Source organism: Falco peregrinus, chromosome 6 (genome assembly GCF_023634155.1).
Source record: "Falco peregrinus isolate bFalPer1 chromosome 6, bFalPer1.pri, whole genome shotgun sequence".
Classification (NCBI taxonomy): domain Eukaryota; kingdom Metazoa; phylum Chordata; class Aves; order Falconiformes; family Falconidae; genus Falco; species Falco peregrinus.
The window spans coordinates 3469342-3716557 of record NC_073726.1 but is presented as its reverse complement, the minus strand read 5'-3'; the positions used below and the strand labels follow the sequence as shown (position 1 = coordinate 3716557).

Below are 247216 nucleotides of genomic sequence, written 5' to 3'. Positions count from 1 at the left end.
TTTACCTAAAGTGTAATACAGCATGCAGTACCTTACTCAGAGCTTTTGGTTTTTAATCTTAGAACTGAAGAGAGTTCAATGACTCAATTGCTTTAACTGACAATGGTCCATAAACTGCTCAAAGCACGCCATGGGAAGAGTCATAAACCGACAGAAAGCCCTGAGTCATTTTGGGAAGAAGATTTCAAGAGGCTCTGAGATCAACTCTCTGAGGTTTTCCAGCTGGCCCATGGGTTGCTGTGGCAGCTGGTTTTCTGGGACTCTGCTCTGCCAAGTGGGCCAACCTTGGGTGGTGGAAGCTGATGGCTCTGCTGGCTAGAGACTCTGGCACAGGGGAGCCTCCTCTCCATGGCTGATGAAGATGTTGCACAGTTTTAACTTGTGAGTAAAGTTCCAAAGTGGGATGGGATGGCAGTACCAGAGCACTGGCTCCATACAGGACAGCCACCTCATAACTGGAACAGCATGGCCATATGTCTGATGCCCTGCTGGAGACTCAAACTCAGATGTTTGAAAACCATATTTCATGTGTTTTACCCCCCCCCAAAAAGGCACTTATATATCCCATTCTCAAGCATACTTTTATGACAGGGAAAGAAAAAGCTGTATAGACTACCTAGAAAATGTGACAGAAATATGTTTGGAAGTGGTACTGCATTCATGGTATTTATTTATGAAAGTTCCTTGGCAACTGGCATCTTGGGGATTCTCTCATCCCAAAGGCACAAAATGTAAAGGGACAAAACTGGTCTAACTAAAATCTATGTGAAATTTTCTATCTAAAGCTGCCTTTTTAAGGCTCTCGTTCCAAACTGACGGTCTCAGTCCCTGCCTCACTATTGAGCTTTACCAGAACTGACCCTGCAACCCTGTCCTGTATGTTTTCCTGCGGTAGATCTACAGGAATAACTTTCCTCTCCACTGGGAAACTGTTCTTGTTCTTTTTACATCTTGGACCACAAATCCGGACAGAGTGGGTGAGAGCCTCAAATTATTTAATGTTCCTAAGAAAAATATAAAGAGTTGTACATAAACGTAAAAACAGAGAGAAGAAGGATCCTCTTTCAGAGAAGGTGCATAAAAGTAAATACTTCTTTTCTCCCATTGTTTTATTTATATTTAGGTAAATCAGAGAAGTTCTCAGCACTGGAAAAGGCTTCTCTCCCGTAGTATGCAAATAACATACACAATATTTTTTAGCCCAAATGTTGGTAAAATATAACCAGCATTAAATACATGTGCATGAAAAGACCATAGGTACTTTCTATTAGCTGAAATAAGAACTGTAAACTATATAAACTAAAGCCTGAGGGCTCAAACTGATCAATGCTGGAAGCCAAGGAGGATTTATATCCCCTTATATAATACTGTATTCCTGTCTAGGTATTCTGTGAGCTTTTTCTGCCCTCTTTGACAAGCTAGTAGGCTTGATGAATCATTGTTTGTTTTCTGATTTGGCAATTCCCATGTTCTTATAAAGAAAATAACATATGACAAGGTCAAGAGTTTGAACACAATTATAAAAGAAACTTGACAGATCAGATAAAACTTCTAGGGTATGAAGCGGAAAACAGCAAATAAGGATTTTGAGAGTGGACATTAGTGTGGATTGTAGGAACACAAGCAGAAATAGACAGCTCCAGTCCTGGAAAGGCACAGGAGTCACAGAAAAAAAAAAAAAGGAGGGAGAAGTAAGCATTGTTACCTGGTAGCAATCTAAGCCATGAATGGTAAGATGTAAGATTTATTTTTTTAAAGAGGCCAAATTAAAGTGAAAGAAACAAAGAAAGTGGAACCAAATTCTGAGCTGGCATAAATGAAAATAAACATTGAAATGAAAATGAACACTGATGTCAGCCCACCTACAGGGCATGCTCCCTGCAAGGATCTGATCTGGATATGCCTCTAATCAGTGTCCAAAACTGTGTTCAAGCCAAGGACACCAGATTCTTCAGGAGAAGAAAGACTGAGATGAGTAGATTCAAAATGGAGAAAAATAATCAGAAACAGCATATCAAGTTTCAGGTAAGCAAAGAAAAGAAAGTCTTGAATGAAAAACAATTTACAAGAGAGCAGAAGAAAAAATAAGATGATCTGAGGGAACACTGAGCTTTTGGAAACAGAGGGGAAAAGTTCCATAAAAATTAAATGCTTTTGATATATATTAAAGAAAATATAAAAGTATTTGGGCTGACAGTGAGAAATGGGCATACAGGAACAAGGTGTAGAAGAGAGAGAGGAGCTGAGGTGGAAAGAGATGGTATGGCAGTCCAGGTGCTGGGGTGGGACTGTGATGAATAGCATCTGTTTAATTTTCTGGTTTGCAGTTTAGTGGTTTTTGTGTTCCTTTGAAAAATAGTGGCTGGGAAGCAGGTGGGAAGACTGCTTGTTTGCCTTGCCTTGACCACTGGGCTTTGGCAAAAGAGGACTATTTTACAGACGGGGCAGTTGCTCCTTTTCTGACATCAACTGAACTTGCTCCGCGGGAAAAGGTGCAGGTGAGCAGAGCTGGGCAGCTGGGATGGGACAGACTGGGCCGGCAGGGAGCTGCTAAGGTGCAGAAAACAAACATGTCGTTCAGAGCTAAAGAAAAGATAATTTTAGAGATACCTGTTGAGATGGTGTAAGTTGATCCAAACTGGAAAGCTACTGGAAATTGTTAGACTGAGAAGAGGCCTGGAGAGAAAACCCTGCCCAGCCCAATACAGGAGGTAGGAGATTCAGTGTCTTCTATTTTCAGCTCTTTTTAAGTTTCTCACCTTAAAAAAAATACTTACTGTTCTCATCTGTTCTAATAAAAAACAGTGTTAGAAGGACAATGTAATTTGGTATTTTTTTTTGCAGTAGCTTTAAGAAAGAGGCAGACAGTGGCTTCTTTCTGGCAGATTCTGGCCACTACTGTTGCAGGATGAGGACATTTTCAGTTCAATTACTGGTCCCAGCACAGACTTTTTAGGTGATCTTGTGGAACGGCCTTTTTATTTCTGCTTCGGTCCCAGGTTTCTGATATGTAGATGATATGTAGGTAGTGTATGACAACAAACCCTTACTTAATTTGGGATACACCAAGTGGCTGTGAGTCTTAGGTTAGAGTCCCAATATTGAATTCACTGCAAAACACAGCAATAACTTCTTGTAACACTACCCCAGAAAACTGGAAACCTCCAGGGAGCTTTGTAGATCAATCAGAAGAGTTCATCCTCGAAGGGAACTGGGATCTAACCTTTAGCTAGGTAGTCTATACTAATTCAGTCTTGATTCAGCAACCTCAGAGCTGCTTTCCAGCGTTGCCTTTATCTATGTTTTCCCTAAAGAATAATAGTGTAATTTTTCACGGTTTATTCAGATAAGTATTCCCACTGATTTCAGCAGGAATGCATGGGAAAATGAAGTGCTTTGGAGACTAGGATCAAATTTTAAGAAGGGAAAAGAAGCGCTGGAGATGGAGTGGCTGTACCTATGTTTTTTCTGCCAGTTGGAAGTGATGATTCCTGCAGGCATGACCCTGGCAGCAGTGAAAGTGTGGGGGAAACAATATCTGTCATGAGCTTACCAAGGCCTCACGTCTTTCCCATTCTGAAAAGCCAAAAGAAGACCTGGTTCTTTCTTCAGGCTCCTGATAAGAAGACCACTGATCTGTGCTCTGAGCTCCAAGTTATCTGGGGTAGCCATTCCCTGTAGCAGAAAGAAAGAAAAATAAAGTTAGTTCCCATTCCCTCTAAATGAGAGCTGCCACCAGCGTGCATGTCCTGGGTTACGGAACCTTTGCACTTGAAGACACCTAACCCCAGGGCTGGAGGTTTGTCTGTAAGAATGCCTCTTCAGTCAAATCCAAAGGGTACAAGACTGAATCATGATGTGGCTGTACTGTTATGGCCTAAACTATGAAACCTAAACTTCATTTGCAGGAGCACAGCAAAGTAATAAACTTTCTCAAAAGTCAAAATATATATTCACAAGCTAGTGATCACAACAGTAATACCTATGGTTAAACTGATAACTGGCACTAAGGCAAGCAAAAACTTGGTGCTGACACATCATAGTGTCATTTAGCCAATTGTGGAGGTGAAACAACTAGAGCTTGCTTGGTGTGCTGAAACAGTGTGGACGTCTCTTAAACTGTATACTTGCAGTGGAGTTCAACCTGCTCAGTAACAAAACTGTTTAAGGAAGGAAAGCTGCTATTTATTTCATGAGGTCTTCACGTAATGCCGTTGCTTGGATGTCTCCAGCTCTGTTTTGGTGTGGATGTTGTTTAGGGAAGAATTTTGATAAGTAGGCTGAAGAAATGTAGCAGGTTAATACGTTAAGAAAAGTGCATCTTAAATCACATGTGCATTGCTTTAGCAGCCACTGTCTTCATATTACGAGACAGTGCCCTGTCTGCTTTGTAATTTTTTTTAGCTGAGCAGTTATAAACACAGGGAGTAAAATTTTTAAAAGGTGCACCTGTATTGCACCAATAAAACAGGCAATTTTGTGCCTAACAGGCCATACAAATGCACTCTCATGCTCTTGAGGATTTTCTGAGCGCAAACATTATTATGGACCTAACTGAGATTGAAGTAACAAATGATGCAGCCCGAAGCTGTGGTTATCTATTTATAATAATAATCTTTCTCTCTTGAAAGCTGTATCCAACTTGTGACATGATTTCAAGGTAAAATTAAAGAAATGTGTTTCTTCAAATGGTGTTTGGGATGATGCAGTCAGAGTTGGCTGGCTGAAAGCTAGTCTAAATCCTTTACTGCAGTCTGAATTTCCAGGGAAACACCATGCTTTGAACCTAAGACCTGTGCAGCTGGAGGATGGAATAAAGAGGCTATAACAAACTGTGTTACTCTATTAAGTGCTAAGACTCTATCAAGAAGTTGCAGCAAATGCCTTACTTTTTAATTATGTGAGATACTATCTTTAAACACAGAGAAAAACTTTGTTCATGACTTGTCCTTCTGCCATAAAACTGTGCAGTATTGCCAGAATTCCAAGGTACATTATTCTTAATGACCCATTTCAAGTCACAGGTTCACAAGTGCTTTAAGCTGGCATTTGCCAGCATGAAGAACATCCTGCCCTCTTCCTCCATTTCTCCTGCCTGCTATTGTGCTTCTCCACCCTGGCATAAAGCTACTCACAGCTGAGTGGCAGACTGGAGCAGGGAGCTGATACAAGGCTAAATCTGAACTGGGAGTTGAAGAGCTGACAAGAGGCTCACTGCACTATTGCACAAGAAATTAAAGCACAAGGGTGAAGGAAATGAACTAGCAAGGTCAGGTGGAAGCTGCTGGGGAAGAGTATATTGCAAGGCTGCTGCTCTGAGCACCAGTGCCAGCTCATGGCACCATGGCATGCAATTATACTGTTCTTGCAAGAGACACTCAGCACCCTCCTAGAAATCTTCAAACACTGAGAGGAGCAGGCTGGGCATAACCCTAACCATGTAAATGTGTGCCGAAAGCATTTCTTCAATCTTTTATGGATACTCCCAAAACTACAGAGACACTGTAATATACATCCTCCAGGGTTTTCTTCTGCACATTGAAAACAAGCCTATTCGCTTTAGAGCTGTCCAAGCAAAGTATCAGTTGTTTAGTGTTAGATTCATGTTAACTCCATCCTTAGAACTTCTTTTCTGCTCTCCTGCAAGACTAGCTGGGAAATTATAATACAGCTTTGGTCTAGTCTAAGAGCTGTGTGCAGTGTGGGCACGGCCTGTGTTGTGTCCTATGCTTCCACAGTGAAAGAAATTCTACGTTCTGAATTACAATCTGTTCAGAAAAGTTATTACATGTATGCTCTGTGGGCAATATTCATTACTTTGTCTCCCATCCCAGCACACCAGAGCAACAGCTCTGCTAAGGAACTGTGTATCTAAGGAGGCAAAGCAGGATTTTTGAATCCTGTTTTGATAAATGTTCTATTTTACATATTTTTTTAAATGGAGATGAGTTCAGAAAAGAGTGCCTCATTCTTCTGTGAGATGAAATAGGGGTGGGAGGAAACGTTAATCAAAAGCTGACAGGTGATGACATGCCTGTTTTGGAATGGGCATTACCTAAGGAGAAGGGCCTTTCTTTCTTTAGGAAGGAAGGGGAAAAATTACTTGGTGAAATAGAAATCCTGCATCATGATTTCATTACATCAGGTCAGTGATCCAGTTGGATGGACTAGGACCATTAGTGCTAGCAAATCTTCCCGCTAAAGATGCGAAAGAGGAAGTTACTCACCCTTCCAGGCCTTTTAAAAATGACTGCAGGCATCGTGGATCCTTTTAAGCACAGTTAAAGATGGCAGATGTCCTTGCTAGTCACATAGTTAGGCAACTTGTTGCCTGGAAACATATCCCAGTGGTTTCAGCACTATAAAGAGTCGATTGAAAAGCTGTCTTTGTTCCAAATTTTAAATATTCTCTTGTTTTCAGCTTTAGCCTTCTTTAAGGCAACCGTTCTATGTTTTGTAAATTAGCCATAATAGACATTAAACTGATGAAATTCCTTAATGCTTCCCTCAGTAAAAGGAAACAGTGATAGGAATGGGTACTTGAAACAGCACAGCGAACTCAGCAGAGGTGTAAAGGAGCAAGCATCCTTTTGACCATCCCATCTTGATTGACTGAGTAGCAGAAAAATGTAGGATAAAGGAACGATTGCTTTAAAGTGCCCAAGAGGTAAAAGTGAGGAAAATAAAATAGCGGTGGAAAGCTATTAAGGGATCTGGCTGAGGGGAGCACACTTCTGTTTGCATAAGGGCTGTCCTTCAGACAGCATTGTCAGCGTGCTCGGCCCTTTATAGAACATCAGAGACTCCAAGGCTCAATTTAAAACAAAACTTGATCAAACACTGTATGTAATCTATGCCTACCCTGAAGTGAAGGGAAATACTCCTGAGGAATGAGCTGTATGCTGCTTCTGAATTACAAACACCTCAGCACAGATCACAAAGAGACAAGGTGCTCAGTCTTACAGCCCCATTTTTAGGAACGTGGCTCCCTATCTGAAGGGATGCCTCAGGAAAGGATGACAAAATAAACCTGCCAAAAGGGAAGCCACTTATCTAGCCAAGAGGACACAACAGGTTTTTCCTTTGCTCTCCCTGTTTTCCTTCCTTTCCATCTCCTCCCACCTGGAGAAGCCTGCCTGAGATACTGAGATACACTGCCCAGGGGCAAATGTTTCTTCCCTGAAAGCATCAAGATTTAGCCGGTCCTTTCATGCAGTTGCTTCGTGTTTAACTCACCTAGGATGCGGACCATTTCATTCCCTTCATCTCTGCATATTTTAAAACACTGCAATTTCAGAACTAGCTCCCTGGATGAGACTAAACTGCTGGCCAGGCTGAGGACAGTCTGTCATCCTTGTTGAAGGTGGGTCACGGTGCAGCCATGGTCGGAAAACTAACCAAGGCACAAAGAAAGCTCACATCAGGGAACCTGGGTTGCTACCTTTACTGCAAGGGAATGTCTTGGGGAGGGGTTGTCCTGCATTTCAGATCCCACTGAAGCATTTTACAACCCAGTTAGCATTTTACTCAGGCACTGTATAACATATCAACAGTCCTCAGAAAAGGACTGAAACTCAGGATTTTCCTTTCCCCTCTTTCAAGTGAGGATCCCAGTTTCTGATCCAGGAACTGGGCTGAGAGCATGTCTAATGCACCAAACATCCGCGATGAGACAGATGGCACAGCATACACTTTGTGAAACCTGAAAGCACTCAGGTGTAACACAGATGCCAAAATGCTCGATGTTGTCAAATATAAGGCATCTGTGAGCATGCACAGAGGCGAAGTTTCATGTTCTTACAGTAGATAGGGTTATGCAGCAGCTGAGCAAAATGCTTTGGGATTTAGGCATCAAATGGTACTTACGTCCTTCAGAGGGATATAGGATTTGATCTTCAAACCCGTGAGTGGGATTACTGTTTGATACGTTGTCACTGCCCCATCTGGAGCTTGCCATTATGGCTTCCTCCGGGAACTCCCATTTTTAACATGTGGTGTCTGCCATTATGAAAGAATTAAGCTCATTTAATTTGCAGGATTAGAAATCAGTCACACAGGACAACAGTTTGTGGGGAATGGGTAGGTGTAGTACAGCTTCCAAAGTAACATAAAAGCCTACAAACTAGTTACAATACAGGGAAATTAATTAGTAGCTATTAGCTTATTGTCTGCTTATTACACACTCCAGACTGGAGTCCTGAATGGATTTGGGTATCGCCTCACTCAGTACTGCCACACTTGATGTCCCAAACCTGGATTCCCTCTTCTGCACGCAGGAGGAAATGGATATCTCAGGCTGGAACCGCTGCAGCAGAGCTAGGAGGGATGGGGACAGGTCAGCTAGCAAGCAGAAAGGAGATGCTGAAGCAAAACCTGTACCCGAAATACCTTGTGCATGGAAATCAACCACCAAAGGAGACTCCAGTGTCTGAAAATTTTTCTTAGGATTAGGTACTTACATCAGTCTTGATGTACAGACAGTTCCTTCACCTGCGGGTTTCTTGTTTGTGTGGGTTTTTTTCTATTTAATAGTACAGTTACAAGTGGGAAGGGACCTACCCCAAGAGGTCTCTAGTCCAAACTCCTGTTCAAAGCAGGGTCAGCTCTCAGATCAGATTACTCAGGACTTTATCCAGCTGCATCCTGAAAACCTACAATGATGAACACTGCACAAAATCTCTGGACAACCCACCTCACTGCTTCACTGCTCTCACGGGAAAAAATGTTTTCCTTACATCCCATCTGAACTTCTCTTGTTTCAGATTATGCCTGTTGTCTCTCATCCTCCTTTCATGCCCCAGCTTGTGCAGAGCCTGGCTTTTCCTCCTCAGTGCCTCCCTGTAAGGCACCTGGGGCAGCTGCTCAGCCCCCAAGAAGCTATCCTTGCTCCAGCTGGACATCCCCAGCTCCCTCTGCCTCTCCTCACAGGGCAAGTGCTCCAGTTCCCCACCATCATGGTGGCCCTCAGCCAAACTCATTCACAGTTATGAGTCTCTACCTGGGACTGGAGACCCAAAACTGTTTCCTCTCTTTTCTACAGTACGCCCACTAGACGATGCAAATACCCAGGACACGGAAAGCTCCTCTTCAGTGCCTTCTTCCCTTTGTGGAGCCAGCTCCCAAGCCACACCTCAGTGCTCCTGAAAGAGTTTCTAGGTAACTGGTGCAGTAGGGTGGGGAGGTGTGTGCTCTGCAGATACACCTGGTCCATACAGCTGGGGATGAAAAGCTAATTGAGCTGCTGTGCCTGATTTTTATCTCCCAGTCATTTAGGACAGGGGGAAGAAGGGTGCGTTTTTTCCTGCTGCATGTCTTTCTTTTAGCTTGAACAGCTTCTTCTTCGGTTGAGATTTATAATTTCTCATCCAGTATGATTTTGAATCACAGCTTCTCTGGCTGTTTTGCATGGCTCTAAGCCTTAAGTTTCCTTCTTAAGATGAATTTCATTTTCCAGCTATTGATCTTACCTTCTAAATTTTTTATTCCCTCTTTGAAGTTGCAGCCAAATAGAAATGTTCCTGCCACTGACTGTGATTTTCTCACGTGAAAATTAAGCTCAGTGTATACTGGTACGTAAAGGTAATGAAATCAGATCATCATCTGAGAAAAATCAAAGCCTTTACCAAGTAACTTTTATGAAACTATTCTGTTTTCCTGTACAATGGAGGGCCGTAATCTGTATGCTGGCCTAGGTGTGGCACTAGTCAGATTATAAAGGTATTCTGATTCCATATAACTTCTTAATGATTCTGTTTACTCTCATAGATTGAGTTTCAGCAGATTAACGATTGTTTTCTTTCTAGAGAAGATGATTCAGTAATAATCCTTTTGGGTCAGAAAGAAAAACTTACCAGACAGAATTGTTGATGAAATATTGCACAGGACTGAATGATAAATTAATGCTACATACACATATCTGAAATGCCTAAAATTCAGCTGAGAGAATTGTTTGTACATTTACTCTGCTGTGAATGTGGGGAAAGTATTCTGAGTCAGGTGATGATCATTAGTCAACTATTATATTAAGAGGTGGGAAATGTTGACTTTGTGGACCTGCAGGACTTTGCAATTAGATTTTTCTCCTATTTTTAATCAGCATAACCCTAATTATAAACTAGCACACTGACCAAACTACTGCATGAAAATTGTTTCTTTGCACAGTACCACAATTGCAGGGAGGCTGTTTTTCACAGAACTGAAGGGGATAAGCAAGAGTAAAAAAAAAAATTTCTAGAATTTTTTTTTTCTAGAGTCCTGTTTTGTTGTCGTTAGGACAACACGTTGCAGAAAAGCCATAGTCAGCCAGACTTGCTAGGCATCTAGTCTAAGCTCTGAAGCCTGATGCAGTACCTCCTGGGTCCATCCTGAGGTGGATGTTTCAGTGTCCCCATAGTCAGTGGGGAGCCCTAGAGATCCCAACACCCCTCCCAGATTGCAGCTCAGGCGCACAACAGCAAACGGTCTAGGCACAGTAAGTGAGATGCTGCCTGGAGCCTGCCAATATCACAGCATGGGCGTTGTGGCATCTGAGGAGTATCTGGCTGCGGGATACACTCAGCTCTTGCAGAGCCTGGTCCACAGTTGTGCATGGATGTGTAGTCACCTCATGTTTCCAGAGCCTGGGAAACAGGAGTGGAAGCTGCCAGTCTGGTCGGGTGGTAGAGGGGTGACACTTCTGCTCCCACTGCCCTTCTATGTGTCCTCACCTGGGCCAGCCCCGGATCAAGGAAGGGACAGGCTCTGCCCTGCGGCCGCACAGTGAGAGCGGAGAGCTTGGGCTGAGCTGCTTGGGGCTGGAGTGGGGACGGGGAACAAATCAGGCTCTAGCCCCCAAAGTCAGATGGGTGCAGGAGCCATACAGATGGCACCCAATAAAATTTGTCCATGTACTCCCAGCTAGCAGGACTTTGTGGCAAGAATGCTGCCTACCCTCTAGTGCCCACCAAATTCCAGTTTTCAGCTATCAGTTTTACATGGAAGGTGCACAGATTTCCCAGGATGGAATGTATAAAAGTATAAACCAAACAATTATACATAGTCTTCATCTGCTCCTAAGCATGTTAATCACTGTAAATGTTAATAAAGCTGTTAATCCTCCATTTAATAATTAAAATGCGTGTCTCAAAACCTTTCTGACTTTTATCTGTAAGCTATGATACTACAATGCTCTGGCCATCCTTTCATCTTAGACACAATGGGACTTTGAAAAGCAGCAGATTGTCCATTCGAGCCTCGGAAATCTCCTCTCTGATCACAGTGTTTCTGTCTGAACAACCCCACTTCTGTGCTGCACTTGCAAACAAGGGTCTTGCCTGCCTTCCTTGCCTCTTCACATCTTTCGTGACCTATTTCCCACCAAAACTTTGTTCTTTTCAGAATGGTAACTAAGAAAAATTTGCAATTTTCTTTCATTTCCTTTTTTTTTTCTTTTCTTTTTCTTTTTCTTTTGTTGCCATTGTGGTGACACGCTGAACTCGGGACTCTGCTCTCAGCACTCCCTCCCTCTACCTCGGTTCATGCCACCCCTCCCCACCTTCCTGCATTCCCTCCTCTTTATGTATTTGGTTTATGATCTCAATGAATATAACTGTTCTGTTTAGGAAAAAAAGATCACTTTCTCTTTTGATCCACTTCCAGTGCTCATTGTACTACTTCTTATTTCATTCCTTCTACAGAAGTCATTGTTAAGCCCCCTTTTTTTCCAAAGGATATGCTTTTTTTGGTTAAAAAGATCACTAGTTCAGTGCTTTTTCTTGAGAACTCTTTTATCAGTGCTGGTATCTTTTGTCAACTCCCACTACATTTTCAATCTCCCTTTCCCTCAGTTTGGTCCCTGAAGAGGTATGTTTTATTTTTCTTACCTCTCTTCTCCTCAGTGCTCATTTCAACCAGGTTCCTATGTTACAAACAATACAGTTGCTGTAATCCTTCAAACTACCTATTTTGCCTTCTGAACATTAGTACATTGAGATTTGTTTCATGATTTTTTACTCTGCAGAAACGTGTACCTGCAAGTAGCTACATTCACCCTCCACTAATCTTTGGACACGGTTTACAGGTTTCCCCTTTAAAAAAATGCCCGTGTTGTGATTTTCCTCATATTTGCAAAGTATTTATTCTCCAGACTGAAGATTCAGCATCTTTCTGACCCACAACTTATTTTTGTACCATTGTCCTGAGGTGTTTAGAGCTCCACTTTGCAGGATACTAAACATAAGGCTGCACTGGAGCACTTAAACATCAACTTACTGTTCAGCACATGCGCAGTCCACTCCAGCTGTAAGCACCTGTTCACATATTTAAACTTAAGTATGAGATTATGTTCTCAGGTGGATCAGGGTTCATGGGCCCAGCCGCAGAGTTGAGCCTTGTGTTTTCCTGTGGTGTCTAGAGGTGCTGCTCAGCACAGAACCATGTCCATGCAGCATCGAGCTCTCCAGAGCCAGATCCAAACCACGGCATTTTTTGTAACACATCAATGTGTGGAGACTCTATGCCTTCAAGTGCTGACATTTAATTTCAGTAAAATCAAAGATAATACTGGCAGAAATACCCATCTGCCAATCAGCACATTAAAAAGTAGCTGTCTATTGATGTATCAAGCCACCTGACCTGCCTTCTGTTGAATAATTCCCCCATGCTATTCAGCCACCAACCCAGATACTCCCTAAATTAAACCAGATTTCCTACACTACTATTGCAATAATTTTCACATACATCCTAGATTGCTTTTCAGTACAATGGTCTGTTCCTTGTAACACAAGAGGAAATACAACCTGAAATATAAATTTGGAAATGAATAGAGTCCAAGTAATTATAAAACCTGATATTGGAATATATTATAGTTATGAAAAGCGTACCAGAGAAATTGGAATAAATTGAAAACTGGAAGGAGAGAGGATATTAAAAGGACATAGAAAAGTATAGTGCAGGGATCAAATTTACTGATGTGAATATCTGAACAAACTCAAAAGTGATATTGCCACACATACTAAATGGTTAAGAGAATTATAACAGGAAATAAAAATAATTGTGTATCTCCTACAAAGCTGTCTCATTTTCTGCTTACAAAAGCAGATGATTAGTGTCGCTTGAATATCAAGTTTTTGACATGCAAACCTGACGAGAAGTGATTGAGTTTCAGTAAGTTATCCCTAAGCCAGACTTTCTTGTACATTTACCTTATCTAGTTGCATTCCCTATCTAGGCTTTTTCTGCAAATATCATGAGAATTTTATATCTTACTTTGGATCAAGATCTTAATTTAAGCTTTCTAAAGTATGTTCTGTTACTGAAAGTAAAAATAAAAATAAAAAAATAGAACCACACAAATTCTAAACCCACTTATTCTCTCTGTCCTTTGAACAATCCACTGTTTTGCAAAGAATAAGTACCAAAAGTTAAATTTAATCTTCAGAAGTATATGCTCAGTTTTATAGCACTTCCAAAACACCAAAGCAACTGAAGATTGAATAATACATTTAAATAAATAAATAGTATTCTCGAAACGGATAGATTAAAAGCCAGTTTTGGCCAGCATTATTTTTAATCCTTTATGAAGCATGTATTGCACATTTAAATAATTAAGATACAGATAGACTAAGGGATTGGATTACTAACCACTGGTGCTTGAAAGTAACCCCTACAGCGATGCACAGTTGCCCCCAACCCTGGAGTTACTGAACTTTCCATCAGTAAAATATCCCAAGCACCTGGTGGTTTTGTACCTCAGGAAGTTAGAAGCCTGACTTGAGCATCTGACTCCAGAAAAATAAAGAGCAGCTTCAATATTGTGAGAGTCTGCGTTGGCTCCCTCCAGGGTCAGGTCCCAAGCAGCAGAAAGAGTGGCTCTGACTGTAAGCTTCTTTAAAGGTTTCTTAAAGTTCAGTTGAGAGCTTGGGCATACAGCTCACAGCTGAGTTAGGAGCGATAAGGGCCTGAAAGTCTCTTTTATGGACTTTTTGGACATGCTCCAAATGCACGTGGCTTCAGTAAGGCTCACAAGTTTAAAGCTAAACAGATGCTGAGAAACCCATGGATCCAGGGACTGCAACAATCTTTTGGAAAGAGCTGTGGATGTTCAATCAAATAACAGCGGTGGCCCAGCCCGCCCACCTGGCTGCAGAGATTGCAAGGTAAGCTGAAGAAGCTTGTTAAGAAATGCTTCAAGCAAAACTAAACAGAGAAAATCATTGTAAGGAGAAAAGGGGAACACTTCAAACACAGCCTAAAATGATTATTCTGCAAATAAGTGCTGCCTTCAATCTCAGTAAAAATACCTGTTTGCATAAAGCCAGATGCCAGAAGAGCAGTGCGCGCTTTAATGTGTAAAGCAAGGGGAGAGACATCCTTGGAGTCACCCAGAGCACAGCACATCCTGGCAGGAAGCTGCTTCTCTGCTCCATTTCCCCCGCGCTGTCCCCACGAAAGCTCCTCTGCAGCTTCAGCTGGCAGCTCAGCCTCGCCAGGACTAGCTGTGGAGAGAAGAGTGCTTGTTCAGCCTGCCTCCGGGGGCTTGCCCTTGCCATCCTCCCCTGGTTGCTGCCAAGGCTTGCAGCAGACCTGCCGTCCTTGCAGGGCAGCCGCCCTCACAGCCGCAGCAACACGTGAGTGCAGGCACAGGAGCCCCTGCCTGACATCCCTCCCCAGCCGCAGTTACCTCCCTCAGAACCCAATTTCAGCAACAAAAATGGGAACTCAGTTGTTCACCAGAAAGACCAGTTTAGGGACTATTTTGCCAAGTTTCTTTGAAAACAAAACTTAGCTGAAATAATGATGCAAATGCACACCAGCCAGCCTGTATGACTAATTCCTTCTCTCCTTACAGCCTCTTTCATTCCTTAGTTCAGAACGCAGCAGGATTTGAAAACAGCCAGAGGTCCTCTGGGTGGAGCAAGGCTTTTGTTTTTGCGGTGTCTTCAACACCGCGTTATCTCCAGCTGCTCCCTGCTCTCTTCTCTGGAAGCCCAGGAGTGGAGGAGGCAGTGGGCCTTCCCTGGTGTGCAGGCAATGATACCATGGGCTGCTGCAGGGCTGGAACCCCCCCAGACCTGGGCTTTGTTAAAAAGACCTGTCCTGTCCAAAGGAAGGGGGCTCAGGCTTGGCGACCTTCCCACAGAGGCTGTGGTGCTTCACCCCTGCCACCAAAAAGCAGCTTTTTCTTCTCCTGAGTACTGACCCCCACCAGAAGAGTTCTAGCACTACTCACCACTCTTTAATGAGACTGGGGTTGCATTGGTATTTCCTCTCTTTGGATGGTTTCATTTGTGGAACTGCCAGGAACAGAGGCTGAACTTCATGAGGAGTTGCTGCATCCTGTAGCCTGGTAGGGGTGAGGCTGTCACCACTCCCTGTTCCCAGGGCCATCCCGAAGGGACCCAAAGGTCCACACTGCCTATTGAGGACCCATGGGGTTCCAGGGGCCATTTAAACCATTTAAACCAGATCTTCTGTTCCCTCCAGCAGCCAGCTCTCAGACTCTCTGGTCTCTCCAGTGCCCATCCCAGACTGGGAGGGCTGTTTCCCTGAATGGGCTACTGGGGCTCCCTGTCCTGCCATCTCTTGTGTCCCTGTGTTCTTTCACGTGTGTGTGGAGATAGGTTTTTATTCTCATAATTTTAAAACTTGAGTTAGTATTTGCACTTTGTGCTGAAATGAGAATTTCGACTATGGAAACTATAATATTGGTAGGTATTTAAATTTTACTGGTATCCGTGTGATCAGCAAAAAGATGTACCTTTTAGGAATGTCTTCATATTTCTGCACTGTAATCATAACTTGCTTCAAATGGGCTGAGACTTATCCAAAAGGATTAAGGAAAAGATCATGCTGTTTTTACAGCTGTTGCTTCCTCTGATGCCTGGCTGTGTACCCCCAAACTAGAAAGAGCTTCTCTGGTAAAGCAATTGAAAACCTTGGGAGTGAGATATATAAGGACACTGTGCACCTAATTTTATATTTGAGACATTTCCAGCCGATTCTTCTATTTCCATTTAGTAGGTCACTTACAAAGAAAAGAACATAAATTATTAATGGAAGACAATAGGTCTTCTTGGTTTGTTTTTTTTTTTTTAATCATTCCCACTGGGCTCCGATCAGTGAAGTTACACCAGAGATGAACTGTACCACAAACAGGTGTGGTTGGTTGTTTTTGTTTTTTGGTTTTTTTTTACAGTCTACTTTGTACTAGTCAAAATGCATAAGTAAAGTGCTAATCAAATTATTTCAGAAGTTACATCCTACTGTTCAGTGGTTATTCGGACGCATTACTGCAAAGCCAGAACCAACTTTCAGGCTTTTGTCTTTCTTGCCAGTCTGAAAGTACATGTACTTGTACAACACAGAAGAAAAAAATAATGTTATTGTGTTCACAGCACAGATTTTGTGTCATCAAATGTTACCTGTTCATGCTGCATGTGTTACTGTTCATAAATAAACATACGTTCAAATTGTATCAGTAAAAAAGCATTACCATGATTATTGGCAAAACATTTTTTGGAGCTAAAAACGCACCCTGAAATGCAAAACTACCTACTGTAGCTCTCAACTTACTGAACTCAGTGGGATTTAACACAGGTCCAGTAAAGCCAGTAACCCAATTTTTGACAGATTTGGGGTAAAAGGGATCTGTCTTTTTGATATTACACTCCTTCTTTTCCTTCTCATCTCTATAGTTGAAAATATTGTTTTTTTCCAATTATTTTTTATTAAGCTTATAAAATAAATCGGGCTTTTTAATTACGGAAATAGAAAAATGAAAAGCAATTTGAAACACAGAATGATTCTTTCTGCCATAAGAGGTGGAAGATAATTACTACCAGAGTAAAGTATTATTTGTAAAAGACACCAGGAGAGAAAGAGCTTTTCAGAGTCACCAGTAGCAATTACACGCTAACCTCTGCAGGAATCTCCATGGTCACTGAACGCTATCAATGCTTGTGTGAAAAATCCTCTCGTTAAGGTATTTCAGCATCTCTCAAAAGCACTAAGATAGGTATAACCTATTTTGCAAAATGCAACACTAGAACAACACTGGCAAATCTACGTATGCAGCAGTTGATATCCATGGGTTTCTGAAAGTCTAATGACTAAAAACACCCACCCACCACTGCTGCTGCCAGGTGAGCAGTGAAGGAAGCATGTCTGTAGACAAGTTTTAATTGACTTTTATGTGGCCTCTTCTATGGACTTTTTTTGTGCAGAAGCAGGTAACAGTACTTAAAATGCTAAGTGTGTGCTTGGAGTTGTGTCTTACATGACTGCCTTTGGAGGAGGAAGATGATACTCGCAATGGGAAGCGGCAGTAAAAACCACTCTGGTGTAGACAAAAATTTTAGATGTTGCTCCGTGGGAAGCCATGTGTGGTTCAGAAGTGCAGGGATATGTTAGATTACAAGAGTTAGTGCAGGCTAAGTAATGAAAAACATGCAGAAGCACATTCTGCAGTTATGAGTAATTTTTCTGTCACAACTATCATTTTTATTAGCTGCAATACTAATTGAGTTTCTTTGCAGTTACTTCAGTTCATCTCATTATTAACAGAAAATATATTAAATTGTGAATCAGAGCCTGTGGTGATCTCATGGAGGTAGGTTCATAATGAAGGACTAAAAGTGCCCAATTCTACAGCTATGTTGCATGGCACTGCAGAGGGAATTCACTGGGATCTCGCTAGATCTTCAGCTTCTGAAGCTGACAGGTTTACATGCCACAGAGAGATTGTGAAGGGTGGGAAGAAATATAATGTGTAGGAACCAGCAATTGTTCCCATACTGCCGTGAGAGTTTTTTAGACCCTTAGGTGCAGTGTGAGCTAGTGGACCCCAAGCAGGAGCAGTGCCACAGCCCACTCAGCTGCCTTTTGTGACTTAAAGCCATGCTAGCTGGTTGCATCTTTTGCTTGCAGGGCTTATGAGCAGAGCTCCCTACAAACCTGACATCACCCCACAAAGACGGCTCAGATCCCGAGCTTAGTTGGAATAACAGGTCAGCATCACTTTTGTTTTTCCGCATAGCACAGGGGAACAGCTGCGCATTAATTCTGACCAAACTGTCTCTGAATTGCGTTATTTTGTTTTTCACGTGAAAACCAGTCTGGCAAATCTGCCTTGTGCCACATCACACAGCAAATTGATCAGTTGGTGAACTGATCAGTTTGCAAATAACAAATCGGTTGCATCAAAATTCTGTAATAATGATCTGGACTCTTTTTGTTTTCTTTTTACTGTAAAATATTTTGTATGCATACATTTGTATGTATGACCAATATTTGGTCATTATATTTCTAATTTTAAAAGATTATCAGGAAGTGCTGTTAGTAATTGACTTTGGGGCTAGGAAGCAGGACGAGACATGAAATGTTAAGGCTGGAATTTCCCCTGCTATCTGGAAGGACGTTGTGTGTAGTGAGCTGTAACCTTTGGCATGTCTGATCTCCAACCTCAAGGTTACCTGCTTGCAGGTCTGCCCATTGTGGACACAGCCAGGGTATTCACAAGTTTGGTTTATGCGGGTGAGAAGAAACAGAGATTATAGCACAAAGCGATGAAAGAACCAAAGAAGGTGACTTAGAGCTATAAAATATTAGTGCCATCAGGTGGGCTGAACCGAACGCCTGCCAGGGAGAGGCTGGGCATGAACAATTTTGTAAGCAGCAGGGGAGTGAGAGACTGATGAGTCAGTTCAGGCACAGGGTAGTCTCTGCAGGTGAAACAAAAAGCCAGTATCAATGAATCAAATGTATTCCGAAGAGAAGAAAGTCCCTGCGTTTGCCTGTAAGCCTTTGATTTTTTGCCTGCGTTTTTCTACCTGCAAAGCTATATGTTCTGTGTTTTGTTGTAGGGTATGTTCTTAGACCTCAAAGTCACAACAGACCTTACTTTTTTCAGTCTGTGAAATTTCACCTAACATTGATTTGCATGGAGCAATAACTGCTTTGAGCTAAAACTGTGTCTTCTAGGTAAGTATTACGAGCTGAGCCATTCAACACCCTCTTTGACAGACTGCTGTAAGGGATGATCCCACTGGTGAAGATCTGAGCTCCGTTTCCTGTCTGAACTCCCGAACCAGCTTTGGCTCAAGGCCGTGGCTGCTCACCATCTTCTTGTGTAACTCGAGAGAGCTCTTAGGTACCAAATTGATTTTTCCTGGGAGAAGCTGACACACTATGAACAAGTAATCTCTCTGCCCTTTTTGGTAAGGGTAACCATAGAAATCTCTTCAAACTTGATATTATTAGGCCTATTTTCCAGCCTCCAATCATATTTGAAGTTCTTTTCATCAGCCCTTTCAATTTTTCAATGTTTTTTGTTTGTTCAGCATTTGCCCTAGGACTATTCTTATGTATTTGATGAATTTACAGAAAGAAAACCCCTTCTCAGCTTCCCTTCTGCTAGGTTAAAGAAGCTGAGCTCTCATCTTCTAAAGCTGTTTCCACTCCTCCATCCTACTAGCCTTTTTCTGCACCCAGTCAAAACAGAAATCCCCTTTCTTGAACAGCAGTGACTTGAAGTACACACATATATTTTACTCATCATCTGTCCCCCGTGACAATGATTTTTTTATGGCTGCCTCAGAAGTCTCTGGGGTTTTTTTTCAGGAGCTGCTAAATACTAACATTTGCGCCTCTGGGTCACATAATTTTTTCCCCAGTTTGAACTTTACCATGTTCCCTCTGTCTTTGGCGGTAAATAAGTTCTGGAATATTGAGGAATGTCTTTTTTAGTCATTCCCTTGTTGTCCATATCTGCTACCTGGTATCCAGTGATAACCAGCAATCCAAGCGTGCTATCTGTGCCAGCAAGCCATGCTGCCACTTCAGACGGATGTGCTTGAGAATGAATGAGAGAGAACAGGGTTCTGCAGGGACTTCAGAAACCCTGCTTCAGTTGCCATTTGTAGTTAAATACAAACACATCCCTATCTCCAAAAGAATACCTGATATTCATATTTATTCTCTCTTTTAGGAATCACAAACTAATTCTTGCTGTTTAGCTCTGGTTATTCACTGAAACAGAGATTGTTTGCTCAAGGACCGAAAACCTTGAGTCACTCAGAAGTGTAAAGATCTGAGCCTCATGCATCTCACAGACACACAGAAACCTCTTTCTTAGGGGTCAGTAACAGCACCTAATAGCCAAAAAGACTGAAAAATGCACAGGAAGCTTATTCACCATAGTAGCTTTTTTCCAGCCCTCTGCATTTAAAGGTGGTCAACTTGTTATGCAGGGAATTAGTGCCATGGGACATGGCTGTTGGATAGTCAAGGTCATTTTGAAATGTGTCTGTCACCAATATTGACACACTCAAGCATCTGTGGTGCAACATTGAGAACTTTTAGTGTGACTTCCCAGGGCGCACACATTAAGGAATCAATTTGGCTTTTGGCCTCCCTGCATTTAACTGACCGGTAGCTACTTACCCAAAGCATAAGAGCATCAGCCATCAAAATGATTGTAGAGTTCAACTGTATTTCATTGGAGTGAAACTGAAAGTCCTGCTAAAGGAAGGGGAGCGACAAGAAGGTCTTGTTCTACCATTTCTGTTGACTGTTGCCTTCTAAACAAAGAGAATATAATATGATAAACACAATAAATCCATTTTTCAAGTGAACGCCTAAGTATTAACAGTAAACCAACATGTTCTAAAGGACTGTCAGAGCAAAAAAACTCATTAAAGAAATAGGAAGATGACATCTTTTACATCTCAAATTCTCAGACCTGTTGCAAATTAATGCCTAGTCGTGCTCAGCAAGTGAAAGGGCACACTTCTGCACCTGTATTTTCATATATCTCATAGTATGACTTTGAAAGAGCCCCAGCTGTGTAACATCTAGACTCAGTGAAAGACCAGCCACTGAGATCAATACAGACACTCAGAACCCTGCAATACCGATAGGCCATTACAGCATTCTAAAATCAATGGACTATTTAACAAGGTGCTAATGTAACTCCATTGAGACCAAGACAGTAAGCCTGTCACAGCATGCTTGTGACAGATTTTTGCAGAATTGTTTTCAATTTCTGTGTATTTTTGAGAAAAGGACACTCCTGATAACTGATAAATAGCAGTTATCTTTGTGCATGGCATCCTAAACACCAATCCACCCCCAGCCTGCCCCCGCTACGCAGCTGACATGCTGTTGTACTAACGCTGTTCTGCTAGAACCAGCCCAGCTGTAAAGCCAGTCCTATCTAGCAGTGGTTCAGCAAGGCAGCTCCCTACCTACACGCAGCATCCAAAGTTGTTCTAGTACACTGACATGAGGTGTACCACAGCTAAAGAAAGCAATGCTCAAAGCAACCTCTTCAGCTGCAGCCAATTATTTAAACTCTCACAGAGCAAGCTATACAGGATATTCCTCAAAGGTCACCTCTAACAATGTAGGCCAGTGAAATACCCCCTCCTAACATCTAATACACAGAGCAGATGCCACAGCAGGAATATTGATGGAAAACTTTTTCTCTACATGGAAATGTGTGATCTGCAACTACTATTTTATGATCCCAAAGTGAGAAAAAGTATGAGAGAACTGGAATGACATTGCTGTAATCTATCATTTCGGTCAACCAGTCTCAGGCAGTCATTAGATGCCAGTTCTCTACAGCAAAGGCAGTGTAAGAATTTCCCATTCTGTCCATCCACCCCTGCTGCAATTTTCTGCACCCATCAGTTGTACAAGTATCTGCTGGGAAAATATTCTAAACTGGACCAGTAAAATGGCTGATACTGTAAGAATGGTCAGATAACATAAGAAGCTGTTGGACGATGCTGCTATGGTACAAATTAAGATGCCAGCAGTATACTGATGGACTGGGGAAACCTTTAGTTCACAAGCAGGAAAAGCAGGATCTTTACTAAGTTGCCTAATCTACGGAAACTGTTGCTCCAAAGTTTTTCCATGATGTAGCATTTGTACACCGGACTTAGAGATTGCAGAGTGAAAAGGGAGAGAGATTTTTTAAAAAGCAGAGTTGTGAAGTCACTCAAAAGGGCAGATGCAGCTTGCAACGGTTACTTTACACTTTATATCTCAGGAACTGACAGTAAAGCAGCCAGGTAAAAGGACAGAGGACGTGGGCTCCATATCCCCCTTCCAACTAATATCTGAAGCTGTGGAATTGCACATGGCTTGCCAAGGAGAAGATTTTTCTTTTCACTCATCCATCTTGCTTTCCTCCTTTCCTTTCTCCTTGATCCTAGTCACTTTCATCTGCTCCCTGCATTCTGCCAGCTTTTGTTTGAGATGTTTTCAATTCACTAATCCAGTAATTTTTAAACTTACTTTAGGGTTTTGTCTTCTCCTGGGCACATTTAATCGGATCACATATTGGACTGCTGGATGCTAGATCCAGCACAAAGCAAGCAGTGCATAGCTAGGAACCACAGAAGTAGTGGTGGGTACCGTCACATTTAAACCGCTTTGTCTGGCTCGTGATGCTGCACGGAGCCATACGCTGGATACCTAAACTCAGGTAATGTTCTCAGGCTGTTTTCGATGGGATAGGATGCTGCAGTCAGTAGCCATTGAAGGTGATACTGAATTGTGGTTAAATTCTTTGGGTCCTGATTTCAAGAATCTGGAATTTTCAACTACCTGGCAAGAATTAGAGACATTTCTGCAAAACAAGCTTTTTTTTGCCCTGGCTGCTAAGTATTAAACATTAGCATATTCTTGAAGCTTGGCGTAAAGTATTTCTTTGAGACTGTTTTTTATAAAACATATCCATCTGCAATTATAAACTAAATAGCTTTATAATTAAAAGACATACTTGGCCTTCTTTATCCTGTGAAGGTTTGCGTGAAATTGGAGCCTTGCTGTGTTTTTTTTTACATAATTGAACCTTTTCACAAATGACTTCTTCATAGCTCTTAATTAAAATGTATATTAGCTTTTTATTTAAAGAGCACAAATTCATCAAAACAAATAACAGCCCAAGTTGTCACTGAATTGTTGCCTCTGTGTTTCCTTGTCACCTAGTTAAGAGATGTGGAAAGTAATACAGAGGTGTAGATGACATTTCATTCTTCTTCACTGGCGTCACTACAGACTCCCAGCACTTCTCCACCTGTCCTCCCCCAGGACCACAGAAACAGCAGCTCCTTTGGAGCATTAGTGCTGTTTGCAGTTCACTGATAATGCCTTTCTACTAAACTATTGTTTTACCTGCCTTTCACCATTAAAAGTGTTCATGCCTACATTAATACACCCCTTCTCTTTTCCAGAGCCCTAAGAATCATCTGTCAAAAGTATTTCTACTCAAACGGAAGAAAACATAATCCCCTTCCTTGGACAACATGTTAGTTTAAGTTACCTTTATCTCTCCTATGATAGTACTACTTAATTTCAGAGCAAATTAATTTTCTTTTCTGTCATAGCCTCCAACCTTGTCATATTTTGTCTGCATCATAGCACAGTACAGTAAGTCTATGACAAAATATGAATTAATTTTCCGTGGCTGCAGGAAAAAATTGTGTGTTTTTGTAGGCTGCAGTAATTGGGTGATCCTACTGGGACGCCCTCTTTGTCACTGCAGGATTTGAAGTGGCAGGTGTTTAGGTGTGATGCAGATTCATCCTCTCATGCCTGCACTGCCTAACAGCATGAAGGCAAATCCAAAGCTTCCAAAAGCCTGTAAAACTCTGATAATCCTGCTAAGATTTACTGCAACTGTTCCAAGAAAGAGATACGAGCGAGTCCTGAGATTAGATAAAAAAGAAGCATTTTTTTAAAAACGATAAGCAAGTCCACTCTGAAGGAAGAAAGTCTGTAATTCACCTTAAGTATTATCCAAGGAGAAACTAATTCCTGTCAGATGCAGGGTCAAGTTTTATGTGGAGCCTTTTTGACTTGTAATCAGTTTGGCTATGAATAAACATATGTGCTCTGAGTAACCGTGGAGTGAAGATAAAATATGACCACAAACACATCTATTCCGACTGTCTTGGAGGTCTGTGGAAAGGCTGCCATTGATTTTGATGGGATTTGGGTGTAATTCTGTCCTTCAGCACAGGTGCTTTTATTCAGGACATTTTGGTTCTCTCAGTGTCAGAACAAATGCAGCCCACATTATCATCAGAACAAATCAGAAAAGCACGGTACTTCTGAAAATTAAGCTAGCAAATCTTTCAGAGAGAAGATGTGTTACCTCCAGATGACTCCTTCTCTACTGGTGATGAGCACCAGTTCAAGTGCTAGCTTAAATGGGAAAAGGGTTTTCAGCACAGCTCAAAAAAGCAGGCAGAGATTTTCTGAAGTTGGAGGTCGTTGTCCTTCCGTAAGTGGCATTTTGCTTAGCATACAAATTCTGGCACACTCATTGATGACAGCCATCACTAACCAGTGGATGTGCTTTCTAAAGTGGAGGGAATAAAAATACATAATTCTGGTTTGCAATGGCCAGTGCATTAACAAAAGGGTTCACTATTTCAGTGATTTCTGTAACTACCAACACAATGTCACAAACAGCTGTTTCTCAGACACATCAGCTATAAAAGTGAATTCATTTCACAGTGCTGAGAGCCACGTGCTAAGTTCTTCCCGGTACATGACAAACAGGGTCATACAAAATTTAAAATCATACTTTTGATTGCTAGAGCAATGGAAAAGAAGAAAAGAAAAAAGAAAAAATCATTTTCTATCACTTGAAATATTCGTATTTAAACTTCTGACTGGACCAGAAGTTACAGGGAAGTTGTAGGGCTTTTGAGGCAAGGCTGGAAGCATCTATTTAAAGTAGATCAAATAAGACAGTCATACTGGTCTAGTCTGACCATAACGTTATTGGACAGTAGGTCAATGGTTGAGCCTAACTTTGGCACTCTATATAGCCTGTTGGTAATTTTCTGTTACAAAAAATTTGTGTCAGAAAGCATTCAGAAAATGAAAACAAAACTCCTTGTGGAAACAAGTCAATATCAGTGACTCTTTCCACTGAGCAGAAGCAAAGACTCCATAGACCCTTGTCAGTCAGACTGGATTCCACTGGAATATTTGTAGTTTTCAGCCAGCTTACCCTCAGCTCCCAGCAGGATGAACTCCTTGGGGCCGTACCCCAGCCATCAGTCCCTACACACCGTTTGAATCACACGACCTGGGGAGGCAGGAATGATGGGGATACCCTGGCTGAGCAGCCCGGGTGTCAGGTCCTACCTGGGCCACCCAGGGCAGTCTGTCAGCTCAGTGCAATGCCAGCTCCTAGTAGCACCGACACCCCTTGTTCCTTCATCCTTCCTCCTTTCCCACTGCATGTCAGATGCTTTTCCTGACTAGTGCTGGCCACTGAAGGACAGTTCCTTCTGTCAGACCTCTGCGCTTCACTGCTGGGAATAGCTGGGGGGGTTCAGGTTGGCTGAGGAGGAGCCTGCTGTCCTGTCCTTAGGATCACCACCCAAAAATGATGGAGCCCTACAGTTTTGCCAGTTACTCTGAAACTACTCCTAGGAAAGGGTAGGAAAAGCCAAAAGCAAATCTGTATACTACCTTCAATCACCACAACTCCTCTGTCTGTGGAAACAGTTGGACAGAAATGAAGGGAAACGAAGCATGCCTCACGTGGCTGCTCTGTCGGCATGGTCCAGCTGAGAAGTTGCCAGCCACTCCCAGTCCTTCTGTTGAGGACGCTTTCATCCAACCTCCTGTCCTCCATTTGTACTCTTGGAAGAGGATGGGATTAAGGAAGTCCTGGTTTCTTTTACAATCCAGCTCCACCTTTGGTTGAACTCAGATTCAGAACTCTCCCTGATTTGTTGTTTATTACCCCAAGCAGAAATATCTCTACCTCCCTTACACAAGCTCATTGCCTGTTACAACCACTTTGCACAGGTAAAGCCTACTGCCACTCTCAGCTGGCCTTGGCTGACCAGAAGCAGCCATGTCTGGCTAAGCCTTAATGAAGTGCTGATTCATCATAAGAGCTTTTCTGGGGATGTCACGCAAAAGCAGGAACAAATCTTGTCATACGTAAACTTCAAGCTCTACATATACATCCAACTTGTTAATCATATTTAAAAGGATGTCACAACCAGACTGATGCATGCTGTTTAGTACCAATGGTCAGTGCAGACAGGATGGTAACCCCCTCTGGGATGACAATGAATTTGGGGATGCTCATATCATCCTCTCTCCTATGAACTTGACTTTAAAGATTGACTTTGAAGACAATTAAGTGAAGCTTTTGTAGGTAACTAAGAACAACTGGATTTGAAAGCCATATGCTTTCACATTGCTGGAATGAATCATCGCAATATTTCAGAGGCACATTTTTAACTCTTCCACTGGAGGTTTTTGTCACCTTTCAGACTATAGCTTTTCAAACTATCAAAAAATATAGTAGGATGGCAGTTAAATTTCCTGGACTCTGCAAGCAGACACTCAAAGTTTGGGTTTTCTAGGAAGCACCTTTCAAACAACACACAGATATAAGTGATGCAGCTAACTCAAGGCATGGTAGACAGCACATCTGTAGCCAAGCTGTCTGAAGTAGTTGAAAGAAGACAAACTTTCAGTCATCCACACTGGAAAATCATAGTGTTTGGTTTTCACAAGATAAAGAGACCCCTGCATTGTTTGCTACTGAAAAGTGCTGTTTATAGTCTGCTTAGGTGAAATAATGTACTTTATTTCACGAAATTTAAAAGAACTGAAGAGTTACTTTTAAAATAGCATTCTGTATTGCCTGAAAGTTTTTACTGCAAAGCATAAGACACAGAGGTAAATGTCATCTGCATCCAGAGGCTGAGAGCTAAACTGGCAGTGCTTACATATGAAACAGTGAGTAATACAATGATAGCAGTCTGCTCTTCTTCAAATATGAGCTTGGAGACGTCAGTGCTGGTACTCGTCAGAGTAATAACATTGTGCATTATTAAAGACAAGATCTCAACTGCTGCTTGATGTTAATATAAGACACCTGAACATACTCTGAGAGGCTCCATGTCAGTCCAATATGGGCACTGCAGTTTTTACTTACAGTATAATTACCACCTTCTCTTACACTTTGAGAGTTTATTTCCTGTTTTGTCAGGCAATCTTTAATCTCTTCTCCTTAAAAAAAAAAATTAAGATTGAAAGTCCAGAAATAACTTGTAAGAGCTACCTACAGTTCTCCATATCTTTATTTGAAGAAGAAGAAAGTTTAGAGTCAGCTGAATCTCTGTCCCACCGTCTTCACTTTTCCTGGAGTAGAATTCCTCTGTTCCTGTTTTCCAAGACCGAGCAATACTGGCAGCAGCTGTGAGTAGATTTGCAAAGAGCCTCATGCAGGATCTGAGTTTAAATTCTGGCTGTTCACATGCTGTGTGCTAGCATATGTTATAAGCAACTATAAATTGTGTACAGATGTGTGCTAGAATTCCAGTGTAGCCAAGCTAACACTGAGTAACATCTCGTGTGCTTTGTAATTATACATAATGAATGTGCTGTCATAGAACAAAGTCCATGTTTGTGGCAGTATTTATCCACTGGCTTTGGAAGCAAGGGGTAAGAATTATGGTGTGAATTTTTAATCAGGATTTTTAATATGAGATATGCAAACCAAAGAGAGGAGGCTGATTTGTGGACAACGTTTTGTATGAGAGGCTGTGCTTAAATGAGCACACAAATAGGACTTGAAAAAGATTCATTTAGAATATGTTTTGGAAGTCTAAAGGCAAAAACATTTACTTATGAGTAAAAAGAGAAAGTTTGCAAACATTGTCCTAGTTGGAAAAGCAAAGCGCCAACAAATAGAGGGAAGCACAGTAAAGGAAACAGGTGGAGCAGGCAGAGAAAGGCCACTATAAGGACCAGGAAGAGCAGGGCTGAGGGGCTATGAGCTCACTGTAAAGTAGGGTTTGAAGAAGAAATGGTGGGAATATTGACCGTCTTTATTGCCTGCTGCATGGAAGGGGCAGACCCTCATTGCCCGCCACCAGATATGCCCTTTCCGTGGGTCCAACAGAACAGCAGCACTGCTTTTCTCTTCTGGCCAATGGAAAACACCAAGTAGCTAACAGCCTGCCTAAAAGAAATAACGCTTTTCAGTGAGCTGTGTGAACAAAATAGAGGAAAAAGCAAGGTAAAGGCCTGAACATACTCTCAAAATGTGAGCACAGGTTAGCTAGCAGCTGTCAGAAGATCAGACTTCTGTGGCCTCTCCCACTCAGAGCCCTCAGGAGAGGACTCTCAGCATGTGTTTTATGCTGATCTAAATCAAGGTTGCTCTGGTCTGACCATCCTTCTCATTTGCAGCTTTTTATGCCCTTCTCCTCTGTGTCTTTAGCACAGGCATTCATTTGATTGCATACTGAAATGGTTCAGGGAGCTGGAAAACCCAAAAACTTACCATGAAATAAAATAATTAGGTTTCAGCCAGGTAAGTTCCCTGAAAAGGATCCATATGAAGTCAAAGAGACGCCAGGGCTGATGCAAGAGATGGGACAGAGGTGTGCAGCCTTGGCCCACAGGGAAAGTGCAGTTTACAGTTACTGAGTCCTCGATTACCTTAAGCTGTTGTGGAAGCACACCACAATGCCTCTCGGCAGATATCACAAGCTGCTTTGAAACCCCATAGATAAACTTTTGCCCCTTTCAGGTAACAGGGAGAGAGAGACCTTTTTTATAAACTAAGATGCTTTGTGTTTCCCCCAGGTTGCCGTCCTGGTTGAAAGAGGACTTGTGGGTTTAATGAGAGTGTCCTCCAAATAGACAGCAGCAGCAAATCATTAGTGAACAGCATCAGCTCTGACAGAGCCACAGTTTCCAAGATTCATCCTGTGTTTGAAGGTGATTCGCTACATCAAAGCTAAGAAAATATAATAATAAGAGAAAGGAAAAAAGTCCGTTACAGTTTGGTTATATCTTGCATTTTTGTTATTCAGCTTACCTTTTGGTATAGATCTTCTTTGTGCTTGAATTACACGTTCCAGTGCATTTCTCCACACACGCAGTATTTGCATCATTTGGCAGAGAACATGAAAACCTAAATGACGATCAGACTTCCCAGACTGTGCTGGAAAGGGTCTGTTAACAGAAAACACATGCAGTTCAATCACATCATATTAAATCAGCAGCATTCTTAACACTGAAGCATGGCATCTTATTATTTATTGACTGTTTACTCTTGACTCCCTGGGCTTGTACCTCACGAGCCTGATTAGCTACATATCTGATGGTTACGTTTCCTCCTCTGTTAACATCGTTGGCTTAATCTGTGCAGGTCATTTTGCTGACCCACTTTGTCCAAACTTGTGATACTGCTTGGTACCCTCAGAGTCTACCTTACAACGTTGATACAGCTTAACACTGGCTGGTCTCCAGCCTCCCTCCGCTGCAAACAAAAAGCTGAATACTCCCATCTCTTATCTGGGAGGGCCAGCTGCAGCTGTTCTTCCTAGCTCAATTTTAACTGTATATTGCTGAAAGATTAAGTGCTATATACAAATTCAAAGTGAACATTTTGAAAAAATATCTATGGACAACATGTAAAAGCACAGAAGAATTAACACTGGGAAGGGCTGTAGTTCAAAAATCCCAGGTAACATTAGCTTGTCTGCCTACAGACTGTACCAGTCAATGAGCAACGTAGTTTTCTGCTGTTTTATTGTCCCACTGCCTTTTTTCCCCAATGGATGCTATGCTATTTCTTTGAGACGTCTCACAAGGCAAGCTATATCTGACCACATCACGTAGCAATGTTTCCTGACTTTCTGGAAGAACTGGGCTGAATTACATGACATTATGCCATATAATGATGGTCATAGGCAGCACTTAAGCAGTTGCTAGGCCAGGGTGAACTGCAGCAGAGGAAGAGAACTCAGCGGCAAATTTTGACTTGAGGAACTTTTGTAAGGGATGGTCTTTCATCTAAGTGTTTTAAACTTCAGCTTAATAGTGTCGTTGTGTTGGGCAATTGAGGAGTTCAGCAGCAATGTGCAGGAATCCACAAAGAACCTGCCATCAGCTTTCAGACCAGAGTCATAGTAGAGCTGGTATCAGCGTACAGGGTAACTTGGTAAGAAAGCAAAATATTAAGTTAGTGTATCATACATGCAGAATAACCCTGACCTCAACAACAACAAATCAGCTATTGTTACTGCTCCTACCCATTTTAATATTTTTTAGAGAAAAACAACATAAGAGGACTTGCTCCATCCCAAAGGATAGGTGTTGCTGCACGAAAGCAGGACTAACTACATTGTTAGGACTTCAGCAGTAAGATATAACATGCTCCACTGCATTCCCAACCAGCATTTCCTACTTAACAGATAAGGAATTTGTTTGGTGATTAAATTATTTCCATCAAATGCCCTCCTCTTTCCAGCTATGCTGGTTGTCCTTTTGTTGTTCTATTGACCTCCATTTTCCAGGCCATTGCACTTCCAAACAGCAGCCACAGAAGCATTATCCGATTAAGGAAACAATTAATTTGCAGATTTTAACATATCTGGGACCTTACTAGTATCTAGTTGCATTTCTTCATCAGCTGGTTTGTTTCAGGAGATTTTGCATGCCTTCTCTACCATTTTAGTTGATCACCCTGGTTTATTAGAAGCAATGCCATAGTTGCTAGGAGCAATGCCCAAGTACTAGACTGTAGAGGACTGAAGGCGGTGGGCTGATTAGCATTGATAACATGCAGCTGTGGGCTCGCCTCAGAGGCGGTGGGTTGATTGACATGGATGATGTGCAGCTGTAGCTCGTTCCTGCTAAGTGGATAAATAGCCCTGAGGATGGTGGGAGAGGGGGTTGGGTGGAGGAGGAGTGGTATGGTCTGGCCTCTGGAGGAGGAAGAAGAAGAAACAGCGTGGATGCTAGAATCTGACTGAGGGTAAAAGCCTTGTTGCAGCACTAGACCACTGTCTTGGTTTCAGCTGGGATAGAGTCAATTTTCTTCTTGTAGCTGGTGCAGGGCTGGGTTTTGGATTTCCTGTGGCAGTAATGTTTATAACATGTTTTTAGTTATTGCTGGGTAATGTTTATGCTAAGACAAGGAGTCTTCAGTTTCTCAGGCTTTGCCAGCGAAAGGGCTGGAGGGATGCAAGAACTGGGAGGGGACACAGCCAGGACAGCTGACCTGAACTAGCCAAAGGGATATTCCATACCATGTGGCGTGATGTTCAGTATATAAAGTGTGGGGGGTGTTTGGCTGTGGCCTGCTGATTGGTGCTTGGGAACTGGCTGGGCATTGGTCCATGGGCGGTGAGCAACTGTATTGTGCGTCATTTGTTTTCTTTTCTCCCTTCCCTTTGGATTTTATTCCTTTTCCCTTCTCCCACCTTTTCATTAAAGTTGTTGTTGTTATCGTGATTGTTATTGTTGGGGTTTTTTTATTTTACTTCATTTTAATTATTGTTCTTATCTCAACCCCTGAGTTTTACATTCCTTCCTGATTCTCCTCCCCATCCCTGGAGTGGCTGTGGGGACGTGGTAGGGAGTAAGTGAGTGGCTGTGTGGTACTTAGTTACCGGCTGGGTTAAAGCACGGCAACCACATCGCACCTGATGTGCAATAGTGTAGCTCCAGAGCTCCCCAGATCTCACAGGCTGAGAGAGAGAGCTGCTTGGAAGATTTGCTGCGGGAGGTGATTGTCTTGCCTAAGGACAAGTGAGCTCAACCTTGAAAAGGTGACATAAGCACCACAGCTGAACTCTTTCTGTAAGGACTTTGGTATGGTCTCCCCACTGCAGCAGGGACACCGTGTTGCCTTGTGTAAAAATGAGGCAGGAACGTGATTTTGCTTTCCTCCTTCGTGACACCATTGGCCAGTATCTGTCTTTGTAACCAAGAAACAACAGCAACTTTAATTGGGATTCATCCCTACGCTATGCACGCGCTCTTTTTGTCTCCTTCCATTTCAATATTGAACCAGGCTGCAGAGATGAAATCTGGCCCTGTGGTATTACTCAAGGTGAACAGCTGAAGGATTCAGATAGTCGCTCTCTGAATGAGCTTGCAGAGGCTAAGTAGCTAGATCAGGAGAGTACAGGTGGAAAGCGATAAATCCCACAATCGGAGGCATTTACAACAGGCTATGAGACTCTTCTTTGTGCTGTTTGTTGCTTTAGGCTGGGATTTTTAAATCCCAGTCTTTGTTGTTTTCCCAGCTTTGCTTGCTCAAGGCAAAAGTGATGGTTGAATACCTCACGCAGAGGCTCCTAATTCTGACTGGGATATCCAGCGATACACACTTAAATGAGAAACAGCACTAGTATGCAGGATTAGGTCGTTCTGGTCTTACTGCTGCTGGTATTTCACTAGTTTTACCATATGGCAGATGTGTTCAGTATGCTATTTTCCTATATGGAATTTCAGCCCGTATGCCAAAGCTTAGCATGATGTACACTAAAGGCCACATTTTGCCTGGTTTGCTCCCCTGCAGTTGCTGACCAGTCCCCAAACAGCAACAGAAACAACATGCTGGATTTTCTTGGTTCTGAAAACAGCATCATGACAGGTTAAGCAAATGTCTTTTGGCCGACCCTGATACTGAAGGAAAGCAAGTAATTTCTGAAGACTGGCTTGTCATGTAATTATCCCTGTATGGCATAAGCTTTTGGACAGCGGTTATTTTTGCTGTTCTAACGTTACAGCTACGGACGTGATTGCTAAAGTCTTCTTTTGTATGCTCAGAAATAAAGGGTTACTGCGCAGGAGCTGATTGCTAAGAGTGCAGCTTCTGGCTCTCTGCAACCGTAGGAATGATGCGCCCTCCCGTGTACCAGCTCCGAAGTGTTTTTACAGCTACAGCGTTTGGAGACCAAAGATGCCTCTCTAGAGATTTAGAGATACTTTTTTTTAAAAAAAAACCCAAAATTTTGTTGAATAGCAACTCTGCCAAAAAGTCTCTTTCAGTCATCTGGAATTTAATGATAAAATTTTTAATGTGGAAGAAATGGAGAAGCTTAGACTTGCAAAATAGCAATAAAAACAGTGGGGCTGGCTCCCCCTCACCTGGCTTTTCTGTTTATGCAGTGAACCCAAGTCAGAAAAAGGGGGTGGGGGGGGGGGGGGAAGAGTACATTCCCAGAGTTTTTGCTATGCCCAGGGATGGTCTAATAAGATTTTGTACATCCACCTTTCATAAAATCAGTGAAACTTCTGCAAATAGAGCAGGTTAAAAAAAAGAAACATTTCAAGGTAACAGACACTTTGCATAAAGTTCTTTAAAGGATTTAGCATCAGATGTACATTTTAATTTCAGGGAACCAGTAGAGTTTAGCTAGAACTCCTGAACAAATCTTTAATTTTTTATATACTTTGATTTCAACACCATCATCCCTGTATCAGTTCACCACAAAACAGTGGTCATCAGTATCTACGTCCAACTATATCAGTTACTGCATTTTTCAAGAGTCTATGTTTCGTCCTAGGATATTAGAGCGTATCAGCAGACTGTAAGTCTTAGCTGACCATGAGAGTCTTGGTTGACAAGGAAAACTCCTGGAGATAATTCTAGTTCAAAATGCATAAGAGTTAGGCAAGCTATTTCTTTGTATTTTTCCTCTAAAAATGGCATGGAGTGGGATGTGGAGGTATCCCAAGTGTCCATTTTCATGTAGCTGACTAGTCCATCTCTGCTCTCAGCGCATCTCTTGCCCAGAGTGACTGGGAGCAGGACACAGGTTAGAGGTTGTCACTGTCTCCATATCTTTGTTTCTGCATGGTCCCTGGAAGCAACCTAAAGAGGTCAGCTGAGTAATTGAGTACTATGAATAATACTTTTTTGGGTGACAACATAGGTGCCTCAAAATGTGCTTTGCCTTCTCTCTTTGCACTGCTATCCAAAGTGGTACAAATTGCACTAGTGTCTCTGAGTTAGAGATGTATTGGACTGCCTTCCTTTCAACAGATTATCCAAACAGATCAATTTCTGTCTTTTCTTCTTTTCTTTTTTTTTTTTTCCTCTTTCAAAAGAGAGTAGTATTTTTGTCTTTGGATGGTTTTCAGGCTATTTCTTTTCATCTGCTATTGTAGGTTGGGAAATTCCATATATATATATTTTTTCCCCCATTGATCTATTTTGCCTAGTCACCATAAACTTCAATCTTCTTCCTCTGCTGCATTTATTCCATCAGTTGTCTTAACCTGCAGTTTCTTTAATAGCCCTTGTTCACATATGAGATTTTCATAGCTTTGAGCTACTTCATTTCTCTAGAGAGGAAATTAATTTGCACTTTAAACATAAGCAACACTTGGTCTCCATTCAGACACTGGCAGCTCTTACGCTGTGGGCTGCCTCAGATCTATCAGTAATTTTTTTTTTACCTCAATTTGTTTCTTTCCTTTAATAAAAAAGAATGTTAGTGGAACCTGATTTCAGATCCTGAGATTACACTTCCTTTCACCCAGACCAACCAAGAAAGAAACTTACCAATTACTTCTGAAGTTAAAATCACTTGCTTTTCGATAAGCCAGAAGCCGATGCTGTATCACTTCCTCATTCTGCAGCTCCTGTTACTATGTCTTAAAAGCCAGAAGGAAAAAAGCTTATAAAGAAGACTCTATAAAAGCAGAGATTGAAGTTTGTGCTATTACTAAATGCTCAAATATATTTACTTTATACAATATAAAGTTACCACACAATATAACAGACTAGGAAGATGCTTTTGCAGTTCTAATACTGAAAGCCCAAAGTTGGATGTGACAAAAAAATCCAAAAGTATACACAAATGCTTCCCAGAGGCTTTTTTTGAATTGAGTTTACAACATAGCTGGTAGTACTTATTAGTCACCACGAGATTGTTCCAGATACATATTCTCATACATGCCGGACCTCAGGATCCCAAAGCTACACTGTTTGAAAGCAAACTTCTATTCACGGTGGTTGTATTATTCCATTCTGTACTGATACCAGCCAGGTACGTTGGCCAAGTTCCATGGCACGTACCAATCATGGGGCCTATTCCCTCTAACCATGGGTTTCCTCCAACCATTTCTCCTGGCCCTTAAGTTAGGTGAAGGCTGGGGTTATCCTGCCTGTCAGAAAGGAGTCTAACAGGATTTACATGAAAAGCTCAGAGCAGTCTAATCAACTGACAGCGGTAATTCAGAAGGAAGGTGTGCATCTTCACAATATTCCTGCTCAGTAAAACTTGATGTTCTTTCTCTTAGATCTGTTTGATAAGTTGGAATTGAGAGCGCACCACTGCTGTCTTACAGAAACTTTCCCCACCAATACTTCACAAGAAAGTTGTGTAAATTACAATCAATATGTGCAAGTAGCAAGACAAAAGGTTAATGTTATTAATTTGGTTGAGGAACAATGATTTAAAGTGAGCCAGTTTGGGTCTGATGCAGACGTGGGTCTAGCTAACTGAAGAGAGGATGACATGGAGACTTGGCATTTCTAAAGATTTATGTTCCAAAGTTTGCCTTTTCTCTCAACTTGGAGAAACAACACAACCCCGTTCGTAAAGATTAGTGCAAGGTATAAAAGGCTTTGAGAACTCGTCTAACCTTTGATATGCAAATGCTGTATATGCATGTAAAATAATGTGATGTATAGATAGCTGTTGGACTCATGCTAAACTTGAGCAACAACCTCAGATTTTTCAGTATTGGTATTCTTCAACCAACAGTTTAGTTTTACAACAATAAAGTTACTCTGTTTATCCCTTGGATTGATGTTACTGGTGTGTTACTTATTTTTTTGAGGGGTTTGGTTTTTTGTGTGGTGGTTTTTGTGTTTTTTTTTTTTTTAAATAATACACTCAGGACACAATCAGGCCATTTTGTTGCTGACATACTGTTTCTGTCTTCCACAGAAATATGCAACTACATGAAGCAAACACAGTTTCAAATTAAATTTTTCGGTTGGGAATCCAGTCTGCTAAGCAAGACCTCCTCTGGGCATTTCTCAAGTCCTTACTCCCTGCCAGATTATCACCGTCCCAGCCAACACTTCCCTGTAGCGTTCAGCATTCTGCCTAGGACACTGACAAATGCACGGTCCATTCTGTGAGGTAGGATCTTTTATCTTCCTCACTGTCTGGAAAACAGATTATACAGTTTGGACACTACTTAAATAGGAAAAGTAAACCTTACCATTCCTATTACTTTTGGCTAGACAGAATGGGAACTTGTCCTATACATTTTACTTAGCAGCATATAATATTTATTTACATAACAGGTGGTAGGAAGAAGATCCCAGTGCAATGATCTAAATTTTAAAATGAAGTAATTTGTCAACATTTCTTTTTTCACTCGTTCCAATTTGCACGGAAGGATACTAAGTTTTACCTCTGGCTGTACTATAGGGCTATAGTTTATTCACAGCAAGAAAGAGCAAATATAAACAGCAAGCTAATGGCCTGAACTGCTATCTAACCGAAGCTAAAGCTTACCTAAGTGAAGCTGATGTTACAGAACAGTAGCTGCAACAAACAAGTCAGTGTGTCCTTCAGATTATAGCTTATTTGGGCCATGTGAACATAAAATTTGAACTTGAAGTGTGTATTTTAAAAATGCATCTGAGAGCATTTGTGATTCTTTCTAATGTATGTACAGAAATGCCGTTTCAAATTAAAATTGCTAGCAGCCACTTCAAATTAGGAAAATGCCAATGCTGACACCTAGCTATGGGCATGTCCTCCAGACAACTTTAGTGCCAGTGGGGAGAGAGAGAAATTTTTTGGGTGCCACTCACTTGGCATGGTTCAGAGGTCTACTCAGAGGCAGGGGTGATGGCACCTGGAAGGACCTGTTTCTCTCCATCAGCTAGGAAAGGAATGTATGCCAAGCTGAGAGACAGATGTCTAAGTTTTTGACATACTTTAGATCTGGGGAGATAATAACTTGCATAAATATAACAAAGTGACTAACTTAACCAACACTAACTCTTAAGTTGTCCACAGTGATCCCTCTGTCAGGCCGGTTATTTTGTGTTTACCACTTTTCTTGGGGAGTGCTTGTTGGATTTGGGTATCATTTGCTGACTACAATTACTTTTAATTGATTTGACAGCATATTCAATATTATTTTCAGAGCGTTTCCATAACGAATACAAGTTTCCACAAACACACACATGTCCTTGGATGGGGAAAGATGGATTTTTTTCTTATTCTTTTGTGGATAACAGAAATAGTATTAGCCAGTGCGATCTGAATTACCACTTTTGCATCACAGAGGATGACTGTGCGCGTTCAACAACAGGCTGGCCTTTACCATCAAAACATTCACATAAAATGTTTCTTGAGCAGCCTTTGTAGTAAGAATGTAATCTTCACCTGAATGTGAAGATGTTTGTTGCCCGGCATTTTGATGACAGTGATGGAAAGAAATGCACTCCTTTTTCAAACTTACATAAATTTTTCCACTGATGCAATAATAATAAAGTATCTGGGAAAAATATAACAAGAAAACTTTCTTTACTGATATGCCAAATTTATTCATTCCTGCATGCAAAAGCTGAATTATTTATTTGCATGAAACAATATATTCTACACAGTTGCAGCAAATATTTGTTGTCTTAGGATAAATTTTTACTTGATCAGGTAGGTATAGGGCTAAATTTTTTTTCTCCATATATATATATATATATATATGTATATATATAGCCTGTTCTTAACGACAGACTAAAAGTGCTTCTGCAACCTGCTTTGAGCTGGAGTTACTTGCTTATTTTAAGACCAAAAGTGATGAAAGATTGCCAAGTCTGTTGAGTTCCCTTAGTTGTTAAAATGACATGAGTGAAACTGCCATCTAACTACGATAAGCCTGGGCATCTTGTTACCTCCTGTGAGCTGTCATGACAGCTACGTACTTTGTATCTCTGCTGCTGCTAAAAGAGTGAATGGGCTGATCAAATGGGCTGGTAGCAGGAACTGTTCACTGGAAATCTCAGTTCTTTCTGGAGGAAGATGGAAATACATGAAAATATCTAACCTGGATTTCAGAAAGCTCTAATGTCAGAGACTGCATCCTGAGTTTAAGCTGAAGTTGTCCAAATACCCCAAGAAGTGCCTTTCCTTATCCCTTCTGGAATTCAGAAATTAATGAGAGTAAAAATAATCTGTTCTCCTTGTTTGTTTTTGTTTTTTCTTCTATTGCTTTCAAATTCAGAAGTCTTCCCATGAGGAGGATCTCTGAGTAGGCACAGGTAATTGATGGCTGGATAAGAAATTCCTGGAATGAAGTGGATTGGGCTCCAAAATCCAGATCTCACAGAAATGAAATATCACATATGATACATAACAGGAAAATCAAAGCAAATACGTACACTAAATCTTGATTAATTTGACAACAAAGGCAGAACAACAGACACTGCAGTAGACTTCTGCTAGAAATTTTTGCACTTTATGACTTAGATTTCTAGATAATTTTGTATTAGGGACAAAATGAATACCTGTACTGTAGTTCAGACTTCTAAGCTTGTTTCTGGAGCATAAGTTTCCAAGGATCTCCATATGTCTTGGTGACAAATTCAGACTAATTTTCTGTGTTGAGGAAGCTTGATCACAAGCATAATGTGGATTCCAGTTCAAACAACTATGCTTTACTGACTATGCACATAAATTCTCATTTGGAATCTTATAGGGAGTTTTTGTCAAAAAAAAAAAAAAGCCTACATTTCAGAGCACCTGTCTCTGAAAGGCCTTCTGTAGTATCACATCTTTCTCAGGCTCTCATTTCTGGCACATGTTTTGACTCAAATGTGAGGTATGCACAGAAGATTCTGAAGTGTTAAAAGGTTCTTTGATATGGTGCCACAGCAATTTAATTATTTACTCCAGTGCTGCCTCAGCTACACCAAGATTAAGGAATGACGGGATGCAAGATTTTAGCTTTAATTTATAAAACTGCAAATGACCTGGAATTAAATTGCTCAGGAACTTCACTCTCCATCATACAGTGATTAGAAGCACTTGAGCTCAAGTTCATTACCATGGCAATGGCACAGCATCCTGCCTGCGTGATTGCTGGACCAGGAGCTTTTTCACCTCACCTCTTTCTCCCAGCTCCAAAGAATCTGAAGCAGTACAAAGCACTTGCCTTTCTCCCCGCTCTGTTTTCAAGGAGGAAGGGACCTGAAGTGGGGAGCAGATTTCTGGGAAGTCCTTTCTGTTGCACTTCACATTTATATCTGTGGGATATCTGCCCAGGACATAAGATAGGTATCCAGGACTGCTTTTGTACAAGAAAATCAATAAACAAACAGCTTTCAGCTGTGCTTCCCAGCACATTCCTTGTGAGACCTTGGGGCCTTTACTCCACCTTCTTGACCTCTTCTGCTTTTGAAAAAGCAATTTGAAAAATCTCCCCTTGCTGATTTTCTGCAGTCTTCAGAAGATTCTAGCAGATGAAGAAGCATGATTACAATTCATGGTCACTCACACACGTTAACAAAGATTGCCTGTTGCATCCCTGTGTCTTTTCCCCTGAGTGCTGTGTGGAGTTTTAAACAGAGAAGTTAGTAACTTTTCCTTCCATATAACCAGGTTTGTATATTTTTCTCACCAGACTCATCTGGATTACTGGACATCTCCCACCAGCTTACTAAACATAGTATCAGATTCACAGAATGGTTTGGGTTGGAAGGGACCTTAAGCTCATCTAGTTCCACCCCCCTGCCATGGGCAGGGACACCTGCCACCACCAGACCAGGTTGCTCCAAGCCCCATCCAGCCTGGCCTGGAACACTGCCAGGGATGGGGCAGCCACAGCTGCTCTGGGCAGCCTGTGCCAGTGCCCCACAATAAAGAATTTCTTCCTAATATCTAATCTAGATCTACCCTTGAGCTTCTTATATGTACAGGACATCTCTCTTTGCTTGTTAATGTACTTAAAACAATCTTTACCTTTCCAGATCTTAGTCATCGCACATCACTACCTTTTACTGCGTCCCCCCCATGGAGCTGAAGCTTTCTCTCCTTCCTCATCTTCAGGGACATACAGAATTCTGTACCTCCTCCGTTTGCTTTGCCCTGATTTGCTCCATCTGGCCCCCCGTTTAATTCTGCTGTGGTGCCAAATCTATCTTCATCTGCTTTTTGCAGAAAATGCTCAGTACCTTGTATGTATATGGTTTAAACAGAGACATACCTTTGGAAGCTGTCTTATTAACTTGCAAAATCTACAAGATACAAGGGCAGAGAGTTACAGAAATGTAATTGCAAAGACGGGTTTTGCTACTGCATTTGCTCTTGTGATACAGGGTTCTGAGACCATAAAACATAAACACACCAAAACATGCTTTGATGTAGTACGAAATGTGCTTGATGAAAACAATAAAAAAAGCTTTCCACTCCATATAGCACTTCATAAATATGCATTTATTTCCTCATCTTTCATCACTTTTATAGTTTTAACCATTGCCTCAGTGGTAATATTTGTCAGAAGCATACAATGGAACTTCAGGTACTTCTACTCTGTAGTTCTGAAGTTAAATTCATGGGTCTTTCCATAAGGAACTGAGCCAAAAAATAATTAAACTAATTTCTTATAACATATTACAGAGTTACATCAGATTTCAACTTACATTTCTATCCTATTCCAGGTACTGTATTTACATAGTTAACTAATTTGTTTATTTACATTTTTCAAATTCTGCGGTCATATATGTTTTTATATTGTACATTCTTGTTTAAATTTTTATTACAGAAATTCTTTAACGCACATTTTAGACACTACAATTTCATTATTACACATGAGTTCTAGGAAATTACTGCCTGGTTTCACTAGCGATGTGTCAAGATGCCTCCTTCATAAGAAAATACGTATTAGAAAGGAATTTTATAATATTCAGAATCCTGAATTTTGAAAAAAATAAGTACATGGGATGTAATAATGATAATGTTATTTCTTTTTCTATGTATTATTTTGTTTGGAATGACATTACCCGAGATGTAGAATTGTTAAAGGTAAGGTGTGTTTTTAAAAATAGAATGAAATACTTTCTGTAAATCTTAAAGTATTGAAAATTTGAAATTTTACATAAATGTTGGCCTCCTATTTACTGAACACTATTCCTATCTGTATAGATATATAAATGTTATTTATATATCTATATCATATTTTCCAGAAAAGTCTATAGCTACATAAATAAGCGTTGTTATTATATTAGGAAACTTCCCACTACCCTTAAAAAGCAATGTGCTCAAGTACAATATTCAACTTCTGACACAGACACAAGAGTAAATGTGACCTCTAATGGGAATACTTCCTTCCAAGGGACGTAAGAGGTACCTGTTGAATTTGGAAGACATGGCAGACAACTTATGTGGACCCGATGAAGGAAATTTTGTATATCCAGTCCCATAAATGTTATGCAGGAGCATCTGACAGCAGACAACTTTGGGTCAACTTTCCATGTTACATGTAACTACCTAAATAACATCTTAATAGAAAAAAGTTAATTATAGAAAATCCTTACAACATTGTACATTTAATGCTGTGTGTCTTCTCTCATTACAATAATACGCATTTCTATTAACAAATGATTGTAAATACCAAGTTTAAAGCAAATGGTCATAAATTTCAGGTTTCTTTTATTCTGCTATTGGTAGATATTCTGTTAGGCACAATATGACATTCTTTGTAAACATAAATTTTGATACATTAGTAGACCATGAACTGAAGTTACAGAAGACAGTATATGCACATTTAAGAAACACAGCCCCACCACACCCTCTAGGCACAAATGCAGCAATCTAGGAGGCCTGATCTCGTACCCATCGCAACTGAAACCCCCAGCTGATACCGCTGGAACAGAAATGCATCCTAGCCACCAAACAGTCCTGCTTCTGAATTCATTCAGTTTTTTCTCTTCTACCAAAGTTTTCATATAATTTACAATACAGATCTCCATCACATGTTGGTAAAAATGTATTTTTATTCTATTTACCCTGAAACAACCTTATTATTATAACATCAGTGTCAGGAACTAAGGCCCCTAAAGCAAGCAATGTAACGTAGCACATCTAGAAAGCTTTCTTCAAAATATGTATCTACGTATTTTTAAGAACTTGAAAATAATCTTCCAATAACAAGTCATAAGAAAAAACCTCTTCAATATCTTTTATTTCCCAAACTTAAAAGTGCACTACATTTTTCGTGCAACTTTGTGCAACTAGAGAACTGAACTGAGGAATAACAATTCTGAGCTTCCAGTATATTGCTTATTGCAACTCTCACCCTTAATAACCTATATGTGTAGGGTAGGCACAAATTAATATGAGTTATTTACATCCAACGACGCAACATCAGAATTCTTATCTGAGAAGATTTGTTGAAAATAAATAGTGCACTTAAACTGTGTTTTAAGAAATTATTCAGTATCCCGTGATTATACGGAGAAACATTAATTTCATTCTATAAAGTTATAGAGGATTTTTATTCTGCTAATGACATGAGAGTGATCTGAGTACATAGTTACTGTTACTGAGAACTATCTTCTTGCTTCCTCTGAATAATCAGAAAAAAGGTATTAAATGGTTTAACAAATAAGCTTTGGAAAGCTATATTAATTTTCCTTTTCTAACATGCTAGAAATGGAGACTAAGGCAACAACTGAGATAGATAAAACTATATCTTGCTTTGTAAACCAAGCTTCTTCATATGTTTCTTAAAAGTGAACTTTCATGCTGAGAAATTGAAAGGCCTTGAAAGAAACACTTTAATTATTTTGACAAGACCAGATCTTCTGTTTTATTTGATATTTTAAGAACACTCTAAAATACACAGAAAGGGATTTATTTTCATGTTACAGATGAGTCTTCAACTTTAAGTAACTCCTTTGTATGGCTAAAATGCTTCTACAGCACCCTGCAAGACTGAGTAATGTTTAGAAAAATGAAACCAATTTCCATTCCAACCTTCTATATTCTTACATTATTGAAGTCTTCTAACCTAATTCCATGGAAAAACAACAGATGGTGTGCGACTGTCAGTGTCTTCTGAGTTATAACCAGACCTTGAAACACTGGCCTGGCTGTCTCATATGGTCTTTACAACTATGAAAAGCTCTTTTTTTCCACTCAAAGTAAGTAACTTCTAGTGACTAAAACTGGCTGATAGAAGTCATGGCAGGTGACACTGAAGTAATGACAAAATCATTCCATAAGTACTTTTAAGTCTTAGGTACACATAAAAATTGCTTGACAGAAATTAGTCAGACTGTAGTTCTCCTAATTAGAGAAGGGGGAAAAAAGAAGAAAGTTATGTGATAGGCTTCTGAACTCATTTTTCATGCTGTGCAAAAAAGTTCACTTCTAAGTTCATTCAATGTTTGATATCCTGCGCTGTCCATTTCTTTGGTATTCTGTTCTCATTCTGCAAATTCTAACAGAATTTTAATGGTCATCTTAATTCAAACGAAAGAGCAATGAGCTGAAAGCACAACCAGAACAACAGGTGCCGTAATACTGCAGAAAACGTTGGTCTTAATAATTTCTGGCTCTTTATGTTCATTTCTTGTAATGATTGGGGGCATCCGCAAATGCAAACTTCAGTCTGTAGGCCTCTGCTAGGAGTACGCTAATCTCTTCATTTCCCCAGTGTACCGTGGGCAAATTTTGTAAAAATATTAACAATTCCTAGATGGAGAGAGAAAAAAAAAGAAAAAGATACCAGTGTAATAGCAATGCATCACTTATACAGCGAATATTTATAAGCAATCACCCATGTAACACCAAACAAACCTGCGATCCCATTAGGTTTAGTGATTTTCCTGTAACTTGCATAGATACTTGCTATGAATGTCAGATACAAGATTATTCTTTCAAGTTCAGACACCAGCTATTAATTGTAGATGAACTATGTTTTCTAGCGTTGAGAAAAATAAAATTAAAAAGAAAAAGCCTCACTTGCTCTGTAAATGCTATCTGAAAGAAAGCAACACTGCCCAAGTGTGTGAATTCTTTGACACTTGTCCTTGTATAAATATACCGCTACTGGTGCACCCTGTCATGGATGAGACCCTAGTTGTACTCAGACAAAAAAGAACGCACATGCAACGTATCAGAACCATGCTATTAGACTTCTAAGAGGTAAATAGTGTTAGTATATCCATTTTATAGCTGGCAATCGAGACAAAATGCTCGTGGGTACTGGAGTCACTAGAAATTACTAGAAATCTAATTCCGAGCTCTCTAAGTCCAAAATGGTTTAAAACAGGTCCCAGTGTTCTTTTAGATTTGCTGTATTTCCTACATTATATTAGCACCTGTATACATCTTCCATACTTGCCAATTCCAACCAGCTCTAGAAGTTTTCCCATATTGTTTTGCATATGGCTCTTTAAAAATTCCCCATATAACTTCCACATTTAAGATCTTCAACCTACTTTCAGTCTGTAGCATCTGTTGCCCAGCTCATTCCAATATCCCTGTGCTAGGTGTGAAGACAAGGAATACCTACATTTCCTCTTTAGGCAGCTATAAAATATTCATTTAATTTTTAATACTTTAAATGTTTTTATAACCTCTTTATCAGGCAGGTTAGAGGTAGACAGCTACAGATAAAGCAAAGTGGCTGACTACATTGCAGAAGTGCTACAATTCTCTTCCCTAATTAGTCTCTTCACATGCAAACGTGAAGAATATCTGTGACTTCTGGTGCTGCTGCTTTCTAGGTGTGCCTTGTATATAGCACAGCAAACAAGAGTTCAATTTCTTTCAACAGTAATTATATAGCAATACAGATCAAATTAATCAATAGAAGTAATTTCAAATGATAAGTTGAATTCAATTTGAAAAGGTCATAAAAGATGGATTCCTGCTTTTATCGGGTGTATGTTTTATTGTAGTAACATGGTATCAGCAAATATGACCTATGTCCTGTTGGCCAAAACTCCAGGATTGTAGCTCTGTGCTACACTGTGAGGCACAGTCAGATCCCACTGATTCCACTTTGAAGGATCCTTCAAAAGGGTTACGTGAAAAACGTTTGCTTCCTATTCCATCACCGAATGGTGCAAAGGGTGCTCAACTATGCTACAATATATAAAATACATTTAAACTTATGTAGAAGTACAGAATGTACTTTTAAAGTACCTGTACTTTCAAAACATCATTTTCCATAGATAAATGAACTTGTATTCTAGAACTAGCCTATTCACCATGTAATCAAGACATGACAGTGGTAAACTTGCTGGAAGTACTGTGGTATAAAAGTACCTTTAAAAGTACGAAAAGTAAGAGGTCTGTATTTTAAACAACACAGCAATAAAACTTGGGAGTAATACTGCCTGTTAAGCAATGGCTGTTATCAGATACAAAATTATTCTTGAGGGAAAAAAAATAAACTTATCACACAAGATCTAATACATATATGTAAAAGAAAATCCCAGACTACCAGACAGATATCTCCAAAAGACGACTATTTCTAAAGCCCTTATTCTTCAGTGTATTCCTCAGTTTCCTCTAAAGGTCTGTTCCTTGTAAACTAAATCAAAACGGAATATTAATAAACCTTCACATTGTTAATAATTATTACAAAGTTATCAGCCTCCTTCTCCTCACTGAGATTGTAACCCAATGAAATTCCAGCCCATTCAATCAATCTTCAAAAAATCCCAAACCCAGAAGCTACGGAAAGCAAATTTTATCATGTTTTGAAATACAGTTTATTAGCAAATTCCCTTACAGTATGAAGTCCACTATAATCCCTTTATTCAATACAGCTTTTAGGATAAGATTTGGCAATAATACTGGTTATTTGGTAATTGCTATCTATAGTTGTTATGCTATTTATTGTCACATCACCCCAACACTGACTCCATATGTGGATCTGGAAGGAAGGAACATCAAACCAATTACATAAGAAGTAACATGTTGATAGTCAATAAACCATAAAAACGTTATTCCAGTAAGTAGAGCACAGAGATCTCTCCTGTCATAATCAAAGCAATTAATCTACTTTGGAAACTCAGTTCTGGCCTTTTTTCTGTGTGAATTATTGACAAAGTTCAACTGCAGGGTGTGTTTTTTTAACAGAAGAAACTTAACAGAACATTAAAACCAGTAATAGAATAGTGTTCTTATTTCTAGTTAATAAAAAAATGGAAATAACTACAGTTAAAATCAGACTTGAACATACTGAGGACATTAATAGAGTTAGTTTTTAATGTCAAAACTGAGAACCAGTCTATTAATTTCACAAATAAAGGCAGTCCTAAACCACAGTATTTTTCTACGGGAATTGTTAATCCTTCCTGCGGCTAACTGCAATGTAATTACAGTCTGAGTACTTCTTGTCTACCACAGCTCTATTTTGTACTGACAGGCAGAACTTGCAAACTTACTATATTTTATGATCATGAACTTTTCAAAATTATACTGCAGGACCACATATAACTAAATGAAAGGTAAATTAACTTTATATATAATCTTTCATTACTTAATAAGGAATTGCTAACAGCTATATTTTGAACAAGAGCTATATCTGTTACACACTATGCACACATAGAAAACACCGCAAAATTTATGCTGGCAATGTGATTAAACAGCTTATTTTACAAGAGTTATTTGTACTTTCAGAAGTTGTGCTTCAAATTTTAGAACACAGCACCTACTTTTAAAGAACTAATGAAGTGCAATACTACTAAAATTCATTTAGAGGAATTATTGAGACAAGCTAAGGAGGAAACCAATTATGGCCAGAAAAACTGTCCATTTATCTTTTTAGATAATATAAAACGGAACTAAAGCATATGCATACATACAAAGTATTCTAAATGTTTTTATGGGAAAATGTATAATGTGGTGCCAGAGAGAGCCAGGACTGTACAGTGGTTCAAAAAACTTTTTTTCCAACCAGATGTAACCACTATACAGGCAAGATAAATGCTTAGTATAGGAATGATTTAATTCCCATTTCCTTTACAACATTCTTTTTCACTTGCTTGTATTTGGGATGGTCAAGTGTGAAAGGAAAGGGTGGCATGCGTGGCTAGTACCAAGCGGGCGTCCTGTCCGTGGACTTGGTCCCTCCCCTGCGCTGCACAGTGATGCAGCCAGACAGATGTGCCAGAGCTGCTGCCTGAGCGCCTCAGCAGCTGCAGCGGCCAGGCTGGTAACGTGCTGTGCAATGCTAATCTCTAGTCCTCTTCCCAGATATTTAGGATGAAGGATACCCCTTGCTTCGGGACTTGGCCAAGCTCCGTTCAAATCCTCCCCCTGCAGCCCGCTATCGAAGCGGTAACAAACGCACTGGCTGGTAACATGGGAGCACAGGTCCAGCACACACTGCAGAGCCCAGCTGACCTTGGTCACTTGCCTCAGAGCTACCTTTCCCTGCTCTCTGCCCCGCGCTGTTAGCTACTGCACCCAACAAACAGGGCTCTAGTCCTGAGACGAGTTCCCTTTTCTTTCTTGAGTACCGTTTTTCCTCTTTCAATGCGCTCAGCAATATTTCCTACACTGCTGCCACTTCTTATTTCTCCAGCTGCCCTACCCCGCCACATGGAGTTGCAAATAATGAGCTGTATTTCTGGAGTGCTGTGCATCTTATTAATTACCTATGTCTTGGAGTCAGAGAAAACATTTCTTTCCTATTGGGCACAGCTGGAATTAAGAAAACTAAGATTTCAAAAACCTAACGTTAAAGAGATAGGAAGAACAGGTCATCTACTGCAGCTTAAGAAATCCCTGCTGCAGATACAGGTTAAGAGGTGTAAGTGGACCTGGATCCTTCAGTGGTGGAGCTGAACACCTGCATTGCTACCTGAGCTTGCAAGCTCCGTGCCACAGGGCACATGCAAGGGTAGGCAGCGATGGCTGAGGGAGCACCAACAGTCCAGCTGGGGTCCTGGACACAGTAATGCCCTCCTTGTTCTGGTAATTTCAAAGACGATGGGTAAACCTAAACTTTGATAAGCAGAAGATGGGGAAACACTGGTTTATCTATGCTAAGTGTTAGGAGCCTGCAGTGCCTTTAAGCCTGTACTGGACACAGTCTGAAGGATTTAGGAGAGATATGTTCTTGGCAAGTCATAAATCAGTGTCACTCTAGAATTCCCACCTTGAATGTGAAAGTTCATATCCTGTCCTGTGACAATTTAGAGGAAAAAGCACCAAATCAAAAAAACCCAACCCCAATATCTGTTGAAATACTGAACGTTCAACTTTGTAAATTCCATCCTAAATTTGACTTTTTATTGTACGTTTCTCTATTGCACATTACCTAAATTATGCGTCTAGAATTTCTTGGAAGGGTTACTAATTCTTTCCAAAGAATTGCCTATTAAACAATAATGATTATTTATCTCAATTTTGCTTTCTTTCGTACTCCATGACATCTTAATCATCAGACCACAGCATACAGAACTCAGAACAGTATGAAACCAACTACAGAAAAAAAGGTTATTCAGAGTTCTAACTAGGCTTGTTGTATGTAAAAAAGGATGCTGTGAAAAACATATCTAAATAGGCTAAAGGTTAATTTTTCCTACCAGCTTACATTCAGCAACTCAAGTGCATAGTGATCTTCAACAACCATATATTTTTTTATTCCTTGATTCAAATAGAATTTTTTTATTCTTCGTTTCAACTGAACGATCTCCAATTAATCTTCTGAAAACATACAGAAATATACTATCCTTATAATTAATTTCAGGTTCCTAAGGCGAACTTCATAGAAACACACCTTAACATTCTGAAAATGAAAGCTTATGAGAAGTTGATGGCATTATCGTTTCCCTTTCATGTTTTTCTTTTCATGACTTCTGAAAAAGATTCCTGGACTCAGCATATTAAAACCACTAAAATAGCAATTAAAGTCCTGTTTCATCCAGTATGGATCTCTTATACAAGTCATTAGCAACCTTAATTGTTAATCATAATATACGTGGTTCTAAAGAACCATGTCAGAGAAGCTATGCTCACTTAGCTGAAGAGAAGATTTCCATCTTCATTTACATGGCTATGAAAATATATAAATTAATATCGTTTAAAAGTACATTAAAGGACCACACCTTAGCTGATATTGTAGGTAGCCTTATGTCCTTGTTCTCAAATGAAAACAAAACCCCAAACCACAAGTAATCCCCATCCCTACATCTTAAAGCAGGAAACAAATTTGCACGTTAGATCTTTTTCTTAACGAAACTTACTATCTACAGGTTATGACGTACAAATTTATAAGGCAAGGTTAAGAACATAGGCTTAAAAACAAAGCAAGCATTACCACCGAACCTAACAGATGTTCAACTCCATAAACAAACACCTTATTTTTGTAATACCTTTTTAACTGCCTCAAAATGCTTCAAAATTACATGCATGTGAAAAAGAAGAAGTTAAGGTACTGACACAGAATATTAAATACCCAAGAAAGAAAAGGAAGTCACCTTATTCGAACACTGATATAAATTCATACTTAAATCAGCCGGTCAAATAAAACCAGTCTTAAGTTCTTCCTGACATTTAAACTACAGAAAACAGAACTTGCATTTTAAAAATCTCATATGAAAATTAAGTATCTCAGGAAGCATCCAAGAAGATTTCTTAGTACTCCAATTGCTACAGCACAGAGCAGAATGGTCCTGAAGCACTCAGATTATTCTTTTTGCCATATTGTTCTATGAAATATTGCTATATTTTTTGGTATTTGGAGATGTGTACTTCTTATGCACCAAAATACAAATCTTAGCAAATTAATAGTAAAAGCTCAAGTACATCACTTGTACTAGCTCTATGCAAAAAGCATCAAATAAAGGAAAAAAGGGAAATATCCAGAGTATAAAAAGTCAAAGATCAGAAGTCATTCTATTAAAAAAAATATGAAAACAACCACCACCCAATCATAGAAACTGCTGTACCAACTAAGACTGCAGCGATTATGGCAGAATTTCATTTCTGAAATGAATTTCTAATGAGTAAGTTACTATATTCTATCATTTTTTTCTGTAGTCAAGCGACATCAAAATATTTGTACAGCAGATTGCAACAGAAAATTTACAATTCTGTCTCTCCATAAAGTCCATATGCTACCCACTCTTCTTGGTTTGGTTTTCCTGACCATAATTTGGCAATGCATTTTAAGTTGAACAGTTTGTACAGCTTCAAATTCACACATATTCCCCTCTCTACAATGACTTAAATTTTAACACTGTAGTATAATAGCTAAAAGCTCAGCAAAAAAGACAGACAATCATAAAATACCAATATAATGAATCACAGGGAGAAGAGTGTATCAAAATTTTATATATTTCAGACTTAAAGCAATTAGTATGTTTTGACAAAAAAGGTATTTCACACTGTAAGTGGTTCTGAATAAAATCTTGTTTTAGAGAAAACATATATTAAGGATTGCTGATGCAAAATTACCTGTACATATAACTTTAGTACGGTCTGAGATATATAACTTTTACATCCAATAAATATGTCACAATGCAGCAGCTACTTAAACTAGTGTATTTTTAGAAGTAAAAAAAGTTCCTAAACATAATTCAAATGGAATATTTTTGTACTCTATGGATACAGGACTGAAAGAGGCCATTTCTCTTATGTTGCTCGATCTCCCATACCACATGAAGCCATATAAAGGTGTTTTATTCTGAATAATAAATAAACGTTCCCCACTTTTGCCGTGTCAAAACCCACAAAGTGTTTGTGCACCTCTAACAGACTGAAGGACATCAATACAGAGAACCAATGAGCTGATGGCGGAAGAGAAGAACCAAACCACCTCCATGAAAATATCGCAGTTGAAGGACAGATAAGAGCCTGCCCAGAGTCCTACGTCTCTACATCAGCAGGGAATCTGATAACTGAAAATTTCTAAGAGCCTGAGAATCCTCACAAAAATCGGTAACTACTAATCCAAAAGTCCCTTCAACTCTGAGAAGAACACCACTGTTCACATGAAGAAATTCTTAAGCTTCCTTGATGAGCAAAGCACGCAGGCACAAAAGCACAAGACAGAGGATCACCCAAGCCACACAGGTTCTCTCAACGTACAAAACCAACAACATCCCCCCACCCACCCCCCAATCTCTATCTGTTCCTTGATGCCTTAGGAGAAAAATATATGGAATTGCATTTCCTTTGTACCTCTTAGAAGAAATGATGCTTCAGCTGGCAAAAAGTTCCAAAAGTGCTTCAACAGACAGTTAGGCTGAGACATTAATTCAAATTAACACAATATAATTCAATTGTACACAACAAGCTAAAAAATAAAAATATTCTGAAACAGCACAAATACTATGTAAGAAAGATAATTAACAACTGTGCTCAAGACATTTTTCAGTCTGTTTGGGGACAAGAAGAAACAGAAATCAGAATTAATCTTACTGTATCACACAATAACATAAATCTATCAAGCTTTGTCAGAAAATATACACTGCTTTTTACCTCCTGATATTTTACATAGAAGTTGCTTTACCTAATTCTTTATAAATCAAAATGGAACAATTTATATCCTTTGGATCTTTCACCAACATTATGTTATGACTCCAATCTTTACCCTCATTACAAAGCAATTCAAATGCATTCTAGAAGATAATCATACTCCCTCTCAAGCTTTGTTTTACAAGGTTAAATAAGCCACATTCTTTTAATTCTCTCTGCTAGGGCCAGTTCTTCATTTCCCAGTCTATTGTTGTTTTTGTAAACATAATTCTGAAGAGATTACATAAAAAACAAACACATAATTCTCATGCGAGTCCCAGAGAGATGCAATTTTTCAAAAGCATATAGACAAAGAATATATTACTGGGACTATGGAAAAATAATAATTCTAAATGGAGTACATGGAAGCTCTAAGGTACATACAAATATCCTAAGGCCCTAGAGTTCTTAGACAATTACAATACTAACACATTTTATTTATATACTATTTAATCACCTTTCTTACATACCACTATACTGATAGAAATAGAAACCTACAACTTCAGCTTCAGTCAGCCAGAACTTGAGATCAAATTTCTATATAAGATGATGAACGCCTCAACTTCCATGGAAAAGAGTTTGCAAACCAACAGCTGAATACAGGATTTATTCTTTGCTTATCTACAAACCAACGGCCTCCAGACACAGACACAGAGAACCGAATGTCTTTTCAGTACAGTGGGTGACAATGGGCTGGGTTAACCTTTTCTGACTGCTGATTTTTAAGATTTGGAAGATTAAAGTCCTAAAAGAATTTAGCCCATGAGTAGCTCTTGGTAATCCTAGTCCGTATATGTAATGAAATAAACAAGTTTACTCTCTAAAACTTCACAAAAATCTGCATGTTGAAAGCAGTGGCCCCTGTCATGGTATCAATGCCCAGCAGAGTGGTCTGGCCGAGGAGCGCTCTGACAACTGCACAGCAGCTCCAGATCGGTCACCAAAGATCAAGCAAGTAAAAATCCTTAATTTTCTACTATGTAAGGACAAATCTTACTAAAAAGATGGTAAAAGCAATATGGAGAGAGAAATACTGTTTCCATAGCAATTATTGTAGCATGACAAAATTATATCTTTTATAAAACCATACCTTGTGGATCAAATACCATTTTGTTTAAATAAATGAAAATGACCAAATCATGTTTAAGGGTTTGGCCAAAACTGTAGTAACAGTTCTAGTGGAAAAATACCTCAGTGGCGCATTACATGGTATAACGTAAGTGTTTGATGGGCTGGTTTGCCCACAGTGACTACATCCCTCACCTGTTAGCAGGCAGATGAGAGGAGGAATTCCCGTATTTATCACAGCAATCTCCAAGAGAAGAAACTATTGCACAGCTTGGAAGATACTGCTGTTTCTCACAGGAAAGAATAAAGACATCAACTACATGAAATATAACTTTCAGAGAGGTATGTTGCTGGTGGCAATTTCGGTTTGTTTTAACAGGCCTGCCCGCAAGCTGGCAATTCAGAGGCAGCTCCATGCTCTCTTTTCTCAGGGCAGCAATCTTTAAGAAAGGATGTGGTAGAGAACAGCAGCTATTAAGGATTTCAAATGTCCCCGTTTAGCCTGTTGTCCTATGCAGATCAGCACCTGAAACTACGCACGTGTGTAAGAAGCGCGATGAAAAAGAATTAACACAAAGCTTTAGTGAATCAGTTCCTGAGGACTGGATGCGACCATTGCTATTCACTCAGCTAACAGCAAGCAAATGCTACTTTGCAGAAAACAAATTAGTATGGGATAAATGGGAGCTCCTACTATATTTGCAAAGGGATGTCTATTGTAGAAAACACTATAGAGAGCAAACGACTTGTCATGTATAAAGATCTTGCTCTTTATGGCAGCTGAAAGAGCTAGCTAGGAGGCTATGATGGCAATAATAAATCTGCTGTAACGGCATTTCTGGAAGAATTTTAAATCCAATTTGTTTACAAGTACATGACAAAACAATAGGCATTTAAATTCTTGTTATTTTTACTGTCTTGCAGTTGCAATGAGACAATTTTGTTGTAAGATAGCAAAATCTACATGCCCCAGCATTTAGGAAACCATAGGAGAGCACAGAAGATTGCAAGAAAGAAAATTAATCCTTCTCCATCTGCTTGTCTCAAAGAAGGGCATATGTCACTTCATCCTATTATTCAGCTCATACTCCAAAAGCTTTTAGTTTCTCTTTGTTCTCTTATCGGTAGTTTTGATTGAGTTTGGTAGTCAAGTGTACAGGCTCCCGTGATTTTAGTCTTCTCCAGGGTTACACACTGATAAGGCCAATAATTGACATTGTTATGCAGCAGTTTCTGCTGAAGAAATAAACATGGAAAGAAAACAGTTTTCTTTGTAGAGAGATGTCTCCAGTGACAGCTGTGAATTACCAACTAAATGGAAACCCTGCCAGTGCATTTAGTTTAGCAGGTCACTTAAATTGCTCAGGAAGAGCAGGATTTTTTTTTCTTTGTTTCAGAAAATCCTTTTTATATTGAAATGGAGAAAACACAGAGATCCCTTTGTGGTATTTACTGAAAATAAATAAAAACATTTGTTGATGAGAGAAAAATAACTTATAGTTATCATAAAGTCCTTTTTCTGGAAACTTACAGGACAGTAAAATCGAATTGTCATTGTGTGGAAGATTTGATTTAAAACTTGGATAGTAACAGCACCTCTGTAAAATACAGCCATAAAGCAAGGCCTACGGGAAATCTCTCCGGATTATACCCTCCCTGCATCACATCCTTCCCTTCCTTTAGCAGCAAGCAGACCAAACACAACTGACAACTCGCGCAGATAAGAGGGGCCCCTAATCTTGCAAGGTGTTCCTCCCCGCCTGCAAAATGCATTGCTGGACCTCTGCGGAGTACCCTCTCAGCATCCTTAGAGCTGTAAAGCTCTGAACAGAAATCAGATGCATTTCCTGTTACCTCATATAGGCTTCCAAGATAAGGAAAGACACAACCTACTGTCAGAACAAAAGTAACTTTGTTTTAGAGTTCAATTATGTACTTGGACATGGTGATAAAAATTAAAAAATAATAATGAAAAAAGCAGTGATTACTCAACAACTTTTTTTTTTAAACAAAATTGTGCTTTTCCTCTGCAACTAGGGTACACAGGGATCCAAATTTAGACTTATATTTTATGATAGCAATGTGGTTCTAACAGTGTGCTGCTTAGTCAGTACAGGTAACTGCATATCACATAACCAGACATCAAAATGTTTAAGAGGTAACTGCATGAAGGCAAAAACATTATACATATTTTAGAAATGACAACTGCTATTTCAAAATTGTACTCTAAGGCCAATTCACTGTCTGTTTCAACAACTGTGAGAACTTCAGATGTTTTCTGTATCTATACACGATAGCAACCATGTATGTCAGTGGGAGTATTATGTGTCAGATACACAACAGAAATTCTGGGCTGATTCCTAGAGTCATAGATGTTAAAGCCAGGAAAGATCATAACTTATCTTGGTCTGACCTCTTGTGTAGATACTAGGAACTAAGCCTGAACCTTTTTTTTTTTTTCCTCCTTTCAGGAAAAACATCAATTTGAAAACCTTAAGAGCTGCAGAAATTCATTACTTATTTTGTTAGTGAGTTAGGATTTTTTTTCATATCCAATTTCTCATATAATCATCAATTCAACTATTGGTTTTACTTTTGACAAATTCAACATCTTGAGCACTTCAGTCATCCTCTCTGAACCCTCTCTCTGTCTTTGACTTCAGACAGCAGAACTGGATGCAGTATTACTGGATGCAATTCCAGGGCCAGGTCGGATGAGGCTTTGAGCAACCTGGTCTAGTGGCAGGTGTCCCTGCCCATGGCAGCAGGGTTGGAACTAGGTGAGCTTTAAGGTCCCTTCCAACCCAAACAATTCAACGATTCTACAATTTGAAAAAAAACCAAACAAAAAAACCCAAACAACAAAACCAACAACAAAAAACCACACCCAAAACCAAACAAACCTCCAAAAGGCAAAACAAGCTCTTATATTTATTAATTTAAGGATCCAATTACCTCCATGTGCCACAGCATCATTATGGGAACTCATATTGAGTGAGCTGCCAGCAATGCCCCTGAGGATATTTTCAGAAGCCATGCATCCCAGGCTACAGTCCCTCACTCCAGAGACATGACCTGTTCTCCTTATCCTGTATTTGCAAAAATTTTTCATTTCACCATATCAACATACAGCTTGCATGAAGAGGTTAACTGAACAAGTGATTCGAGACTGGTTTATGTAACTGCTCCCTTCTCCTCACTTTGCCAGAATGGTAAATCTGTGTCATCCACAGATTTTTATTATCCGGTGTTTTATTAATGGAAATGCTGAATAGCATCATGCCAATTACTGATTCCCACAGAAGTTCACTAGACAAACCTCCTTGTGAACATGATTAGCTAAAAAATATTTTTTAGTCCTCCTGGTAGGATGTCATATTATGTTCTGCTGATACTGTTCAATGCTATCTAAAAATAAAAAGAAAATAATAACCACAGTATGAAATTATTATCTTGCACATTTACATCTATCAACTAAATACATAATATCACCAAAGAATAAAATCCAGTTTCACTGTCTGGTCTGTTATCTAGTATAGTTTCACTTTTCAGGAATAAAGATAGAAAAGAAGCTGTTAGGAATGACACTACAGAAAGGAAGTTTCATATGTTTTTCTTAACTGACTGTAAGAAAACTGGATATGTAACTAGATAAATAATAATTATTAGAAAAATTCTAAGTAAAATGGATAGAATTTAATACTTGTAATTAAAACTATACCTTTATTACCTTCATGAACATAGTATTTTTCTTCCCACAGGGTCTTCTGAGACAGATCAACAAAAATTGTCATCACAGGCACAGGAAGAACTTACATGTTACAAGCTTGTCATCAAAATCCATAAAGGAAAATAAAGATAAATGTATTTTTTCAGGCAATAAGAATAAATATTATTATTGTTAGCTGGACACTTTGTGGACTAGAAAACCAGTCTCTTTACAGTATTATCCTCTGATACGTTAGAGCTTCCCTATCCATGGTCTTCCTGAAAATTAGGAAAAGCCTTTGGACAGCACTCTCAAGTGTACAATGATGCCTACCCATGAAAAGAACAAACCCATTGCTAAGAAGAGTTCTGATAAGCTGCAAGTGGTAGATACATTAACTAAAAGTAATTGTAGATTCAAAATCTTCATGGAAGAAAAAATAAATACCTCAGACTACCCAAACAGCTAAAAGTATTCAAAATAATTTTAACTGGAGAGGATTTCTGTCTGAAAAGTAAAAAAACCCCACCTCCATAAACAAAGGTAATAAAACGTCAAATGCTTTCATTACAGTTTCACATTAGTGACCTACATTGTATCACTTACTGGTAAGTGATCATGCTGCCACAAGGGAAATGATAACACGCTCAGCAAGACTGAAATGGGATGAGACAGCATCCTTGCAGCCCCAGCAAAGCATGAAGCCAGTCTACTTATGATGGCTGGAACCACTCCAACCCTAATGCTACCTCATTTACTTTCTAATATTCTGTTGAGATGCGAAGTTGCAGTACAGATTTGGAAAGCTACAACAATCCACTGTTGATTCATGCTGTTAAATCACGCTGTTATTACGTTATATTTATGCCTCTATCACACTGCTTTATGATGGGAGACTTCATTATGGTCAGAGTCAGAGCAGATGATGAATGACACGTGCAGAAGAAACAACACTTGCCTGCATTAAAATATATAAAGTCTACATACATCAGATGAAATTAATTCTAGTGATAAAGCAGCATTACAAGTTTCAGATACAGACACACAGAACTGTATTTCAATGATTATACAAACACACAGGCATGTTTTGCCAAATGAAAGATTTAGCTGTTAATCACATGAGGACAGCAGTTAAGACTGCAACAAGAGTTCTTTTTTTTTCTTTGATCCAAGAGACTATATTTAACTGTGTGCTCTTTGTATCTTCAGGAATTCTGTGCTCTGGATTTTTCTAGTGCTTCTTACAGTGCATCTTCAGCAACTCTATTTAGCAACTATAATCAAATGATTTGAAAAAAGATTCCTAGGAACCTGAACAGCAGGAAAAGATAATAAATCATTCTCTTCTATAATTTCACCCTCTGGATTACTGACAAGATTTTATCTGAAAAGCCAAAACTTGGACACCTCTAGATTTTAATACCTGATCTGATGTCAAATGGGTAGATTGAAACATTTCTAAAGAAAACACGCTCACAGATGTCACCTACATAAGACAGATGACACAATATATAACCTGAACAACTGAAAAAATTGTTAAAAGTATGAAATGTTTAAAAATTGGTAAATCTTAGTATATACCCAATTTGACTTCTAGCAAAGCATCAACATCCTTAACTTGGGTATGATTATACATTTAATGCAGAGTGAATGGGCCAAGAAAGAAGATACATTAAGGATCATCAGAGCATCAGCTGCAAACATGACCCATCTGCATTTCAGTCACATAGCTACAGCTACTCTTAGCTAGTAACTAACCAGCAGCTGCTCCTTCAATGATTTTGACAATTAGACTGTCCCTTCTTCCATCTCCTCCTTGCATCCAGGGTAAAAATGCTCTTACCACACTATCAAAATTAATACAAATTTATGTCTAAATTTTAGAAATATTACCAATATACACAAGTGAATATAGCAGCAATCTGAAATGCTTTACCATAGTGCTGCTGCTTTTATGCAAAACAGACTGAAACATGCATCCTTTACGTAGATATATGTGTGAAAATCATGCAAGTAATGTAAACCTTATCTTTGCACTAAATTTTCCATTAGAGGGCTGAGTAATTAGCCAGCAGAAAACTCTCTTACATTTACAACGTGAGCAAATTTTAGTAACCAACTGTAGATGAAAACATAACCAACGAAAGCAAGCCCAAACACTATGGACTGATTTTTTAAAAGCTTTTCTTATACTTTAGGTTTCACCGATATAAGCTAGTTAAGAGATGGAAGTCTTGTGGTCCAGTGTGAGGTCCTACTGATATCCTTGGAATCCCTTATACTATTAAGTAGGGCTTTAATGGAATAAGTGATGTCAGTAATAACAAAGCACAGAATTCACCTGAGTTCTCAGATATTTTGAGTCATAGTGATGAACTTTATCTTCTGTGAAAATAATGACTGACTACATACTATCATCTGAATAAAAAGGTGTCATTAATATGTGGCCATCTTTCAAAACAGAACTGAAATTTAGAGATTTGCCCATAAAAATATTGTGAATAAGAACTCAGGTCTCACTTTTAAGTTGGTCCTTATTCCAACTACTAAACATTACTGTGCATTGATCACCTGAAGGAACTTCCTATCAAAAACTTCATATTTCAATCTCTAATTTTGATCATGTCTTAAAATAAATTCAGTCATTTCATTAGAATGTACAATTTTGGATACTGAATTTCTTTTGCTGAATATCTAGACTTTAGTCACTCTGAAATATTTTCCGATCTGTTCAATTTTGTGATATCCATTGAATTACTTAAGGAAAAATAACATGATCTAAAATACGTTAAGTTAAATTTGTATTTATTCTGTGTCTAATTCTCTCGTCATGAAGTCTGTAGAAATGGGCATTACAAAGGAAATGTTAAAACACCTTTCAATTTCATGTTTTTAGCACTAATTATTTTTTTTTGGTCCACTTTCTCAGTTCTGTTCATACTCCCCATATCACTTTTGGTGGTATTAGTTTCAGTATAATTTGTTGACCCACTGATAGCCTAGCATTGCTTTTCTACAGTAGTTGTCTTCTATTATGTAGATATTTTTATCCTAAGGCTCAATATGTTAAGACAGGCACTTTACTGAAGACAAAATATGATAATTCTGCAATTACGACAAACTCAACATTTAATCTGAGGAAAAAATAATTATGATGAAACCATTCACAATACAGCACAACTGCCATGTAGCAAAAATGAAATCTGGACTGATAAGAACATCCAATGGAATCTGCAAGAATTAAAGATCCCATCCAGTTTCAAGAAGTGTACGGTTCTGTTAGAAGGGGATAATTCAAACATCACAGAAAGTTATACATTATGTGCCGTTTCAGTGCACTAATCAAAGCTGGAATGTAAATAAATAATATATTAAAAAGAACAGTTGTGTTTTGTGGGGGTTTTTTTGTTTGTTTGTTTGTTTTTTACCAAATAGATAGCATAGACAGTCTTTTCTGATTTGGATGTTTTGGTTGGGTTTTGGTGGTTTTTTTTGTTGTGGTGTTTTGGCTTTTTTTTTTTTTTGGTGGAGATTCAATACCTTTGAAATTTTGCCCATCCTAAAATTTCTGGTTGTAATTTCATTTTCTGTTGGTAGAAAGTCTTACCTAGTTTTGGTACTCCATTAAGATCAGCAAAGAACAGCATATCCAGAATGAAACAGCACTTTTTCAAAACAGGGATGACACAACAACGTGGATGTAAAAACCTCAGCTCAGCTTTTCATCTCATTTCCTGCCCGGATCTTACATGCAGCATTAACAATGACAGGCGTTAGTCTCAACTATAAAATGGGAAGAGTAAAACCTTCACATCTTGATAAAACACTCTGCAAATTATACTTGAATTGCTCTGCTTATTTGCAAAATATTTTTGGGTTTGGAGCCTATTTATTGAACTTATATTTTATTGTTTTTTTAATGTGCCCAAGTGAGTATGCTTTGAAAATAAGTACGACTGTATTTATGTAACAGCAGTGTGCCTCTGGAGCCCTGAGGACCTACTCAAAATATTCAAAAGACTATGCCTTTTTTCTCTCCATGTACAACTTTTCAACAGTAGCATTTACTAAAAATGGTGAGTTGCATTTGTCAAATAACTCAACTGAAGTCAAATCTGAATTATTATTCTGGTTCACTTGAAGCCATCCAAAGACCTGGAGGATTATCAAGGAACTACCTCATGGGGAAGCGAAGGAAAATCGGTCCTTATTTTAGCATCTTTCTGTCCTGGTTTTGGCTGCAACAGAATTAATTTTCTTCTTGGTGGTTGGTACAGTGCTGCGTTTGGGATTTAGTATGAGAGAATAATGTTGATAACACACTGAAGTTTTAGTTAGGGTAAGCACTACCTAGCAGTAAGTCAAGGACTTTTCAAATTTCCCATGCCCTGCCAGTGAGCAGGTGCACAGGCAGCTAAAAGGGAGCAGAGCCAGGACAGCTGACCCAAAATAGCCAGAGGGTTGTTCCATACCATAGAACGTCATGCTCAGTATGTAAACTGGGGAAAGGTGGCCGGGGGGGCTGACTGGTGCTCGGGGTCTGGCCGGGCATTGATCAGCGGGTGATGAGCAACTGTATTATGCATCACTTGTTTCTTTTTCCCTTAGGTTTTATTCCTCTTTTTCCCTCTCTCCTTCATTACAATTAATATTGTTGTTGCTGTTGTTGTTATTTTTTTTAACTTTTTTCCAATTATGATACTATTCTTATCTCAACCCACAGGTCTTACTTTTTTCTGGTTGTCTTCCCCATCCCACTGCGGGAGTGGGGGATAACTGAGTGAGCAGCTGCATAGGATTTAGCTGTTGGCTGGGGTTAAACCACAACACTGCTTATTAGACAAATTATATTCTTCATATCCATTGGGTTTATGTATATACTTTTCACCTCATTCTTTTTTCTAGAATAAGTGAAATAGAATTCTATTTCAATTATGACATACAATGCAATTTTTAGATGCAGTCAGAACTACTTAACCATTCCAGCTTCTCACATAAAAGTAAATACAAATTTGTGCCAAGACCATAATTTTAAAAGTTTACCAAAAGTTATTTTTTTTAAAAAAAAAAACACTTATTGACAAAATTACTAATTACTTACACACTGTCAAAAGTCCTCTTTCTTGAGGACTGATTTATGAATTCTAGAAGAATGTTACATTTTCATAAATCTGGATTCATTGTGCCATGTGCAGACTTGCAGCATTAATGATATGTGTTTTTCTGAACACTACAGATTTGCTAAAGCATTTCACCCTGTACGTTCTGTAGTTAAACATAATAAACCTGTGGATCCCCTGTATCTTGGAAAAAACTTTATTATTTTTGTTTGTTGTTTGTTTGTTTTTTTTAAAAAAGAAAAATAACTATCATCACCCTGTGTAATATCCTGATAATACGTAGAAACATAAAATACATATGGGTGCCATCAGTTGTAACAATACATCTATGGTTCTGTTTTGAAAAAAACCAAACAAACCACCAAAACAACCACCACCAAGAAAACATGTAACTCATTAGAAACAGCATTGTAAGATTATTTTCTCATCTCAAACAGCTGGATGACAGTAAGTTACTTCCCATGTTTATGACACTGTTGTAAAATAACTATTATAGAATTTTATCTTACTTTTTGTAATCACTTCTGAGTCTTTTATTGAGAAGTATAATTCAGCATAGATTAAAGTTAGATGTAGTGACCAAACAGAAAGTTACAGAGTTTCCCAGTATAAATACCCATGAAGTATCTGGAGAAATCACTTTATATGATTGCCATAGGTCCAGTCAGTGAGTGACGTTTGCATCATTTCTGCTTTGTAGTTTACTCCAAACAACAACAGCATAATATGCTACAAAATCCAGCATCATTTAACCATGGCAACATTTTGTCATTTCTAGATTTTCAGAATATACATACTTAAGGGGAAAAAAAAAAAAAAAAAGTCCAAGTACTGCTCTTCACCTCAGGAAAATGTTATCCATCATTAAATACCTTATGTGTGAATGCTTTAGGAACTCATCAGAATGTATGTATCCAAAACCTAGAGTTTCTATAACACTGTTCAGAAAGAAACCTTTAAAACAACAATGATTATACTACATTTGGTCCAGGCCAATGTCATTCACTCCAAAAGTTGCATTTGCTATTAATTTTTGTTGCTACATCTGGGCCTATTTATTGGGTGTCAGTTCATTCTGCAAGGACAACTTTCAACAAAAACAACTGAGTAAGGGACATAAAGCCATATTAAACATTTTCCTGCAATTAAAACAACAACGTTAATGAAAACAATAGAGGGGAAAAAAACAATCTAGCACAAATTTCACCAAGCAATTTTCATTAAAAAATTGAGAATTAATTCCTGGGGCAAATAGGAAAAGCTAACCAATGACACTGTAAGGTTAATGGGATCAATCTAATCACATTCAAAATATGCAATTTTCAGAGAGTATAATGAAATAAAGATTTCGGTAAACTGCAGAACTTTGCAGATATGTAACACTAGGTAGTTAGCTTTACAAGACTGAACTGTTAGGATCCTACAGTTTTTACAGTACCCAAGTTTAAGAAAAATTATTACTACGCCACTGTTACTGGAATGATCTCTAAAGTTCTATATTCAGTAACTCTTCATGCCCCCTGTTTTTTGTAATCCTTTGCATTTCCTTCAAGAAACACTGATTCTGAAGAGACTGTTACAGTACGTAGTCAGGGACCAAGTGATATGTGGGTAATACCTTTTTTTAGGTTGCTCTGCTTATTAGCCTCTATGCAAAATGGGTAGTAATGAAAAGGTTTAAAGCTAATCAATAAAATGCATTAAATCGGTTATTGACAAGATTATACAAAGTACATAGTATGATTTTACAGAAAAACTGTAAGTAAAATAAAAATGCACTCTAGAGTTCACTCAGTTACAGAAAAGGGATAAATTTCATTATTAAACAAGAGTTAAAATTATTAGGTTCAGAAATAGAAATTAGGCATTTGTTGGTACATTTAAAAATCATCTTCCTATGACTCCCACATGGATGTGTTTTCCACCAAAACCATCTTGGATTCAAAGCTGTAATACTAAATTCCTTAAACTCAAATAATAATAATAAAAAAATAGAGCTGCACACAAAGGGGGAACACTTGGGACTCTCTCATAGTCAAGTAACTCTGGCCCAAAGAATGAATGCATGCAGAAGAAACATTTACCATGAAAACATTCAGAAATTAAAGGTACCTTTTTCAACTGATACAAGTTGTACAAATACTATATTCCACAGTTTTTGTCCACACCAAAACAAGTTTTACAAGTGGAATTATGTTCAGCATCTCTTCCCTCTATACAGCAGTCGCCACTGGATTTGCTCCTGGATGCCTAAGAGCTTTCATCCCTCCTCCTTACTGACAAGGTCTCTAGTAACAGTCGGTACAGGAACCGATACATGGGCTTGCAAAGAGACACTCAAATCTTCAAAATAGTCTTCAAGGAATATTCAATATTCAGACCACTAAATGTAGGCATTTAACAGATTAATTCTAATTTCTGCCAATGCCATGATCTCTTGTAACTAATAGTGTGACATAAATATTTGCAGAGCATAAGGTGAGATCAGAATGACTGATTCACACTCATGTCTTTCCTCTGACTACAAATATAACTTAAAGTGACTTTATTTCTGATTTAGACCTGGCTCACAATATTGGCTTTATTTCATTAATCCTTAAGCCTAACTACGTAATGTAACCTGTTTTCAATATAACTGGTCTCTGTAACATGGTGCATATCTACATATAATATTTATACTGAACTATTCACCTGGTTAACATCTCTCTTCTGTTACTTAAAAGATTAATATTTGAAAAATAAGGAAGACAAATATTAGCTAATCAGCTAATGTTGCATATAATTGATTCAGTACATACAAATGACCGCTCATTTTGTCATATAATTGCTTTGCTCTTTTTGACGAACACAGAAAAATAATAGAATTACAACTTGGTCCTAATAATATAAGGTATTACAACCTCAGCTGTCAAATATACTACATCTGTTGTCAAAGGTTTTGTTCTACATGAATGAAGGGGTAGAAGTTAATGAATTGCTGTATATTGCACATGAAATCCAGGCACAAAACTGCACTTTCAGTGCTTACATTTGAACTTTTTAATTTGATGCATCATCTAAAATTGCAACTTTCCCTGACTATCACAGAAGCTAACTATTCCAATAGCAACCTAATTTGGAACTAACTGAAGAAAAATACTGTCTAAATGCAGTATTTCAAATGGCATGAACACTTACATGGAGGTAAAAACAGAGTATTCAGTATTATAAATTACTAAAATTTATATTATATTACTATAATAGCCTCTTGAAAATTATATTTTAAATAGTAAACAAATATAAAAATGTTACATACTCATACTTGTGTGTACTGAGTTAAAATATGTCACTCATTAGAACAATTTGCAGACATGAGATTTATTAAGACCCTTGCTCTCCAAGCATACTTCCCACCTACTTGCATGAAAAAGTAACTGGCGATCACTGGAAAACAACGCTCTATTCTTCTTACCTCTTCCACCTCTAGAAATAGCCACTGTAGCTTTTACCGTGCTGTGTCTCATTCCCTTTTAGATGTTCTCAACTAATGTGCTTAGGGAAGAAGGCATTTATTACTATGTCCCAGTATCTTGATTTTCAGATTTGTCAAACTCCTGAGTAGTAAATGACTTGATAAATGCATGTGCCTTGAAATTACACCTAAAACAAGTCATGGTAAAAATGAAATTAAAGTTATTAAATCTCAGCACTCAAAAAGTGCAGTTAAAAGTATTTATAAGATTAAAACAATAAATATATTTCTTCTGCTTTTACCAATACCAAAACCCGAAGACTGTTGTCCTGTTTCTTACCACCAAGGTTTCACCCTTCTACTATTTCATGCTGCATTTCCAAGAAGAGAGGTCCTACAGATACAGTACGCTGGTCCTGTAGAGCTAGTCTCCTTCAGCAGGGATTTTGAAAATTTCTTTCCGTTTCGGTAATCCTACTTCAGTTTAAATTATTTTTAATTTAAATTATATTCTCTAGACTAGAAGATGGGTCTGTTAAAAACTAGGCAGATCTTCCAAGGTAAGCCATGGCCGCAGTAATTAGGTATTTACCTCTTTCCATAAGCAGCTAGATCTGCTACTCAAGGATTTTGCTCAATTGCTTTGGAGAGAGCATGGCTTAGTTTTCACTGACCCCTGTGATTTATCTGACAAGATCAGATCAGTTCATAGCACAGAGTAATTTCCGAGTTTCAGCAGCAAATATATATACTCAAGCTACTAACAATTCGGTATCATCATACTATAACTTGCAATTTTACTAGGTACAACTGATCAAAATATTTTGAGGAGTACCTACAACTTCTGGGAGGAAGTGTTAGGCTTGAAAGAGGGCAACACAAACAGATGTAGAAGTTTCAAATTCAGACAGAGAACCTAAAACTTATGTGTATTACTGGAGGTAAGTTAAATACTACTTTTTTAAAAAAGCCAGACATGAGTAATGTATTATTATTATGAACTCTTGGCCAATAAACTCAAGAAAAAAAAAAGGGGGGGTGAATTTAGGTATAAAACTATGCACATGGCTATCTGAATACAATATAAATCAGAAGTGGGTTTTTTTTGTATGGTTGGGGTTTTTTTAATGGTTTTTATTCTCAGCTTTGTACATTTCAAGCCAATTTTTTCAGGACAACCAATGTATAAAATAGGAAAAATAGGCCTACAGTCTCATCAGAAGGAAATGATCACAGAAAGCTACACTGAAGCTTCAGAGGTAAGGAAAGGGTAGTGTCAGGAGTTTTATTTCCTTTTTCATGCTTCTTAAACCATTTTTAGTGTACTATACAAACTGGTCAGCATCTTCCAGTAACTTTCTAGACAGAGGGCAACTCCTCCTCCTGATACAAGGCAAGTACCACTACTTTCCCAAAGTTAAAAGAAGGATGACGTACAGTCTCTCTTATATTTTAGTTTAATATTGAAATTTTGCAATAATAATTTCTGTAGGACAAAACTTGTATTTCTAAGAATATATGATAAAATGTCTCTGTTTAATCTACAATATACTTACATGTGGAGATCAAGTAAAGATACTCATGATAATCAAAAGATGCAGAAGCTTTTGATCAAATTGAGTAGGTTTGCTAACAGAGCAGTTAAATTGAGACTGTAATAACTGAAGTCGGGACCAATGGACACACGATGGTTTTTTCCCCCATAAGACTGCATTTAGATACAAGTTTTACCAGTCACCTCATTCTCTGTTGATTAAGCAATTTGCATTCAAAAATAATGTCAGTAACTTTATTGTAAGTTGGCTCTTCTCAATATAAATAATTTAACAGTGCTAACTCCCAGTCATCTACTACTCGTACTCAGAGATTAAGGAGCAACCTCTTTAGATTGCTAGCTATGATGTTCAAAGTCTAAAACAGCAAAGCTTACAGTTTCTTGCAACATGTGACAATATATTGAATGTCTTCCAAAAGTTCTCACAGCAGGGAATAAAATCACAGCAATGTTAGTAGTCAGGCTCTTTAAAGTTAGAAAGATTTCCATGTTCACAGTCCTTCACTCTTTACTGGTTTTGGTACTTTCACAGAAAAGACCCTGTTAGCTTCTGCACACGGATGAGTGAGGGCACAGGATCCAGACCCACAAAACTATCTAATCATAGAGGTTACAGAAAAGAGGGGTAAACACTCCCCTGTTCAGAAAACTAATCTGTTCAGAAACATTACTTTTTTTTTTTTAATGAAGAAGCATTTATTTTTACTGCAGTAGCAACAGGAACTAAATTTCTAGCACAGTACACACCAAGAAGCTAAATTAAAAATATATTTATTAGTTACGCCTCATATCATAAGAAGTGACAACTCCTGTACTTTAATGCAGAAAAAGTAACTATTTAAAAATTCACATCATAGACTAGGAACAAGACCACAAAAGATTAAGGAAACCTGTATTACTGTAGTTGAGCATAAACAGGTGGTATAAAATTATGTTTCTGATATAGGAGCAGGTCATATAGCAGATAAACACTATGAAGGATATTAACATTAAACTTTTTAAACTAAAACCTGTTACTTATGCAGACAGCAATATGAATTTAATTTGTCTTCCAAGCATCTTGTTTATTCAGTCACCTCTGTAACTATCTACTTACTCCACTTTCAGGGTGCAAAGTTTTATTATTTAACCTGAGTAGCTGTAGCAAATATACACTGACAGGTGTATGGAATCTGATTTGTTTCTTTAAAATCTTCTCTTTCAAGTTATTTTAGCTCATGTACAAGAATCCACTTTAACAAAAACGTTAGCTCATGTGAAAAGTGAAATAAAAAATATGCCCATAATAAATGCAATAGTCCAAATGCTGATAAATACAAGCTACAGACTCCTTTGTGATTGTATCCAAGGCTGTAATACTGTACTGATGAAAACAGGCAGACAAGTCCAAGAATGAAATAAGGAGACAAAGCTGGAGGGGCATGGAACATTGGGAGGGGACACAGCCAGGACAGCTGACCCGAACTGGCCAAAGGAATATTCCATACCATATGGTGTCATGCTGAGCGTATAAGCTGAAGAAAGAAGGAAGGGAAGGGACATTCAGAGTTATGGCATTTGTTTTCCCAAGTTACCGTTACGCATGATGGAGCCCTGCTGTCCTGGGGATGGCTGAACACCTGCCTGCCCATGGGAAGTAGTCAATGAATTCCTTGGTTTGCTTTGCTTGCCTGCACGGCTTTAGCTTTACATGTTAAATTGTCTTTATCTCAACTCACAAGTTTTCTCACTTCTACTTGTCCCATGCTCTCCCCCACCCCACTGCAGGGCGAGCGAGCGGCTGCGTGGGGCTTTGTCACCAGCCAGGGCTAAGCCATGACAGCCTCCTCCGCTTTCATGTGAAAGAAGGGGGCAAAGTATCCAAGTGAGCTGAGATTTAGGAAGAAGAGTAGATAGTAGCAAACCTTCTAACCTTACACTAATTCCAATTAAGTAATCATTGAAAAGGGAAGGAAAGGCAAAAGAAACTAAAGGTTCTGACAGCACTCACTCCACCACCAAGCTAAAGATGCACTTCAAAGTCACCCTCTACCTGACTTTCCTTAAAATGCAGGCCCTGTGAAATGTTTCACTATCCTCTGAAACAGGCCTCCATCTTAAAACTAATGTATACAAAACCTAAGTTTTACAGCAAAAAGAAACCTGACAACAACTTCATAAGGCATGAACATTTACATATGTGGTTACAATGACCTTAATTTCCCTAAAATTGTATTGATCATGTGATGGCGGAAGATGGTGGTTCACATTAGCATTTGAACTATCATTAGCTTGTAATACTGCACCATAAGTAAACGTGAAAAAAAAATGAAAAGCATTTGTCTAAATCTTAATAGGACAGACAAGTGTGAACATACTCATTCTGGTCATGAGGTCAATAAGGCTTACTCCCTAGTATTTATGTAAAAAAATGATTAAATCATCATTATTTTAAAGGTTATATAAATCAGAATAAAGGACAGTCACTACCATGAAGATTTTATGGCTCAAGTATAAACCAAGAGACAACAAATTCACAGAAAAATGAAAAGAAGCAACGCAAAACTAGTCAATGTGATTGTAAAGCGCCATCAACAGACTCAAGCCTACCTGTCAAATCTATTCTGGGTTGTGCAGAAAAACAGAACTTACATAAGGATTCAGAGGAAAGTAACTGAATATCTGCATTAGGTGCCCTATTTAAGCAAGACGGTCAACCTAGGAGATAGCACAGATACTTTCTTGCAAGCTCAAGTACGTGATGAGGCTGTCATCACAGGCTGATAAACTGGCAGTCAGCATCTCAACACGGAATATGAGATGACACTAAGGTGTTGGAATTAGTCCATTAAAGGCTCTGAAAGAGAAAGCATCTAAGTTTTCCTTGGCACTATAAAGGAAAGGGAGCTAAAGGAGATGCAAAGCAAGAAAAAATGATGGATTGAAAAATGATCTTTACAGCTTCTTTGCAGTCTGGGTGAATATAAATGAAGCAAAAATGCATTTGTCAAAGCCAAAGAAAAGGACATCACAGTAATAAAGATGTGAGCTGATGACAGCATGGGTGAAAATGTCTGTTAGACAGACAGAAAAGCCTGTATCTTAGAATCATGAAGAAGAAAAAATCTGCAAGACAGATTCCTTACCACAACATATTGAATATATTTTTGTAGCTCAGCCACGCCAACAAAATGATAACTTACTTAAAATGAAAATTTGGACTAAATCTCCAATACTTAACAGTTAAACCAGTGTCAGTCCAACATTACTATTAGCCTATATTCAGTTTGACAGCTGAATCTAGTCCCTGAAGTCCTGTTTCCTTACAAATCTTTCAGATACCTTGTACATGACACCATTAAACTCAGCCATATTTTCTATTAATGTTTTAATTCTAAATATGCTCAAAATCATGCAAAATGAATGTTTTATCACTTAACAGCATCAACTATTCACAACTCTCAAGAATTCAGAAGAATTCTGGACTTATTGCTGTAGTGATGAAAATGGATTACACTATGTCAAAGTAACACATACTGATGAATAGGAAGGTCTTCATTACTTGCATCTTTAATCACTTAAGCTTAGATAGTAGAAATTAAATTTCACATTTGGCATTCACATCTCAAATCATATTTTATGACATTTAAAAACCCACTGTGTTTATAGCTATATTAAATTTCCTGCTTTTTTTTCATTTTTTAATCCGACACTAGTATGGAACCAGTGAATTAACAAAGAACACTTATACCATCAACAGAAAAATCCCAAGCCAAGAACGACCCATTTGGTCCTATAAAACACATTGGTTACAAAGGAAAACTTGAGCCAGGATTAAAACGTCTTCTGTTTCCTGCCTGCCCACTGTGTTCTGTGTTCCCCCACATGTGAGGTACGAATAGAGCTACAGAGCTACCCAAACCAGCTTTCTGTACCTGGGTATGTGGAGCATCCTACGTAGGTTAAAGCAGACCCTCTGTAGAAGTGAGAACCGTGAGAGAGTAACAAGCTCTAATTATAACTAAAACTCTATCATTCTTTTCAATAATATTAGTCTTTGTATTATACGTGGGCATGAAATATTTAAAATGTCTACCTGAACACATACCGGTATAATTTCAGTTATAAAAAGTGACCCTGGGAAATTTCGAAAACTGCATGTAGCAAATTTTGTTCTCACTATATAGTATTGCATCACATAGCTCATTGCATTAAATAGTAAATTTCCAAACAGGATTAAACCTGACTAGAAAGGTTACTGATACCTCTATTAAGCAGGACAAAATGTAAGCAACTATAAACACCTAGCCAAACAAAACCATTTGACATTTCCCTCCTCCCCAGCTTCCTAAAAGCAAACGTTTTCTCTTGGGACACTGCAGTTTGAAATAGCTGCACTTCATTCTCCAGTGTACTGTATTTTATAGTAGTCAGACAGAAACAGTTTATGAGGACACAGAATGAAGAAGTGACATGTGGAAGGTCAAGAGGTCCAAGTTTTTCTATGGCAGAAAGATGGGAAAACTTCTGCAGACAATGTTGTAAATTGTTCTAGATTTACATATAAAGCATCACCTTTCTCCTCACTTGTCTGTTGCTAAAACTTACATTAATCTGCAAATCTCATGTTTCAGAGGAAGTCTACACTGATATCTTACACTAGACCAAACAGACAGCAATGAGAACAATAACTTGTTCAAACAGATTAAAATGAAGACAACTTCTGTCATGACTTGATTATCATCTTACAGTGAAAAAACTTTCCTACGTTGTCCTACAAACATCAAAAATACAGGATTAACATCAGTTTTATATGCTTGTGTTACAAGTTTATATATAAGCTATTTATATACATGTATACCTATAATACACACATATGATTATTTGAACATTTGGAGGTCTGAGTTGGAACATCTATTTCTTCCTCTACTTCCTTTATCAAAACTTGTTTCCACTGATACCATAACATTTAGTTCTACAGATGTAAACCAAAGACCAGATAGTTTTCAGGTTGTATCACTCCATAGTATTAGTCCAGCCAGCCTAACTCCTTTCATTGCAGAATGTCTTTCTCTGCTAGACAACAATACACAAAAAGCCACCCTAAAACAAGAAGCACACACACGTGTGCTCTCTGTAAGAAGGAAGGAACTATTATCATAGAGGGCTGAACATTTGGCGTATAAGTCAATTAACTCATCTATTGATGTGAGGAAAAATAAACATCATACTTTTACTGATTGCTTAGGTTGCAGCAAGACATACTTAAGAGGATGGAAACAAGCATCTCCAGAGCAAAGAGTATTTTCTATCATTGTCTTGACTGTAACATTACTGATAATATACTTGATCAAATAATAAGCAAAAAGTATTGCATAACCAAGTCTTTTAAAACTGGTCTGTGATTCAAAACCTGCTCAGTGCCTCATCTGGCATATCACCACACCTGGTGTTCTGGGGAAATTATTCTGCCTTAAAATTCCTGTGAGGATTTTAATTCTACTGAAAGAGGTAAAACAGACACATAAAAGAGCAGCATGAGTTTTCACAGCTGGAACTAAAGAACCAGGCCCTCTGACTGAGAATTAGGAGAGACTTCCCTTATCTCAATCATCTGCAGAAAAACAAATACAAGCCCTACCACATGAAAAAGAAATGACTGGATGCATGTTTTGATGATTCTTGATACAGTTTGCAGAATGAAAAATTTAAGTACAAAAGGTACTATATAGCTATGACTTCTCAATAATGTGAATTCAGAGCAATCAGAGTACTCCAATAGCACATCCTGAACTCCCCAATTTTCCAGACTAGTTTAAATGTCTATTTCTTGAGCTACTACTTTGAAGACTAGGCAATGGTCTACAGCTATTATTAACAAAGCAGAAGAATAACAGATTTCGTTCTTGCCTGTGGGAGAGAACTATCATTTGGAGAATTGATAACACATTCGTTTAGTCATTTTAAAAGGTCATGTACACAATAAAGAAGGCCAAAGCTTTAAGTGATAACATATGATAGTGATAAAACTAGCACAAGTCTACAGATCCTCAAAATTATAATTGCATTTCTATGCTGTAAGCAAGCTAAAGCAGCGTGATGAATGTGTTCCAGTGTGTTCCTGATTTATGTACTTTGTAGTCTAGCTTACATAACCCATAAAGCAATTAATCCATAAAGAAATACCTTGATTATTAAATAAGCAAACAAACCTGAACATATGTAAGGAGAACAAAGCAAATCTTCATAGTAACGTACCTTGGGATTATTATTTACTTTAAGCATAGTTGTAATAGAGTCGGTACAGAGGGGAAAATTATGAACTTCGGTGCAGGAAATCAACAGGAAAAATTTAATAGGAAGGATTAAAAGTGAACAATTGTAGTTGAGAGGCATGGCTGCCAACATTAAAGTTGTTTTTGACAAAATAACATAAATTGAGAAAATCTGACAGCATCAGCAGGTAGCATAAATTGATGTTGTTATGTTGTGCCCTTAGGCATTTATTTATTGCAAACATAGGCAATGTTAAAGTGCTCTGAATAAATCATTTTATGAAGAAAGATAAAATAGATTGAAGCGATACACAAATTTACACAATGGTTCATTTGTACAGGGCGACAGAGTTCAGTCAGATGGAGAGAAAATATGCTGGTAACGGGCAGTTTCCCCAGGGCAGGCCATGGGGGGGGCTCTGCAGCGTGGCTTGTTTACCGTCAGCCTGTAAACAGGACTTCAAGGCCTTCCAGGCATCGCATGTGTATCACAGGGTAAAATTCAATATAAAGGATTTCTATGGAAGTGAACTGTCACCAGTTCACAAACATAACTGAACTGCTACAGGGGTATGCAAATGGTTTCCCTATTTGCCATATTCAAATCTCATTTCAAACAACTCCCTGGTAACGTTCTTTGCTGCAAAAATCTAAGGTTTTGAAATGTAGGGACCCGAAGTAAATACTTTTACAGTCTTTTTTATTTCCTACTGAAAAAAAGGCTCCTTACTTTAAAAGGCTGCTTGCCTAGCTTTTCTGAAAGAATGAAGTCACTTCGTTAACTGTATGCTGTTATATTATACAGATAAGAAATTATAAATAAATAACTCCAGTGATGCATTTCAGATTTAAAAAGAAAATCCAGTTACCTTGTCAGAAAATCTTTTTCTGAAATACCAAGGCTCTACTTGCAGCAGTAACTCCAGAAACCATCTTCCCAAAGTCTGTCTCAGTTAAAACAGTATTTCTTTTCCAGAGTAGAAAAGGAAAATACATCTCCTACTGCTTAGTCTAACAGTTTTGGAGCAACTCTAACAAACAGTCAGACACCGTCAGTCTTGCTGCAGCTGCTACTATTTTGTCATAAATTTATCTCCAAGTAACGCTAGGAAGCCAAATTTAATAAATACCACCCTGTGCTTGGAAAATATCCCTTTTACTTACTTGAAAATCTTTCTCTTCCAGGATCTCTTTCCTCCACCTGACAAGGAAGGCAGCACAGACGTACAAGTGGAAGTGAGAAAACCCCTCTGGTTCAGACTAGAAAAAATAAAAATAGATCATCCTTTCAGTACACAAACAATACTTTTGAGCACCATATACCCCAAGTGTAGTTTTATGGCATTCACTGCTAACTACAAATGTCAGCTACATCTCTTCGTATCAGAAGCTCGTTTGCATTTCATCTATGCCAGAACTATCACAGCTATTATCTGTAACGGGAATTACGGGGAGGTATTCATCCATTTCTTATATTTAAATTCCTTCTTTACAGATGTGTTTTTAGTCCCTGATGTTATCTATCAGGTTATATCTGGCATGAAATACTGCACTGCCTAGCTCAACATTCTGGCGTGAACATATGCTTCATCTCCGTTACTAAGGGCAAACTGTACTACTGCTAGTAGCTTTTTCTTTATAAGTTCTGCTGTAGGAAATCATTACGCATTTTAAAAATAAACCTGGTCTGTATGTGACTGAATTAGAGGTTTTTATTAAAGCAGAAAAATCTACTCCCTGTAACGCAAAACATTTACAACTCAGATTTGTATTCCGATTGCCGAGACAATCAGCTGTGGGGCAGGCACGTTGTGCAGTATGGCGGGGGATCACGGTGCACAGGGGGTTCCTGAGCCAGGGAAGCCCCCGGGCAGCACCAAGACCTGCAGGAGAGCAGCACGGAGGCGTCGGCAGGGCCGGGGGCAGCAGTGGCCATCGCCACTCACACCAAGGGCAGCCCCTAGGGGGCGCTGCGACCAGAGCAACTCTATGCCTCGATCTCCAAGAGGAGACCACAAGTGGCTTTCCTCCTACGGGGGCTGGTGCTGTTCAGCATCTTTGTTGGCAACATGGACACTGGGACCGAGTATACCCTCAGCAATTTTGCTAAGGACACCACACGGTGTGGCACAGTTGACACAGCTGGAAGGAAGGGATGCCATCCGGAGGGACCTTGAGAGGTGGGCCTGTGAAACCTCATGAAGTTCAACAAGGCCAAGTGCCAGGTCCTCAGTGTCAGTTGGGACAATCCCAAGCACAAATGCAGGCTGGGTGGAGAATGGATTGAGAGCAGCCCTAAGGAGAAAGACTTGGGGGTGTTGGTTGATGAGAAACTCAACATGACCCCGCAGTGTGTGCTCACAGCCCAGAAAGCCAGCCGTACCCGGGGCTGCATCAAAAGGAGCGTGACCAGCAGGTTGAGGGAGGTGATTCTGCCCCTCTACTCTGCTCTCGTGACACTCTGTCTCAAGTACTGCATCCAGCTCTGGGGCCCCCAACAGAAGGAGGACATGGACCTGTTGGAGCGAGTCCAGAGGAGGGCCATAAAGATGATCAGAGGGCTGGAGCACCATTCCTATGGAGAAAGGCTGAGAGAGTTGGGGTTGTTCAGCCTGGAGAAGAGAAGGCTCCGGGGAGGCCTTACAGCAGCCTCCCAGTACCTAAAGGGGGCCTACAGGAAAGCTGGAGAGGGGCTTTTTACAAGGGCATGTAGTGACAGGACAAGGGGAATGGCTTTAAACTGAAAGAGCCTTTAGAGGAGATAAAAGGAAGAAATTCTTTCCTGTGAGGGAGGTGAGCCCCTGGCACAGGCTGCCCAGAGCAGCTGTGGCTGCCCCCTCCCTGGCAGTGTTCCAGGCCAGGCTGGATGGGGCTTGGAGCAACCTGGTCTGGTGGCAGGAGTCTGCCCATGGCAGGGGGGTGGAACTAGATGAGCTTTGACTTCCCTTCCAACCCAAACCATTCCATGATTCTACAATCTGCAGCTTTCTGTCCTAGTTCAAGTAAGTAGATTCAGTCACTTTATAAAACTCCCCCTAGAAATTACAGTTTTTATAAGTATATGCAAGAGTTTAGAAAAAATTGTGATCCTACTTGTAAAAGACTTCTACTAAGTTTTCTCATATTACCAAATTAATCTTAGATTTTATTTGCTATACCACTGAGAACTGAAAAAAAAGATGATATTTAATTATCAATGTGATTATGGTGAACTAATGCTATGTAACATCTCATTAAAATAACATTTAAAAATAATAATTATAAAATTAAGCTACATAATTTGAGAAATGTAGGGATACTTAAATGCTCATATCTAAATAATTTATAAGATCCAACTGTAGTGCTTTAAAAGTATAAGGTTTTTTTAATATTCTCTATTGGTCATTTTAAACTGCAGTTCACTCTTTAGAAACTACAGTGTTCTGCTAAAGTAAAGATACTAAATAAAGAACTAAAATAGCTTCTTATGTAAAACATAGCATGATAAAATATCTATTTTATTGCTATTTAACTTCGAAGAGCACAGTATTTCCATGTAACATTTTTAACAGTGCAATAAAGTACCGTTACTGACCTCCACTGTCACAACTGAAGTAAAAATACTCTCCTCCTAGTCTTTGTTCTCCTTTACCCTGGACTGACAGCAGCGCACAGTGCGCTACACCATGTTAGCAGCTACAGAAACCACAGACCATCCTGTCCACCAAATCAGCAAGAGTCAATGCCAGTTATTCACAGGGAAGTTTTAAATATAAAAGTGTAGTTGTGGCTGAAAACAGTAGTTCCTTAATTCTGGAACCAAAAAAGGAAGATTCTGATTATAAAATCCTGTGATATTTCTCCTACTTTAGGAAAACACTCTACTTGAGTAACGTTACCTGAGTAACATGGTAAAATCTCAGGACAGACAAAGCATATGGTAATTTTAATTCGACTTGTCTCTAGAGTTTGTCTTAATCAGAAAAATCAAAGTGAAGTCCACTTAAAAACAGCTTTACAGAATCATGTACCTACTACCACCCTCCCGAAAAATCCACATCATCTACTTTAGTGTTTACATTTCTCTTGGGATAGAGAGTTAACATATATAAAAGCATAAAATCATACACCAAGAAGACATACTTGTAAGCAAAGTGCTGGTATCACTTATCATACCAGAAACTATTGTGGCACTATTTAAATAATCAAACACAATTCTAAAAAAATGCAGAAATCCAATTCTATAGAAAACAACCCTCTTACTACTTTCTGTAAATAAGTTTACAGAACTTGCAGTATTTTTTTTATATTCAGCCTTTTAAATCTTTTATAACATTTTCATCTCTAAAATGAGAAAAAAGTATTTTAATTTTTTTTTTAAATTAAGTATAGAAACAGTACTTCTGGTCTATTTTTTCTCAGCACTGAACTGCAACCAATTTCTCACTTTTAACATGAATTTTAAAAATGTCCTTTCAAGCAGTAGCTTTGTAATCATACACGAAAAGTTTCTGTTATTTTGGTATACACAACGTTATCGCACAAAAATGACAACCTTTCTTCAAATTCGGGTGGGAAACAGGGTAGTAATGTGGAATGAAAACTGATTGTGTTTAAGACTCAGCGAACAGTCTGTACAAGAAAACATCAATGCGTTTTCCAGAAGCCCACTCTGAAGTATGTACTGTCACTGGTGAAAACTTTCTGGCATAGTAAGAACCAGCTTGGTTCACCATTACCTGGTGAATTATGATCTGTGTTTAGATCTGCTTCAAAGAACGGGTAACTGAAGAGCATGGCACCAGCCTGAGCATTTGCAATCAAACAGGAAAGCAGGGAAATAAAAAAAAAGCCACATTACTGCTATGGGATGGAGGCACATAAAGCTGGACTGAGACTGCTGAGCAAATAAAGTACAGAAATACTGCTGAGGGTAGATTAAGAAAGAGGAAGGCTATTTTTGCACATAAAGAAGGGGGAAAAATGAATAGACTGTAGGCAGGAAAATGTCATTTACAATAATAACCATTCATCATGATCTTTTATGTATTGGATTATTTTTTATTCTACCTGAATATAATAAAGGTTTACATTTCTTTAATTATGTGACATGAGCAAGAAAGAGGGAATTGAAAGGAACCTGGTTTGGTATTAATATACACTTTCTTCTCACTCTTCCAACATTATGTAAGTTCTTCAAAAGCACAGGGGAGAAGGGGCAGTATCACAGAAATCTGTCTGAAAGCAGCATTTTAACTATCCAAGTCAACTTGCAGTAGCTGTTCACAAAATTGTTTATTTTCCTTTCTCTTACATTGACTCAGAAAACAATATTACAAAGGCAGTCAAATTAGATCATCAGAGTATTCTTTTTTTTTTTCTGATAATAACCTAAGATTCCGACTTTAAGCCTGAGAATTCATTCTAGTATCACATAATAAAGAAAACTCTTCTATAGCCAGAATGTCAAGATAAGTGGCTTAAAAAAATTTTTCAAAGCAAAAAAACCTCAGAACTGCAATACTGGAAACTAAAAATGTTTTTGAGGAGCTGCAGAAAAAGTATCTCAAAGTATTAAGAACCTGTACTTTTCCTTGAGATTCTTCTGTTCAATCTTTTTTTTTTTTTTTCAATACAATTTTCTTCAGCTCTTAAATGAAACCAAATAGGTTTAAATATGCAATTCATTAAAGAAAAAATGCATACCCCCCTATAGATTTAAAAAATCATCATGCTTCAGAGATAAGTCTAGGCTACAAAGTATTTCCAATGGATAGTTTTAGACAGTTTTAGAAATTGAGTAAAACAGCTAATGCATAATTGCCTTTTCTAACACCTGCTACCTATTATAGTTTTTCCATGTGTATCTTTTGAAGATACAAACAGTTTGATCTCTAAATGTACAGAAATGCAGACTACCGGCTAAAAGCTATTTAAAATCAAATCTAGACAATGACCTTGATTTAAATATTTTAGCAAAAGATCTCAAGACAGATGTACAACCTTCCAGAAGACTTATTCTGAACATATTACAGACGACTCAGAGCACATTATCTAAGACCCATCTGTCATTATCAATAAAAATCATTTAGGTTGTTAACATCACAAATATCGCATTGCCCTGCAAATGCTGGATCTCTTCTGCAGCTGAAATGAAAGACATTTTTTATACCACACTCCCCAAACTACTTGAATTAGAAATTGCTGAAAGAATGCAAATTTTGTTGTATGACTAGACTGATTATTGTCTAGTCAACAATTAGTCTAACCTGCCTCCCATACCCTGGATACATCAGCATTTAGGGAGTGTAATATCTCATGTTATATCATATTTGCTGGTAGAATACAAATCATGATTATTTTTTAAGTATTCGGAATGATTAAAGCTACGAAATTGTGCCAGGGTTAGGTATTAAACCACCACATTCCACAAGCAAATAGTGGCTGAGGCACAAGGACTTCCAACACGCTTTATGATTACAGATGAAGAAAGCAACTATAAGAAACTCTGGGTTTATGACATTACAAAGAGCAGATACTTTAGCTGTAAAGGGATTTAAGTAACTGTTCCAAAATTATCCAAGCAATCTATGGCAGAAAAAGAGAAAGAAGCCAGCACAGGACCATCATGGAAAGTGGAATGTGTTGGCTCATCCTTCAGAATCTGCAGTTTCTCTCAGCCAGAAGCCTTCACCTTCCTAGGGACAGACTCAATTCACTGTCAAAACTGAGACTCAGAGTTCCAGTCTGAGAAGAAGCACAGCACATGCACACCACGGAGAGGTCCATCAGGGTAACTATCCTGCCCCCAGGCACATACAACAGCAGATGACTACGAGTATAAGACTGCAAGCATATAGCAGTACCTCCTCAGAACATTCTTTTAACTTTCAGTGCTCAGAGATGTCCTTACACAAGCTGTAGAATATATCCATTTAATACTTGTTAATGGATTTGTCTTTACTTATCTGCCCAAAGCTTTTTGCAACTGTAAGCTGTTTTGGTAATCACAAAGTTCTGTGGCAAAGAATTTCAAAATGCAAATGCTTGCTATATAGCATGTCTATTTTAAACCCAACACCTGCTAGTTTCATTCAAAGCTGTTATCACACTGAAAGACAGTATGAACAATCACTTCCTATTCACTTTCTTCAGTACATTAATCTTCCCTTCTCTTTTGTAGACTAGAATGTTTGTCTATTCCACCATTCCTCATCTACCGGTTCCCACCATCTTTGCTCAGTGTTCAGCCTTCTTAAGCATCCTTTCCTGCAATTATCTGATGTTGAAATACAGTCCGAGCTGCATAACAGTATATAAGACACAGAAAGAACATAACTCTCATAGCTACATAATGATCCTTTGTTCTCCTTTCCCAGTAATTCCCAGCCTTTGAGTTTTCTTTTTCTTTCGTGACTGCTACTGAGCTCATATTTTCTTCTTGTGCTTGAGTGTAGAAAGCTGACTTGAAGCCCATATTTACTGCCTGGTTGTTTATAGCAACATGAAGTCCTGCAACTCCTTGCTGTCAGCCTCTCACCTTCATTATTCTCAATAACATGGTGTTGTCAGCAAACCTGGCTGTCTCACTTACTCCTGTATCCCTTTTGCAATCGTTTCAGCAGAAAGAGCTAAAGCCTCGTCACAAATTGTATAAAAATTACATGTGATTTCCTTTAATTTTGAAACCTGTCTGCTTTTTCCTACCATCAGTTTTCCATCTTTCAGACAGTTTTATCCATACAAGGGCACTCCTTTATTTCCACATCCACGTTTTTTCCTTAATAGCCTTTAACGAAGAACCTTCTTTACTGTTTTCAGCAATCTCAGTAGGCTTCATCAACCCAATGCATATGTTCACTGGCTCTTAGAGCTCTGCAAGAGGTGATTTCTCACCATAAAAATCATGACAACACTTTATTAAGATGTTATATTTACTCATGGTGAAAGAATATTATGATTAAGTTTAGAGAACATGGTACCGAAGTCACCTAAATCTTGTTATTCTGAAAGATACTGGAATACTTTGAGGATTGCAACTATGTTCTTTGTACACTGCAGCCTACTAACACGCGTAGGGTCATAACCTTCTCCTGACTTTCACTCTTAGAGCCAGTTATATAATGAAATTCTGATTATTCTGTGGTGCTAAAAAAATCAGATTTTCATCATGATAAACGTTAAAAAGTATTTTACAGTTATACATAAATATACCTACTAAAAGCATTTACGTTTATTGAGTTTGCACATTTCGGATTGTCTTCTACCATTATTTTTATTTCACCATGACTATTTCCAAGGGGATGATCCTAAACCCAGTAGCTGACCAGCAGCACTTGTCTAAACTGAATCTTACCTGAAAATAAATATAGCAACAAAGCTGGATAATTTATGCTTTAAAAAAAATCCAAACCAAAAAACAACCTTTCTTATAGGTAAGGCCTATAAGTAGCTGTTTCTAATGCAAACATCCAACAATTAACACAAAAAAATATGGGTTGGTTTGATCTTTGCATTAAAACTGATACAAACACATTTGACAGCACTTTAAAATTTGTGATGGAAACTAACATTTTCAGGTCATAACAGCAAGCTAGAAGTATCTGGCACTTCCAGTACACCATGCAAAAATTATCATCTCAACCCTCAGTGCTCACTGTAAGTCCCTTGTAGAAGAGCTGTTTAAAACAATCCCACAACTTTACAAGAACTGTGTTTACATTTCCTATTTTTGTTAGGAATGTTCAAAAAAGTTATTTATCTTACATTGTTCTATTAGATTTGACAGTTTTATGCTGAAAACTAGGCAAAGATCAGTTTTCGTAATAATTTAGTAGTTGGCCTCTCTGTTCTAGTCAACAACTTGGCAACAGTTCCCGAAAGATGACTTGTGGCTGGGATTTTGCAGCAGAGGTTTATATCACAAGGAATACAGACCATTCCTGGCATTTTTTTGGATCGATGTCTTCTTGCCCTGTTAGAATGCTTCATATGGCTTGCAAAATTTATAGCAAGACAATTAATCAATATAAAATATAAATGAATGCTATTGATAATTACTATTTACTTGATTTATCCAGTCTCCTATTAATCATTTACTTTCAAAAAGCATATCTCATATAACTTTCTACATTAGCTTGTATTTTGCAAACAGAATTTCAATTACTGACTTCTTCACTTGCTGATACGTTCAACTTATATAGAATAAAAAATAACTAACTTCAAGTGTGTATTTTACTTTTTTTATCCTAGCTTTTCCAGAATACACTGGTGGAAAAAAAAAAATAACAATGTTTTTCATTAAGTTCATTCAACGAATTAATCATTAAGTTTTTAAAGAAGTTCATTGTGACTAGGATGTCAAGTGTAATTCACTCAATGAGATACTTTAACATCCAATACTGAAATGTGTTTTTCTTTTATAATTATTTTTCTTCTGATGGGTGGTGGTTTATTACCTTCATATACAGGAATGTTGCTAGATCTCACTAAAGGAATGGGGCTTCTTATGCAACTCCCTTATAGTCCTTTCTGGCTGAACTGGGCATTTACAAAAGAAAGTGGAGTAAGGCAGTTTTCTTGGAGAATGGCTTCGATACAAATGCAAGGTGACACTGAACTCTACCCAGGGAGAACAACTAAATTTTGCAACACTTATTCCCACCATTACTTTGAAAAGAATTTAGTTATACAGGGCAGAATTAAGCATCGTGAAACCATCAGAAAGCTTATTGATTTGTTTTTGTTATTTCCCATGTTAATAAGCCTCTTCTCAGCACTGAAGAGTGACCATTAGTTGCTCCTTGTACTTACTGGAGAAAATGTTGCGTAATCTGCTGCTTTGGATTTCTACAAAGCAGAAGATAAAAAACTTCTATTTCACATACTAGTTATGGCTACACAGAACAGGGCAAGAACAGGGACTTGGCAATGTGAGCATGAATTCTACCAATGCTAATGATTCACTGCACTTTGTAGCTAACAAAAACCAACAGAATGGTGAGGGGTGAGATATAAAACCTGAATCTAATATGTTTGTGGCTCCTCTAGTAGAAAAAAAATAAACCCAAAAATTTTCTACAAGTTTTTCTTCCTTGTAAGTATTTGAGATCAAAACCTCCTAACTTGTTTGGTGATGAGAACAGCAGAACCAGTAGCAAGAACTAACAGAACTACTAAAGGCTGGTTTCAGTGTGCTAACAAATAACAGCCACATACCATTATAAGTCCTCATAAATAACAGGGGATAATTTACACTACTGAAGTTTTAGGAAGTAGTTGATTACTTAGAGCTATATTTTCTTTCGTTCACCATAGTTAATGTATTAAAGAACTAAGTATTTTGGTTAGAGCCATTAATATGGCTCCTAATCATCTTACCAAGCCATGAAGCAGTGTAATGACTTAGAGAATCTCTAATTAACAGTGAACATCACTATGTCCTTCCTGTAACAGCATGAAACACAAGCATACAATGTATTTTGTTTCTTGTATGAATATAAAACCGAAGCATACACTTCCCTGCGCCCCTTAGTCCTGAGTATTTTCCTCAGAAAAAGGCTTAGGCATAGGCAGTCAGATCACACAAGCTGTAAGAGGATATGAGAAGATGACACTATCAAGTCTTTTCAAAAACATCCGCACGCTTGAAAAGTCTAACCCTCTAGCTATTTCCCAGAAAATTCATTTTGCATCTTTAATTTACTCAGATGTCCCCCACTTTAACTTAAAATCCCTCTTGCATGACAGAAGTTATGGAAGTACTGACTGAGTTGTTACAGAAAGGCTGAGGAGCAGTAAGACGAGGATAAAACCAGAAGTGACAGACCAGTTCCTGCCCCCAGCACAGGTAAGTTGCACAAAACACTTTCTAAAAACTGAAGGCTATTTCTTTTTTTATAGGTTACATGGCAGATTGGAGTGAAAACCTTCAGACAAAATATTTTCAAAAGGCATGCACATTTGGGATACAAAAAAAATAAATTATCTCATCTTTGTTTCATCTACATTCAATGACAGAACATTTATTGCAATGACTTGTTTTAAACTAGGCTTAAAGTTGGGCTTCAGTTATTCAGACATGATTGTCCAGCTGGAAATAAGTTTGTTTTGAAGTTTCCTTCTAATTAAGACCCTATTTATTCTATCTGAAATCACTGATTTAACTTGAACTTAAACTTTTTAATGCCTCCTCAGCTAGTGACTTGACACCACTTAGTTGGCAAAAAATGTGGTGGAAAAAAGCAAAGCTGTGTAATACCAGAATCCAAACTGCTTTTATTCACCAAATTCTGCTTAAAGATATGGTTTACCTTACCAAGCACAAACTGAATTCAGATCATTAGTAAAAATAGGCTGCAACTAATCTAGTTCTGAAGAATATTGCTGTAAGGCAAAACATTTTTACTTAAACATTAACCTGCTTTAAGCAGACTACTGATTCGAAATAAGGACATGCACCATTGATTAAAAAGGAATATGGCAACTTTTCCAACTGTGAGCAGAACTTCAGCAGATCATGTGAATCAAAACCAGATCACACTTCCTCAATAACCTGCTTTTAAAAGGCAAATGAGCACAAATAAGCAGTATGAATAATATTTACTAAACTAATGCCCTATTTCACCTTTTGAATTTCTAAACTATTTACCTCATGTATCATTTTAATTATTTTTACAGTTCATTCCCCGAGAACCTTGATGCCGGGAAATTAATTAATGGACACAATAGAAGAACTGTCAGCATTGTTTAAATACAATTTCAGCACTAGCCTCATTTACATGCATCCCTTTATTCTAAACAATGGGACTGATTATTTTTTTTTGTATGAAATAGTTCATTAAGAAGAGCACAATGATATCCTTTTCTGCAGATATTCATCAGCTATCACATTTTGCTGAAATACATAACCCACGCTCAAGGCAACCACTAGAGCCTTTAGCCCCCGGATTTCAAAGATACTGAAATAGTTGCATAAAAGTTGTATAATTGACTAATTTGATTTAGCTTTATCGTATTATTAGCTTTAATAAAATTAATTACTCAAAGCAGACCTATAAAAAGTAAAAAGTTTTAGCTTAACACTTCACAATTGAAAAAAAAAATGTTGAATAAATGTACCAATACCTATCACGCATACTGAAAGACAAAAATATCTAAACAACAGTATTAAAAAACAAGTTACTTGCTGCGAAGCTGCAATAAGCAACAAGAACACGCTTACTGACACACTGCCAACATGCAATTCAAAGACGTCCTGTTAGTATGTTTTAGGACACGTATGTCACTTCCAGATATGGAGGCTTACATGTGTGCTTTTCTGGACAAAAGTTGGTATTTTGATTGCAATGAATGCTTAAACAAAATATTATTGGTCATCTGAGTAAAGAGTATTAAGTAATCCAATAAAGATATTACTGAATTCTTGTCCAGTGAACAGAAACCCCACAATCCTCAAACTCCTACATCTGTAAATTGACAGATGATTACATCAATGTAGTATGTAAACATTTTGTGAAAATGTCTTATTAGATTCTGAGCATAAACCCAACATTTATGCAGGTATTTCTTAAAGTACACAATGTTTTGCTTTTATTTTTAGTAATAACAACTAGATAGTCAAGCAAACTATTCCCTGACTTCTTCCTTCTTTCAAGGAAGACACCATAGAAACTGAGAACGAACAAATATGCATATCCCATTCAGTCACTTTTTTTTAATAGATTGTCTTGTTGACTAAGAAGGTAAGTGGATAGGACAGTGAGAACAGAAATACCAAAAAGGTATTTAGTACTAAGCATGAGCTATTGCCTTCCTTTCCTGTTTTCCAAGCTAATCTTTCCAAGCTTAGTCATGACAGTCAAAACCACCACTCAAGTTTCTAGCACAACCGTTATAAAGATACTCAAGACAGACCACTAGCTTTTTTCATCCCCTTCTCTCATCACTAAACCACGTTACATTCTTCAAACTAGCAACAAAATCCTTATATTCTGATCACCGGTATTCTTCTAGAGATTAGAAAATCGTTGGAACAAGTATTTTCCTCCACTTACTAGCCAGCAAAAATATTACCTCTTATTCATGAAAATACTGCTTCCTTGCAGACCAACACTATCTGAATCAGTCTCTATCTAGGGATGGCAACTTGGCTTTACGTACAGTCTTGTCTCACGATGATGATCTGAATGCACCGAGCTTTTTGTGACCATATGACTGCTTAACAACATTCCTTGGCCTGCATGCTTTCATTTAGCTTCCATTAAAACTAACACACTAATAATGTCACAGAAGCTAAAGTAGGCAGTTGCTGTATGCAGCAGCATCTTCACTGATTAAACAGAAGAAAAAGCACATAATCTGAAAAGATTATTCAGCTGCTTTTCAGCTATGTCCAGCACACAGGCTCTATAGTCATGATTCTGCAAAACTGCAGGTTTATAAAAGGGCTGATGTCAAAAGCAACTGAAAAGCCAACACCATTACTCATTCCAAGTATCTTAAAATTGCTAGTCATTCAATATCACAGCTGGAAATGTTAATAATGCATGTATTTTAATTAAATTCATTAGATGCCTGACAGCTATCAATACGAGCTTCATCTTGTCCCGGTGAATAAAATAAGCTGCTTCTTACCTAAACAGTTAATCCAAAAGACTCACCAAACTAATCCAAAATATACTCTTCAGCCTACTTCTATTCCCATCCAACAGCTGGTTAGTACAGAAACAGAGGAACAGTGATGATCAGGTGCAGCTTTGCTGAACTCTGATCGGAATGAGAAACTACATCCCCTACATATAATTGACCTCATCAGCTTTAGCAAAAAAATCTTCCTGTGAAGAACACTATTGTTCTGAAGATGCTAACATCTAAATGGATGCCACAGCTTGCTCAGCACTTAAGTATCTCTCAGAACATTGAATCAAGGGAAGATCTTTATTTTGAATCTTATAAAAATGTTTAAAAATCAAAACCTGGTGGACAGCAGAACAATCAAGTTAAAGTCCACACTAATAAACAGTCTTCACACCAGATCACTGATTTGAGGGCAGCTGCATGAAACAAAAGACTTATCTGGGAATGGCAACACCTGTAGAGTTGTCGCAATCTGCTTTACCAGGGTTCTCTGGAGGTTAACTCTGATGCTACTACTCTTTACTCTGAGAACCGAAAGATCTGTCTTGACCCTGAAGGACCCTGAGCAATTACAAGACAGTAATACCGTTTGTACTTTTCTCCAGCTCAGATGTATCATACACTAACCATCAATACTTTCCTAAGTGCGTACAACTTTATTAATTCTAATATTACGAGTAACATGGGGGTTTTTTTCTGGACAACGTTACTCCATCACAGATACAGTACAGCTGAGTAGCTTGAAAAGCCCTTACAACAGCTTCTTCCATACCGACAGCCTGAGATGACCAGTACAGCTTCATGTTTTTCCCATCTGATATGACATCATCAGTGCGAAGTTTAAGTTATTAAAATCTCTTATTGCTGTTAATACACATGGCTTGCTTTTTTCCTTCCACCAGCTTTTCTGAGCATCTCTCCACTAATCCATGTTGACATTTAAAGGGCCAAGTCTTCAGTACCAGTCTCTTGAGAAGCCTCCAACAGATGACAAAGCAAGCAAGAGTGCCCTAAATCAGCACCTCCACAGCCTTAGGCAGCTAAAAGCCAGAGGACAGCTTTGATACAAATAAAAGCTTGCTCGGTGAATTTTTTTTGGCTGAATACAGAATCTTCAGCTGAAGTTCACAGTTAACATCTAGTATAGTACTTCTGCAAATTCCTTAATCAAGGACTATTGACCAAATAATTTAAAACCCCAGCACTGGTCCTACTAAAACAACCCAGGGGCTGCATACTGCATTCGATTCCTAAACATCATTCCACATTTTCAGAAGCGTTTTACAAATTACTTTATTCAAGCCTTCAAAAGAGTGCCGACTGAGGTTATAAATTACTTTTACTGGATTTGTTTTTTGCTATTATAAAAGAAAAAAATATACTTCTATATAACTTTCTTCAAATCTCTTTTATTAACTTGTAACAAGCAACAATAAGACAATCAAAAAAATCATGCTGCCAGGCTTCAGGATTAATTTTATCAACAAAATGAATGTGAAAGGAACAAATATTTGGCAAAATAACAATTCAGCCACTAGAAAATTACAACAGAAATCAAACAAAATATCATCTACCCATGTTGTGAACTAAAATAATAGATTTATCTATTAATAGATGTATCATCAAAATATAAATTTTTATTGCATCTTTCCTTCAACTTTATAATACTTTTCAAGTGAATTGAATAGATTTTCCCCATTGTTTTCCTTATAGCATTGAAGATTGAAGATTCTGAACTTTTAGGCTTTAAAATCTGAATACAATATACCCTGAAATGTTGGAAAGAAGGATGTCAAGCTGTGTTTTTCAAATATACATTCAAGTCAATGCCAATGTTTTTAAAATCTCAGATATTATTTAAGTTGCAAATACAGGTTCATTTGGCACACAGCTGCAATGTTTTTGACACAGCTTACCCATCACCACCAGTCACTTTATATACATTAGTATTCCTCAGTTCCTGAACACTCCAATATCAAAATGGCAAAGGATGTAGAAAAAGCAAATAAAAAATAAAAGATTTATTGCAATTAGTTTTTCTACAACCTTAAAAAAAATGTATGTAGAGATTTTATGATGGCCAATACTGATCATCTAACACCATTTTTGAAAACTCTTTCCTGTACCCATTATTTTTTAGTGTAGTTTTAAAAAATTACCAGTATAAAATGGAATGGCTGTGTGGAAAGCTGAAGCTCAACATGTACTGACAATGCCTGTAGCTCATTCCATCCAAAACGGAGGCAGTACCGTGCTATTAGCTGGAAGAAACATGCTCTAACCAACCAATGTGCATTGCAAAATGAGCTGTAAAACAAAGAAATCAGCTCATGTGAAGTTCTACTGAAGATATACACACTGAAGAGACTCCCAGAGCCACGGCAGAAACTGCTTATCCAGGTACAGGAATAGAAATAGTGGTGTCAAACAATTAAGTGATTCAATAAGTTTTAAAATTCTCAGGACCAGTGATGAGCTACTGAAGATGGATCCTGGATGCCTTTTAAGAATGTGCATTCGCCACATAACTTTCAGACAGCAAGGATGGCTGTGAAAAGCCTCTGCATCCCTGGGGTCTTAAAACTATAGAACTAATTAATACTCATTTCTGAAAAATGACAAGGTGCTGCTACTATAGTAACAGGCAGGAAGCAAAGGTTGTCATGCACTGTGCACCGAGAGCCTACAGGAATCCCAGCTGCACAGTTCTGTTTCCATAAAGGGTACAGGACCAGAGACAAAGAGAATTAGAAAAAAAAAAAAAAACAGAAACAGAAAACAAAAACCAACCTCAAGCCAACAAAACCTAACCCAAACAAACAATAAAACCCCCAAACCCACCAAAACAAAACAAGTCATAACCCAGTTAAAATAAAAGATATGAAGAATGTGTGTGTAATAAAATGGGACTCAATACCACAGGGAAAGGGAATCTACAAGTCAGAAACTCAGAAAACCAAACACCTCTTTACCACATCCCTAATTTACATAGCAGGTATTCCAAGATCATATCAATAAACACACTTAAAAAAAATACTGCAGTCATACAAATATCTAGTCTGCACTGAAGTATTTAACTTCAAAAATACAAAATGTATTTTAAAATCTCAACAAAATTAAGGTTTTTAATTATGAAAATGTCTTATTAAAAAGCAAGTATTGGATTATCTCAAAATAAAACAACAGCACATCACCCCCATAAAAGCAACTTTTCCTGAAATATTAAAATGAAGTGAAAACACAGCTAAGAGACAACTTCTTCTATCTGCAATATAAACCTTAAAAAAGTATCATTAATGAAAGTTGTTTATGCCTTTCAGAAAGGACAGATTGATTTGTTTTCCCACAGGTTTGATAAATTACCACAAAGAAAGAAAGAATCTAGTTAGAAAGAAGAAAAACCTGTTTATTAACAAACAGGAAGACTATTAGAACTTAAAGCCTCAATCATGAAAATGCTACTGTTAATTTCGTGGAAAGGTATTTCAGCACAATGTATAATAATGTTTTTCAGCTACATGAGAATTTATCAAAAGATAATTAGAAGATATAGTTTTTGTTGAGATGATTTGTATTTAATAATTATTACAAATCTTTCAAAAAATCTGTTCGCCATTTATGGGAAGAAAAAAAAATGGTAGGTTGTCGATGTTACCTGGAAATTATCAACCATAACTTTTTGCAAAAGAGAAGAAAAAAGAATTGACAGTATTTAAACAAAAAAAAAGCAAGAAAGCACAGCCATTTCAACTGTTATCTCTATTGCTCTATCTACTAGACCATGTTTCCCCTCCAAAATAAACTATTTATTTCCACCTAGAATGCAAAAAAGCTGTTGTATAGCTTTTTATATCTATTTAGGTTATTCAAAGTATTATTACTATTTCCAAAGCCACTACATAAAACTTTCATTTTCAATACTATTTATTGTGTTTCATAAAAGTTCCATTAGAAACAAATTCAGAGCAAATATAAGTTGGAGGCATCATTTCCATTTATTACTTTTCATAATACCTTTTTCGTTCAGAGGTATCAACACAATCTACGGAATTATTGCTATTGTTCTCAAAGACAGATAAAGGACAAAAGAATCACAGCAGCACCTAATTGTTGTCACCTATCAAAAACAATGGAAAAATATATTAAAAGTTACGCTATACAGTGTACAGTAATCATATGGATATTCATGATGATCCAATTTAAGACTATGGTGAAAGATTGTCAGTTTAATACGTTTTCAGTTTGTGTGGGTTATACTCCTTTTAAAAAACAGACACCGCAAGGTCAGGATGATGCCTCCAGAGGAAAATTGAGATCCCTAAAGAGTTTCCTTTCAGAACAACAGAGGACCCCCAGGAAGGAAAGTTCCAGTGACCACAGTGAAGACCACAAGAAAAACTAGATCAAAGAACTGGGGACCTGCACCAATCAGTGCCAGAAAGACTGATGAGAGGATCAGGAAGCAAACACTGAGAGGATCAGGAAGCAAACATGTAGAGTGGCCAGAAAGGGCTCCGAGGAGCTTCCTCGGATTCAGAAAGTCATTCCGGGCACAGTTACTGCAGTGCTTTGGTTTGGATTGCAAGCATTCTTTTGAAATCCATTCTCACACACATTCAATATAAGAACAACACTGATGTGCTGGAGTATGTCCAGCGAAGGACAATGAAGCTGGTAACGGGTCTAAAGAACAAGTCTTATGATGACTGGCTGAGGGAACCGGGGTTACTTAACCTGGAGGAAAGGAGGCTCAGGGGATAGAAGTATGTAAATGATCACACTCTACAACTCCCTGACAGGGGCTGTAGGAAGGTGGGTGTTGGTCTCTTCTCCCAGATAACAAGCAATAGGACAAGAGGAAATGGCCTCAAGTTGCACCTGGGGAGGTTTAGACTGGACATCAGGAAAATTTTCTTTACCAAAAGGGTGGTAAAGAACTGAACAGGCTGCCCAGGGAAGTGGTTGAGTCACCACCCCTGGAGGTATAAAAAAAGACGTGGATATGTGGCACTTAGGGACATGGTTTAGTGGTGGACTTGGTGGTGTTAGGTTAACAGTTTGGACTCCATGGTCTTAAAGGTCTTTTCCAACGTAAACAATTCTGTGATTCATGTACCGAACCATGGCTTGCATTGTAGATTTTCCACAGATCCACTCCTACGCACTGCACTATTTCCCAATGCAGACACTCAAAGTTATAAATGAAGCCTGGAAGCAAACCTGCCTTACAAAGATGCACTGCATAGCTGTAGCATTGCATACAAACTCTTTTATTTCTGCTCTCTCATAAACAGAAAGGATTCTGTGACGAGTAAAGAAACCAATTATTATAACTTCTACTTAGCAAAAAACAGCATTAAAACAATTCAAAAAGCCTTTTTGGAATGTTTTCAAGCTAAAGAGGAGAAGCTGTGTTAACCCACCTCCAAGCTCAGGTGGACCTGAGCGTTTAGGGAGTACCCAGTGTCCTGCCAGAGGTAGTACAGGTATTTAAGAACAATCATCTAGCACAGGAAAGACTTCCTGCAGAGTTTTTGTATCTTCTATTTCCATCATCGCTTACAAGCATAACAGAAAAAAGTGAGACTGCGAATTTGACGTAATGTTTTCCCATATATCCCCTCTATGCATGAAAAGACAATCAGACACAAAGTATTTTAGTTTCAAAAACGTTCAGCCAAACTAAACCACAGAAGTCTGAGACTATCTCAGCCATCTGCTTCATTTATATGCAAAGAATGTTCAATATTCCGTAATAAATTCATTGCCTTCAATCTGTCTCCTGTCACAAGAAAAACGAGAATGTTGCAGTGCAAACGATGGAAAACTGTGAATTTCCATTATTTCCTGAAGTGGCCAAGCACCTTTTGACTCCAGACTAAAACAGAGAATCATACTCAATTTTCTTTATTCTGGTATTCAGAACTAGAGAAATAATACAGCCACAGCTCAAATTACCACTTAAAAATGAAGATTTCTCAGAACTTGGTTAACACGCATCATACAACTCTTAGCACGCTGAAGTCAAATGGACACCACCATCTTCCCTGTAGAAAAGGAAAGCACAGCTAACTCCATAATTAACAACACATGCTCTCTTTCATTATTTGTTCTCTATAAGAAAGCACGGACATGCACAATTGCTAGTCCAACCTCCAGCAGTAATGGTATTCATCAGTAATCTTCTTGTGAGCATTTACAATAGCCCAACTACTTGACTTCAATCAGCTGTAAAGCTCTTTTATTCTGTTATCACATCAGTGTGAGGGAATGAAAGCCAAGGATTGAATGCCCTCCTAAAGGAGCCCAGTCATGCTGTCAGAATAGCAATGAGTTTCATCCGACACTGCTCAGTGCATTCTTTCACACTCCCTCACTCTTGCAGAGGAATGCATGCATGACAAAAATATCTGTTGAGTGTGAACACTAAGAAACATATCTACAGAATAATATACTTGATAGAGCATATTACAGTTTAACAGAAAGAGCTGGAAGTTGATACGAAAGATGCAATTAGTAGACTTAACTGGCAGCAGTTGTGTTCCATTCGTCAGAAGAAAGCGATGGGTGGAATAATTATTCTACAAGTGAGACAGATATTCAATACAGAATGTTTCATCTATTCATAGTCAATTCTCCTTAAGCTCTTTTGATTTTTGCTGATACAAGGACCTAAAATGAGCAAGAACAAATTTACGCTTAAGAAAGAGAAGAAAACAGGAGATCTAGACAAAAAAAATGGATGATTGTCGATACTCTAAGTAAAATCTTTAGGTAAGCTCAGCCTGTCTCCTCCCTGTACTGCTTACTGTTGTGCACATTGCTTTATCCAAAACAAGGTGTTTAGCCTGATACGAAATCTCTACCAGTTTGCCCCCAGAACTAGACTACCATATTAACAAAGTTATTAGACAAGCCAGGCAGGACATTGAATTGTCATTCATAATTTCATACTGCTTTTAGGACTGACTCATGATCTTTTTTTTTTTTTTGCTTTTATTTTTGTATTTTCACCTACACGAACACTCCACCATGAAAGTAAGCTATGCTTTAGCAGGAAGAACAAACAAAAGTGCATCTTTCCCGCTCAAGTATATTTGTGGATTTTCAGTAATGAATACATTATAAAATGCTTTAAAAAAAAATAATTTCAACAGTGAGTTATGATGAACTCCACTTTCTGACCAGCTATAAAAGAGCGTTTTTCCTCTGGAAAGGTTATTTCTACTAAGTATTTTTAAAAAGACTTCAATCAAAACTTATTTTTGTAATGATACTGAAAAATATACACAATCTTGTGAATATAAGATAGAGTGGCTGAAAGAAGGAGACATCAGAAACTTGGCAAACAAAATGCAGCAACTATACTAGGAAAACTCATTCTTTTTTAAGGCATTCTCTTCTAAATCAACACTAGACTGCAAGTCCTTTCATTCTGTAAATTTTATACTCCCTAATCTCAAAACCAAAGTGTTTATGCTTCTATTTCCTTACATTCACTAAAATACTCTGATTTTCCCCCCTCGGTTACAATTTTTAGATTAAATAAAAATAATCTTCCTTCTGTGTGAGCTTATTTAAATTCCTGTGCTGTTGTGCTAAGGATGAAGAAAAAGGATGGTGCTATAGACTGTGAAATGCCTTTGTGTTATTTGGCCAGAAGCAGATTATTTCCATAGTGCACTATACAGTCCATTTTAGAGCAAACAGGAATACAGTGACATCTCTCTACTGTGAAGTATCTGTCAGCACCAGCTCCTGCTTGGAGAAGCAGAGGAAAACCTCTGTGCCCTTCTCAGGAATAAGGCATTGATGTGGCAAGTGAACGGGGCTTCCGAACACTGTTTTGAGAACATGAACTGACATCTCAGCATACTGGAGAACATTAAAACTTAATGAATAACTACAATGATCCAGTGATATAAACAGCAACTTTTCCAGTAGGAATGTTTTATATATTCTCTCCCGCACCTCTCAATCATGCTTGTAAAAGATCAAGTCAGGATGGAGCTCTCCAAAACACCTTTCCCAGTGAAAATATACAGCTAAAATTGCATCTGCAGTGCTGCTAGACTTTAGAACACAGCATTCTGGTAAAACCCTTTCCCAGTAATATAAGGAAGAGAAGGCATCAACAGAAATCAGTTAGAGGTGCCTTTTTTTAACTCTAGGTGAGCAACAAAAACTTGCCATAACTTGGTGAGCCCTGAATTGGTCAGGCAGTTGGACTAGATGATTTTTGTAGGTCCCCTGCAACTGAAATACTCAATTCTATTCTATTATACTAATTATATCCTGACAAATAGTTATTAGCACATGCAGGCAGTAAAACTGAATCACATCACATGTGGAAAGGGGCCAGAAATGATTGCTTCTAACAAGGCCAGTAAGCCACCCCCGCCTCCTCTCACAACTGTGTGACACAGAACTGCCCAGTCCTGCCCAGCTCCTTATGCCTTGCTTAAACTTATTTATGTCTAATGAACAATAAAGCTAAGTTAGAACAGGACCGTCCTCACAGCCATGGGCAGAAAGAAAGAAACGAAAGGCAGCCAAGATACTGCAAGTCCAACCCCCCCCCCACTGACAGGAGAATAAGGGTGTGCTCATAGCTCACACCTGGTTTCAGTAAATAACATTATCCAAAAGAACTAGGCAGTGCCAAAGGTAGATTGCAAGACGACGCATGCTTGATGAGCTAAAGACCTCTCAAGGTTGTTAACGCACTGGTTTAACACAAGTTTAACGAACTTCAGGGCATCAGTTTCAGAATTAAGCGTGGTATTAAGCCTGTAGCTTTAGTACAGGTATGCATACTTGCACATGTGCTCATCTTCATACTTGCAAAGAACTCTTTAGAAATATGAAGAGTTCTCTGGATCAGGATTTATTTTTAATCCTAAAACCAATGAAGCAGAATAAGGGGGAAATGGAAAAAAAAAATCACAACTACTGCACTGGTGAGGAAAACTTTCAATGAAGATTTAACTCCACAAATCTACTTTTATAGCAGAATTTTTGGAAGTGACACTAGAAAAAAGAATAGCAAGGAGTTGATTAATCTGAAAAAAGCTAAGATGATAAAATACATAAGGCAGCTTAAATCGTACAAATATAAATTCAAACACATCTAAAAGAAAAGAGATATCCATTACATTTTAATACTGAAGTAACTTAAATTCCTCACTAAAAAATTCCTTTGCAGGGTCTAAAATTTACTACAGTAAAAGCACCTGTAACATGACTCTGACTTTGCATAATTTTCTGTTAATGCCTTAGACTAAGCAATATGATGGAAAACCTAATAATGCATTATTCAGTTATTACATAACAGAACAAAACGGAAAAAAATTTCTACATTATTTTAAATTACTCAAAAAGATAACAGAATTTCCTTAATTTCCCTTGATTTGACAATCAGTTCTTTAAGGGATCAAAGCATGTTAACACAACTATTTTATTTAGAAGTATTAAATAGAAGACAACTCATTCCTCCTCCACTTCGTCCTCCCCACTACCTCTCTGCTTCCCTGCTGAAGGAATAACATTAGTTTTTGCTAATGCTTTTAGGCAATATGTCTTGTCCATAGTGTAAATCTAACATGTTTAAAATTAAATATTTATTTCCAAATACATGTCCCTCCTAGCATGTAAACCCACATAGGACTGATATTGATGTTTTGTGAAGGATAAAATGTCTTTGATATCTACCTTGCAAGAATGTGGAACTAAATAAAATATAAACAATGAGCAACTGGATTACCAGAAACATTGGAGGCCAAATCTGATGTTTGTCTGAGACCAGGAGAAGGAAGCAGTGAAGACGGAAGCAGATGAACAAAAAGCGGTCCTTGTCTCTGTAAGCAATACTAACACCTGAAAAAAACTACCTTGTACTTTGAGAAAGAGTTTATTCACACAAAAAGGTCTACCTATCATTAACGCATTTAACAACACAGTTTTGAGGAATAGCTGTTTACCTAATTAAAGGATTTCTTGGCTTAACTGGAAAACAAAGATGTAATTTACCTGTAATACAAATCAGATTTTATGTAAAATATTTGTATCGATCTCTTTCTTAACACTTCAGTTTGCTAATTTATTTGTCAGGAAATCAAGCAACCTGCTGAACCAGACTGAATGAAGACACCAGCTCTCCTCATTTAACTGGAGACCAAATGAGGAAGTTAACATTCCCTAGTGGGTGATGTTGCCAAGTGGTCAAATAAAATTTATGAGGAAGGAACAGCAGAAAAAAAAAATTTACAAAACCCCCAAAGGATGGCACATTTCAGAATATTGTTTTTAAAAGCAATTCAAGATTTATGTGGAAAATGCAGGTATCAATATCTAACAAATCAACATTTTACATCTTTCTATTTAAGTAAGTAAATTAGCAGAAAGCCTTCATTATTAATATTGTAAGTTAGTAAATACTGTTAAGGGAAAAATGCTGCCTAATTCTGCGTGTCCACTTGACATTTCTTGGTATGATTTTAGACCCTAAATGCAACATGAACCATTTCAACCATGATGTTGGCATGAAAAACACAGTGCTTTGCAGAAGAAAGACGTCCTTTATCACATGGAGTTTGTACAATGTTAGAAGTAACTTACTTTTCAACTTTTCTATGGTCTCTAGAGTTATCCTTCTGCTCTTTAGGACAACCTATGGAACTCCTATATGGTACATCTGAGAAAGTTTACAAGTGTCCAGTTAGTTTGGGAGAACTTAGGTAAACGTATTTTATTATGTGGAAAGTGGCCAAAAGTTGCCACATAGCTTCAGTGTCCCAGCATGGCTACTCTAAAAGAACCTCTAGCTTGAATATCTTATCTTTGACAGGTGTTAGGTAGCTTCTTCCCATCCTCCAGCATCTTGGCACAGAGATTTCTCAAGCCAGATGTTGGAATCAGTTTCAATACCTAACGATGGATTTTTCTGTCACAAAGTTGCTCAGTCACTTCTTGAATTGCTATAGAATTCAGGACGCACAGAGCCTTGTGGTAAAGTGTTCCACAATTAAACTGCATGCTCTGTAGAGAAGTATCCTCTTAGGTTTGAACCCGACACCTGTTCTTAAATGTAATTAAATTTTTCCCTATGCCATGCATATTTTGAACACCTGTACTATGTTCCCCTCTCAGTATTTTTTTCCCCAGGCTAAGGAGTCATCAAAAGAAGCAAGTCTTCATTTTCCCTCATTCTTGACCTCGTCCAACCTCAACCCCGTTCCACAGGAACACCATGGATTTACATAAAGGCAAAATTAGGCTTTTACTCTCCGTGCTAACGTTTTCACACAAGTATTATTACCTCAAGTTCTTGTTCCTAAGTGGCAACACACAGCTCAAGTTAAATGAATATGTACATAAAAATAATTTCCTTTTTCTCCCCAAATCTTTCTTACATGAATGGGACTGTCAAGTGCCATTTCACTGCTGTATACGCTGTCTCAGATTGCCCTTCTGCTTTTCTTGGTTCGTGAGTTCACTTCCATGCTTACTCTGAATGAGCAGTTACCAGCTGCTGGCTTTTTATTCTGTTATTCACCTTGTTTTCCCAATCACTTGTGAAGATACTAAATAATGACATGTTCAAAACTAAATATGTAACATCCATGTAACATAAATACAGATAGCACAGATGTATGCAGTTTTCTGTTCATCAATTTAAAAATTGTATTTTAATCTGAAACCAGGAAAAAAAAAACCCCAAACAGTTCACCAAAGATACTTTAACTGCACATTATCCTGAAATGTGTTCAGTGTTTTGGGGTTTTTTTTAAAGCCTAATCTTCTCCCCAACACCAATATTTCCGTGCAACTTTTCTCCAATTTCATGTTTAATAATGAATCACTATAACTGCTACTGTTTCCTCTATGCTCACTGGCTCTGAAGCCATGTAAGTCAACAGAAAGTAATGACAAATGGAGTTAAAGTAACTAAGTATATCTGAAGTATACTAGGATAAATGACACTTAAGACACCCTCTTTCTTTTATATCCTCCCCCCCGAAATCATCAGTCCCACTAAGAATTCTTTTTTAATTATTTTTTTTAATAGATTTACCAGTTAGAAATAAAGCTAATTACGGTTGACTCAATCTTAATACCAAACAAATCTAACAAAAGATGATACTGGACTTGAGTATTTTCAAAGAAACAGGGTAAAAAAAGACGTTTTCAAATACACAAGAAATAGTTCTGTGTAGTTAAACTTTAAACAGAATTACCTCAAACAACGCTAAAGATGCTGTTATTTTCTAGTTCCTTCTAGATATTAACAAAGTTTTCTGGAATTCTTAGCAAACTCCCCTCTAAAAAAAAAAAATCTCATTTTAGTCAGTAGAAAAAAACCCAACCTCACAGTAAAATTAGAAATGAACCTCTTATAATGAGCCTCTGTATTTAAATATAACGTAACCTGCTGGCTGAGAGACCATCACACAGGAATATAAAGTGGACTTTATATGAAACACTGCTAATCACCTATCCTCAGAAAGAAAAGTATCTTTGGTTGAAATGCTGTATTAAAAGGTCTGGAAAATACATACCCGTTTTTAAAAAGTTCTTTTTAAAGTATCAACTGCAAGTTTATTAACTATAATTTAATCACTGTTGATGAGCAACTAGCATTATATGGGTTTCCCTGTTCATTTCTCAAAGTTACAAATCAGTTTGCCAGTTAAACCTTTCTGAGTATTCTCATGTCTAAATCCTTTTCCCTTTGACTGCAAATGATGCTTACTTTCTGCTATGGAAAAGGCATAAAACACAAGTTCAAATGCTTAATGGGTTTATGAAGAAGAATGTTGTAAGAAGGATTGCTTTGACAGTTTGATTAGACTAACACAATCAATCAGTTTCAACAACATACACAACCCTTAAAAATGTAGGTACTGCAATTTCCTTAGTGGATGCTACTGCGTTTAAATTGAAAACCACCAACATCACATCTCTCCAATGCAAATTTCCATGGAAAATGAACTGAAGCACACTGAATTAGGATGATGGCAATTATAAACATACTCCTGTAGTTCTGTCTTCTGTTAGAGATATCCAGAAAATTCAAAAGATGAAACAACTGACCAAACATGTCTGGAAGTTGTTAACAGGTCTTATTCAAAGAATTATAGAAAAGGAAATATTCTATTATAGTTTTGCCTTCTTGAATTTCTTGTTCTGGGAGTCATAACATTATATAAACACTGCTTTATTCCTCCCTCCACTGAGTTTTACTGAATTTTATATTTTAAATGATGATTCACAAGCTATTCATGAATAGAATTAATCTGTGAAGTGCTACAGCTATAGCACAAGTGTAACCATCCTCTCATAAGCAATCTCACCTCACGGTAGGGAAAGATAAGAATATGAGGTTAGTAGCAGAATGGACTTCTATGGTACTTAAGTAGGAATAAGGATAGGTCCTTATTTTCAACTCTGGAGCTTGTGAAGGACAGGTCCTCCTCATTTTCAAGTCTATTATGACAAAACTTGAAAATTTTCTATACAAACACTATTTTCCATATTAATGATAATAAACAATGACTAGGTTCTGATTTATGGTTGCACAAATACATGATTAATTTTATCTTGTAAAATGATACCCCATGAGTCTATCGTGATACAGGAACGACAGCAAAATTAGGTGTATTTGAACTTTTGTTAACCAAGCACAAATAATCTGAAATTACTATAAAAACACGTGTGCAACTTTTAATCTTTTCAGCAGGTGCTGAAGATGTACTGAATAACGTTACAGACTAAGAGCTATCTGATAGCTGATAAACTCTATATAATAACAAAATGCATGACTGGACTTGAGATAGTGCCTATTTAATCCAGGTCTACATGAGATGGACCAAACAGGGTTATCTGAAAGCTCCTGTCTGCATTTACATCTGCAATAGAGATCATGAGAAGATCTGAGCAGTTTGGGCTGAGGCTTCTACAGCTACGGTGAATGCAGTTGGATTTGCATTTGTCTTCACACTCAATTTAGTTTTGGATTTTACTTCAGACTAGACCTAGCCTTGAGCCCTCAGACACTATGTTCCCACCATTCATGTGGTTCGAAGTTGTCCAAGTCACTGCCTTGAAACATGTATGTCCCAGTTAGGGGATATTATGTGTTGGAACCTCTTTGGTGTGTAGCTGAAAAAAAAGCTGCCATTAAATTTCCTGAGAAAGGAATTAAGACCAAAACTATTCCATGAACCAAACCAACAGAAGGCAAGTGAGGAGAAAGGGGGAATTTGCTCCAGAACTGCACTATTGCAAACCAAAATGCAGACCTGCATCTGCTGCATGTATATGCAGACCTGCATCTAAATCTTCCTTCTCAAGAGAAGAATTCGGAAAAAAGTGCCTAATAAAGAATCCAAGCAACCTAGAGGGTGTCAGCATATCAGAATGGGAATTGATGAATTCATGAGCTGCATATGCTAATTTATACAAGCAAGATCACCTCACATGATTGCAGGGATACTGCCATGAGCACATGCAAGTACAAAGCTGCAGAACTAGCAGCATGCGTATTAACACAAGACTGGAAGGTCTCATTTCCATGGCTGTAAAAAATGTTTTTTAAACAACAGCTTAATGGTTCTAGAATGAGAAAACATCTTTAATTTCAAGGGGAAGGAAAAAAAGAAAAAAAAATTAAAAATGAAGGCTGCAATTAGAGGACTTGGAAACAAGAAAGAAAGGTGGGTGAATTGTCAGTACTGATTAAGACAGTGGAGAAATAAAAGATAGCCAGGGTGAAATTCAAGCACTGTGAACTCCTGCAGCTGGAATAAAAAGAAATCTCAGTAATCAACCAAATACAAGTGTACTTTACTACTCTACTAAAGATGGCTGACGTATCCTTAGTATAATAATAGTCAACCGTTCAAAACAATAGTGCCGAAATTCAGCATATAGCACCCTGTAAACGTTGCAGAAAAGGGTATTGTACAACTTCATGAATTACTAGTTTTGGAGTGTTCAACCAGAGGCAGCTAAAAAAATAATTAAAAAAAAAAAATATTTTCTTAACTCATTTCAAAAGCTACCTTCAAACGAAGCTCCCCCCAAAGGCATTTTTGGCAGCCTCTGTCAGCACACATGAATGACAAACTTTTGCCATTGGCAACACACAATTCAGCTTCTATCCGACTGCATGAACTCAGTATTTCTCAAACATCCCAGTTAATATGAATTGAGAAAGCTGTGTAAAGAACACAATTCTTTCTTACAATAAACTTTTTTAAATAAAAGTGGAAAAATACAAGTCCAGCATTTAATGCAAGTACTACCAGTTTGAATTGGAATTTATCTTCTTTCAATCACACCACAGTCGTGGCTTCAAAAACTGCAACAGCAGATGTGGAGTCACCATCTCAGAAAGATGTTTCCCACAACAGCTATTTTCATCTTATTTGTAAATTCTTTCATTGTTTACAAAGTCCCGACAGTATCACAGCACAGTAATGATGCTCAGGTTGTGATTCAGACATTATACTTAGTCTTGAGTGAGTGCTTTAGAGACATTTGTTTTGATTTTTAGCTTCACTGAAAGGTATTACTACCTATGGAAAATTATTCAAGACAATTGAGTTACCTGAAATGAATCTTACTGACTCCCATGTACAAATTTAACTGTTTTATTAAACACACAGTGAAAACAGATTAGGGTGTAGCCAAAAATGTTGAATATACAAACAAATATACTTTCATAGACATATCTTTTCAAATAGGTGAACAGACTAGACAAATTTTTTTTAAAAAAAGATACAGTAGTACCAAATTAATTCATTAACTTAAAATGTGCTGGTTTTACTAGCAATAACTGATTTGTATACTTGTTTAGAATAACCAGTATAACAACCTAGTATTTCAAAACTTGTACTTTCTAGTGTACGTTCTATACTCTGAACAGAGATCTGAATAATCAGAAGGACAACTTACTTTCTGAAGCAGTGCTAAACTGAAGATTCTTATGCTGAATTTTTTTATTGTTTTGAAATGAATCTTGACAGCTAAAGGCAGCAGAGATTCAGTGGAATAATGCTTGCTAATGACAGCCCAGAGGACGGAAGAAATCAGATTTAATTTGAAAACCACTGTTGATAACTGATGCCATGTTAGGCATCACTTTAGAGCCTCTTCATATTCACCTACATACTGCAACATTTTATTTCAGTTTCACACTAAAAAAATATTAATTCCAATTAAGCACAGAACAGCCAAGATTTAGCACAGCTTTACACACACTTTGAAATAGTTGGAATCTTCTGATCAGTAATTCCTCAACTACTGCTGGGAAAAAAAAAAAAAGTAAATTGGGTACCCACAAGAATACTTACAGAGAAAAATGGCAAGAAAATGAAGGAACTGAATGATGGAAGATCTGAGCAATGACAGCAGCAGCAAATTACATATTCTATCTGATTTAAAGAGATCCATATTAGACAAAAAATTCAAAATGAGAATAAGAGTTGGGGTTTTCGAAATTTTGTGAGGGGAAAGTAGAGTACAGATAGTCTGGAAAATGTGAAAGAAAAATATGTTGAACAAAAAATCCTATGCAGGATCTACTACAAAAAGTTACAAAATAAGAGAACAGAGAGCCTTCGGGAGGAAAAAGAATAATTCTTGGTATCAGTAATTGTCATCAGCTATCTAGGGAGAACTCTCATACAGACACTCCGAAATGCACATCTTAACTAAGGGAGTCAGATCAGAAAAAAAAGAAAGTAGATATGCAAATGATCAGCAAAAGCTGACAGTGAAGTTGTAGGAAATTCTCAGATCACCCATGAATAGGATGGAGAAGGAAAAGTAAAAAAGGACCAAGAACCCCTGTGAGACTGGAAGAAAGGGCAGAATAGCTCTCAAAATACAGTCAAGGGCAACGCAAGTGGCAGAGCAAAGCACAAGACTGTCATATATCAGGAAAACAAGAAAGACCAGAATATTAAGGAAGAAGTGATCATTACCAGGAGCTAAAGCACTGGAGAGACAAAAGAAGATAAGGTTCTTAGTATTTCATGTAATTCTAATGATGTTGTGCATTCCAGAAACAAACAGTAATTATACTGATTTCATAATCCCCCTAACAAGTATCTATGCTACTATAAAGAAGCTATTTTTACTGGATTTTACTGGATTTGTTGAATACTTGTTTGTCCTTTCTTTCCCCTAATAAGGTTGCATTTCAATTTAGATACTACATCTTAGACAGTGGAAAAGAGTTAAAATTATTCTGAAAGCTTAATACATTTCCTGTGCTGGCTGCTTAAAAGCTTTGTCACTAAAATTGTCTGCTTGGAAGCAAATCAGGTCAATCTACACACGTCAACCTACTAATCTTCAGTGTAGTAGAATGTTCTGCAGTACATAGATTAATTTTATCACGAATATATACAAATTATTTAACATAAAGTAGTGAGGCTACCCTGTTTTGTAAAGTGGTATCAACTGTACCTTTCTGTACATTTCTGAATTTCAAGTCTATTTTATGGTGATTTATTTTGTTTCTTACATAGATGGAGTTCTGCTATTCAGAAATGTATTATGCACAATAATATAAACCATATATTCAGTATTATTTCCAATGTTGTTCATTTAGAGAAGGAACAAAATGCTTGCATTTTTATTCAACTGCTCATCTTAAATTTATTATGAACACTTCTGATGAAGTGTTTTTTCTGATTGTAAATTTTTACTGTTCAAAGTTGGAAACATCATGGATTCTCATATTAAGGTAATATATAACAACCCTGTGTTAGCTATGGATGTTTTAATAAATTTAAAACAAGGAACCAGAGAACTGTACATGTTACGATTATTTTACATTTGTTCTGGTTTTAACTACAACAATAAGTCATTAGAAACAAAAGGAAAAAAATCAAATGATAGTCAGGGTTTAGTTGTTAGCATTCACTTCTGTGGGCACCAATAACCTGCATAACTAACAACAGGAGCTTGAGAAAAGAGAACCAAGTAGATTCTAGTTTTAAAATACTAAACTTGAACTTGTAGCTTAATCTCACATAAGACACATAAGTGAAGCTCAGCAAGGAAGGGCTCTGTGGGAAGGAACAGCTCTACCCTGCATTGCAGGGGTGTCCTGCAAAGTTCCTGTTGTGCTCCTGCTCCTTTCCTCAGCGATTCTGAATTACACACTGACTCTGCATCCCTGCTCATAGCCTACACAGGAAAGTCCCTGCAAAGAAACACAAGCAGAATACCATATCCACTAACTCAAATTTAAAGAACATTATGAGAAATGGGCTATGAGAAAAAAAACCCTGAATCAGTATGCTCAAATAAGTTTCAGATAAGAATGCTTCCCTTGCTTCTTTCTTTCTTTTTTTTCTTTTTTTTTTTTTTTGTTTAAAATAGTACCTAAAGGCAGAAAAGGTGAAACGTGTTAAGTATAACTTACACTGAATCAATTTTAAATGAACACCCTGGAAAGACAGTAGTAATTATTTTACTACATTGCATAAAAGGATGCTTACAATGGGTTTGAAAACTTTTTTCAAGTGTTTAAGGTCTAATAGTAACAATAAATTTTTAAAGTAATGAAGGAAGCTTACTCTCCTTTCGCTAAGTAAAATCCACGTGGTTGTGCAAGCCACACAGCTGACAGCAGCACTCCAGTTTGGATCTGTGCTTCCCCATGCATCACAAAGGTACTTTTTATCAACAGCGGAAGAGTTTGTCATGAACAAATGCCCTGAAGACAAGCTTACAGTTATCTATTACTATAACCATCATCTGGCTAACAGAATTTTCATTGTGTATAGCTAAAATTAACGTCTCCAACTTTCACATACTAGTTTTATATTACCGTGTTAGCAGTTATAAAAATGAAATTTAGTAACTGAAAATAAACAGTGTTACACAGACACTGGCACAACTTAATTGAGGTAAACCAGGAATAACTGAACTAAGATAGGCTACAACATATAACAATACTGTATGTAGAGAATCACCTACTTTGCAGAAGCACTGAGGTTACTTATTTTAAGCACCTGGCTTATGTGAATCTGTGTGACTCAGACTATGAAAATAACAGAATTTAAGTTCCAACAGTGTCACATACAGTAGTGATACTTTGGGATGTGATCACTCAGAGGACTTAAGTTAGGTCTAAGTAAACTGAGAGAATACCTATTAAGTCAACAGAAAGTGTGGAGTACAATTTTCAGACAAGAGCCATACACTCAGCACCAACTGAAACAATAGTCAAAGGAGATTAAAATCTGATATATTTAACTAATATAGCCTACTTTACCGAATATCTAGGATAATAAGCACATTAGTAAAGCAAAAGCGCACAAGGCTTTTTGAACAAGATTTTAGTATTTCTTAAGCCAAGTAAATGTCTTCCTTTATCCATGCTGTTTTATTAAAAAAAAAACACCCAAGCATAAAATCAGTTAATCTAGAAACTGTTGGCCTACTCACATAAGTAGCACTAACAAAGGAGTTTCAACATTGAGAGGACATTAACTTTTCTTTTAGAGAAACAGGAAAATGTAATTGTAAATAGAACCAAGTGATGTGTTTAAGGTCACCTACAATAATTTATTTGCTACGTAATGGGAAGTTATTTAATACCACATTGAACGCGATAAAACGTCTTGCATTTGAGTGATGTTTGATAATACTTCACCTCTACACACGCATCCCCACTCTGACCACTACTTATGCGTATAGCACGAGACAGATGGGCTAAATTGTTTCCCTCACATCTCCACAAGAAGAGGAGACATGGCTATGCAAAATCCCCTCCGCGCATGCAGACTTCCTATAGAGGGAAAAAACCATATTCCATGTACAAAGACAGCTTTATAAAAAACTTCACAACATGGAATTCCACAGCTGCTTTAGGACAATGAAAGCATAGGCTCACTGCCTTGCGTGTACTTATGCGATTTCATTTATGCAAACATAAAGTGTTATGTAGTCATGTAAAATCATTAGACTCATCCAGGTGAAAGCTTACCCAACAGAGAAAAGTTACATTATCTCAAAGCAACAGTGAAATGACAGTGAAGATTGACAGCTCAGCATGCCACGGAAACCTCTGACAGCTCACTCATCAGAAAGACATTCACCTTTGCCATTCTAGATATTCACCTCATTGTGAGGCAGGAAAGCATGAGACCAGCATAAGGGAAGTTGTAATAATGGACAATGGCATATGTGGAAGCAAAGGCAGAAATATGTTAGTGATTGCTTCATACGTGTATCTCAAGTAGAAAACATGGACACATATCTTCAAATCACTCGCAAGACAACTCCTTTTTTGAAAAGCATGTGATAAATTCTCAGTTCCTGACTTCCTAATCCGCATAAGCAAAACATATGTGAAGCACCTACTCAATATGTACTTGTTTTAATTATGTCTAATGTAAGTCACAGAATCATTTAAGTTGGAAAGGACTTCCCGAGATCATCCAGTCTAATCACTCTGCTAAACAGGGTCATCTAGACTGGGTTGTCTAGGACCATGTCCAGCTGGCTTCTGAACACCTACAAGGATGGAAACCCCATAAATTAGGCAACCTCTGCCAGTGTTTGATGACCTTCACAGGACAAAAATGTTTTCTTGTGTTCAAACAGAATTCCACATGAGTCAGTTTGTGCCCATAACCCCGTGTCTTATCGCTGGGCACTGCTGAGAACTTTTGCAAATACAAACATAATTCAGAGACAAAGGGAATACAGGAGGACTTGAGATCCTAGTTTTTAAACTACCTTTGAAATTACAGAAAGGTGCTACGAAAGTCATTTGTGTACAGAATCTAAAAGATACAGAAAATTAAAGAGCATATGGATGTGAGGAAGGCAATTTTTCTTTCTCTCTTCTTCTATAGCAATGTTATTCTCTTTCAGACTTTGGTCTTTAAGAACAGTATTCATTTTAATAAAGCCTTCCTCTAAAAACACTGACTACTTCAAAATAGCCAAGAAGAAAAACAAACTGTTTTCTAGACTGTATCTAACATTCTATAGTCGTGCATCAAGAACTTAATCAATAAAGCACTTAAGATTACATGCTTAATTAGCTGAATTCATGAGTTATTCTATTGAAGTCAATGAGATCACTCACAGTAAGTTAAGCATAAGAACTTTATTTCATCCTCTTGGCATTCAGAATCAGCTTCCATTTAGCCACAAAAAAATTGCCATCTATTTCAATAGTACTGGAAGCTGTCGAAAGAACTTGAACCTAGAAAAACCTACAGGTTTCCCTATGCATATCACTGAGCTTTGATTTTGTATGCTTTTTGCACGTCTAAATACCTTCCGTATAAAATAGCATGGCTACACAGCTTTGGCCTTGTCTTATTTGCCACACTGAATCCTCCCTGATGTCAGTGAAAGCTACCAAAGAAAAATGGACAAAAACTGGCAATATGCAAACATATTTGCAATCCACACTTACTTGCATTAACATTTCACATGATAAAAAAGTCCTTTTGAATATTATGAAGGGAATGCTAACTCATTTTTTTTCAGAAATTCAAGAGTGCTTCCATTCTGAGATTAAGATTTCTTAATTTAAGTGTCTACAAAAGCACCTTGTGTACTTAACATACACAGGTAATGATGATGATGTAATGAGTATGTTCAATGAAGCCTAAAAAAGGGATTCAACTGACCAGCTACACTAAGCCTCAGCTAACTTCTCTGGGATGCTCTGAGTTTACTTACTAGGTCTCCATCAGCTATCAGGGAAGCTTAGATACCTCGATGCAGCAATAGACATGCACAAACTTACAGAAAGGCACCTGAATTTTTGTGTTTATACCTCATACGAACCCCCACCTCTGCTGTTCCCAGTAAGCCCATAGGTAGGAAGGCCAGAGACTAGGAACTAGGAATCAGAGTTCCAGATCCAACAGACTTTTAAACCCAGAAATTCCCATGTATGGGGAAGTAACATGTAAATTTGAAGGCATGCATTTGTGCCAAATGAGAACGTAAACTTTCCTGGGTGTCATATTTAAGCATCTCTTGCATAAGCTACTGTCAGTTTTATGATTAATTGCTAGTGTAAGCGCATATTTCTTGGAGTTCAGGTAAATACCACTACACAGGCATTCACTCCCAAGAAGTAACCTGACACACATCCCTTATGGTCCCCAGCCTGCTCTGCCGTACCACAGAATTTGATCAGAGATACCAAAACTGCCAAGATTGAGTCTTCCCACAAGGCCAAGAGAGAAGGTGAAAATAAAGACCAGGCTAAGCAGATGAGATGGCTAAGATCCTAATTAGGAAAGGTATAATTAGTAGAGCTATAGGTATAAAGCTTATTTTATTTGATGGAGGAACTGAGGGTGTTTTTTTTTTTTATAAAAAACCTTGTTGTGGCAAATCATACGTGACAGGATATGGGGGAAGGTGAGGACGTGTAACCGTTGATCACAGTGTGGGATCTGAGTGTGCATGCTGCTCTGTGAAGACTATGGTCCAGCTCAGAATCAGTACCCACTCAGTCTGCTTTCACTGGGAATTTGGAACTCTGTCGCTCAAGAAGAAACTGCAAAATACATCGGAACAACAAACTAGACCTGGGTGATCAACAAAAGAGTACCAATCATACATATACGTCACTGTAAGTCTACAAATAGCATATTGGCTTACTTCTTTTCTAGGAGAAAACCTGAGAGCTTATATAAATGTGAATGAGTGTATTTTAAGGTCACATTGAAAAGTTGAATTATTGTTTAAGAAACTTGGTTTTTCACCATTGCGCACATAATGCTTACGCACATTAATGACTGCACATATCATATACACGGTCCAGTTCTTTTTTTTGCCTAGCATTCTTACTGTCTTTTCTTTGACTTTTATTTCAGATTGCGGTTAGCACAAGATAAACAACAAGAGGTCACTGACTTCAGTGCTATGCCACAGAAATATAATTGCCTGCCACAATAAAGTACTAATGAGCACAACTCTTGTCAATGGGAGATTGCCGTGGCAACAAAGTTATCCCAGAAGATACCCATGTGGTAGAAGGTGATGACAGTCAGTTGCCTGACAAAGACGTAAAAAGTATAAAATCTTTTCAACTGCTCAAGTTGAAAGAAACTACATATCAGGAGTCTACTGACATAGGGGGAAATACTGACTTGCTGAACACAAAAGGAGCTAGAAACTTCCAAAGAAATGCAGAGTCAGAATAAGGATGTTTTGTTTAAACAGGAACATGTTTAGAATCCCAATTTTGCACATAAAGTCCTTCTCTCATATGTTCACATCTTCTTACGGTATCCAAAAACTAAATCCGATTCAAATCATACTTTTAGATTTACTTTTAAAGAAAACAACGTGAAAAGGTGTTCTTGAATTATAGTGAATGTGGGTAAGATCAAGGCTGGGTTCAGTAGACAGCAAGACAGTGAATTCCAGCTCTCAAGTAAGAAGCAAAATAAATAAATAAATAATAATCTCCAGGAGAAAACAAGAGGCTGCAGAAATAAAGGGAGAGGCATGACGTAAGTACAGGCTCCAGAGGCCACTGACGCTCTTTAATCCAGGAGCTGGTTTCCTTGACGGTATATGGCAGGTGGACAAGAACAGTCATTACCAAGTCACACAGTATTTTTATATGTATTTCCAAAGAAAATTAAACTCTCACATTCACATTTGATATCTGGGCAGGAAAGGTTATAGCCCACTATGTCCGTGTCCCCTACTCCAGAAACATTTAACCCACTGGACAGTTTCAATCAAATTGGCAAATGCTAGAAATCTTAAAATCATGATCTTACCCATATGTTAGTAAATGCATATTAAATATTCAAATGTCCAAACACTTAACAAGGTCACTAAGCAAGACTCTAAAATTAAGTTGTCAAACAAGAAAGTGTTCATGAATTAAAAGGACAAAAATAACATAATAGGATCTGTGTTACTAAGTTGTCTTAAAAAAGAATAGTTTGATAGTGACGCAAAATTATTCAGGATAGCTTTTATTGGTAAAAAAATAAAGTTGGCTGCAAAAAGTTGCAGAAAGCTATTGTGTCACTGAATAACAAAATGGCAAATGAAATTCAGTCTAGATAACCACACAGGGAAACACACCGATGTTGTCCTCAACATTAACCAGAGACCAACAAGCTGGACTAACTATGAAGTTACCTGAAAGCACTCATATTCAACAGGAGAAAAAGCATGAAAAATAAATATAAAAATAAAGAAACAAACAGAAAACAATTTCATCCCAGTCTATCAATCTATGGTGTGCCCATCTCCTTCTTGAAGCAGTTTCCATCTAGTATATGACAGAAATCAAATTTATAGTAAAACTATAGATTACAGAGAAGATAAGCACAAAAAGTGCATGTAACGGCTTCTATAAGTAGAGATATTTGTAGCTTGGAAAAGGAGTGATTGCATACAGAGACAGAAAACAGTTCTGAAACAGGTGATGGGGGAAAGTGAATAAAGAATGATTTGACAATTTCTCATAATCAAAGAAATAAGTGGAAGTTACTTCAGAAGAATCTTTTGTTAAATCAGAGAAGAATTTCTTTCCTCACTGCGTAACAAAATTGCAAAAAATCACCAGCATGAGATGTTTTAAACAGTGTATTTTAAAACAATTAGATACATATTTAAAAATATTCAATGGGCATTTTAAAATATGTATAACAAATATAATAAAGCTTGTCAGTAGTAGAAGATGGGAGGGTATATACCTTCTCCACATTTTTGATCTCACTCTAAATATTTGTTGTCCACTTAACCTAATCTGGTTCAAGGACCTTTACAGTCCAAACCATGCTTTGTGTAAAACAAGAAAAATAGACCAGACCACTGGGACAGTGAGAGGTCTCAGTCTCCTGTTAAAGAAAAGGATGAAAACAATTTTCTGCTTAATAGAATGAACTCAATATGGAAAAGATATGTTAGAACTGCCATAAAAAGAAAAATATTCCTGGCCATGAAAAATTAAATCTGCTTTCAGTAGATGTATTTTGAGTCTCTTGTCTCAGGTGGCTTATGGCTCTGATTGAGGCCAGAGTAGTAATAATACCTTTCTTGTATAGATTCTCTGGTGTCTGTTGAGAAACACTCCTGTTTCAACTTTAATAGTTTGTTTTTTTTTAAAAATAAATACTAATCACAAGACAACTCTACCAAAAAACAAACTAAAATCATTGTCATTTTCGTGGAATCAAAATCTCTGATTGAGTCTATGCAAAAAAAATGGAAACACAGGAAAAAAATGTAACTGCATTTTTAAACATCCTAAATTTCAGTGACTGATGGCCAGACAAATAACATTACTACATCTAAACTTTTTTTCTGCCCTTTTTTTCTGCCTTTTTTTTTTTTTTGCGGGGGGGGGGGGGGGGGGGGGGGGCAGGGCGGGCAGGGAGGTGGTGCTGTTGAAATATCTGTCATCAAAGTTTTATTTTAATATGTCCCTAGTTAGATGGATAAAAAGAAAGCCTGTGCTTCTGCAGTTATTCATGACCTTCAGCACGATTTCTGGGTCCTCAGCACTTCTGGATAATGATACAAATGTTGTTCATTAAAATACAACATTAGATGTCTACTTTTAAACGAAATCCCCTTAATCAAAAGCTAGTAATGAGCTACATAAATTACACCAACAAATAAATGGGAAACAAAGATGTCTGTTACCACATTGGTCAACAGAGTATGAGGTCCAACATGAGATACATGACAATAATAATTAACACTAAGCCAAAGAGAGGGAAAATTTCATTCCTCCTTGAAGAAAGAAAGGATATAAATGGCTGGTCTATGATAATACTTGGTCTAATGAAGACACACATTTTTCAAAAAATGAAATATTGTTTATTTTGAGCACAGTAAGCATCAGTCTCCTGGATGAAGAAGAAAGATTAGATTTCAAGGAGGAAAAATTACATTTTTCTGGATCCATCTGCAGGACCTCAGGAAGAGGACATAAGCCAGTAGGTTCCAGCAGCAATGGGTGCTCTCTATTGATGTTTGTCTAACAGATGCAACCTGAGAAATTTACTACCCACCAAGAAAAAAAACCTTCTTAGGAGAAGACTGCAAATAAGCTGGAAAAGGACAAGCAATCGTTCTGATTTAACACTAGGGTTCAAATCACAGCTCTGCTCTCTTACCCTCCCTCCCTTGTACTGGCTGTGGTACTCATCAGCCCCCTCACTGGGCTAATCTCAAGAAAACTAACAAATACTGCCAAGGAGCAGGGGGTAACAGGAACTAGGAGAAAAACCCGTTTCAGTAGCATGAACTCATCAGTATTGCCAAATTCTATCGGTGTTGTTATTTGCATTTTCCTATACCTTTTCCAAATCTTTGTAACTGTTTTGCATTTTACATAGTAGGATTATATACTTGAATTTGTATTTATTTTCTATGGTAAGCCTTAAAATATCTTGGCAACACTAGTTTTCCTCACACAAGAACAGGGTAAAGCTGTAAAGTAGGAGACCAGGGCATTGTAAACACTACCTACCTCACCTGCCTGTTTTGAGGTGTATCCAATGAGTTGAGTGTGTGACTCATTCCAGCTACATCAGCCTACTGGTGAGCTAGCAAGAGTGCTTCGAAACAAAAGCACTTCTTGGCAGGAGAAAATATTAGGCTGTACACTTGAAGTCTAAACATTCACACAGCACTTGCCACCAGGTATTTCAAATTGAAAACTAATATACATAGTTGCTACAATTTTTTTCTTTTCTTTTTTTTTTTAACCCTGAAGAAGTTTTTAGCTATGGAACTTATGTCAGTGTCTTTTCTGTAAATTATGTACCACTACAAAGTTACTTCCATGGAGAAATCACTGGACAAAAGACAGCACAAAAAGGTAATTTATATAAGAACACCAGATCAGAAGGAAAACACTGCAATGAAAAATACATGCACACCATTTACCTGAAAAGTAAATATAATAAAGTACTTGTATGCCAATGAAAAATTTTATCCTACTTAAAACAGCAGTCGATACAACACTATTATCTGTATCAGTATGATTTCACAGCATTGTTAAAGCCTTCCTTCTAGCTGCAAACTTCCCAGAAATCAAATGCAATTTTGAATTCAATATTTAAGCAGTTCAAAAATACTGATAGTTAAAACTAAATACTGTTGTGCTCTAAGTACTGGTATACAATCACTGATGTTCAAGACCCATATTGCTATTTCTATTCAAGGATGAAAATTTAGAACAGATGCCAACACTGTAATGGCATTGCTTCCTCCCCCCTCCCCAAAAGAGAAGTAGGCAGCTACATAAACACAGTGGATCTTAAAAGTGTCCCAAGGACAACATCCATTTTAAGAAATAAAATATACCAAAAGAAAATCTTGATGCAGACATCAATAAAATGTCTTGAGCTGAAGCATGGATACCTTCTGAGGTTTTGATGGTAAATATTTAATATATTTATCCAGAGTAGAACAGCACAGATGCTGAGCATGGAGACATCCACAACATTTCTAATCCAATAGTTTGAATATTTTAAGTCAGAGTTAGAAGCCAACAAAAGTCAGTTTCAAATACACAAAGCAATCTTTAAATTAGTGTCAAAATGCCCCTCTGGCAAGGAACAAATATAAAACTAACCTGCATTCCTTGAGTCCATAGAAATATGTTAAACACTTATGTATCTTGAATAATTCAGCCATCATGCTATCTCATTTTACCAATCCTTCATACCAAAAGAGATACAAAATGTGAAATAAAAAAGCAAAAGATAATAAAAAGATAAAACTGAGGTCTTATGTTACACTATTTTGGTTTGTGTAATCTTTCACACTTTACAGTTTATGAACATTCATATTAATCAGTTCTACAGAGTTAAAATTTGAATGTTTTGGGTATAACTTAACAAGCAATTTCTATTTTGAAAGAATTCACAAGGCATTTACAGCATTTATCTTAAAAACAAAAACAAAACAACGAAAACCAAACAGCAAAAAAACAATAGCAAACCTGAATCAAGTGAAAAAGTGGGGTAATTCATTCTCATTAAAATGCAATTCAGGTTAAAGCATAAACCAAACTGAATATTTATAGCTAAGAAGCTCTCACAACATATCCTTTGTAAGCAAGATGCATAATGTCTTTAATTTTTCTACTTTACAAAGTTCTGCTACAGAAGACAGTGATATATTTTAGTGGATCTCACAGATACAGTTACAGAATACCAGAGGATTTACCGAAGCGAGTATTTGGGAACCTTTCCAAATTTCTCTTCCCTTCAAATTTTAACTTGCTCAAGTACAGGTATTTCAGATTATATGTTCAATGATTTATTTCACAGAGCCTAACAAATGACTGATGAATCCTAAATTAAACTAGACAGAAAATATGACACCAACCAGAGTAGCAATGGTACTCTGGTACAATGGTACCTACCAGAGACAGAGGTAGACATCACTTAAGTGTCCAGTCCTACTCTCACCAACGTCAGTGGAAGAACTCCAACATATTTGGAGAAACAGAACGCAGTTCTAGCAGCTCCAGACAACAACAGTTATCTATTTCACCAGGAAGTATATGACAGCAGGCTATTTAAGTTTGTTGTTATTCCACTGAACCCCCCCTTGTGTTACAGTTCATGAGAAAATGAGGCCTGAGAATGTGCTGTCTCCAGCTTATATTCCAGATTGGTCAATTTTTATCTTTCCACTTCAAACACAGAGAAACATGCAGCTCAGCAAGACAAGGCATTATTTCAGCTTTGATGGGGAGAGAGGAAGACAAAGGAGACAAAACGCTTTTTTCTGTGAAAAAAATCATCAGCAGGATCCTCCCTTTCAAGGGAGGCCACTGTTCTCTAATCCTTGGGAGGGGAGCGAAGCCATCCATCATCGCCCTGGCTTTCTGCAGGAAACGAGGGAGCCAACCTCCAGTGCAGAAATGAAGGAATCTGACAGACCCACCTGTCTGTCTTTCCATTCCTTCCACATGAAGGAATCTGACAGTCCCACCTATCCTGATCGTCCTCCAGCACCACTCCTATGCTGTTCCCAAATTGTGCTGTGCACTGGGACTAGAGCTGCCTGTGAACAGTATCTTGCAAAATCCCTCATCGCTTCCTGAGAGCCATAAAGTGGGTAGAGTCTGAGCAGAAGCTCTTGCATCAGCAGTGTAAGGATGCCTTGTAGTCCCTGCTGTGGCTAATATTACTTCGCAACATGATTAGTTCACCTTCTCTCTGAACTTATACTGCAGTTAAAGGTGCTTCTGTTTGCAGTAGTTCAAGAGTATCGAGGGCGGGGGTGGGAGTCAGTACATGCACATACTAACTAGCCACTAAAATAGCAGAAGACATAAGTGTAGAAATCTCAGAAGAATCCTCATGTTGTCTTGCTTTCCTGTTTTAGGACATACAATATAGCAAAATCAAGCCTAATAACATCATCTGCCTTTGAGTACACTGAGAAAAACAGTCAAGCATCTATCCAGGCTGTTACAATTCTCAGTAGGATTGCTCCTTCCATCTGTATCTGGAAAGCTAAATTTCTTTCAAAAAAATAAGATCCCCTATTACATTTCTGCCTTTGCTAATTTTAAGTCTTTTTCAAATCCAACATCACAGGTCCTAGACCCTCTGAAAAATTTCTTTACCAGTGTATCTTTAAATGACATTTTGGCCTATAGCAGGATTTACAGTTGAAAATATGAATCAGAAGATAAAACTAACTGAGCAAATTCCATCTCTAAAGTGTTTTCCATTTGGAAAGCAGCACTGCTGATACAGTTCTAAATGAATAAGTTATAAATCATATGCAACCGAACTGCTTAGGGACAAGTTATTTATGTAAAAATCCATAATGTTATTGCATAGCACTTTAGCAAAAAGTTTGCACAAACTTTACTGCATCTTGTAGGTTCACTGCATTTATTACCCATATTATCAAGTTGATAAGATTCATATTATAGGTTGTTAACAAGTTTGGTACAAGCACAGCTGAAACCTGGTAAGCGACTTGTGGAATTGCTTAAGGTTGTTTCATTCAGAAAAAGGGTTGGTAGGAGACTTCTACGTTAAGGTATCCTGACTGGTTTTGAATACACTACTCACCAAGAAATGCATACAGAACAGTTTGCAAAATACCGAAACCTAGAAAGCAGTACAGATGTGCTGCATATGTCGAGTTAAAATACAGAATTACTCCTTAAGTACATTAGATATATAAAAATAATCTCACTCTAGGTATAAGAAACTCATTTAGGTATTTAGGTACAAGAAACCTTCATTTAAAAGATACCCTTGGAAATCTCATGTAAATACGTAAGTATTAAGCTTTTAAATACCATAGAGAACTATTGTAATATAGCAGAATTTGCTACAAATTAGAATTAAGTAATTAGAACCACTTATGGATAAAGATCCCATTGAAGTGTAACTTGAGAGGTGCCTATGGACTAGCAATGAGAAAAGTTTCCTTTCAGCATGGCACCAGCTAGTTTGAGAAAGCAACCTCATGCTTGGCCTTCAAAAGAACTTTCTCAACAGTACCATAGAAGGATAGCTCACAGATGAGCTCAAAGTGAAGTTCTGGCAAAACCAGCTATTTCTTGGGCACATCTGGGTGGTTACTGGGATTAAGGAAGAGCTTTTACATGATTTTAGCACATTGATGATAATGATCAAGTACTGAATGTAGCATTAGAGTTAGCAGTGTAAAAATCTTTCAGAAGTTAGAAATGCTGCGGCAACAGCAACAAAAATTATTCAAAATGAGAGAAATTAGCTACAGTGAAACACTGAAACTGCTCAATCATTACATTTATCAGAAAGATTTTATAAAGAATAAATATTTTGCACTGGAAGAAAATGTCAGGTAATAACAGATATTAGAATGAGTAACAGATGTTAAAATGAGACAAAGAAGGTATAAAAGGACCCCCAGAGGGAAGCAAAATTCAGCCAAATTCAATTCAGAAAACTGCTGAAGATGAACCACCAACTAAAACCTGCAAGGAAACCAACCACCTCTTATGACCAACTTAACAGCAGAAGTGACAGACCCCGTCATTTATTAACATTTTCTTATCATATTTGCATACCATTCTACAAAACACACTGCACTGAAACAACTTACCAGACTCATGAAACTAATAGCAAGCAATTCTTAACCCTCTGCTAGAGGTCTGGATGGATGGTCTAAGTAGACATTCTGGCATTAAAGTGTATGAAACTCAATAAACATTAATACATAACGAATACCTATAAAGACACTGATACATAAAAATTTAACATCTCTTTACGAGACAGAAATTAGATGTTACTGTCATATTTACTAAACTAATTAAGTTGAAAATTCGTATGGAATTTAACGTTTACTTTTCTGCCTTCCCCCTCTCCCCCCGCCCTTAACTTCAATAATGAAGATAGGAGATAAGGTTATATTGTTTAAATACATATAGTCAAAAATTGCAACCAGAAGATACTGGAATGTCAAGTAACAGAACCAAGAACAGGTAAAGTTTTTCTCTGGTATCAATTCCTTCACTTGACAGTCAGGCAAGAAATTGTTGAGGAAAAATAATTACCTTAACTAGAGGCCAGTAACATAAGGAGTTTTGTCTGGACAAACAGTAAGAGAGAAGACATGACAGAAGGATGAATGCTGAGAACTGGAGACTGGAAGCTAGTATTGGATTGAGTAGTTAAGCAGACGGGCAGTAAGAAGCCTGGAACTCAGAATCGATGGAGGACACTGATTAAGCACAATTCAATGTTTTGCTTCTCTGAAGAGACAGAAGGGAATACTGACATTAACTCATGCTTTGAGTGAGTGTTCATTTTAGTACTATAAATTATCATGACATCAAGTGCTTGGTTTTGAAGGGCAAGAAGACTAAAGACACTAAATGTTTTTAAGTGGTGATGATCACTGAAGGCTTTTTCTCTTATTATGATGATTTTCAGATGACAATAAACCAAAAAGGTTCAAGACAAAACACATAGAAATGTATTGGCATGTCCAAAAAACAATATACAAGTTACAGAGGTTTAAAAATATACTTACTTGGTATGTGTCCCATAACCTTATAGTACACCGTAAAGGGACTTCTCTCATCAGCAAGTTATTCATCCATCGGAAAGCAAATTGCAAGTACTTCACCTCATGTTGATCCAAGTGCCTATGAACTTGTTCTGAAGACAGAATAAACAGACATTTTACTGCAATTTTTCTGAAGTTCATAAGTATCAAATGCACTGTCTAAAAGAATAAGGTACTCTTCCAATCTCAAGCAAATAAAATATAGTGGTACATGCCAACTCTTACAACTGAATGAAAATCCCCAAAATAGAAACAACTAGTTAACCATTACATTGGTTTTATTTTTCTGTCTCTGGATGTCTTAAAAAAACTGCCCTCAGTTGTGTTATGTTAAGAAAAGATTAAGGTCAGAGCTTTACAGTATATCACAAAAATAAAGTTACAAAATGAAATTATTAGCTATATATATCCTCACTAATTTCTTAGGCTGCAAATTATTTGGGGCAAGACTACAAGAGACAAGGTTTGCAAATAAAACAATGGCTTCCAAAAATAAAGTGTTGGTAATAAAAAGGCAGTATTAAATTAACAGGACAAAGAAATATTAGGAAAGTACATGTAAAGGTTGTATTCAATCCAGACAAAAAAAAAAAAAAAAAAACAACTGAAATTAATGTAGGAAATACAGTGAACAAATTTAAGTAATTTGCAGCTTAAATAATTTCTTAGTTTAACAAATAGATACAAATAAAACCCAGTACAAATAAATTGTTTCTAAAGCAGTACTCATACACACTCTGTTTACTGCAGCACGTTTACTATTTGAAAGCTGTGATAATCACTTGCATGGGTTATTGCTAGAGCTAATAGAACTGATCTACTACATGGCTTTTATATATTGAGCAGAATTTCCACCAAAAGGATCACAGACATTCTGTTACCAGGTTTCCACTAACTGGCTCAAGTATGACATTGGCATTATGTGACTGACAAATACTGCAGAAATGCTAATTTCTTATTTTGGATAGATTTACGACAAGAAGGCTTTCTTAAAGCCTAAATAAGACATTCCTACTGTCTGTCTTTATGCAAATACATTCTTGGAAGATTTCTCTACCCAGATCATCCTTTGTCCACATTCACTGAGGTGTATTATCAGCTAAAACAGTGAGTACGTGCGGACCTTACAAACTTCACCTTTCTCAGAAAACTCTAAAAAGGCACTAAAATACTAAATGAACAATAACAAAAAAATCCCAACAGTATGGCAGTGCCATTACAAGAAACACTACTTAAAGATTAAGGTAGCAGAAATTAATTGCACTAGATTATAATACAGACTTAAGTTATTAGAACAATTTTTTTCCTCAAGATGTATTTTGTGGCTATATGAATGTGTCAGCCAATACGATACAGTTGTTTCAATATGGAAGCAAGCAAAAATTTTGTAGATTTTAAAAACAATCAACAGTGATTTAAATAACACCAGTCACAACACATTACACCAAAGGTCCACCTATCACAACATCCCATCTCCTGTGGTGTCTGACGACAAATAATCCATGGAAATGTATAAAACACCAGCATTTCTCTATGGCACTTCTCAGCCTCTATCTACCTGTGGCTAAAGCTCTCTTCAGCAGACCTGGCATCTATGTTTCTAAGCTCATATCCTTCTGCAATATATAGACAAATATATTAAACTGTATGTACATCTTAAAACTATCTGGTACCTCTCCTGGGAACCTTTTTAAAGTTGTAGCTATACATAAAGACGTGTGAATCTTTAAACTGTGCATTTCATGTCTTTTTAAACATGCATTTCCCAGTTGGGAAACAGACAACAGCCAATATGAAGGCTAGTTCTGCACTCTGCATCAAGTCAGTAACCTGTGCAAGTGCAACAGTTATCTAGCCAGCACTCCAAACACAACAGCTAACTGCAGGGCTTACCCTGCAGCCCCTGCTCAGAAGCATTGCTAATCTAGGTTACTTTTAAAATAAATAAATAAATAAATAAATATAATCAACAAATGATCTTTAAAAAAGGTGGGAATTCTGCACGCAGAGGCTCTTCCCTTTCTGTAAAACGCTGATGAAGCAACTCCCCAGCTTGAAAAGTTATTGGAAGTCGACAGATGCAGTAACCATGTGTCTTCTGCCTAAACAAGGCAGTTTATATGCAAAGTCTGTATTTTGAAGAGAGTATAAGCTTCAGAAGCCTCTGTATTTTCCTTTTCCACACAAAGGCAATGCATGCCTGTAACTTCTAAACAGAATAGAATATTTCAGTTGGAAGGGGCCTACAATGGTCATCTAGTCCAACTGCCTGACCACTTCAGGGCTGACCAAAACCTAAAGCATGTTATTATGGACATTGTGCAAATGCCTCTTCAACACTGACAGGCTTGGGGCATCAACCACCTCTCCAGGAAGCTTGTCCCAGGGTTTGACCACCCTCTCAGTAAAGAAAAGCTTCCTAATGTCAAGTCTGAACCTCCCCTGGCACGGCTTTGGACCATTCCCACGTGTCCTCTCGCTGGATCCCAGGGAGAAGCGCTCAGCGCCTCCCTCTCCACCTCCCCGTCCCCGGGGAGCTGTAGGGAGCAATGAGGTCGCCCCGCAGCCTCCTTTTCTCCAAACTGCCGTAGTTCTAGGCAGATTTAGCTGCAAGTTAGATATACTGAAGTGAGATACTATGTTAAATTCATTTTTTAAATGCCACATAGAGATACCTGTATTGCAGACTACTATAATTAGAAAACCTGCTACATCCAGCAGGATGTAAAAAAAGTCAACTTTCTTTCTAACTGAAGTTACTAACTCACAAACATTTTTGTTCTTCGCACAGCGTAAACAAATTTCATTTGGGTACTTGCAGCCATGGGAAGTAATGAAGAACAGTAAATTGTGCCACTTGTGATATTTCAACTACAGTTGTTAATGGGCATAATAAATTTCTTGAAAGTTGCTTTCTAGTCTAAACAACTTGAAAAATAGACTACTAAACTCTGTGCATTATATACAATTGATGCAAGACTGGAATAGAAGATGCTTTGAGTAAAAAAGCTAATTCTTCCTACTTTATAAGTAATCGTGAGTAGAGGCTATTTTGTTGATAAAGGTAATTTGGACAGTCATAATCTAAATTTAAATTTTCCATTTCAGTGAAAATAAGTACATGTGCGCAATGAGCAAGCAAGATATATAATTACTGTCAGCTTTCAGACTTCAAGTAATTTACAAAAAATACTTCTACTAAGGTTTCTGATAGTAAAATTATTTTACAGTTTAAAAAAAAAAGACATTTCTTTTAACAAAATTCAAAAGAATGTAAAATTATAGTTAAGAAGTTTCCCAATACTTTCAATAAATCTATACATACAGTTTTGGTGAAGTGAGTCTTCTGATTATAAAGAATAAAATACATTATACAGATGCATTCCAAAATAGCATACTGACAAAAAGAAATATTCTGTACATAAAAAGCATTTATAACTATTTATAATTTTAATAAATACACTTATTGTATATACTAGTTTGAATGACCACATTTACCCACCTTAAACACATGCTTCTCATGGCAGAAGAACCTATAAAGTATTTATTATTAATGTTTAATGTCAGCTTCTCATGCTGTTTTACTGATTTCAAAATTAAATTTGCATGTGGCTACAGTGTCAAAAACTAGAGCCATGGTTAAGTAAAGAAATAACCTACACTAAAGCATGACTTAATTGCTGTCCTGACTGGGAGGTACTGTTGGAGTGAATGCCTAGGAAAATTTACATATAAGCAAAGAGGAACCACAAAATAATAGTAAAATTATGCATGAATCACCAAATTATGGTGTCATAGCACGGTGCCACTGCATCCATCTGTATAATTTATTACTTCAGAACATTAGCCTTTTGGTGTTGAGCTTTACTTAACGATTCCTATGAACCCTAGCAATCTTCTCTGACATCAGCTTTAGACCTAACTTTGACATTTTTGAAAGTACTTACATTTTTCTACTCATATTTCATACCCTGGGCACTTCATTTCTAACTCGATTATATCAAAAGTTTATACATATTTCATTGTAAATATAAAAACCACTAATTGTTAAAAATTATCTGAAATGCCGTTAAGCTGAGAATCTGATGAATAGAGGTTTTAGTTCAATGAAAGGAAGAAAAAATGTGTATTTCTCATTAAGAGCCACCCAATTTTTATTGAAAAATGTACACTAGCTACAAGACTAACTCCTCTAGCACCAATCCAAATGAACAGTGAAATAACGAGCCAACCTTTGCCACAGAGGTGTACTAGCACAGACGTTTGCACACAGAGTTGTGTTTGTACATTGCTCCTTAACATATGAAAAAATGCTATAGAAATATGCTAGTGCTCCTTTTTTCCACAGAAACATAGAATCATTTAGGTTTGAAAAAACCTTTAAGGTCATCAAGTCCAACCATAAACCTACCACTGCAAAGTCCACCACTAAGCCAGTGCCCTAAACGCCACGTCTACATGTCTCTTTAAATACCTCCAGAGACGGTGACTCAACCACGTCCCTGGGCAGCCTGTTCCAATGCCTGACAGCCCTTTCAGGGAAGCAATGTTTCCTAATACCCAACCTTGGATAATATCCATCCCTTGGAGCAATCTGAGGCCATCTCTTCTTGTTCTATCACTTGTTCCTTGGGAGAAGGACTGACCCCACCTGCCTACAGCCCCTGTCAGGGAGTTACAGAGATTGAGTGATAAGGTCCCCCCTGAGCCTCCTTCTCTACTGGCTAAACACCCCCAGCTCCCTCAGCTGCTCCTCACAGGGCTTGTGCCCCAGACCCTTCACCAGCTCCGTTGCCCTTCTCTGGACACGCTCCCCCACCTCGATGTCTGTCTTGAAGTGAGGAGATCAAAACTGAAAGCAAGATCAGAGGTGCGGCCTCGCCAGTGCCCAGTACCAGGGGACGATCACCGCCCTGGTCCTGCTGGCCACACTGTCCCTGACACAAGCCAGGATGCCGTTGGCCGCCTTGCCCCCCGGGCACCCTGCTGGCTCATGCCCAGGGCTGTCACCCAGCCCCCCCCGGCCCTTTCCCCCCAGGCAGTTCCCAGCCCCCTGCCCCAGCCTGTCGCGCTGCGTGGGGCTGGTGTGACCCAGGGGCAGGACCCGGCACTGAGCCCTGTTGAACCTCCTACAAGTGGCCTCGGCCCATCGGCCCGGCCTGCCCAGACCCCTCTGCAGAGCCTCCTGCCCCCCAGCAGATCAGCGCTGCCCCCAGCTCGGTGTCACCTGCAAACTGGCCGAGGGTGCGCTCGGTGCCCTCGCCCAGGTCATTGATAAAGGCATTAAGCAGGGCTGGCCCCAGCACGGAGCCCTGGGGACACCAGCTGTGACCGGCCGCCAGCGGGATGTAACTCCGCTCACCACCACCCGCCGGGCCCGGCCGGCCAGCCAGCTTTTAGCCCAGGGTACAGTACACCCACCCGGGCCATGAGCTGCCAGTTTCTCCAGGAGAATGCTGGGGAGATGGTGTCAAAGGCTTTACTGACATCAGGCAGACAACACTCTAGTGGCACTCTAGCGGGTTCGGGACCACACCAATCAAGGCAAGCATTGTAGACTTGTCATTCATAAACTAGCATAATGGAAGACAAGCCAAACAGCATGAAGCACTGACACATTTCAGAAATCAATTTCCATTTCTACTACAGATGAGAACCTCCACTGTCTAATTCTCTTCATTTTTTAATTAGTCAACTTCTTATTTAAAAAAACCCTGACATTGCAAACAAAAAAATAAACACCATAAACTTAGAGCCGAAGTTGTAACATATCCACAAATAACACAGGCACCTAATAAGAAAGCATGACACCCAGAAGAGCCATTGCTTCAAAACTTAAAACCCTTTCACTTTGAAATACATAGTCTCTTGCAAATTAAACATAGGAGCCTGCCTGTCTTTTAATTCTCTTATGACTCTCTTGGAAGGTTCTCTGTATGGAAATATGAATCTAACAATGACAACAAGTTCTTTAAAAGAGAAAAAAAAATCATTGGCAGGTAATAAACTTCTGGAGGAACGTAGTGCAGACAGAACTACTATGCAAAACTAAGAATTACTTCAGATATAGAAGGTCTTCAGTCACTATTTTATTCATGGGGTTTTTTCAAGTAATTCTTGCTATTAAATTCAACTTAACATCTTTCCAGACTTTTAAAAAACCTGATTAACAGAACAGTGTAATACAAATTTGTCCCCCTGTCTTCTCTCCATCAGTAAGAAAGATAAAAATCCAGCAAGTTTTCAACTGCAGAATTTGAAAGAATTTGTTCTTTTCCTTAGGAAGCAGATTTGGAAAAAAAATTAATCAGTCGACTTAGAAATCCAGACACTTTTCATCCCATATTAGGTTCAAACGTACTAAGAAATTATTATTTATGACTTAATGCACTCCATTTGACAGCTAATGGTGAAAATGAAGCTTCACAGCATAGGTTATAGCAAATCCATATTTAAAATTTTTAAATATCCTGTGACAAATAGCCAAAATATTAAAATGTTTTGCATTTCCTCATGGCTGATCAGATTTCTCCCATAGACTATTGTGCAAACATTAACCTTTCACTAGAGATATCAGATTATCAGTTAAATTTTGCCACTGATCATTAAAAAAGAAAATCACGTGGTTTAATCTCAAATTCATTCACAAGGGATGTGCTCGCAAGCCTGGAATTTGTCTGACCATTAGATTAAAACCAGCAAACTGCACTGTCACAATTTGTGTGCTATTGAGTAGGCAACCATGATGCTTCCCTCCTTGTGCAATATTGCAATTTCTGGACTACAGAAAATTTGTCACGGTCCAGCCCATTATAAGTATGATGTATGTACAAGCTAAACAAATACAGTAACACTTCTTTTCCAGTTTCTTCATAACGCTGTGACTTGATATTTGACAGCTTCCAAGTATTAGCTTCCATCTACAAAGCTTCAGTACTGTTTTAACTGTGCAAAGCAACTAACGAACTAGATTGCATCCTATTTAATGCAGTACTGTAGTAGGCATTTATTTCTACTTAGCTGAACTGTGGGTAGCTATCAAAAAGACATTACTGTAACACAAATAAACTACATAACCTAGAAGAACACTGCTTACTAGAAACAGTGTTACTCACAAGGGCTGTCCCTGCAAACTTGCACTCATGAGACCAGAACCTCCTGAAAAGCAGTGACAGCTTAAGGTTCACCTCCAAGTTACCATAAGCATTTCACAAAACTGGCTTTCATAAGTATTGCCTGCAAGCTTCCAGATGTCCTTAGGGAAAAAGCATCCCTTTGATTGTATCAGCTGCCATGTGGATACGGTCATCCATGCTTGTCTTCTATCATTTTGAAGCACATTTTGCTCCAGTCTAGATTCACAGATTGTTGATTAACATGGAGCAGTTCAAGCAACTTCATTGATTCAGTTAGGGACTCCTCAACCAACCCATCCACCACCAGCTTGCACGTACTATCCATTCAGTCAATATAGTAACAAAAAGTTGAAATCTTTTCTACCACCCCTAGATTCTTTAAACATTGTCATTTGCTTAAAATTATAGCTCACCATACTGAACCTTGCTGTCCGAAACAAGGAACTTTGTAATCAGTAAATGACTACTTTCATTTTGAGTACCTTACCTACCGAAAGCAAATTTGTATTTCAGTCTCTCTCTTCCTGAATAATTTCTACATTGTTCAAAGCCAGTATGTTTATGTGCGACAAATATAAAAAGTTTAGAGTAAAATCTTAACATCAGATGTTCTCAGATGCAGATTAAGGCTTACAACCTCCCAGCCTAAATTAGTGAAAATCTGAACAGAAGTAATTCTGTCAAGACTACAGCTTAGCAATGAGTTACTATCAGTTATTGTATATTAATTTTCATTAATATACATTAATAACAAAAGTTCCTGATGACAGGAAGAGACATTCAAAAGACCATAATTGTGCACTTGAAGACAAGATCTCATTATGATACACAATTCTGCTTCAAGTAATAGTAGGGATCTCAGTAAAAGATTTACATGCTGATTATGTCTTGTTCCAGAATTAGTTTGCCTTTTATAACTGGCTAAAATCATCCATTGTAAGAATTACGACAAAAGCGTTTAAAAAAATAAAACTGAGAAGTCCTGTACAAAATGAAAAGACGACTGGCAGAAAACCAGAAATATTACCAAATTATATTATCCTCATGGCCTACAATTTAGGGGTAACAGTCTATTTGAATTTAGCTCACTAAATGTACAGCTAGTAGCTATGACAGAAATACCTTCTTCATACATAAAAGATATGGCCAATATTCCCATACTAAAAAGCCCAAGACACTGATCCCAAAGCAGCAGAAGAAAATACCAGAGGAAGAAGGGAGGGAAAGAACGAGGGAGGGAAGACCTAGTTGCCTCAGGGAATCAAATGCAAATAATAATTCTGTGCTATCCAATGCAAAATGGGGGAAACTATATAGGCAAGTTAGTAGCGATCAAAGAAGAGCTACCATTCTAGCTAAAAGTTAAAAATAAAACTTGTTTCCAGGTGGAATTCAAACTTACTATTGAAAATGCAACAAACAGCAGTTAGAAATATATTTGATGAGACACTCCTACTTCCAGACAACATTCATTGGACTTCCATAGCCTGTTCTAAATCTTAACTGTGTGCATTCATAACAGGGTTTATGCTTAACACTTTAAATTCCCCATCATGTTAAACTTGTTTTTTCTTCCTTTTTTTTTTTTAATTTTCCATGAAAATAGTAAGTTTTGATTATTTAAAAGTTACAATGCTTACAGAGGTCAGGAATTCACAAATTATTTCACAGCCAGTCTCAACTCTTGTTAAGATCTCTGAACTCTGTTAATAGCATACAAATATAATCCCCATGGTTAAAACACAAAAATGTTGTTTAGAAGATATATTAATTAATTATAATGCCCAGTGACTAGCACTTAAGAGTGGATTAAAGTATAATGTAGTAATTATAACCATAAAATCAGATAAAAAATAACTACTGGTGAGCTAAATAAAATGGCTTTGTTAAAATGAAAAAGAGCTTTATGGCACAAATTTATTAAAATGGTTATGAAATGCTTACAAGACTTTTAATCACTTCAGCACCAAGCTGACATATAAAGATAGACTGACAGAGAAGGTCCTTATTAATCACTGATTTTCAACAGCAGCAGTAAGGTCTAAATAAATTCGATGTCCATTTCTAATTCAAAATACTTCTGCACAGTTAAACTGTAACAGTTTTTTCAATTACTAAAATTAGAGCTCTTTTTTCCAGATACTTCAACACAACCCTAGTTCAAAATTATATGTCAGTAAAATGTTTTACAATAAAATTAAACATGACCACAATTTTTCATATACAATGAAGTATTCTTTAACCATTTTTTTTAAAAAAAAATCATTAGCATGATTGAATATGGAACAAAAATTGATCACACATCACCTACTACCATAGTTTCATCATCTGTTCATTGTATGAACACCCAAGATTCAAATTAAAACCAAATTAGTTAATCTATATCTATCAGAGTATAATGAACAGATCACTTGTTCTGTGAGTTCTTATTAAACAACAGTAAGTTGTTAGATAAGAAAACATATTAATCTTGATTGACATTTTGCCTTTTTGAGATTCTAATTCTCCTAAACAAAAAAAGTAAAGCAATTCTTCTCTGCAGTTTAAAAAGTTCAATCATCACAGAAACTGACTGTCCTTTAGAAACTATGGAAGATTCAAAACTAATCAATAGATATTTTCTTAGTACATTTTGGGCTTAACTCACCATATCAAATTAAGTTCTAAGCAGAACTGTGAAATATTAGTGTTTGAAGTACTGGACAGTTCCAGGGGAACAGGCACCTTTATCTCTTGAGACAAGAACCTGCTCGATCTCAAACACCAATGCAACATTCAGAGGAGCAACTGCAGGACTCCCAGGTGAAGTCCGGACATTTAAAACGTTAGCAGCCCAGAAAGAACACACAGCTCTTAAATCAACTCAGACATCAGAAAGAATAATTCTACTGGAACTAATCCTATTCTAATGAAGGATGTTTTATAAACATCTCCAACTCAATAAGAAACCGTAACACTACACATAAATATTAAGAATTGTATCAACCAACCTTTTAGACACATGTACAGCAAATATTTCAAAGCATGAGAAGTACACAGAATGGTGCAATTAAATAAGCTCTTTCACTGTGGATTAAAAAAAAATTTTGTATGTATTTTTGCTTATCTACTACATTTCATTAAGAACTTGACCTGCGCATATATATAAACAATGCATATAAATATATACAATTACTTAATATTTTAAATTTCTGTGTGCATAAATAGCAAAAACATATGCAAAGTATAAATTTAAGGCCATGACATGAAAGTACTTTACCGCAAGTCCTCACTCGTGGCATTACCTACAGAACTGCAGACAAGTGACCAACCAAGACATTTGTAACCCAAGACAGAAGTAAGTATGATTAGTAGAGCCAAGATTAATTTGTTCAGAACATTAAAACAAAATGCATTATCTAATTTGTATTTCATTTTAAGTGAATGAAACAAACATTTACAATATGGCAACGATAAAAAAAACAACTGTTAATATAACATGGTTTAAAATGGTGAAAGAACATTTTAACTGCACCTAGGCATAAATAAAAATATTTTGCCAAACAATACTAGGTAGTATTTATTAAACGAGTAATTGTTGAAATTAAATACAACTTTATATTTCCATGAAAAATATTTTCCTTTCTTTTGAAAAATACGTATTTTCTCACAATATTAAAATGGAAATAAATCTGCAGTTCTCTCAATTAAAATATCATACGTAAGAATACCAGTAGTAACTCTACAAAAAATGATCAGAAGATGTGTTCACAGTGGATACTGAACACATACTGAAATATTACTGAACTTTTGAAAAACGTAGCTGAATTCTTCATAAACTTCCTTATGGGAAAGTTAAAATGCAGCACTTGTTTTATGCTTTTAAGTATTTTTCCATTGCTTTGATTTTCAAAAAAAGGGGGGAAAAATACATACAGCAACAGTAAGAGTTTTTTTTAAAAAAAAATAATTTTCTTCATTTTTATTTTCCCATTTATTGTCACTAAGATTCAAGGGCCAATTCTACAATAAGATTGTTAATTACTGGGGAAAGAATCTGGAACACTAATAACACAGAATTTATTTAACTACAAGAAAACATAAGCACAGATCAGGCTGTGCAGAACACAGATGCAAACCCCAGGAGTTGTTCTATAAAAGATGTAGAAAAAAATGTTTCCAAACTTACCCTCACAGAAGATGCAGAATATTTATGCAGTATTCATGAATGAATACTGCCTTTATTGTTTATTGTAATACTACTAAGAAGATAACACTAAAAAAAGATAAATTTAACATTGTAACACTTCCCCCCCCCCCCCCCGAACTGCCTTCTTGTTCATTTAGAGAATGCCACAGAATTTTAACCTCTTTTATCAACATTTATGGAAATCTAAGACTACTTTTACCTACAAATCCTCAGCCTTCTCCAAATGGCTACCTCAAACTCTAATGTAATTACAAGATGTCTTACAGTAAACTGAAGAAGCTAAGACTCTCCCAAGCACGAAACCACCAAAATGTTAATACACATAAATTCTGGAAATACAAATCCTGAATTAATTTTGGCATTCCTATAGTGTCTCCTTGCTTTCAAGCCTAAATGACGCAAAAGTGGAAGACAGCATGCAACATGAGTGTGCCCTTTTACAAAACATGACAGATGGTTCACGATTTAGAGCAGAGAAGTTCTACTGACATTACAGGAAACAGAAAAGATAATAAGTTATAACATTCCTTATATTATTGAGCTATCTATTGATCCTCCTTCTTGGTATTTTTGTACAATTCCTAGAACAATCTGAATGATGATGACAAGGAGATAAACGAGATTGAATAACGTTTTGTCTTGAAATTCCATCTTGTCTATAACAATCTACAACAGTCCTATTAACAAACTCAAAAAATCCATTAAACATGATTAATCAAAATTATTTTCTGAAGTTTAAGCAGATTGAGATTATGATTAAATTAACAGAGCAGCTCGGCTGTTTGAAGTCTACTGCAATGTTCTGCAGTGTACACACAAGGACAGTTACTTTGAGAAGAGTTGTGATCCATAAGGCTGGGTTAATGAAGGTTGCTTAAATCACTAGCATAATGTCTTAACGCTCTCCGAAGGACAAGCATCACTTTTCATACGCCAGTAATCCATTACTGTTAGCAAACAAGCCATACAAACTTCATCTACTCACACAGCTACTTACTACATGAAGATTCTCTTCACCATGCAGCTACCCAGCATCAAGAAAATAATGTGACACAGTAGCAGCAGGAATATTATTCCACAATAACTGTAATTAGCTCTTAGGATATTTACAGTCAACATAGATGGTGTGATTTCTTTTTTTAAAAAAAACCAACAGTTACTGAATTCATATCAGCCATATATTTCCCTTCAGCTACAGTAAAGCAGACCCAGTATAAAGATGAAAAGACAAGAAATGAAGAAGAGTAAAGCAGAATAACATATAACTTAATCAAACCATGTTGTGTTTCCATCAAAAAGCCAGCCAGGTCAGCATCCCTTACCTGAGGCATCCAAAGGATGCATCCATACTGAAAGTGACAGCAGTTCACATTTACCATTGCCTATCTAACAGCTAAAACTCTTATTTTAATCTGACATGTACTTTGGTGTATTTTTCTAGCAAAAGAAAGTAACTGAGTGAACAGTCTTCTAGAAAAAAAAGAAACAGCCCTAAGAATTCTGAAAAAAATGTGTATCTTTTACTATCCAAAACTTTTAATTGAACCACCATAATATAAGGGTTGTGATCAGAAGTACAAAGTCCAACTGACAGCCAATTACTAACAGCATCCCTCAGGGGCCAATACTGTGCAACACCTTTACTAACACAGATAGTACAGAGTGGACTCCATGTTTGTGCATGATACCAGATTGGGAGGAGCTGTTTACATGTTGAAAGTCAGGGCTGCTATTTGGAGGCACCTTGGCAGGCTGGAAGAATGGCTGATAGGAACCTCCTAAGCTCAGGAAGGGCAAACATTTTGTACCTGGGGTGGAACAGTCCCATTCAACAGCACTGACCAGGAACCAACTGGCTAGAAAGCAGCCCTGCCAGTAAGGACTTGGGGATCCTGGTGAACAACAGACTGTACCCAAGTCAGCACTGTGTCCTTGCAGAAAGCAAGGCCAACTGTACATCGGGCTTTCTTAGCAAAAGAGAAGCCAACAGGTCAGGAGAGGTGATTCTTCCTCCGTACTCACCACTGATGAGACCATGTCTGCAGCATCATGTCCAATTCTGGGACACTGGCATACAAAAGCAAGTCCAGTCGAGTGCAACCAAGGTAGGTAAGAAGCTGGAGCACTCTGCACATGAAAGGAGGCTGACAGAACTGGGTTTGTTCAGCCTTAAAAAAAAAATGTCTATCAACAAGTACAACTACTTAGGAGAGTGCAGAGAAGATGAAGCCAGGTACTTTTACAGAGGTACACAGAGATAAAATAAAAGGCAGTGGACATCAGTTCCAGAAACAAAAATTCGGTTGTTGGAGGTTTTTAAAATAAATTAAAAAAAAAACCAAACCACAATGACAATAGTCAAACCCTTGAGGTGTCTTACCAAGAGGCTGGAGAATTTCCATTCCTGGACTTACCGAAGATTTGGCAGGGCAAGACTCTACATAGCCTGATCTAAGTTGACCCTGTCCCCTTATATCAAGGGAGATTAAGAGAGGCAAGAGCAGATGGTTGGAACACTGACTTCCAGAGGCCCCTTATAACCTAAATAGTTTTAGGTTTCCGTAATGTCATTTACACCAAAGTCTTACTGGCTTCCTTTTAAAATAACAATGTCAGCTTTTTAAAACACTTCATAGCTCCTATAATGAAAAAACTTGTAATGAAATTTCCCTCACTCTGACGCGTTATAATCCCCATTGGTTTTTTTAATAGTTTCCTTTAATATTTTTCTACATATGCTACAGGTATGTCATATGTACAACCTGCAAAATATACCTGCTATAACATGATCAATTACTTACTGTTAGAATTTTGCTTTGCTTTTTCCAACTATACTGCTTAAAACAAGGAAACCATCCTCTACTACTCAAACGTGTAAATGCTCTAGAGTTAAGATTAATCTAAGATGTTACTTTAAGTATTTAGGACAGAAAGATCAACATTAACTAGCAAACACGCATGATGTCTACTGAAAACTACAAAAAAAATTGTCTATATAAATGTTCATTTACCAAGTTCAGGAAGTCTATTTATAGGTATTATAATTAAACGCTTCATTTAATATACACTCTTTTGCTTCTACAAGTATTCGCAATGTAAACACCAATATTGATATAAGTATAAAATGACAAAAAAGTCACATTGCAAAGAGATTAATCTTTTAAGTAACAAAATACACTGCTTTAAAAATTTGGCAATTACATTGCTACCCTATATACATAAGTATCCCCTTATATTTTTCATATTTTACATTGTAAAAAATACATTTACAACAAAGTTTTACATGCCTTTACATTTATAGTGTAATGTTACATAAACATTGTTCTCCTGCCCTTAGTTTTGGATGTTATCCTTTAACATCCTAAAAGGGCACAAAAGAGCATTATCAAATATTCAGGATGTAAATACATGCAGCCCAACCCAAAACCTGCTATGGTAAGCACTGGTGCAAAAAACCTTCACAGTATGCGTAATAAAAAGATGAAGTAAAGCTTTCCAAGAAGATTATCAAATATTAAGCTAAAATACAGAAATATTTTTTCTATCTTGTCATTGACAGGCTAGTGTCGCAAATATATGCCTGGTTCTGCTTGGCAACATTTTGTTAATACTCTGTTCACTAATTTAAACTATCAAGAGAGTATGTTAAGAATGGGCAAGCATTATCTCTTGCATTTCATTTAATTAAACTCTGTTCTAGAAATATGACAGTCAGCATTTCACGAAGGGAATTATTTCAAGGATGAAGGTAGAAAATATTTCAAAGCGCCCTGCTAAAACATGAAAGCATAATCTAAAATTACTCCTGCACATACTGTAATTTATCTATAATATTAAAGATGTTATTTCCACAGTTGACAATTAATTGGATTCCACAGAGAAATTATTCAGGCATTCCAGATAGCAAAATGATGCACAAAGGCACAAACATAGTGCCGAAGGACAACCATAAACAACCACTGTGACTTGCCCGAATTACAACAATCATTGAGCTTAATGTGAAACGAATACTGGCTGCCTTTTGTATGTGGTCATTACTCTGCTGCAAAGAAATTGCCATTGAATTTTGATTATATTGCCTTAATAAAAAGTAATGAAACTGGCTCATGCTCTAGTGGCTTTCTTTTAAATGATACACGACAGTGATCTTGCAAAGACCACTGTGCCACAAACTGATTATGACACCTCATCTGAAGAAGGCGATGTTACCCCAACCATGGCAGGTAACCGCAGTGAAGTTGGTTTGACTTCTCGCAAATGTTTTCGTGAAACACTTTCAATGAAACACCAGTTAGAAATTAGGTTAGCTTTGAAGACTTACCATCAATTCGACTAACAAGTTCCTCCAACATGTTCACTTTCTTCTGAATTCCTGGCTGTGCAAATGTGTAGTTATCCTGAAGAAGAGACCACACACAAGTATAAGTTGGGGAACGGGGCGGGGGGAGGGAAGTTTCTTCTCTTTCACTTGCATATCTTAATCCATGCATTTTTCTATGGTTTTGTCTTGTTTTTACATTTCCTAGGTCTGTGTCTACAGTTGAGTAGTAAATCACCACATTGTAGACCCTACAGGTATTCCTGCATGAATTGCTCTCTACTTGCTAATCTCGCGCCCTTGAAGTTTCAGGTTTATTGCAGAAGTCCAAGTAGCTTTACAAGACTGTCATCTTAAATGTCAAAATGTGACACGCAAGAAAACTTTTAAGGTGATTTTTTCCCATAAATTTACAGTTCTATCACAAATAATGTAGGAAATATGAAAATCTAGACCCTAATCAGTGATAGGACAAGAATTTGAACTTTAGAACTTCAGAATAATACCTTCCAGCAGCATAGGAAATCAAAAGTCTATTTCAATGGAGTCGTGACTACACTGAACCCGAGGTTACAGTTAATAACATGAATCAAAATCTAACATACAAGCTATACAGCTAAAACGGCAGGGTATTTGCATGTATTTGTTTGAAAGTATTAACTTCAGTGTTGGGGGTTTTTATTTATTTTTGTATTACAGCTCTATAATATAGATTGGGCTAGAGTTTGAAATAACAAGGAAGAAAAATACTTTCACTTTAACCCCAAAGCGATCAATCTTTTTAAATAAAGACATTACTTAAATGCACAGGAATGTTTCTGAATATTTGATAGGCAATCCCTCAACTGTTTTTGTTATGGATTTCTATATAGAGAGATTCAAGAAAAGAAAATTACCAATAAATATTTTACAAGAAAGTGGCTATGTAAAATTGTTTTCATGTCACCACTACATACACAGAAAACCAAGATAAAAGTGAACATTACTATTGTTTAAATAATTCCTTTGTGAAAATCAACTGGAGAGCTGAGAACTATCCCAAAAACCATCCTAAAAAATTCATCAGTCATGGACTGTTAATTGTTCTGAACTTGATTTCAAATTTTAACTTGACCTTAGTGTAAAAGGGATGAATATAGGTTGATTTTTATGAATCTTGACATATTTTTCTTTTAATAGAAAGAAAAAAGGCCATATTGACTTTCTTTACTGTTTTTACACAGCGCTTTTTTTTATTAGTTTTATGAACCTGAATTACAATTCAATCTTCAAATTCTGTAAAACTGCCATAAAGTATGAAACCTAAAAGTTCACCAGGGATATGATACACTAATAATTCTGTCCATTATAGTACATCAACCAACAAGTGATGTATGGTATCAAAGTCTATTACATGCTCTGATCACTTGTAACCAACTACAGTAGTGGCTATGTAAAAGATTATAGCAAAGTTTTCCACAGGCCTAGCAGTAGCACTTTCATATTTGATATTAGAAATCAATGCATAAACCAAAACAGTGTTGACAAGGAAGCAAGAATAATTCTCTGAATGTTGGTGATTTCTGTGGAAAATTCCAACTACAACAGACAACCATTTCATCTTGTTGGCGTTCTCTCTAAAACAGAACTGAGCATCCTCAGTAGCATAATAAAGCATCAAAATTGAAAGACTGGAAATTACCATAATCTTATTTCGGGAACAGAGAAACTATCCCATGCACTGGGACAATACCTTTTATACAAGTCTGACACATTCCTGTATTACTCATACTGTTTCCTAAAGATGCTGTATCCTGGACGTGATACATATTTATTTTCTTTACAGAACCTGGTCTAACAACAAAAACTGTATTCAATTTTTTTTTCTCCTAATGTTTACATACTGTTCTATTTATTTATTTAAAGAAAGTTAACTAATATTTCTGGAAGTACTACTGTACTCAAAGTACAGCAATATGGTACTCAATTATTTAATCTATAACAGATCGGCTGTAAAAGTATCTGCACTTATTTAATGCTGAAAGCCAACATAGAGCTAAACGACTACTGCTTTGATCATTAGTTTCTCCCCAGGCAGTGCAACTCCCAATTGCCATCTATGAATTTGAAACTGTTTTCTTTCTCAAAAAATAATTTACTCCATACACACCTGGAAATGCAAACAAAACTGCCATCTTGGATTTGAAAACAGGTAAGTTTCCTCTTCACTACATTTGATATTTTGCCTGTTCATTTATTTTTCTGTTCATTATTTCAGCCACAAATGAACACAGCTGGGAGTCACTCCTGTATCTGCTGACTCAACTAACTAGAAAGATGCTGGCTCCCCCAGTCCTTTCTTCTAATTAAACTATGCTGTATGTATTCCCTCCTATGACACTTGTAATTGACTTTCTGGAGTTTGCTGTAAGAAGGACTTTGAAAACAGAAAAAGCATCCATTTATCTACTATTCTTGCTCCTTTTTTGCTTATAGGTGGAAGGAAAACCTAGTACCACAGTTAAAAGAAAAAAATCCCAAAATGTCAAACTCATGGAATTCATGAATTATTGCTCAGGGCAATATAGAAGTACAGTGGTTAAGATTTTAATTCTTCTATCTTATGATTTAATTGGCAATACCGGCTTCAAAATTAGTCAGCTTTACTCCCAACTCTTTCTATTTCCTCCCCACCAAGAGGCGCGGGGGGATAGGGAACAGGGGTTGTGGTCAGTTCATCATACTTCGCCTCTGCCAGAGAGCCTGCTCCTGCACAAGCTCATCTCCACAGTCCACAGCTTCCACCGAGGCATCTCCACCTGCTCTGGTGTGGAGCCCTCCACGGGCTGCAGGTGGATATCTGCTCCACCATTAACCAGCATGAGTTGCAGGGGGACAGCCTGCCCCACCGTGGTCTTCTCTACAGACTGCCAGCGAACCTCTGCTCCGGTGCCCGGAGCACCTCCTGCCTCCTTCTGCACTGACCTGGGGGTCTGCAGGGCTGTTTCTCTCACTTTTTCTCACTCCTTTCTCACAGCTGCTGTGCAGTGCTTTTTACCCTTTCATAAACATGTTACCACAGGGGCACCACCAGCATCACCAACAGGCTCAGCTTTGGCCAGCGACAGGTCCATCTTGGAGCTGGCTGGAACTGGCTCTGTCCAACACAGGGCCTCTTCTCACAGAAGACACCCCTGCAGCTCCCCTGCTACCAAAACCTTGCCACGTAAACTCAATAAAAGTTCTTTGCTAACTTTTGCAGAAAAAAAGTGTTCCAGTATTCAACTTTGCTACCTATTCCCCCTCACAGCTGTGGGTCCTCAAAGGAACATTTCATTACTCATCCTTCAAAGTTTTATTATATTTCCTCATTTATTCCTCCTGCAACTTTGCCCATCCACTTTAAGCAAAAGAAAAACTCCGAAAAAGTCATCAGTAACTAAGAATAGGAGTGTCTTGCCTCAACAGGTCTTCAGCAAACAGTTAATATAAAATGCCTTATATTTCCAACCACTGTTCGTGACACTTTCTAGTAAGTATTCACATATGACAAAGTATGCATGAGTACACAACAGAATCCTCAATAAAGATAAAAAATTCATGCACTGGTGTGCAGTATCTAAATTCCTTGATGTTCTGCTCAGATCGCTTCCAACATAATTCCAGTGAATTATGCTAACCTACTTCACAGCTGAATGGTTATAATATCTAGTGCAGACTTGGACACATAATTAGTTTCACCTTACAATACAGAAGGTTAAGACTTTATAATGTCACAAGGGCTCAAAACTTGCTTCAGTCTCAAATCTTCGTATTAGTAGTCTGTACTTATTCTGCAGAGGCTAGTATAACCACCTCAGTGCCCTGCAACTACAACTAGGTCTGGCACGACTTCTCAAAAAATAACCACTATAATTTAAAATAAAATATTTCAATTACAGCCTTCGCTAAACATGAAAAAACATGTTAAGTAATTCCTTACATTTTATTTTAAGAGTAGAAAAAGTTTAAAAGGAAGAAAATTGATTAGAAAGTGAAAATATAGAAAAAAATGCACTGAACAAATTTAACTGGGATTATCCTCCCATACTCTCAAAAAGAAATGGGGACAAGGGGGAAGAGAGGAAGGGGAAGAAATACAGCCAGCCAAACTGAAAATAAAAAACACTCTCAACAATTTAACAATAATGATTGCAGTCAAGCACAAGTATAGGCACAGTGCTTCTCACTTTTTCAGGTTACACAAGCTGTTTACCAGCAACATAGTGATGAAAATATTAGAACCATTTACAGAAAGAAATGAAAAGTTTTGACACAAAGTCCTCATGTGCTGTTTGTTTTTAACAAGGTTTTGTCAACCAGATCAGTGCTTTTAAATATGAAGGATACATTAAGCAATCTGTATACAGCATACCTAGACATCTACTTTCTCTACTGATGTATATTTAAGTATTCCTATACATCAATTTAGGTATGTTCAAGTATATTATCAAATGAACAAAAGACAACTGAAAAAAAAGCTTTCTGAAGTTATCTCATTATGTCAGAAAGGGAACTTTTCAAATTTTTTAAACTCATTTAAGGACTTCATTCACATATTTGTGAATCCTCTAAGCAAACTCATATTAAAAACCTTTGTTCACCTTGCTCTCAAAGTTATGTGAAAAGGTGGGGGCAGGTAGGAGGGAAACATGACACTTAGATGATGATAGCCAACATATATATTAACACTACCAGCGGTAGGCAGGGTTTAGCAACAAGTTTCTTGAAGCTGGAGACTGTAATATAAATTCAATCTTAAATACAGTTCAGGAGAAAGAGTGCACTGCACAAAAACACACAAGTGTGCTGGAGTATGCTGTTTGCACATATTCCACTGCATGTTCCAGAAATACTTTAAGATACTTCCTTTAAATGAAAAAAGCTTTCAACCTTGTAATTATTAAGCCTGATTTTTGAAAACTTAAAATATCCTAAGCAACAGCAAAGAGATTTACAAAGCATTGCAGCCCAACATTTTCTACATGGAAAAGAATATCTTATTTATTCCTATATAACAGGATGGAAAAAAGCAACATCTTATTAAAAAAACAGGTACAGATTCTCATGTTATAATAGTATCCATCATCCCAGAATCAAATCCCCAATCTTCTACTGGGCTACGTAATGAAATCTCAGTTTTACACAAGTGGATGTATTACAAACAACTACAGAAACTGTTGAAGTAGCAATAAAAGAAGTGTTGGGAGTATATTTTTGGATTATGGCGCAGGCCAGGCAACAGTTCAAATCTGGGCAAGAGCTAGAAATTATAAATATGGACAAGTACAATCCCAAAAAGGTGAGGAAGTAAATTTGAGGTAGAAGATAAAATATTTTTATTCTGAAGCATACTGATAGCACAGTATATTTCATCTAAAACACATAAAGCAATGCCTTAATATAAGTATTACAAACCAATTACAAATATATCTGTTCTCTTCCTGAAAATTTTACTCTCAGTGACAGGCCAGAAAACTGTGTTACTGGCTTTCAAAGAGACACAGGCTCCTTAAAAGCTTCTGAAGGCACCTGTCCTGAAGAAAAACTACAGCCCTCAAGATAAATCCTACTGATGCCCTCAATTTTCTATTACCTGAAGTCCCAACAAAAGCTTATTATTACTAACTTAAAATCGGCTACTGGGCCAAACAAAAGAACCACCTTGGGTTTTCCCCAAATAACTACAAAAGACAATAAGAGCAAATTAAGCCTGCAGTGATACGCTTGCAGCATTTTTTTCAGTTTCCAGTTTGCTGCACTGAGATTTCTTTAACTCAAGGTGGTAACCTGGTAATTAAAATTGTTTAAAGATTTTTCTTCAACCAGACTTCAAACCATTCAGGTTCTAAGCTCATGTAAAATGCTTTTCATCCTTTGACAAGTAGCCCTGCAGCTTAGTTACTCAACCACTTTTTTTTTTTTTTTTTTAAAGCCAATCACTCAGCAGTATTACAAGATACTATCTAGGTCTTGCATAAGAAAAGATGGAAAGCAACTACTCCCTATACACCTTCTTCATCCAGCTCATCATTTTAGACTTCTATTACATTCCTCCACTTAGTGAAGTCATCCAAGCTGAAGAACATAATCCATCACCCAGAAACTGTTCCATACCTTTGATCACACTTATCTTGCTCCATAATTATTTTTTTAACTTCCAATCCATCATTTCAAAATGGGATGTACAGAAGGGATTAAAACTGCAAACAGCATACTGAGCACAAGCTCACCTTATGTTTTAAAAGTAGCAAAGTGATGTTTTTTTTCTTTTGAGAACTACTTGCATAAACCATTCCCCTCCCTACGTGCTAACACGTCATGCTTCTACCATGGATGCTTAGCTTCTTTACAAACTTCTGGTAAAGGACTTTATCAAATTGCATTTTGGAAATACATTTAAACTGTACAGCTTTTCACAGGCTCACAGATTCCTTCCAGATTTGTGCTGCTTTACAGGAGTTATAGAAAATATTAAATAATATGGGGGTTTATCTTTTGACCATTAATTCTGTTTGGTTTTACACTTTCTACAAACTTTCCTGATGCCCAAGTCTACTCGTCTGTGCTCTTTTGAATCCCCTTGAAAGCATTTACAAAATTTGATGCCATATCCACCCCATTCCATTGCTCTCATACCAAAGCAGTTTTGAGCATTGATTTTCTTGTTCACCCATTACCAGAGACCCTCACAGGAGGTAGGCACAGATACATTTGAAACTGAGCAGATTTAGCAATTGCCTCTGCAGTTCTTACTAGGCATCCTGATGCACAGTACCCTAGTGATGCATTCAATCCTCTCAAACTGATGGGGAGGTATTTAAGTCCTCCAGTGTCCACTAGAAATTCCAGGAGTGTTTCAACAGATCTCTTGTGCACAGGCGCTAGTGCAAACTCAATAATTTTCACGTAAAGCTTATTGTGGCATACTCCTACTATACAGTTCAGTGATATCACAAACAATAGATTTAACTGCAATTCTTCTAAATCAATGTACAACTTATACTTTGCAAAGTAGACACTGATGCTATATGACTTGGGCTCATTGTTAGTGACAGTCTCAGTGTAGACAAGTTTGAAGGATCATTTATTCCAAAAAATTAAAATGTTGACATTTTTTAACTCAGTTTTGCGTACATCAAGAGTTTCAGGATCTACTTTGAAACAGTTTGTCTGAGGCCAGATCATCAACAACCATGATACAGTCCTTAGCTGCTCAAGCTAAATCTAAAGTAGATACAATATTTTTACATTTTAACTCTTCAAAGTTTTGAACAGGCAATAGTAAGTAAACATGCTTTAATTACTGTCACATCAAAAGAACAGGACTACCATAACAATTGTGTTAATTACATTCCAACGGCTCATAGTTACAACTCTACTGCCCGAGTTTATGAACTTCCTAGCATTGTTCAATAAAACGTATTTTTTTTTCCTCCAAGTACTAATCAAGTCTTCAAAGAACTCTATGAACAGGAGCTTCAAACAAGACTTTAAGGTTCCGAAGGTACGTTGGAAATAAGTCACACAGAATAGCATGATGCTGCATATGTTTTGCTGTCAAAAAAGTCTGCCCTTAATGGTATTCATTCTGAACAGTAATTCATATGAATAATGTGTGAGAATATTCTCTTAAATTGAGAAAGTTAAAACCTGCTTATGGAAAAATTTCTAGACATTTTTTCTACTTTTAATGTTCTTTTCCTTCCTCCAAGTTTAAAACACCATAAAACAGTATTTGCTCCAACAGATTATGTAAGAAAAATAGTAGACATCTGAGCACAAATACAGTAAGTATTCTCGATAGAAGCACCTGTTGTAGTCATGCTTACGTTTCAGAAGATTAAAGTCTCACATATGACATACAGATAGATACCATTTAGGGGTATTATTTAATAAGTGATTACTAAAAAATGTTGAAGCTATCCATTTCTCATTAGAAGACAAGCCATTCTAGAATCCTGAACAGGCACAAATGTCTGCCCTAATTGCAGAACCTATTTCTCATGAAATTTCTCATGTTTATGACTTTTCGCTTAATACCTAAATTTGAAAAACTGGGTATTTACATTTAAAACTGTTCATAATTTAGAAACAGCTTTACGGAAGGCACTGATAATGAAAAGAATAAGAGTAAACTCAAGGTATTGTTCATTCATCAGAACAGAAGTCTCCATTCAACAATAAACCCACTTTCACCAAGACTATCTGTTTACAATCATCAGCAGTCATCCCTATAATTATATATATTATCATTCATAAAGTTTTACCACACAATCTGCACTTTAATTCTAAAATATAAAGCTGTTACTTTTATAAGTGTTTTAAAACACAATTCTGATCAAGCAAGCCATTGTTTTTCCTAAGAACAGTCATAGCTTCAAGAAAAAAAAAAAAAAAACCAAAACACACACACCATCTTTTGTCATTCTCAGGATACCACTTGGACAAGACACTAGCATAAAATGAACAATCTGAATTTCTGGAAATCACTAAGCAGTTATTACTGTACAGAACTTCTATCTCACAGATGGAGTTACAGCGACAGTAGCTGCAGGAACAGACACAGAGCATGAATATGCAGCTCAAATGTTAAGAGAACTACATGCAGAAATAGGTACTGCTAGAATTTCTGACAATCCCTGACAGGACTTCCACATTTTTAAAACATAGAATTCTGACTGGCATTAGGATCTGTTTCTACAGAAATCGGAGCATGACTGCAGTACTGTCTTTCAGTATCAGCTATACCGTGTTAGTGGTGACTCTGAAGACTGCGTGGGAGACACTTCTATAGTGTATCACATTTTCCCTGAGCACACCACATTTGCAGTGCTATGTTCAGACGAGGAAGGTGGGAGGAAAGACTACTTTCTCAATTTATCTAAGCTTACCAGAAGCACTGGGCTGATGCAAACCCAGAAATCCCAGACAAGCTATCACTGCATTTGCACAGGTAGACGCTGTGGTACCCGTGATACAGAAACTTGACCCATGCACAAAAGTACATCCGCAATAGACATGCAGTTCACATGACAAAAGACAGGTAACAGACAGATGCCAACAATTACAGTCCATATTTGCTGTATCTGTCTATTTTGGCTAACCCATGTTCTCAGACAACAGATCATAACGCTAAACGAGCTATCCAAATGAATTGAATACATAATCAAGAAACTTGTCTTGCAGGAGTTTAATGAAAAGGCACAAAGAACGCTATCTTCAACCTATTTTTTCCTTAAAAATAAACCTTTGGAAGGTCCTGTGAAGAATTTTCAGAAGAGCCAGCACCAGCTATTTCTGCACGTACTTCTCTGCATCCGAGCTGCATATTCATGCTGTTTATCTGTTCCTGCAGATCTCTGAAAGGCATTCCAAGCAGCATTCCATCCATCCACCCATAATTCAGACTTGAAGCACACATTAGCAACAACTTTCCAAAACTAAGGAGCAAGAAAGAACTTTGCAGGATTCCCACTGCAAATCATAAATCTTACAATTTAATCAGCTACAGAGAGACAGCTAATATATACTCCAGTCCCTGGAAATGAATTATCTCCCTTTCATTCAAAAAAATTCACAGGCCCTAATAAATAATAATATTAATATTTTATTGCTATTTTTAATACATCTGGTTAGATCATTATGCAATGCATATATTTCCCCTTTGGTTATTTTATTACCATTACACTTGAACTGAAAACGGAGAGTTATACTCTATTTTATACATGAACATTACATTTTCAGGTGGCACAGATCAGCGTGAACTTTTTACTTGAATGTTAACGGGACTCTGTTGAGGAAAGTGTTATAAAGGACAATTTAGTAATAAAAAAGATAATTACGATGGATGTATGGGAATGTCTACTTAATTAAGCGGAAAAAATACTTGTGGGATAAGTGCTCGTTTTCCCATATGCACAGCCATTATTCCTACAGGTGAAAATGCAAAAGTGCTCATGCATTTAGAAGTGTTCTAAAGACAACCAGCTTTATCATGAACATGGTGGACTGACATCTGAAACGTTTTCTCTTTCAACTGCTCAACTTGAATTGCAAAATAGTTTTAGAAATTAACTAGCTACTAAAAAAAAAATAGGAATACATGATTCTTATTCACAATACAAATGCACCAAAATACTGTTGTATAGATTACAAATGTGAAATTATCAACTAACGTGTTGAAAATAATCAAGAATGGTGGTCTTATTTAGCCATATTTTGTACATGGCCACACACCCCCTCAGAAACAGGTTTTTATAGATAAGCTTTAGAGCATCTTGCAAGACTACAAACTCGAGACAAAACTAAAGTTTTGTGGCTTTGTGGGACAGAACCAGTTTTTCCCGGCTGTCTGTAAAGACATTCCATTATCTACAGTAGATCATATGGAAAATACTAAGGGAGTAATAAGAACCAATTCAATGATGAACTCCAAGAAACAGCAGCAAATTTCTTGAGTGGCAGAGAGGCTTAAGTGGATCATCTAGACCACCGCATATTGGCCACAAGCTTGGTAAACTGAGAATTTACAGCTGTTAAAGTAAACCTATGTCTCAGCTGTCATGATCCTACCTGGGCCCTGCTGTGCAGTTCTACTTACTACTTTCCTGCGTGTGCTGGGTTTGGCTGGGATAGAGTTAATTTCCTTCACAGTAGCCAGTGTGGGGCTGTGCTTTGGATTTGTGCTGGAAACTGTTGATAACGCAGGGATGTTTTCGGTGCCGCTGAGCAGCGCTTGCACAGAGCCAAGGGCTTTTCTGCCCCTCACCCCACCAGCGGGTGGGCTGGGGGGGCACGAGGAGCTGGGAGGGGACACGGCTGGGACAGCTGGTCCCAGCTGACCAAGGGATAGCCCAGACCATATGATGCTGCCCAGCGTATAAAGCTGGGTGATGAAGGAAACTGGGAACACTCGGAGCGATGGTATTTGTCTGTTCAGGTAAGCATTAAGCATGATGGAGCCCTGCGTGCCTGGAGGTGGCTGAACACCTGCCTGCCCGTGGGAAGGGATGAATTAATTCCTTGGTTTGCTCTGTTTGCATGCACTGCTTTAGCTTTACCTATTAAACTGTCTTTATCGCAAGCCGTGAGTTTTCTCACTTTTACTCTTCTGATCCTGTCCCCCATCCCATCAGGAGGGTGTGAGCAAGCAGCTGTGTGGGGCTTGGTTGCCGGCTGGGGTTAAACCAGGACATTGCAAAGAACTGAGAAAGTTTGCTCACGTTTCCAAGTAAAACACTCTCACTGAGGTGATGAAAAGCTGGCTTATTTATTCATTTTAAAATCATTAATATAGCAACCTATAAGCGATTGCTGTCTTAACAGTTCCTGAAATTATCTTCATATTTTTAAAACATCCATGGAGCTTAGTTGCCAGCCAGGGTTAAACCATGACACTACGGTACCTATTCAAGGTGTTCACCCCCTAAATGAATCAATCAGTGCTTTTTTTGTTTATTGTGTTGTCCGGCAGTTCTGCTCTGTAAGTTAGCTCGCAACAGGTAGCACTCAGCAAGGGATAGACAGGAATGAGCGTTCAGGTGCAGACAGGAGCACAGGATTACTACAATTTGATGTAAATCAACTTATGCAATTTGGGCATGATCTGATCTTAACAGTTCCAGGTCCTACCTCACCCATCCTCATCTAGTCCTTGCCCTCTGCCAGCAGATTTGGTGATTGTGCATGCAGAATGCGAGTTATTAGAATCATATAATCATACAATGGTTTGGGTTGGAAGGGACCATTAAAGTTCATCTAGTCCAACACACCACCATGGGCACGGACGCCTTTCGCTAAATCTGGCTGCTTAACACCATATCAAACCTGACCTTGAACACTTCCAGAAATGGAGCATCCACAACTTCTCTGGGCTTCCTCATCATAAAAAACATATTTGTTACGTTCAGTCTAAATTCACCCTCTTTCAGTTTAAAACCATTGCCCCTTGTCCTGTCACTACAAGCCCTGGTAAAAAGTCCATCTCCCGCTTTCTTATAAGCCCCTTTTAGGTACTGAAAGGCTACAATAAGGTCTCCTTGGAGACTTCTCCAGGCTGAACAACGCCAACTCTCTCAGCCCTTCCTCATAGGAGAGGTGCCCCAGCCCTCTGATCATCTTTGTGGCCCTCTCCTCTGGACTCCCTCCAGCAGGTCCATGACCTTCTTATGCTGAGGCCCCAGAACCGGATGCAGTACTTGAGATGGAGTGTCACGAGAGCAGAGCAGAGGGGCAGAATCACCTCCCTCAACCCGATGATCACACTTCTTTTGATGCAGCCCAGGATACAGCTGGCTTTCTGGGCTGCAAGCGCACATTGTTGGGTCATATTCAGTTTTTATCTACCAGTATCCCCAAGTCCTTCTCTGCAGAGCTGCTCTCAATCCATGCATCCTCCAGTCCATATTGATATTGGACATTGCCCCAACCCATGCGTAGAACCTTGTACATGGCCTTGTTGAACTTCATGAAGTTCGAATAGGCCCACTCAAGATCCCTCTGGACAGCACCCCTTCAGTAAAACAAACTCTATTCTCTGCAGGTTTTTTTTAACCCCTTCCTCTCAATAAGCTGATTTCTTTTTGGGTTAGTTCTCCCAACCAACTCAACCTGCAACTATGTGACCTTTCTATCTGACAAGCAAATGAAACCAGGAGAACAGGAGTAAATAGCAGCACTCCGCAGTTGCACTGAATTAACTGTAACATCATTAGTCACATCAGTAGCATAATCTTCCAAGCCTGCTTTTGATAGACGAGTGCATCCTTGTATACATCCAATCGAAAACCATTTCATTTCTGTAAAAGCTTAAATGTTCATTGATGCAGTTTAATTACATTATCATTACCTTCAGTATTTTGCTTATCAGTACTTGATAGTTTTGTATGAAAACAGAATATTAAGGAGAAATTATGTAATCTCTGAACTTCCTTTTCCAGAAAAGAACAGAGCAGCAGATCTGTGCCAGAAGATATTCTAGAAACTGGTAAAAAAAAAAAGTTGGAGGGCTTCCATTTCTTTACCTGGCTTTCTTCCTTTCAAGGTCTCACTTTTTCTCTTCATAAATTTTCACATTTTTTTATATGTAGTCAAATATTTCAAAATGTAGTAGTTCTGAGAGATTGAAATAAGCAAACCAGCATTTTTTTTTACAGGAATCAACATGCAACTATGTTTTTCAATAACACTACAGAAAACATTGAGCTACTACTCATCTGACCTTTAACCAGGAGAAACACACTTAAAATAACCTCAAAGAAGTTGAAGACCTCTGTTTGTTGATTCAATTTTATAACAATTTTGTCCAAAATGAACTCTGTTACAAGCTTGAATTCACAATATGCCTTAGCCAATGAAACATTCATATTAAGACATAAGCCATAGGCAAGAATATGTTAAAGCACTTTTATAAAATAGTAAGTACCATAAGGAAAGAAACATCTGTCAAATAATGCAGTCAAAATAAAGAATCTGTAAAGCACTGATTTAGTTCCACTGAAAACTACAGCTTCAACTCATAACAACAATTATGGTTATTCACATTTTATAATGATTTATTTATGACTGGAATTTTCAACATACATAAATTCAGTCTCAACATTTTTGCTACATTAAAGCCACTTGGAGAAACAACACCTCAAATTTTCAAGCACATGTCCAAATAATTTCAAAACAAATAAAGTTGAATGGGACCTACCACCAGGATTCAATTTATTAAGTACAGTAGAAGCACTTATCCGTCACTTCACCTTTTAAGAGAACATTAGGAATAAATCAACCAAAGTTTTGCTATCCCTGCAACAATTTCTATCGTCACCAATACTGAAAATTTCACAGAACAGATCCTCTACACTCTACAAGTAACTCATTTGAAAGCAAGGAATCATCAGAAAGAGAAGTTATGAAGATAAAAAAAGAAAAGAAGCAGCAATCTGATAAATATTTGTAACCCTAATTTATTTTTTATCAGCTCACTGAAAGCACCAAACAAACCCTGAATGCCTACCAAAACATTTTTTTGTGGCCAGTGCAAAATAGAAATCATCACCTTTCAGAAACTTTCACACTTTTAGCAATGGTCAATATTGAACCCACTGTAATCCAGGAATTCACAATTATATTATTGTAATACATATATTCTGAGTGTACCAAATCAGATTATTTTTTACTTTCCAGCAAGATACAACATGTTTATTTCAAATAACACAGATCTGAAAAACAGATATTACATAAATATTATTTGGTGCCTATCGCAACACAAAGCCTATACAATTTAATTCAGGTTACTTCTTTGTAAACTGAAAAATTGGAAGTTCCTGCTCTATGGTGTGTCAGCATTGCAGCACAAGGTGCTTCAATATGCTAAATACCAGAGATGCCTGGACTCCCATTTACTCCATGGCAGATCATACGGATTCCTCCCTCACCTAAATGCAAAATATTTAGCTATCTATTTACTATTTCCTGCAGATACTTCTACTTTTCATAAACTTCTATGCCAGCCAATGCAAACATGCACACACAAATCTACCACTCAAGTCTGTAACTTGCTGCATTAACAAAAAATTGTGCCTACATTTACAGCTTCTCCACATAGAAAAAATTCCAACACCCAATGAAGCAACACAAGTATAAAGTTTTAAACGGATGTTTTAAAAATATGAAGATAATTTCAGGAACTATAAAGACAGCAATTGCTTATAGGTTGCTATAGTAATGATTTAAAAAATAATAAATAAGCCAGCTTTTCACCAGTTCAGTAAGACCATATTACTTGGAGGGTTAAGCAAACTTTCTCCGTGCTTGGCGATGCCTTGGTTTAACCCCGGCTTGTAAGCAAGCACCACACAGCTACTTGCTCACTGCCCCCCAGTGGGATGGGGGACATGATCAGAAAAGTAAATGTGAGAAACTCATGGCTTGAGATAGAGACAGTTTAACAGGTAAAGCTAAAGCAGTGCACGCAAGCAAAGCAAAACAAGGGATTCATTCACCACTTCCCATCAGCAGGTGGGTGCTCGGCCACCTCCAGGCAAGCAGGGCTCCATAATGGTTACTTGGAAAGACAAACACCGTAACCCTGAATGTCCGGCCCTTCCTTCTTACATCATATGGTGTGGAATATCCCTTGGGCTAGTCTGGGTCACCTGTCCTGGCTGTGCCCCCTCCCAGGTTCCCCTGCCCCTCCAGCCCTCTCGCTGGCAGGGTCTGACAGACTGACAAGTCCTTGACTTAATTTCGACATTACCAACCAAGAACCAAAGACACCAGTGTGCTATCAACATTGTTCCCACACCAAATCCAAAACACAGCAGTGCACCAGCTACTAAGAAGAAAATTAACTCTATCCCAGCTGAAACCGGGACAGGTGACTGAGGTGCACAACGTGCCTCTAGAATTGATTTTAACTCTGCTCTAGAACATCACACTACAATGAAACATGCAGACATATTGATGAAAAGAAGTTGCACGATTTTTTTTTTCCCTTTTCCTTTCTTAATATTACACCAAACTTGTGCGGATTTCTTCAATGGGAAAACCTGTTTCTCCCCTGCTTTTCATGGATGTAGTCTTCCTCAACAGCCTTAAAGTAATTCAAAGCCATGACATTAATTGGACAACTCCACTACTTTCAGACAGGAAAAAATCAATTTACCTGAATGCCATCAAGCAACTTGCTCATGCACCAGTAACTGTCAGCTTCTATGTTCTGCAGCACTTCTTCAGGCAGACTGGAAACATCAAAATTTTCCACTTCTTCTTCTGTTTCAAGAAAAGAGAGAGAAAGACAAGTCAATGAAGTGCACAGAATAAATCAAGCAAGAATGAGGAAAATAATTGAAAACAAAGACAACCACCACTTATCTTCTAGTCAGAAACTTCAATGCACATTTACTTTAAGAGGGACTAAATGAATCATTTATTGCTCAACTGTGTTACCTAATGGCTTTAAATGTTAATGAATACTTAATTTCTTGCAGACTCTGAAAATCTCAAATCATGCCTGGTTAACCAGAATTAATATATAATAAATTACTTCATTCTAAACATTTCACACCTGAAAGAGGTTCATCAGAAGCACTCTGAGAACTCTCAAGCTATATATGAACAATCTCTGCAGAACATGTCTATATTTGCACCATGCACAGCAAAATATCTTGCCAGTCTTGACAAAAGAAAAAGCCCTGAAAAATATTTTTAGAAAAGCAGTGGAATTTATTTAGAAAGCTGACCACAGCTTTTCAAAGGGGATTTGTTTTTCAGGCAAGCGTTTGGAATAAGAAGGAAATCAGACAAAAGGAAACAGACGATTCCCACCTCCCCACCCCAAACCCCTCCCCCCTATACTGGAAAAGCACAGAACCCCAATGATGTCTAATTCATGGAAACTACGTCTTTAACAAAAGTATGTTAAAAGAAATTCACATTTTGCTATGAACTGAAACTTTACCACCTAAGCCACGCTGTTTTATTTTTCAACCATGGCATCTGAATTAATCCATTCTGAAAAGAACACAGAATGTGCTGCCTTGCCAGCTAATTCCCAAAGGCCCCATACACCTGGGAATGCTTTGAATAAATGCTGTAGCTCCCCTCTTGCAGCAGCTCACACTGTCATACTGTATCAAGATGAGAATCAAAGCAGCAACTTTCCCAACCCTGGTTTCTTCTCAAGGAGGGAGTGTGCAGAAGAGATGTCTTATTCAAATTTGACAGAGTATGATATACCAAAGAAGGAATTTCCTCCATTACACAACTGCAAGTTAGCACAGAACAAACAGTAAGAGAAAACCAAGCATATGTAGTATCTTAAAACTCCTCTACTATCCAACCCATAGCTTTGCAGTATGTCATTACAGAAGCCTAAGTACACCTTTAGGTTGTCACGTTTGATTACGCTACCTTAAAGTACTTTATTTGTCAACTGGTAATAACCATGAGCAGTACATATTACAAAACAATTTTAACATACCAGTGATTTTACCACTACTAATAGACACTGGTAGCAGGGTGTTACCAAAGCATTCTTGTTTGCACTGACGTCTATATGTGGGCGTGCATCTTCTAAGGGATCATTGTTTTTGGATTGTGAAATATTTATAGCTGTAGGAGAAGGTGATCAGGTCATGCTAATAAAACATTAGTTCAGATATTGGAAAATCTGGTAAGTAAAACAAAGGATTGCAGCACTGATTCCATAAAATAAAAGTACACGATCTCAGAGGTGGCAGGACTGTAAACAATGCACCAGTAGTCACCAGTGGTTATTAAAGGAATGCCACCTTTGTATTCACATACAGTTTTAAAACCCCAGTTTCTAGAATATCTACAAACAAGTATCCAACATATAGTAAATACCCTAGATAATAAATATAACACTGCCTTGCAAAACAATAGAGTAGTAGACTGCAACAGCATATTTTTTTTTAATAGCAGATCATTTTGTGAGGAGGAAAAAACTCCTTGCCCAATGTCAACAGCATATTCCTCCCAGCAAAAAGGAGGGCAGACTCCCCAGAAGTCATACTCCTCTCCCAGCAATGGAGAGCAAATTATCACAATGCTCTGTTGAAAACAGGGGTAACACGGGCAGTAATTGGGAGGTAACATTTGCCTCCAACATCTTTCTGTTCAGTTCCCATCACTTTCTCTATTAGATTCCCCTCATTTAAGACAGGTTCTAGAACAAATTTGGGTTCATTGCATTTATTACATCTAACTCCTTCAGAAAAAGCATATTAAGAGAAAAGTTTAACATAATATAAAAGGTTTTTTCATGGTAAAGATGCTTGACTACAATGGAGATAAGGATTAAAGGCAAATAGACCAACATCAAGAAAAAACCCAAAATGTCTAGCAATGAAGAAAACCTCACTAAGATTAGACAAGCAGTTAAGGTGATGTACATTTGGAAAAATTATTCCAGATTGAAGTGCCATTTCCACAGCTCAAAAAAGACAACAGAAAGATCCTTCTAAGTCCAGAAAAAGTAGCCAGTGTCAACATGTCCTTTACTAAGTCCACTAACAGAAAAATTAAGACTACTCACAAGACCTACAAAAATACTGAAAATTGTTAGACTTAACGTGGACAAAAAAGTCAATTTAAAATGCAAGTTTCATATCAACATGTGAAAACAATCAGTTATCTACCTACCTACCTCCAACCTGCTGTGCCTTGAGATTTAAAAAAAAAAAAAACACCAAAATTTTCAGTAGAGAAGTCCTTTTAAAAAGTTCAGAAATTAAGGATGAATATTCCCAGTAATTTAGAAGAGAAAGACTTTTCCAGACAGAAAAGATGATAAATGATATACCCTCTAAAGCAGGAACAAGTTTTTTGGTATGTTCTATACATTCTTTCTGCTCTAGTTTGGGTGATCCTATAAATCAGAAGATACAGACAGCATTTAGGAACCATCCAATTCTTTCACTAAAAGAATCCATAATCCCTAAATATAATGTCACAGAGTCACAAGCTCAACCATTACAGAAATAAAAATAGCACTCTTAGGAAGTGCTCATCCAGCTTTTTTGATCTGTCTCTCCCTTTGGAAGAGACATCCCAGAACATCATGCTTTTCTGTGCCTTATACCGACTGATCTCTAGCATTTTCATAAACCATTCAAACATAAAATAAGTATTCAGGATTTTTTTATATGTTCTTTAAACATAGTAGGAGCTTATATATTCATATATGTTCATTCCCATTGTGCTTTTCATGCATCCCTAAGTCATCTCTTCTAATGTCAGATAATAAAGTTTTGAAATACAACAAAAAATTAAAAATCAATCTAATTAAATGTGTAAGACAACCCAATTACATTTCAACTGCACACTAGTAGGATCAAATCTGTATAAAACAAGTGTCAAACTTTAGCTTAAAACTCTGCAACTAAATATTTCCAAGAGTAAATTAATTACTTAAGAGATACATTAAAATACATTTTTCATTAGGTCAGCCAAGTAGTATATTTTTATATATGTTATATTAACCGGTACTTTTTGATTTATACCTGGTATACACAGAACACCGAGCTGCACTGTGTGAGCCATCCAGACACTAAATCTAATAAAGGTGGCACAGCACCACAAAAGCTGCCAAACAAGCAAGTGCTCAGTGATGTGCAATAGTTTCTGCTGCATCAATTCCCCTTCACTTGCTGCACTTCACTGAGGAAGTTCAAAACTGACTATGAATATCTGAATGACCCTTTTCCACACTAAAGTTGAAATTAAAAAAAAGCCATCCATTTTCACGACAAGCTCCAATTCAGGAATATTTGATTGGCAGAATAACATGCAAAATAACAGTTTATATATGTTTATTCCTTTGTGTAGACACATAGTGCCAAGTGCTTCTTGCTCCACGCAGTTTTATGGGGAAAAGCAATCAAGTTGTGTGTTACTCTATTTTTATTTTTTTCCAACTTGGGTGAAGAAAAATAACACTAGAGAAGTTTAGGAAAGAAAGAGGGGAAGGGATTTCAGGCCAAACAACAGAAAAAGCAAAACTAACCAACCCAAAAAGTACGCGACATTATTTCAATTTTAAGGCTTGTGCTTGAAAACAGAATTGCAAATTCTGGTTTTAGATAACTTAAAATTTATTCTCAATGAATGAAATCTGAATAGACAGTAATACGAAGATTAAATAACAAGAATATGGGGAAAAATATTAGGTCAATGTGTACACCTATCAATATCTGCAGGAAAAAAACATCGCTGCATAAAATTTCCTGATTACAAAGTCTCACAGCAACATTTCTCATTTTCTTCAGTTTCCTGCAGAGATTTTTATCGTGTTATCTATGTAATTGTAGAAGACAGTAAAATAGTTGCCTGGAGGTAAAATGCTGTACCATGGAGTCAATGACATGATGATCTGAATATGCGCATTGTTGTAAGCATTGTATTAACAGTTCTTTACTCATTCCCAGTGTATATGCTTCTGAAACTTCCCACAGCGAAAAAAAGAAAGAGTAACTTTTCCTAAACAGCTTTAAATGGATCCACTCCCGAAGGCAGAGACATTAAGGATAAAATGAAAAATAATAATAAAAAATATTACTTACAGATTTATTTTACAAATGTCAGTAGAAAATAAACATGCTAAAGAGATGATAATGGATTGCTGCCATTAAAAATAGGGTTTTACATGAGATTAAGTCTAGTTGATGATTTTGGTGGAAGTTGTTCAAAATGTGAAAATTAAGTTCATATCTGATCTGTCTTTTACATATATTTGATTTCTTCTAAAAAATGCTTGAATTTCACCTTTTCAGTACAGATAATTGGTAAAAACATCTGCCATTACAGACAGATGGAATCATACAAAACAATTTTTTTGCATTAAAGAACTGGAAAATTCTAATTCCAGAGGTAATTTATTAAGATATCATGTCCTGAAATAAAATTAAAATACTTAAAATATATGACATTGTTGAAATGGGTTAATGATATTGCTACAGTAACCAGCAGTCCTCTCAACACATCCAAACAGCTGTCTGTGTCCAACTGTGTTCAAATGCAACCAACAAAAAGGCAACCCTGCATTCAGAATTCCTCTAAATTGCTACTTACACCAACATCAACACTCAGTCTTTGTAAAGTGGGAAAGAAATTAATGTAACTTGATAGTTCTACTGTTTCAGTATACTAAGCAAGCTGATACAAAACATCTCTACAAAATGAAGCGTACATTCTTTCAAAGGCAACTAATTTTTAATAAAACATATTTAATTGGCTTATTAATGTTTTAATTTTAGCTTTTTATCTTGAAACTGTGTCTCAGCACTCAGAATCAGGCAAAACTCAGATAAATTCACTGGAGTGCAAGGTAGGGGACAGAATGGATGATGGTATAAGAAAGACCCAGTGCTAAAGCCCAAAACAGACTGTAAGATCATAAAAAAATTATGATTGTTCTTTACATAAGCAAGATACAACACATAGAAATATTAGGAAGTTTAATTCTCTGAACCCCTTTAAGTTGTCCTTTTTTAGCACTAATTTGTGTAAATGTATTTCTCATCTAATGCATAAAACGTCTGACCATATCCTTTAAGTCCAAATTATATAGCTCTTGCAGAGGCGCAAAGAAATCATTCTGACTGTACGTGTGCAGGTACTTATCTGTATAAAGTTTACTTTGTTGTAATCTACTTCAGACATTGCATCTTCTTATGATTGCATGCAGAGGTGCACAATAATATTCCCACATCTAGAAGATCTTACATATTCTAGTTCAAACTCTGTTTTCAAAAAGCCTTACGAAAAAGCTATTCAGTCAGGACATAATAGGGCATTTAAATGTAAATTCTTTCAGTAACAATTACCTAATTAAATATGTACATAAGCACATCAATATCTCTCATTGAAAAAATCCTAATTACATCTTTATCTGATAGAAATAGCTTTTGAGCTGTCAAGGATTAATCACCAAAGTAAAAACTTCCCTTTCTTTGTGATACTGCAGTCACAAAGGCAAAATTAAATCAAATCAAAAGAACTCAATCAACTCATCAGTCCAAGCTTAGGTAAACATCACCTCATTGTATTTCAAATACTCCCCTATTACCAGTCATGTTCTCACATCAGGGTGTATTGTTAACTTGCCTGTTTTACCACTGTTAATAATCCTACACTTGTTTTCAGTTGATATGCCACCATTTCCTTAAGATGCAAAATGAAGCAAGATAAATACCTTTATACATCACTATAATAATGATGTTTTAAATGTTAATCATTTTACTTTATTAATATTAATTCTGTAAATTTTACTGCACATGAAGAATGTTATAATCTATGTTGACCTGGAGAACAAGGTAAACCAGCACCTCAAAAAATACTGTAATCTAGATTACTTTGACCTAATTTTCATGCTCATCAAAATTAACGTATGACCCTGCAAGTACTCTCAATTGTTCTATCACAAAAGAGCATATACTTATTCTCCAATTCCAGATTCTGCATAACGGTAATTAGTAAATCACTGAGACATTACAGTCAGTGGGCCTACACTTTTGCCAGTAAGATTTTTCTATTCAGGCTTTTTCTAGTGTAGATTTCAATGGCAATTTTTTTCCCCCAAAAAAATTAAGCAGTCCAGACATGCCCTTAATTCCTATGCAGAACATATCTAGACAGAAATAGGCCTGGTTTTAAGAATGATAAAATTATTTGCAAAACAGGGACATTGCCAGCTCATGCTGCAAATCAGACAGAAGACATCAGTTCCTCATAGGCTGTGGACAGAGATTACTGCCCAACAATGCAGATACAAGAAAGATGAAAATCAGCTTTACTACTTCAATAACTACCATCGACACAGGGTATGAAATAGAACCAAGTAAACCAGGTGGCACTAACAGGTCTTCGACCCACAGAACATGCAGATGCCAAGCACAAGCCTGGCAACCTTTTACACAGGTGACAAGTATGGCCAGTACAAGTAGTTTACATTTAGAAAACAAGATATAAGCCACATCCTTTGAGTGTGACATTATTGTGAAACAGGAGTCTTCAAAGCTCATGACAGCTGCTCTTAAAACCGTATTTTAGCAACAATGAAGAACACAACATTCAGCACAAATTCTTCTTAAGAGTAATCACTTCAGTAGGGTTGCTGCTGTCAACCAAAACAGATTTCCAGGGAGAAGTGGTGCATGTGATAGCAAATTACAGGACTACTAATTAGCATCCAGTATGCACAATGAGCACAGGATGCTGATGAGCATTTTCTTAGAATGCCTGATAAGGGAGTTTCTGAGAAATCCAAAAGGTGCTTGGAGAATAGGAAATGAAAGATTAAAGTTGAACATGTCTCCCAAATCACTTTTTTTTTTTAATTACCTAGTTTGTGCTTATCATTTAATTTTTTATCAAGCCTATGCATGTGCATACACAAACATGCAGAGCACAGAAAGCAAGAGTGGGGTAAGAGTAAACCATAGCACAGTGAAACAAGTCTAAAGCAAGCCTCAGGAACACAAGTCTGCCTGTGTTAAGGAATGGAACTGATTACAGAGCTATTTCAGAGACAGTCACTCTAGCACTGTGTTTCTAAAATGGAAGAGCCTTCAAAAAGAATCTACAAATGGATGTAGATTTTCAAAGCAATTATTTACTGGACAGAGGGAAAAAGCAACTGCATTAAAGGCAAAAATATATTTTTTTAAAAAATAGTCTATGCATCTGCATATGCAGGGTGAATTCTAAAAGCATTGAAAATAAACATTTCTTATCTAAAACTACAAAAAAAAGTCTTGCACATAATTACTTAATATTCAAAGACAGGCAAAGAGAACTCATTTGAACAATCCCATAAACAGTAATATGTTTAATAAATTAGCTGGATAACTTAACCAGGCTAAAGGTTCAACTTTAGCTTGGATAAATATAAAAGTAATAGAAATTATCCAAGACATTTTATGTAAATATAAAAACTTAAAAATTCATATGTTTTTTTCAGTGATGAAAGACTGACAAATTTGCCACTGTCAGGTAAGTTCAGCAACAAGTTACATATGACAGTAACTTTATATAAGTATAAGTTCACCCACTCATGAAGAAATTTTTACTTTGACCTATTATTGTTCTTGAACAACTAAATAAATTCTTAAAGAAAAATGGATGGCAGGGGAAAGAACTAGTTCTTCAGGGAGACTGTACACACAAGCCTATGATAGTGGATGTCTAATGCAAATCTAAAATACACATTATTGGTCAAATTTTTAATAAAAATGACATGCTACCTTATTTTGTAAGCTCCCACATCATTCATAGCTAATAAAGAAATGCACCTTACAGACTTCTTGCCTTATTTACAACAGAACATAAGTACCATCTATTACTTATACTTATTAACACAACATGCACATACTAATATAAAGCAGCTTATTTGAGAGGAATGAACTCTGACCACACAGGCAACACTACTTCTTATATTGGTTAAATGTTGAGTGCATTCCTTAATTACCTTAATCTACTGTGATTTACAAATTCCTAATGAAACTGCTACACATGCATCTGTGCCACAAGGTTTGCTTTATTCATGAGAGTTAGCACTTCTATATACTGTATAGGCATTTATCATTAGATAAAGAAATAACCACACCACATGGTACAACCTCTAGGAAAAAACCCTGTTCCATCTATTCAAAAATAAGAGTATGTCAATTACAGTACAACTGTAATTTAATCTCACAATTAACTAAAGACGGAACATGTAAATCAGTTCAGAAATGTCTTTGACAAGAATACAATTCCTCAGGCAACAGATTTTTTTACAAGTGTTGGGTTTTTATTAAACCTAATGTGCTATGAAAGCATTAAATAATTTCTGTTTCTATGAAATAAAGCAATTAAAACATCTAGAAGAAAAGTTGTTTTGCAAAATTTCCCGTTTTTTAGTTATTGTGCTTAAGCGCTTGATTTTTCACTTTTCTAATTTGTTTTCCAGTTTACAGTAGAAATTAAAAATCTCAGATTTTCAAAATTAAAAACAAGCAAAAAAGCCCCATGATTATGAAAACCCAATTACTTTGATTACTGTGATTAAAACAGGTTTGCATTTAAGCTACAAAGCTTATTCCAATTAAAAAAATTCAGCATACAAACTTCTGACAACTGTATTTCAAATGGTTTGAAATATATAAAACATTAACTAACCACATCTCATTGAAAATAAGACAAAGCTGTTTCCAACTTTTTAAGCAGTGATCTACCTAATTTGAAAACCTCCTCTTAGATCTTAAGATGCTACCAATCTATGCAACAGTATTCGAACGTTATATTCCTGACATTTGTACAGCATGTTATCAGTGCTTAATTAATTCTTTCGGCTTTTCTTCCTGTGACTTACTTCATAATAAACACACAAAATTGTGGGTTTTGGGTGCTAAAAGCTATTAAAGTAATTTCCCAGTCTGTTGGAACGTGTGCTTGAGAAGATTTAGATCTGAAAGTATAACCACCTCTGTGCTGCTTCACTATAGAAAGATGATCGTTAATTATAACTATACAGAGACCATGGGGAGAGTAAAACGGATGCACAAGCCAGAACTAAAATATGCTGCTCCCTTTGGAATATGTCTCTCCAATAGTTACATTAACTGTAATTAACTTTCTCCTTCACAATTATTTCAGTTTTACACTTGCAGAAATCTTTTGATAGCTCTTTGATTTCATTTTACTGCTTCCGCCATTATTCAAGATCTTGTTTTCCATTTATTCCCATGACCCAACATTTACAGTTTGTAGTTTCAAATAAAATACCTTTCACTAACCTCTCATGACTTCCTCACAGGACAAGTCTACTGGTTTCTTAATAGCCTTCAAAAGCGAGACAATCACAAAAAGATATTTCAAACTTATCAGAAATGCACTACTAAGATAACATTCATATTATCAAATTAATTTAATTTCTAAAATTCTGGGAGTGTGCATTAAGCATCATGAAATAACACATCTTCTTTAGACAGATGCATTTAAAACTTTAGAAATACACATACAGATGCAAAACAAACTTTAAAAGCAGATAATTAAAATCCACATCAATAATCATATTTATACACTTAAACACATCATCCTATGCACTAAAACAGGACTTTCATTAGCAGAACTTTTATTATATACATGGGGAATAAAAATCCTTTTTTCTCAAGTACTCTTTAGCATACCTTAGAGAAAAAAAACACAAACAGAAAAGCTAGAATACTTGAATAATACAAAGACTGATTTAACAAATCCAAGAGTTAGCTGAAAACATTAAATATTTAGATTTAATCTCTTGTATTTATTATGATGTATTTATACTGATTATTAATGACAAAAGGTTTGACTTTTTTTCTTATGAAAATGTAAAGTAATATTTAATGCAGAGTATAGTTAATTACTAGACCAGAAAAAAAATCCATATTAAGCTCTAAACTGCCCGAGGCACTTGAACACAAGCAAGATGTGGATCTCCGTTTGAACAACAGTATAGAATCAAAGAAAGGTTTGGGTTAGAATGGGCCTTTAAAAATCATCTAGTTCCACCCCCCCTGCCATGGGCAGGGACACCTGCCACCAGACCAGATTGCTTCAAGCCCCATCCAGCCTGGCCTGGAACACTGCCAGGGATGGGGCAGCCACAGCTGCTCTGGGCAACCTATTCCAGGGTCTCATCACCCTCACAATAAACACTGCTCCAAAATAAATAATAATAAAAAAATGACATAACCAACAGGACAATTGTTATGACCTCACAGACTTTCTTTGAGGGACCAGAAATGCCTTGTAGTAGTAAAATAATGTCGAATAAACTTTCAGGAAGAACAGTGACAGCAGAGACAACCTCTAGTCTAAGAAGAAATTTTGATCACCAGTTAGCAGAAATAGAAGACAAGCTGGTATAATTATGCGACCTCAGCATTTTTATAACTTCTGTGTTTAATCACAATATAAAATTAAATTAATGAACCCTAAAGGTCTTGAAGACTTCATCTAGTAAAACACAGAAGGTAGCATACTGAGTAACCCAAGCTGGATGATCCCTCCATGAGCTGAAACCACATAGCCAGGAAAAAAAAAAGCAACTATCAGAAGCAAGTAATGGAGGATTTGTAGGATGGACATGTATCTTGTCACACCAACTGATTTATTAGGGAGAAGAACACAAGACAAGTTTACAGAATTAAAAACTGCTTTCATGCTCTATAATGAGATATTACCACATTACAGAAACATTCATTTCATTAGAAACATTAGTCCCATTTGAACTTAGAAAATTCTTATTATTTTATAGAGATTTGTTCTATAAGCTCTTATAGCAAAAATTCAAAAGAATTCCTCTGATTCTGTCCATAAGACAGGGTCTGGAAAGTCCCTTCATCGGAAACATCTAAACAAAGAATCCATGCAGCTCCCCCGCAATGGAGTGACATTCGGTAAGTTCCCTTCAGACCTCTGTCAGACTTTTTGACTCTCTGATAACATTTCTGGCACCAATATGATTGAAGACATTTTTATTGGTAACTTTCAAGTCTCTACCTGGCTATATATCTAAAATATAAAACCATGACAGTCATCTAAAAGGAGATTTAACTTCCTGGGCTTATAAGCTCCTTTCCATTCCTCACGTTTTGAATCTGCTTTTCAAAAAAGTCATCACATCACAACTACACTACAAATAATAAATGGAGGCTCGGTCATATATTGTAATATACTGATCAATATTCTCAAAATACTCTCCTTTCATATGGTATTGAAACGTGCAGACAAAGATTAAAAGAAAAAAAACAAATGAACAACCTCAAACCCCACCTGCTGAAGCCTCTACTCACAATAATGTGGAGAATGGAAGAACAGATAGCAGGAAAACATAGGTTTAAGGAAATGTAATCCAATTATTTTTGCCCTAACAGAAATAAGAAATTTTTGTACTAGAACAAGTTATTATGTTAGGAAGAGCAGGAAAATCAAGGTAATCTTACGGACATAAATTATTCAAAAAACATTTTTATGAAATAGCAATTATCATTTTTTCAGTTACTATCTGATGCCAACAAAGAAAAAAAAATCAAAAATTTTTGTATAATTTTCTCTATTTAACAACAAGTCAGTCACATACAGCAGCATCTTTAAGATAAAAACAATGAATTCAAATAGTGGGTACCTGGAAGTAGTTACCACCAGTCATCAGAAATTATTAAACCTGATTAAATCCTCTGCCTGACACCTGTCGTACTATCTTTGAGAAAGCAGGTGTATGCTTCTTCAATAGTTGCTCTTACAGCTTTTCTCCATAGCCAAACTTTCTTAATCCCTTTAGACACATTCTTTTCAACCTCGTCAGCCAAACATGGATCAAATATACAGCCAACTGTTGCTTACTACACTTTCAATGAAAAATATTGCAGTATTATAATTAGAGATATCACTGCTCTGAAATACTTATTTAGGTAGGTTAAAAGTGACAGCTGAGACTTGGAGCACATGGGCTTTAGTATGTAGATGCCACTCTGCAAAAGGAAAAGCATTTTCTAACATGACAAGTTTGAAGGACTTGGATATTTTCTTCTCAAGTACATAGAAGTCCTTTCCTTTTATTCAAAGTCCTACAAAAATAATCTTAACATTATTAAAAAAAGGAAAAAGAAAAAAGCGAAGTTCAGGAGTTTTTCTCTTTTTTTTTTTTTTGTTGCTGCTGTTTGGGTTTTATATCTGTTTTTCCCCTCTCTTCTCCTGAGGAAAGAGAAATTCGCTTTTTAATATCACAGTTTTCCTGTGAAAAAGGAAATGATTTCATAAGAATTCATTTAAGTTTAAATTTAAAATTTAAATTTATCTGAGTAACCTTTAATACAGTCTTAGTCCAAATCCACCACTTTCCATTTTGTCTAACTTGTACATTTATCTTATTAACATATTTGACTCAAAACAACAAAAGTTAGGAAAAGCTTTTAAAACAGGTGAAAGCATCTTTCACCTTTTACACTTCTTTATAAAAATTGGACCACATTGCATCAGATAAGCAAGTCAGGGCAATTCCACTGAAGAACTATTAAACAAATATTTTAGTTTCTTTTAGAACATTATGAAATCATAAGCACAAAGGAATAAAGAAAATACTTTCCAAAGTAAAAAGAAAAACTTATTTACTTTTCTTCTTTATCAAATGGAAGCTCATGAGAAAAATTTTAAACCAAACTGTCATCTTGAACTATATTTTGATAATTTGCCCACAAAAGTACGTTGAATACATAACAGTTCAGAACTATAAGACTTTGACAGCATTATCTGAAAATTGTTTGAATAAAAAAATATCATTAATATCTAGACTGTAAGTAGCAATATTATAAATCAATGCAACAATCCTATTAAGATTTAGTAAAACCTATTTCACTCTTTCAAAGTAGAAAACAAACTCTTTCAAATTAGATGCAAACAGGGACAGTTAGAGAAGCTTCATAAAACTTCAGTAGACAAATACAACGGTGACAGTTGTTCTTTCCCCCTTGTCATCCAAACTTAAATTTTAGATAGATAATCGGGAGTATGAAAGAATAAATACAACAGAGAAGTTCATTCAGTAATAAAATTGAAGTATTATTATTTTTCAGCATGCTGTGGGGTTTGGGCTTTTTCCTTCTGTATGTTTTATGACTCAAAACACACTCAGCATTTTGGTACATGAGCTGAATTCTGACACCACTGGTAACTCTACTAACATATAAATTTGCACATATTTGAAGTTTTCTATTAACATGATGATAGACTCCTTGTTAATGACTTCTGAGGGGGCTGGGTTTTGTTTTGTTTTGCAAAGGCATCTTTCACATATACTTTACACACTGGGGTTTTTTCCATTCTTTATTAACATTAAAGACTCTATGCTTTAGTTATTGCCCTTCCTTTGAAGACAATCACAAAACTTAAATCTCTGAAGGGCTAATACACTTCAACATTTCATGGTTTGAGGTTTTTTGGTGGTTTTGGGGGGTTGGTCTGGTTGGATTTTTTTGAACAGAAACTCGTAAAACACTATGCGCAATTAATACCATTACTCAAAATACTAATTTTCTCTCATCTAGAGAACTACAAAACAGGCAATTAAGCAGTTTGATATACTTACTAGGACAACCTTAATATTTTTTTTTCCCCACTTCTCACAGCAAATATTAACTGTAGCCACAGAATTCTAACTACTTTGGTTTATTCCACTTCAGATAGGAACCTTTTCTAAACGCACCCACAAAAAATTTTTAGTTAAAATATTCATGTTTTTCCCTGACAGACAGTGAAGCTGAGGGTACCATCCTACTTCATCAACTAACACATGCTTATGAGGTAAATATCCAGTGCTATTACTACTATACTTCTGTAATCAAACTAGAGAAGATACTTTATCACAGCCCACACTTTATTCAAACTTGCAATATATGCCAGTTCCTGAGAACAGCAATTTCAATTTTGCAATCTGTGTGGTCAACCAAATGGATTTTTGAGAACTTAATTTTGTTTCAGTGGAGGGCATGAAGATGACTGGAGTTATTTTCTCCATCACATCAGTATGATACAACTTCATATGCTAATGTTATAAAGATCTGTGGAACTGCTTTTAAAAAAAATTAAGATTATATGACAGATGTAACATTAAAAATAATTCCATATACGATATGCAAGAAAGGTAGCAAAGCCTCAACTTTGACACCTTTCAGGGGAGTTTTCAGGGGACTAATAAAAGTTGGTGTATCAATTTTTTTTTTTAATTAGCTTTGAAGTTGAAACTAGTAACTAGAAAATATATTTACAGTGTTTGGTTATCGCAATTATTGATAAAAACTTGTTCAGTCAGATTCAAATATTTCTCCAATACGTCTATCGGATTTAACCATGCACCCAACTTTTCAGATGAACTGTTATAATTAGCCTGGAAATCTGACAGTGTATTGAAGACAGTGAAATCAAAACTGAAACACAGAGTTAAAGGATTGATTGTGTAAAACAGTACTGTCTATTGCAAAAAATCACAGCCATTCAAGACAGTATTAGAAGTAAAAACACTAGAAAAGCAAGTTGCCATACCCTACCTACATATGTCTGTTGAGATGCTTTTATGGCTGCTCCTTAACTTACTAAGGAAAAAATTAGTGGAATTCACAAAGACTTAAAATCAGCATGCAGTTTAATATTACAGCTAAAGCAGTCTAAGAGCTATCTGACATTAAACAGAGATCTTGCTTCTCCCTTCTTCCCTAACACGCTCCTATCCCACATCAGCACTGATGTTGGTCTCTGATCATCAAGATGACAGCAGAAAGTTAAATTACTCATTTTATTATGGGGCTCGTTTCCTGCCAGTTTAACTGAACTGATCCACTTTGCCAGAGAAAAGCCAATACTGACCAAAAGAGAAAAGAGGAAGGCACATTTGGGTTGGAAAAGAGAAAGCAAATCTACCTATTTTGACAGCAGCAAGCCCTGATTTAGCTGTGTGATCTAAGCGAATGGCAAGCAAACCCTTTTCTGTCCAACTAAATCTGATTTGGAAACACTCAAATATGCAGATCCACTGTTAAGTTTAAAGAGCAGTGAAACAAAGCTAAAACAGACGGGGTTCACTGACCTCTTGAAAAAAACAATGGGATCTGGAAGAAGTTGAATTCTACAGCACATAATCTAGTTCCCACAGTTCCAAGCCCCTACTGGGAATCAAACATATCGAGTAAAATGTAAGTAGCAATATACTATCAACCAACTACACCAGTTATTTGCAGATGTGTTCTCAGCTGCTCATAATTAATACCTTCTCAAGGTTACTATACCCCAAGAAATGTCGGCACCACCAATTGGGTTGGTACAATTAGTAGATTGGTAACAATCGACTAATTAAATAAGTAAATCACCCAATTTTGACAAAAACCAAATAAGAGAGAGCTTATGCAGACACATTCACTTACGTATTTGATACCAAAGGCCACCACTGACTTCCAGTAGGTTAAGTAACCAGGGAGAAAAAAAAAAGTAGACAAACTCTTATCACTAGCCAGACACACACAAAATGCATACGTGGGTAGAGCTCAGCTATATTCATTAGGGCTTTTACTATGATAACTACCTGAAAAAAATAGCCCTTAATTGAAATGGTTATATAACTCTAACCCAGAACAAAGTGCTGATTACAGGATTGATCAAACTGCAAGTGAAAAATTAATACTCCAACAAATTATCTGAAAGATAAATTGATAAAATAAAGATAACTGATTAAATAAATAACTAAACACATAAACAAAAGGATCAAAAGATTAAAGGTAATTCATAGTTCACTGGTCCCCTATCAATCAATTCTCTCCATTCAAGCCCTTTAGACATATTTGCCCTACTTCATGCCCTTTCATTCCCCAACTCTTCAAAACCTAAGCATGAGATATCCTCTTTAATACTATCCAAATTTTCCTTATAGTTGTTTGCAATGTCTCCAAATGTACTGCTTTATTACATGCTGCAGTATATTATGGCAAGCACTGCCAGTTGACAATTCAAACAATTCACTGCTAGTTATTTTCACATGGATTCTCCTCCTTAAAGTGAACAGAAGGATGTAAAATAGTATGATTTCTTTGCCCAATTAGGCCTGAAGAGGTATATTATATATTAGTAAAGAAAACTGCTGGGATATTGTGAATTATTCATTTTTCTTAAGACATACATAAAAATTTAAAAATATAATCTAGCCAAGTGCTTCAAAAGAATGCTAAGGTTTTATTAAGGCGCTAAAAATGAGGTCTGTATTTTTATTTCCTTTGATGCAATGTAATTCACCTGGAAGAACTGTGAGGGTTTTTCACTACAATGACTCAAAATATTTAAATAAATAGAGAAAATAAAAATAAATCAAACAAAAGTCTTCTGAATTACAGAAGGATATGCATGCATTTGAAAATGATTACAAATTGCAGTGACTTAAAACTGGGGCAATTAGTACATTCTGCATGAAAAGAATGGCTGAATTCCAACTAAGGAATCTGATAGGTGGCATAAAATAGATGATGCAAGGAGGAAATGAGACCTATAAAAGGATCTCAGCAAACTCCTAAATAAAGCAAAACAAGCCAAATCGTAAGAAACAGGATAAAACGTGATTTAGCTCCACAAAGTCTATTTAATAATGAGTTCAGAAACACCCTGCTAGGACTCTCTTTCAGCACCTATCATTTCCAGCTGCTTTGCCACTGCAGTCAAAATCAGTGCTGCCACACAGCAAGAAGACTGGTACAGAAGTATCAAGTCCTCAGCACTGGGGACAGGCATGACACAGGTCTCTGCTTGCTTGTGGACCTTCTTCACCTGTTCCCTGGTGCAAAGCAGGAATCATGAATGTGTGAAACCAAACTCAAATGGTTTTTATCTTACTCATCACAGTCTTCCCTCTCTTGAGCTGCTCAGCACCACTTTCAAAATACATCCACTGGACAACAGACTGGCCCAACAGGATGAGAGTGGGGAAACATAGTCCTAGAACCTGAAAAAGTGAGTGGCAGTTATCTCAAAGCCAGCTAAGATAACATTGAACAGTTTCTGCATCATTTTAGTCCATGCACACATACATAGATATAACTGTAAGAGTTTCGTAACATGTGAAAGCAGAGTGCTTTGAAGACAAATGACAGGTAAATCAAAAGTTTTAGATCACCATGCAGCTCGTGTATGTTGCAGATCTTTTACAGAGGAATGCATATGATGTTTTCTGGAGTTACATAGAAGACTGAAATGGATTTTCAGTATTTTCAAGACTTGAATTCAAGTTTTGTGTAAGCTCTCTTCATTGGTTGCCCATCCAAATATCAGATAATATTCCATTCCATTATTAAAGAATATTTCATAGAATATTGTTCATGTTTATGAAAATTTCAGTCAACTTGACTAACATCATGAGTAATAATATAAAAACTCATGGAAATTATTAAGAAGCAGCACTGAAATATATTTTTGTATGTGGAAATTACTGGTGATTTGCATTAAGAAGAGAATTTAATGTGATCAAATGGAACTTGTGGCACTGAATTTTCATATGACAGAAGAGTGATTTAAATTATTTTGAATAGCTTTTCATGACAATTTTACAATGGTTTTAAAAAATTGGGAAATAATTTTCTTAATACTTTTACAACTTGCAAGAAAGTGTTAAAATGTCAGTTATGCTTCACGTCAGTGTTTTTATGCAAACTGAATTTGTGTAAGTTACTTAAATGATTTCTAACAAATGTGTAAATAAAAAAATTTTAATACAGTATTGTTCAAAAACATGCATTTGTTTAAACAAAGAAAAGCACTGAAACACTAGAAATTTGTTACAAAGTGTAATGCCAAAATCATCAGAAAAGTTCAAGAGCATACAACAACTGCAAATAAAAGCTTTTCATCTCTCAAACTGAAGAAGTCATTCATATTCCAAATCAATCTTGTCCTAGGAGGTTTTCCAGTGTTTCTTTCCTGGTAAACCAGGAGACAGCAAGGATGGCCCTATCAGTCTCCAGCCACTTGAAGGGCATGGGAGAGGGAGAAGCATCCAGTTAATACAGTTATAGCTCCTTGTTCATATTCCATTTCACCAAAACAACTTGCCATTCTTTCAGGTTTCACTCAGTCTCATCTAAGAATATCTAAGAATGTTACATCTTTTCCACTTATCTCCTCAAAACCCCAATGCATGAGCCCTATTTGTAGTTCTCCAAGGACTAGCGAATTGGTGGAGCTGAATAGGACAGGTCTAGGTGTTTAGATGCATTAATCCTGCTATCTCAGATAAATGTATCACCCAAGGTTTCAGCTCTGTCTTGTAAAGGAAATAATGCATGCTAAAGAAAATTTTTCCTTCTAACCCTGTAAGTATGAGAAAAAACTTCTAGCAGCTCTCTGGAGTCAGTGGGTTATACTCTCTGCTCTCTGGCTTACTGCCTCAGCACTCAAATTCAGTTTTATGTATGTTCTAAACAGATTTACTTACTGCATAAAAATTACAACTCTTTCCTGGAGAGAAGAAAAATCTCCCTCCTATATTGACGACTTTTTCACATTTTATGAAGAAACAATGAGGAATTACCTCAGATACAGCCGTGACAGTGCTCTGAAACATCACTCCAATTATATTATGAAAATGAAAATTTTATTAGATATACCATTTAACGAACTATGTAAAAAACAGAATTAGTAGTTTTAAGTGTAATTATTTGCAGCAGAAAAGGAAGGAGAGAAGGCAATAACCAGTACAAAATCTCATTTTAAGGACAGGACACACAAGAGGGAATTAAAAGAAAGGTAAGCAAGGGAGCTATACACAGATGACTGCATTTCCAGGATTAAAGTACCTTTATCTTATCACAGATAACACTGGTCTGGGACTAAATCCCATACAAACCCCATTACGGTTTGGGCCTGGATTCATTATTCCATAAAAGTCATGTATGTATCAATAAAAAAAATACTAGGTAACAGAAGTTGCATTTACTACCTTCAACAAAATAATTTAAGATCACAAGACAAATACCTACAAGGGTAAGACCCCCTCTCTTTCCAAAGTTTTCAGTTCATGAGCTCTTCTAAGCTCCTCAGATTGTCTCAAGCTCCTTTATTACAAGATTGCTGACAATATCTCAATCGCCATTCCAGTCTTCAGTAGCCTTTTCTTGATGTTCTTTATCCAACCAAATTATGAAATGCTACAATAGTGTTCATTTCCTGCCCTTGACTTCCTACTAACTCTTAATTTTCTCTTGATTCAGCACTGCTTGAGGTTTCAAAGTGATTTCACACAGCCATTCCACTTAGTAATGGCCTGACATGCATCCTTATTATGATGGTGTTTCTCTTGAGCTCTCATCTCTCTGGATGGTGACCCAGGTCCTCTCTGTGGTGTTAAATACACACACAAGGCCCAGGAAATTACTGAAATGCAGACGCAGTAGTGAGACGTCACAGGTAGTGAAATGTAGCTGACTCCGTGAGCAAGAAACCATGGACAACTGTGCAGCACAACTTAATACCTGGAAACAGCGTATATCAACAGGAACTCAGGAGCAACAGAGAAGTGTACAAAGAAAGTAACACCTGTGGCAACTTGAAATAGAATTTGCAATCCAGTGCAAAATATCCTTGTCCACGTTAAATCAGTGAACAGTGAGCAGTCACATGGTATATCTTACCTCAATACCAAAAATGCCTCTGGAATTGTACCCACATGGACGATATTCATTTTGACACAAACTAATATGCTAGAAAGACAAAGAGCTTTCAGGAAAGCTGCCCTGACAGTAATTACCATTTGTTCTGACAACTCATAACAGTGCTTCGTCATGTAGGAGGTTGTAAGTAATGACAAAATAGTTTTTCTGTACAACTGGTGTTTGAAATTCCAAAGGAACCTTTATATTACGGCAGAATAAGCTTAAAGATGCCTAGCATTTTGGGGGAGTGGGGGGAAGTTGAGATTGACACACACAATCACCTAGTATGAAGAACCTAAGGTGCAAATTCCTACTTCTAACGTAGACCAGAAATCCTAATCTGAATATACTGTATTCCAGCAGGGGCTGGTATCTAAGCCCTCTGAAATTTTCTTTTAACTACAGTTGTGCCTCTCCTGGTTTGGTTTGACAACCAAGTTTTATCCCGTTGAAAGCATTACAGTATTCTACTTTTATTGCAGAACAGGGAACTAATGAGACACTACCAAATTACACTTCCATCACATTTACATGGCTGTAAAGGTTGAAGGAATGCTCGCCACATTTAATATACTAATTTCTTATATTCAGTCGCTCAACCTATTCTAAATGTGTGAACTTATGTGCTGAAATTAGGTACCTCAATCCATACTAAACCATCAAAACATCCACGACTTTGGTCCTTATAAAAAGACCCCAAAACCTACTTTTTAGTATTCAGATTTGAATGAAAAGGCACGTAAATTGTCACTTCCACACATGTTATTTGTATCTTCAAAAGTTCTTTAGCAACACCTTTCCAAATAGTGTCTGGATGTCTTTAGCAGAACAAAAGACTCCAAGCACTAGAATAAATGTCTCACACTTGTTATGCAAGATTAAAGATTAAGGGCTCTCTTAGTCATAAATAAACATTACTTTCCTCCCACCAAAATATTGGAAAAAACTTCAACTGTACAAACACTATCAGGATATACCATCAAATGACCTTATCAGCACATAGTTATTAATGGCATTGTTATTAATAAGAATTTATTATTAAACTAACTCTTCAGGACCTGTTTTTTTTTTAATTGTAGAAAGAACCTAAAATAAAAGGCATTATCAATTTCAACGGCATGATTCCAGACCCAAGTGACTAAGAATTGCAACACAAAGGTTTCAGTTAAATTGAGAAAGATACAAAAAACAATGAAGTACTAATAAAGCAGTTTAAGTTACAAGCCAATACTCACTTAATCAGAGCAAGAAATAAGATCTAGAGAAAATTTCTAAGATAAATAGAGTATTACTAGATTCTAAATACACTAATAGCTTAAACATTTTTGCTAGGAAGCTCCTTCAATTCTGCATTAATTTCTATCAAAATCACTTAGGTACAATTCAGAGTCCAATTTTCTAAATCTCATGATTTCTAACATACTTCATAAATGTAACGTCCCTATTTCAAGTATAAGTAAAATGCACATTTACTCTAACTTGAATGCATTACTCAGTGTAAACTGAATATATTCAAAAGATTCTAATAAAAAAGCTATTTAAAGTCAAATCAAGTTTTTATGTGTCACTGGGGGAAATAACCACTGTTAGCACTTAGCCAAGACCACCACTATATTAAAGAAAGCACCTCCATTTCAGTATTTTTCTTATTATATAGACATTAACTTTTCAATGAACTTTCAGAATACAGTTTTCCGAGTTTCATACATTTGCAGTGGCAAAATCTCTTGTATGGTTGTTAGGTTTTGAGTTTTGTCTTTCTTCACTGGACACTCAGTGGAACAGCTATGCTCTCCTATACAAAAACACTGACAAACTGGCAAATATATTAACAATCATCAGGGTCTCCAAATGTAAGTTGGTGATAAAGACAAACTTATTTACCATATTAATTAAATGGTCTATTTAACATGGAATATCAATTCTCTAATCACATCTCATTTGAACTTCTTATTTCAATTAACAACCCTAAAGTCTACTGGAGACCCTACTGTTCTAGGATCATTAAGAACGTTTTCATTATCTGTCAAATGAGGGAGTAAAAGGCAGAAACTGCAAGTACTCTCAGGAGTAGGCCTCTACCCTGCTTAAGAGATGATTAGGTAGAAAGCAGTGGTAGTTCTCATTAGTTGCTTAGCAATGAAATGTCCCCCTATGAAACAAGAAATGAACAAAGCAACAGAGGCGTTGCCATGCAAATGAGTAAATGGATAGTCTATCATCCACTCAAGGATAATCTGTCCTTCATTAAATCTAATAAATCTGGATTAAGACACCAATGGGTATCTTACGTAGATAAGGTAGGAGTAATTCACTATATACAGCCCCACTGAAGTTAGCCAGACAGCGTGTTGTTCAAGTTTACATATAAGCACTGTGTATTTTCGTTGTACATACGTATGACAAATAGAAGTACAAGGAAAACAGTTTTAATTCAAGACACATTAACGCTGTCATTTTTACTGTTTAACCGTAGCAGTTATATCCATAGTGATACCCCAATTACTAATGAATAATTGCTAATGATTAGCCATACTCTTAATGTTTATAAAGACATAAATACTAATCTACAGATTTAAGGCATGAATTGTTTTCTAGTAAGAGTTGAGTATTTAACCAATATCTGAGTTGGCAAATAAAAAAGTTTTCAGAAAGTATACTCACATATAAAGCCACAAACTCAACAAATACAGCTGTTTATGCTCCTGTTGTTACTAGTGGTATGTGTTGTAAGCCCCAGAACAGCAGAGTTCTTCACCAGAGAAATTTCATTACTGCTGCCTTAAATTTCAGTCCCTAGTTTCAGGTTGCCATTCTTTCAGTCACAAATCTAGTTTAGTAGGTTCCCTCTACTTAAATTTCCTTACCACTCATTTAAAAGGTTTCCTTGTTTCATGGGGTTTTTTCTTGTTTTAGTGTGGGCACCTTCTCACTTCATATGTACAATTAAAAGTTTTCACAGAAAACATGGGGGGAGCGGGGAGAAAGGGAGAATAAAGCCATCTATGAAGAAAAAAGCATCAGGAGTGGTGAACACTTAACTAGAAATCACGGCGATACCAAAACCTAGACTGTGATTCTTCCCCCTGCTTTCAGGTATCACAAATGAGAACGTTGTCGCAACTGCTACAGAGAGGTTTGTTTGGTTGGGTTTTGTTGTTAGGAGAAGGTTGTTTGGAATAAAAAGCTGAACGATTCCTGAACTCCACCAACTACTTACACAAGATCTATTTGCTTCTCAGTATATATTGAAGAGAACTAAATGGATTTAGAATTTCAAAATTTTATGATTAATGCATCAAATAATGTTTTGATTAGCTCATCCAAATTGTTATTCAGATTAAAATGAAGATGTTGTTCCAAAACCAGTACCAAGTCGTAATTTGGTATTAAGACAAATCTTACCTATATATTCACAAACGAAGACTACGAAAAAGGGAGTAACCAGATCATTTATGCCCTGAACATATCCACTGGCTGGATGACGTATTGCCCAGATAAATAAAATTCTTTCAAAGATCTGAAAAAGAGTTAAAGAAACTATCAGAAATTTTACAAACTATTTTAAACCATATACTTGAATATTTTACAAGGACAAATATAATAATCATTAAGAAACTAGTATAAAAACAAGTATAAAAACTAGTATAAAAGCCTAAATGAACACTAGTATTCATAATTAACACTCAGTGCGAAGTAAGCTTCTCAGTTCTTCAAAAGAAATACATTTTCAGGGTATTAGCACATGTTAAAACCAACCAGTTACAGTAGTTACAAAAGAGTAGCACTTATTCATGAAAGCTTTTCCAACAATATAAAATTTATCTTTCCTCAAGAGACAGAAATATTAAATCATTTTCCCATGATTTTTCACCTTGTTGAAAGTATTTTATCAATATACTATTCTATTTATTCCTAAATTACAGAAAAAAGTACTTCACATAGCTTAGATGTTTTAACAACATGCCCATAAAAAGAGATTCCATAATAGGTAAGCTTGCCCAATACTGCAGTGTGGGGGTTTAGGCTTCAGAAGAATGTATACTGGCAATTAAAAAAAAAAAAATACGAAACCAGAAAATGTAGAAATAAGGCAGCTGTGCCTGCCATATCACATAACCTCACCTCCTCAACTCTGTGAACTGTATTTTGATTAGGATCTGCAAAAGCTCCTAAGGCCACCACATATCTCACCATGGGAAGGACAGCATGAGAACAGCGCGGAGCAGGGAAGTCACAGAACTTCTCTGACAATATAGGACTGTGACAAGCCATATTTTCTCTCAATTATTTGCTTCTGAACGAGCTACATGTCTTTTAAATACTGCAAATAAGCAGTGGAGTGAAAGTTTCAAAGTGTTTTGCCCCAGTTACAGGTACTCAATCAGGTATAATCTTCTGAAGCAAAAGAATATTTGCTCTTTCCATTGAAGGTCTGGCCAAGAAACCAGAATGCAGAGGCAGGTAAGGGGAGCAGAGGAAGGACGGCTCAAACCAAAGGACTATGTTGCTTTTAAGATCAGAGCTCACTACTAATAAAACAATGATAGACTTTGTAAGGACCCCAAGGAGATTCCATAGTTTGCTGCAACCCCAGAAGTCAATTAATGCTCAAGGCTTCAAGAAAGCCCATGAAAGACTTCACCTGACAGGACGCAAGAGGGAGAGGAAGTTTAGTTTATGCAGCCAGTCTTATTTCTATTCAAGCTCACTTCAAGTTTTTTGCTTTTTTAGATTAAGATACTAACCATTCTAATTCCATTTTAAATAAGAATCTTAATTATTTTGTTTAAAAGCCCTCTTGCAGACATTTTTAAGTAAGGAGATATCGAGGCATATATGACTCGCATCTGAGTACTTGAGAGTCCCATCACAGGCTTCCACATGAGCTACCTGAAGCTGAAACACATTTGCATCTTTTGCTTTGGAAACAAGTCCCAAATATCAACATCATCTACCTTTCTCACACAAAAAGTTTTCTTTTGATAATCAACTTCCCTTAATCTCCAGATTTTACAATTCCCTGGAATGCTGAAAATCCACAGAACAAGGGACACTGTCAACAACAATAAATATGAAGAGTTCTGTGGGCGCTGAAACACAAGCCTTAGCTTAGGTCTGATCCATTACAGCTGCAATTACGGTTCAGTTTTTGCACAGGGTCACTTCAGTTTGGGAGCAAAGATTAGGCAGAAAGTGAAATATTCACATAGCAAATTCTTCATAAAAGCCTCTTGTTTTCATTAGCCAAGATGCTTATTCCTTTACCTATAATTTTTTCTTGGTGCTGGTCCGGTTACCTCATGTTTTTTTAATACACACTGCACATCATACTAAAAAGATACCAACCTCTGCCCATCAAGCAATAGCCAGTGGGGTTTCATTGTCTATCAACAACTATATAAGTGACCTGTCATTTACAGCTTGCTTTTACGTTTTACATAATTATACATTTATTAAATTAGTTGTTTATGTCATTTTTTACTATTATTAGAAAACTGCAAATCTATCTAGGTTCGTTACCTCATAGCCATCCTTCCTGCTTCTGTCAGCTGCCATTTCTAGATTCAGTAACATTAATTTTTTCAGTATTATCACTGTTATTCTGTTTTACTTCAAATAAAAGATGTTTAGCATACTGCAAATACAAATAACTCTTCAAAACAAATAGATAGAGATGACTAGAAAAACCCATTTAAATAGCAATTTTTGAACGTAGAATAGTGTTATGCACTAGGCTAAATAAACGCCTGGTGTGATGAGGTTACAAAATACACACAGTGAGAATCAAAAAAATATTTTTTTAAAAAATCGGTAATTCAGTAACAGACACTGTAAAAATTAAAATAGTAGTGCTTTTCATTAAGGCATTTCTCAAGTCAAACAATCCCCACATTTGTACCACCAAACTTTCCTTTACTCAGAACCTGATAACATACATAGTTTACATTGCAAATTGAGAAGCCTATGGATTTCAAACATTTTTAAAATCCAGGTATGAAAACTAAGTGGGTAGGGGTGTTGTCTGGATTTGGGTTGTTTTTAATAATACTGAGCAGGAAGGACCACTCAGTGATTTAAACGTTGGATTTAATATCGCCTTCTAATCAGAAATTCAACAAATACACACTGAAATAGTGTTTTCAATTTCCTAACCATTTCCATAAAGTTTCATTTGCTGTTCTGAATTGAAAGAAAAAAAAAAAAAAAAATGAGCACTGAAACCAGAAAGGCAGACTGATTTAAGTTTTTACACAGCACTCATCACTGTGTTCAAATAGGGCTCATTAAAAAAGTCACTTTCCCCAAAGGTTTCCTTCTTGATTTTCAAATCAGCAACAGAATCTGGAATTACTTTTCTACTATGAGCCACTACATCTCATGAGATGTCATTACCAATCAATTACTCTCTCTTGAATTTAACTCTCATTCATGGTAACATTAAGAACTATATTCATATACATGAAGAGAAGGATTCATTAGCTTAAATGCAGATTTTGAATTTCCTGTGGGTTTTGCCACCTCAGAGGAACTCCAGACCCCCCAAACCTTCAATCACAAAGGCTTTTAAGAATTTGCTTTTCGTTTTCTATGTATAGGAAAAAAACCAAAGAGGCAGGGACAAATTTATAAACTATTTTTAAATTGTGTTGTTTCCTTGGAATTACTTCTCCCATACTATGCAAGCATCAACAGGAAATACACAGCCATGTACTAGACATTTAAACAAAACTCAGTTAAAGATACAGAAAACGCTGATAGTAAGTTACAGACTACACCACACCAGCTAATCAAATCTAACAAACCTAAACTTGCCGTCACTAGTCTTTAAAATAAACTTTGTGAACCATATGGAGGAAGACCTCTAACTCTTTTCCTCTTTGAGGGCCACAATTTATTCCCAGTCCTTTAACATTACCTTCCTCCCACCCAGGATCCACATAACTCCCATAAAATGTAAAGCACTTCAAACTGATTTTAAAAGTAACATAATAATGAGTTATTGCCACACATCAGACTCAAAACACCTTCTAAACTGAAACATTTTATTATGGAAATGAAATTCCAAGTTAAAATAAATTAAAGCTTTTATTAACTCTAATGAAAAGCTCTTTGGGAACAGAGACTCAGATGCCACCAAGAGCAATACACATCTTGGAATAGTAACATTTGGAAATTGAAGTCAGAAGACATCATGAGGTTTATACACATTATGCTTCTAGTCTTTTGACTAGCATTTTTCATAGAACCATAGAATGCTTTGGGTTGGAAGAGACCTTACAGATCATCTAGTAACATACACACACACTAGACACCTTCCACCAGACCAGGTTGCTCCAGCCTGGCCTTGAATGCTTCCAGGGACAGGGCAGCCACAGCTTCTCCGGGCAGCCTGTGCCAGGGGCTCACCACCCTCACAGTAAAGAATTTCTTCCTAATAGCTAATCTAAATATTTCAGTTTAAAGTTTCAGTTTAAAGACATTCCCCTAATCCTATCACTACATGCCCTTGTAAAAAGTCCCTCTTCAGCTTTCTTGTAGGCTCCCTTTAGGTCCTGGAAGGCTGCTGTAAGGTCTCCCAGCTTTGTTGCCTTCAGTCTCTTGACCTCATTCCATGTGACATTCTTCCTAGTAGCGGTATCGTTATTCCAAACCTCTGCAGCATCAAAAATATGTACAAAAAACATCATAACCACAGTAAGTCTTGCACACAATGCCACACCCTTTGAAACCTGTCTGACGCATACTTTGATTCCCTTCTTTATAGCTCCTGTCAACTTGCCTTAAAAAAAGGGAAAGTGACCATTGCTCACCTGGGACCAGCAACATCTCCCCCCTCCCTAAAAGGCAGTCAGCTCTGGGAGCAATGAGAGGCCCTTGTCTGCATGAGCCCTTGGGAATAGGAAGGGATCCCCTATGAGGATAGGGGATGAGGCTGTGCTAGGGTAGGGCTCCAAAAACCCAGAAAGGGAGAGGATGCAGCAAGGGAGAAGTTGGATGTCATGACTCTACCAGCATCATTTACACTAGTCTTTGTAAGATGACATTACGCAAGTTGGCTTCAGTTCTCTTGGATCAAATGGATGATATTGGGTATGGACAGGGATTTTTTTTATTTTTGGGGGCGAGGGGGGACACGCCACAGAGGGATTGTTGTTTTTTTAAAACATGAAAGCAGCAGCACTCTACTTGTGCAATGCCTGGATCACATAAATAAGAATTATGTTCATCTATTTTATCTGGCTCAATTATGCTTGTTAGGTGGCCCAATTTACTAAACATTCAAATTAAAGAAATCTACCAGGCTATATTCAACATACTAATTTAAGGGGCTGTATACATGAAATAGAATTACTAGCATTGGAAAATAATTCAATGCCACTTGCAAGAGCAATCAGTTTCTAAAAAGTATGGATTTAAAATGTTTACTTCAAAGCAGTATTTAAGATTAGAAAGCATTAGAAAACATGCTTTTGGACAAGTTTAACAAATAACTAGAAGTGAAAGCAATGCTAATTTTGTGGGGGGAAACACACTCGTAAATGACATCTCAGTCAATCCCATTAAATGAATATGCTACATGAGCAATGTTGTTCATCTGCAAAAAGACAACTAAAAGTGAAAAAGATCTAAAAAAAAAAAATCACCTTTAATGGTCCCACAAAATTAACTGAAACTGCAATCCAGGCTCAAACTTCACTGAATAATAATTGGTATTGAAATTCTATTGACATTACTGGATTTTACTTAGCAAAAAGTTAGACACAGTATTTCCTTTTTATTTTAATTATTCCCAAGCAATAATGAGAGGTATTTTATCCTGGGAGTGTCTACTAGTTCTGAAGTTGACTGTCAGCATTTTCATTAAACCAGCCTATTTTCAGATTAATTACAATTCAGCTATAAAAAAAATTCTCCTGTCAACTATGACTGCTTCTAAAAAATACTGCACTAGTATCTTCTTCACATTAATATACTCTCCAAATTTCCAAATAAACTCTTTAGCTCTAAGTTAATCATTTAACCAAAAAGAGACTGCAAATACCCTGTAACTTAATTCTTTGCAATGTCTTATAATAAGATGCTTTCCTCAAACACCAAATATTTAACAAAAAAAAAAGTTTCAGATGTTGGAAAACCTTGACCATATCTTCTTTAACTATCAATACAAGTTTACTCTAACATTTCTAACTGTATTATGGAAAAAGCATGTAACTATGGTAGATACAAAGCTGTGTTTCTATAAACTCTTATCAAGTTTGCATCTAAAAAAATGTATTAACCATCTCTTAAAAGCAGTCATAGAAATATATTGTATTATGCATAATCTAATAAACAAAAGACAAAACTAGTCCAAGATCCCACAAGTTTGTCTGACAATCCTATTATTTTACTAAATGCTTTATTTAAAAATATTCTCCAATAAGAATAGTTCGTCTTTCTTAGTATCATTTATTATTATCATCAGTTTTTATTAAGCTACTTCTTATCCAAATAATTTGGTTAAAAGAAAGGACATTAAACATTCTAAATAAGCTTTTTAGCTGGAATTTCTATTTTAAAGTTGTTTTTACAATTGTTCAGCTAATTTAGAAATAAATACACCACCTAGGAGTCACTTTTGAAGACAAGTTTTTTACTTTGCAATCTTCCTTTAAAAAAAAAGAATAGACACACATTCTTACACCAGACAAGTTAAACAGCTTCTAATTTCTCCTTCACTTAAAACACCCGGGGGGGGGGGGGGGGGAGGCGCGTGGTGGGAACGAACCATAATTTTGGGGCATTTCCACTTGAACCAAGAAGTACAAAAACACAAGCCTTGTATATCTGAACCAAAGTCATATTCAAGAGACCGATGATCTTCACTGAAAACTTCAGAACAGTTTAACCACACGATGCAAGGAAGTAAAGAAACCACCCAAAAAAAGCCACCACTATGTTGAATGCAAATACATCTTTAGAACAATTTAAAAGACTATTCCTGATACAGTACAAGTATTTCTTTCCTCTTAGAAGTATTTAAGCATTCTTCTTTCAGTAACTATTTTTTCCAAGAAATAATATTCACCTCCGGTTTCATTTATTGGCTCATTTCTAGCTACAACACTGACACAACTGACACATTCCTTTAATAGTTTATTTCTTACTGGTATTGTTTCACTTCTTGTCCCTTTATTGTTCTTACTTTACTTTTCGATTCGCCCCTAGAAAAGCCCAGGTAAAACACCACCATGTAGAAAGCAGAAAGAACACAGTATTTTTATATAATTTTCTTTCAGAATACCACAATATGCTATTTCTCCAAACTGATTTCTTCAACATGTGGAGGAGCACTTCCATTAAATAATCACAAGAACAGAAAAACCAGTGAAAGCTAATTCTGCATTTAGCTTCTCATATCATCTAATGAACTATCAGATGATGTTCTATGTGGCTTTATAACGATACTAAGAACATACATGAAATACATTTGAAGGTCTAACTAGAAACATTAGGAATAAGAAGATACTGAAGGATTAAAAGTAGTAATTGAAAGTGGATGATTCACACCATCTGTACTATTTATTCTTTACAAAGAAAAATCCCCATGGGATTCAATTACCCAACAATATAGACCAATGTGATTAACATTTATTATTAATTCATGTATATTTAATACAGTAGTAAAAGAATTTCAATAGTGTGCTCAACATACAAAACTTACAAAGAAGCATAATCAAAGAAGGAACACAAACCAGTCATGCTATAAATTCACAAGAATATTTCCCAAGTGGAAGACTCTACGATAAGAACTTCCAGACCTTAAATGATTTTGACAGTTACATAGAACTATGGGAACTATGCTCTGGAGTACTTGAAAAACATTTCATTAACTAAATATATAAAAAAGCAAAAAAGGAAAAAACCCTCAAAGGCACAAGACCAAACTGACTGATTCAATGCAGGAGATCAATGAGATGCCACTCCTTTTACTACTTGTATTTACACTGCTATTCTTAGCCTATACTTACATATCCTCATTTTTTTGACTTTTGTTAAGGTTAGCCCTGAAGTCAAAATAGCAAATGTTGTCAAATTAATTACTAAACAATCCTGTGATAACAGATTCATTAATAACACGGTTTCTTAGAAAAAATAAAATTCTTCGGATCTTATTCTTACCTCTGTTACTTTGGGCTGAAGTCTTAGAACTTCAGGACTCATGCGTGGGATATCTATATGGATCTAATTAGAGAGAAAGAAGAACACCGTAAAAGGAACCAGCAACACACTTTTTAAATAACGCTATAGTAACAACAATCCTATGGTTTTACAGTATTGGTTGTAATCCCACTGTATAACTATTTTTGGAATAACATGGATTTACTGTATTTCAAAACATATGGCCAAATCTGTAAGTCACTGTTAATCTATCAGTGAAGCAAAAAAACCCCATCAAAAACTACATATACTTTGTCTTCACATTTTAGGATCCTTACATCACATTTTGACTGTTTGCAAGTTACAGTCATATTAGCAATACTCATTTCCCCAAAGTAACTATGATTAAATACATACTACTACTTCTGAAAAGTCATGTTCAATTGACACTACCATATATGCATCTTACTACTAAAGATCAGGCTTGAACCTGAAAGAACAATCTCAGCATCTTCTGTCCTAAGGAAGGCTAAAGTAGTATTGCTTAGTCTTTATTTACTGATACAAAAAATTCATTTTAATAAAAAAAAAATTAAGTTATTTGCTTATCTGAATGGTTAAGCAAGTTTGACATGCCCCTCTTTACTGCAAATCATACAGTTTCAATGTCTTAAGCAGAAGCATGGAGCTAGCAAGAAACAGTCACTGTTATACTTTCCCTCTCCATCCTCATTCATTTGAAGGAGAGTCTGAGCAGGAGGTCAAAGATTTGAAAACCCTACTATTCTTAAATGGAAAACCATGGAAGTGACACATAGCATGACTAAAGCTAGCGTTAAAGAAATCTACTATTTTAAATTTCAGACCAAAATATTTCATTATTTTGCTGCCGCAGTGTAGGGAAACAATTGATTAGAGAGCTGTCTATCAAGTAAAATAAAAGAAATAGATAAAACAGTAGCAAACTTCAAAAAGAACCTCTTTCAGTTCTTTAGCAGATCTCCTGTAGGTAAGTCACTTTAATAGGTGTTCTACCTGTCTGTACGTATCTTGGTGATTTTCATCATTTCTGGAATCATAGTATTGTTCAACAAATGCAAAATACTCTTTGCGTTTTCTTTGTAAAGTGCTTTCTCTTCTGTCCACATTTGCAGGAAGATAGCCCTGAGAGAAAAAAAAAAACCAAAAAAACCACACAAACAAAAATCCAGTGAAATTAAAAGGGTATTACTCTTTGCTTTACAAAAAGCTGTACCGGCATTCGATTACATGTCACAGGAATGCTAATAAACTGTATAGTACCATACAGTCCTACATGGATCTGAATAATCCTTTAGTAAATCAGCTTTCTGAACATTCCAACTGATACAAAAGTTCAGATAAAAACACCTTACTAAAATCAGCTTTTTTCTTTAAGAAAAAAATTTTAAGGTTTTCAGCTTTAACAAGCAATTTTTCATCAAGAATTCCAAGACAATGCTTGCCTTCCAAAGAGAAAAGCTCAAATAATAAGTTCAGATAAATGTAATTCTATATGAGTTCATTATTTTCTGTATTTTTATGTGGCTATTAGTTTTATTAAGTTTTTAAACAAAATGCATATTATCTCAGTGATTTTCAAGTAGGAATGATATACTCTAGCAAATACGTTTAAATTATGGTTAAACTTGTAATACAATTGAGTGTTAATTCAAAAGCTTTACAAACATTCTAGCTGCTTTATTCACTGTTTCAGAAGAGGAAAAAAATAATTTCAACTTTCATTTCATCACAACAGGTTATTAAAAGTTTCATCACAGAAAAAGACTCAACAGCACCAGTGACCGGGCTCTTAAGATGCACGAACGCTAGCTGTACACTTCCTTCATTATTTCCCAAAAGCAATTTATGGTATTATCCTATTTTGCTTAAGGTATGGACACACTAATAAAGTCATGTATCAGAAATACAGGATTATATATTGTTGCATCAAGTACAGAACGTAGCTGAACAGTTCTTCTTTGAACTCATTTATATATATCAAAAACTCCTATCTTACCCAAAAAATAAATCCATCTTGATTTTCGTGTTTGATCGCTATTTCTGGCATCTAAGTCTACTTACATTTAAAAACCAACAAGCTCAGGTTACTATTTCAGCATTTTATGAGAAGTATCATCAACACTACTAAATGTTCACTTCTATGTATAAGGTATACTTATTAGAAACACCATTATTAAAGTAACTGGCCACCAAAAAGTTTCCTGAATGTACAGAAATAATTAATGCTTTCTTGTAAGCAGCTTGATCTCAAACGATAAACACATACCCCCTAACACTGAAAAAAAAAAAAAAAAAGCTAGTCCATTTTTACATACATGGCAGTCCTGAACAAAAAAACTTTGTATCAGAAACATTCTAAAGATAAATGACTATGAAAGAGATCTGGACATCCAAGGCAACGTAAAAAAACCCTAATAATCATATTATTCACTAGTCAAGTCAAATTAAAATATTTCTTGCCAATATTACAAAAGCTCACTTTCCACAGCAAAGCTATCACCATACTAATAGTAAAGATTAAAACAAAGAAAAAAAATTGTCAGACTTAAGTTTCTTTAACAAAAATACTTCTCCTAAGATCAAAATAATGCTATACTCGATGAGCAGCATGTATTTACTGTTATAGAATGAGACATACCTACTGCAACTAACTAATAAAATGCTACGCATTTAACTACAAAAACAATTTCCATATTCACTCCTAAATACTACAAAGAAAAACGGAAGGGCTAAACCTAACATGTTAAAATTGCTAATTATACAATAAAAATAAACACTAAGTGTACAGGTTCCATTACTATCCAGTAACATTCCAACATCATAACCCATTTCTACAACTTCTATTTCACTCAACATTTAGGGACAAAATACGCAACATACTAAAACATCAACAGATTTTAAAAAAATATCTCTATATGAAGCAACCATAATCCAAGGAGAAATGGCCAGCAACCTGCTAGACCACTTAAACACCAAGTGTTTAAACATCCGAGGGTACCGAGAGAGCTGCCAGAAGTGCTCACTGAGACACTTTCCATCATTTATCAGCATCACTGGTGAACCGGGGCAGTCCTGGCAGGCTGGAGGTCAGCCAGTGTGACACCCATCTACGAGAAGAGCCAGGAGGAGGATCCAGGGAACTACAGGCCTGTCAGCCTGACCTCGGTGCTAGGGAAGGTTATGGAGCAGAACATCCTGAGTGCCATCACACAGCATGTACAACACAAGCAGGTGATCAGGCCCAGTCTTTCAGAAAGCCACACTGACAGGTCCTACTTGACTAACCTGATCTCCTTCCATGACAAGGTGACCCGCTTAGTGGATGAGGGAAAGGCTGCAGGTGTGGCTACCCAGACTTCAGTACAGCCTTTGACACCATCTCCCACAGCATTCTCCTGGAGAAACTGGCTGCGCATGGCTCGGATGGGTACGCTCTATGCTGGGTTAAAAGCTGGATGGTCGGGCCCGGCGGGTGGTGGTGAGCGGAGTTACATCCCGCTGGCGGCCGGTCACAGCTGGTGTCCCCAGGGCTCCGTGCTGGGGCCAGCCCTGCTTAATGCCTTTATCAATGACCTGGGCGAGGGCACCGAGCGCACCCTCGGCCAGTTTGCAGGTGACACCGAGCTGGGGGCAGCGCTGATCTGCTGGGGGGCAGGAGGCTCTGCAGAGGGGTCTGGGCAGGCCGGGCCGATGGGCCGAGGCCACTTGTAGGAGGTTCAACAGGGCTCAGTGCCGGGTCCTGCCCCTGGGTCACACCAGCCCCACGCAGCGCGACAGGCTGGGGCAGGGGGCTGGGAACTGCCTGGGGGGAAAGGGCCTGGGGGGGGCTGGGTGACAGCCCTGGGCATGAGCCAGCAGGGTGCCCGGGGGGCAAGGCGGCCAACGGCATCCTGGCTTGTGTCAGGGACAGTGCGGCCAGCAGGACCAGGGCGGTGATCGTCCCCCGGTACTGGGCACTGGTGAGGCCGCACCTCGAACACGGGGTTCAGTTTTGGGCCCCTCAGTGCAAGACAGACATCGAGGTGGGGGAGCGTGTCCAGAGAAGGGCAACGGAGCTGGTGAAGGGTCTGGGGCTCAAGCCCTGTGAGGAGCAGCTGAGGGAGCTGGGGGTGTTTAGCCAGTAGAGAAGGAGGCTCAGGGGGGACCTTATCACTCAATCTCTAACTCCCTGACAGGGGCTGTAGGCAGGTGGGGTCAGTCCTTCTCCCAAGGAACAAGTGATAGAACAAGAAGAGATGGCCTCAGGTTGCTCCAAGGGATGGATATTATCCAAGGTTGGATATTAGGAAACATTGCTTCCCTGAAAGGGCTGTCAGGCATTGGAACAGGCTGCCCAGGGACGTGGTTGAGTCACCGTCTCTGGAGGTATTTAAAGAGACATGTAGACGTGGCGTTTAGGGCACTGGCTTAGTGGTGGACTTTGCAGTGGTAGGTTTATGGTTGGACTTGATGACCTTAAAGGTCTTTTCCGTCCTAAACAATTCTATGTTTCTTATTAAAATAATTTAAGATGTTATTGTTCTAATTTCTTCATTGTTTAAGATGGCAACAGAATAAGTACAAACCACACTATGCTCCAGACACCTGAAGAGGTACTCGCTTTGGGAAAACTATCTTTTAAGATGTACTGACTCGTGTCTGGTTCCAGATACTTTAAATCACACCAGCTTAACTTTTGCCTCAAGATTCAGTCTGACATTTAATATCCTGTCCCAGTGCTTTCTATTAAGTTACATATTGAATTCTGCCTCCCATTTATTTTCAATGGTTGTTTTTTGGGTTGTTGGTTTTTTTCCTGTAGGACATCTTAGTTCCATTAGAAAAGCACATTTGTGAGATCAAACATGATTGTTCGAAGGATACCAATATTTTCTCAGCAAGTCTTTTTGCTATTATTCAGTTTTTAAGACAAGCAATCTTTCAATTGGACACATCTTGTTTCCTGTACACTTTACAAATTAGGTTTTATTTTTAAAAGTTGGAAAGGCTTGCAACATATCATCAGGGAATAAATTGGTGGACAGTTTAATCTGTTTATTCATTAATTTCCTCCAAAGGCTTTTGCAAACTTATTTTTAGTTTTGTTATTCAAAAAAGAAGTGAGCCTGAATAGTTCTGCTTTATGATTAGGTACAGTATATCTAAAGTTTTTGCTGTATTTTAAAATACATCATCTATTTTTTTTATATAGTGTTACCAGTAGAGATGCATCACATCAACAGCCCCTAAGCATTATATTGATTTCCATATGCTTTCCCTTTGAAAAAACGTATTCATCAAATGTATGTTAACATTATTATTTAAATCTTACTTTTAAAATTCCAACTTCAATGCTGATTTTACAAAGATTACAATCACAATTCGCCTTCTGCCTCAAATACTACCAGCTGTACTCAGTTCCCCAAGTCAGTCATAGTTTGGGCTTTTTAAGTAAGGCTTCTGAATAATTCAAAACAAACATATCCACCTTTTATTTAGTTCTAAGTTACACTTTGGTTTCTTTGGTTTTCTGGTCTTTTTTAGTTTTGAAACTGACCTTTAACCAAAACAGATTTGCTTCTGTACACTTATTTCACCAATAGCTTCCAGTGCACCTATAGCACAAAACATGATCACATTACACCCTCTTACCTGGGACATACGTTAGGCATAGGCAACATGTTTAAACAACTGATGTAGTTAATTTTTAAGTCACCATTTAGAAAAAAGCATCACGGAGTTTACGACCGCAGATGCTCAAAGAACTTTTTCTTCCCCACTTTGGAAAGATGAAACAAGCTGCTGTGTTACAGTATAGAAGAGTAATGATTACTAAATCACTCATTTTTGTGTGTTTCCAAAAATGTATTGACAACCGCTTAGTAGATAAGAAATCATGACAAGAAATACATAATAAAAGCTAGGAACTTTTAAAATATTGCTATTTATTATTGCTATTTATTTAATATTCCACTCTGAAGAATATATATTTATAAGATCCCTTCTCTGTCTTCTCCAAGCTAAGCCGGCTCAGGTCTCTCTGCCCTTCCTGGTAAGGGAGATGCTCCAGTCCCTTACTCATCTTTGTAGCCCTCTGCTGGACCCTCTCCAGTAGTTCTCTGTCTCTCCCGAACTGGGGACCCTTAGAGCTAGACACAGTACTCCAACTGTGGCCCCACCAGGGCAGAGCACTATGCCTTAGCTTACTATGTTTCAAAGTCAATATTGAGTTAGTCACAATTTTTTTCACTTTGAGTGTTTCCAAACAGGCATCCTAAACTTTAAGACAAAAAAAAAAAAAAAAAAAAAAAGAAGCTCTTTTCATTACCAAAGTCTCAGACACCAACTTTGGAAACAGAACTAAAATAAACTGTGTACTGCATGTTTCATTTCAGTTACAGTAGGATACTTGAAAATCCACCATTAATAAGCTGCATCTGCATTTAGCAGCCTAGTTCCTTCAAATGCAAATTTAGAAGTCATCAGCAAAAGAGACTCTTTCAGTCACTGGAAATCAGTCTCAATCTGAAGTAAATACTTCGCATTCCCCACTGAATCATTCTACAAAAAGCTAAGCTATTTAAGTCTACTCTCTAAAAAATTCAAGAGTGTTAAACTGCTGTGTGTATAACTCGGAATTTTAAACAGTTCTTAAATGCACGAAGATTTGCTGATAAAGTGTCTTTCAGAGCCTCTGGAGAGTAGACAGCTTGAGATTTTTTTTTTATTCTTTTTAATACAAACATCCTCACAAGTTTTCTCCCAACCACAGACAAACAGCAGCTAAAATGCACAACCATTTGCCATCACAAGTATTATAGCTGAAAAGATTGACATTAAAAAACTCCTATCAGGAAAACACTGTATTTTTTTAGAAGAAGCTTTTAAAATATAGTGCAAACCGTTTAAAAAAATCAAGTTCTGTAACACCACACCCAGTGAATCCCAAATTCCCGAAAGCTTGTCTCTGATGTCCAACTGAAACATCTCCAGTGCTGTTCCATGTTAATTCGCTCAACCTGTTCCCAAGGTAACACCACTGCAAAATCCTCTGACCGCTGGGCAAAGTTCAGAGAACACAGCCAGCCAAAAACTCACACTACAAAAAAGTCATTAACTTCTTAATTAGCTTGTCTCCCTGAACTGACTCACAGTTCTGACATCAGAGGAGCCAACACCACAAGGTAACTGACCACAGTAGTTCAGATTTGTTTTGTCTTAAACCACTACAGAAAAATTGGCCAAAAAACCTGTAAGATACTATCACTGCTTCTCCTCAATATAGTGCTAATCCTTTCTTGTAGTTACTTTAACCTTAAAGTCAGTACGAAGCCTTTTTGCAGGACACCAATAGGCTTCATTTCCTCTACCTATTTTCAAGAAAACTGTAAAATGTACTTGTCTTTGAACTCTCCACCATTCCATCAAAACTGGTTGAAAGAGGCAACTATCATCACATAAGCCTTTCTTTCATCAAAAGCCAGGCTGAAAAAGTAAAGATATACAGCTGACATGATTTACTACTCCTTCTCATTCCCCTCCTTTCAGTTTGACAAATTAATCTTGAAATTGAGCAAAAGAACAGAACTTGCATTACAATTCAGCAACAAGACACAATGATTTCAAGTATTACTGATGGATTACATGTCAAGCAAAATTATTTGCAATGCTTGAAAAAACCCTATTACTACTAAATGCAAAGGAAGAAGAAAAAAAAAATACAACTTACTGAAAGAAGCTTCCATGCAATTGGACGAACCCGTTTGGGAATGCCAGACCAACTCAACTTCCGTAATTCTTCTATTAAACAAGAAACGTGTCATGAGAACCAAGGAAACTACTAACAATATACATAGATATATTCAAATTAGCACAAAGTTGTTTACAAAAATGATCACGTCTTCTTGTAAAGTCCAATGAAATCAGAATTATATGGCAGTTCTAATGAATCAATAAAATACCGGATAATTACTATCCATAAGGATACCTATGATAATACATACTGACTGTGATAAGGTAACTTTCTGGGATATTTCTCACCATTACTTTTTAGTTTACATGCCTTATATTAACATGCAAGAGATATCCAGTATTATCGTATAATATGCTTACACAGATCCTAACTAAAAATGAGATTTGCAGTTACAGAAAGAGAATGAGACTTTATGTCCAAATGCTGGAATCGAATCCCATGCCATATTCTCACTCTTCATGTTGTACTCCATTCTCTTGAAAGCTGCTTGTCAGATACCATACCCAGCTAAACCAATCTGCGGGACTTGACACATACTTTTTGTGAAAATTGCTTATCATGTGAAAAAAGTTATAGCAAAATTACGAAAAATGTAAAGACAAAAGACGCTTAACAGTGTCCCCAAGAAACAGTATTTGAGATATCTGCTTGTACCTCTTCTTACTATGAGTAGAAAATATGGTTTAAAACTGCTAAAGTTCAAATTATCAACCTGTTAAAGAATACAGGACAACAAAATTCTACATTTTACTTTGCATAGACTTAGTCCAATTAATTATGTAATAATTTAATTAACTATGTATATTCCAGTGAATTTTGCTTCTATCATATGCCTATATTTTCCAAATTCTATGTTTCAACAAAGCCGTTAAAAACATTCTGCCTACCTGTCTATCTACCCACCCCAAGAAAACGAAGCACAGGAGAAAGTAATTAGAAGAACTACTTTCTGAGTAGATATCACAACTGACTGATTTTGGCCATTTATAGATTCATATTTTCTTTGGTTTTTTGTTATGACAAGGACTCCTATTGGCAACATCTGTCTTTACCCTCCCACCCCCAAATTCCTTCTGCTACTCTTAAGGAAAGGTGCATCTATAATATCAAGAAATGCAAATTATCATGTTAGGTGTGGCATGTTATTTTAGAGCAAATTACTTCTAGACTCACAACTACTTGTAACCAGGAATGAAAACACAGTCCACTGAAACCAGTACAATATTTAAAATACATGCAATATATCCCAAGAAAAAGGAGTCAGATTTTAAAAGTTTATTGATGCTAGATAGTTACTGAAGAAAAAAAAGATAATTCTAAATTGTAATTAAAGGTTGTCAAAGAAGCAACTGAAGCAAACAAAAAACTCTAGTATACTGGATTTTGCAGTGTTAAGTTACCTGATCATTAGGATGCCCTATTTTTACATTAGATACATGCTAGCAAAAATGATACTTGCAAAATCCATTTTGTCTTAAATGAGATGACAGCATTAATATGAAGTTAAATAAATCATTGTTAAAAAAAATCCAGCTGGATGAATTCATACTTCCATCTCTTTTTCTTACAGAAAATTGGCAGGAGGCAGAAACGAAAGATTGTTATGGTCATAGGTAGATGAGTGGTTTCAGGGTGGTCACTTCAAACCAATGATGACTATTCCAAACAGACATGGGCTTATCAACAATTGTTGAAGTAAGAGAAACTTCACAGTACTGGACATACACCTTCAGTAAGTTATATGTTTTCCCTCTCCCTCTGAGAAGCAGGCTCAGTTAAGACAACAGCAGCTGCACAGAGATCTCACTTGGAACAGTGAGGCTACATCACCAAATCCAAGCAAAACAGTGACCAGATGCTGCATTTAGGATCAAAACAAAACAGAAACTCAGAAAGGCAGAGAAAAAGAACAGATATTAAGAAACAAGATGTTAAAAGGCCATCATATCAAAGTGAATGTGTCTACCACAAGTCTCAAATCCAGTCTAAAGAAAAAGGATGACTTTCTTATAACATCAATGAAACTCTTTCAACTATAAGCTTTGAAATACAATAGTATTTGACAAAAATAAGTTTCATTAATAGAAACTTTTCTACATTTCAAACCCTTGAAAAAGTTAAAAACACACTGACACAGGAAAAAATGGGGAAAAAAAGTATCTCCTAACATGTTTTTGACATGGTTCATTCTGTTGTTTGTTTTTAAATGAGCTACTTTATATCTTTTCTACAGAAGAAATACAAGGTTGCCAAGGTGACACCTTGTTAAAGCAAGAGTACGTAAGTCAGTCAAGGTTATTTTCTGTCAGTACAAATTATATTTAGATAAGTATTATTGTGTAAGTGAACAAAAGCAGCAGAATACCTAAGCATTTAGGAACATCATATTGAGCATAACCAAAGATATATTCAATCATATTCTCTGGGCAATCCAAAACCTAGAATACCAAATCTAAAGGAAAAAGTGTAAGAACACACCAAATATGAATCTTTCACCTTGAGATATTCTATTACTTGATTTCCAGCAAACAAAGGATTCCTGAACTTTGTATTTCCTTGTACTTGTAGCCTATCCATGTCTATGATAACAGCAGATTAAATTAGTTAATAACGTAACTACACTCACTGTAACTGATTACATTTTATATTCTTTCTTATTTACATTTCATCCCTATCAACATGCTGATCATCTACAGCAAGTATTCTTTGCTCAAAAACTGCAATGTCAGTTCTTTATTACTCCTCCCTCTTTATTAATTGGCATAATCAGATTATCGCCTACTCTTTAATCTGAAAATAAAAGCATACGCTATTAGGCAGAAACAAATTTAAGATTGTTTTACCAGTCCGAACTCCAAAACAGAAAACGCAATGTAGCCTTGTTCAGAGAAATCCAAACTGGCAGACCGAGAGCCATTTTGGGTTCAGAGAAGATCTAGACATGGCAAAGCACTGAAATATTTTTAATTCCCCTTCTTTAAGCACAGAGTACATCAGAAGGAGAACCTACTGAGGTACATAAAAAACAGTAGTAACAATGACAAAATTCGCTGTTATACCAAGGTTCCTTGAGAGTAGCATGACCGCAAAACCAGAAGAAAATCTTCATCCCTTTAACACTAATTTCCTAATCTTTAGTTCCTACTTACAGATCACTTGAGTCCCATTTATCCACTTCACCCTCTTCTCCAGACTTCCTTTTTCCTTATTTTCCTTCTTTGTGGCTCTCATCCCTATATATTTCAGCTGTATCTTTCCTCAAATCATCAACTGAAATTCCACACCTGTCTTCATTGTTGGCCAACAGAGTTCACTGTATAGTTAAGAAAACCTTGAATTATGAACTAGAAAGTGGTACCATCTTTAAAACAGAACTGTAGCTTAAAAAAAATACAATCTGAATAATAAAGATATTTTCACAGGAACCTGGTTTTTGTTCTTTATCTCAGAATAATCCCAGATATCAATGTTCTCTTGCCTTCTTACTTATACCAAACTATAAGAATAAATTTAACTACAACTTTTTGCCTCACAGATGTTTTAAAATTAACATGTAAGAATGTGCATTAGAAAGGAAAAAAAATGACATAAAGTCCAAGTGTCCACTACCCTTCTATATTCTTAAAGCCTGTAACAAGAACTGCCATTAGAAAAATGAAATTCTATTCAGTTTCAGACAAGCTACAGTAGAGGATCAGTGTATTGCCAAACTACATTTAAATGTACCAGAATCATTAAAGACAAAAATATATGCTTTAATGCAATTATTCTTGATGTCATGTTACCTCTCTAGAGCTTGGGCTATTTTTTATTGCTAAGTTACAAACACCAGACTGCTGCTAGTGATTCTAAAAACGAAGTCTAGACAACAAGTTTTGCAGGGTTTTTTTTCATATAGTCTTCGTTATTCTTAGTTAACTTTGAACAGCTGTCATGCTATAACAACTTCGCACACGCAAATTTTATCTTGAAGCTTTTGTTGGAAGAACACTTTATCTCTTAACTATAAAGTTAATTGTAACCCCAAGTTAATTCTAAATTAATTTTGTAACAGGCAATTTTGCTGTCGTGAACTATAGTCACTCTCTTTACCCAATGACTTTAAAACTTCAAATTTATTTGCATTTGTAAACATGATGATTCTTTTATTATATTGTATTTATAAAATTTTTCTCACTCTGGAAAAGTATTTTATCTTATGAAGCAAGACAACATCATATGTTATAATAGTTTTGTCATTCTACAATATAAAATCCACGTGTTTTTAGCTTGAAAGGTACTGAATACAACTATTATTTCTATTACTTCTCTCTGTATTGTGAAAATAAAGCAAGAATATTTTTATCATCTCACTTGGCAACTTACTCTAGAAATATATTATTCTTCCATGGCTTTGTGAGATGTTTATGATATACAGTATATCAAAATCAGGAAAGCAGTTGTAATATGTTAGAGTCTAAGCAAAATAAAGTCAGGACTAGCACATGCTTTCAAAAACCACTAAGAAGCTCACAGTACTTCTGAAGACTAAATATCCATGGATGGAGGTAGCACAAAAGCATGCTTATACACAGAACTCCAAGGAACATGGTAGTATCCCACTTCCTCCCTTATTCTTCCTCTGAAGGATCTGATAGGCACTGGAAGAATACAGTATGACCAAAAGATCGGTAACATTAGAAAGATATGATACTACTAGAATTTAGCGTGAACTGAAGTCTCAAAGAAACAATGAAAGCAGAACTTGTGCAGACTATGAACACTAAGGGAGAGGGCAAAGTTTAAATTGAACTACATATCACAGGCTGGCACAACTAATTATTTCATCATGAGTATGCTGTCACTGCAAACATAAGGGATTCAACAGAAGAGAAATGTAATAAGCAAATGAAATTCTCCGATATTAAATCAGTGACTCCTGAATTTCACTGACACTAAATAGGAAATAACACCAAGGATTACCCATTCACGATAAAAACTGAGGTTTGGGCACTGAGATGCTTTAAGTACAATGGCAGAGAGACTGGCTGCTGATACACTGAGGACAGAAAACAAAAAGCAGTTCTAATGTCAGAGCTATGCGATGTCATGAACAATGGAGAAGGGGCACTAATGGATCCTGAAGAAAACACAATAGGCATGACCAAAAAAAGCATGCAAACAGCTGTGCCACAACACACAGCAAGGCTGGAGTACAGAACACAGCTGGACAGGAACAGGCTTCATTAAGGAGAGCATCAAAGAAGAGCAGATGGACACTAGTGAAGTAAAAACCAATAGGATATTTTTTTTTTTTTAACATCAGGAAGAAGATGAAAACCAGCCTGCTACTTCGAAACAGAGCAGAAATCCAAGGACATTACTATTTGGAATGGGCTTTTTGGCTCACAGGGATTAGTTCTTTACGGTTACAGCTTTGAGGGTCTAGTTTTCCAGGATGGAGAGACAGGAGATGGTGAGCAGTAGAATGAAGGACACAATTTCTCTGTTCAGGAACTTCTATGTTATCGTGGTATTAAGTGATCATCTTCAGAAGATCTTGATATTTGGCCTTAAATAGATGTTTATCTAAGAAGTTCAAGTTAAAACAAAATATCTGTATGCCAAAGAACAAAAACAGCCAACTTCACAATAGATGCCTAAGGTCAAGAACAGTTAAAAGGCAAAATTGTAAATTCATATGGTACAGTTTTAGGTCATAGCAACTTCAGCAATTTTCCCAAAGCAGGCAGAAGATGGATACATTAATCTGATTCACATGCAATTCCAATTTTCTAGTCTACAGAAGCAGACAAGATACAATTCTAATACTGTAAGTTCTCAACCACTGTCAAAAGCAAGAACTACCACTCAATCTAATAGTATTGGCAGCAAATGACTAAAAGAACCAAAATAGATATCAAAATACTTGATTTATGTTATGGAGTAGCAGCTCCACAAACAGACTTGGAAAAAGCACTAAGCCAGTGATAACAGGATTCTTGATCCACCCACACAGGTGTCCTCTTACCAGCCAAGGTAAGGAAGCCCTCCTGGCAGCTGAAGCAGGTTTGACTTGTACTGTATGATCTTCACAGGTTTAGTTTATTGTCAGTCTCCAACTGCAATGATCACACACAAGCTGCCCAACAGGTATCCCCGGACAGCACCTGGTTGCACACTTTACCCTTTCTCCCATTACTTGATCTTCTTTTTCCACCACACTTCTACCTCCTTTTCTCTGTCCCAAATTAATAAACCACTCCAATTACTTCTTCCTTTAGTGGTCCCAGTTTTGCTACAGCTATAACCGAATCTGGTATTTCAGAAATGATTACCTAGGCACTGTTGGTCTTGTAATGCTGCACCTTCCAAAGTGGCCCCAGTGCTCCTCTCCAGGTAATGACACTGTTTGGACATTTCTCACCCAATTCCCCCTTGGCTACTTGTGAAATCCAGGCACCCCATAAGGTGGGGTGCTATCTATAACTTCTGTCAGCTTCTCACACTGTTATGTTCAGCAATTTCTCATGTTGCCTCCAGTAGTTGTCCACACCCTAGGGAGTTAGCTCAGCATCCAAGCAGAGCAGGCAGCAACTTAAATATGTGCCTGCAGCCCTAACACATCTATCTACAAGTTTCAATTCCACCCATGATTCGAAGTCAAGCAAATCCCCAAGCTACCAAACACTACATCATAAAGTAACAGTATCACTGGCTATATCCTTCTAAAAGCCAAAACAGCGGGAAGCTGTCAGAAGTAGTAAAGGCAAAGTAAACATATAATACGAACAAGAGTACTGAAGAGGTATAGTTCATAAGTAAAACGAATATATAATAAAAGAGAAAAATCTGCCTTAACCAAACACTTCTACAAATTATATATGTATTTCTCCTCTATACCAGAACAGGATTACAAGCTCTGGTGTTGGTTTAACAACAACAAAGGCCCCAAGTCTTCAAATGCAAGTGATCTCCAGCTGTGCATCATACAGCTGCACTAGTCGTTGTGCAGTAGTTAGGAACAAGTATGCTTTACCAGCTCTGACCGATTTCTGTCACTGGTAGGCTGGCTGAAAGGAAACTGATCTTACACATAAGTTTATTACTACCTTACACAATCATTTTGCTAAAGCTGCAAGTTTTGGCTACTGTTACACACAAGCACAGCATTTCAAAAGCAATAAGCATAGTATATGCAGAAAATAGAAAATAAGTTGCACTTCAGAAACTACATTCATTACTTCCGGGTAACACCAACTGCTCATTTTAAACTCTATACCGCATTGAACTCTCCCTAATCACCTTACTGATATTTTTCCTCCTCCCTCAACTCAACCCAAGTAGGAATCTATGCACAAACATGGGTACCAACCCCTAAAAACAAGACATGTAAAGAGAAGAAAAGAAAAAAAGGACAAAAAAAGACCCAAGGGGGGGAAGGGGGGGAAGGGGAAAAAAACCAACTAAGAAAAGATGCAAATATACTGTCAGAATCAGAAATGTGGAGCATATGACTAAGTCAGTGACAAATCGTCCAGGACAAAAATTCCACTGACTCTTAAGGAACTCATGTAAGGCCTAAGATAGGAATTATGCAAACCAATTAGAATATTGCTTATTCTAAAAAAACTTTCTATCCTGTCATGCAGCTGAGGTTTCCTTCTATGTTCAAGACCAAGCAAAGACAGTTTTGACAGGGAATTTAAATTATGGCACTATTTCAAATGAAACCTCTGTGTCTAGGCTAAATATAAACAACTACTTGTAGGACTCACTGAACTAAGAAGTTATTCTTTGAAAATTTAAAAAAAAAGGAGGAAGAATGATTTCTTTCTGCGAATTTCAAGATAAATCAGTTTTCATCCCTGACACTATTCTGCAATGAACATGCATTTCCTTTGATTAGGGATAATGTGGGCTGTCACAATTCCAAACAATGTACAAAAATACAAACAAAAATCCTATGGGACTGAGTGCAAAGGACTGCTCTTCCTGGAAGAAAATCACAGCACAGGACATGGAAATAAAAATAAACAAAGATGTTTTGCCCTTGGTGTATAAAAACTAACACATTTGAAACAGATCCTCTAATTCTCACAATGTAGGATTTGGGAGTAAATACATCCCTACATTCTTCCATGCTGAACACAATTATTTATGTTCCTCTACAAAACCCTTATCCTCTCTGGGTGTTTTTTTCATACCTGGATTGTCTGCTGGGCCTACAGAATCTTTGCCAATGTTCCTTCTCTCAATATATTTGAGAAGCAGCATTCAACAGTAGTCTTTACACCTTTTGCAAGTTGTTCCTCAAACAGGACTTGTATTCTGCTCCACTTTACCTTTTGGACTGTGTTTAATAACCTACTCTACTCTACTGTCATGTCATATAGGATCCTCCTGAACTTTCTCAAGGCTTTTATTTCTCTTTTGCTTTTATAACTGGTACGGTAATTGCTTTCACTACAGAAACTGTTAGATAAACTGATTGCACATTGAGAGTTAAGTCAATTCCATCACAAACCATTAGCCCTGGGTATATGATAACTCAATCTTTGTACCAGCAATGACTGCTGTCCTATATGAGAGTCCTCCAAAGTTCCAGGATCTCAGACTACTCCAAAAAATCATATAAAATTCTGGTCCTAACTTTTCACTTAAAGTGAGCTCAACTAGCCTTTTGCTAGTGACAAACAGCACATGTTACAACTGACAGATGCCACGCAAGAATTCTTATCAGGTGTGGTAACAAGCTTTCACGATTATCACCCCAAAAGCATACAGTCCAACCCTTGCACATCACTATTGTTAAAGCACCAATTCACATTACAGTCTTCTCTGATGGTTCAAGAGCAAAACAAGATGAAAGAAAACCAAGAACCCTACCCTTCCCAACAACAATTATAAAAAGCAGGAAAAAATTTGCTCCTAAGCGACTTAGTCTAATGCTAGTATAGCATAAAATAAAAAAGTGCCAAGACAGGCAAGAACAAATTGAAACATATACAGAGTACCAATTCAGATATACGTAAAAGACTGTCAGTGAAGCCAAGTTTAATAATACTGTTAAAATACATCAATTACATGTACATTTTATTTCAAATATGAACATAACTTTTACAGCAAGTGTATTTGTTACTGTTTTTAAGATGGGCCTTATTCTTATAAGTGACCCACCAGAAAACTTCATAAAATCAAAAGATAACACACAATTGAAATACTTGCATTCAAATTCTTAGATTACCTTGAGACACATGAGTTAATTTAACAAATATCCTGAGGGGGGTGAAATCATTCTGGCATTTTTATATGAAAATTAAAATTTTAAGTTCACAGAATCATAGAATAGTTTGTGTTGGAAAGGACCTTTAAAGATCACCTCGTCCAGCCTCTGCAACAAGCAATGGTACCTTCCACCAGACCAGGCTGCTCAAAGGCCCATCCAACCTGGTCTTGAACACTCCCAGCGATGGGGCATCCACAACTTCGCTGGGAAACCTGTGCCAGTGCCTCACCACCCTCATCGGGAAGATATTATTGACTATGTCCAACCTAAATAAACACTCTTTTAGTTTAAACCATTACTCCTTGTCCTATCACTGCAAGCCCTGCTAAAAAAGGATGTCCCCACCTTTCTAATAAGCCCCCTTTAAGAACTGAAAGGCCATAGTAAGGTCTTCTCAGAGTCTTCTTCAGGCTAAACAACCTCAACTCTCTCACACTTTGCTCATCGGAAAGGTATTTCAGCCCTCTGTTCAATTTTGTGCACCCCCCCCACCCCGGACCCCCTCCAACTGGCCCATATCTTTCCTGTGCTGAGGACTCCAAAGCTGGACGCAGTACTGCAGGTGGGGGTCTCACAAGAGCAGAGTATAAGAGCAGAATCACCTCCCTCAGCCTGCTGGCCATGCTTCTTTTGATTCAGCCCAGGACATGGTCGGCTTTCTGGGCTGCAAGTGCACACTGCTGGCTCATGTCCAGCTTTTCATCCACCAGTACCCCCAAGTCCTTCTCCAAAGGGCTGCTCTCAGTCCCTTCATTCCCCAGCCTGTATTGATACTGGGGGTTGCCTCAACCCAGGTGCAGGACCTTGCACTTGGCCTTCTTGAACCTCACGAGGGTCACACGGGCCCACTTCTTGAGCTTGCCCAGGTCCCTCTGGAAGGCATCCCATCCCTCAGGCATGTCAACGGCACCACTCAGCTTGGTGTTGCCTGAAAACTTGCTGAGGGTGCGCTTGGTCCCGCTGTCTGTGTCATCGATGAAGATATTAAACAGTACTGGTCCCAACGCCGACTCCTGAGGGACACCACTCCTCACTGATCTCCATGCGTACGCTGAGCCTCTGGCCACTACCCTCTGGATGCGACCACCTAATCAGTTCCTCATCCACCAAACAGTCCATCCAACAAATCCATCGCTCGCCGATTTAGAGAGGAGGATGTTGTGGGCGACCATGTCAAAGGCCTTACAGAAATCCGGATAGATGACATCCATAGCTCTTCCCTTGTCCACTGATGTAGTCACTCCATCATAGAAAGCCACTAGTTTGTTTAGGCAGGTCTTGCCCTTGGGGAAGCCGTGCTGGCTGTCTCGAATCACCTCCCTGCCCTCCATGAGTCTTGGTGTAGCTTATAGGAGGATCTGTTCCATGATCCTCCCAGGCACAGAGCAGAGACTGACAGGTCAGTAGATCCCAGGGTCCTCCTTTCTACTCTTTTTTTAAAATTGGGTGCAGTGTTTCCCTTTTTTCTGGTCACCAGGGACTTCACCGACTACAATGGCTTTTCTAATATAATGGAAAGTGACTTGGTAACTACATCAGCCAGCTCCCTCAGGACTCTGGGATGTATCTCATCAGGTCCCACAGGTTTAAGTATGTTCAGGTTCCTCAGGTGGTCACAAAACTGATTTCTCACAGTGGGAGGGGCTTTGCTCCCCCAGTCCACATCATGCAGTCCATCCACTCGAGAGGCATGGTAGGAAAGGTTGCCAGCGAAGACTAAAGCAAAAAGTTTGTGGAGTACCTCAGCCTCATTCTCCTCTGTTGTTACCAGTCTATCAGTCTTGTTCATTTGGGGTCAGGGGGTTGGCGGGTGGTACACTTTCTTTGACCTTCCTGTTTTGGCTCACAACCTGTAGAAGCCCTTCTTGTTATTCTTCGCATTCCTTGCCAAGTTCAGCTCCAGCTGCACCTCGGCTTTCCTGAACACATCCCTAGACAACCAGGCAGAGCAGCATTCCCTATGCCCTTCCCTGTCCAGCTTCCACTGCCTGTGCAAGTTCTAGTCTGTAAGTTGCCACATTTGTTGTACCCAATTTTCATCAGCTTTTCATTTAACACATCTGACTCTTCCCTTTTCCTCCCATGCTTCCTACTGAATATTTAACCTTCCCACTGAGAAGTGTTACATACATTCATTTTCTACAGCACGTTATAACAGAAAACCCATTTAAGCTGAATTTTCTCCATATAATGCATGATTAAAAGACTTTTTTTAGAAAAAAAGTTCCATACTGGGCCAATATGTAACACACAGCACACTCAAGGGAGCCAATAGTTAGAAATTAATTAGTTGAGAACACAAAAGAGCTACAAAAACATACAAAATGCCTGACAGAGGTCACAAGTTTGACTTAAGAGCAAATAAATCCACAAAGATGTCACGCAAAGAAAAAACTATTTCATTACACCTCTAAAAAGAGCATCCTTCCAAGAAACAGAAGTAAATGAGACGCTTGACAAAACTTTGTTAGAAAACAGGCATGACATGCTGCTCTTATGAACAGCCTTGACTTTATAAAAAAACTGGACAAGATGCCAGCTCATGCAACATCCAATACTGAACGCTTCCTGGCAACCAAGAAAGAAGAATGCCTTGTATTTATCTGCACATGCCTGAGTGTCTGGCCTTGAAAGCTGCCATCAGCCCCAGGTGGCTCCTGACAGCCACAGAAGCTCTAAACCTGGAACCCATCTCACAGCTTCTAAGAGCCTGAACAGTTCTCACCTACATCCACAGACGCTACATCTTCACAAAGAGGCAGCAGAGAGAGGCTAGAAAACGAAGCACTTTTTTAACATGTTCCCCATATAGGAAGATGACAGAAGTTACCTCTTCAACATGTACACCAGCAGAAGTTTTCATTTCCTTCCTTTCCTGGAAATTTTCTGCCTTTCCCCCCCTAATATGTGCGACTATTCCAATGGATTCACAAAATAAAAGGATGAATGAAAAGACTAACAAAAAAACTACTGAAAAGAAATGCTAGAAGTAACTTGCTAAGCAGGTAAATGGAAAGAAAGTCGGATGATGTAGCCAGAGCTGTATGCATACCAAAATACTCTAGCTGTTTGACTGTTATAGTTATACTAAAATGACATAACAGACTTCAAGGGCTGAGGTTTAGTGTAACATCCAAAAAAAGAGGAATTCTCATATACTATATATTGGAGTATATAATATGTATTTGTATAAGCCTAATATATATTACCTGCTGTTAATACACAATGAACAAGTCTTCTCTGATCAATTACCAACAAGTGAAAGTAGGGCCTTTCATCATTAACAGCTACGCATGCTTAGTCCAAGTCTTATTTAGTAAGGAAGATAAGAATAGAAAAGAACCATCAAAAAACTTTTGTCTATCAACCATGAAATGCAGAAAAAAAAGCATCCAACAGTCAAAATGAAGACTCTAGGTGCAAGTTATATTCACTTTCTGAAACATTTTTACTCACCTATTACTGTTGATAATTAAGGCAAAGGATGCACACAAAATGCAATTTACTTGATATTACTTGGAAGGAAACATTCCTAGAGCACCTATACAAATGCAACCATAACAAAATTTCTTGTTTTCCCCAGTTAGCTGCCAATTTCTTCTACATTGATTTCTATAATAGCTTACAGAGCAGCAGGAATGGCTAGTATTTTACACCCCCCCCCCAAAAAAAAAAAGTCTAAATTTCAGTTTCTCTTCCCCAAAAATGTTGTTAGGAACTTCAGTTTTGTTGTCCTCCGTTTTCACTCCCAATAATATCTTGGCCAAGCTGACACCCCTTCACAATGCTTCCGAATAAAAGACTTGCATTATTGAGGTGCTGTGGACTTTGGCTGTTTGGGGGTTTTGGGTTTCTTTGGGGGGTTTTTAGAGTACTCACAGCATTTCTATACCCATGACGTCATGGAAACACCTCTTTTCCCCAAGTCAGTCCTTGGCTATTAAAGCATTCTCGATTTTGTTTTTAATAAAGTCAAAAAGAAAAGATGTGTAGAGTACAAATAGACTCAAACTACACCATATATTTATTAATTTTTATTGCACAGAATGTAGCAGTACAGAAGTACAGGTATGAAGTCATTTCCAAACTTGGAAATGACTGCCTTGTAAAAAACTGTTTGGCTCTATATATCAACCCCATAGTCTGCAACACTTTAAATCAAGGTATCAGAAGAAATCCATCCTCAACCAAGACTCAGAGTACCAGGAAATGTACTTGCACTTATATTTGAAACTTGTCCTCTATTTAATATCTAATTAACCATTAAACGATTTGTCATTGAAATGTTATTTTCCCTAGTCAAAGCATAATTTCAATTTACTGTCAGTATACTAACTCTTTCCCATTGCAGATTTCCCAAGGAACTAGATGTCCTAGTTATGAACCAGGAACATGCTCCCCTGCACAGGATTTCTACGATGGAGTTTCAATGCCACCTACAAATCCGGCACACATTTTCAATGCAAAAGTATTGCAAAAATATCCTTGCTTCAATATAATTAATGTTTTCTTAAAATTCCAGGACAGTGTTTTGCAACTGCTCATTTTCAAAATAATTATCACAGACATGATCACTTGTTGAAAATGGAAGCACAGGACTGAATTTAACCTACTGATTTAGAGGTTAAATTAGCCAGATCCAGAACCAGTATTTGCAAAACCTTGTCTATAAACTCTGTCCCAGATTAAAATGATACTTTCTGAAGCAACACCTTGAACCCCAGCTGCTACTCTGTCTTTCAGTTGTAGCATTATTTTACATAATTCAGTGACTAGTATGAAAATTTTTATAAATCCCCATGGATTTTAGAGCAAAAATATCTCCATTTGATAGATCTAGCCAAGTGTCACTTCTGCTTCAGAGACAGCATTTATTCTTTGCAGAAATATTGTTGGGTTAGGATATCTTATTATGAAGGGATAATGTGGTATGTAAATGCTTCAAATTGGTAGATAAATTCAGATATACACTGTAGTGAACAAGATCATCTGATTTTGGAAAAAAATGTTTTATTTCTGCTCTTTGAAGAAAAAGTTACTCTATTACTCTAATTACTCTAAAGTTATGCAATTACTCTAAAAGAAATCTTAGGACAATATCCTTTTACTGCAGTAGATCTAGAGATTCTTCATATTCCATAAATGTTTCACAGAGCATTCTACATAGAAAACATACCATTACTTTACCAGCTTTCTAGCCCTAAGAACTATTAGTAGAGCTACTACCCATTACACCTAAAACACACAAAAGGAAACAACCAAGTTAGAAGTATTTTTTTTTCAAACTACAAGCTCATCATTCTATCAGTTACAAATAAATAAAAAATAAGCAAGGAATATTAAAGGAGTTCAAAATTTCTCTGTATGCATTATTCATTTTTGATGCAGCTGTTATTTCATTGAGATTATAGTAAATGGCTACATGAAGTGATGGTCTGCATAAACAACTCCACAATAGATATGATAAACTAAATGTACATGGTTTACATACCTATAACATAAATTCCTTGGCTAATTTAACTACACAAAGCTGGAAAATTCTTTCAAGAGCATAGATGCACAGAACAGCAGCTCCCCCAACAGCATGTTATAATACAGGCAGTACATATAGAAAATAGCTTCAATAGAGGGCTTGTTATTACTATGGCAACCACAGCAACTGGTTTCCAAAATGAATAATAGCTCTGTTAGGCACTTCATTATTTTTTTTTTAAGCAACCATTGCCTTAATCTTCTCAATGGAACAAAGAGTCCTTCTGAATGCATGCAGAAAACAGGAAATAAAGCCCAACCCTATGTTGTAAATACAGGGTAAGACTCTTTTTAGGACCTTTGCTAGAAGAGAGCAGGAAAGTACATCTTGTCTGCTATTTCACATAGCAAGTCAGAGAAGCAGAAGTAGATGAGGTTGGTTTTGGAAGGTATGAGAAATCAAGCGAGGAGAAGACTATGAAGACTAAAGCAAAAGAAAGACTGATAAAACCACTAGAAGAGTTGCAACAAGTGAAGCCAACAATGTACATTATGAAAATAAGTAATAAAGAACAACTATGCCAGTATAAGATTTTAAATGGCCTTATAGTTTTTCACAGTTCTCCTGCAACATTCCATTTCTGTGCATCAACCTTTTTGTTTTCACATTGAAGACATTCAAACAGTCTCTAGCAAACTTTCCAAGTAAAATAAGTTATCTACACAGAGATAGAGAAAATAGAAAATACCACTTACAGTACCAGTTAAAGGAGACAATTTTCCTACTTAATTAGAAATAACAGTCAGTATTTGTTTCTCCCATTTAGGGAGAAGATGGAGTTTTACAGTCTATTGACCAATCACAAGAAAAATGCAGTTTTTAAGTGAACAGCCAAGTAACCATTATTTATTTTTGGACAATGTCAACTGTGCTCCATCCTCCCCCACTTTTTTATTAAAATATTCATATGCATTTAGAACAAATAAAAAAGGCATAGATTTATAACATTATAGCTTCATGTTTTTTAGAAAACACTCATACAAAACAGACTTTAAAAAAACAGAACACTACTGCAATATATACTTTCAAAAAATGCAATCTGACACTGGTCCTTCACAGTGAAACTACAGTACAAAAAAAGGCATACCTCAAATAATCAGGATTAATAGATATATGTCTAGATTACTGAGCCACAAAATTAATGCAATTATTCACAACAGCTAGTACTAGAGAGCTTCTCCCACTAACAAAAAACCAAAACCACTAAGTCTACCTACAATATACATTTATTTCCCATATAAGAGCAAAGACCTTTCTTTTTATAGTTTCCCTCGGTATCTTCGGCTTAGGAGGAAAGCTGCTGATAAACTTCATGACATACAGAATAACAAGGATCCAAATCAGACAGAGGATTTCACATGTAACAGCTCACTAGGTGTACAATTCTGCTCTTGGATCACTTTCTCCACTTGCATTCAAAGTTGAGTTTGGAAAGTCAAACAAAAAAGCATGCAATCTTGCAAAATTAGCCAACTGATTTGTCATCCAAAATAGCTTATAAATTGCCTTTCAACTACTGCATTTGGCTCTTTCTGTTCATATTAATATAGTGAATTGCATGGCACTTTCAGGAATCTGACATTTTACCATTTCCTGCCTCTAAGGAGAGCTAATGTCTGCCAATCAACTCTAAAGTGAGACTACTGGGTGGGACTGTAGTGTATTGCTCCTAAACATTTCATGAATTTGGAAAGACAAGAAAGCCGCATTAATTTCAGTTTCTGGTCAAGCGCTAAGGGAGGTAGAGTAGCTGTGCTTAGCTCACAGTTCACAAAAAATAAAAAGTTCTTAGTATATAAAAAGAAAAATCCTTTTACTCTCATTTCAGTTCCCAGCATCAGCCAGTAACACACACCTAGCTGTCAAAGAACATCTATACCTCAACTGAAAATATTTCCAATACCATCATTGGAGTAAAGACTCATAATTAAAACAGAAAAAACTATATCTTTTTTAAAAAACATTCTAGATGGGGTTTAGAAGTTTTTCCTGCATTTCCCACCTTTATTACAAACTCCTGTAAAAGGCTAGCCCATAGCCTCTAATCCATGTAAGGTTTTCTCATTTATCTGCAAACATATATTACATCTCCAAAGTAACTGTCACTTATTGATAAAACACGTGAGGACATATCTAACCAATAATCAGTATCAGGAAGGCAGCATAGCACAAACTTACAGAGTGAACTATGCTCCACTATGATTATCTACCCAGGCAATAACTGCTTTATTGTATATCTTCCGGTTTTGGACTTCCTACTAATGAACTATGACTTAAGTTTCTATTTATTTTTTTTTTTTTTAACAGCAGAACGGGTGGCAGCAAGAAAATATACACAAAGAGTTTACTTCCTTGAGCCTTGGTAAACTGACTTACAAGTAGGATGTGCCACTCATTACAACATGTAAATTGCTAACCTTTATGTTCAAAAGCTTCAGGACCCATAGAAAGTTCAAAGTTCTCAATAGTCTTGCTCGTGACATCCTTAGGAAGTTCCTCCCCTACCATGTCATCTGCAGGATGACGTGTGAAGCAGGCAAGGCTGCACCCTTGGAGAGTTTGACTACCACAGGGAGCACCAAACTTGTCACCCAGGTCTCTTTCGCTATAATAATGGGGATTTCACATAGCATCTGTGTAAGTTCAGCTTTCATGATGCTATCAGGAAAGAAAGGGAGGTAGCGCACCGAAAAAAATAAATTTAAAAAAGCCCAAAAAACCCGAAAAACTACAACAAAACTTCACCATATAGTACCTTTCTTTCTCCCAGCTCCTCCAGAGTACAATATGCCTCTGAATCGTATTCTTCACCTCATGGCCCAAGCTTAAAGACGATTTTTGAATACCTGATCACAAATCAATACAATGAGGGGTATATGATCTCCTGAAAACTCTATTAAAGCTTCAATGGACATGAAAAAACTTTTAATCGATGAATTCTGCAATTTTAATAGAATGCTATCTAATTCCCATTGTTTTCAATGATCAGTTACTGGTAACTACCACGGCAATTTTGTGTATATACATGAATTTGGATGATAATTTGGGGATTTTATTTTTTTTTGGAACAGTAATTCCTTCATATCAGCTGAACTTACAGTCCCATTATAATGCTCTACATCCAAACCCATTTGAAAAGAGAATTAGCACTAACTTGCTGAAAGGAACCTACTGCCAAGAGTATAATGTGGGAGTTTTAAAGACTGTACTAAGAACGTATTTCTTTGAGTAGTGTTCAGATCAATGGTTTTAATCTAGAATGCTCTCTGTGGACTTCAGCACAAAACCAAAGTTTTACTCTCTATGCCATGCTGCTGCAATTAGTATCAGCAAAAACAGACAAGAGATCCTTGATTTACTGGCAAGTATTTCCTGAAAGAAGTCCAGAGTCTCAGAACTAGGGCTCTTCTGTGTAGCCAGTAATGCCCCATATCAGTTTGTTAATCAAGTCTGACTTGAATATCAAAGCTCCTGCCAAAAAACAAAAAAGAAAAAAAAGAAAAAGATTTAAGGTACAGGCTCCTTTTTCAGAACTGAGGCAAGAGAAGATTGTTTTGTTTGTTAACAGGATCTGCAGCTGTTCAGTGCAAGGGCCAAGTGTAAGGTCCTGCGCCTGGGTCAGGGCAATCACCAGTATCAGCAGAGGCTGGGGAGCTGAGTGGATTGAGAGCAGTCTCCAATTACTAAATTAACTATTTTAACTTGTGTTTTGAATACTATGAAGTAGGGGTATAAAAGAGGAACTGAAAAAGAATCCCACACACAAAACACCAAAAACCCGAGATCAGAGGAGTTACAGGAAAGAGAGGAAAACTGGAAGAAAATAAAAAGTTTACTAAAAAAAAATAAATTTAAAGACTCGTCCAATACCAATAGTTGAAAATGCCAACACATTATATAATCCAATGACTACTACATCAATCAAATATCTTCACAAAAGAAGAGAAATATATCCTATGGAGACAAACTACGCAAAATCCTCTCGAAATTGTTCCAAGAGCCCATTATCACCTAGTTAGAATGAAAAATAATATTTAAATTGAAATATCCCACTAAAGCAGTACTCGGAACAAATGCTGATTATTACGTAAAACCACAAGTTATGAGACTAAGCCATAGAAAACAGGAAGACAAAATACTAATCCAGCAAAACGTAATTAATATAATGAATTATTTAGATATTTAGCACTGAATTATTTCAGAAGATTTAATTAAAAAAAATAAATGTCCTAAACCCTGCTGGTAGACTAATGACTTTTTTACTAGTCTCGTTTACTGGCTGAAAAAGCAAACATGTTTTATAGATAACAAGCTAACTAGAACAGCAATCAGAGATGACACCTTTTAGTAGTAATAGTTTGAAAAGACAGATATGTCACATGAAGAAGCAGCAGCAGGACACACGTTCACTTTATACTACGTATTAACAAACAGGAATAACAATAACCACTAGTGTGATCAACTATAAATAATTCAAAACTGCAGGGGGCAATAAAAATCTGAATGACATGGATGGACTAGGAGCACAGAGATAAATTGCTACGCAGTTCAGTGCGGATAAATTAATGAAGCTGGAAACAGTATTAATCAAGTTCATTTCAATTAATGCATTTTGTAAAGTTAATGAAACTTTTCAATAACATCAGTTTGACAAACAGTTTTAAAGGACATAACGGATTGCTGTTACAGACTACTACATTTATGAACCATAAATGAAAGAAAAGATAATTACTATGTTTAATCACATTTAATATACGTCTAGAATATACAAACAACCATAAGCACAAATAGAAAAATCATACTTTAAGTTGCTACAATATAGATGACAACTGTGATGGGGGGGGGGGGGGGGAAGACACACCTTAAGTTTTCTTTCTAGATTTCATATCTAGAGATCCACCCTAGAATTCTTTTATCACAGTACACAGCAGCAACACACTTTTGTAATGAGATAACCTAAGATTACACCATTTGTAATTCCAGAAATTACAGAATTAATTTTTGTCATCAGATTAATCAAAGTTCAGCTATTCCTTACACGTTCTGTGAGACTTCACATTATCTACTACCTCTATAGCAAAGGACTGGCTAAGAGACAGCACCCCACTCAGCAGCCTGTGGTGTGCTCTGCAAAGGTTTGCCTTTTAGAGTTTGGTTTTTTGTTTTGTTTTTTTTGTTTTGTTTTGTTTTTTTTTTTTACAATCAGTAAATGAAACTGAGCTTTTGAAGGTGAATATAAGATACAGCAATATGAGTAAGTTTAAGATAGGAATGCCTTACCATTTTCATGAGTGCTTTTACAGGGTCTTTATTATTTTTACCAAGGTAGCATACTAAACTTCAGTATGTTATTTTGTTCAACTCTGAATACATGTTGACTAAGCAGAAAGAAAAGTCAACTTAACATGCAGAACAACTTTACATCTTAAGAAATCAGTTGGTTTTGACTTTGAAGAATTTGATATACATGTGCTATGTTGCATAACAGTAGCATTACAGTGTTATGAAGCTTTATTAAATCAATAGAATACAGTACACCAAGGTTACTGTTGGTTGTTTATTTAAATAAAACATATTTAAATAAGTATGTTCCTGACATTCAATTACATACTCATTAGCTCTATGTATATAAGAAAAGCAGAAAAGCAGTTTGATTTGAAGATAAAGAGGGAGTTAAGGAAGGGCTTTAATAGGCTATTCTTTGGATTGATATTACAAAAGCCATCATGTCTGCTGTGCTGAGGTCACAAGCATGAGATAACTTGTTTGTTGTTTCAAGTCAGTCTGATTTTATCAATAGTTTGCTTACAGTGTTTGCACAGTAAACAGCTCCCTAAAATGTTCTACAAGACTACTTAAAAACACAAGTCTAACAAATTTAATAGAGTTAATCTTAAATTGGAAAGAGGGTAGACATGGCAGTACTGTCCCTCTTAAAAATGTAAGTCAAAATGTAATGGCCTGTTGAAGCAAAAAGAAATTTCTTCTCAGAGACACTCTCCGCACACTACTTTGTTAAAATCCCATCCCCTCCCCTCCTCTTAAAGCAACCAATTGTTTGCAAAAGATTGTGGAAGCACAAAGCCCATCTTCATTCAGTAACGCAAGGTCCATTACAAGTTAAGACGAGGCCTGAAATGAAGTAAATCTACATCGAATTGACTGCAAGGCAACCATAAGCACAGGTTGATTGCACAAAACAAGTAGTGTAAATTGTTCCCTCTAAATAACCGGCCATGCAGTACCAGGAGTGGGAGGCTCTGTAACACACAGGCCTTACAGTCTACTCGGCAGCTGTTGCTAAACACAGCTGTCCTGCTGCTGTCTTCAGTCCTATCCTGCTTCCTGAATTTGCACCCAGTACACTTCAGTATGATCTGACTGACAGGGGCCAGTCCTCAAGGCCCTCTCCCATCACAACTGTTACTTACACCAGGCTCCTTCTACCAGACCACCTTTCTCGCCATAACATGGTACAGCTTGTTTAGCAGCTTCCATTCTGTAATTTTAACCTTATGGGATTATCTTCCTATTCTCTGCATTACATTACTACTTGAAAGTATATTCTCTTGAATACCTCTCTCCTGCAGCACAATTCACGTCCCTAGACGTACCATTTCTATAGGAACTGGCCTTTTTTCATAGAGCTAACTACTCTTGACGTTCAATTCACATTAAGCTTCTCAATTTATATTGGAGGTAATAACAGCATAGCAATAGTCAAATAAAAAGTGTCAAATGGAAATAAGGCATATTATTTGCATCTGTTTTATCATGCAAACAAAAAAGCCTGCAGGACAGAGAAGTGTCTTAGGCTTAAGGAAAGATTCAGAACAACTGCAAGGGCAATTATAAATTACAAGAGTGAGGTTTTGTTCAGCTCTACAAAACATTAAAAGCAAGTTAATGGCACTTTTGAGCCATGGACATAGGCTCTTTATTCACAAAGAAGAGTTGAGCAACCTAAAAGAATGAATTCTTTTATAAGCTGAGAATTCTGGAGTGTTTTTCTTTTTTTTTTTCCTTTTCTTCCTTTCCCAGTTCGCATTCTCAGATTGTACCTTGCTTTAATAACTATTTGTGTATATAAGCATCTGATGGATCAAACTGTACACAGAAACATTAAAAATGGTTCTGTCATTATGTAATATTTACCAGTGGATTCATATCCCAACTGCATGCTATATCTGGTGTAGTATTTTGCTCAGTATATAATCTGATAGGGTTGATAGAACCTACCTATTTGCACCACTTCACAATATCCAACCTATGGACCAAACCCAAATCCAAAATCTATTAGTGGACTTCAGTAGCCAAAATAATCTTCACTTCCAAATTTATATGCACAATCCATCTTTTTGAGATTTTTCTTGTAAAAGAACACTCTTTCACAACCTCTAGTTGACATACAAGACTAACATTCCATTTTACACTGTCTTTATGGGATAATGATTATTCAAATTAACTGAAAGGATTTCAAGGTCATATGTATTACTTAGTGTTCTTAGTCTATGTTGGTTTCTCATGTTATGATAATAAGCCTTGAGCTGAAAACCTGTGTGACTCAGTTCCACAGTTTAACTTATTTTATATTGCTTTGAAAGGATTTCTTAATCTCTTTCAACAATATGCAAAACCATATCAAGAAAACAAAGTCAGCAGAAATAATTTACTTTTGGTACTATTACTTCCAAGCAAAACCAACCCTACTACATGCAGAAACGAACAGAAATATTTGCTAAAATATCTCCAAGACAGCTACTCACCAATTCATTATGACAAACAAAACCCAACTATCTGTGGATCTAACACAAAACAAAGACCCACACATACCACAATATCACACACACACAAAGAGAATGAGCCAGCTACAACAGAATAGCTACCTGCCCCTTCAGTACCTGCCCCTTCAGTACTCACTACAAGTCATGGAATCACAAAATCACAGAATGGTCACGGTTGGAAGGAACCTCTGGAGAACATCTCATCCAATCACACTGCTAAAGCAGGTTCTCCTAGAGCAGGTTGCACAGAATCACGGCCAGGCAGGATTTTAGTATCTCCAGAGAAGGAGACTACACAGCCTCTCTGGGCAGCCTGTTCCAGTGCTCTGTCACTTTCAAGGTAAAGGAACATTTCCTTATATTCAGATAGAACTCCCTGTGCTGCAGTTTGTGCCCGGTGCCCCTAGTCCTGTTGCTGGGAACTACTGAAAAGAGCCTGGCCCCATCCCCCTTAACACTCGTCCTTCAAATGTTGTACACATTGATAAGATCCCCTCTCAGTTTTCTCTTCTCCAGGCTGAACAAGCCCAGCTCTCTCAACCTTTCCTCATAAGAGAGATGCTCCAGTCCCCTAATAGTTTCCCCATAGCCCTCCACTGGACCCTCTCCAGTAGCTTCCCGTCTCTTGAACTGGAGAGTCCAGAATTGGGCTCCAGATGCAACCACACCAAGGCAGAGTACAGGGGGAAGATAACCTTCCCCAACCTGCTGGCCACACTCCTCCTAATGCTCCCCAGGATCCCATCAGCCTCCTTGGCCACCAGGGCACACTGCTGACTCATGGGCACTTGTCCACCAGAACTCCCAGGTCCTTCTCCAAGAGCTGCCTCCCAGCAGGTCAACCCTTTAGCTTGGAGCCTGTTACCTAGTTCTATCTTAGTCCATTTTCAGTATTGCTCTGAAGGAAAAAGAAAAAAAATAAATCCACAGCGCACACAACAAAAACCCAAACAAACCACCACACACAACCCACAGCAGTTTCCTAGGCTACTACTGTCATTATAAATCAAGAATCCTTTTAAAATTAAGTCTGCATTGTAACATGGAGCTGAACCAAAAATCTCCCCAAAATGCGTACACACATACACATCAGATTCTGATGAACTGCACATACAATCATACGCATATATACATGTTTGTATATGTATATATGCATACACACACTTTCCCTAATATATATAACGTAGCCCAAGCACTACCATCACATATCATCTACTACTAACACCTTCCTGATCTTCAATAGTCTTCATTTCTTTCACTCAGAAAAATCATGTATTATTTATAGATGTTAGGAAATCTACTGGATATATCCAAGACACAAAAGTCAAAATATTTTTAATACTTAAAAAAATCAAAACTAGACTTAAAATTCTAATTCCCCGAACTTCAAATTCAGTACTGATTAGTTTGCACAGAAGAGAAACTGATTACAGTTTGCACTAAAGAAAAAACAAGCTTCCTATAAACAGACATAGAAAAGACATTTAGTGATACAAGAAAGATTGACAGCTTATTGATATTATTGAAATGTGAAAATATCCAAGAGCAACATATTCAAATTTCACATCCCTATGTATATTACTGTGTGAGATCTAGAAAGTTCAATAGGGAAAAAACCCTAAACCTAGTTTGTTTTAATAACATTGACTAAACTCACCAGTCAGCGTGACTGCACTCTGAGTAAGAGTGGAGATTTTATTTCACACCTTTCCAAAAATATTTTATTTTAAACCCTAAATTTTATTCACTCAGAAAGGATTCCCATTTAATTAGACAGAAAGTGAAATGGGTAAGTGTAATTTAAACTTTGTCTTCCCTCTGACTTTGTAACCTTATATAACAAAGACTTCTACAGTTACAACAGTCTTAATCATGAGTTTTCATGTCAGTCACAATCACATAGCTCATAATATCTGTTCAGAACAAAAAGAGAAAAAGTGCTACTTATCATTTTCAAGCTTATACAGAACACACGATTTGTTTTAACACCTCAGTTTATTGACAGTTGCATTTTTTAAGAACATCCTATAACTCAGTGAAGTGTTAAGTCTCCTCTAGTAAGTATTGTTTCCATAGTTCTACTTTGTTAGCATCAATCTCACAGTAAGACACAGCATGGAAAGAAGGGCGGAAAAAAGCCACAACTTGACCTATATTATATTGAAGAAGTCATGACAACTACAGGACAGGAATGTGTCAATTCAAGAACTGCAAACATGCAGTTTCTACTTCCTTCCACAAGTTTCCTGTATCTACCTTCCAGAACAGTCTAACTAAAAGTCATTTTCTTTACCAATTATTTTGATCTATACTCCTACATCTAAGTGACCAGCCAAGTTCTCCAAATACAGCGTACTATTTCTACTTGCTCCAGATTTTCACTTGGGATACAAAGCCACTTGATTTTGTGACACCGTTTCAAGCACTTGTATTTACTATTCAGCAGTTAAAATCCAGTGCACAAAGAGAACAGTCAAGTTATCTGACAATACATTTGTTTTCACATTAACATGTTGTCAGCACTTACAGATGAGACACAGAACTACTGTATCAGTCTGTGAACATAAAGAATGCTCGCTGGGTAGACAAGCAGTAATACTCCCACGCCTCAGTTTTTCACATTCATATTTCTAAGCGTGAGAATCATTCTTATAATGCATGCTGTTCCATTATCAGGCATTAACACTAAACACAGCTAATTACACTTTGTTGTTTCTCCAGACATTAGTCCACTAGGAATAAATAACATGAGAAAGAATAGAACAAGAAGCCATCTAACACCCTACATATTAGTAGGATGAATGCAAATTGCGTATTATAAGCATGAATACAAGCATTCAAATTTATTCCATCTTCCTTTTGCAAGACCCATTCTAAATGTTGAAAGGATTAGATCAAAACCAAACCATCAGACATAACAGTTCATCAAACAAGAAACTTTTATAGTTAAAGAATAATTTAGATGTAATTCATCACTCCTGTAAGAAATACTCACCGAGATCTGTATTGGGGCCAGCAAGTAGCTGCTTAAATTTGTCTAATCGGGATGCTTCTCTTTCAGTTAACGCAGGACTAACTGAGGCATGATAGTCTGCCATTCCACTCACCAAGGGAGGTGTGGAAGTTTGTGGAAGGGACTGTGATCTCTGCATGGAAGAATTTTCACTAGCATTATCTGAAGGGAAAAAGAAGCATAACAGTTAGCCTCAGCTAGTGAGAAGGCTACTAGTAAGTTTTGTAAATTCAAAGTAGAATTATATTTTGAAGAAATGGAAGCTTCCAAGTATAGCACAAGTTTGGACTTCAAATTACTTGGATTCAGCAGTATTCCACAATTCCTCTTCCAAGCAGTATTCCACAATTAAAATACACTCATTAGAGATCATACTAACAGCAAGGCTAGTTGATTTCTAAAATTTCTGTGCTACTGAAAGCAGTTTGTCTCCCTCAACAGTCTAAAAAAAAAAAAAAAAAGACTGGGAAATCATTGCAATAAACACAGGCCAGATCACATGAGGATAAATATCCGACTCCACATGCATGGTTTTCCCCATTTTTTCAATATACTTTACATAGGAGCATTTTAATCACAATTTTTTCAAAATAGTAGGAATACTATTAATTGCATATATCTTGGTGCAGTTAACTAAAATACATTCAAGAGTGCAACTTCCTTCCAAAACTGAGGATGTATTAAGGCTGAAAACAAAAAGTTAAATTATACTTCCCTACTTCCCTCACCCATGTATTTCTCACACACATGCTCTACAGTTTAGTATGGTATGCAGGATCCCCCTCAAATCAGTATCGATTAATAATATTTTCCTGTGGTATTAAGAAAAGGTTGGGAAGGGGTTAATGTCTTAAAGGGCAAATATTATAGCTCTCCCCAGCTGATTTTTCATTTTTTCACATACCTGATGAACTTGATGTATGACCTTCACTCACTGATTTAACAAGCCGATTATCACCACCTGCAATTGAAGTCAGCTCTGCGAATTCTACTTTTTCTTCCTGTAGATGTTCTTCCTCAGATTTATGCTGTTCCTGTAGCTTGCTGTGATTCTGAATTACTTTGTGAGCTGTTTCCATGACCACCTCTGTATTTAAGTTTTCAGCAGCTATTGCTAAGAGTTCATCATCATCATCCCCAAGATCCCAAGCATCACTTGTGTTACTTTCAAATTCTTGGAAGGTGCTGACTTTCTTTAGTTTCACTGGAGTTGTAGGTGGCTTTGAAGCTGGTGGTTTTATCAAGCTGTTCAAAAACAAATAAACAGTATTTAAAGAACGAGTAATGGAGTAAGAAAAAACTGTGGATAGGGCAAAAACCCAAAAGTCCGTGCTTGACATTACATAGGTAGCAAATATTTATCTCCCTCCAATCCTGTTACATCCACCCATGACAAAATACAGCTGAATATGTCAAGAACAAGGGCAGGTAAAAATTGATTCTTCTTGGCTTTGAATGGAAGCTGAACAAATCCTTCCTTCCCTTATCTTAAAAAAAGAAAACAAACAAACAAAGAAAACCAAACAATAAAGAGACCAACCCCAAAGTCAAATAAAAGGAATACTAATGGAATAGTTTATAAGACAATCAGGACACACTGCACCTCTCTCTTCATGAACTTCTGTAGAGATTTCAGTCCTTTCAATGCAACTGCTGCATAACAACACAGGAGCAGTAACCAAGTCATCAGGTCTACTCTTAAGTCATCATAAGCAATCACGTAATACAATCACTGCCATAAACAAATCAAGTTTCACCTTAAAGCTCATCAAATCTATCACTCCTCCCCATTCAGGCACTCCAGTATAGATTTGCTACAGAACTTTGCTCTTCTCATAAACTAGTACCTAGAGGAAATACCCTGCCTAAGTGCAGCTTGATGAGCTCCGAACATTCTGTCCCTCTTTCAACAGATGAAAGAAGTAACCTACCCTAGCTTGGGACTTATTCTCAGTTAGAACAATCGCAACTTCCTTCGGATTTCAGCTAAAAAAGGCATAAAGGTGAGCGTGTTCCCAGTTGACTCTCAAAAAAATAAAAGCTTCTGCCATTAACTTAACGGCCCTTTCTGGCCATGTCTGTCTTTCCACCTGTGCTAGTTTACCTTTTTTCTGTTAAGGCAGCCAGAACTGGAAACCAGAAAAAGTTCTCACACAATCTTCATACAATGTCAGTAACGCTTCTGTTATGCATTACAGGGAATATCTTTCTTAACAGATGCTACAATACTAACACTTTTGCCCATCTTACCATCATTGTCTAAAATAGCAAGATCTTTCTCCTCTTCTGTCACAACTTCAAGCAATAAGCTTCTAGGTTTTGTAACTTTCTAGTTTGAGTCTCTAACACTCCACATTTTGAACCAATTCATCCCACTCCTTTTTCTTCAGTCCTTAAGGTCACATATTTCAACTGCTTTCAACTCTGTATCATCTGAAACTTAAATAGCCCATGTTTACTTGTGCCATTTCAAACCAGCCCTTGAAAAAAATCCACTAGAAGTACGGCCTCCTCCCAAGCCAACACTGCTCTATCTAACAGGGGTTTTTTTTCCCCTTCCTGCTTTGGACTGTTCACTTCATCAGTTATAAAATTTCCCAAGAATTCTCACATACACCAACATTTTCATTTCAAAGGAGTTGTGAAACCTACCAACAAACCAGAAACAACTTTGTCTTTGACAAAGCTTAAAACAGCCTTTCAAAAAAAGCAACTCACAAAAAACAAACAAAAAAACCCACACCAACCAACAAAACAAAAAAAACCCAGAAGCTGTCAGAATGCAGCACTTCAGCTAAATACCTCAGCCATAAGGAGATGAAAATAATTCACTTGTATTAGTTATGGGTTATCAGCATAAAATTTATTTTGTTACTAATGATGTTTACCATGTTGTCATTTTCATATACATTGTGTTCTGATATCCAACAATTGTGATCTAAGGCAATAATTTTTTAAATCACTGTAAAATCTATTCTACCTGCTGTCTCCTTATTCACAAGCCCACCTTCACCTCAAAATGATCTACACCACAGCCTGACTCTTTTCTCTTTAGATAAGACAAATTCAGTCCATCAATAGAAAGATGCATGCAGGAAAGCTGCTTATACCCGAGTTGTAAGCTTCTTCTGCTAAATTAAGATTAATATTTACCATACGATTTCCAATATATAGGACACTGCAAACAGATGATAACAGTTGGCAAACTCTGTTAAGAACTGAACAGCTGACTTGTTATTCCCAATACAGTAAGCATCAGGAAGTCACAAAAGAGCACTTAGAACAGAGAAGCCAAGATTACAACAAAAATTGAAAAAGGACTGTTAGCAATAAGCTTTATAGACATCAGGGAAGAAAGAGCAGAGAAGGCAGAGGAGATCCAAACCACCTGGCATATTTAAGTATTAGGTTAACTTACGTTCCATGCAATAATGGATCAAAAGGTGGATGCTGAGCTCCATACACATGTTGAATACTAAAGGAAAAGAAAGACAGTTATCACAAAAGTAATTAAACATTTGAGGGTTTTCTGTGTAGTAAATAAATAGTAAATAAACAGAACTGAAATGTTCCAACAGTTTCCTGTTTCAAAGAATCCCACATAACACCAAAAATAATGTTGAAATTGAAGTGTACACTAAAAAGTAACTTAATAAAAACCACAGATTTGCCACACAGGAGCTCTTTTTGAGGCCTAGGCTAATTTAGGCTGACTGACTTTTCCACTCAGGAACTAAAACAAGAAAAAAGTTAATTCTGCAATAGGAATCTAAATTAAAGTCTTTTTCCGTTTCATCATTTCTTCATTTACCTCTCGCAAAAAAATAAAAATTCTCAATGAAATGTCTGTAAAGATATGATCTTCTATGTGTCCTTGTCACTCAAATTCCAACCAGCCCCTTCTTAACAATTACTAAAGAACAGGGCTGAAAGAAAAATGCAAAATACGGCATGCTAGAGAAAAAAAGCCATGGGAGTATTAAAATCAAATGTTTTGAAATTAATAAGCTTCCAAAGACAGATTTATTCACTATAATCTCTAACACAATGACACAGTATGCTACTGTGTAAATAATAAAACTCTCTAGAAACTAAACGTTCCTTCGAGTTTTCAGCTATAAAATTATTTTATAGGTAAAAGACTCCACAGAAGACACATCAAGATTTACATGTGGCTTCATAATAGAAATTATCGCAAAACTCTCTGATTGCAAGAGGAACAAACCATACGCAATGTTAACATCTACTTCACCTTAACCTGTACTAAAAATAAAAACCACATAGGAGACAAATGCCCTCCTGATAAATCCAAACCAACCTCAAGACCATGAATACAAATAAATCCATCCTTAGTAAACCTGAGATAGAAGCAAGCCAAAAAGACAGCAGTCACACAAATTTTGAGGCTTAAACTTACACAAGGGTAGTATTAAGAGTAGTGAAATTAGCCCTAGAGATGACCGAGAGTGGTGGTTTATACACTTTATTGATTTTTACATGATTCCATGCCAATCAAAGAGTCAGTATACCTCCAGTCTTTCTACACAACTGCATGCCATACAGTCCACATGTCCACAAGTCTGCATGTTCTCCTGGTCTACACTCACATAAGGGTCAGATGTCACTTTCCGTTTTGGTATACACACAGAATTTCCTCTTTCTTTCAGACACTCCAGTCAAGGACCATAATGGAAATTCACACATAAAGTAACAATGTATAACATACATATAAACAAAAATAACAAAAGTAACCATCAAGTAACAATAATCCTCTCCACAACATAAAAAAAAACCCAAAAGATCAAAAGCACTTTCTCCACAGCGCCCTTGTTTTTCCACAAGCCTGCAAGTTAATTAACTGCACCTATTCATAGACCCTGTGTAACTGAGGAGAGTCAAAAAGTGTTTTAGCCCCAAAAGAGTCAGCAAAGTTACAAAATAAGTAGTCAAGACATACAAAAACAGTTGGACTGAAAGACTTAGATTATGACTAGAGAAGCAAAACCACTACCAGTCAACGCTTACAGGTAACTGAGAATGGAAGAAGTTAAACGACAAGCAGAATTATTTTCTTGAATTCTGGTAAAATGGTACAATGTGTAGTTACTGTTCTCTGAGAATCAAGAATACGCCTTATTTTCAGAATAAGAACATAATAAACTGAATTACTCTACTGTGGTAACAGTTTAGAGATGGGAGCAGAGAATATTGTTAAACAATCATCCGAACATGTGTTCCCTGCCTCATGCAATGGTCAAAAGAGTTAACGTGACTTCGGAGGTCTATCCTCTGGGAAGTTTTGAATGGGAGAATGTGTTTGTCCTAGCAATGATAGAACAACAGGGTCTGCTGTTCACACTTCAGGAAGAAAGTTGAGAAACTGATGATATTTTGAAATATCAAGCACAAACTGAAATACAGCAACATGCCTATGAAGTGCAGTTTCCTGGGTAGTATTTCAAAATGCCATTACTTGGATCAAGACACAAAGCACTGTAACTTGTATCGTTGCTAAAAGCTACAAATACATTCTCTCATTCAAAATTTCCCAGAAAATGCATCCCCAAAATCACATTAACTTTTTTGACCGTGACATCAGGCGGGCAATGCACGTTCAGATGATTATTAAACCACTTTGACGATACAAGTTACAACCAACGCCTGCTGACACCACCAGCAACCTTCCACCAGATAACGAGGCGCCCAGCACCGCGACGCTCCGGGGCCGCGCTAACGAGAGAGGACGGCGGGAGCGACGGGGTGGCGGCACCAGCCCGCGGCTGCGAGCAGCGCCCGGGCGGACTCGCTCCCCGCCGGGGGCGCGGGACCTGCGAGGCTCCGCTGAACGCGGCGGCCGGAGCGCGGTGGTGGGGAGACAGCGGGGCGGGACGGGCCCCGCAGCGGGGCTGGGCCAGGCTGACCCGCGCTCCACGGCCCGGCACCACCGGGCTGCATGCTCCCCGCGCCGCCCTGCGCTGCCGGTGCGACGGGACGGGCCCGCGGCCGCCGCGAGGAGCCTCCGCCCGCGGGCCCCGACCTTCCCGCCGCCCCTCTCACCTGCCCGGCACCTTCGCGCCGCTTCGCTTCCAGAACTGCTTCCTGCCCCCGTCGCTCGCCATGGCGGCCGTCACCTCATCCCCCTTCCCGCGGCGCGGCTCTGTGGCCCCGACCCGCTCCCTCAGGCTTCACTCCCCCCCCTCCCCTGCCACAGGAACAGGACTGAGCGCCGCCATCTTGAAACCAGGAAACAACCCCGCTCTTCATTCGCCCCCTAAGGCAGCCTGGAGCTTTCAGCCAACCAGAAGTGAGAGTGCTGCCGGGTGCGCCAGGTTGCTCCAATCGCAGCGAGGGAGGGCTGGGCGGTGGGTGGGGAAGGCCCGCCCCGCCCCGCCCCGCCCCGCCCCGCCCCGCCCGGCCACTCGCCGCCCCGCCCCTCCCGTCACGGAAACGGGGGCGCGTCCGGTCCCGCTCGGCTGGGGGTGGCCGGGCAGCGGGTGGCAGCGGCGGTGGCTTGGCCGGGCCCTGTCGCCGCTGTGTGAACCTGGGCTGAGGCTGCCGGCGGCAGGGTGCCTGCGCCTTCCCTGGCCTTGCGGCGGTGTGTGTGGTACCAGCCTGTAATGGTACAGAGACCCGCTCTTGGCTCCTCTCTGTGATTAACTGGCGCGTTCCTATAAGTCAGGTTTTACTTCATTGTACTCCGAGTATGGTGTTTTCAGGGTTTAATCTTTTTCGATTTAACCATGAGGAGTAATTCAGAGTACTCTTTAGGAAGAAATGCAGAACTTGCCATGTCAATGAAAGGAGACATTAACTGGAGATAAGAGGACAGATTTCAGTCCAATTAGATCTAACATTATTTTATAAAAAAATACATCAGATTTTTTTCCACTGTGTTTTTCTCCGACTATTTACAACCTAGTTACCTTTTGATGGAGGAGAGGTAGGCTTTAATCTTTTTCTGCTTTAAGGTTCTCCTGAAGATTGGACTCATTCAGTCGTAAACTCTTTGTTTATTTGCTTTGAGATGATACGAGATTGTGAGTCTTTATCTGTAGAATTCTCAGCAATTCTGGTCCAAGGATATATTACTTCTGCAAATAAAATACGTGTGGTTTTATGTTACTCTTTGGAGTATGGCTTCTAAGAAAACAGCGCTGACTTACAGAGTTTTTTGCTGCATCCTAATGCAAGGCTAATTTAATATGTCAAATATTGTTCAGGGAACATTCTGCCATAATGAACTCAAAAACTGGCATGTAGTACAAGACCTGACCTGCAATGCAACATTTGTTCTTTAGCATGTATTTCATGTGTAAGTTATTTATTAAGAACATAAAATAATGAAGCTTTTTGTCTGCCTTGGGATTTACTTCAGCAGTTACTTTCTAAGAACTCACAAAAATAAAATGTTTCACAGGTCTTGCTAGATCACAGTCTACAAGTGAAAGCTGCATGTCCTAGTAATTTCAATGCTACTTATAGATGAATACGCTATGGGTAGTATCATCTTCTCAACTTGTATCCTTTGAATAGGATCCCTCTTATGGATTCTGAACCTTTTGTAACACATCCTGACCTTGCGTATCAGCAACTTTAATAGAATACACAAGAAACAATGTAATATTAACTACATCTGTTAGCTAAAGTGAAAACGAAACCTGCGAGGCCATGAGTAGAACTGTGATTGGGCTTAGCTAGATATATTTAAATTAGACCTGTTGCAGTTAGAATACAAAAATGAGGTCCTTTCAGTTGTGACAGTCAAAAAGTGATAAATCCGTAAAGATACATTCTTTCATTAGCATTAATATAGATGTTGAAAATGTATTTATGTTCTTTTTATTTGTTCATTGTTGATATTTGTCGAAGGGAAATGTAATTAGATTCAGCCTAGATAGCCTGAGCCATCTGTCATCCTTCTAACAGTTGACCTGAATTCTGAAGTAAGGCCATTTAGCTTTTGTGTCAGTCTGGTGCAGCCGTGTGGAACTGCTGGTTCCTTTCAGAAGTGGAAGTTTTACTGAGTTGCATAATAAAGTCAGTACAAAGTTGATTGTATTATTTAGTTTTCATTATATTCAGTATATGTTACATTGTGCTTAGGTTTCTAGTTTGATGCCAAATTTTATACTGGAAACAAATAACTGTTGCATTGATTTGTTCCAGTGAATAGGTCTGGCCTGCAAATGGGCCTACAATTCTGTCAAGAAGAACTGGAAGTACACAGTCACAAAATTTCTGTCTGCTACTGTGGAAGGCTGCTGCCAGTTTAGACCCTTGGACTGAAGCTGTCCGGAGCTGGTCTCGGTCCTCTCTGTAGCTGACTTTCAAGAAGGCAAGGACACTATTTTCATTCCCTTTCCATTCACTTTCATATTTCTTCCTTATTCAGCGCTTTATTTTATCCCTGATGCAGACCTGTGTTGTCAAGTTCTGGAGATGCAAGACATTTGGAAGGAGGAACTTTTCAAGCCACCATCAGGTAATTTAGGTACATTTTTTTATGCCCATCACTTAAGATGATTTGACCACAAGAGTGTGTCCTTGAAAAGGACTTCTAAAACAGTATGAACAGAGTGTCATAAGAAGGTAAATTCACAACTATACAGTACTTGGAAGGTGAAGGTGGTCTGAACATGTATTTTAGCAGTGTTCCTGCTGAACTTCTTAGGCCACAGAAATGTAACATGAGCAGCTGAGTGCATATACAGATTCCGTGTCAAGCTCTTTATTGTGTTTGAGAATGAGATCTGCCAGTGTTCAAGTGCTGTCATTCAAAGACTTTAACAACACTGCAGTCAGCACTGGGACTTGCCTACTGCAGCTGATTAGCATAGTCTTCAAACACTCCCAAGAATCTAAATAAGCACTTGGGAAATTGGTTAATGTTGAGTTGTTCTTAGCTGTAGTTGCACTGCTTCAAACATCCAAACTAGTTATTTCGAAGTCCGTGCAGCAATATTAACTAAGCTAAGCCCTACTGGGATTGCAGTATGAACTTGCAGTAATATTTTAGTTACTACTTGCATGGGAATTTTTGTTATTTCAGAGTAACAAGAAATATTAAAAGGCCTACTGCAGTATTTTTTTGTTTCATGCAAAGTTTTATGCAAGAATTTATAGTTATGAAGAGGTCTGTTCCCAGCATGTGAAAGTAATGTATTGGGCTAACACAGCAGTCTGTGGGCTGTGGACTTCTTTTTTTCTCTCTCTCTCTTTTTTTTTTTTTTTTTTTCTCTTTTTCCCTCTTTTTCCCTGCTTTTCCCCCCTTTTCTCTCTTTCTCTTCCCCCCTCTTTCTCTCCCTTGCTCTCTTTTTCTCTTTGCTTTTATTTTTCTTGGACATTTTTCAAAATTGAGTCTCTGCATATAGATGGTAGATGTTATTGAGAATGCCTAAGACATTTTTATATGTTCCAAATTGTAGAAATGTAGATGTGTTCTTGGCTGATCAGAATTACAAGTGTTGTAGCTTGCACTAGCAACGTTTTGAACAAAGTAGACACAGTGATAGCTGGTGAGCTATATATATATATGCAGGTGTTTCAGTAGACATTCAGTTATACCAATTTGTTTTTCAGCTTGTCTGTTGTAGAGAGCCTCTGCTAATATAGCTGTGCTGGTATGGTGACACAGGTAAGCTTTTCTGTGGAGGTGCAGTGTATTTTGGGAAAAGAAGCTTTTCTGATGATGCATGGCAAAGTATAGATTGATGCTAAACATAATTAAGCTGACAACAGCACTCCTCTGGTAACTTAGCTACACTCACACCAGGGAGATTTGCTGTGATAAAGTTCTGTAAGCTAGGGAGCATGTTTTTTCATGCTTATCCTTACATTGCTGTGTCAGCAACACGCTGTAATGTAGATGCATCTGCAAGGTGTGGTTTAAACTGACTTATTCTGCAAGCTAACAAGACTATGCTTATATGCATTTTTTTGTTTGCTTTAATCAATGAGGAAAAAGACTATAAATTGAATTCAAATGAGCCACTTCCATGCTGAAGGAGTAGTTTCTGCACATGTTTTTATGGCTTTAACAAACCAGTGGAAGTGCTTCTGAATGTAGTACACAGGGCTTTCTATGGTGGCTGGTCATCGTTTCTGTTTGCTCCATGCACAGGCCTTTCTACCAAGCTGTTGTATCCATCTGCTTTCTTGTAAATATCATGGAAGAAGCAGTTCTTTAAAACAAAATTGAGCAAAGGGAGTGAAGTTGCCAACCAAACTAACCCAAAACCAGGGTTCTGCACAATAAGGAAAGGGTAGCAGAAACAGAGAGCACCACTTATACTATGGAAGACAATAATCCTAGAGGGTGCAGTACTTGGTGACAAAAATACGAGGCAAGGTAAGATAAATGGGAGAAGTAGACATGTAGAACCATGGAAGAAGGAGCAAAGGCATGTTAAAGAAGGACAGCCAACAGCTAGACTGACAGAGGTTAGACATGGTCCAGCAAATCACATAGTCACAACAGCTCTTTCAGTGCAGTATAATTTTCCTCCAGAAAACTGGAGAAGAAAGAAGGGGTAAAGAATCGACATGAGAGAGTAATGGCTTGGAGGAGTCATCATTGCAGACAAGCAGTCATCATAGCATTTTGTAACTTCTTCTCTGTAAGTGGCCTTCCCTATTGCACATGAATTGAACAAGATTTTGAGAACAAGAGTGGGCTTGCCAAAATACGCTTATTCTGGTAGTGCACATGTAAGGAATCGTGCACACTCACACTCTGTGTTCACTAAGAGTGAAAGAAGGGTGTGAAACCGAATAAACAAGTATGTGCTGTTTCTGGGTAAATGTCTTTGTCTCTTGTTTCTCCTTCTAGAAGAGTGATCGATCTGGGTAGTTCTCAAAAGCTCATTCACTAAAATATTAGTAACAGTGCTGATGTTAACATTTCATGCATTTTTATGTGCAGGTTTTAGTATTATTTTTGTCTGTGTCACAGCATAAACTGATAATCTGACACCGTCTGTTGGGCATAGCCTGGAACAGCATGCTGTGTCCAAGGAGTGCTTGCTCACTGGCAATCCAGTGGATGAAACTGCTCTTTTCTATAATTTTCTGCAATATGCAGTTGAGGCTTAAATGACTCAGAGGAGGAAGATTGCTTTGTAAATGGAAGCCTTGGGTAGAAGACAGGGAGGCTGGCAAAAGTAACAGGTCCTCTTTCCAACATACTTGAAATTCCACCTTATTGTGCCTCCAGTACGTACAGTGAAGGTTTAAACATAGCACTGCAGCATGACAGAACTCCAAAGACAGAGAAATAAATCAATGCGTATTTGGCTGTGAGCCATGATAGTTCTTTTCTGTTCATTGCTGATAGAAGTTTCTTTTCCTTAAATTAAACAATACACATCAGTTTCTAAACTTCACATTTAACTTGCTATCAGAACAAGGTGAAAAGCAAAATCATTGGAGCACTAGTTGATTTTTCCTGAAACTAAAAGAATTTGAGTTATTGGGAGAACTTTAGAGGTGCCAGAACACCTGCTTAGTACTGTGGCTTGATGAGAAAGTAGGCAATACCATTTCTCTAAAGTCAGTAGGAGTAGGCAATTCCTTGAAACAGACACAGAACCAATTATTTTTTTTCCCCCAAAGTCATAACAAATAGCAAAACTGTTTACTATTGCTTTAGTCTAAAAACTGGACATGAAATAGGGCAGCATGTAAAAGGTGGGTATCTGGAGCTTTTATTTTGAATCTACGAATTGTCGTCTTTTTTTTTTTTTTTTAAGTATCACCTGTAATTAACTGAAGAACAAAAGCAGATTGGGCTTGTAATATGAGAGTGAGTAGGGCTCTCAGGTCCCTTAGGTTTCCTTTTGGAACAGCCATACTGATCTTGCTGAATGGCCTCACTTCTTTTCTTTTAAAAGTTTGTATTATTGAATTATTTTTTGATAAATACCTGAAACAAAGTGTCTCTTAACTCCAAGATGGAATTCAACAGCAGATTTAGGTACTTTAGTTCAACTTCTCAGTTTTTATAATTTTGGTTCTAGTGGACAGTTTCATCTTAAATCTCTGGAAATGCACCAGGCATGGAGAGAAGTATTTCTCAGCATTATTTACGTTTTGGTTATCCACTGCTGCTGTGACTGCTGGTGCTGACCTGCTCTGACCTGTGGTGTATATCAACCTCTGATGAATTTGTATGTAGAACTTTGAGCTGCCTTCAGTGTTGGAAACCTCCAGACCTGTAGAAGTCTGTAAAAGACATGTTCCCTTCAGTTCATTCCCTGGCCAGTCTGTGTTTCCTCTCCTGTTTGATCCATTGCTCTCAGAAGGTGTATTCAGCACAGAGACATTGCATGTGGCATGCCACTAGCGTCAGTCACGTACTTGACTCCTTCCATTTTATGGTCAAAAAAAGCTATTTAGAAGTGAGTCTTTATGTCCTGTGTACATAAGAAGGAGACACTATACTACACAGGAATTTTGATTAATTATCTTCAGCAGATATTTTCAGGTGTTATAACACATCAAGTTGTGTGTTAATAGGCATCTACAGTTTATCCTGAGAACATACATTTCTTCTCTGACAATATTTATGACTGACTGCTACAGGGTTTGATTGGGTTTTGGGTTTGTTTGGGTTTTTTGTTCTAGTCTTGTCTTTGACCATCAGGCTCTGTCACGAGCACTTATTGAAATTCCTTTTGTGGTTTACCCTTGGATCTCTATATCTAATTTGAGTCTACCACTGACTTCTCTTTTCATGCCTCAAAGCTACCGTTAGAGCCTTTTTCATGTCAGTTGTGTGTGTACAAGGGATTAAGTTTTGTAGGTGTTTCTTGAGGATAGCAAAGCCTTTACCATGCTATTCAACCTCATTTCTCTCTCAATTAATTTCTCTTAGATCCAAATGTATATTAGAAGGCAATTAAGTTTCACTGTTCACGTTTTAATCTATTTCTGATTTTCTCTGCATAGCAGTTGAAATGTACACTTAAACCAAAACCAGCCTTCTTCCCTTCTTTTTTACTGTTCCACGTATTTTCAGTATTGAAATCCTATTAATAAAATTTCTGTAGAAAAGGATTAGTGGTAGAGTGAGTTCAGGTACTGTAAGGTGAATGAAAAATACAGGATAGAATATAAACTCACAGTTGGCATTGCAGTGTGTTGCATAGATAGCATTTTCAAAAATATCTGCAGTATAATACATTATAGTTATTCAAATAAAGTGAGTTGTACCAGCTCACATTTTCTTAAAGAGGAATGGAATTTGCTACTTTAGAGGTATGTCTGTATCAGGTCTCATTAACTGTTTTTTATTAGTTGAATCTTTATTGCTGGTTTTGTGGTTTGTGTGTGGTCATCTGAATGAGAGCAAATGTAAACATGAGTGAGGAGTATAATGAAGATATTGTAGTTGGAGGATCCTTCCAGCATGACCTTCAGTAGAAAAGAGTTACTGAGTGCTTCTGTGGTAATGCTGTTGGCTGAGCCACCCATTTACTAGTGACAGCATTGAGAAGGCTTACAGTTTAGCAACAGAGGGGCTGAGAGCTTGGTGAAAGAGAAATCAGCAAAATTATATTGCAAAGAAAATGAGAATAACTCCACAGATACTTGGGTGAAAAGATATGATAAGGATGATAAAGTATTTTATACATTTGCTTTAAAGCATTGCTGCTCCTTTTCCAAGAGATATACTCCTAGTGAATTGGATTTACTAAGTACTCATTAGCTGAAGATAAATGTTTTCCCAAATTTAAGAATATTGGTGGAATTGGAAAAAAATAAAAACCTGCATAGTTTTGTTCTTTTTAGACCTTGTAACTTTTGAGAAAGGGATAGAAATAGTGCAAGTTTTCAGCTAAGGGAAAAAAGAAAACTCAGACTAAAAAGTGACAACGAAGTATTTTGCTATTCTTATCACTTTCTTGTATAACACAGCATATAGCATCATGTTGTAAAGTAATAAAAGAAAGAACAGCTTAGCTTCTAAACCTTGAAATGAAAATTTGCAATTTCACTTGAATGGTCTTGACAGTTGTTTCAGGACTGGCAATCTTAGAGCAAGAAATGAACTAAGAATACTGACGTAAAACCACCAGAGAGTCCCTGAGATTTGAAGAGAAAATGATAAGGCAATCACAGGCAGCTCCTCAGAAGTTAAAGCCATTTTAAATAGAAAGAGCTCAAAGGATTAATCTCTTCTACTGAAATCCTGAAGTATATTGGTAATAATTCTAGTATGCATGGTCATTAAAATAAGATTTCACAAGTAGCCAGAGGAAATAAATACGTTATGCATCATTTTTCAAAAATCTCTCTAACTCTGAAAATCAGCCATGGGCTGCAGAACAGGAACAATATTGAAATACTAATGAAGCTTGAAAACTTCTGTGTTTTCTCCTTTTTAGCTTTGTTTTGTGAGAGAAAAGATTTGCTCAAAGAGATAGTATCTTATACTGGAGTAACTAATGTACCGAAGGAAGAACAGATAGGTTTCTACCAGACAAATCTTCGTCTGTTTTTTTACACAGCCTTAAAAAAAAAAGTGGAGAATTTCTTTGATACTGATAAATAAGGTTTTATAAGTACTGCATGACAAAAACTTCAAATTTATAGTTCACATCATATTGTATTCTTGTTCCCACATTAATAGTACTGTAATTATTAATATTACTAATACCAAGCTGATCCCATACCATCTTTGTTGTCTATGATTTATATTAATTCATATGTGGCACCCTTCTGTTTGTACCAGTTCTCAGATAATGCTAGCCAACATTCTTACCAGTGCTCTGAAAATTCAAGTGCTGTGTATTTGTAGGTGGCAAAAATTAAGAGTTGTAACTAATGATAGTGGCAATCTACTAAAACGTAGCAGAGTCATAATATGATTTAATGGTTGGAAATTAATACTAGAAGAAGATAAGGGAAAATACTTTCTAAAGAGTGAAGATAAGCAATTGCCTCGTTGGGTAGGGGATGTAGGAGCTTCTCCAAAGTTGATTTCTTTAAATTAAGGTAGGATGTCTTGCTGAAAAATGTTCTGTACTTCAGCTACAATTCATTGGGCTTGATTGAGGTTTTTACTGTGTGAAAAATCTTTGTGCAGAAAAATCAGACGAGATGATCACAACAGTCCCTTGGGCTGTGCAACCTATGAATTACTCTCAAAGCTATTCCCTTTTGAATTTCTTCTTATTACTCATCTCTTTTTTGGCTTGTGTTAAAATCTCTACGACAGAGAAAGAGTTACATTAAACTGTTTTAGACATGGCATATGTATATATATATATGAATGCACATTAGATACAGACGCTTAATATTATAAAGAAATAAAACTGTAATGTGATATTGTTCCTACATCACCAAGAGTAGTGGGCTTTTCTTCTTTGTCACAAGAGGAATTTTAATGGAACAAATTTATTTACATTGCTGTGTCTAAAAATGAACTTTCCTGTGTTTGTGCAGGTGAAAAAAGGGGGCCACGTCTGCACGGTCTTTAGTCCAGCTGAGATCCTAACTACTGTCTGGAAATGTGCTCTGTCTGTCTTCACTGAGAAGTCAGGAGAGCTGCCTCCTTCTGTAACATGGCTCATGAGAGGGGGTCTGTATCGAGGCCTTTTCCTTAGGAAAAAGTAACACAAGCAATTTCTTCATAGCTCGTTAAATAATTAGCCAGTTGAAGTGTGAACATAGAAGTGCAGTGAAGGAATAAATCACAACAGCAGCAGCTATATCAGTTTTTTATAGTATTCCAATTTTCTGTCTGTTACACACTGCACAACAGAAGAAAATGTCCATTTTATTTCAGTGCTAATAGTTGGCAGTATGCTCAAACCAAGTAAAATTAATGAGAAAATTATTATGGAAGAGAAATAGCAGTCAGTTTTCATCTAGTGCTTAGAAATTATAGATCTAGGATTAAACTGCCTATGGTAGGCTTTGTGTTTGGCCGTGATGTTTTTCATAGCACCCTTGTTGTTCAGTAACCTTTCGGTATCTAACTTATCTTAGGAAATCTGTTGTGTTTTATAAGCCATGTTGAAGCTTATGTGCTTTTGTTTTCATGCATCTCAAAATGTGAAAGAAGCATTTATATTAACAAGTCCTTGTTTGCATTCAGGTTCTCCTTTCTTGGAAGCAAAGGACTATTCATCAGTACTCTGCATCTCATTGCTCTTTTCAGTGTGCTCAAGTGTGTCTGGAGAGGGGCTGAGGTGCCCTTGGCTCCACTGGAAACATCATGTCATCATCTCAACGAGATATTGTAATGCCAGAAAAGGATCAATACTTTGATAAGGAGCTGCTGGCTCAAAACCACATTGTTATTTGAAAAAGGACCACTTGGAACACTCTCCAAAGCATTTCCCATGGTATGAAGCTCTAGGGAATTGATTTGTCTCTCTGCCTAGGAAATTGTGTTGATTCATCTGCAAATATGTGCCTGCCAACCTCAGATAACAAGAAAAATTGTACCTTCTGCCCACGTTAGGCTTCAGCCTTTCAGCCATTTCAACAGTATACTGTCTTTGTGAAGGAAGTACTTCACTTTCCAACATTCAGTGGGGAAGGGAGGAAAAGGTTTCAGCCTTTTTCCTGCTGCTGGCGCTGGATGAGTCTGGCCTTTAGTCCCTATGCCCGCACAGCCGCAGGAGCACTGCATTGCGTGGGGTGCAAGGTCTGGCAGGCCCACAGGAGCTTGACTGGGAGAGGGTGCTGTGCTGCAGTCCAGCCACCTGCCCCTATAGCCAGCTTCCCTGCCAGGCTGCAGTGCCAGCTGCTGTCAACCACGTCCACCTCAGGATCTCCAGCTGAGACAAACTAGGGCAGCTGCATGCCTCTGGGTCAACGTGTTGTGAAAGGCAGGACAGCTAGAGCCAGAGGGCTCTCTATTGAAACAAGCTCAGTTCTCTGCCAAGAAACAAGTCTCAAAAGAGATTAGAGTTGTTCAGGGTGCTAAACCAGCATCACTTTGTGTAATATCACTGGTATACAATGATCAAGGATTATGCAACTGGTGAGTGAAATGGACTGAAAAACTTTTGGTTTCTGTATCTTCTTCATGAAATCAGTGTTGGCTTTAGCAGAAAGGCTGCATGGAAGTCCTGTAGCTCCGCATGAATAGTCAGTCATCTGAGGGGAAAACACTACCTCGTTAGATATTACAGCTTCATTTAACCCTCCTGTTGGCTCAGGTCCTAAGTAACTCAATTTGAGGATTTAGATGCCCAAAGACACGGAATTATTTTGTGAAGGTTTTTTTTTCTCTTCTTTTTTTCGTTGTAGCGGGAAGTAATGACTCCAATAACCTTAAGAAATATGAAAGAGGAAAAAGGGAGAACTCAGCATATTCTCATTTTATATAGATGTACATATTGCTTTTTATATTAATTGTTTATACTGTGGTTGATAAAAGCTCAGTGCAGCTTTAAATGAATTTGAATTGTTTTAATAGGGAGAAATTGCTCATTGGTGTTATCATAGTAAACAGATATTTACCTGGACAGAGGGCAAGCTTTACAGTGTCAAATCACTTCTATCATACTTGTTCGTGTCTAATTTGCCAAAAATGCTCCCTGGTTCTTCCTTGTGTTCTGTGGTGCTGAAAATCTTGAAGTATTCATGTCCATTCTAGCTCAATTTAACTGTTACATATCACTATTGAAACACTGATTATAACATTGGGATTGTAAGAGCTTCAGAATTATTGACAAAACCATTGCTTCATCTTATTTTATGCAAACCTAAACAATGCAGAACCTGTTTTTCATACAGAAACATTGGGATTCTCTACATCTGGAAGGCAAGTGCAGCCTGAATATGTATTTCACCTTAAAAGAATTGCTCAGTGTTTATTCACTGTTTTGTTTCTTTCTGTGGTGAAGCCCTATGATCTTTTCCTCTGGCAGAAGAAACAGGCAAGCAACTTTGTCAGTGCTGTTATGAAAAGCCTTTCGTAGCATCCATCAGCTCCTGCAAACTTCAGTGGGATTGTTCATCTCTTTGATATCAAGGAAAAAAGAATCAATATCTGAGAGATCTTTTGTAGACCTAGGAGTCCTGGAGAAATCAGCCAGCAATAGCATCTGTGGTTCTCTGAATATTTATTATTCCATGCAGCCTTATTTCTGATGCCACCTGCTCATCTAACCTGCACTGCTATAGATTTTTCCCTGCCAGGTAGGCCTCAAGGTATGCCTATACAATGCCTGGGAGAAACTGAACCTAGGTAGTGAAGTTTCACCTCGCTCTGAGAAACACTGATTTTTATATGAGTCCAGATACAGATATTATGGATTCTAAGGGCCGTAACATTGAACAAAGACATTTTTTTTCTCTGAAATATGCTGAGAACTTTTATAGACGCCACAAGAAAGAACAGCCTTGTGTACTTTTGAGAGAGGACAGCGCTTCATGACTTGGTCTTTTTCTGTTACAATTAATCTGCTTCATTTGTCCTCTATTATGCAATAAAATGAACTCACTGTAGCATCGCTCTGTAAGTGGCTTTCACTATAATTTCATGCAGGATCAATGCTTTTTCTCAACTAATCAGGCAAAAATAAAAATTCCTCTTACTATCCCTCATACAAAAGTATCATCAAAGCCCACTGTCTTGGCATCAGTTTTCTGTTATCAAGTATTGGACTTTCAACATACAACTTCTCCTATTGAAGGAAGCACATAGTTCAGGAGTGTCTTCCCACTTGCAGAAGAGGATCCAGGGAATGTTTTCCTTGTCACCAATGTTTCCATCCTGTACAGTACAGTAAATGGAGTTTTACAGTTACTGATAATTCCTCTTCGTGAAAGAGCAAGCAGTTTCCTCTGAGGCTGGTATTAATGCCTCATTATGAGATTATGATAAGAGGTCTCCCTGGAATCTGCCAGCAAAACAGCTGTTAGAGTAGATGTGTTGGTACAGCTCAGTGCTGTAACGTTCTGGTAATCTCATTCTTGAAGATCAATCCAATTTATCATTTGCAGCATGTCCAGGTGTCAGTCAGCTGAAGACCAAAGAGTTCTGGCATGATGTTTGAACCTGGCCTTTTTCATGTCAGCATGACCACTGGACTGCTAATGGGAATCAGCATTTTTGGAACCCACAAAGTTTGATAGTAACACTAGGGTATTAGGAGGAAAAGTCTGTTTATTACAGTAACTGCAATATTGATAGCGTCAAGATTATCATTGAAAAATTTTAATATGGGAAAGGAGAAACACAGTCCTTCATTAAGTTTAAAGAGCGCACCCTACTCCATCCCACACTCAGAAATGTTGCCCTTATACATAGATGGATGACTGGAAGGGGGATTTCTGCTAGAAACAAGTGAAAAAATCTGCATGTTTGTTTATCTAATTTAAGAGGCTTTTTGCTGAGTCATGTTTTCCCTATACATGCTTTCCAGAGATTTAGCAAAAGAATATTGACTTAAAAAACGAATTCTTCCTAATTGCAGTGCTATCATAGCTGTGCCCATACAAACCCATACGAAAGCTGTTTGAGCGACAGTAGTAAAGACTGTGCCAAATATATTCAGCTGTTTACTTTCGAGCTAAGCAGTGCTACAGGGATCTTGGCATATGGCCCCCGCTATTTGAAATCTGAGGAAATTCCCACCGGGCCTGAGACCAAACACATTCTTGCTGCCATTTGGTGGGCTTTTACTACTGCAGTGTTGTAAAAGGCTGATGGTTAGCAAGCCTCTTGCTGCTCAGGAATCCAGCTGAGCTGCTTCACAGAGTGCTGTTCAGCTTGCCTTGGCTGCAAACACAACTCAGCCACTCCCAGCTGTGTTCTGCCCACTTATAGCAATGATTAATTTCTTCCCAAGACTTCAATATAAAAGTCATCTGCACTGAGTGATGTGCAATGCTTCTGTTCTTCTTTGCTACATTTTTTAATATCAAGGCACTGAATGATTATTTTTTACATTAGATTTTTTAGAAATATCATCTCTTACATTCCTGTTTTTATTCTTGTGGCCCTACAGAAGCAGGCTGAATACAAATCTGTAACTGAAAATTGTATTTTTACCTAAGAGGCAGATTTTAATCCCTTTAAACAGTACATATTACATATTGATTAATAAATAAATAATAGATATTAATTAAAAGTGTTCATAAAGTCTCAGTAAAATTGCTTTCCTTCCTGATTATTTATTTTTCACCAGTTTGGTGTTTCTAGTATGTGTTTATTCTAAGCATGGCTCAGGGCATTATAGGGTTTAACCGGGCATAATGCCTGTAAGGGGTGGAAAAGCTGATTGTAGATTGCAAAGTTGATAGCCCAGCACTTTCTACATTTGTTCAAAATAATTACGGGTGCCAAAGGCAGACTGCCTACAACTTCTCATGACAACTGCGCTGCTGCAGTTCAGACTAATTCCCAGCCATGTAGGGAGGTCAACTGCACTACAGCCAAAGAAATTAAATACAGTGATTAAAAACTATTCATGTTGAATGTCCTAGAATATTGTAATAAAGAAAGCTTCTGTAATTGAAACATGTTCCAACAAGCCATGAAACTATTCTTAAAGTTGCATCATTTTGCATCCAAGAGAAAAATCTTATTATCTGTTGGATATTCATTGATTTGATGAAAGCTTTTGGCTACTTAGAAATGAGCTGGATTTTTAAGCATGATGGAAGAACCTGGCTGTCTGAGGGAGCTTCGCTCAGGTGCTATAAAGGTCACCAGAATTCCAAGTCAACCATTTCCTCGCAACAAATAATAGCAAATGAGCTTGCATCTTAGGGACTGCATTGTTCATGACTTTTTGTGCATTGGTGCTAGGCAGTGCCCTAAAACAATCAACAGTATTTACTCCTGAACTATTCCAGACTACAAAAACTTATGTAGGGTTTGATCATTCACTAGTAGCCTGCTCTAAACAAGGTATTTAGTTTGCAAGCTGATTTTCTGCTTCTACTGTCAGCTTTCAAATATTGGTAACTCCAAGGAAAACAAAAGATTATGTGCTAAAGAGGAAAATGCATTATGCCTTCCAAATTAATTTGTAGAAATAAACTTGAAATTTGATGTGCTTATGCACTTTAGCTATTGCATCAGCATGAAAGTAGCTTCTTCACCAAACTAAAGTGACTCAGCACTTCTGATTACCATGCTTCTCTATGAGTCAGAGATTTTGCATAGAAAATGCATCTACCCATGGATTTCTGCCATGGAAAACTGCCATGAGAGGATTCTGTGCACCTGCTCTTAATGAAATTATACCTTTTTGGTTTTAGTTGGATTGATTGAATGCTTATTGATTCATTAATAACCATGTCACAGCAGCACTGGGTAGTAGGTGTGGTTTGGATAGACTATACATAAGTGAAAAGCAGTTCCCATACAGTGAGCTAGAACACATGAAAAGGAGAATGAATCGTAAGATAATACTTCAGAGATACCCCAGAAACACATTGGACTGAATGCTTCCTGCCAGCTAATGCTTCTGGATTCCTAAACCAAAAAAAGAAGTCTTCTACATGGGGTTAAAAGTAGCCATAGGTCTTGGTGTGTTAACACCTCCTTCCTTAAGGCAACAGCATCTTTGACTCTGAGACTATGATAATGATGAACATGATTCTAATTTCACAGAACTGCCATTTCACTAGCTATTCTTTACATCTTCAATAAAAAATAGATAAGAAAGGAATCAGAGATTCTCTAGTATTTATGTAAGGTGCTATGGAAGATCATTTGTAGAAGTAGACAAATAAGCAGCATGTGCTGTACTATTGGTGGACTGAGGAAGAATAAATTGTAAGTTACACAGCCAAATACTGATGCTGTAGAGGATGTCTCTGTAGATTCAATCCCAGCTGGGTGAATACAAGATTTACTTGGGCCTGATAATAGCTTCACCATTGAAAAACTGTTAAAACCCAGGATATTTTAATTTGGTGGTTAACAAAAGGTTTCTACATTAGCTGCTGTCTCTTGATGGTACTGAGATATCAGCTTAAGAGTCTTATAACTCAACTATCACTATGTTTGAAACCTGTTGGGTTTTTTGAATACTTGTACTGTGGCAAGAACTTGAAATGCAGTTTCTCTAACAACTTTGATACAAAGGAGGTACCTTTTGCCAGTTGCCCATGGAGATTTGGAGCCTGGAAATTCCTCAGGTGACGTACAAAGACAAGTAAAGGTACAAGAGGGTTATTTTTAAAATTTATTTTCTAAAACACAGAAGCTATTGCACTGAGCAGTGAAGCTGATAAAACTATAAAAGTGGTGTGGCCTAGTGGCCCTGGGACAAATCTGAGTTTTGAATGTATAGTGTAACTAGGTCTACGTTAGCAACTTGATTCAGAGCAGTAATGCAGTTTTGAAGCAAATACTTTGATGGTTTCCGTATACTGTGTATTCTTAGTTCAGTTCTGAGGATAGCCGTGGTACCCATGAAACAGATTCTGTTTGGTAGGAAGCTAAAGTAGAAACATTGCTCCAGAAGTACTGCACTGCTCCTCAGGAACAACAGGTCCCTACCTTGTGGACTATACCACTGAGAGGTCTTCCAGTTTGTCCCTACGACTTTTCCCTTAGCATTGAACATCCTACATAGTGGAGATGTTTGACCTGGGGAACTAGCCAACGTCTAAATCAGGATGAGCCTCCAGAGCCTCATACAATGGAGATGTAAGGAGCTTAACAGCACTCTAATCTGCTGATTGCTCTTCTAGAAGGGGACAAAATGTGTCTAAATGATTAGAAGTTCCCTTGGCTAAAGCATTTATCCTGGGATTTAGGTGACAAAACTCTTGAGGTCTCCCTGCTAGACAGTGTTATCAGACATGAGGAGTGATATTCCATCACCCAAACCTAAGCATTTAGTGCTATTCTACATGCGGAATAGCTGTAGGGTATCCATCCACCCTAGCTATCAGCTGCCGCTTCAGAGCGTGTGGGTCTTTCCTGAGACCCTGTGTCATATCTGCCAGTCCCAGGCAGACATCTTGGCTACCCAAAGGCCTCTCAGTTGGCGTTAGGCACTTTTGTTTAGGCATCTAGATCACAACTGGGTTCAGCACCCAGGTGTACACTAAACTTTGAACAATGAACTCCACAAATCAGAGCAGCTTAGAAATCAAATGGCTTCCATGGCTTGGGTCCAAACACAGCGTTTCCATGTCTGTCCAGGAAGTAGGGCAGGGATAGGGAGTGATGGTGAGGACTTCCATTTTAAGTCTGCTTTATCCACAGGTGTTTATGCCTTTCCAAAGAGCAAAGTACTATTTTTTCATACATTTGAAATTGTAGGAGGCAATACTCTTCACACTCTCATTAGTCTGTATTTCACTTTCTGTGAAGCAAGCATTATTTATTCTCATGTATCATACTCTTTGTACAGCTAAATAGATTACCAGAGAGAAGAATACAGGAAGGAGAAAATTTTAAGATTTGTAGGATTAAGTTTCAGGGGTGAAGAAGTCTAGCTGCATTATAGTTTCATTACTCTGAAGTTTAAAGTAGTGGGTGAGGTGTTAACATCATTATTACCAAGTGAATTTGGAGATTCATGTAAATGTTTTTTCACCTGGCTGTGCATACATACCTGCACACATACCCATATGCTTTATAGTCATAGTGCCTTCAGAGAGTGAAAGGAATGAATGTCTTTCTTCAGATTTATTTTGTCATTACTCATGTTGCTTTTTACCTGATAGTTTTCAGAGAACCATGTTGCCATTGATTCGCTTACGTAGAAACAGTTTGTGTGTTGTAAGCCAACCTCAAGCTATGGTGCTGTCGACACTGCTATGTGTGTTTAATCAACTGCATGCAACATTGCTTGTCTTCTGAAACAGTGTTTTGTGAGTATGGGGTTTTGTGCTGGTAAAAAAGGGAAGGTGTAGGGTTTTATCTCCTCTTACCCTTGTCCTGTTTGTAGTTGGGCACTGTCAGCTTCTGTGAAGCCTGTAGTTGCATTTCTGTTTTTTTACTGAGACAGTCTATAGCACACTTCTCTATTTCTCTCTCCCCACTTCATCTTCTATTCCACAGTGTTTCAAAACACTTCCTTCCAAAACCAGCATGATTTGTGATGTTGAGATTATAAACCATATGGTATAGTGAGTAAGTCACATCTTTTCTCAGTAGCCAGTGGTTGCTGGCTGTAAAAGACACACATAGCATTACATTAGCTTCTGTCCTAAGAATTTGAGTCGCAGTCTCAAGATTTACTAAAAAAAACCAAGAGGAATGAAATGTTGTATGAGTCCATTTTAGACTCATTTTAGATTTAGAATATTTATTTCAAGTCAGCACTACTTCTCTGGTTTCTATTACAGTTGCTGTTTTGGCCCTTCATAGATTTATTGTATGCCCATCCTACTGTTACAAGGAAGTTTTTCACAGCTAAATCTAGTCTGAATGTGTTATTAGTTCAAGTTTCATTATTGCATTTCCTTTTCTAAACAAGGCAAAGAATCTGCCATTAACAATGTAATCTCTTTTCCTGTTAACTTGCTCTTACAGATACAACCATAAAAGCAACTGGTTTGAATGGTTCCTTTGCACTCATGTGGGTTTTTTTTGAAACATTGGTTACTCCTAATTGTCATTTCTTAGACACAGTGGTTTAGAAATACATCTTTCAATCATGATTTTTGCAGAATTATTCACATTAAATCATCTAGAGATAGTTTTGAGGTGACTGATTTCTCAAAGCACTGAGTGAAGTTTGATTCATAGTTCTGACTAAATGATCTGGCTGACTAAAACCCAGTGCAAACTTTTGAAATTGTATCACTTTTGTCAAAATCTACAATTTCTATAAATTGTATTTAGAATGGCATGTAGACTAGTCAGCTCTAAATATGTTTCCAATAAAATGGTGTACTCCAAATTAGTCAGATGTTGCCACCTGGCAAGACAGATTACAAATGTTTATCAGATTACTCCTCAGTCTTTGAATTTTCTTTTCAGTATATTCACAACTACTCCAATGATGACTGGCATCCTTTTAAACCACTATGAAGTTGGGTACAACAAAATTCTGTAAATATATTTGTTTGCTAGAATTAAATATTTTACTTCAGTTATTAACAGATCCTCTTTGTATACCATTGCCATCTCTTTTGGGTAGCTGTGTCTGATTTTATATTCTGTTCTTAGCTTTCCGTTTAATTTTGAGACCAGAAAATCAAAAAGAGAGGACACCAATTCAAGTTAACATGCGTGCTGAGATGTCAAAAGGCCTAGTGCAGAAATACCTCTGCTTTGTGGATTTTACGCGAAGTATTGGCATGTATTTGCATTCTAGTATCACTGATTCAGTCAACTTCATATGAGCTGTCATCATCACAGTAGTCAGCTGAAAAACAATCAAAGTGAAAATTACTCTATTCAGACAAACTACTTCAATCCATCTCTGATCTGATCATTCAGAATCTTCAGTCTTTGAAAGGGAATTTCACCTGCATTTTTAAGCATTTACTTTAGGTTTATATTGTGCTTTTAAAACATTGTCCTAACCACAGAAAGTAACATTGTTAAGTAAATTACATAAATTAATTAAACCAGTTTCAAGGACACAATTCACTGTCATTTAAAGACAAAAACCTTCTTCCTTATTCTACCTTAAATCCACAAATGCAATTTCAAAAGACTTCACAAACAGTGTCTTTGTCTTTGCAATGGTAGATGTTATTAAAACATAAATTTGTGCATCTGTGAACTTTCCGATTATATATAATGAATCAATAACAAGACTGATGAGACAGTGTCCAAAGACAAATATGACTGAGAAAACCTATATATATATTTTGTCCAAAGGCAAATAAGATTGAGAAAACCTATATATTTTTTTTTAATTTCATATACTCTTGTATTTTGTGAATTAATATAATTCTGATATTGTGTACGACTGCCATCTTCTGCTGAAACTGAAATGGGGGGACAGTTTGAATGAAAATATGAAACTATAAATCTTGAGTATAAACCATTAATTTTTTTGACATGGACTTTCAGGAAAGTCAAACCCATGATCTTGCCACTTGTCTTCAAAATGGCAGTATTCACAAGAAAGAGTTTAATGTGTCGATTTTTTTTTAGTTTAGCCAAATGTCTTTGCCCTTCCGAGGATCCTCCTTCCTCATATAGTAACTCTGCTATCTTGTAAATGGTGGCTATGTCTTATAACATCTCTTGCTCTTATAAGAAGATGGACCTCAAGATACATCTTTAACTGCAATTATTCGTAGTCTTGTAGAGGTACTGAAAAAAGCATGAGCTTGTGGATATCAGGTCAAAAGTAGATGTCTTCCAAGAAGCCTGGTGGAATGTTTGTGTTTCAGGGTACATTTGACAGGTGATAAGTTCCCAAGGACAAAAATTGATTAAAGTGTTGAAGAACCTTCCAAATATCAAGAAGGGAACAGGAGGACTTTTTTGTCATTAGGCATTTCACTAGCTTCTGGGTGAACTCAATGTACTTGTGACCATAGGCATAATTACCTTTTTAGTCAGAAATAACAGTTCAGTGTCATTTCCTCAGTGATAAGAAAAAAATAGTGGAAAATCATTTAAAATAGGAATATAAATTAAGTTTATGTTTGTCTGATTCAGTGTGTATCAGCTAGAGTTTTAATACTGGCAGCTATACAGAGTCAAAAACTTTTTTAAAGAATGTAGATTCTTCACATATACATTGATTTCTGTGTTGTTTATGGTTTTTCAAGTTGCTAACATTGGGAGGCTACAAATATGTCCACTGGTTCTTGGAAATGAATAAGTGATTTGAGTTTCTTGGATAACATTGCTGTTCAGATAATTTCTATTTTAATATATTTTAGATGATAAAGACCACAGGCAGTACTTACAGAGATGCTTCCATGGTTGTCTAGGTATTAGGTACTTTATCTGTTTTTATGAGCTAGGTTAATTAGTCCAGCTAAGCACATCTTAGGTAATAGTTGGTCTGGAGTGTCATGATAAGTAATGGGGCTGTGATTCTCATATATGCTTATTTGCTCATGTTGATAATCTGATTATTTGTATTTTTATTTACTTTCTGTGTTGTTAATAAGGATATCCAGAACTGAAGAAAGTAAACCAAATTTTTCAGTGTAATGATTTCTATACTAAGATTGGTTTATTTTCAAATTATTTCATTAGTTGATTAGTTTAACATTTATAAGTATACTCTCCAGATTTTCCTCTTCTGGTTTAGAGATACTTGTTTCCAATTTAGTTTACATTTTCTTTGGAAAGGAAGGGACTGTTTTCTGCCTCCATAATCTGTGATTTTTTTCCCCACTGTGCTTTCCTATTCTTTTACCTGCAGTGTTCACTAGCAGTTTTGCAGCATATTCTTCTAAAAGTAGCATAAAAATATGTCTCTCCATCTTAAATGGAAAAATAATGTTAATTTATTCTTTAGTTTATGAAGGCCACACTCCCTGGTATAAGTTAGAAGAGCCCTGATATTGCCTGAGGAAAGAGAGGATTTAGAGAAGCACTCTGGGAATAAAAGTTCCAGTTAAAATGATTCAACTTCGAGGTCTAAAAATGGGTTATGAGAATAAATATATCTTTGGTGATGGTAGGAATATTTATGTTAACAATTCTTTCATCCTGAAGCTCTTTTATTGCATGGATTGGAGCCTACACTTGAAATATGTCAACAGTGTCATGCCGGTGGCACACATGTGCCCTGTAATTGTTTAAAAACCCCTCCAAGCAGAGCTGAAAACCGTCAAAAAATCTTACTGTTCTTATACTCAGTAAGTGTAAGAGTTAGTATGTATGATGGAGGTTACTACTGAACATGATATATAATTTGATAATAGTTTGATACCTGAACTATAAAAAATTGTCTACCTAACCAGAGTTACTGCTTGCTAGAGCTCTTCTTAAGAACTGGTCCATATGCATGGTTTTGTAAAAAAGCACCTGGGCATGCTTCAGGCAAGGGCTGCATGGGCCTGAAAAAGCAATTTTTCTGCAGTTTTGAAGGACTGGAACTATCAGCAAAGCACAGCTTGCAGACAAAAATACACTTATACTAGAACAACTAATATAGTTGAGTAGACAAAAGAGGGAAACTTTCGGGTGTTCATAGAATAATAGAATCATAGAAACATTTAGGTTGGAAAAGACATTTAAAATCATCAAGTCCAACTGTTAACCCAGCACTGCCAAGTCCATCACTAAACCATGTCCCTAAGCACCACATCTACGTGGTTTTTAAACACTTCCAGGGATGGTGTTTTCACCACATCCCCGGGCAGCTTGTTCCAATGCTTGACCACCCTTTCAGTGAAGAAACTTTTCCTAATACCAATATAAACTTTTGATAATCACAAGTTAAGGCCATTTTCTTTTTTCCTATCACTTGTTATCTGGGAGAAGACCTACCCCCGCCTGCCTACAACCTCCTTTCAGGCATCTGTAGAGAGTGATAAGATCCCCTCTGAGCCTCCTTTTCTCCAAATTAAACATCCCTAGTTCCCTCAGCCATTTCTCTTAAGACTTGTGCTCTAGACCCTTCACCAGTTTTGTTGCCCTTCTTTGGACACACTCCAGCATTATTTCATAGAATCATAGAAGCATAAAATGGTTTGGGTTGGAAGGGACCTTTAAAGATTATCTAGTCCACTACCGCTGCCATGGGCAGGAACATCTTTCACTAGATGAGGTTGCTCAAAGCCTCATCCTTCCTGGCCTTGAACACTTCCAGGGATGGGGCATCCGCAACTTCTCTGGTCAACTTGTTCCAGTGTCTCACCACCCTCACTGTTAAAACTTTATTCCTTATGCCCAATCTAAATCTACTGTCTTTTAGTTTAAAACCATAACCCATGTCCCCATTGCAACAGTCCTTACTAAGGAGTCTGTCCCCATCTTTCTTACAAGCCCTCCCTCGACCTGCTGGTTATGCTTCTTTTGATTCAGCCCAGGATATGGCTGGCTTTCTGGGCTGCAAGGGCGCACTGCTGGGTCATGTCCAGCTTTTCATCCACCAGTAACCCCAGGTCCTTCTCCTCAGGGCTGCTCTCAGTTCATTCATCCCCCAGCCTCTACTGATACTGGTGATTGCCCTGATCCACATCGAGGACCTTGCACTTGGCCTTGTTGAACTTTGTGAGGTTTGCACGGGCCTACCTTTCAAGCCTGTCAGTGTTCCCCTGGATGCCATCCCTTCCCTCCAGCATGTCAGTCACACCACACAGCTTGGTGTCCTTGGTAAACTTACTGAGGGTGCACTCAATGCCACTGTCCGTGTTGCCAACAAAAATGATAAATATCACCAATTCCAGAACCAACCCCTGAGGAATGACACTTGTCACTGGTCTCCTCTTAGACATTGAACCATTGCCTGCAACTCTTTGAGTGTGACCATCCAGCCAATTCCTTATCCACTGAGTGGTCCGTCCATCAAATCCATGTCTCACCAGTTCAGAGACAAGCATGTTGGAGGGACAATGTCATATGCTATGCACAAGCCCAAGCAGATGACATCAATTGCTCTACCCTCATCTACCAACACTGTAACACCATTGTAGAAGGCCACCAGATTTGTCAGGCATGATTTTCCCTTGGTGAAGCCATGTTGACTGTCACCCGTGACCTCCGTATTTTCCATGTGCCTTAGCATAGCTTCCAGAAGAATGTGTTCCATGCTCTTGCTGGGCACAGAGGTGAGACTGACCGAGTTCTCCAGGACTTCCTTATTTCCCTTTGTAAAATGGGGGTTATATTTCTCTTTTTACAGTGGGAACTTCACCAGACTGCCACGACTTCTCATATATGATGAAGTGGCTTATCCACTTCATCCACCAGTTTGTTCAGGACCTGCGAATGCATCTCATCAGGTCCCATGGACTTGTGCACCTTCAGGTTACTTAGGTGGCCTCAGACCTGAGTTCTGCCTCTTCAGTTATGCTTGCTTACAAGCACTGCAGGGAAAGATCTACTTTACCTATTCAAGCATTCTCACCAGACCAAACATTTCTTATACACCCCCTTACACGCCCTGTACCGTGCAAGGCCATCAAGAAGATAACTAATCTCAGATTCCTATACTGTTCTCTTAAAATAAGAAGGAAGATCAACAGTTCCTGTCCCTTTCAACTAATAATAACAGTTTCTCAGCTTAAGACCAAAGTTGCACACTGCCAGACAGCATTATCATTCTGTCAGGCAGGAAACTTAATTTCATTGTTTCTTAAAAGGATGTAGTTGGATGAGAGTGGGGTCTCGCAGCTCCTCAGGGACTCCGGGTGAGGCTAATGATTAAAATATGAATAAGGAACTAAACAAAGAAATACTTATCAATACTTCTGTGTATATCTGTGGGTTGGAGCCACAGCTATAGCAGCTTGAAACAAATCATATTTAGTATTTTTCATAGTGATAGGTAGGTTATGCAGAGAATATGGAGATAGGTTGAAACTTTGGAAGAAAGGAAGGAGTCTGTAAACTCTTGTGGTTCAGGAACAGCATGCGACATTTCCTTTCACAAGAAAACAAAGTATCTTGTGGATCCATTCCTGCATCCTCCAGTATATGAATAACTTTCAATTACCTTTTGGCTCAAGTGAACAAAGTGCTGCAATCATCCTTTCTGACAAGCTTTTAAAACTCCGTTTTTCCAGATCATTTCCAATAATAACTGTAATTTAAACTTTTATGATAAAAGCATAGAAGTGCTTTAAATTAGCTCAGGTATTTTTCTAGAGAAGGTGATGTCATTCTTTCCATCAGCAGCAAGAATATTCCACTCATGCTTTAGTCTTTGTTTGCTGATAAGTAGAAAAGGAATTAGAACATTAGTGAGTACTTTGATATTTGAAATGAATTATTTTCCTTTGTTCTATTATCTTTGTCAGTTAGTTTCCACTTTCCAAAAGTATTTCAATTGGCAGATTTGGTCTTTGGGTGTATTTACACTGTTCTAATGGGACTTGCATGTATGTACTTGAGAACAGAATTTAACTCATGTGTAAGTATTTCAATTTGCCTGAGATGTACTGAGGTAAACATTTTTTATAATTCCCAAGCAGCTGTCTAAAAACTTTCTTGGCGCATTTTCACTGTGGAAGAAAAGAAACACTTCCTAGTTATCTATGGGCAGTAAAAAGCATGCAGAAAAGAGTAAAACCCTCTTCTTGATTTTGATTCCTGTTTTAAATTCCTGAGCAATGAGATTAAAGTTTCAGTTCTGCACTAGCTGTCACTTGGACAAGACCACGTCTGGCTTTCAAATATGTGTTCAAAGGATGATATTAGGAACATCTTCACTGATCTTGGCCTTCCTTCTCTTCCCTCAGTGGGACTAAGTACCATTGCAGATGTTCCTTGGGATATAGAGGAGTCCTTCAGCCTGGAGCCATCTCCCTGGGAGCACGGCATAGCAGCTGAAAGGGTCCATCACATGTCTGTGACTGGCTGTGTTTTCCAGAGTTCTTGGTAAAAATCTGTGATTCCCTCTAAATCTCCAACACAGAATGGAGTAGAGTGGGAAAAATATGGTGGAATATATTTTCTCTTTGGTCACCAGTGCACTTATGTGGGTACTATCCAGCTTTCAGTTTCATTAAGATATTTTACAATTTTTCGCTTTAGACTCACTTTGTCAGTTAAGGTTGGAGACACAGTACTTTCTACTTCTGCCAAGGTACTACAAGGGCCTACTTGATTTTCAGTCTGGAATAAATTAGTTTCAGGGCCCTAATGAAGAAGTACACCTCCAAAAGATATAGAAGAGAGATAGCTCAAGTTTGTAATAATTTAAAGAAGTATTTTAGTAATGCAGGTCACGTGGAAGAATACCTGACTTCTCCTGTTGTTTAGGTTGATGTACCTGCTTAGGAGTGTTTCTTAATTAATTGCCTACATTATCATGTAACGATCCTCTTTAATACAACACAAAGTTGCTAGAAGTACTTTTTATAGAGATTATAGACTTATAGAATGGTTTGAGTTGGAGGGAACCTTTAAAGATCACCTAGTCCAATCCCTTTGATTCAGCCCAGGACACGGCTGGTCTTCTGGGCTGCAAGTGCACACTGCTGGGTCATGTCCAGCTTTTCACCCACCAGTACCCCCAAGTCCTTCTCCTCAGGGCTGCTCTCAATTCATTCATCCCCCAGCCTGTACTGATACTGGTGATTGCCCTGATCCACATCGAGGACCTTGCACTTGGCCTTGTTTAGCGTCATGAGGTTTGCACGGGCCTACCTCTCAAGCCTGTCAGTGTCCCCCTGGATGCCATCCCTTCCCTCAAGAGTATCAACCACACCACTTGGCTTGTCATTCGAGATGAATGACCTATTATAAAATCAGACACTGAGGAGAGAAAGCTGGGTTTAAGAGTTATGTTGTTTGCTATATAGGTAGTAGAAGGGTCATAGAGAGAAACCTTGTAAGTTGTGTTACCTTCCTGCATTCTTTCCATTTGACATTGTGAATTGTACTCATTATGCAACATATTATTGTTCCCAAGTTAACTGCAATTGCAACCCTTCCTGTGGCCTCTGTGGACCTGTGAACAAAGTGAGGTGCTTTTAAAACCATGCTATTTTACAGGGTGGAGCCCTGTGATCAACCATCTTTAGCACCAAGATTTTAGGCTATAAATCCTGCAGTTTACTGGTGTCACTGCATCTGCAGTTCTGTCCCCTCAGTGGTAATTAAAGGCTTATGTAATAAGCAGTAAAACAGTAATTGACATGTGTATGCTTCAGTCTACCAAGTCAGTCATCCTTTAGAAATTCTTTCCCTGTTAGAGTCAGGGAAGAAAATCATAAAGTATTAAAACTGATTGGAAAAAAATACTGTGTCAGCTCAAATTTTACCTTTACTTTCCAGAGTCAGAAGCAAATGTTGGTATTCAGGGGACTGCCAGGGAGTGCTGGAGCAGATCAAACAGCATCGGCAAGAATTCCTGCAAGACATTCCTATAGTAGCATAGAGGTCCCAAATCTTGGACCAAAACACTGTTATGCTAAAATGGTGTGCAAGGAAGAAATAAGTGGCTTCTCCTTATCCAAACAAACAAGAAATGTGGATGGGGAATGCCATTCCTACTAGCGGTGCTGGTATATCTTTGTAGGCTTCTAACAAACCAGAGACTATTTTTATGTGGTTTACAGTTGAAGGCTTTAGACTTAGCAAAGCCAAAAAGAGTTGTCAAATTAATAAGAATAAAAGGAAAAAATCATAGGCAAGAGTGGTAAAAAGAAT

General features: G+C 37.5%; 1 protein-coding gene and 1 long non-coding RNA gene across 4 annotated transcripts; one reads left to right on the top strand and one right to left on the bottom strand.

Moving 5' to 3' along the window:
- Positions 1-40226: 40226 nt before the first annotated feature.
- TBC1D22A (TBC1 domain family member 22A) lies at positions 40227-220291 on the bottom strand. 3 transcript variants are annotated; one of them, XM_055808796.1, is made up of 13 exons: positions 220096-220291; positions 217457-217513; positions 214943-215283; positions 214021-214200; positions 188417-188487; positions 181702-181830; positions 180688-180750; positions 172927-173041; positions 149466-149572; positions 133793-133868; positions 118111-118238; positions 73621-73716; positions 40227-43508 (listed from the first exon to the last, which is right to left on the bottom strand). In XM_055808796.1, the coding sequence occupies exons 1-13, from the start codon at positions 220155-220157 to the stop codon at positions 43380-43382; spliced, it is 1554 nt and encodes a 517-aa protein (XP_055664771.1). In that variant the 5' UTR covers positions 220158-220291; the 3' UTR covers positions 40227-43379. The 3 variants fall into 3 exon arrangements, with proteins under 3 accessions (XP_055664771.1, XP_055664773.1, XP_055664772.1); XM_055808798.1 differs by lacking the exons at positions 40227-43508; positions 73621-73716 and adding an exon at positions 87549-87842 and having other exon boundaries at positions 220096-220274; XM_055808797.1 differs by lacking the exons at positions 40227-43508; positions 73621-73716 and adding an exon at positions 90046-92745 and having other exon boundaries at positions 220096-220274.
- A 1928-nt stretch (positions 220292-222219) lies between these two features.
- LOC114013537 (uncharacterized) lies at positions 222220-229794 on the top strand. The gene is made up of 3 exons (XR_003556574.2): positions 222220-222520; positions 223618-223672; positions 229483-229794. It is a non-coding gene; the product is annotated as an uncharacterized LOC114013537 (long non-coding RNA).
- Positions 229795-247216: the final 17422 nt, after the last annotated feature.

Excerpts from the sequence above, each read along its gene's own strand:
- TBC1D22A (XM_055808796.1), bottom strand. The coding sequence starts at position 220,157 with ATGGCGAGCGACGGGGGCAGGAAGCAGTTCTGGAAGCGAAGCGGCGCG. Across the intron at positions 181,831-188,416 it reads TTGCATGGAAGCTTCTTTCA|GGCTATCTTCCTGCAAATGT; the intron begins GTAAGTTGTATT and ends TTTTTCTCTCAG. Across the intron at positions 133,869-149,465 it reads AGTTGCTTGATGGCATTCAG|GATAACTACACATTTGCACA; the intron begins GTAAATTGATTT and ends TCTCTTCTTCAG.